The sequence below is a fragment of the Nyctereutes procyonoides genome, unplaced genomic scaffold, assembly GCF_905146905.1.
Source record: "Nyctereutes procyonoides isolate TBG_1078 unplaced genomic scaffold, NYPRO_anot_genome, whole genome shotgun sequence".
Taxonomy (NCBI): domain Eukaryota; kingdom Metazoa; phylum Chordata; class Mammalia; order Carnivora; family Canidae; genus Nyctereutes; species Nyctereutes procyonoides.
The window spans coordinates 53,447,228-53,735,585 of record NW_026575133.1 but is presented as its reverse complement, the minus strand read 5'-3'; the positions used below and the strand labels follow the sequence as shown (position 1 = coordinate 53,735,585).

Here is a 288,358-nt window from a genome sequence, read left to right as displayed (position 1 = left end):
TCCCTCTGAATGTCTGTGTTTGTCCATGTCTCCCTTTTCTGTAAGGATGCCATCATATTAGATTAGGGCCCCTCCTAATGACCTCATTTTAACTTGATTACCCAATAAGGACCCCATTTCCAAAGAAGACCATGTTCAGAGGTCCTTGGGGTTAGGACTTCAATATACTGGGAGAGGAGCACCATTATTAAATCTATAAGATTTCTCAGAGGTCTGGGTCCCAGTTCTGTGGATCCTGCAAGCTTCTATGATCCCTAGCCATAGGTTGGAAACTGTCTCCTGCGGTTATTATTTCTTGCTACCTACCTCTTTTGTTAGTCGGTCCTCCAATACCTGTTCAATCAGTTCCTTACATTAACTTCCCTCTGTTAAAATAACTGGTGCGGTTTCATTTTCCTGATCAGGCCCTGGCTGGCCTAGACCCCTGAATCTTCAATGTGGTCCCCAGATGAGAGGATCTGATATATTAAATGGGTATCTGGTAATTATTTCAAGAGAGAAGCAGGGATTCTAAGTAAGGATTTATAACTAACTAAACTTAGTAAGACTTCTAAAGTTTTTGCACTTTTTTCCTTATTTCAAATGTCTTGGTTATTTTGTTGTGTTCTTGTAAGGGATGCTTGAAAATGAAGTGGACCTATGGGTTTGTCTCTGGAGGCAGTGAGAAAAGAGGGGGCTGGCAGGAGGTGGGGTGGTCTTGGATGGGGATCAACCCGAGGAGCAGACAAGGGATGGCACTAAAAAGAAAGTACAAGTGGTTGAGCCCCTGGGTCTGGGGTAGGGTAGAAAGAAGAACATGGTAGCTGGCCCTGAGAACTGCCTCCGGTTATCCCGTGGGGTAAAAATGAAGCTTCAGTTCTCTTTAACCCACTCATCCTGCTTCTAGGAAGCTCTCCTAGGAAATAACCCAAAGGAAGTTGTGTCTAACCCCTGATTCTTTCCTGTCTGTCTGATCTGTGGGTACAAATATGAGTCCTTAACATTGACGTCTGTCATCCTTGGACTCCTGGCCACGTGCATAACTGGTCCATCTCAAGCCCCTGCTCTTAGAGTTCCCTGAAGTGTCCCACACACGCTAAGGACTAGATCCACTTCCGTCCTGCTCCAGCTGTTTGTGAAAGTTCTCAACCTGTAAGCCCGGGCAGGTGGCACTGTGCTCCTGCCCCAGCTGTTCCATCCAGACAAAAAGGCTGCATCTGGATCATTTTCCAGAGCATGGCAAGCTCTGCCAAGGTCCCCTGCCTCCCTGGCTGACAGTCACTGTGTCTTTCACACCTGAAACAGGAAGTGACGGTGCTCCTGGGTCTCATAAACCTTTCATCCAAAAGACACGTCCTGTTCCTGTCTATTCACCCCGTCTCTACAAAAGATCAGAACCATTGCCTCTGGCCAGACATCTTCCATTTCTCTTATCTTCCCTGTCAACACCCCCCCCCCCACCACCACCAAGGCCATCCCTCTGAAGCCAGAACGGGCCCACTCCCCACTGTGGATCATGTCATACAGAGAGTCGCCTGCAAAGTTGCTAGCACCTATCCCTCAATCCCCCCTTAGGGGGGATTTTGGACTCAGTATTGCACTAATGCGTTCATCGTCACATTAGGCATGATCATGCAAGCTGAGAACAATCTAAGAGAGCCCTGGTAGGGAAGTGATTTGGTAAACAAGGTGGTATAACCTCGTGTGAGGTAGATGGAGCCAATAACAATTATGAAGACTCCATAACAACATAAAAAAAAGTGCTTATGACTTCATTTTAAGCGATAAAAAGGGTACATTATACATGACCATGATTTCAGCTACCTAAAAATGGCATATGCCTATGCAATGAAAAGAAATTTGAGTAACTAAAAACCGGTCCAGCCTGGAGTGTTGATAGTATGGGTCCATTTTTTCTTCTACTTGGTGTTCCCTTAATTGATCTATAATGACATTTATTTAAGAAAAAATAATGGTTATTGGCAAAAGGTATGAAAATGCTTGCTCCTGCTTTGAGAGCCTCTTTGCACACACAGCAGGTGCATTGAGCCCTGGGAGGGGGCTTGGATTTTCCAGAGAAATGGGGCTGATCATATCTTCTCCCTGGGAACATTTCCAGTTCGAAATTCTAGAAGCGATCCAAAGACCTTTCCAGTCTATAGCGCCACTCATGCGATCCCAGGGCTTCAGGAGGGAAGACTAATAATGTCTGAATATAGAGTGTCCCCAACAATATTCTGATTGGTCCCCAACCACTCAGAATGTGGACATTCTGACAGCTGCCTCCTTCCAAACTGCCCCAATCAGCCTGCATCAGTGGGGTCTAGAAGAGAAAGCAATTGAGTTGATTGTTAAGGCATTAGAACTCTTTTTTATTGGCACTTACACCTATTTGTTGTGTGAATTTAGTGTTCCTTTTGCGTCAGCAAGGGAAACCACTGATCCACACTTGGGTCACCGTAGCCATGCCCCGTGAGAAAATGAATCAGGTGCTTCTTTTGGTTTGCCTTCACACCTGGCTTTTTCTGTTTGGATTCATGATTCCCTCTAGACTTTTCCCTCTAGCTCTAGGAATTGCTTTCTGTGATGAAGCTGGCAGATCTGCTTCTCTATTCTGACAATACCAAAACCATGGGGAGAGTGTCCAGGAGCCGCGCTGGCCTGACCTGGAGGACACCAAATCTCACCCACCTGGAGCCTAATTCCTGAACTCATGGCCTCTAATTCCAGGAAGTCCTATATATAGATTTACTTTGATTCCCCATCATTTCCAGTGTGCTTGGCTTGGCATTTTGGCTCACCTGCCTTGCCCTGCCTTTTTGGATTTCGATGTTCCTCCAAAGTCTGTATCCCTTACCTTTTATAATGACCCCTTGGCTGCAAAGACTACACTGGGGCCAAGAACAGGTCTGGGCCCTCCCCAGCTGGACTCTCCATCACCCTCCTGGCCTAGGGATCCTGATGGGACCTATGGGTAAGGATGAGCCTCTCTGTTCCTCCCTCAGTGAAACAGGAAACATAACACCGGCTCTTGCTCTTACAGTCTTACTGAAACTCTGTAGCTTTAAAGTGGTTCATGGGTGCAAAGTTATTTAAATGCTTTGCAAGCAAGTACAAAATCTTGCTACTTTTTAAAGGAACTGCTAAAGTACTTTGGACACTGCTTTCAAGTAGAACGATTTTTCCAGACACTCATTCAGAGGACTCAACAGCAGCACATGACTCTCGGCACGGGCATGGAAGGAGGGGACCTGGATTCAGGACCTGGTTCTGTCTCATTCCAGGCATGTGACTCAGGCCTCATCTTTCCTCATCCATAGAATGGAAATAACAATAACATCTGTCCAACAAGGTTGTTCTGAGGATCAAATGAGGTGCTGTGAAAGTGTTTTGGAAAAAAAAAAAAAGCTAGTTGCCTTAATTAATAGTGCTATGTACCCGATTATTTGATTAATTACAGTGGAGCCAGGGCGAAGGTTAAAAGGACATAGAAGACGTGGCCCTGCCCACAATGATCTCAGGCACCGAAAAGAAAATGACGGTGCTGGCTGTGCAGGTAAAGGGTTAAAGTTGAGGGATCCCATCAAAGCGTCCTCCCCGGAGGCCCTGAATCAGGTGCCCCCCCCGCCCCCCCAGCCATGGAGGCTTCCGGTCCTGCTTCTGTGCCTGAGATCCCAAGCTGGGGCTCAGAGAGGAGCCTCTGCGGGCAACGGCTGCTCCCCAAGCGCAGTCATCCTGGCGCTGGGACCCCCGGGCGGGAGCATCTGGGCGGAGCCCCGCCTCCCGCCTCGCCCCCTCCTCCCCCGGGGCACCGGGATGCGCGTCGCCTTGCGCAGCCGGGCTGGACCCCGCGCCCCTGCACCTGCCGGACCCCGCTGGCGTGGGTGTTGGGGGCGCGGGAGCAGAGGGCGCCCTCCCCCCCCCGAGATCCGCCGAGGGGGACCATCTGTCGGGGAGGACTCTCCGGGACGTGCCCCTGCCTCGGTCCCGTGACTCGGCTCCCTGAGCTCCTTGCGACTGCCTGCACTAGTGCTCTCACCTGTAATAAATGGGTGGTTAACAATGCCATGAGGGGGTCCCCGGGTGGCTCGGCGGTTTGGCACCTGCCTTCAGCCTAGGGCGTGACCCTGGAGACCCGGGATCGAGTCCCGCATCGGGCTCCCTGCGTGGAGCCTGCTTCTCCCTCTGCCTGTGTCTCTGCACCCCCTCCTCTATGTCTATCATGAATAAATAAATAAAATCTTAAAAAAAAAAAAGAAAGCCACGAAAAAGACAGTAAAGAACTTGCACACGGTTCAAAGAACAGCAGCGGTCTCCCGGGTCACAGCCCCAGCTGCAGCTGCAGCGTCCGCGGAGGCGGAGTCCGCCTGCCTGGCCTGGCGGCCGAGGCTCGGTAGCTCCACCGTCTGGGGGGGACGGCTATGGCCCCGCTGCCCCGGAGACCCCGAGCCTGCGAGCAGGGTGGGGAGCTGGAGCCCGCTTTCAGCTCCCAGTTCCCGCAGGCTTCTTCTCCCCAGCACCCCCGCCCGCCCCCCAGGCTCCGCGCGGATCCATCCAGGACCTGGGTTTCTGCCGGTTTCCTCGCCCAGCACCCTAGTCCCCACGGAGGCTGCAAGGCACCCCCTGGGCCCCATCTAAACCACCTATCGGCTGTCCTGCCTGCATCTCAGGGATTCCCAGGAGAGGAATTGGAACTTGGTGGGGGCATTTAGTGAGGTTGGCCGGTGATGCTAGACACCTGTAAATTGTGGGACAGTCTTGCTCAACAAAGAATGGTCTTGCATGACTTTCAAATGTCTTGTAGGGCATTCGTGTAAGCGAAAGGACATTTATTAGTAATTATCTGAGCTAGTTCTCACTCTATTTTATGGATAAACAAGACTTTTTAAAAGGTACTTTATTATTATTTTTTAAGATTTTATTTATTTATTCATGAGAGACTCAGAGAGAGGGGCAGAGACATAGGCAGAGGGAGAAGCAGGCTCCCTTTGAGGAGCCAGATGCAGGACTGGATCCCAGGACCCTGGGATTGCCACCTGAGCGGAAGGCAGACACCCAACCACAGAGTCACACAGGTTCCCCTATTTTATTATTGTGGTAGGAATACATCACATAAAATTCCCCCTTTTAACTATTTTTAAATGCTCAGTTCTGTCGCATTAAGTGCATTCACAGTATTGTACAACAGTCACCACTATTTCCAAAACTTTTTCATTACCCCAAACAGACACTGTACTCATTAAGCAATAGCTCCCCATCTCCCCTTCCCTGAGCCCTTTGTAACCTCAAATCTACTTTGTCACTGTGAATTTGCCTATTCTAGGTACCCCATATAAGTGGAATCATGTAGTTTCTGTCCTTTGCTTCATCAAAAACTTTACCAAGAGTCGCTCCTCATTTTGGAAAATTGCCATCACCAGTGACAAAGCCGGGAGTGGTGTTTGAATCATCAAAAATATTTACATGTGCCAGCCAGCTACATTCAACAAGCATCTGACACTTTAATGTTTCCTAATATAATTATGTCCCCACATTCACATATTGAAGTACATACTATTTTATTATATTTTACACTCCTTTTTATTCCCAAGTTAAGGCATTATTTTTCTTAAGCAATTATACATTGGTAGCTTAAATAACTCTTAATTTCATTTTAGGTTAGTAAAGGGCCCATTACAAAATATTTATTATAAAAGAAGGCTTTGGGCCCAGTGGGGCTGGGAATCAGGGATTTCTGTCTTGTAGTCACTGACGGATGACCAGGTGTGAGAGAACATATCTCTGGAAGTGAAATGCTATTGACCAACCCGAATACTGCCTATGCTTTCAACCTCACACAGCCAGCCCACCCCTCAGAAAGGAAATCCTCAGACTACTGAACTGGTCACCACTACTGACTGCTATGGTCTGGCCAGTGCAGCCTGCTAGGGAATTTTGCTCCTGTCATCAACGTTAGCCATTGCAATTACCCATTCCTAGATTTAAGGATGCGTGTGGGCATCCAAAACAAATTGTCATCAGACCATATCTAGGCAGGCACCCAAAAGTAAAGCTGGATTTTCAGCATTCAACAAAATGATTGATTCCAGTGTAAATCCTGGGTCTCTCATGAGTGGGACTTGGGTGCTATGCTGTATTCATATCCTTGTTTCAGACTGATCTCCATCTAGCTAACAGCATCCAGATATCAGATTTCTTCTAAATAAAAACGGCTAGAAAAAGTATAGATACTGTTTCCTAACCAACTGCCCCCTTAATATTCATACTTCCTTAGATTAGCCTCAAGGTCTTGGGAGTGTGTATTTACCACAAGACTTTAAATGGGCTAAAATGTGTTGCTAAAATTAATTCTAGAAATTATAATTATATAAATAATGACATATGTCTACCTGTAATGTGGGGCCTTGGAGTTTAGCTGCTGTTGTACTGTGAGAAGAATATAATGTGACCCTTGGATAATATTACATTTTCTCCCTATTCCTGTATTCCTTCACTCAAAGCTTTCTGGCTCTTTGCTAGGAGCTGATTCCACATAGATATATAAGATCCTTGGTCTCAAGGAGTTCAAAAGCTAACACAAGAGAGTGACAAACAAAACATGGCAAAGCAGTGTGATGGATATTTTCTCAGAAGAGGAAGGAATGGTCACACTGAGTCAAAAAAATTCTGGGTAGGCTACTCAGAGTAGAGAGTGGAGGGTGATTACACACACAGACCTATACACACCTGTCAATTTACTAAGTTCTTTAACACACACTCAGTTGAAACCCCTGTGAGAGCATGTGTCATGAAACATGAAAAAGACAGTTTGAGGCCGAGAAATGTCAAGGGCTGAGCACCTACTGTGGATACATATAAGCCAATTTGGTTGTTTGCAATTATTATTTTTAAAGATTTTATTTATTTATTCATGAGACACACACACACAAAGGCAGAGACACGGGCAGAGGGAGAAGCGGGCTTCCTGCAGGGAGTCCGATGCGAGACTCAATGCAGGACCCCTGGATCACGACCCGAGTCCAAGGCAGACACTCAACCACTAAGCCACCCAGGCATCCTGCTTGCTTGCAATTATGAGGTCTTTTTGGTAGAGATCAGGAGCTTCGGAGGTTGCAGCTACAAGCGTGCTCCCTTTAGTCTTGCTGTCACGTGGTATGCTCCAGCAAAACATGTGTCAGACTGAATTCTACAATACACATTGATGTTTACTAGCAAGGAGCACAGAAAGTCATGTAACGGGTGAATTTGACCAAGTTGCTGCTCTCTGTCCCTTCCTACGTTGCAATTGTACTTTAATGAAGTTTATGGGATGGAGTGCTGTTTGAGTCACATGTTTCAATCAGTGTTCCAGTTGGATGAGGAGTCACAACCCCCTGCTAATGGTCTATCCCAGATTCTGACAAAGTTTGAAGGCCAGGGTGCCATTCCAAAGGGCATAGTCTTCTGGGGCAGCCAAATTCTTACCTCCTGTTCATGCAAAGGTGAAGGTGCCTATTCAGTATATTTAACCAATCCATATGTCTTGAATACCACATACTTCATCAATTAAAATTAGAAATTTTTTTTTTGAGAGAGAGAGTACACACGTGAGTGAGCATGCACATGGCAGGGGGTGGTCAGAGAGAAAATCTTAAGCAAGTTCCAAACCCAGCATAGAGCCCAATGTGAGGCTGGATCTCATGACCTGAGCTGAAATCAAGAGTTGGATACTTAAGCTACTGAACCACCCAGGCACCGCCAAATTAATTTTTAACATCACTATGCTAGTTAATAAGCCCTCTATTGCAAAGGGAAATTAAAAAAAAATAGTTGGAGTAGCTGTTCAAGTGAATGTGCTACTGGGTCCTGTACATGGTAACTGCCAGCATGATTAAGGGTACTTGGAGTGTTAACTCACTGCCTCTAAACTGTAGAATAGGACCAACTAACACACACAGATTTATCACATTTCCTATGATAAAAATATTTTAAAGTAAGTAAAATAGCTCTCAAACCATCAAACAGCCTGGCGAAAATCCTGGAAGAGTATCTGACTGAGGGGCCACTAAGTTGTGATGTACCCAGAAGAAATGAGCTCTACCTCTAGTTAGCTGATAGAGAGAATGTATATGACGTAATAGGCAAACACTGGTGAATGTGGAGTACATATGGACACATTGATTTTTTACCTTTATATTTAAAAGATATTATAGATTCACAGCAAGTGGCAGAGATAGTATGGAAATGTATCTTCACTCTATTTCCTCCAGTATTTCATTTTTTTTTAAGTTAATGATTTTTATTATTTTTTTAAAGTTTTATTTATTTAAGTAATCTCTACACCCATGTGGGGCTCAAACTCATGACCCCGAGGTCGAGAGGCACGCGTGCTCCTCTGACTAAGCCAGTCAGGTGCCCGTAAAGTTAATTATTTTTTAAATTTTTCTTTGGGGTCAAGTACACATAAAATAAATGTTGGCTATTTTTAAGTGTATATAGTTCAGTAGCAGTACATTCCCACAGTTGTGCAACCTATCTCCAGAGCTCTTTTCTTTCTTTCTTTTTTTTTTTCCAGACCTCTTTTCATCTTGCAAAACTGAAACTCTGTCCACTAAAAACCAACTCTTTATTTCCCTTCCCCCAGCTTCTGGCAGCCACCATTCTACTTTCCAACTCTGTGAACTTGACCACTCTTGGTACCTCCTGTGAGTGAAATCATAGTATTTGTCTTTTTGTGACTCTAATGGTGTATTCTTATATGGGTATAGAACAATATGAAAACCAGGAGATTAACTTTGGTGCAATGTGTGCATATGATTGTGGTCCATTGTATCACATGTGGGGATTCCTGTAAGCAATACCAGAGACATATCTAGAACATTTCCACCCCCACCATAAAGGGATAACATGGGAGTCAGTATTTCTCTTGCTGCTCTTCTGAGTCATAACCTCTCCACCATCCCTAACCTTTGACAACCAGTAATCTTTACTAGCTCTATGATTTTACCATTTCGAGGTTATATACCGTAGCATACGCAGATTTTTCTCTCGCATTGTTGTAATTATAATAACCAAGTTAATGTTCTGGCTTGAGGAGCAAGTTCAGTTGTTTTTAAGGCTGATTTTGGTTCCTAGTAATACAGCCATGCCATTAGCAGAGCAGGAGCCTGCTGCCCATTACCCATTTGGCTGCAGCCATACACACAGTTCATCAAACTGGCTGTATCTTGCTCTTAGATGTGAACTTAAAAACACCAGAGAGGTTGGGGCACCTGGGTGGCTCAATTGGTTAGGTGTCCAACTCTTGATTTTGGCTCAGGTCATGATCTCAGGCCCTGCATCAGGCTCCACTCTGTGTGAGGAGGCCTGCTTAAGATTCTCTCTCTCTCTCTTTCTGGCTCTCTCCCTGCTCAAAAAAACAAAACAAAAACAAAACAAAACACCAGAGAGGTTAAGACAGAGTCCTATTACTCCTTAATACTTACCTGTCAATTTGGTCTTTAAAAAAAGTCTTGTCTGCTCTGATGTTCACAGGCATGAGGCTTTGAACAAGTTATCAGGGGCTGGAGACAAAGACTCTTTGACCAAACCTTAATCAGGCTCCCCTGAGCCCTTTTCTTGACCAGGCCTCAACCTTGGCCTATAGAAGCTCGACCAAACACTAACATAGTTTTTGACAGCTCAAGGCCACATCCCTAGGATGACCCCACCCTCCTTAAAATCTGAGAAAAATTAAAGCCTGAGAAAACTCAAGACTGCCAAAAAAAATTTTTTTTTACTGTTTGTTCCAGCCAATACCTAAAGATAAGGACCCACTCCCAGCCTCTGTGGGAGGTGTGAGTGCCAGTTAGCAAACCCAGATATTTCCCTTCCTGCTTTTAGTAACTTCTCATTTCCCCCACTCTATAAGCCCCTCCCTACCCTCATCCCTATCCCCTGATTCTCCCTTTAAAACACCCAGACACCTCTGTACAAATAAAAATTCACTTATGCTGCACTTGTCTCCCTACTGCAATGGTATATTGCTGATGAAAATCTGTCCCTGCCTCTTCAGTCTGGCTTTGTTCATCCTGCCAGTATAGAAAGATTCTTCAGCTTGTCTACATCTTTTCCAGCACCATCTCTTTAAACAAAAATCAGTGAGTGCAGCATGACATGTCAGGCAGATCTTGGCCACTTGTCAGTTATACGAAATGTTGCAAAAATGATTGGCAATATCTAAAACCTGGTTGAATCCTCTGGTATGACTTTATGAGAAACTGTCCAATCAGAAGAAAGACTGGTATGGGTTTTGAAAGACATAACCCCCCTACCTCCCAAATAATTCAGCCATAATTTCAGAGAGATAGAGGGCTACCGTGTGGCAAATGGGGTCAAGTCAACTCTATATTAGTCAGTCCTGGGAGATTTCTATAACTTGGGAAGGAATGAGAGTAGAATTTAGCCAAGGTTAGGGCTAAATAATTCTGGATGGAACAAGGGTGACCCTGACCCTTTCTGCTTTAGGTGATGGCAGTGGTTGTAAAACATGGCATCGGAATCATCTTGAGGGGTGATTAGAAACTCTTGGGTTCTTCAGATTCTGATTCTGTGGGGCTGGTTGGGCCTGATTGTTTGTCTGTAGTTAGGTCTGATGGCTATCTCCCTTCTTTCCAAGATGATCTATTTGGGGAAAAATGTTTTGGGCCTTGCAGGTGCTTTCTGGGCAGCTCTCAGCTAAACCGTGGGAGGCTTGGGCTTTACTTCTGATCACCATCCCTCACTGTTTGGCTGGCAGTGGAGGGTGGACGTGGGCAGGACGCTCTTGGCTGTCAAACCTCTCTATCCCCAGTGTTTTTACTCCAAAGAAATAGAAGTTTACTCTTAGAACACAAATAACTCTGCCTTGAATGTTAGACACCACTGTGTATTCTTTGGCCACTGATATGGGCTGAACTGTGTTCCTCCAAAAAAGATATGTTGGAATCCTAGCCCGTTTAGAATATGAAGTAATCAGTTAAAATAGGTCATTAGGGTGGATCCTAATCTAATATGACTGGTGTGGTTATAAGAAGAAGAAATTTGGACATAGGCATGCATACAAAGAGAACATCATGGGAGCATGTAGACAGCCATCTACGAGCCAAGGACAGGGGCCTGGAACATTTTCCCTCATGGTTCTTGGAAGGAACCAATCGGGCCGACACTTTGATCTTAGATTTGTAGCCTCCAGAACTGTGAGAAATATATTTCTTTTAAGGCACCCAGGGTGTGGGACTGTGTCATGGCAGCCCTCTCAGACGAATACATCCGCTTATCACTGGGATTGTCCCCCATCCAGCATGCCTTCCACCTCAGGCTCCCTCCTCCTCCTCTGGCATCTGGCTCTTCTCCTCCCCCTCCCTTCTTGTCCCTACTCTTCTCTTCTCTCCTGTCTCCCAGTTCCATCTTATTTCTCATGCATGGCAGTTAGCTACTTCTTTGCTCCCAGTCCTCTAATCTTGGCCTTTGGAGGCTGTTACCCTGCTTGCCCTTTATATTGCAACATGTTTTCCTAAGCAGAAAGGTCCCTCCTCCAAGAGGAACTCTGTAGCAGCCATCAAGATAATGGCTTTTTTTTTTTTCTTTCTTACCTGCTACAAGTCATGGCTCTTAAAGCTCTGGAGGTGATTCTAGTGAGCAGCCAGGGTGAGCACCACTGCTCTAAGGTGAATTGTGTCACTGTCGCTCACCAGGGAGAACCCTGGGCTTAGACAATATGAAGAACCTGCCATGTGAGTGAAAGTTCATGTGACCTACCTGCGTTCATCAACTGAAGTTTGTATTTCTGTAATCCTTTGGCAGAAAGCGTGCCAGCAGCAAAAATATAAAACTTTATTTGATACTGGCTTTGCTGACTATTATGGTTGGAACTGTGTCCCAGGCAAAATCATACATGGAAGCCCTGACCTCCGTTGTGAGTGTGTTTAGAGAGGGCCTTAAAGAGGTGATGAAGTCAAAATGAAATCACCAGGGTGGGCTCTGATCCAATCTGACTGGTGTCCTTATAAGAAGAGGAGATTAGGACACAGACATAGACTCACACAGAGGAAAGACCATGTGAGGACACAGAGAAAATGGCTCTCTGCAAGCCAAGGGGAGAGGCCTCAGGAGAAACCAACCCTGCTGGCATCGTAGACTTACAGCCTCTAGCACTGTGAGAAAATAAATATCTGTTGTTTAAACCACCCAGACTGTGGTATTTTGTGATGGTGGCCCAAGAAAACGAATACAACAGCTTAGTCCAAAGCTGAGGGATAATATATGATATAATGTACGATAAGGCATAAAATGTCATGTACTGTAAGGTATAATATCACGTACAGGTATGATTCTACTGAGGTATATATAACCTTTTTTTTTTAAGAATGAAAATGTTTAGAAAGAATTTTCATTTAGCAAAGGTAGCAGGAATAATATTTTGAAATATTAAACTGACATACTTTTCATACCCTTGTAAATCATGTAACCCCACAGCCTTCCACCATGAATGTGAAGCCATAAGCTGCAGGGAAGGTGAGGGTGGGTTAGTGCCCGGAATAAAAAGGCCATTGATGAGCTTTGGCTTTCAAAAGCTGACTTTGTGGATTTCATATTGAGTTATAGTTGTAAAAGCCAGGCTTTATGGAGAGGGAAAATGTTTATTTTCTGAATTTTAAAAGCTCTCTTTATATTATGGAAAGTTAAAGCTGGCATTTAGACATATAAACCTTAGGCAGTTTATTTCATAAGGGAGGTGCCGACCAGACAAGAAGAGGAAAATAATCAGACACTTGCGCCCTGGCTCCATCCCCTGAAGGAAGGCCATGTTAGAAACATCGAGGTAGTTTGGGTGAATCCCAGAGCAGTGGCTTCCCTTGCCTTTCCAGGGTTAGACTGGGGAAATGTCAAGTCCAACATGGTGCCTTGGTGAGTTAGAAAGCGCCGAATGAAGGACCTAGACAGAGAGAGGACAGGGATCATACCCCCCCGTCACCCTGCAAGTGTTTCTAGGTTCCCGTCTGGCATAAAAAAGTGAGTCCAGATGGTCTTCCATGCTCCTGGTGGAAAATGTAAAAAGTAGCTGAATTGAGAGCAGGAGACTTGCTATGAAACCTCCTATGGGGGAGGGCAAAAAAAAAAAAAAAAAAAAAAAAACCTCCTATGGCAGCAAGGGACCTGAGTAGAGGCTGTGGGTGGACAGCCAGGTCAGGACAGTGTCAAGATTCAGAGCGCTTGCAACACCATCGAGAGCCAGATAGAACCAAGATGGAGAAGTTGGGAAGAGAGATATGAGCAGAGCACTCAAGATTGGGTAGGATGAGAAACTTTGACTCTTGTATAAGGACCCACACTTTGATCTGAGATTCTCCTCTTGTGGCTAAGCTCATGAAAAGCTTTTTCCTATGACAACTGAAGGCAGGCGGTGGTGGGAGGGGGCCAGAAATTTTGAAAAGTGATTTTACCTGGAAGAGATCAAAGAAACTCAAATAAGACTGAGATATATTTAAATACTCCTTCACCAGCTTCCAGCCTTTGCTACTCCAAGGAAGGGTGGAGCGACAGTTTCGGAAAACAAAGATGTAGACTTTCCTGGCATCTCTAAATGCACCAGACAGAGTTTTCAACCCTATTGATTTCTTCTGATTTCTCTAAGGTTTTGATTCACCAGCTTTTGCTAGACATCTCTGGGCTCCTTTGTAGGTAGATAACATCAAGAACGAGGGTGCTTATTCCTTGGATTCTTTATTTACAATCATTTATGCTCTGTGCTATGCAGTTACTTTGAACACCAATAGTGCAATGTATCCTAATAATATCATGCGAGCAACATTTTTATTTTTTTCTTTGCTTATTTTAATGGGCTAACATAAGAGGTGGTGATTTTTTTCTAAGGACCGATAGTAAATATTTTAAGTTTTGTGGACCACTTGATCTTTGTTACAACTATTCAATTTTGCTGTTGTAGTGCAAAAGCAGCCATAGACAGTATGTAAATGCATGGGCATGGTTGAGTCCCAGTTAACAATACGGCTACCAAAATTTGAATTTTATGTAATTTACAAATGTCACAAAGTGTTCTTCTTTTGATCCCCCCCAACAATTTAAAAATGTAAAAACTATATTTAGCTTGCAGACTGTACAGAAACAGTTCATGGATTAGATTTGGCCTGCAGGTTGTAGTTTGCCATTCTCTGGGCTAATGAATGACAATAAATGTTTTATATATAAACAAAGCACTTTTCTATATCCCTATATTTTTCAAAAATAAAATGGCAGGATTTTTTTGGGGGAGGAGGTAAGGAAAGGGGTTGCAAAAATAATATATTTGGTCTAGGCTTAGCTATTTGATTGAAAAAATAAATCAGATATTGTCAGATTAGCGCAATTTCCTTTTTTTTTTTAAGCCAATTCCTGCCAATGGTTATGTGAGAAAATGCTATTTTGATGAGGAAATAATGAGATCATTTCGGTTATCACTGACACATGATGCCTGTGAGAATAACCTTTCCTAGCTGCCAGGCCTTGAAGGATTTGAAGAGAAGGAGGATGGGTTAGTTTCTTTAATGTTATTTTATTTAATTCCTTTTGCTGTTTGTAGCATGACAAACACATGCATGAGTGTGTGTGTGTGTGTGCATGTGCATGTGTGTGCGTGTATCAGAGAGGGAGAGAGAAGGTGGTGTGAGAGACTACAAGGGGCGTCTTTCCTTTTCCACAGGCACTAGTCCAATCTTTGCTTTGCTTCAGTTTTTCATTGTGCAATCTGCAGACCGCCATTATTTATTACTCATGCTTGGCCTGTAGACTCCTCCACCAGAAGAAAAATTGGCTGGCTGCTGTGGTCAGTCATTAGAGACAAAGGTTGACAGTAATGTAGCCCTCGAGTTCCAAGATATTGCAGAGATAAAAATTGGGCCACTTCCATTTGCAATGGTCTGGAAGGAAGAAGGGAGAAGGGAGAGCAGGTCAAGCAAGGGAGGGGAAATGCCATTGGCCAGGAGCACTTGACAGAGTTCCCAACTTCCCAATGAAATACAGCCACCCCTTGGTATCTAAATCTAACTCTTGATAATGTGCTGACTAACAAGTTTTTAGAGAGTTGGAGCCTTAATTTTTTTTAAGAGGGAAAAGTTATAGTGCTTCCCTCATCACCTAAAACCTCAACTATCTTTTTTTCTCAAAATTAAAAAAGACTTGCCAAGATACTCTTAAACACCTATACAAAACCCCGTTAAGACTTTTAGATAAAGGGGAGCCTGGGTGGCTCAGTGGTTGGGCATCTACCTTTGGCTCAGGGCATGATCCTGGGGTCCTGGGATCGAGTCCTGCATCGGGCTGCCCAGAGGGAGCCTGCTTCTCCCTCTGCCTATGTCTCTGCCTCTTTGTGTCTCTCATAAATAAATAAGTAAATAAAATAAATAAAATCTTAAAAAAAATTTCTAAATAAAGCGTTTTGAAGCCTCAATGAAGCCTCAGTTGCATAACAGTTAATGAACTCAATTAGTGGGTCTCTTTGTGGGACATATGTGACATTACTGAACCATATCAGTTCTAATTTTGTTTTCCCTCCAAACCTCGTAGGGGACATATACTGTAGGATAAGTCAATAATGAAATGATATGTCCAAAGCATTAAAATTTCTGTCCGCATTAGGCCCAGGTTGTTAGTGCCCTCAACCTGGGGAATCTAACATGGAAATCATGAAGGACTTCATCCCGAGAGTGAGGAGGGTGATGATGCACTGCATCCTGTAACCTGGACTCAGGACGACTTAATGTACCTTAATGAATCTGCTCACTGGGTTAGGTATGCAAGTCTCCTATAGCCAATTTTAGATTTGAAAAGGGAATTTGGGGTGAATATTTTTGCGAAAGGTACCATACCTTATGAATAGTGCACGTTCAGGCAAAGATAAAGATATCTTTATAAAGGTAAAGTCTATATCTATGTGGACACAGGAAAAGACTAAAACTTGGCTAATATCATAAACTAGTATCAACAGCCAGACTAATGCTTGACTTTGGAAGGGGCATCTACTAAGAACAGGTCACAGGAATCACACTGAAAGTAAATCAATGAACCACTCATGCTTAGTCTGCTGCCAACTTGAAATAAGTGTGCATGCCTCTTAGTCCTTATTCTAGACCAAAAACTCAAGGGGGGATGGGTGAAATAGGTGATAGGGATTAAGGAGGGCACTTGTGATAAGCACTGTGCATTTTTTAAAAAAGATTTTATTTATTTATTCAGTAGAGACACAGAGATAGAGAGATAGAGAGGCAGAGGGGCAGAGGGAGAAGCAGAGTCCATGCAGGGAGCCTTATGCAGGACTCGATCCCAGGACCCTGGGATCATGCCCTGAGCCACAGGCAGATGCTTTAACCGCTGAGCCACTCAGGGATCCCGAGCACTGTGTATTGTATGGAATTGTTGAATCACTATATTCTACACATGAAACTAATATAACACTATATTTTAACTATACTGGAATTAAAACAAACAAACAAACAAACAAAGACCCCTCAAGGCTTGAATCAAACCAAAGAATGGTGAAGCCATCGCTCTAAGATTGCTCTCTGAGCCAACTACAACATTATCACAATTCCATTCTCAACCCTTGCCTTGTATTACTGCAGGTCAGAACAGCTCTATACAATGAGTGCAGCTCTCAGAGATGGATAGGAAGTATGTGTGTGTATTGGGGGGGCAGGGGGCGGGGAAGAGTTGATGTTGTGGAGAACTCCCATTGCATCCTGGTTCATCCTGGAAAGAACAATCAAGTTCCCTCAAAGAAATCCTGCAGGCGAAGTCGGGAAGTCCTGGTGGCAGGTCTCTAGGATTCTATCTTTTCATATATTTCAATTGATAATTAAATCCAAGAAATAAGCAGTGGAAGTGGGAGAGGATTCCATTTGAGTCCTGCGAAGACAGTTGATGAAAATGAAAATTGGATTAGTAGCTATGTAACATCATCCTAATATCCAAGTGATGGTCTGAGAAGTCCTTGATAGGTGAAATAGTAGATTTTCTTACTGTGTAAGTTGAACTGAGTCAGAATTTTTGAATAATTGCCTTTGATGACTGCTGAAAATCGAGAAGGTAATTGGAGTATCATTAATACCATGTGAAGGAGCAGAGGATGGAGCTGGCATAGTGGATAAGCTAAAGCAATGATGTGGGAAACACATCTGAAAAGCTCTTGAGAAACTAAGAAAAAGACCACTGTGAGGGATGATTAAAATAATAGATATGGATAACAGAATTTGGAGATCCAACCCAAGGTTTATGTCAACACCTTAAAAAACAGAACAATTCAAACTAAAGTAATAATCAAAGATGAAATTGAAGAAAGCTTCTTGGAAGAAAAAAACATTAAGTGTTGAAATAAAAAAGAATTGTGTTTCAAATTGAGTCTTTGAAAACAGCATCTCACTTCAAGGAAAAAGTTTTGAATGATAATGAAAAGTATCTTGTATTTTTTTGGACTCGAAAACTGATGTCTTAAAAGGGTTTTGTCCTGTGGAAGGAGCCTCGGTGCCCATCAAAAGATGAATGGATAAAGAAGATGTGGTTTATGTATACAATGGAATATTCCTCAGCCATTAGAAACGACAAATACCCACCATTTGCTTCAACGTGGATGGAACTGGAGGGTATTATGCTGAGTGAAGTAAGTCAATCGGAGAAGGACAAACAGTGTATGTTCTCATTCATTTGGGGAATATGAATAATAGTGAAAGGGAATATAAGGGAAGGGAGAAGAAATGTGTGAGAAATATCAGAAAGGGAGACAGAACATAAAGACTTCTAACTCTGGGAAATGAACTAGGGGTGGTGGAGGGGGAGGAGGGCGGGGGGTGGGGGTGAATGGGTGACGGGCACTGAGGGGGGCACTTGACGGGATGAGCACTGGGTGTTATTCTGTATGTTGGTAAATTGAACACCAATAAAAATTAATTTATTAAAAAAAATAAAAGGGTTTTGTCTTTTGACCAGATAAAACTAGACTGGTCACAGACTTTTCTTTTGCAGAATGGAATGTCAGAAAAAAAGTATCAGCAACAATAGTATTCTGAGAATTTTGTATGTCGTAAAATTTTCTTCATGTGAGAAGGTAAGATAGAGATATTCTTTGTTATGTAGAGCTCACAAAATATACCAACCATGTATTCTTCTTGAGAAAAATTGCTTAGTACTGCCAACTTAAGCATCAATCAAAATTAAGAATTCAAGCATGCGTAAGTTATCCTATAAAACAAAACAAAACAAAAACACAAAACCTCCAGGTAAAGAACTTTCTTAGTTTAGGCTTGACCTCAGGAAACCATCTGGACTGCATGCTTCCAGGTGAGTATTCTAGGCTGGACATGAAGCTCAATGTGCCAGTTCTTCCCCAGACGTTCCTCCTCTGCTTCAAGTCCTCTCCAGGGCCAGGAAATGGGTTTCTTCCTTCCTATCCATGGGTAGAAACCCATGGTTAGCATGTTTTGCTATGACCACTGAAAGTAACAACCTAAACTGATACACTCTACCTAAAAATGGCTTTATTTTGCATGTTTGGATTTTGGGCTAAGATAATTGGGGGAAAAATTCACTTTCCCCCCATATCCTCTTGGCAAAGTTGCATAGACCAAGATAATAATTTTCTGCATCTAAAGAACTCATATTACAGAAGTTGTTAATTTGTATTTTAATTAATTGGATTTTTAAATTAAAATTTGTTTTTGATTTTTAAAGACTTCTAACTTAAGGTTTAATTTTTTAAGAGAAGTCTTAGCTTCACAAATTGAGAGGAAGATATAGAGATTTCTTATTGATTACTGTCCCTAGACACGCACAGCCTCCTGCATTATCAACATCCCCCATCAAAGCGGGACATTTGTTGCAATATTGAACCAACAGCAACATTTTATAGTCACCCAAAATCCATAGTTTACCTGAGGGTCCATGCTTGGTGTTGTAACATTTTATGGGTCTAGACAAGCATATAATGACATGTGTCCCCATTACAGTATCCTACTGAGTATTTTTACTTCCCTTTTTGCTTTGCCTATTCATCCCTTCCCTCCCTCATCCCCTGATCTTTTTACTGTCTCTAGTTTTGCCTTTTCCAGAATGTAATATGCTTGAGATCAGTTTGTAGCCTTTTCAGATGGGCTTCTTTTACTTAGAAATATGCATTTAAGTTTCCTTCATGTTTTTTCATGACTTGATAGCTCATTTCTTTTTAGTGTTGACTAATATTCCATTGCCAGATGTACCATGATTTATCTTTTCACCTACTGAGGGATATCTTGGTTGCTTCCAAGTTTAGTCAATTATGAATAAAGCTGTTATAAATATTCATGTAGAGGTTTTCGTGTGGGTAAGCTTTCAACTCTTTTGGGTAAATAGTAAGGAGCACAATTGCTGGATTGTATGGTACGAGAATGTTTAAAGAAACTGCCCAACTGTCTTCCGAAGTGACTGTACCATTTTGCATTCCCACCAATAATGAATGAGATTTCCTGTGGCTTCACATCCTCACCAGCACTTGGTGGTGTTGGTGTTCTGGATTTTGGCCATTGTACTAGATGTGTGATGGCATCTCGATGTTGTTTTAATTTTCATTTTCTCTGATGACATAGGATGTGGCGTATCTTTTTCTATATATGTTTGCCCTTTGTATATCTCCTATGGCGAGGTGTCTGTTAAGGCTTTTGACCCATTTAGTCAAATTGTCTGTCTTTTTACTGTTGAGTTTTCAGAGTTCTTTGTGTATTTTGGGCAGCAGTCCTTTATCAGATGTGTCTTCTGCAATATTTTCTCCCAGCCTGTGGCATGTATTTTCATTCTCTTGACATTATCTTTCACAGAGCAGAACATTTTAATTTTAGTGAAATCTAGCTCATCATTTTTTCCTTTCATGATCTTGCTTTTGGTATCATATCTAAAAAGTCATTGCCAAATGCAGGGTCATCGAGATTTTTCTCTTATGTCATCTTCTAGGAGCTTTATCCTTTTGTGTTTTCATTTCTGTCTGTGATCCATTTTGAGTAAACTTTTGTGAAGGGCGGAAGGTCTGTGTCTAGATTAATTTTCTTGCATATAGATGTTCAAGCATTCCAGCACCATTTGTTGAAAAGCCTATCTTTGCTCTATTGCCTTGTTTTTGGTCCTTTGTCAAAGATCAGTTAATCATATTTATGTGGGCTTTTCTGGGATCCTCTTCTGTTTTGCTGATATAATTTATTTTAACTTGTTTTACTTTTGACAAATTAATATGCCACCTGGTGGTCGTCATGTTCCTCCTTTTCTTAATATAGCTAACCTATTTGGTGACCATGCTATTCTTACATTGCTGACTGCTGGAGCTCAGGGGTATAAAACACTGATTTGTTTATCCCGTGTTGTCACTCACTTGCTCCTGTGGAGCTCATTCCTCCTAGGCCTCTAAATGCTCACTCTCCCTGGGTGTCCTCCCTCTATGCCCTCTGTTCTCTCATGCCATGGCCTTGTTGACTCTTCTACTGCCCTTCCAGCATCCAAGACCCCTCCTGGGTATGGGTGTGGAGGCAGCATCAGACCCTAAAGCCCAGCCTGTCATTGGAGAGACATCAAGCCCTTCCGATTCTTTAGGGTGACTCATCCCTGAGACAATGGACCTTTTCCTGGCACTACTCACCTCCTTTCCCTGAAAGCTTTAGACATATTGAGGCTGCCAGGGTCTTTGGCCAAAGACCCACTTCCAGAAAAGAAGAAGAAGAGGAAGAAAGAAGGGGTTCAGGGGTGAGGAAAACCAAGAGAAGCAAACCTTGAAAACACATCTGTAAATTGAGATGACTGTCACTTAAATAGTTTTGTTTTATTTTTCTTATTACTAAATTAGTATTCATTGTGGAAGATTTGGAAACTTGACAAGTGAAAAGAAGAAAGTAAGAACCACTTCATAATCCTACCAGCAGGAGATGGCCACTGTTTATATCTTAGTTTAGGAACTTAAATACATATTTTCCTACATGATTAAACCCCTCTTTCTATTATTGTCCATCTTAGGACTTGTGCATCTTCCTATATTAACCATTGAAAAACAAATTTATATGGTAACATTAAAATACATTTTAAGTGTGCAGATGGGAGAAATGAGTGAAAGAAATCAAAAGGTAAAAAGAAAAACAAATGGGAAACATATTGGTGGTCATATATACATATATTCAGGAAAGCTGAAGGAGTAACATTTGATTGGAATGGTCAGAAAAAAAAAGAGATTTTAGGGGAATAAACCAAAATGCTAACCGTGATTAGTTCTGGGTGACAAAACTCAAATGATTGCTATTTTCCCTTTTAAAAGATTTTAAAACTTTTTTTTTATTACAGCAAATATGTATTATTTCTTTGGTTAAAATAATGGTGTTTAGGGACGCCTGGGTGGCTCAGTGGTTGAGCACCTGCCTTCAACCCAGGGCGTGATCCTGGAGACCCGGGATAGAGTCCCACATCGGGCTCCCTGCGTGGAGCCTGCTTCTCCCTCTGCCTGTGCCTCTACCTCTCTCTGTGTGTGTCTCTCATGAATAAATAAATAAAATCTCAAAAAAATAATGGTGTTTAAGATTTAAGATGTATAATTTTATATACTGCAGAATCTTAATGGAATAAAACAATGTACCCAGCAAAAAGAAGGGAAAAACAAGAGCCTAATGGGAAGTTATTTCCTGGTGGTGAGATTAGGGATACTTTTTTTTTCTTTCTGCCCTTTTGTTTCCTTTCAATGTTTATAATGAAACAAAAATTAATGAAGAAATGTAATGAAGGAGCTTAGGTGTCCATAGAAGAAACCGTCTTTATGAAGATGGATGAGGAGTTCTAGCATAACCTGAGCTGACTTATCTAGATTCTGACTGAAGAAAGTCCATCAAGTAATCCATGGTGGAGGTGGGTGCGTGGCTGGTGGGGAAGATAAGCTTCCACCTCAAACTTGGCTCCTAATAGAAGCCACAGAGTTTCCTCCAAAGGTTTTGATTTGTGGTCTTGACCAATAGGAGAGGAGTAGACCTCTAAACGCAGCCACCACTTCCCAGTGGAAGCAGAGCCCCCAGAATTATGTGCCTGGCCAGTGCCTCTGACACTGCACCCCAACTTCTGAAAGTGATCTGCAAAGGGTGACTTCCAGCCCACTCTGCTGTCTCGTAGAATTTTCTTTTTAGGGGCAGAGGGGCAGACAGAGAGGGGGAACCTCAAGCAGGCTCCATGCCCAGCCATGTCTGGCTGCATTTGAAAGGAAATGTCCCTGCACTGCTCCTTCTCTGGGCAGGTGCTATGTTCCTGCCTTTGTCCCCACCAGGCAACGTGGACTGGAGTAACTTCCAGAGGTGACAGCGAGAGGTGGGTGGGAGGCAGGGTTGATTTGGGAGTAGACAAGAAACCCAAATGTCCACTGACACACAAAAGGATAAAGAATATGTATGTGGTACATACATACAGTGGGGTATTATTCAGCCTTATGAAGGAAGGAAGGCCTGTCACATACTACAACACGGATGAACCTAGAAGACATGCTAAGTGACATAAACCAGTGGCAGGACAAGTATTTCCTGCTTCCACTTACACAAAGTATCCAGAATAGTCCAGGTTAATAATAGAATGGTGGTTACTGAGGGACGGGGGAGGGGGGATAGGGAGTAGCTTAATGGGCTTAAAGCCACAGTTATACAAGAGGAGCAAGTTCCAGAAACCTGCTGTACAGCACAGTGCTGAGAGTTAACAATGAGGTATTGTGTACTTAAAATTTTGTTGAGGGTAAATTTGGTGTTAAGTGTTCTTACCACAAAGTGAAAGGAAACAAAACCCCACAGCAACAACAAGGGGACATGAGGAAGCTTTGGGAGGTGATGTGTATGCTTTTTTAACTTGATTGTGGTGATGGTGACATGAGTGTATACTTATGTTCCGACTCACCAAATTGTGTACACTAATCATATACAGGGTTTTTGTTTTTGTTTTGTTCTTGTTTATAGCTCGGTGAAGCTGGGGAAGGAAGCATGCTCACCTCAAGCGCTGGGGGAGGCATTAGGGAATGGCTTGGGGACCTCGAAGCTGGTGCCCAGCTGAGGGTGCGAGCTTCTCAGCTGGGGGCGATCTTACCATCTTGCTGCAGGTACTCTTCTGGGACCTCACACGGTAAGGAGGGAGAGGCAGGATGGTACAGCTCTCAGGAGGAAATCATCTAGATGAGCAGACAAGGCCCATAACTAAAAATAGGAGGTATCAATTTATCCTTGCTGCACAGCCCCCCCCACCCCACCCCCCACTCCCGGGCCGACTGCTTCCTGCTTCTGTTTGCCTCTGAGATGCTCACAAAGTCCTATCACCCAGAAAGAGGGAATGGCAGGTGTATTACAAACTCTGGGTTCCAAGAGAGGGAAACTGAGTCAGTCCCCAGGGCAGAGGTGGAGGTGTGGGTGACGATTTGTTCAGGGCTTCCAGCAGCAGGCTGGCTGTAGGATTGAGGAGTCGGAGCCTGAGACTGTCACCACCATGTTCTCTATTCATGCATTTGTGCCTCTGTTGATATCAAACGGTGGACGTTATTGGTGGAAGGAAAGCCCAAGTTAAACAGGAACCAGTGAGAAAGGAAGAGCTTCATTATTCACCAGTTCTGAGTTCACCATAATTATTGCCACCTGGTATTACAAAGGATTCTAGTATGCTTGCAGAGGGAGGCACAATAGCAATTCAGATTCCAGCCCTTATCTCTCACGGCCGTGGCTGCTCAGTGGGCACCGCAGCAGCTCCTCCAATTTGAAGTCCTGGTGTATGGGATCCCTGGGTGGCGCAGCGGTTTGGCGCCTGCCTTTGGCCCAGGGCGCGATCCTGGAGACCCGGGATCGAATCCCACGTCGGGCTCCCGGTGCATGGAGCCTGCTTCTCCCTCTGCCTGTGTCTCTGCCTCTCTCTCTCTCTCTCTCTCTCTGTGACTATCATAAATAAATAAAAAAATAAAAAATAAAAAAAATGAAGTCCTGGTGTATGTTCACCACGTCTCTGGTTTCCAGTGCTCATTACGATGGCAGCCCCAGCCGTGCGGGAACAGAGCTTTGCCTGCAGCGCTGCCCTGCCCCAGGAGGTGCCCAGCATGGGGCTGGCCTCCTGGGCAGAAGGCTGGCCTCACAGGCTGGGCCCAGCCCAGATCTGCAAACGCAGGGCCACAGTGGCCTGGAGGGGGGAGGTGGGGGGCCGGAGAAAGTTCTTGAGTCTGCCTTCACTGATCTAGAGAGTTAGAGGAGTTGAAGACCCACACATCTGGCCAAATGTCCCCTGGAGTTTTTGTGAAGTGACTTTCCCTAGTCGTGACCCATCATTTGGTGTATGCTCATTCAACAACTATTTATTGAGCGCCTACTATGTGTTCAGCATCAAGCTACTAATCAGAGATACAAAAAACTAAAAATCAGCCCATGGTCTCAATGAACTTGCCTCAGGTCCTAGTGGGACATTTGTGTTCTTCTTCAGGGATTCTTGACCTCCTTGCTCTCCTACCACCTCTTTCCGCCCGTATTTGAAACCAACTCTGGAAGTGCAGGAGGAGATGGTTTGTCCAGGATCAGTTAATATTTAGCAAGTTCTTATTATGTGCTAGAGATGATATTATTACAGTTATTTGCAGGTATTGTTTCAGTTCTCACAGAAGTAGGTAGATGCTATAATCACTATCCCCATTTCACAGATGAGGAAACTGAGGCACAGAGATTAAGAAATTAGTCAAATGACATACAGATAGAATCTGATAGAAATCCAGAACTCTCAACACTCTTGTCCTCTCTTATCCATGTTGTAAGGATGGAAGCTCCTAGGTCTGTGGGCTGTGGATTCAGTCAGTGGGGGTTGGGGATCAGACGTGTGAATAAAATACACCTATTGTAGTCCACATAGGGACAGATCTAATGAAGCAGGCCTAGCCAATGGTAATGGAGGGAAGTCTGTGCCCAGTTCTAGAGTTAGGTGACCTGTGATAGACTGGGAAGTGGGCCACTCGGTTTGGGAAATCCAGCCAGAGGCCTTGGGGACAGGTGGCCATCGGGTGGCAAAGGAGAAGTCTAAGAACTAGAAATATGTGAAAATACAGCTAGACAACTGGGTGGTCATGGACAGAGGAGTCTAGGACAGGTTTTCCTGGGAGCACGAGTGACCAAAGCAAGGTTCCTGACTACCTGGCAAATTATTGATGAAGGATCTTAGGTGTCCTTAGGATCCTAATAAATAGGCACCTTTTCTCTACTTGAGTTTGAATCCAATTAAAATATGGAAATCAGCCAACAGAGGGCAAAATATTACCTTTCTTATTGATGAAGCTGATATTGAAGAATGGCTTATGTCAGTAGGGGAGGGAACGTCCTAATACTGAATCTTGGAATCAGGCAGACTTACTCCTTAGTCACAGTAACACTGGGCCACCCTGGGCCTCTTCTATAGGGGATGGGACTATTTCATCACATAGAAGAAAGTAGAGAGGACTTGTTCTGTGGGCAGTGGGGTGCTGAGCTTTGTATGCTCAACATGTTTATTCCCCAATAAATACCCTCCTCTCCAAGTACATACAAGTGGGTCTTCTACACAGAAGGACCCAGCAGAAGGAGGATGGAGATGCTCCTTCTTCTTGCTTCTGTTAACAGGGGACACACATAGCAAGAGAGAGGCACCATTGGTAGAAGTGCAATGTAATGTGAAGGACAAATTACAGAAATAAGGCAGAGGTCCAGTTGCTTGAACTGGAACAAAGATCAGGAAGTCAGTGACAGTGTTGCAGGGTAAGTTTCTACATCTTGGGTCAGATTCCCAACCAGGAAAAGTCATCGATTGCAACAGCTTCCTAACTGGCTGCTCGCCGGCTACTATTGCCCCACTATGGTCCATTTGCCACATGGCAGCCAGAAAGGACTTTTGTAATACAGAGCATAGCACTCATCTACTCAGATCCTTTCAGTGTCCGTCCACTGCATGGCCTACCAGGCGCCATGCTGTCTGGCCCTTCTCAATGCTTCCAACTCCTCTGCTACTCTTCTCTACCTCTGTGTTAGCTTCAGCCATACTGGCTTTATTTGGGTCTCTTGAACACTTCAAAAGTTGCTCTTGCCTCAGAACTTTTGCATCTGTCATTCCCTTGGACGGAGTTCCAGTTATCTGTTGCTGCTACCAGATTACCTTGCAATTTAGTAGTTTACAACAACCACCATTTTATTATTTATCATGATTTTGTGGGTCAGAAATTTGGACTGAGCTCATCTGGGCAGTTCTGTTCCTCCTGGTGTTGATGTGAGTCATGTGCTGGTATTCAACTGGTGGCTGGTCTGGTCTGGCAGGTCTAAGATAACTTTACTCATATGTCAGTCTCTGGGCAGGGATGGTTGGAGGGCTCTGGAAGGTTCTGGAAGGCCAAGCCCTTCTCAGGAGTCTGAGTTCTCCCATGGTGGCTCAAGGGTCCCAGAATAAGGGTCCCAAGAGACAAGAAGTGGAAGCTGCCTATCTCTAATGGCCTGGAACTGGCTGAGCATCAGTCCTGCTATATTCTATTGGTCAAAGCAGACACGGAGCCCAGATAGTTCAGAGGATTCAGCTAGAGTCAAAGATCCCATCTATCAATGGCAAGAGAGGCAGAGAATGTGTGGCTCCCCATTGTTTGCCCCAGCGTGAAATGCTCTTCTCTCATATGTTCACTTGCCCAGCTTTTTAATGCCCAGACCCCAGCTCAAATGTTGCCCCTGACCATTGTATACAATTGCTGTGCCACACTGCCCATCCCACACTCTAATGCTATCATGTTGTCTACCCTTTATCTTCTTTGGCTGTCCTCATAGCTATCAGCATCATTTGAAATTAATGTGTTTATCTGTCTTTTACCCCTAAGTCATATGCAAACTGGAACCTTGTCCGCCATTTTCCCAAGGGCCTAGAACAGTGTCTGGCACATAGTAAGCACTTAAAAACATCTGTGAAATGAATGAAAGGTTAGAGAGCTGACCAATTTGGAGAGTATGAGCTCCTGCCTTTCAGCCCAATTCTATCACACTTCCTTAAATAAACATATGCAGGTGTCCTCCAGTCATTCTTCCTCAGCCTTGGCTGCCATTAGAATCATTACAAATTAAAAAAAAAATTTAAATCTGGGCAGCCTGGGTGGCTTAGTGGTTTAGCACCTGCCTTCAGCCCAGGGTGTGATCCCAGTGTCCTGGGATTGAGTCCCATGTCAGGCTCCCTGAATGGAGCCTGCTTTTCCCTCTCTCTCTCTCTCTGTGTCTCTCATGAATACATAAATAAAAGTAAAAAAATAAAATAAAAAATTTAAAATTAAACCAAATTTAAAAAATTCCAATGCTTACCCAGCATATGCAAGAATTTATTCAAAATGGATCAAAGTCCTAAATGTAAAGACACAATGATAAAACTCCAAGGAAAAAACATAGGGATAAATTGTTATGGCCTAAGATTTGGCAATGGATTTTTAGGTATGACATGAAAACCAAAGTGAAGGAAAGGAAAAAATAGGTAAATCAGACTTCATCAAAAGTAAAAAAAACTGTGTGTCAAAGGACACCATCAAGACCCTCTATAGAATGGGACAAAATATTTGCAAATCATACATCATACATCAGAATATATGCAGAACTCTTACAGCTCAACAACAAATGGACAAACCAGCCAATTAAAAAATGGTCATAGGATTTGAAAGGACAATTCTCCAAAAAAGATAGACAAATGGCCCACAAGAACATGAAAAGATGCTCACCAACATTAATTATAAGGGAAATGCAAATCAAAAGCACAAGGAAAATCAATTTATACCCACTAGAATGCTGTAATAAAAAAAGGAATTGGAAATACAAGTTTTGGTAAGGATGTGGAGGAATTAGAGCATTGTTAGAAGGATCATAACGTGATACAGCCCCTCCAACTTTTGGCAGATCCTCCAAAAGTCAAAGTTACCACATGATCCAGGATTTCCACTTCCAGGTATACAGCTGAAAGATTTGAAAGCAGATACTCAAGGAAGAATTTGTTCATGAATGTTCATAATGGCGTTATTTACAATAGCCCCAAAGTGGAAACAACTCAAATGTCTACCAACTGGTGACTGGACAAACAAGATGTGGTATATCCACACGCTGGAGTATTATTCAGCTATAAAAAGACTGAGATACCCACATATGCTACAACATGGGTAATCCACGACAAACAGTCATGGCACAAGCAGTGACACACTGTATAGGATTCCATTTCCATGGAATATCCAAAATAGGTGAATCCAGAGACTGAAAGCAGATTAGAGTTGCCAGGGTGTTTCTGAGCCTTAGGGATGAGTTACCTGTTACTTAACCTGCTCAGGTATTGAATTGTTTTGTATCTTCAAGTATGTTGATTGCAAAGAGCTATTACCTATGACTCACACAGGGTAGTTATTAGCTTTCCAAGCATTAAAGCACATTCGAATACACATAATTTCATTGTTCTTTAATGATTCAGAAGAACTGTGGCGTCTTAGGGTGTCTTCAATCAGCTCTTCAAGCCTGTTAAGACACCATGTGCATTAGAATCACTTAGTGTGCTTGTAAAAAACGCAAATATCTGGGCCCCAATCCAAACCAGTGAATCTGAGCTGTTGGAATTAGAGACTAGGAATTTAAAAATACACTGTGTTTAATAAGGTGGCTCTTATGTGCACTACCTAAGAATGACTACTTTAGTTCACTGCCGTGAGCATTACATTCACTGTACAGAAGCCATAGAAAGTAGATTGAGTCTAAACTGTTCTGACTCTCTGACATATATTGGATATAATTTCCTTCAGTAAAGAACTGTTATTAGTTCCTAACCTGTTATTTGCACATCTGTCTAAAAACAGGGAGTGTAAAGTTCAGTGATACAATATCCTAACAAGGTACTTAATTGTCTCTCTGAAAACATATTCATATATTCTTTCTGAAAAGGTGCCAAAATAGTTTCACACAAATGATTTTCTGTCTCCAAGCAAGTCCCTTTATTTCCTGTTTTCTGCAGGGTGATTTGTCCTCGTGGGATTTTCAAACATCTCTGGTATCCTTAATAGGTGTCATTCTGTCCTTTCGGTTTTGTTCCTGCATCTCCTTGATACACAGCTCATTTCCCGCTAGGTGGTGCTCTTTTGCCAATGCGCTGGGTTGAATTGACCTTGAGCGCCACGCATCAGAAAAAATAACTCACAGCTCTATCAGTGGCATTTGTTCATTATTCTGAGAATATTTTTTATTTTCAGAAAACACTACAAAATTGGGAACAATCAGGACTCCTGAGTTGTTTTAAAGAAAACCATTTATTTAAGTGAAATCTTGTGTTATGGTTTGGTTGAGATCCAGAACAAAGCATGCTGGAAGGAGGTGGGTAAAACCACAGAGGTGAGGGTGAGCTGGTATTGAGACTCTGCCTTCCACAGCTGTAGGTTATCATTTGGGTAGGAGCACTGGCCCAGTTATAGAGGTCATTCCATCAAATCTGGGCACGCAGTGTAAGTTGTAGGGTTCTAGATGCATGGCAAGCTTAGGCTTCATTCTAAGAATCAAAAGTTGGACATCCAATCCAGGGAGTGGTGCATGACAGCTAGAGATTCCAGGTGCCAGGCATCCATGGCTTCAGCTAGAGGATTATGCGTACACTCATGACAATACCCTCCAAAAGCCAGGGAAAGCAGGGGATATGCAGTGAGCTTTGACACTCAGAGGAATGATGAGAACTGACAAAGGTGCTGGGGACACAGCCAACCAGGCTAGGTTCAATGCAGGACATGGACCTTGGGGTTACGTAAATGAGGAGAAAGGCATGGGAACTGGGAATTTAGGCCAAAAACCCAGGCAAATGGACCAAGCAGACATCTGTTTCGGGACCTTGGTGGGCCACCACATCTACTGTCATACTTTGCTTGACCAGAATTCCTGATCAGACACCTGGGAAATGAATTGCACTCAATGGCTGAATATACAACTTGCAAGTAGTAGCATTACACGCTTTAGAAAGAGATTGAAAGAGATTAGAAAAGAAAGAGATTGCTTTAAAAAGGGAGGAACATCAACAAATCAAAGCCTCACGTATTTCAAAATGCCATATTGAATTGTGCCCAAACGGATGATGGCTTAAGAAGAGGGAGATTTTTAGAGTTAAAGAGAGATCCGTGCTTTCTTTTGATGTCTGTCCTTCATTTCTCTCTCTCTCTCCTGTTCTCCAGCTAAAATTACTGGGATCATTCTCCTGCTAGATTCCTCTTTTGGGTGCCTTGTGACTTCCTTCATTACTCACTCTTCCAGGACTCTGGGGATTCACAGAGGAAGTTTTCTTCTCATGGACATTTCCAGTTCCCCTTTATGCTGTGTCTCCTTCCAGAATTACATTTTTCTTCCTCTTGAGGCTCAGTCTTTTTTCTTTTTTTTTAAGATTTTATTAATTTATTTGAGAGAGAGAGAGAGCAAGTATGAGCGGGGGGAGGGGCAGAGGAAGAGGGAAAGAGAGAAGTAAACTTCCCAGTAAGTGAGAGGCCTGACAGGGGCCTCAATCTCAGCCCCCCAAAATCATGACCTGAGCCAAAGTTAGACACTTAACCAACTGAGCCACCCAGGTGCCCTTTGAGGCTTAGTTTTAAGCTTATCATATGCACATATACCCAAATGATGCATGGTGTCATTCTCTACCTCATTTCCCTGGACTTTATCTTTCCTAGCTCCTAGCTACTTGGAACTGGTTTCCATTCTTAAATCTGTGCCTAACTCAAGAAGGGTATCCACATTTCTACCCCCAGGATCCAACCCACTCTATGAGGAGCAAGCCCAGGGTGCCAGCCCAACTTCCACTACACAGGACTCCTTTCTCCCAGGGTTGGCTTAATCCACACATGGGATCCTGGCGTAGGTTATTTTCCATAGTTTTGCTACCTACTGCTTCAAGCTCCCTAAAGAAGCTTGGTTTTGATACAAAGCAAAAGTCTTGGCAATGGTCCTGGTTTCCTGCCTAGCTCTTAACCAGCTCCTTCCTCTGTGGTAGGAGAACTAGGAGTCCTAGTCACTAGCTGGTCATCTGATGCTTCTTGGATAATCTCCCAGAACAAGCACTCTGCTCTGCCTGCATCTCCATTATTCCCCCAAAACTTTTGTTGCCATGTCCCAATCTCCTAATATATATATTTTTTCTGGTTTTATTTTTTTCTTTTTCTTTTTTTTAAATCTAAAAATTTTTTTAGGGATCCCTGGGTGGCGCAGCGGTTTGGTGCCTGCCTTTGGCCCAGGCGCAATCCTGGAAACCCAGGATCGAATCCCACATCGGGCTCCCGGTGCATGGAGCCTGCTTCTCCCTCTGCCTGTGTCTCTGCCTCTCTCTCTCTCTCTCTGTGACTATCATAAATAAATAAAAATTTAAAAAAAATTTAAAAAAATTAAAAAAATAAAAAAATAAAAAAAATAATTTTTTTTTTAACCGGTAACTGCAATTCCTCTAATATTAATGCTTTACTTTGTCACTCCTGAACTTGCCCTGTTTTTCATTTTTTTTATTTTTCTGCCAGCATTTAGGCATTTTTTCCCTTGCCGTTTCTATTAAATTAAATTAACTAATTATTTTTAAGCTTGATCCCTGTAAATGTCCCAGCTGTCCAGTTTTGCCTTAAAAAAAAGTTTTATTAGAACATAGCTATGTCCATTCTTTTATATATTGTCAATGCTGCTTTTGCACAACAGAACTGAGTATTGTGACAGAGAAAACCTGTTTGTTTTTGCTATCTGGATCTCTACAAAAACGGTTTACTGACCTCTAATTTTGTCCATCCCTCTGCTTTTTAAATTTTAGTTTTGTATATTTATTTTTTGTTTTGTCAAAATAACATGCGTTTCTTACAGATGATTTTGAAAGAACCCAAAAGCACAGAAACCACCCACAATCATATCATCCTAAGAATGATATAGTTCCTTCTAGTGTTTTCTTTGTGGTGTTTCTTTACAGTTTTTCTTTTTCTTTTAAAAAAATTATTTATTTATTTAAGAGAAAGAGAGAGAGAGCATGAATGAGGAGGAGGGACAAAGGGAGAAGCAGACTCCTAGCTAAGCAGGGAGCCCAACTTGGGGCTTGATCTTAGGACCATGGGATCATGACTAGAGCCGAAGGCAGACGCTTAACTGACTGAGCCACCCAGGCATCCCTCTTTAAAGTCTTTTAAAGACTTTATTTTTTCTTTCATCTAAAAGTATTTGTATCTCTAAAAGATTAAACTAATCTTTAAAAAATATAAATACATTACCATCATCACATCCGTAAATAACAGTAATTCTATAGTATTACCATATATCCGGTTAGTATTCAAATTTTCAATTACCTAAAAAATGACATTTATTTATTTATTTTTTAATTTTTTATTTACTTATGATAGTCACAGAGAGAGAGAGAGGCAGAGACACAGGCAGAGGGAGCAGCAGGCTCCATGCACCAGGAGCCCGACGCGGGACCCGATCCCGGGTCTCCAGGATCGCGCCCTAGGCCAAATGCAGGCGCCAAACCGCTGCGCCACCCAGGGATCCCAAAATGACATATTTAATAATAATCTGGATCCACATTAAGTTTAGAAATAATACGAAGTTGATATGCCATTTTTAAAATATTGGAATAAAATTTACACATACACATAAAATTTACGGACACATATGCACATAATATTTACACATGATTAAAGCTGCTATAAAATATTTTATGCAAGTCTTTTTATGGACATATATTTTCTTTTTTTTAAAGATTTTATTTATATATACATTTATATATACATGAGAGACAGAGAGAGGGAGAGACATAGGCAGAGGGAGAAGCAGGCTCTCCATAGGGGAACACGATGCAGGACTCCATCCCAGGACCCCAGTATTCACGCCCTGAGCCAGAGGCAGGCGCTCAATCACTGAGCCACCCGGGTGTCCCAATGGACATATAGTTTCATTTTCCTTGGATAAACATCTACTAATGGGATAGTTCTGTCATAAGGAAAGTGTATGTTGAAGTTTATAAGAAAATCTCATACTGTTTTCAAAGTGGTTTTTCCATTTTTCACCTCCAGCAAAATTGTTCTGTGGCTGCCCCAGAGAGCATATAGCATCAATATTCTACCAAAAATAGGTCTGAATGTCAAGACTGAAGATGCCATACTCACCAAGAGGGTATGAAAGGATTAATGACTCACCTGATAGGACTTTCTGGGGCAAGCAGTGTAGACACAACCAGGTCCTGACTGTCTTGAGTGAAAGAGGAGAGCGAGTGGCATGTGGATTTGAGTTTTTTTGGTATGGTTAGAGAGCAGGCCAGAGTGGGGGCCTTATGTGGTTTGACTTCCAGCAGTGCCAAAAGGGGAACCTGTGGGTTTTCTTGTAGATTTGCCTGTATGTGGGACAAAAGGAAGAAAGTGGGGTTTGCAATCTCTCAGTAGTCAGACATCAAAAAATAGTATTATTAAGTGACCTATCTCATTATTATATGATCTATCTCTATGTTAATAGGTAAATGCATGTATCTTGCAGACAATTTGTACTTCGTTTGATTTCTAAAACCCAGTTCAACAACATCTGTTTTTTAATGGAAATATTTAATCCATTTACATTTAATGATATTATTTACATGGTATGGATTGAAATCTAAGATAATTGTTTTTTATTTGTTCGGTCTATTATTTATTTTTCCTCTGTCTCTCCTTTCCTGCTTGCTCTTGAGTAAATCAAATTTTGTTTAGTATTCCATTTTAATTTCTTTTTTTAAAAGATTTTATTTATTTATTCATGATAGACATAGAGAGAGAGAGAGAGGCAGAGACACAGGCAGAGGGAGAAGCAGGTTCCATGTTGGGAGCCTGATGCAAGACTCCATCCGGGGACTCCAGGATCATGCCTTGGGCCGAAGGCAGATGCTCAACCGCTGGGCCACCCAGGGATCCCCCCTCCATTTTAAATTTCTTTATTAGGTTTTTTACTAATGCTGTTTAGTATATTTAAATATTTTTAGTGGTTACTCTAGGGATTACAATATACATCATTCATTTATCTTAGGGTTATATATACTTAGGGTTATATATTGTATAATTTCACATAAAATATAAATATCTTACAACAGCATAATTCCATTTGCTGTGATTGTTCTAGTTACTACGTCTGCTGAACAAGTGATCCCAACATTCAGTGACATAAACAAACATTTATTATTCTTGTGGATTCTGTGGGTCAGGAATTTGGACAGAGCACAGTGCAGATGAATTGTTTCTATTCGTTCATATCCAGGAACTCAGCTAAAAGACTTGAACCCCGGGGCAGGAATTATCCAAAGGCTCATTTATTTCTATTTCTGGCACTTGATTCTGGTTGTCTTGATCTATCAGCTGGAACTACACATGGCCTCTCTATGGGGCTTTGTAGCAATATGAGGGCTGCATTATAGGAGGAGCATCTGAGAGAAAGACAGGTGGAAGCCTAACTACCCTTTATGACCTAGCTTTGGAAGTCACTCAGTGTATCTTTTGCCACATTCTCCTCATCAAGGCAGCTGTTGCAAAGCCCAGGCCATATTAAAGGAGAAGGGAATTAGACTCCACTCTTTTCTGGAAGGAGTGTCAAGGAGCAACTATGGAACCAGAAGGATTTCTTGGCCTTTTTTGAAAAAATACACCTGGGGACAGTCTGCCCTCTGGCCACATGTAAAACATCCCTCTCACATGTAAAATATGTTCATTTCTTCCCTATGCCTTCCCAAAGTCTCATCCTTTGATGGCATCAAGCTCAGTCTCAATGTCTATAGGATGTCATCATCTAAATCAAATCCATCAATGGATGAGGCACCTTGAGTGTACACTTCCCATCCAGCTAATTATATTTCCATTTGAAGTCCTGTAAACTAAAGAGAGAAGTTATCGGCTTCCCCCAACCAAACAAATGGTGATGGGACAGACATATGATAAGGAGTATAGACACTGACATTCAGAAGAGGAGAGGATGCAGGAGGTGCATAAGAGTAACTGGTCCATGGTATTGAAATCTAGTCAGATACATGTTTCCAGTCCCTTGATCAGGTCTTGATCCCTCTCTGGGAGTAGTTCTCCATGACTCTTGGTTCTACCCTCCCCTCAGCTCTTTGTTCTATCCTCTATGTCATCCTTTCCTTTTCATAAGAAATGTCCAGTGTTTGCAGTTGTAGTATTTTTAGCAGCTTCCTGTTGGTAGTAGTTTGGAGGTCCAAGGGCTTCTTTTTATTTCATATTGTCTCTGTCTCTTTTAATTCAAGCTGGTAGTGTTTTCATTACTGCAATTCTCTTTAAAACTTTGAGATATTTCTATGAATTCATATGAGATCACATTAGACAAAAGCCGTACCCAGAAATTTCTTTGAGATAAATTCTTCTCTCTTTTGGGATTTCTATAAGGCTGCAGAGGGTCAAAATCCTTAAAATTCTTAAAAACTTTATTTCACAGGAAAATTTTTGTGGCATGCAGTTAGTATCCTCAGAGAACTTTTAGTCTCGTGGAATAGTTCTTGGAGGCAACTGTTTAGACCTTTCTGAGGTCTTAATAGATGATCATGTAATTGCACACTAGATTTGATCTTTGTTCCGATACCTTTTCTAAATTTTGTATTTTGAACATGTTACGAATGAGAAACAGATTATTTTTTTAAGATTTTATTTATTTATTTATTTATTTATTTAGTTATTTATTTATTTATTTTAGAGAGAGCATGTGTGTGCAAGGAGGGAGAAGGACACAGGGAGACAGGGAGAGAATCTCAAGCAGATTCCCTGCTGGGCACGGAGCCCTCTGTGAGGCCTGATGTCATGACCCTGAGAGCATAACCTGAGCCGAAATCAAGAGTCAGATCCTAAACTGACTGACAGATGCCCCCAGATTCTTTTTTTTTAACCTAGAAGATTTTGGATCCTTCACATTTTCTATAAGTTTCACTTAAAAATGGAATAATTCATTTTGTAGTTCATCTTTCTCCTCCCTCATTTTACTCTAGGGAATTAAAGGATCCACAAAGCACCTCCAATACCCGACCTGGAATTCTCCTTACAAAGAGATCCAGGTTATTAGGTGTACTTTATATTTTGCACATTGCCCTAGGCAACACTGTTGAAAAATTTTCTACCAATATATAACAAAGTCCTTTTTCTTCAATTTCCAGTAATATTTCCAATAATATTTCTTCCATTTTTTTTTAAAACTTACTGACATATTTTCTCAAGAGTCATCAGATTTCTGCTAACAGTGTTTCTGAGCCCCTTCACACTTTTGTTAACACCCTCCACAAGGTCCTTCCAGCTTCTACCCACTGACTGATTCCAGAGCCACTCCCACGTGTTTTGGTTTAATTTGTTTGTTTACTTTGTATATTACAAAGTATGGCACTCTCTGTTCTAGTTAATTTGGTTGCATGAGCAAAAGCAATGCCTATTATACTCATGAATTCTGTGGGTCAGGAACTTGGACAGGACACAGTGGGGATGGCTGGTCTTTGCTTCTCAATGTTGGGAACTCAGCCAGAGGACTTGAAAGCTGGGGCCTGGAAACATCTAAAAGATCATTCATTCATATGCCTGGCAGTTGATGCTGGTTCTTGGCTGGGACATTAGCTGGAGCTATTAGCTGAAACATTTACATGTGGGCTCTCCAGGTGGCCTGGGCTTCTTTACAACATGGTTCCAAGGGTTTCAAGAGTGAGCATCCCAAGAGAGAAAAAACCAGGTGAAAGGCATATTGCCCTCTATGACTTAACTTTGGAAGTCTTGCAGCTTATCCATATCAACGATTGTATCTATAGGATTTTAATTTATAGAGGTGACTGAGTGATGATGTAAAGAGGTCAATGCCCTTGAAAATAGAATTTATTCCTTACAATTTCTGAAAGAAGGAAGCATGCCATGCCATTCAGGGCAACAGGGGGGAAGCACCAAGTTTGTCCAGGAGGCAGAAGCAGGAGCAAGAGGAAAGCATGGCTACGGGCTTTTATTGTGTTTTCTGTAGGAAAGACAAGGTAGGCAAGGGGCAGAGTTTGGGATTGGATGGTTTGCATAATATCAGTGGGCTCCAGGGTGATTTCCATTTGCCCCCGTACCTGGCCATGGGGTGATCCAGGGCAAGGTGAAAGAGTTAGGTTAAAAGTTTTTCAGGACATGGTCTCAGTAGCAGTTGGTCTACATACAAAGGACATGTTTCTGAATGACTTTTGTATGATCTTGGGACTTAGCTAGTTCTTGGGGAAGTGGTCTCTCCCCAGCCAACAAAGTATCCCAAGATATCAAAATATCATAAAATAAAAACTGTGATTAACACAATAGTTTTCCCCACATTCCAATTTTTAAAGAAGTCCCAGAGTCCTGCTCATGTTCAAGGAGAAGGTCATTAGAATCCAACTTTTGCAAGAAGCATCGACCATCTGGAAGAACATGTGACACTAACTGTTGTGGACATACCCTCCACCCGCCACATACAGTCTGCCCTGCCCGTCCTTTCTGTTACTGTATCAGATATCTTATTTCTGCACATATTACAAAACCTGTAATACTATGCTGTGAGTTTTGCTTTATTTAATTATTTTTTTAAAAAAGATTTTATTTATTTATTCATGAGACACACACAGAGAGGCAGAGACATAGGCAGAGGGAGAAGCAGGCTCCCTGTGGGGAGCCCGATGTGGGACTTGACCCAGGACCCTGGGATCACCTGTGCTGAAGGCAGATGCTCCACCACTGAGTCACCCAGATGCCCCTAAGTTTTGCTTTAAACAATGAGTTGCCTTTTAAAGAAATTAAGAGAAGGGAAGAAGATCACATATACAATTAGACACTTATTTACCATTTTCAGTGTTCTTCCTATAAATCCATGCTCTGGAATCAGTTCCCTCAAACATGAAGAACTTCATTTGGCATTTATTGTAGAGAGTGTCTACTTTAAAAAATTATATTAGCTTTTATTTCTCCAAAAATATTGAACCATGGACAGCTTTATAGTTGATGATTTTAGCAAGGCCACCCCCATTACTCTCTCTTTGTGTGACGTGCAGGTCCTTGGCTCCTTGTACATCCCTTAGGATTATTGTCGTTCAGAGGATCCCCCTCCATTCTTTTATCTCCACTACTCTGTAATTTATTTGTTGAAGGAACTGTATTATTTGTTTGGTTTCTTTTTTTAATTTTGGATTTTTCTCCTTTCACCTCCATTGTGTCATTTAAGGTGGCTTCTGAGTTCCTGTAAGTTGGTAGATGAATTTAGAGGCTTGATGAGATTGTTTTGATATTTTGGGTGAAACTACTTCTTAGTGGTGGTGTGCTATTCCATCAGGAGTCAGACAATAACTGGCACTCTCTCCTTCTGTGATACTACCAACTGTTGTGTTGAATATCTATAACCAGTATAGCCCACTAGGAGTGAATCCTTATTTTTTGTTTTAGTTTAGGAAGTTGAGATCATAATATCCACATGAATTTGGTATTCTGGTTTTTATCCCTAAGTATATACTATATAGAATAAGACTTTAACTAGATGTTTTGGAGTTTTTTTGTTGTTGTTGGTTTTTTTTTGTTTGTTTGTTTGTTTTGGAGTTTAAATTAGAGGATCAGGGGGATCCCTGGGTGGCGCAGCGGTTTGGCGCCTGCCTTTGGCCCAGGGCGCGATCCTGGGGACCCGGGATCGAGTCCCACGTCGGGCTCCCAGTGCATGGAGCCTGCTTCTCCCTCTGCCTGTGTCTCTGCCTCTCTCTCTCTCTGTGTGACTATCATAAATAAATAAAAAAATTAAAAAAAAATAAATTAGAGGATCATTCTCTCTGAACAAGACTACCTAAAAAATCATTTTGACTTTAGTAAAACAAGCTGCTGGGCAGCTTGACTTCTATCCTGAGTATTTTCCATGCCAGTTATGACCAATACTCTGGCCCTTTTTCCATGATTTGTCCATTCAAATCATGTCTGAACCCCAGAACTAATACAGAACATTTGATTGTGACTGGGACAGAGTAACGGATTTTACCCCAAACCTTCAGCTCAGCCTCCGCAAGTATGACAGGGTAACTATTCTGAGATGAGGAAACATCTGAAAATATTTTATTATTTTATGTATGGCAAAAAATAAGAGCTTATCAATTAGCCTAAGTATGATTTTTTCATCTTACTTGAAGCACTGATAGAAAAATGTTTTCTAATCTCATATATATGTAACCACATATCCTATAATATTTGATTGTGTATCAATCTGTCTATCCATCTGTCTACATATCTATCTACCAATAATCTGTCTTTTCACTAAACCATCTTTCTATCCCGGAACAGCCCCAGATCTTGTCTTGTCCAGTTTAAGAACGAGGGATTATAATTTAGATTGTTGATTGGCCCACCTCCATATCTTCCCTTCCAAGAGTTTGTCTTAAAGTCTCAGTCCTTAAACCCTAGAGAGCTTTTCCAACGGGGGTCCAACAGAATGGCTCCTGCCAAGAAGGGTAGTGAGAGGAAGAAGAAAGGCCATCCTTCCATCAATGAGGTGATGACCAGAGAACACACCATAAATATTCACAAGCACACTCAAAAAGATCCAGAAATCTGCCATGAAGGAGATGGGAACTCCGGATGTGTGCCTTGATGCCAGGCTCCACAAAACTGGGCCAAAGGAATAAGGAATGTTCCATACCAGATGCTTGTGCGGTTGTCCAGAAATCATGATGAGGATGAAGATTCTCCAAACAAGCTCTAGACATTGGTTTCTTACATAAAATCTACAACAGTTAGTATGGGTGAGAACTATCTGTTGATTGTCAATTAAAAGTACAAAACTGCAAACAACAACAACAACAAAACCCCAAAAACCCCAACCCTTAGAGAGATGGATCTGGCTTTCTTATCTTTCCCGCTTCACATAAGTGGCAATAAATACATTCCCCACTCCTCCCATCCCGGATTACAAGGGGAGTAGGTTTCTCGAAAACGAATACTCCTTTAGTAAAGGAGGAGAAACAATAAAGAGAGATAAGAGAACAAAAGACAAGATTCACACTCTTGTCAATGTCAATTTTGTTTGATTCTCCAGAGAAGGACAGAGGCTTAGGTTTTGGAAATAGGATTGGGGGAAGTTCAGGGCCACAGAGGTAATTTTTCTGGGGAATCTCCCTCATCTCAGGTTATTAAAAATCTTTCTTAAACATCATTTGAAATGACTATGTGATAACCTGTATAGAGTGGCTGAAGTTTACTTATGTTCCCATTAACTGAGCATCTATGTTGCTTGCAGATTCTTTCATATTTGTATTCACACGTCTAGTGCTGAGATGAACACTTTCCAGCGGGGAGTTGGGGCAATGCAGTTTTCAGGGTTCTAGTCTCAGGGTGCAGGAAGGAGCCCAGGAGGTGGCGGCCGTGCTGGCTGAGCGAAGCCTCCATGTCTGCAGTGCCTGGACGTGCACTTTGCCTGATAATCTAGCCTCTTTGTAGTACGCTCTGCTCTTTTGATTAGTATCACCCAACCTTTGTCATATTTGCTGTAAACTTATTTCCCAGTTTGCTACTTGCCTTTTAGCATTTCCGAAAAGTCAAATATTGAATTTTTAAAAATATTTACTTATTTTTGGAATGCCTGGGTGGCTAAGTAGTTGAGTGTCTGCCTTCAGTTCAGGACATGATGCCAGGGTCCTGGGATCAAGTCCCACATCTGCCTCCCTGCATGGAACCTGCTTCTCCCTCTGCCTATGTCTCTTCCTCTCTCTGTGTGTCTCTCATGAATATATAAATAAAATAAAAAAAAAGATTTATTTATTTTTAGAGAGAAAGAGTGTGTAAGTAGGGGGAGGGGCAGAGGGAGAGAGAATCTCAAGCAGACTCCACGCTGAGCGCGGAACCCCATGTAGGACTCCATCCCATGACCCTGAGATCATGACCTGAGCAGAAACCAAGCAAGAGTCAGACGCTTAACTGACTGAGCCACTCAGGGACCCCTTAACTTGTTTTATGTTTAGAAAGTCCCTACCCCACCAGGAAATCAGATATTCATTTATATACTCCCTCATTCCTTCCTTCTTTCTTCCTTGCCTTCTTCCTTCCTTTCTTCACTCCCCCTCCTCTTCTTTTCTCCTCCTCTTTCTTTCTTCTTTCTTTCTCACTTTGAAACATTTAACTCTTTAACCTCCTAGAATTGGTTTTGGGTTTTGATATGAGAGAAGGACTCACATGCATTTTTTATTTTGTTAACCAAACATCTCAGGGACTTTTATTGGATAATTGGAAATTCTTAAAAGGTGAAGAGTTTTTTCAAAGACAGCAGATTCTGATTTTCCAGTCCACAGCTCTTGGCTACTTAAAGATTTTTTATTTATTCATGAGAGACATATAGAGAGAGGCAGAGACACAGGCAGAGGGAGAAGCAGGCTACCCACTAGGAGCCAGATGCAGGACACGATCCTGGGACCCTGGATCATGCCCTGAGCCAAAGGCAGACACTCAACTGCTGAGCCACCCAGGAGTTGAGCCTTTGGCAACTTAATCCTCAGATTAGACAGTGTTCAGAGCTTAATTTTGATATTTCAAAGGTCTATCAGAAATCAGTTTATCCTTTAGGAAAAAAGATTTACACATGATAAAACTCAAAAAATTAAGTTTTTAATTTTTTTTTACTTTTTATTAGTTTTTTTTCCCAATTCAATTCAATATAATTGAGCCAACATTTATTGAGCACCTGATATGTACCAGATTTCTATGCCAGGCTCTGGGTTCTTCATGGCAGTAACATTGATTATCTCTGGGAAAGACAAGTAGAGAATAATCAATAATTGAAGTTTTATAAACAAATTATTTGAAAACTGAGGTCTACGGAGGAAAAGTTACAAGCTGAGAAAATGTTACGACATTTCTCGAAGTCATGGACTATGTCTATTTATTTTCGTATACTCAGCACCTAGCCCAGTGCCTGGGACCTGGCAAGCACTCCAGTGATTTATTAAAGAAAGTTGAATTGAAAAGAACTTTTGGCTGCTGAAAAGGCTATGAACCACAACACTACATATTCTCTTTCTCTAGTGATAGAGTTTTTAAGCCCCTTTGGGAGGTAGGGAATCCAAATGTCGTATATTTGAGCATATTTTTCTAGAGAGGGTTCATATTTTTTAACAAACTCTGAGAGATTCTATAACTGCCTCTCCCTCCCAATTAAGAAACATTGTCCTTACTAAAATATACTCCTGTGAATAAGATTTTGCAAAGAAAGCCTCACTTGATTCACTTAATCGTTCCTTAAGACCTAGATTTCAGGAAAGCAGAGGGTGTATTTTTAAACGGAAATATCATTTAATTCCTCCGAGAAGCTTGAAAAAGTGCTGTCTCCTTTCCCAAGTGCTTCAGAGGTTATCTGCACAGAAAGAACCCCAGATGGAGGGTAAGTGCTAATAAAATTCATCAAATTGGCCAACCAATTGGAAACATCACCTGTTCTGGTGTGTTTTGAGTGACTTAACAGTATGCCGTCTTAAACTGCCATTGTAGGCTGGGAATGTCCAAGAAACTTTCCTCTGAGGGCACACTCCTAGATGAGAACAGTCCGAGCAGTGACCCAGCCACTGCAGGAGGTGCCTGAGCCTCTGGAAAAGATCAACCCAGCTACATGGCAGGCCTGGTTTGGGAAAATTGAGCATATCACTACCCTAACAGGCCTGCAGCCCACCCTCTCTGTGTGTGATAGCTGCCATCCTGGGTGGGCTGTCTCAGGGTAGTCCTGCTTGCACAAGCTGCTCTGGGCATGGTCACCTCCCAGTAATGCTGCCGTCACTAATCTGTGTGCTTGTGCACACACAGACACGTGTGCATGGATGTACATGAGCACGTGCACATATGCACATACACACACACACACACACACACACACCTGTTTGGAGACTGTGGTACCAGGAACAATGGAGACTTATACAAAACAAGCACAAAAAGGTGATGAGCAGGGGGTGATGTAGGGAAGTGCTGATTCACTATCTTGTATACCCGAAACTGAAATAGCACTGTAGGCAAACTATAACAACAAAGAAACAAAGACGAATCCCAGGAACTAGAACTCATAAAGTTTTGAGGAAAGCAACCCCAGATGGTCTATGATATGCGGATGCTTCTTCCAAAGAAAAGAAATGCCCAGGTACGCTTGTCCCATTAAAATCAGGTTTTTTTTTTTTTTTTTTTTTTTTTACCAAAGGCCTTGCCTAGAGCAAATTTGAGAGACTGAGCAGGCCACCTTGCGTTCAGCGTGGGGCTGGGCTCTGCTCCGCAGCTCCAGACACGGTGCGGAAATGTCCACTAGATGGCACCCCAGTCCAGGCAAATAGTCCCCAGTCTTGGAGGGGAGACAGATTTTTTTTTTTTTTTGGTATGAATGCCAAAGTCCTGGAGGCAAATTAACACAAGACCTATTGATTCTTCACCTAGATACTTCAGCTTCTACAAGGAGAATTCCCTTCTCTCTGTCGCTCCATACTCATTTCTTTGAAACAAGCAGTAAAAAAGAAATACTGAGGTGCCCTTGTTTGTTTAACCATGTTCCTGAAAAGATGTGTGTGAACTCATTAAGTACATTACACACTTCAGGAAATGATTTTTAAATTACCGGCAATGATTCCTACCACGTTAGCTGTGTGATAGAAAGTGTCCTGGTTTGAAGTTGGAAAAGGCAGCTTGGGGACCTGGCTTTTCCTGAGGTGTGTCATTAGCCAGGTTGTGCCTGAGACCTCAGTTTCTTCACTGAGGGTAACAGACTAATTACAAAAAAAAAAAAAAAAAAAAAAAGACAACAAAGAATTCTCGTCTATTCACTGGTGATGCAGATTAAAATATTTTCTGGTGAAACCAGATGTGGAATTTATTTTAAAGTATTCCAGGGGAATCAAAGGACACTTGATGAGAGAAAGACCAATAAGGCTTTGAAAGTGAGTGCGGGTCTGTGTGCTACAATGCCTATTTTTGTGTCTGCTAAAAATGTTCCAGAATAAAAGGTTAGAACACAGTCTTCCACGACAAGGCTGGTGTAAAGATGGAATCAGATGTTCTAAGTGCTAAACGATTGCAAACTACTGTTTACCTTTCCTGGGCCTTGATCATCTATGAAATGAGGGATTTGGACCAGCTTAATGGTAAAATCCTTCCACCATCTAATTTTTGTGAATGTCTAATGCCAGCCTCTCTTGTAAGTGGTGCACATCCGGGAACAGGTATCTACTCGATCAGGCCTCAGCTCTCCTAGGACAGCCCTTCCTTGGCCACCCCATCCACATTCAAGCCCTGGGACCTCACACCCAATCTTAGATTTATTTTCTTCATGGTATTTATCACTACTGACATTATGGACTGAATGTGCCCCTCTGCCCCCTATTTACATATTGAAGCCCTAATCTCCAACATGATTGTATTTAGAGAGTGAGTTTCTAAGGAGGTAATTAAGGTTAAATGTGACTCTATAGGTGGGGCCCCAAGCCAACAGGACTGAAGAGGAAGAGACACAGAGATGTGTGCATGGAATAAAGGTCAAGTAAGGACACGGGGAGAAGGTGGCTGTCTTCAAGCCATGGAGACAGACCTCAGGAGAAACCAACACTGCGACTCCTTGATCTTGAACGTCCAGCCTCCAGAACAGTAAGAACCTACATTTTTGTTGCTTAATCCACTCTGCCTGTGGTATTTTGTTATGGAAGCTCTAGCTGACTAATCTAGTCAGAAATCATCTCTCTGGTTTATTTCTGTTTCTAATCTGGGTCTCCATCCAGAATGTAAATACTTGGGGGACACTGTGTGGCACCCAGCAGAGCACCAATAAACATATGCTCAATGCATATGTCGATGAGCTTCAGGTGCCTTAAAGGCACTCTTTCTATGCTTATTTATTTTGTAGCTCAAGGTCCCTTGGTCAATTAGATGTGTCCCCCTTGAACTGTGAATTTTACAAATGTAGAATATTTGTAAGCGTTCGTCCATTTGTATGGGCCATCTTCCATTGCCATGTACAAATTTAAAATTTTACAAATGAATTTTAAATCAGAAGGTATACATGGTGGTGGAAGGGCAGTGTCACTGAAAAAAATTTGGCTGGCCATCCTTCTTAACCAGCCACTCCTCGCCATGAACACCTCTGGCTGCTTAGAATGCTCAGCCCTGCTTTGGGAACCAGAACATTCTTCACCTGGTGGTGGGGTGTCAGGTTGTAGAACACACTGTAGCCATGACTGATCCCCTCATCCTGTTTGTTCTGACCTACTGCACAATTTCACCAAGGATTTAGATCATCAGAAGAATTACAAAACAGACTCAAATAGGACAGTCCCATTCACACTCAACTGCCCGGATGTTAGAGGGGGAGTTCCTCTGGATTCCAGAGGGTGTCCTCTAAAGACAAAGACCATTGATCACAAACAATTGCCATTGCCATAATGGAAACTAGCACTTACTGTTGCATGTTATTTATTTATATCTTCTTCTACATCTTGTTTTTATTTATTTTTTAAAGATTTATTTATTTTAGTGGGGGATGAGGGGCAGAGGGAGAGAGAGAATCCTCAAGCAGACTCTGGCAAATCCGACTCAGGGCTAGATCCCATGACCCATGAGATCATGACTTGAACTGAAACTAAGAGTTGGATATTTAACCAACTGAGCCACCCCGACACCCCTACATCTTGTTTTTAAAATAAATTTTTTTGGGATTAATTTTAAATTTATAGAAAAGTTGTGGGGTGCCTGGGTGGCTCAGTCAGTTAAGCGTCTGCCTTCAGCTCAGGTCATGATCTCAGGGTCCTGGGATTGAGCCCCACGTCAGGCTCTCTGCTCAGTGGGGAGTCTGTTTCTCCCTCTCTCTCTGCTATGCCTCCTGTTTGTGCTCTCTCTCTCTCTTTCATTCTCTCTCTCTGTTAAATAAATGAATAAAATCTTAAAAAAAGAAAAGAAAATTTGCTAAGATAGTAGAGAGACATGCTTCTCTCAGCTTCCCCTAAGATGACCATCTTCCATTGCCATGGTACATTTCTCAAACAAAACTCCAGACTTCATGTGGATTCTACTACAGTTTCCCCTTTCTGCTCCAGAATCCCATCCAGGGCACCACACTGCATTTGCTCGTCACACCTGCCTCGTGGGTAGGCTGTGACAGTGTCTCAGTCTTTCCATGTTTTCCATGACTGAGACATTCCTAAGAAGAGCTGGTCAGGTATTTTTTAGAACGTGCCCCAGTCTGAATTTGCCTGACATTTTCCTAATGATCAGATTGGGGTCATAAGCATATCACTGAGATGAAGTGCTGTTCTCATCTCAGCATATGTGGGGTGTATGATGGCCATGTGACATCAGCGGTCAGGTTAACCTGACCACTTGGTGAAGGTCATGTATGCCAGGTTTCTTCACTGTAAAGTTATTATTTTTCCCTTTCCCTATCTATTTCTTGGAAGCAAGTCACTAATTCCAGCCAACTCCAGCTCTATCTCCTAGAGTCAGAGGATAACTATATGTTAGTAGAACTCCTCTGTAAGCAATTTGTGTTCCTTCTCCCCATTTATTTATTTATTCACTTGTTTGTTTCTGTTAGTATAGACTCATGCAAAAAAATATGATTTTATACATTGGTATAGTTCTGGCCTCATGAAAACAGATGCTGATATGCTAGGTAGTTAAAAACTAAGTATTAATCAGGGTGCTTCTCCAGGTGGGAACAGATTAGCTCACTTGCTCCACGTGGGCTCGGACTTCAGCAGTTCTGTCCTCGTTCTGCTCGAAGCTCTGCTCCAGCCTCATGAGCGCCGGGTTCTCACCTTCCTTTCTCTGCTGGTCCTGGCCGGATGGCCTGTGTGGTGACTTTAGGGCTGCCCTGACCTCGTTTGGGGTGCCCAATTTGTTCTTCCTCTGGCTTCTCCTAAATAAACTTTTTTGGGCAACTCATTTTAGATGTATAGAAAAGTTGCAAAGAGAGTTGAGTTCCTGTATCCTTGCCCCGTTTCAGCCTCCCTCACTGTTATTGTTGTACACTGACACTGCACGCTTGTCAACATGAACATGAGGGATGTGGACAGTATTTCTCTATTGGCCTGAGTCATTGCGGGGATAAGCCTGACCACTTTCTGACCCTCCACCCCAGGAATCCCCAGCCCACTCTAGAGTCTGGTTCTGTTTGCCCAAAGGAGGGCTGGACATGAATATCCCTTGAAATTTTTATTTTTAGATTTTGTTTATTCATGAGAGACACACAGAGAGAGACAGAGAGATTGGTGGAGGGAGAAGCAGGCTCCCTGTGGGGACCCCAATGTGGGACTGGATCCCTGGACTCCAGGATCACAACCTGAGCAGAAGGCAGATGATGAACCACTGAGCCACTCAGGAGTCCCTGGTCCCTTGAAATCTCATGTTCAGATAGAAGCTGTTCCCAAGACACCCATCGCAAATGGTTAACTAATGTGCCCCAGATACCCTTTAGGTTTTAGGGAGCATCTCCTAGTATATTTCAATGAACCAATACATTCATTTAACTTATTGTTGCCCTTTTTGGTTTTGTAACCTGTCATCATACAGTTCTTAGCTTCCATCTTTCAGAAGACTAAAGGGATTTCCTTTCCCACATTCCGTTCTATGAACATTTATTAATTACCACACCTGCTCCACCCTTCACGTTCACTCCAGGCATTCTGGGGGCAAAAAAGGCATAGATCTGAATGTAAGAGAGTTAAAACTGAATGGCGGAAGAGGGAAGACTCATAAACATAACCATCAAAAAGGCAGAACCCAAGAGATATGTTGCAAAACCCATAAACGGAACATGCTCCTATTCTGTAAAGCCCTTTAGGGGCCTCCTGTTACCTTCAAGATGAAAACAGTATTCTTCGGGATGCCTGGGTGGCTCAGTGGTTGAGCATCTGCCTTCAGCTCAGGTCGTGATCTCGGAGACTCGTGATGGAGTCCTGCATCAGGCTCCTTGCATGGAGCCTGCTTCTCCCTCTGCCTGTGTCTCTGCCTCTCTCAGTGTGTTTCTCATGAATAAATAAATAAAATCCAAAAAAAAATGTTGTGGAATGAATACGTGAATGGGTAGAATGAGAGGTGAGTGGATAAGAAGCATAAGCAAAGTGTTTTTAAGGTTTCAGGAGAGGAGGGCGTGCATTTAATTGCTGAGGTCAGGAGGAGCTCCTGGAGGAGTTGACATCTGTCCCGTCTTGCAGGATGGGAATGCTGAGCTAGGTGCCAGGCCTGGCTGACAAGAATCAGCATAAGCAAGAGTGTGGAGCAGGAGAGAGGGACAAAGTTAGGGCCACCATGAGTAATCTGATTTGGTGAAAACCTAAGACAGATGTGAGAGAGAAGAGGGAAAGAAGAGCATATTATGACAAGAGACTCTACTTTATAGGACCAATGGATAGATAAACTCAACAACTACTTTTTTTAAAAGAATTTTTTTTTTATTTATTCATGAGAGACACACACAGAGAGAGACAGAAACATAGGCAGAGGGAGAAGCAGGCTCACTGCGGGGATCCTGATGTGGGACTCGATCTGAGGACCCCGGGATCAAGACCTGAGCCAAAGGCAGATGTTCAACCACTGAGCCACTCAGATGCCCCAACAACTATTTAATAACTAGTTTAAAATGGAGCGAAGCATCTCATCAAATAGTGCACTTCCCGTCACTGCAAATATATAAGCAAAGACCATATGATCATCTGTCCAAAAATACAGTGCCAAGCATTCCTACACTGGATCAGAGTTTGAAGTAGGCAATAATCCTAAAGTCTTCTTCCAGTTAGATTCCATGATTCTATGATTCTGGGGATAAGTAGAGCTGAAGATCATTGGTCAAAGCAGTGACATGATTGAACTCATGATTGAAGAGAAGTCTAGTAGGATCACTTCCAGAAGGAGCTGGTCTGCAGGGCTTGGGAGGGAGGTCAGACAAGAGATGTGGGTGGGGCTCCATCTTGTTAAGGAGAAATGGTTGGAACTGTGGCTGGAGGGAGATCACTTGGGAGGCAACACAGAAGGAGAAAGGAAGAAGGCAGTGAGGGGAGGTGGGAGGTGCTCCTGGGAAGGGAGGGAGGTGACATAGGCACAGGATGCCACAGAGTCATGGCAACAGCGGGAAAAGCTTCTCACAAAAGAGTTGTCATTCTGCAGGCTCAGGTTCACCATGAACAGGTGGGTGGCAAGTTGTGCCAAGAGGGTAATTTGAGAAAGCAGTTTTGGGAGAAGAGTGGGCAAGAGGCCAGATTGAGGGGAACATGGGACAAGTGAGGAAGGGGCGATGGCCGAGGTGATGTGGTTTCTGGAAGTTGAGTGGTGAGCAGCAGAGAAGAGAGCAGAAGCTTGTGGAAGGAGGGGTGCAGGGGAAAGGTTTGGGGTTTCTTTTCATTGAGAATAAACACAATTCTGTGTAGACACATGAAAGGAGTGGAATCCAGAGACAAGAAGCCAAAGTGGGAAAGCAAAGAGTTGATAGCTCACGGTTCCAGGGGACGTGGGGAGCGCTGGAGGAGAGGCTGGCTTTGGCGACAAGGACCAATGCCATCTTTTGCAGAGTCTGCAACGTAGAGGTGAAGGAGGGAGGGGAGGACTCAGAGACATTGGAAGGTCAAGGCAGGAAAACAAGTCTCTGTGATCTCAATGAAATGGGAGATGAAGTTATTTCTGAGAGCTGGAAGCAGTGTCGGGCCAGGTGTCTCTGGAGGAGCGCACAAGAGCTGGAAGAGTGTAATAGTCAGCGGGAAATGAATAAAAGAATTACCAGTGTCACTGAGAATGAACACAGGCAGCCGAGGTTTGTGGTTTTTCTTCACCGTGCTCAGCAGCAGAAGAGGAGGTGAAATAGGTTGCCTGGAGATGAAATGGGCTTCCCTGGATTGCGATTAAGCACAAAGGAAAAGGTAAGTGAATTCATGACATGTGATGGGATTAGAAGCTTCGAGAAGGAAGACAGCACGTCATCAAAGTCAGCGAGTCGGAAAGGCATGCGTCCCTGGCGTGCCATCCGCAGCACGTGTATCTCCATCCCAGTCCCACACACGACACAGGGACATTGGACACCAGGGGGCATGCCACTTGGGTTTATGGCCTAGCAGGGACAGTGTGGACCTCCAGGTGAGGTCCCATAGGATGAGAGAGGAAGGCGGCAGATGCCAGGGGGTGAGCCAAGAGGATGGCCCACCGACTGCAGGTGAGCCACTGTGTGTGGGGATCTCAGAACAATTTGGGAGGTGTCCAAGATGCTCTGGAATTCCTAGCAAGGTTGAATCCAGACAATAGAGGGTTTTAAGATTCTTACTGTGACTGTATTTATGGCCACGCTGGTGTGGCCTGAGGAATACAGAAAATCATAAATACCTTGTAGCTCGGTGTGTGTTAAATGTGATAATAGAGGGAGGGCCTTCCCATGGTGCCTGGTGGACACTCTGGAAAGATCCATCCCCTTCACCCTGACCCTCAGCATCGTGCTAGGTGTTGCAGAGAAACAGAAGAAAAGCCTATGTGAGCTCTGCTCACGGGGAGCTTGCATTCTAGTTGGGGAGAGAAAACACTGGCCATATGGCAGGGGAGGCTGGGTGGCCTTCCTCTGTTGACACTATGGCATCACAGTCACATGCCAAACCCGGTAAGGCTGGGGGTACCACAAGGACTCCAGGGAGAGAGCTGGGTGATCCTCATGGGCTCCAGCAGAGGTCCCGTGGGGGGCTGGCCTGGAATCAGGGAGGGGGGTTTAGAAAGGCACGTGATGGTGTGTGCTCCCAGTGGGAGAGGCAGATGGGTGCTGACCATGGGCCGAGAGACGCATCCGAGTGTTCCAGGCCGTCTCACCTCCCAGCGATCCTAGGAGATAAATCGTTAGGATTCTTCTGGCTGCAAGTCACAGAAACCTGACTCACATCAGCTGAGAAACAAGGCATTTTCCTGGCTTGTCCAACGGGGAATGTGGGAGTAGGGTGCACTGCCCCGGAGTTTCTCCGGGCTCTGGCTTGGTTTCTCGTTTCTCAGTGCGCCTTGTCCTACCCGCCCCCTGCCCCAGCTGCCTCTTCCCTTGTGACTGCAACACATGTCCTTCTCACCCCCTGGGAAGAGGGGGGCCGGCGGTCAGTGGCTTTCACCTAAGAACCAAGAAGCTTCTTTCTGAGAGGCCACAGCGACATCTTCCTTGAGTCTTGTTGGCATTCATCCTGGCTATCCCGAGACCAGCGGCTCACGGTGGGGATGGAGCCTGGTGTTAGCCTAAAGTAGTGGTCCTCAACCGGGCTATATCAGAATCTTCTGGATGGCTTCTTAGAACAGACTCCTGGGCTCCACCCACAGGGGCTCCAATGCCACCTCTGTGATGGCCTGAAATTTGGCATTTCTGACAAGTTCCTAGAACTTGCTGCTGGTCCTGCAACTATACTTGAGACCTGCTGGTTCAGATCCATGTGTGGGGTTCGCACGGATGTTGAGAGGTCCACCTAGATGCCTTCTATGGACCATCATCATCTCCACTTTACATATGAAGAAACTGAGGCTGAGAAATACGAAGTCTCCAAGTTCTCATAGGCTACCCCAGCAGTCTGATGTGAAAGCCTGTGTGCTCACCACTGAGCAGGAGGCCCTTCTTAAGCAGAAGACCTCAGCAGTAGGGCACGAGATGGGCCAAACAGGCTATAAATAAATATATTATGGAGGTTCTTAAAAGCCAAAGGAACTTAAACTTGAAACCTTAGGCAGTAGGGAACCATCATAAGTTCTTGAGAGAGAGTATTTCATAAAGATTGGTCTAGAGGTGAAACTTTCATTTGTTTTTTATGCAATTCAATGTATTGTCATATTGAAAGCCTTTTTTCTTCCTGAATTGCAATAGAAACGGGCTTTATTTTTTTCTTTATTTTATTTAAAGTCAGATAGAGATCTGACTATAAAGGGAAAAGCTTACTCTTGTGTATTAGAATTCTCAATTGTGAGCAACAGAATCTGGCTTTAGCTGCTTTCAAGTACAAAAGGAACTTACTAGAAAGCCTATCAGGCAGCTCACAGAGTCATAGGGAGGACTAGAGAACCAGATTTTGAGGCTAAGCAGCCAGGAACCATGCCCAAAACCATGCTGTGGAAACTGGAAACCTCTATGGCTAAACTGAGTACCAGGGACAGCTGTGAACTTGATGCTATTTCTGTGCCAGGAGCACAGACTTATGGAAGTGGCCTCCCCTGTCAGTCACACCCCCTCTCCTGTGCCAGGAAGAAGGTGCCATGCTGCCACCCCTGCCCTGGAGCTGCCTCACATACTGTAGACCCCACATTCGGAGCACGCGCATCCATGGTGGAATGGGAGTCCCACAGCTGGCCCAGCACAAAGGAGGCTGGCACAGGAGGGAATGGGGCATCCTCAGCTTTCACTGTGGAAATCAGACTCTGACTCCTTCTCAGATTCCCACAAAGGTGTCATGGGTTGAATTATGTCCTCCTCCAATTTTCTCTGTTGAAGCCCTGACCCCCAGCACCTCAGAATATGACCTTGTTTGGACATAGGGCCTTTAAAGAAGTGGTCAAGTTAAAGTGAGGGTGCTAGAGCAGGCTCTGATCCAATCTGACCGGTGTCCTGATGAGAAAAGAAACCGTGAGCCCACCAGGGAACAAGTATATGTGCACAGAGAAGAAAGACGACACAAGGACATGGCTAGAAGGTGGTCGTCTACAAGCCAAGGAGAGAGGCCTCAGGAGAAACCAACCCTGCTGACACCACGATCTCAGACTTCCAGCCTCCAGAACCGTGAGACAATACATGTCTGTTTTGTAAGCCTTCCAGGCCAAGACAGAAGGGAGCACTGAGCCAGGGAAGGGGGTAGAATGTTGAAGAGCCAAAATGGATGACAAATGTGCTTGTCCCCTCCCCACCGCAGCTTGCCAGGGGCTGTCTGGTGCCACTCTGGGTGAAGATTTGCTAAAAGGGAGATCTTCAGGAAGAAAGATCTAGAGGATGAGGAAGGGCAGGGTTTTCAGTGGGAAGACATGGAAGGCTCCCTACAGATGACCTTCCTACGTGCTCTGTCCATCCACGTGGAGAAGCCTGGGAGCCCTGGGTCTGTGTATTCTTGGGAACCTCCAGAACTGGCAGGGCCAAGTTGGATTTGGCAAATGCATGTGCCTCTGGCAGCCGAAATTCACAAGCTCAGTGGCGCGCACCAAGGTCTGGGCTCCTTCCCAGGACGCACCCGTTACCAGCACACACAGACCGCCTTGCCAGTTGTAAAGCTCCCTGGGAGAGCCAGGCATAAACACATGCCTTGGCTGAGGGGACCTGCTTTCGGAGCTGAGGTTTGTGGCCTTTGGTTTTTGTGTTTTCCCAGTTTGCACGTCTGTCATCTTCGCCTTGCCTTCCTCTTTCATTTCCTTTTTACAAGTGGGTACGAGCCTCTTGTTTATATCCAGCCACATGTTAAGTGCCAGGGGACTGAGGGAGGAACATGGAGCAGACAATGCTCCCCACCCCTCGTGGTGAGAGGCCAGTGATTCAACTGGGGAGACGTGTGCTTTTCAGCATCAGAGGAGAAAGCCAGGCAATGTCATCCACTTTCTTTCTGCTCTGCCGTTGACTCTAGCCGATGACCCCAAAAGGTCCTATAGCTACTGAGGTTCTTTATAAAGCAACAATCTAGCTGCATCTGGGCAACTGGAGTACCTCACAGGCTGGTAGACAAACAGGAAGATGGGAGCAGATGGAGGGAGGAGCAGCAGAGCGGTGCAGGGTGGAGGTGTCATGTGGCAATGGAGGTTTGCATCATGCCCCCATGCCCACCTCTGTTCTCCTCAAATCTGAGTTCCAGGACCTTCAGAGTAGCCTCTCCAGAGTCCTGCATAACATCCTTATGGGTTGGCCCAACAGAAAGTTGGGGGCTAATTGTCCTACCTCTGCCTGGCACATGCTACATGACCTTGAGTGAAACATCTGACCTCTCTGGGTCGTTTCCCTTTGTGTAGAATGGGGTTAATAGCATTGACCTATTCCAGGGAGTTAACGCAGGGGGCATCACTAATAAAACTTGTCATAAAAGTCTTTGTTCCCCTCAGGCTCAGGGATCCAGAAAAAGAGAGGGTCTGAGGGTTGTGGGCACAGCCCAGGGAAGGCAGGGGCTGCTTGCAAGTGGAGGCAGGCTCTGGGAGCAACGCAGCAGAGGAACGAGTCTTCCAGCTTTGGGAGCCTGCACCAGGGCCCTTGCAGAGGACCCATGTGAAGGGGCAAGGCTCCCCCGGCCTCTGATGTCCATGCTTTGCCATCACCCTACACAGGACAACTGTAGCAACTCACAGAAGCGACATCGGCTTCTTGCCCTTTCCGTCCATCAAGTTCAAGAGTCTTTCTGACAGCACTGAGATGGAAGTTGCATGCAAGTCATGCAAGGAAGCCCACACTTCGTCAATAGTTTGTTTTTGTCTAGTTAACAATGGTCAGAGAAAGAGCACTGCATTCTGGGGTGTTTAGACTTAGCTGACCACGGCTCCCCGTGCAGGGTGGCAGGTCAGCCTTCCCCAGAGCTATGTGTGTGTGTGTGTGTATATATGTGTGTGGATGTATCCATATATGTCTGTACATATGTGTGTGTATGTGTGCATGCATGTGTGGAGGTATCATGCCTCTTTGTATGTGTAGATGCATGTGCATGCATGCGTACACATGTACCCACATGGGCCCAGACATGAGCACACAAAAACGTGTCTGCGTGCATACATATGAGTGTGCTTGCAGGCATATGAGCTATCTGTATGTGTGCACGTGTACACACATGTATATGAAGGTATGAGGCATGTTTATGTATATATGTATGTATGTATATGTGCCTGCAGATGTGTGTATGTGCACACATGGGTGTACATCGATATGTGCATGTGTACAAGTGCGCATGCATAAACATGTGGACTTATATGGCACACATATATGTGCATTTCTGTACATGTGAATGTGCACATATATGTATGCATGTGCATTGCACATGAATGTGTATATTTGCACACATGTACATGGCGATTATTAGAGAGCATATACTTGTCCACATCCTTTATCTCGGGCCCTCACAGAGTCGTGTCCAAGTCAAACAAGCCACCACACTTGTGCCCGATGAATGTCACTAATGCTGGGGGCTGGTGGTGGGGGAATAGTGTGCGAGTTTCAGAGGGGCTGCCCCGGTGGGGTAGAGCCCTGCCATCACTTCCCTAGGAGGTTACTGAGCTGGACTTTCAAATTTCATAAGCCAAAAACTATCCATGTCAGTCAGTTTTTTATGCTTATAGTCTTAGAAATGCCATGAATGGGTCAGAACAAATTTTAGTTTGTATTTATTTATTTTTAATTTCATTATTATATATTTTTTAGATTTATAAAAAGATTTATTCATGAGAGACACAGAGAGAGGCAGAGGGAGAGGTAGGCTCCCTGCAGGGAGCCCGATGTGGGATCATGACCTGAGACAAAGGCAGGAGCTCAACCACTGAGCTACCCGGGTGCCCCTGTATTTTGTATTTATGACAATTAGAAAAATCTTTTTGAGTTTCTCTTACCCGGGTGGTTCTTTAAAATATATTGTTCAGAGTAGCTCTCTGAATCCTTTTTTGTACATTGTTTTTCTCACTACTTTTTCTAGTATTAATAATGGAGATCCAGTGGATGAAGCCCAGGACCGAAAGTAGGCAAACTTAGGAAGTCAATGTATGAGTCAGTCTACCTCGTCGTGTGTGAATTTAGTGACTCTCTAGAGTTCTTTGGCCCTTGGGATGTTACTTGGCCATTCTATGTCTTAATTTTCTCCTCTCTAAAATGGGGACATGAATAGTAACAGCCTGAGAGGATTGCTGTAAGGATTCAATGAGATACTCATATGCTTCCTAATATGTACAATTTGCTGTGAGATAATGAATCCCTCCCATGAAGCAGAGAGTCTCCCATCAGATCTGGCTTCCAGCCTTAGGTCATGATCTGTGTCCAGAGGGCTGGCAACATAATGGTGGGTGCCAGTGTGAAATGATAATGCAGAGTCTCTTGTGCCCAGTGTGCTGATGGGGCGGTGGCCTGGCAGGGGACACAAGTGCTCCTGATGTGCCTAGCTTCAGGTAAGAGTCAAAATCTTTGTCTTTACTCAAACCAGATGCCTCTTTTCCTCTGTGGATGATGTGCCCTTTTTCTGGGTCATCTGAGCTAGCTGCAGTGACCCCCTCTCACCATACACGTATGTATGTTCTACAAATTAGAATTTCATCATGATTTTGAAATATTTGCCATTAAGAAAGTTTGATTGGGTTTAAAATGCTGACATTATGACAAGAAATGACATTGTATTTGTCAATAAAAGGCCTTATTGTTTCTTTAAATATAATTTCAACTGTTGTATGTTTTTGAATGGTTGTAAAAATGGTTTAAAATTTTTGTGACCTATTTGTGTGAACAAAAATTTCTCTTCAGTGGCAGACATCAAGAATTCAAGAGATTCCCTTTAGAAAGATTTAGTCAGGAATTGTGTGTAGACATTTCTACCATAAAACTTGATAGTAGATATGGTCAGAGAAGGAAGCTTAAATTTCCCATGAAATATTTGGAACTTTTATATAAAATCAATGTCTAATAATAGCTACCCGTTTATTTTGCCTTTTATTTTCATCTTAATTATAAAATGTAAATTGAGTGTAATGGATTGTTTCAGATGGCACACCGGAGGGGTGTATTTTCTCTCAGTTTACCATCACATGCCTCCACCCTCCCACCTTTCCTACTACACCCCCCGCCCCACCCATGTGCTCTTTCTGCTGTATCATTTTCTCTGGGTGTCACAATGTGCAACTGTTGACAGGCACCAAGCAACACATGTCAAGAGCTTCCTTGCACATAGCAAGCAGTTCATAATATTAGTTATGTCATTAATGTGTTATTGTCATTATTATTATACAGATATCAAGGATAAAGCTTTGAGCTGGTTGTCAGAAATTGTGAGTTTGAGGCATGCTTCCATTAAAACTACCTAATGACTCTAAATGAGTCTGTTTGTCTTTTTTATGTCTGCTTAAAATGCAGAGAACATTACCTACTCATCCTGTCCAATGTGCGATGTTATGAGACCCAGAGAAACTCAACATCATAGTCGCTGAGAAATGGGAACTATTTTGTTGGTTCTGTTCTTTTTCCTCCTTTAACTCAGTGCTGTCCCACCACATGTGACTATTGAAATTCAAATTAATTAAAATGAAATATAGCTGAAAATCTGGTTTCTCTGTTCCACACTTCCAGTGCTCAAAGCCACGTGTGGCTGATGGCTACCATATTGGACAGCACAGCTTAACTACTTGTTACCTTTCATACAAAATGTTCACTCTCTCTCTTCTGCTTCCTGCCCCACTTATAGATGAGGTGGGGGAAGATTTAAGTTTTTTATAGTCTTTTTTAAAAGATTTTATTTATTCGAGAGAGGTTGAGAGGGAGAGAGAGAAAGACACAGTGAGCTAGCTCATGAGCAGGGGGGTTAGGAGAGAAGCAGACTCCCCCACTGAGCAGAGAGTCTGATGCAGGCTCCATTGCAGGACTCTGGGATCCTGACTTGAGCCAGAAATTGATGCTCAATCAGCTGAACCACTCAGGTGCCCCAAGTTTTTTTTTATAGAGTCTTAATCCATAACAGGTATAAATTATTAAAAATCCTGAGTTCTGCTACCTGTGGTATGGGAAGATGCTAGACGATATGGATTTTGATGGGTTTGCTTTGGCTTCCCTGTAGCTTCCTGCCCAGACACTAGGCATTTCAGATGGGGTCGGGTGTTACAAGCAATAAAGAAGGAAAAGAAACAGGTTCTTGGCTTCATAAGCATGATGTTCTTACCATCCTGACTGCCATCTTTTTTTTTTTTTTTTTAAGATTTTATTTTTAAGTAATCTCTACACCCAACACGGGGCTCAAACTCACGACCTCGAGATCAAGAATCGCATGCTCTTCTGATGGAACCAGGCTGGCGCCACCCTCCCACCCCCCATGGCCATCTTGATTTTTATCATTACCCAATGTAATCATCAAGTTTTTTACTTAAATCACTCCTGTGGACCTTCTGTGTCTCTCACGCTTTTAAAATAAATCCTGAGTGGAGACAGTCTGAAACTATTACCATAGCCATCCCCTTACCACACCCATAACTGGGCCTCTGTTACCCAAACCATAGTTGAAAATGATCTCACTGAAGGTTCTGAATGCAATGTGGCTAGCCGGTGAGCTTCAGGAATCTGGCTGGAGTCTATCAGGACACTCTGGTGAAGAAATCTAGGACGAGTCCTGTGTAGCGTTTGAATTACAGTTAAACTGTCCCCATGCCACTTCCCAACTTGATCTAGGACATAAAATCGGGGGCCAGGGTTTATTTGCACGGTTGCCATGAGGGGAATCTTCTCTCTGATCCGTTCTGGAACAAATTAGTGCTTCTGTTGGCGGTTGGGTATTATTCAGCCTGAATCAGCTGGGGCAGTTTGAGGAAACGCTGACTTTCTCCATTACCTTTGGAAAAGGCTCAAAATAGATTTGTACACTCTGTGAACTCCCCAGGACCACCACATTTCCTTTTTATTTACAGAGAGCAGTTGCAAGAACAAAACTGAGGCAGTGGCATTAACGATGTAACTAAAATCAAGATGTCAGCCCCACTTGTTACAGACAAAATTTTTATACGTAAGGCTTTTAAGGCTTATAAATGTTTGGAAATTAAAAACTTATGGGTATATCTTTTAAACACTGAACACCAAATATATCTTTGGTGAGTAATAGCTTTCTGCTACTTGAACAGGGCTTTCTTGTTCATTAAGACAAAGAGCTTATACTGGCTTTCAACTTCACAGACGCACTGCCCCCGAACATCACCCACTGAGTGAGTTCCTGCAGGGAAAGCAGAGGAATTTGGCACGTGCACAAACTCTACCCTGTGGGGTTGTCTGAGGACTTGGTTCTCCAAGGGACAGGTGTCTTGGTGAGAAGGAACTGGACACATGAGTATGAAGGTCTGGTTTTTCTTTCTTCCCTCCCTCCCTCCCTCCCTCCCTCCCTCCCTCCCTCCCTCCCTCCCTCCCTCCCTCCCTTCCTCCCTCCTTCCTTCCTTCCTTCCTTCCCTCTTTCTTTCCTTCCTTCCTTCCTTCCTTCCTTCCTTCCTTCCTTCCTTCCTTCCTTCCTTCATCTCTATTTTTGGCATAAATCCTTGCATCCCTGCGAGGGGTGTCCCATTTCTCACACAGCGCTCAGAAGGAGCACTTGAGTGTCCAAGAGTGATCCTTCGGGAACTCACCAGGCCAAGCCCACTTTTGCAAACACACTCTGGGCACAGTAAAGAGAACTTTGTTCTGTATTTTGGACCAGAAAAATGAAATTGAGGAAGTCATACAGTTTCCCTCTGGTCTCCAGTTTTGACAGACCCCTTGATGGTGGGCACCAAATCCGCTAAACACCTTCCTCTCTAAACTGGCTTTGTTTACTTGCTGCAAACTTGCTGCGTTAGTTTGCTGGGGCTGCTGAAACAAAGTGCCATAAAGTGAGTGGCTTAGACAATAGAAGTGTATTGTCTCACAGCCCTGGAGGCTGCAAGTCTGAGATCAAGGTGTTGGGGAGGGGGGTTCCTTCTGAGTGCTGTGTGAAAGAATCTGTTGCATGCCTCTGCCCCAGCTTCTGGGGGTTTGCTGGAGATCTTCGGCTTCCTCTGGCTTGTAGAAACATTACTCAAATCTGTGCCTTCATCTTCACATGGCATTCTCTTGGCATGTCTGCGTACACATTTCATTGCCCCTTCCTTTTTTTTAGAGGTGGGGACGGGCAGAGGGTGAGGGAGAGAGAGAATCTCAAGAAGACGCCACACTCAGCATGGAGCCCTACACGGGGCTTGATCTCATGAGCTTGAGATCATGACCTGAGCCTAAACCAAGCATTGGATGCTTAACTATCTCAGCCACCCAGGCTCCCCTCTTTCCCCTTTATATAAGGACATTGATCTTACTGCATTAGAGGCCACCTTGATGACCTCATCTTAATTAATCATATTTGTAAAAACCCTTTATTTCTAAATAAGACCATATTCTGACTTCAACATATGGGTGGACTCAATTCAAACTTACTTTCAAGCAAGTGTCGTATGCCAAGAAAGAGGGTGTAACGGGCTAAGAAAAAGGGAAAAGATGAGGAATACAGTCAAGGAGTATAAGACAGACATGTGTGACATCCAAAGGAAAGTTTTGGGGAAAAATTGGCAAACAGGCCTAGTGCCCTAGAGCAGGGCTCAAGTGTCTTATACGTTAGAGGATATGCTACTGACCCCCCTTGACAATTCCCAATAGAATGGAAGAGAGACAAAATTTGTATTTTTGGAAAATATTTTATTTATTTATTTGAGAGAGAGAGTGTGTGAGCATGCATGTGAGTTGGGGGAAGGGCATAGGGAGAGGGAGAAGCAGGCTCCCCACTGAGCAGGAACTGGATCCCAGGACCCTGAGATCATGACCTGAGCTGAAGGCAGATGCTTAACCCACTGAGCCACCCAGGCACCTCCAGAATTTATAATTTTCTCCATAAGAAAGCTTGTGATTCAGGCTCGAGTGGGCACTATAGTGTGCGGTCCTTCATCCCCGAGATGCTCAGTCCCCCAGCTGCTCAGAGGGGTGGCTGCTGATAGGTCTTAGTTGAATCCTTCTCTGTGAATCACTCGGCCAAAGGAGGCCACCTTACACAAAGTCGGGCATCTATATGGGTCCCCCCCATCACGTGACCAAGTGATATAAAAGTACAAAAGCTTCGTTCCTTGTTTTGATTCAGGCTGTCTCTGAAGGGTCATCCTAGCTTCAGTGCTTCTTGATGTGGATCAGCTTCTCCTTCTGCCTGGTTCTAATTCCCTTGCTCCTTCACAGGTTTGGATTTCGAGAATACTTCCCAATACGACTCTGGCTTACAAATCTAAGAGTCTCAGAGTCTCTTTCCTGGGAACTCAACCCTTAACAGTTGGTACTGGGAGTGGTCCTAGGAAGCAGCCCCTAAAAATGGGATAGCTTACCTGCTGACAGGCTTGTGTGCAGCACCACTCTGCACTGAGTATGGAGAGGCTCTGTCTCGCTGCTGTTGTGCACTTAAAACTTCCATGATAGTGGAAATGTAAGACAATGGTGGAAGAAGATGTTACTAGTGACTGAGATGATTTGGGCCTCTGAGATCCTGTGTCTCTGTCTACTCAGGCTGCTGTAACAAAATACCATACACTGGGTGGCTTCAACAACACACATTTCTCACAGCTCTAGAGGCTGGAAAGTCCAAGGCCAAGGTGCTGGCAGACTCAGTTCTTAGTGAGGGCCTCCTCAGTGGTTTGTAGGTTGAGAGAGCTCTCTGGTCTCCTCTGACAAGGCCACTAATCCCGTCATTGGGGCCCCACCCTCATGACCTCACCTAAATCTAATCACCTCCAAATACTTACAAATACCATCACTCTGGGGGTTAGGACTTCCACATATGAATTGGGGGGGGGCACAAATATTCTGTTTAATAACAACCGGGGTAGTAGTAATGATAAGCTCTGTGGAATTGGATCACTGTTGCTGAGAGCAGTTGACACCTCCGAGAAGCCAGGGAAGGAGTGAAGGAGATTCATCACCAGTTAGAGTCTCAGATGTCAAGAGCTCTGATTCGGAAGAATGGGGCCCTGAGAAATTATAGCACCCACCCCTCTCAGGACCTAGCCCCACCTCCAATCCTGGCCATTGGGCCAAGCTCCCACTGTAACAGGGCCAGGAAAGTGCTAAGCCTACTAACAGAGGACTATGCCCCCAACAACTGCAGAGCCTACATCATGTGTACTGCCCAAAGCCAAGAGAGTCTGCATGAGGATGAATCCTGAGGGCACTGGATCAAGGTGGATAGAACAAAATTTGGGGAAAAGAGAGTGTGTGGATATGGGAGCATGCCGCAGTATTTAGTTCCTTGTCTAGGAACTCTAGATCTTGGAGAAGAGACTTAGAGACTTAGAGACTCTAGGATCTTGGGAGACATTGCTAGCATACTTAGCATAGTTTGAAGAAGCTTGTATAATACAGTAGAAGAAGGAGTCAAAAGCTTCACTGATGAAGGCATGTCATGTAAGGCTGGAAAACCCATCAGCCAACCATGCCCCTGGGAGAATCTGGAGGACATTCTGTTCACCAAAACAATAAGAAATGGCCTGGTGAGACAGGGCATCAGTATCATGGAGAAATTTGGGGTGTCTGGTGGTCAGGGCAGGTGGCAGAAGATACTGTTAGGTGACTGGCTTCCATAGCAAGGAGGATGATAAGATCTCTAAATAACAGGCCAAGTAGGGGCACATGGCCTTGAGATGTAAGGTGGAGGCAATGATCATAATTAGCAAAATCAGAGTGGCAGCCAGAGGGCCTGACCTCTGGGAGAGGACAGAGATGGTTAAGAGAACATGGCATTGTTATATAAATGAGCCAAAGCTGACTGCCACATATTGCCTCTAAGTTGTTTACTTCTTCAGAGCAGACTGAGACCATTAGCACAAAAGCTCACTACAGTCCAACTCAAAAATTTAAATTTAAAGCATCCAATTGCCTTAAATATAGCACCAATAGATTCTTAGCCATGTAGAGCCTGCTTACTTGCCATACCCTGCAGAACATCTGTCCCCAACATCTGCTAGCCATAGACAAGACGAACCTGAGGGCTACAGAACACTGCAAGCCACTGCTGCCCTTTGGAGCTCTCCCAAACCAGATATTGTTCTCTGTGCTGCTGAGTGATATCTCCTAGACACCTACAACCCCTCTCATTCCCCCTCTTTCCTGGGAGTTTTCTCTCCTTCTTCCTCTCTGGATGGTGGCCCCTTGTGTTTGGCAAGTCTCCAGTGATCAGGGATTTCCCCCTTGCATACAATCCTATCCAAGCACTGCCCAAAAGAAGCTCATTGTGTGCCACTGCCCCCTTGTGGTTATATCTTTGTCCTTGACCAGCCTTGAAATCCCTCAACTCAAGGGACAAAACCGGTGAGCAGCCATCAAGGGCATTGCTCAATCTGTAGGATAAACAGAGACCAACTGAGGATAGGCATTCAGAAAAAAGCCATGAACCATCGTCCAGTTTCCAGAGCTGAGCAGTTTTCAGACTTGGGACCTACTGAATGAAGTAGAGAAAGGATCTTTGGAAGAACGGGCTCTGTAACACCACGGAAAGGCTATAATCATTGCCGAAGTCCTTCCCTAAAGGGATTTATGGCCATTTATTTGAATAATTGTTCCTTGGGGAAAGGTACCAATACAGACATTTGGAGGACTGTTCGATACAGCTTCGAAGTTAACATACCTGGTCATCCAAAGTGTCATCATGGCCCTCCTGTTAGAGAGGGGATACATGAGAGGCTGGTAATACATGCAGTTCTGTTCTGGGTCTGGCTCACAGTGGGCCCACCATGCCCATCGCACATCTTGTGTCATTTTTCTTGTCTCTGATTGAGCTATCAGAATGGACACATTTGGAAAAACTGCCACCTTGGTTCCTTGACGCACGGGTGAGAAGTGTTGTAGTGGGGAAGATCAAAGAGCATTTCTGAAATTTCATCCTTTTCCCTAACCGAGAGAGCAAATCGAGAACAATATCATGTCCTGATGGCAATAGGAGAGATTAATGTCATTCCTAAAGGCCTTAAGACATAAAGGGAAGGTGGTCCTCATTATATCTCCATTTAATCACATCATCCCAGCTCCTACAAAAACCAGACAGGTCTTTCAGGATGACCATAGACAGTCACAAACTAAAACAAGTGGTAGCTCCAATTCTAGCTGATGTGCTAGTACAGTATCTTGGTTAACTCTTTGCTAGAGCAATTTAAGATGGTCTCAGCCATGGTATGCTGTCATTTAGTGAATGCACTTTTTTTTTCCCCCATTGCCTATTAGAAAAGAGAATTAGAAGCAATTTACACTCATATGGGCCAGGCAAGTATGTATTATAATATTGCCCTAGGAATATATTTCTCATCCTTAGTCATAAAATGGGCTGAATGGACTTGACTAGGATAATCTCAACATCCCTCCAAATATCACATTGGTCCATTAAATTGACATCTGTTAATCAGACCAGATGAACAAGAGGTGGCAAGTATGTTGAAAATCTTATAAGACACACGTGCTTCAGAGAATAAATGATAAATCCAATGAAGATTCAGATGTCTGCCACAACAGTAAAATTTTTAAGGGTGCACTGCTCTGGAACATCATGGGACATCTACTTCAAAGTAAAGGACAAATTACTGCATCTTCCACCTCTTACCACTAAGGAGAAAGCACAATGCCCAGTGGGCCTCAGGTTCCGGAAATCACTTATTCCACACCTAGGCATACTACTTTCCCATTGGCTGCCAACTCTGGTGATACCCAGAGTGTGAAAGAGCTCAGGTTCAGGCTGAGGTTTGAGCAACGTGATACTCAGGCCTTATGATCCAACAGACCCTATGGAATTAAAGGTACTTGTGGTGTCAAAAGGCACCAGGTCAAGTTAATGGAATGCTCCAATTGCAGAATCACAATATGGACCCTTGGAATTCTGGAGCAAGCCAAGCCATCTAGCGGGGAACTATATGTTTGAAAAACAATTCCTGGAAGGCTTCTGGACTTGGCAGGGATGGAGCAACCAACCCTGAGACATCAAGTGATCATGCAGCCAGAACTTCCTGTGATGAGCTGGTTTCTGTCAGCCTCACCAAGTCCTCAGTCTGGAGGTCCCAGCAGGAATATGTTGTGAGATGGTCCATCTAGGATTAGGCCTGTGCAAGGTCAGAAACCACTAGAAAGCTGCATGTGTCAATAGGTCAAACCTTCAAACTTCCACTGAGCCCATCACTGTTTTTTTTTTTTTTTTAAGACTTAATTTATTTATTCATGAGAGACACAGAGAGAGAGGGAGAGACACAGGCAGAGAGAGAAGCAGGCTCCATGCAGGGAGCCCGATGCGGGACTTGATTCCAGGACACCAGGGATCACAACCTGAGGCAAAGGCTGAGTCACCCAGGCATCCTCCTATCTCTGTTGTTTGTAGCAGTGCCTCTCCCTCAGCTCATACCTCTGGTTGCATGGAGTAGGGTGGTTCCTTATGACTGACTGATGGAGGTAGAAAAAGGCCAAGTGTGGCTCACAGAGGGGTCAGCATGGTACATGGAGCAAGTCAAAAATGGATTGCAGCTAACTGACAGCCCCACATCTACGGTGCCCCTGAACAACTAGGGCAGGGAAAATCCTCTCAAAGGGAAGGAAGTACTTTGGGCAGTGTGCCTGACCATCCATTCTGTGTGGGAGAAAATAAGTTTCTAAAATAAGAATACATATGGACTGGTGGGTAGTAGTAAATCACTGGTTTGTCAAAACTGTAGAAGGAGGGATCCCTGGGTGGCGCAGTGGTTTGGCGCCTGCCTTTGGCCCAGGGCGCAATCCTGGAGACCCAGGATCAAATCCCACATCGGGCTCCCGGTGCATGGAGCCTGCTTCTCCCTCTGCCTGTGTCTCTGCCTCTCTCTCTCTCTCTCTGTGACTATCATAAATAAATAAAAATAAAAAAACAAAACAAAACTGTAGAAGGAGAAAGATTTGGAAAAAAAAAAAAGAGGACTGGGGAAAAGGCATGTGGTTGGACCCACTGGAGTAGGTATAAAGTGTGAAGATCTGTATGTCACATGTTAACATGAGAGAGCATCTGCCAGGGAAGAGGTGCTTAACAATCGAGCAGACGCAATGACTCAGCTAATCTCTGTACGACCACCAGAATGCGGACACAAGGAGTGCATTGATGGCATAGCCGAGGTACAGAGATGCACGGGCCAACAGCGTGGGTAACCACGAGCAACCACTGACCACTGTTGTTGCCAAATGTCCAGCCTGCCAGCCATAGACCAATGCTGGCCTTCCGGACAGCAGCATTCCTGGAGTAGACCAACCTGCCGCTTGGTGGAAAGTGGCCAGTTATTTATTTTGACTAGAGTGAATGCATAATTGGGGTGTGGATTTGCCTGTCTTGCCCGAAGTGCTGAAGCCAGCACAACTGTCATTGTGGGTACAGCATTGATCCCCAACATGGGATCCTGCAAAATGTCACATTAAACCAGGGGACCGAACAAGAGAGGTGTGTCAGTAGATACAGAAGCAGGGGATCCATTGGCCCTATTATATACCATCACTTAGAAACTGTAGGCCTAAGAGAATTATTGAGGTGCCAGCTTGGAGATGATTTTCCCTTAATCTCTCCTATCATGTGGCACTGCGCTCCCAATTCATAGAACACATGAGGCTGAGAAGCATAGTGTGGAAGTAGGAATAGCCCCGTTTTTTATTCCCAGTGACCCATTTAGGGAACTCAAGCTTCCTTTCCCTGAAACTCTAGGCGGGTCTAGAATTCTTGGTTTCCAGAAGGAAATCCTTTCAACATGGAACATAGCAAGGACTTTAAACTTTAAGCTATGGCTAATGCTTGGCTCTGTGGGGCTTTTTGTGCTAAGAAACCAGCAACTGAAGAATGAGGTCACCATCCTGGCTCGGGTAATTGACCTTAATCATGGGGAAAAGGGGGTGCTGCTGTTTTACAAGGGGAATAGGAAGGGATGTGTGTGGTTGCCAGGTGATCCAGTGAGGAAATATCTTAGTTCTCCCATATCCAATTCTGATGGCAAATGGAAAAATCCAGGAGCCATAGCCTGAGAGAGGAATGGTCACCAGGAACTTGAATTTCTCATGGATGATACTCTAAGTCACCCCGACCAGCTAAATGCTATTTGAGAGTGAGAGAAATCTAGAATAGGTTGCAGAGAAAGATGATGAGTATCCATTGTGACCTGGAGTCCAGCTGCAGCTCCAGGTACTATGTTTTATCCCACTGAATCCTTCAGGAACTTTCCCAGTTGGAGGTAAACATCGTCTGTGAAGGAGGTGACTGAGTAGCACAAGGGCAGGTAGGAATGGACCTTCTTCCTCCTTTTGACCCTAGGCATGCCCTAGAACTGGGGGTGTTGGCTGTGAGTGCCCATAGCTATGCCCCCTGTGAGAACTGACCTCCATGGAAGGAAGCTGCCTCACCCAAGGTCCTACCACATCTCATGACCAGCTGATGCTAGAGTACAAAGGCATAGGCTCCTCGCCTTGATTTGGGTCATCTCTGCGGGGCCATCTTGGTTTCAGACTTCCCACAGAAGTGGACTTCTTCTTCTGCCCAATCTTCCTTCTCTCTCACCCTCTCATTGACTGTTGACAAGGGCATTTCTCAATCAACTTCCTGCAGCCCAGTCTTCATTTCAGAGTTACTTTTCCAGGGATCCAGGCACATGATCTCTCTCATCCTTTCACCTCATTGTTTTTCCTCTTTTTTTTTTTTGTTGTTGTTTTTAAAGATTTTATTTATTTATTCATGACACACACACACACACACACACACACACAGAGAGAGAGAGAGAGAGAGAGAGAGAGAGAGAGAGAGAGAGAGGCAGAGACACAGACAGAGGGAGAAGTAGGCTCCATGCAGGAAGCCTGATGTGGGACTTGATCCTGGGACTCCAGGATCATGCCCTGGGCCGAAGGCAGGCGCTAAACCGCTGAGCCACCCAGGGATCCCAGTTGTTGTTGCTTTTTAAAGATTGTATTTATTTATTTACGAGAGACATAGAGACATAGAGAGAGAGAGAGAGAGACATAGGCAGAAGGAGAAGCAGGCTCCATGCAGGGAGCCCGATGTGGGACTCAATCCCGGAACTCTGGGATCACGTCCTGAGCCAAAGGCAGATGCTCAACTGCTCAACCCAGGCATCCAATTTTCTCCTCTTTCTTCCCCATTTTCCTTATGCATAGGGTGACCATATATCTTGCTTCTCTGGGGACAGTACTATTTTACTACTGCAGATCCGTTGATTCATCCAGCCAGTATCCCCTTTAATTCTTAAAAGGATCCTGACTTAGACTTTAAATTATATGATCACAATTCACTGAATTCATCTCTTCTTCCACACACACACATTCTTCACACGTATTACATTTTACTAGGTGCTGGGAACATAGGACTAAGAGATTCCAGTCCTCTGAGTCCGTGCTTCAAATTCCTATTGAAATTGCCAAAAGAATATTATAATAAAAGACCTATTATTGCTGGAAACCAGAGAAATTTGCCATTCTTATACTATAAACTTTAAGGAATTTCTCCAAGATATATTGCGGGTGAGTCTGGATTGAGGGAAGGGTCTGCCTAGACAGGTGTTTCCTTTGTATTCATTTTATGCATTTTCTTCAGCTGAAAAACTACGAGGTCCCAATGGAAGACATCCCACCAACTTGCCCTAACTCGAAGCAGCTGGGACTGCTGATGATCTGTGAGAATTTCATTCTATCTGTGCCACAGAACCATACACTGTGTGGGAGTGTCAGGATGAGGGTACTGCTCTAGCACTCCGAACAGACATCAGTTTGGGGATGTATCCTAAACATGGCCTGGGCATTGCAGAGGCTGGCCACAGTAAAGGTAGAGGAGCCCCCAATCAAGAAAGAGGTCATTGCTCCAGTTAACATCGTCCCCAGTTTAACATAATAAACATGAAAATAAAACTCTCATAAGGATGATGCTCTTTAGTTCAGCTGCCTCTTGCTATAGCTACTTTGTCATTCTCCATAGAATGAAAATCCTAAATCTAGAAAAGTAAAATGTATAGTAATTCTAAGTATTTCTCTTTCTTCATTGAATCCTGGAAGGGCTCAACAAAATCCATATAAGGCTCCATCTTAACTGCTATTATCTGAAAACATAAGAAAAATAGCTAAAATGTGTCATTATCCTAACTTATAGATGAAAGAGAAGCACAGAAATTTTGAGTACTTTCCCAGGGTACTCAAGTGGTCTTGCCCGGGAGGAAGTGCAATCCCTGGATAGCAAAATCTTTAGACATTTAAAGAGAGTATTTAGTTACTTTTAAAGGGAGTTTGTATTTAAAAGAGTGAGAGAGATCAGTTTGCTGACGCTGTATAGAGTCACTGAAAATTATCCGTTTTAGCAATGTAACTCTTAAATGAGAGTAAAGAATTCATGGGGAGCTAACCCTAATTGTCAACATTCTATGAGGGGATTCTTAGCAATTCTTGGAGATTATTACCAAACAGAACTGTAATGGAGGCAGTGACATTGCTGTAAAAAATGATAATATCTTACATATCATTTTCCAAAAATTACTCCAAGACGTATTTTGGTGAACTGAGAAGTGTGTCTAAATGAAGAACTGAAGACTATGGACGCTGTCCGGAAAACAACTTTTCTGGAAAAATGATCCCAAGCCCCTGTCAAAGCTTGCCATGAAGGAAGAATGCCCTGAGCTCATCATTTCAAAGATTTGGAAAATAAATTTTCAGAAAAGAGATGATACTACAAAAAGATGCCAGTTAATATCAGATTTTTCTCAAAATTCACAACTCAGAAGGTGCTTTTAGTCTCAGCAAAGTCTATCAAAATATTGTTTGAGAATGCTGAGCATTTCCCAGAAAGAATTGTAAGTTACATCACACACATAAGGAAGTTGTCCTAAACCAGATTTGGGACGATTTCCTTTCGTCCCAAATATGGAAAATATTACAATTTAGCCATCCCATTTTTGTGACTCATTCAATGGAGAAAACGAAATGTGGACCATTATCTTAGACCATATTACAAGTCAAACTCAAGAGAGATTAAGCACATGAATATGAAAGACAAAACTGTAGTAAAAGCATAGAGGTATTTCTTTGTGACCTTGAAGACAGCACAAAAATAAGTGGAATTGACGATATAAAAATGAAGCATTTCTAGTAAAAAAAAATAAATAAAATACTGACCAAGTTATGGATAAATGACAAATTAAGAGACAATAGTTGTAAGATATAAAACTCTCAATGGGTTAATATTTCAACATACAATGTACTCCTGCAAATCATCAAGATCAATAATAGTAGCAACAAAAAGCATTAGCTCAACAATCTCCAAGGCTGAAAATCCAATGGGAAAATGAGTGATGGCATGAAGAAGTGGTTAACTAGAGGGGCACCCCAGCGGCTAAAAAGTATCTGATGAGATGCTCAACCGCACCAGCAATCAAAGAAATTCACATTCAAACAACAGTGAGGTCTAACTTTACATATATCAGATTGGCCAAAATTAGAAAGTCAGACAATAACAAGTTTTTGGCACACTGTTGATGGGAATGTAAGCTGGAATAGTCTTGGGGAATTAAAACAAAACAGAGGGCAGCCCGGGTGCCTCAGTGGTTTAGTGCTGCCTTCAGCCCAGGGCATGATCCTGGAGACGGGGGATCGAATTCCACATTGGGCTCCCTGCATGGAGCCTGCTTCTCCCTCTGCTTGTGTCTGTGCCTCTCTCTCTCTCTCTCTCTCTCTCTCTGTGTGTGTCTCTCATGAATAAATAAATAAAATCTTAAAAAAATCACAAAATTCAAATATGCAAGAATGGAAATGAGAAGAATTATTTCAAATTTAGAAAATTAAAATGGCAGCAGAAAACAGGGTATATCTCTATAGCTCTACACTTTAAAATACCATCATATAAATAATTTTCTGTGAAAATAAAAATTACCCAAAATATACTCTCCAAGAGATAGAAAACTTGAATAAATCAAAAGCCATCAAATAAATTAGGTAACTTATGAAACAAATTAGATAAATTAGATTAGATGCTTTATGGGAAAGTACTGTTAATTTATTAAAAAATATAGATCATATGCTATTTAAACTAATCCTGAACATAACAAAGGATAGAGATATATATTTTTTAAGGTTTATTTATTCATAAGAGACACACAGACGCAGAGACAGAGAGGGCAGAGGGAGAAGCAAGCTCCCTGTAGCGAGCCAGTTGTGGAACTCAATTTCAGGACCCTGGGAGTTGTCAGGGTCAGAGGCAAAGGCAGAGGCTCAACCACCAAGCTACCCAGACATCCCTAGAGATTATTTCTTACAGTATTTGTGTTACCGTGATACTAAAATATGTGCTAGAGTTTGGCACAAAAAATATCAACTGTTTTAAACATCATAAGCAGAGAGAAATTTAATGAAGGAATTTTGGAGCTTGTAAAATTATTGGGATTATTGGAAAGGCAGACTCTAAGTAGTGATGTAGGAATGATTTACAGAGCATCAAAGAAATTAACCTCCAGGACAGGAAGGCATAGGGGATGGGAATGAATGCTGAATGTTGAGAGATTAAATATATCACAGACGTTCAGAGATAGATTTAACAAGAGAAAATTGTAGATAAATTTCCATCTTTCCCACTGGAATATAAATTCCACAATGGCACAGACTAGACATTGTTTGGCAATGTGTCTTGGGCAAAGTGACTGTTTGATAAATTTGTAGTGAATGAATAAATGATTGACCATGTTGCATTTATTATAGAAATGCAAGGACAGGCTAACATTAGTAAATGTGTTAATAACTGATCACAATAAGAGAAAGAAAAGTTCTATATTCATCCTAATAAGTGCTAAGAATGTGCTTGATACAATTCAACATATATTTGTGACCAGAACTCTTAGAAACCTAAGAAACATACTTATTTAATAACCTTTGACACAATAGTCAAATTAATAATGGCATATTATGAAAACATCTGTAATATTCAGACACAAGACAAAGTTTATCTCCAATACTTCTACTATTTGCCCTTGTATTAGAGGTCCTAGCCAATGCAATAAAACAAGTAAAATAAATCAGATGTATTATTAGAAAGAAACCAAATATCATTAAGTAGGTAATATAATTGTTTACCTGGGAAGTCTCAATGAATCAGTTACAAAACTACAACAGGGCTGCCCGGGTGGCTCAGCAGTTTAGTGCCGCCTTCAGCCCAGGGTGTGATCCTGGAGACTGGGATTTAGTCTCACATCGGGCTCCCTGCATGGAGCCTGTTTCTCCCTCTGCCTGTGTTTCTCTCTCTCTCTCTCTCTCCCCCTCTGTGACTATCATACATAAATAAAAATAAATAAATAAATAAATAAATAAATAAATAAATAAATAAAATCTTAAAAAAAAACTACAACAACTCATAAGAGGTAAGAGGATTGTCTGCAGAGTAAACAAACAACTTCCCTACTTTTCAACAATAATCAATTAGTAACTATAATTGAAAATTATACAAAGTACCTAGCAATAATTCAACCCAAAATTTGCTAGCCCTGTCTGAAGAATATTACAATGTTTTACTGTAGGACATAAAAGAAAATGAATGAAGTAACTGGAGAGCATGTGGTTTTTCTAGTTTCTAAATATGTCACAAATTTCCAATTCTAATTGTAAAATCTCAATATTTATTTTATGTATATACTGACATTTCACATTTTGGGGGAAATTATGGATTATTTAATAAATGCCATTAGTACAAATCACAATTTGGTGACAGAAGTTTGATTTTGGTTTCATAACATAAAACACAATAAATTTCAGGTGGCATATAGTTGAAATATAAACATCAAATGAATGAAAGAAGGACTGAATTAAATATTTTATTGCATCATAACTAATCTATTAAAATCAGTCTTTTTAAAATTTTGGTGTTTACTGATGAAAGTGGAACCAAAACCACAGAAACAAATTTGTTTGAGGGAAAAAATTTTAATGGTAAAAGAGATCATAAGAAAATATAGGTCAATATTTAAATTATTTTAGAATGGGAACAGATTACCTGAGAATAACATAAAAGGAGGTTATTATAAAGGAAAAGATGAATGTATTTAATCACATACAATTGAAGACGCTTTTTTTGTGTGTGTGTGGTGGGCTTGTTTGTCTAATCAAACTGCCATTCACAACCCCCATTTCTGAGGCCTGTCACACAGACTATGGAAAACTGGGTACTTACTTTCTCAGCTACCCATCTGACTATGGATAAAATACGTGACTTAGTTATAGCCAAGGAGACATAAGGACTGTTTCTGGAAAAGCATTTATTTTGCTATACAAAAGTACAGAATCTTCTTGCTTCCTGCCTTGAATGTGTGCTATGATGCCTAATGCTGCATCAACCGCCTTAACATCATAAGACAGTGACCAGGAGATTAAAAACTCAACATGCAGAGGATGATGGGGTGAAGAGCAAAAGAAACAGGGTAGTTTAGGCATTAGCAAGTGCTAAACCTAACCTGGGGCCATCTACCCCAGACTTCTTGTTAAGTCAGATAATTAAATGTCTTTATCACTTAAGTCAGTTACTCAGTCTGTTACCTGTAGATGAAAACATTCTAAATGAAATACAACTATAGCCACCACCAAAAAATTACCATGAATAAATTTTTTTAAAAGATTTTATTTATTTATTCATGAGAGGCACAGAGAGAGAGAGAGAGAGAGAGAGAGAGAGAGAGAGAGAGGCAGAGACACAGGCAGAGGGAGAAGCAGGCTCCATGCAGGGAACCCGATGTGGGTCTCCAGGATCATGCCCTGGGCCAAAGGCAGGCACTAAACCGCTGAGCCACCCAGGGATCCCCTGCCATGAATAAAATTAAAGGCAAACAAAGATTGGGGAAAATATTTGCAATACGTATGATACATTAAAATGCAATGCCTTTAATAATATAAGAACTTGCAACTCCCCAAAGATGTACAGTGGCTAAAAAATGAATAAATAATAATTTCCCCTCACTGGAAATTCATGAAATAAATGCAAATAAAAATACCAAAAGACATATCCTATTGGCAAAGTTTTATTTATTTTATTTAATTTTTTTTGCAAAGTTTTAGATAAAGAAAATAACTTTCAGGATTGAGGGAGGTTGGGGTGGGAGGAGAAGAGAGTGTAAATTTAATCTTTCAAGAGGACAATTTGTTAATCTGTATATAGGCTTCAAAACATGCATAGTCAAGTCTGCAGTTTTACATCAAGGGCTTTATCTCAAAGAAAGAATTACAGTTATGTGAAAAGCTATAGCCACAAAGATGTTCATCACAGTGTTGCTTATAATGGTGAAGGATTAGAAACAACTTAACTGCTTAACAGCCACAGACTGACTACACAATAAACTGTATGCCTCTTCTGGATAATGAAATACTATGCCAACATTATATGTTACTGTGGGAAAATATTTAATGGTATGGGGCTATATGCTGTGAGTCAAGATTACAAATCAGAACATAAAAATATGCATAGAAGACAGACTGGGAGGAAACCCACCTAAATATTATCAATAGTTTATGTCGATGCGGTTAGGGATGGTTATGAATTTATTCTGTTGTTGTTTTTGTTTGTTTTTATGTATTTTTTCCTGCAATAAGCATGCACTGCCTTTGCGTAAAAAGGTGCAATTAAAAAGGGGATTCTGGGAGGCTTTAGTCCTGCGGAAAACAGAATTTTGGAACCTCTCTCTTCCTTCTGTCCTCTTCCCTCATTTTCTGTCGGCTCTGGGCTCACTCCATCTGGGTTCTTAGGCCTCCCTGCTACCCTGCCCCCCAGTTTCCTTTAACGCGCGCCTTGGAAAGCGCCGCTCTGGAGCTCGGCTGGCGGGAGACCTTGACCGGTCTCTCCAGGCTATCCGCGTCTCCCGCGGAGGATGCGCGGCCGGGAGAGAGGCTCCTGGCACTCCCTGAACCGCCATTCAACCGGTGTTTGTCACGCTAGCCGAAGGACCTTGCCAGAACTCTGCGATTTTCTTCAATCCCCTGGCGATTTCCGCGATCCCTGCCCTCCTGCAGCGGTCCCCGCAGCTAACAGCGCTCTGGTCCCAGTGGCGACCTGTCAACCGCGGCGGGAAAAGGCAGCGCTGAGCCCGGGAAAGGAAAGCAAAATTCTAGCAAGTCGCATTCCCTCCCCAGAAAGACGCCCCACTTGGTGGCCTTCAGTGCCCTCTGCCACCTGCTGAGCACCGAATAGGCTCCACAGCACTTTCCCATATATAATTGCACGCTAAACCAAAATGACTGTGCGCCCACTGTGGGAACCAGCCCCGCGACAAGCTAAAGAGCTGAAAAGACAAGTCAGTCGGAATTCTGGCCTCAAGGAGCTCGCAGGCCAGGTGGGGAGAAAAACTAGCCCCACAGGTGACTCTTGGGACCTGGTGAGGTATAACAAGCAAACACTATCCTGCTCATTTTACGGATGCAGACGGTCAAGGCAAACAAGCGTTTATTGAGCACTTACTATGTGCCAGATACTCTCGCCTAAATCACCTTCTAATTCATGGGGCAAGTGAAGCTCTGAGGGAATAAATATCCCCAATTTATTAATAAGGAAACTGAGGTTCGGAAGAGTCAGATCAAATTCCCAAGACCTCACCTTTTGGTGTCCCAGTCTGCGGACACCAAAGCTGGAAAGTTTCTCCTTCGTCGCGCAGCCGACCCCGTAGGAGCAATCGGGGTGCCCCCACTCTGCCCTGAGTCAGAGCCGCAGAAAGTGCAGTAGCTAGGGCCTGGAGGTCTTGAGTCCAGCGCCCCCTATGTGGTGTGGCCAGCATTGCTAAAAACTGCTCCAAGAGCGGCGCGCCCCTGGGATTGCTCTCCAGCGGGTGCCCGCAGAGCTTGTGACCCCCTTCTGCTCTCCTTCGGAAAACCTGAAAGAGTGGGAGTCAGCCGCGCCTTGGAGGGTGGGCCGGAGCTGTTCGGCCCCGCGAGCCAGCTCTGTTTTCCCAGCTGGTTCTGAGGTTTCACCGAGGCGCCACGTCCCGCACCCCCTGGACCCACCTGCTGCGAAATGCGTGTCCAACTCCGGGAGGTGTGTGTGTGTGTGTGTGTGTGTGTGTGTGTGTGTGTGGTCCCCATTAGAGGGAGATGGAATTTCTAGGCCTTGGGTAGCATTTGAGAAGATTCCAGAATTAGAAGTCCAGTTGACACCTTCAAGGACAACTTGAAAGCATGCATTTTTACTCCAGTGCGCTTTTTCCTCGATTTTTCTCTCTTGCCACCGGAGGTGTGCGGTGCAGGCGGAGGTGACAGTGATGTGTGTGTGTGTGTGTGTGTGTGTGTGTGTGGAGGAAGAGATCGCCTAGCGTCAAATGGAAATTCTAGCTGGTGCCAGGTTTGTAGTTGTTACCGCACCCCTCCACCCCCCAACTCAGGAGGGGGAGTTGGGAAGACAAGTGTATTCTGGAGAAGAAAGTTGGATCCGGAAGCCTAGGGTGTGTTTCTGGGGGCCAGGAGGGAGAGGCGACCTGGGGAGGGTGAGTGGGAGCCTTTGGTCGCCCCTGCCCTACCCGAGGAGGGCGGTGCGGGATGGGGGCCGCGATCCCCCCCACCCCCGGGCGCACAGAGTGCAGAGGGAGCGCGGGGCCGGAGTGCGCGCGTGTACATGTGTGTACGTGAGTGTACGTGTGAAATGTGGCGGCGCCGGCCGCGGCGGAGTGTACGCTCGGCGAAAATATGAATAATCAACACATCGCTCACACCTTCGCCGCGAGCCGGGAAGGAGCTGGGAGGGAGCTGGGAGGTCCCGAGGGCTTTCCCCAGCCGGCTGGCGGGGGGCGGGGACCACCAGGGAAAGGGGGGGCGCATTTCAGAGAAGCTCTTCAGTTATCTTTCCCCTCAACTGAGCTGAGAAACCGAAAAAAAAAAGGGAGGAGGGGGGAAGTCACATTTAACTTTTTCGGATTAAAGGCCTCATATTGCACGCCAATTGTGCATTGGAAGTGGAAGACTGGTGTGGGTCTTTGTTTCTAGTTTCCTAATTTATTGGCCCGGAGGCCATCTCCCATCCTCCTTTTGTACATCTGTCAACTGGGGGCAAATAAATCCCACTGGAAGTATTGCTGTCGGGTTTAAAAGTAAGACAGCGTGTGGCAGTGCCTGGCACGCAGGAAGTACTGGGTGAACGTGCCACCTTTGTATCTTACTCTCGGCCTTATCTTGAGTAAGGATCTACTCGATTGGGTCCCTTAATGCCGGTCAATTTGCCATCGATGGCTGGGCCTTAAGAGCTGCTGTGTGGGAGATGCCAAAGTCTTCGTGCACAAGTACCTGGAAGGGGCTGCAACGCGCCGGTTTACCCCAGCGCAGCGTGGATCGCCGGCTTGGCGCTCCTGCCCTCCTCCACCCTCCCCCCAGGAAGCCAGGCCCCCAGGTTCCCTTGGAGGCTGCAGAAGGCGCTTCTCTCTCTACGGATCACCTGCATCCCAAAGCACACGCGTCCCCGGCAGCCACTCCCGCGCTGCGGCGGGCCCAGTTCCGCCGCTATCTCTCCAAACGTCCACGCGCGACTGCTGCCTCGAAAATTTGTTCCCTTGACCTTTCTGCTTCTCTGCCTGGGCTCGGGGCTCCCTCGCTCTCTGCGCCTGGAATAAGGAAATGGGAAGGAAGTGTGTTTCAGAAGGGGAAGACTGAGGGTAGGGGGAGCAAGCCAGAGAGGAGGGGAAAACAAGAGGAATGAGAGGAGGAAGAGCTTTCTGGAGTTGCCAAGTGTTAGGGCAGAGTCAACTCTGGCTCCTTCAGCCCATTTTGGGTAAACTCATTGCAGCGACCCTACCGGCCTGGGTGCAAGCAATATCATGTGTCTAGAAAACATACTTCCATGCCTCAGCGTTTCTGCAGCTGTTCCTGCTCCAATCTCCTTCACTATGTAAAAACAAATCAAGAAGTGAATCTAACTTCTTACCAAATTGTCCTAAAAGAGAATTGTTCGGGATGGATGGTGGAGTCCTCCTGAAATATTTGTGGTGCATTTGTGAACACAGTAGTATCCTCTCCCCCACCCCTCGGGGAATTCTTATTTATGGAGCATACAAGTCCAGTTTCTGTAAGAAAAATACCGATGTTGAAATTTGGAGTGGGAGTTAGTGGAGTTGGATATTTAAAAAAAAAATCAGTCCACGAAGAATTGTGACCTAAATATTGGGCAGGATTTTGAAATGGAGAGCAAATCCATTTACTTCTATTCCGACAAACAAAAAGCAAAGGTTCCCAATAAAACAAACAAACAAATTGGAAAAATCCCACTAAGAGACACTTACTTGTTCCATTTACAAAACCCAGACGGCCTGTCCCTATGGATCGAATTCTCTGGGTACTAGCCTGGCTCTGTCCTTCGGGCTGCGTAAACCCAGGCGCCTCAGTGAGTGTCTAGGGGGTGGGGGTGAAGGTCAGGTTGTAAGGGGAGGGGGCGTTTTCACACCTCTGATTTCACTCCTGGGTCCTGCCGGTCGAGAACGAGGCTTGGTGAACAATTTCCTAAGAAAAACGTCCGAACCTCTGACCCGGAGGAGAGATGCGATGCCCAGGAGACTGGACCCAACGAGATTGGGGAAACGGGCTTTAAAACCGATCCCAAGGAAATTGAACATAGCGCACGGAGGTGCGGATGTGAAACGTGAACGGAAAGGGGACCGGGGAGTTCCTTGGGAAGCGTGAACAAAGGAGGGGACAGGGTGAAAGACGAAACACCCCCACCCCCACTTCAATTTGGTGAACATAGAATGTCGGGGAGAATGTTAATAAGGGCCTTTTAGCTTTTCCTCGACCGAGGCACGGGACAGAACGGAGCTGGCGGCCCGGAGCGGGGGATGCGCGCGCGGGCTCTGCGCCCCCGCAGGGCCCGGCTTCCCGGGGCCTCAGCTGCGCGGGCCGGGCCCCCGCGCGGCTCGGGGCGGGATTTCCGTGGCGCGCTCTCAAAGGAGGTTTGTTGGGGGTGGCTGGCGGCTGCGGGGACGGGAATGACCCTCCAGCAGCAGCCGCTCACTTCGTCACCAACTCTCCTTCCGCGCGGGTGGCCAACTGTGCGTCCATCCTCCCCCAAAACCACACAAACCGAATTAAACCCAACTCATTTGGCAGAGACGCTCCCTGCTCCCCAAATGTCAAAGCGCCGCCTGGTTGGGCCCCCAAGGCTGCTTCTCCCCCCAACTCCCTGTCCCCTCGGCCCTCCTTTCCGTGCTGGCCCGGGAACTCCGTCCGCGCCCAGAGGGAACTTGGGCGCCAGCGGCTCGCAGCCGGTGGGCCCCCCGCAGGGCTGCTTGCCGGAGCACCCTGAGCAGCGCGAGCAGGGCACCCCTAGCGCAGCGGGCTAGGAGGGGTGCCGTGCAGCTCCCGCCCCCGCCCAGGTCAAAGTTCCCGGGTTCCTGCTCTCCCAAACTCCCTCCCTGCAGGGCACCGCGGCCCCAGTACTTGTCACTGGGAGGTGGGGTGGGGGCTCCCGTGCAGCGCGGCGGTCTGGTTTGGGGGAGGGCAGCAGGGAGCTCGGAGAAGGGACCAATTCATTGGCTTCCTGGAGGGCATAATTTGGGTGGCAGCTGTTGCGGGAGAGAAGAGCTAGCTAGCGTCCTTGACCCGGGCTCTGCCCTTTAACCCAGCTACCCCGCACCCGAGGGCAGGCTGTCCGGCCAGGCTCGGGTCCACGGCTGCCTCGCGGTCCCCCGGACCTGGCTCGGTACCTCCCTTGGACAGCGTGGAGGTGCCGCAGATCAGACGCCCCTTGAAAAAAATCGCTGGGTTCATCAACTCTCCGCCACCCAAGGCATTGGCTCCGCTGGGCACAGATCCCAGACGAGAATGGGGCTGGGTGGTTTAGGTTCAGAGACATTGATTAAGAGAGCGGGCCCGGGTAGAAGACTCGGAGGACTTAGTGTTTGCAGGGACCGAAAGGATCCACAAAGCCGCATATGATATAGAGAATTGCCAGATTGAAACAGGGTAGAAGTTTCAATCCTACAAATTTCTCTCCTACCCTCCTTCTTTCTATGGACAACTCCTATCTTGGTTTTTACAATAGTCCCGTGCCATATCCGGGCGCCCAGTCCTTCTTCATCGCTCCCTTGTGTCCAGCAGGACCGAGCCAGAGCCCTGGGGTCGCGGTGCCACAATCAGCACAACCCAGAGGCGGAGGTTTCACGTTCTCCGCCCCCTAAATCCACTGCCCCAATCCCCGGACCCTGATATGTGCATAAAGGATTCGCTCACCCCCCCCCCAACCCCCTCATTGGTTTTCAAGGGAATATCTGCAGTAGAGACCTGCGCATCCTGAGCGCGATCCGCTGGCGCGGTGTAGGGTCGCGCGGTTTGCCCCTGGGGTAGAGGAGAGGCGCAGACCCGTCCCTCTCTCAAGAGAGCGGCGTTTTCTGAAAGTGCGAGCTTCCAGTCCGCTCTGGCAAACGAGTTGCAAGGCGCTGTGTCCTCTAGCGGCAAACTCCCGCAGTTGGTGTCTGAGCGCTCACCTACACCTAAGGGATCTGATGGGGAGTCAATTCACAATCAAACTGGAGCCCTACAAGGGGGGGAAAGTCTCCCGAACGCAATGCAGGCTTTCGCCAAGGCCCTCTCAGTAATGAAGCCGGGAGGCTCGGGCGCAGTCGCTCGAACCGTGCGGAACAGCTGATTTGTCTCCTCCACGGCAGATGGTCTTTGAGCACAGATTTGCATTCATTGTCTTCAAATCTGTTTTCGCGCTGGTGTTCTAGATTTCAGCAGCAGATCTAGGCGCAGATCAGAATACAAAAGGAGAAGCCAGAAAATAACACCCAGCCAGGAGGATTTTTAATAGGCACCGCGAGCTGCCCGGGCGTAGTTAAAAAAAAAAAAAAAAAAAAAGGCCGTCTAGGGTTTCAGCTGTTTGGCGGAGCTGCCGGCGCCTCCCGGCCACCAGCCCGCGGCCCGGAGCGCGGCGACCGCGCGCCGGGGGCAAAGTTTCCGCGACTTCCCCGCTGCCTCCCTGCAGCTCCTCTGCAGCGCCCCGGGCTGCGGGGACGGGAGTGGGAGGGGAGGGGGCGGGGTGGGGGCTCCCGGGGCCACGATCTGTCAGCAGGCTCTCTGCACCGGGGGGGGGGGGGGGGGGCGACTCCCGCTCGTGTCTGCCCCGGGATCGTTTCCCCCCGCGACGCTCCATTTATTGGCCGAACCCTTGAGCCTGGCTCGCCCCCCTCCCCCGGCTGCCGGCCTTCATTCATGCATCCTCCTCCTCTCCCAACAACTTGTAAGCCGCACGCACAATCTGTGTCCCCGTGACACTCCAGGACACTTGGCGGGGGGGGGGTGGGTGGGGAGAGCCCTTCGGGGACCTGGGTTGCTCCGCGGATCGTTTGCACGAAACACAAGTGCAAGGGGTCACCCTCTCCGCGTCTACGCAAACAGGCGCACGCGGATCCGAGCCCCAAGACTGGGAATGACGGTGCCTCCCCGCAGGCTACAAAAGTCTGCAACGAGAGGCAAGATCTGCGCCAGCTTGCTGCTCCCGCGGGCAGACTGAGCGAGCACAGCGCAACCCGCAGCGCCGGAAGGCTCGGCCTCAGCGTGCAGGCTCGGGGGGCCCCGGCCCGCGCACGCACTCGGGGTGCGGGCAAGGACGCGGCGTCCACGGCGTCCACGGCTTCCTGTCCCCTTTCACCTCCCGGGCTCCCGGCAACGCCGAGCGTGGCGCGCGCCGCCGGAGGACGTCGGCCCGGCCTGCCCGGCGCCGGCCAATCCCGAGCGTCCATGCAAATGAGGCTCCTTATCGGGCGGCGGCTCCGCCTCCCGCGGCCGCGGCCGTAGTAACCCATTCATGGGGCCCGCGCGCGGCTGCAGCCCGGCTCCGCGGTGCTCGCAGCCACCGCCTCCTCTCGGCTCCGGGTCTTCCCCTTCCTTTTACAACTGATCCTGTTGGGGATTTTTTTTTTTCTTCTTCTTCTAAATTCGTGCGGTGGGGAGGAGCAGGGAGTGGGGGGGGGGGGCCAGGAGGAAGGGGAGAGATTAGGCAGCCATCAATCTCGTCCTGTTTCTCCCAGAACAGGTGATGCTTCTAAATTGTGATCACTTTCCGGAGGCAGCGCTGCCGCTGGAAGGATGCGAGCGACCTAGGACGGAGGCCCCGAGGCGGCGCATCTGAACTTGCGGAGGATAAAACGCAAACTTTAACTACATCAGTCCGCACCCCACGCGCGAAGCAAAGGACGGGCTATCTCCTTTTCCCACCCGCCCCCCCACCCCCCCGCCCGCCCAAGAGAGACTCAAACTTCGGCTCCTGATCCCTTTTCTTGGATTGCTTTGGAGGAGACGGTTCGGTGACAGCATTGGGAACAGTAGGGACAGTGTTGTAACTCTGTATTTTTAAAGCGACAGTAGACCAGACTTTTTAAATGTTTGGGATTCAAGATACTTTAGGAAGAGGACCAGCTCTGAAAGAGAAATCGCTGGGTGCCGAGATGGATTCGGTCAGGTCCTGGGTCCGGAATGTCGGCGTGGTGGACGCCAATGTCGCGGCTCAGAGGTAACCAACCATACGGCCTCGCAATGATCACTTATGTTGCTATTATCTTAAAGTCTTTCCCTCGGTCCCTTTCTTGCTCTCACCGCCTCTCTATCCGTTGCGCTCTCCCTCTTCCCCCCCTCCCATCTGTCGCCCTGGCCCCGCGCGCGCGCTGGGGCTCGACCTAGGGCAGGCAGGTCGCTGCGGTCCAGGGGACACTTACTTACCCCGCAGCCAACACTCGAGTTTCCGAATTGCCTGGGTCCGCCTGGGTGTCTCCCCCCACCCCCGCTCCTTCCGCACAGACCACTCTTTGGGAAGAGAATTAACAAAAGTGGCATCCCACGCCGGCAGCTCTGCGCTCAGTCCGCGGGTGCGGGCCGGGCCGGGAGCGGAGCGCGAGGACCGGAGCTGCAGCTGCGGCCGCGGGGGAGCCGGCTTCCCGGCCGCTCCTCGGTTGCTCCACGCCGCTCGCAGGCGCCTCTCCTCCCGCATCGTGCCGGGTGATTCCCGAAGGCCGGACGCCCCGCGGCCGGTTGGCGGCGGCGACGCGAGGAGTGGGAGAGGCCGGAGCCGCTGCTGGGGAGGCAGCGCGGCCCGGAGCTCCGGGGCGGGGGAGGGCGCTAGGCTGGGGGGTCCAGGCGCCCAGATAGGACCGTGGCCCAGGCGCACGGAGGAGGGGGCGAGGGCAGCCGGGAGACTGGAGAGCAAAGACGCAGGAGTAACGGTAGAACGAGTCGCAGAAGACGGAAAGGCCAGGAGAAGACGGGCCGCAAACGCAGGGATCCGCAGCCTTTAGGTCTTTTTTTTTTTTTTTCCCCGCTAGTTACTGAAGTTGACTTTGTTTCCCAGCGTCCGCGTGCTGAGATAGTAAGCGCCTTGTGCAGGGTGCCACCCCACAAAGACGTTCTGGTCTCCTGCCCTCATCGCCGCTACCGGGCTGGGATGCGTGGTCACCGCGTCCTCATCTTCAAGGGACAGCCTCCCTCCCCCGAACCCGAACCCAAAGAGCCCACGGACTTGTTCCCACGACTGCAGCCTTCCTATCCGCTCTCCTAGCCATCTCCCTCCAAGTCCTGACATCACGCAGAGAAATTACTCCTTTCCCAGACAGGCCGCGTCTCCAGGTGTCCCGGGTAGAGCGAACCAGGCGCCACCCGTGGAGGAGAGGAGACCCGGGCGGGCCACGGCTCCCTCGCGTCTGCCCGCGGCCCGGGGCGCGCCTCTCCCCACCCGGCAGACGGCACGAGGCAGGGGCGGCTCTCTGCCCGGGGTCTGCGGACTCGCAGGGCGCAGGCGGAGGGAAACCAGGCAGCTTCGCAGAGCCGGCTCCGAGGCGCGTTTCCTTGGCCAAGCACCTTCAAGACACCATCCCTACTTTCCTCCTTTACCCCGAGCAAATAATTGTTAAATTTGGAATAGGCAGCCCGAGTGGCTGTTTGCAGCCACAATTTTACACCGTTCAAAAGGGGGAAAAGGGCTCGCGCCCTGGGGTGCGAGGCCCAGAGATCGCAGCGCCGCGGGGCAGCACTGGCCATCTGCGCACTCGCCTGGGCCCCGAGACTTCTGTTAAATGTGATCTGGCGGCTAGTTTGTCCCCGGCCGCGACAGGTCTGCAGGGAGGTGTGTGCGTACACTCAAAACGCTCGAGGGCGCCTCCGGGGTCCTCCAACAAGGGTTTCGCGGTCAGCGGGTTTGGCTGGCGCCGCGGGGAGATGCAGCTTAGGCGGGGATCCCCCTGGCCCCTGGCGAGGACGCTCTCTGCCTCTTAATAACATTTTGGCTTCTCCAAGCGCAGCAATTCTGGGGGCGGGGTCCCCAGGATCACGTCTTCCGCAGTGGCCCCGGATCCTTGGTCCCGGGGATTTCACTCAGCCTCCGTCTGGGGCTCAACTTTTCGGAAGACCGAGGGAAGCGGGAGGTGAGGCCTCTGCCCTGTAGGACCGCGGCGTGGGCTCTGGGTCTCCCCCCGCCCCCAGGGGGTTCCCACCCACCAACTTTTGTAGAGATCCAGAGTAGCACTAGGACAGGTAACTCCAATGAAGATGAAGAAAAGGGTCACCTCTTCCAAAAGTAAGAAGGCATTTATTGCCCTAAGCCGGGAGCCTCGTTCCAAATCCTGACCCAGCCGGCGGCCCTACCTGAGGGTGAAGATCGCGGTGCCCCCACCGGCTTAGACTTGGGCTGCCTCCTTCAGGGACCGCTATGGGCTTTGGTCCGCAGCCCGGATCCTTTGGTCTCCACTAAAGGCCAGACCTTGAGCTGCAGGGCGCTGGGACGCCCCGGAGGCTGAAACAGCGGGTGGTGGCAGTGGACAGGGGCGGCGGCCTCCCCGGCCAACCTCCAGCCGGCCCCTGTGGCCACCGCAGCTCCTCTACAGAGTCCCCTCTCCTTAAGCCGAATTGCAAAAGGGTCCGAGAGGCCCAGAACTCTGGACCGGGACCAGGACCCTTGACCCTCCCCGGTGTTTGTGTGGGCACGTTGGTAACATGGTGTCTTTCTCTCCTTCCCTCTGTCCGGTGTCCCCCACGTCTCTTCCTGCGCAGCGGAGTCGCCCTGTCCCGGGCCCACTTTGAGAAGCAGCCTCCCTCCAACTTGAGGAAATCCAACTTCTTTCACTTCGTTCTGGCGCTCTATGACAGGCAGGGGCAGCCGGTGGAGATTGAGCGCACAGCCTTCGTTGATTTTGTGGAGAACGACAAAGTAAGCGGAGGTCCCCCTCTTTGCCCCCACGGCCTCATAACTAGCTCCTTGCAAAGCACTAAAGATTCCATCTGTCACCCGCGACACTTTTCCACTCACATCATCAGGAATGATAAATCGAGGCTTCTCGTCCCAGCCTCTGAATCAGTCGATTTCCGGGCACCGCCTCGGGGCCCCACTCCCCGTGCCCCGCGCTGCGGGGGAGCTGGCGGCTCTGCGCACCCAGCCTCTGGGTCGTTAGCGGAGCCTGGTCGTGGACCGACTGCAGAGCAGACGTCCTTCAGACCAGAGCATGCCCTTCTCCGGGTTGTATTCTATCATTTTGCACCTGCCAGCGCCGGCAGGCAGGCAGGGTGGAAACCCAGAGCCCAGTCCTGGAGCGCCTTCCCCATTGCCTTCACTCCCACTCTCGCTCCCCAGTGCAGTGCCCACTCCTGACCCAGGCTCCGGTGTGGGGACTGGATTTGATCTCAGATGAAATGGACATGTGACCAAAGGGAAGCCTCTTGCCCTGGCTGGGCCTCAGTCTCCTCAGCTGTAGGATGCGAGCTTTAGGGCAGGAGCTTCTTGAGGTCCCTCTTGCATCGGGACCTGGGTCTCTGAGCTTATGGCCCTAGAGGCTCCAATCTTGGTGGGATAGAGCCAAACCAACGCTGCCCTTCCAAATGACAGGTCCTTGCATCCTGCTTGGGGCTTCTTAAGGACGGATGGAGCCGGTTGAGTTGGGGTGGGGCCTATTTGGGGGTAGCCTTGGCGCAGTGTCCTATTGTCCCGGCTCTGGGGGTCACAGTTCTGAGGACAATCTTAAGGGGGCCGGGACAGGGGGGTTGGAGAGGGTCAAGTGGTCCCAGCCTTAGCAAGTTTCAGAGGTTGGTTGGCGGATGGTCCTGCCCTTTGACCTGGGGCTGGGCAGGGGGTTGTTCAGAGCAGCCGGGTAAGGCTGCTGGAGGCGGAAGGCGGTGTGGGGCACGCTCTCTGGTTTTTCCTTCATCGGGTGGGTGGGGGCTGCAGGGAGGCAAGGGATTCGAACGCTGCTGCCTGTCTTTTCAGGAACAAGGCAACGAGAAGACCAACAACGGCACCCACTATAAGTTACAGCTCCTGTACAGCAATGGTGAGAGCTTAGCGGGGCCGGTGCCCTGCGCGTTTCTCCTGCAAGGAGGGCATCTGACCTTGTCGCAGTCGCCTGAGGGCAGCCTCGGGGCTTGAGGAGCGCAGGGCTGCGGGAGGGAGGCCCGGTCAGGGTGAGGGGCGGGTGGGTGGTCTTTGCCCCCAGGACCGCACAGCCTGCGTGCCTACCCACAGCCGGGAGCGTGGAGCGGCTGCCTGGGCCTCCGCTCCCACAGCAGTGATGGGCTTGGGGTGCCCAGAGTGGCTCCGTGGCCCTCACCTCATGCCCCCTGCCCCCTGCCCCGCAGGCGTCCGCACGGAGCAGGACCTGTACGTCAGGCTCATCGACTCGGTCACCAAGCAGGTGAGCTGGTGGTCCACCGCCTCCTCTTCTCCTGGGCACCCCCATCCCACCCCGCTGCCGTCTGCCCCTGACCCCTGCCCACCCCACCTTGGTTTCCTGGGTCAGACTTCATGTGCCTCTTCACATCAACTAGCACCTTGTCCAACCTGGAGAACAATTTTTTCCTTCTCTCCCCTCCCTTGTCCTGTTTCTTTCTAAGGCTGGAATTGGGGGTAGGGCAGCAAAGGGGTGAAGAGAGGAAGCAATTGTCGGGAGATCCCGTCCCCCCAAACGTTCCCTTTTGCAGGAAATATGTCCTCGCTAGGGCAAACTTCTTTATTATTCTTTCGCTTGAGTTAATCAGGCCACAGCTCGGTTCTGTGCTAACTCCTAATGCAGTGGGGGCAGAGGGGGAAAAGCCGATTCTGTGCTTGTTCTGAAGTTCCCTTTCCTTTGTCTCTCCATTGCCCTCACATCTTCCCTGCCTGCCCTGCCTCCTCCCCTCTCCCCAACTCCTTTGCAGCCCATAGCTTACGAGGGACAAAATAAAAATCCGGAAATGTGCCGAGTTCTCCTGACGCATGAAGTGATGTGCAGGTAAGTGTCGCTTTTTCCTGCGGGCTTTGCTGGAAAGCGGGGCAGGTGGGCTGTGCTCGCTGCTCTCGCGTGCGTCCCTTGGCATTGACTTTCAGGAGTTGTGGCTTGCCGGGAGGGAGGCCTTACCCCGGCCCGATCCTCTAGAACTCCCTGTTAAAGGCCAGATTCTTACAGCATATCCGTTAAAACCCCAGAAGGAGATCCAGAACCACTTAGGATTTCACTCCCCTGGTATCTTAGAAGTTTCCTCCGTTATGAGGAAAGTCTCTGTTGTCTGTCCAGTGGCCCGTGGTAGTGTGAGGAGGGGCTGGGCAGCCCTCCCACCAAGTTTGGGGTCTCCACCCAAGGTCCAGACTGCTAGGTTCCCACCTGTCCCACCCGGTCCGGGTAGATTTCCTGGAGGGGACACTTGTGGAGTACGGAAGCACTGGAAAGACTTGCAGTCTGGGAGTGGACCTCCCCTCCACCCCCCCAAACCGCTGAGGCACCTGTCTGCGATGCGGGAGGGTTTCCTTCCTCCGGGGATGTTGCTTCTCCTAGAATTCCCAGTGTCAGGGGAGTTTCTGAGGCCAGGAGAAACTACCTGGTAGAAAGAACGGTCTGGTTGACCACCAGTGGGAGAGGCAGGGAGACGACCCCATGTGGGGGGGGGGCGTCCAGAGCCACAACTGGACTCTGAGCATCGAATTGTGAGAGGTGCACTCTCCTCAGATTCCTGCATCTTTCCCCATCTTCTTTCCGGACACCAATCATTCCATTTTGAGTCCTTTCTTCTGCTTAACTAGAAGAGAATGAAAACTTAGAGGAAATTTATCGATACACCTAGTCATTCACCCTTTCAACAAATGCTTGAGTATTGGGGACTCCCCCAGCAAACGAGAGATGATCTAAAAAGGAAACTCTGGAAAGAGGTGGTTGTTTTACTTAAATGTCTATTGCACACATGTTTTTCTTCCTCCCCAAATCTCTGAGTGGAGAGAAAACCTCAGCCCTTCCTTCCTCTGCTACTGCCCCAGTGAACGTGGACCAGCTCCAGACTTGCTAGTTTTGGGTAATTGCAGGCCATCTGATTTAGTTTGGACTGTTTTATGGGCAGCTCCCAGCAGCCCCAGCTCCCTCCCAACGCAGTCAGAAAGAAACCATAACAATCAGCCATGTTTGTTTTGGTTTTGACCAAGTATTAGAAAAACAAACTTTGCCAAATGCAAAGTTCAATTCAGCCAGTGGCCTCAGCGGAGGGGAATGGAGCTTCGCTGCCTGAGAATCTGGGAGAGGCCGTGGGTGATGGAGTCAGCAGACAGACGCTCCACTATCCCAGGGCCCCTGATAGATTCGTTCAGAAAGGAAATGGAATTCCAAGATGAACTAGCATGTAATACCTAGATTACATAGTTAGAACACTTTGATTTGGTTGGCTAATTCAAGGACCCTTTTTTTGGGTCCCTCTTTATACTTTTAAATGTCTTTGTTTGGAGAGATTATCTTCTTAAAAGAAAAGAAAACAAACCCCCAAACTGGCCCTTTGTCTGACGAATTATACCTATCACTTTAAATAACACTTGCACGCCCCATTCAGCTGTAGTTAAGGCTGACATTTTTATTTTTAAGCCCAATCAAATCCTCCTCATTTTATGCTGTTTAAGTAACAGCATCAATTTTTAAAGCCTCTAGTTTAGTCTGCATTAGTAACACAATATAAAAATTTAATGTACTGTAACTTCTCCGCATCTGAGACCCAGGAAGACGCTCTGCGATTTTCTTCCCAAAACTAGAATTTAAAACAAATATTAATTATGAGTAAATAAATGACCCATTGGATGGGTACTGTGTATGGAGGTGTGTGTGTGTGTGTGTGTGTGTGTGTGTGTTGGGAGATAGCTGGGATGATGGCAAATATTGGATGTATCCAGAAGGGAAGATCTCAATTTGTCAGTCAGAGCAGGTTGGTTCTCCAGTAAGGGAAGAAAGTTGCTTCTCCCACATTTTGAGGGCCAGTGAGAGCAGTCAGTGATTGAGGGATGAATCAGATGCGCTGTTCTCAGGGGTTATTGCTTACTCTTAAGTCCCTTTGCATGGTGTTCTTGAGTATACCTGGGCATATTTCCCTGAATGTTTTATGTTCTGTAATCCTTAGGAAAAAAAAAAACCCACATAAATTGGCTCTTAGCTTTCACAGGGAACAAAATAAATCTCTTTAGGAATAACTTTTTTCCTTCCCCACTTGTCTCTGCACTCCTCTTCCCTGCTTTAGTTCATTTTGCCAATTATTAGCAAGGAGAAATCTAGTTGTTATGTCGCTGCCAGCCACCCCTGTGCCCTCAATGCTCAGAGGGTTAAAAGATATTATAATTTGAACAGAAGTCGTCTCAAGGCCTACAGCTGGCTAATAACAGAGTTGTATTGAGCGCGAGCAAACCCCACAGCTGTGACTTTTCGCCACAAGGCGCAGGCTAGACAGGGCCCTAATCAGATGGGCCAGCCGGGCAGTGGGGCCAGTGTCTTTATCGGCCAGATGGTGTGAATTTAGACACTTTTGTTATGCAATCGCAGGGAGGAGTTGGGGAGAAGAAAACAAAACAAAAGCCACCATGCTGTGCGCTTATTTGAGTTTGAAATTAGAGACAGATTTTTGAAAGTTGAGGGTTGAATTTTAAAAACGATTTTGGAGGCGAAAGGGCACATTCGCTTGTCTTGAGCAGGAGTTTGACTGATTGGACACCCTGTGTCCAGGGCTGGGGCTTTTTTCTTCTTCAGCCACCCCCTACTCTCCCTTCTTTCTTCCTCTCCAAAAAATGCAGGTAAGATACAGGATCCGGAGGCAATTTTCCATATTCCGCCAGCCTTCATCCCCAACTTGGTTTATTTTTTTTCTCTTTCTCTCTCTTAAAGACTTAGTGAGGAGATGGGGAGGACTGGAGAGGCCTGTAGGCAAATTGAAGAGTGTTTCAGGGAAAAGCTTCTCTGAGTAAGCATTAGAGTAAGATAAACCAAACCCAGCTGAAGAGTGGAGAAGTAACCTGCATTTTCATTCATTAGGGAACAAGAGCCCTTCTGAGCCTCTCCGTGGGAGTTAGGAACACAATCAACCTGGTGCCAAGTTCAGTTTCCTCTTCTCTTTGTTTATTTCCCCCCCCCTTCCTTTCCTATTTTACAGTCTTGTTCGTTTAAAAAAAAATCACTTACCAGGAACTTCAGACCTAGAGACTTGCTTGTTAGAAGATGACCCTATAAAGCCTTTTCACTAAAGTAGCTGAAGCTGAAGTGGGTCGTCTAGGCTTTGTCTCTACAGCAAAGGGAAGTTTGTTATCTGAGTGACTTAGGACCCTAGTCCTTCACATCCACTATCCGCAGATTTAATCCCAGAGCGGTTGTTTGGAGACTGTGGGTTCATGAATATCTTCCACTTTCTACTTCCCTTCACTTGGGTTAATATTCCTGGCATGAGGATGGAATGTCATTGAGGAAACCAGATTAAAAAAAAAATAACTAGGACATCTTGATGAGAACTTATCTTAAAAAAAAAAAAAAAGAAAGCAAAAGAATTAGTTTTGCCTAACCCAGAGAAATTGTAAGAAGGGCTCAGATGGAGCAAATGCAGTCCACTTCTATTATTTTTACACCTTTACTATTTCAGCCCAACCACCAAGCAAGTGTTGTCTTTTCTGTGCTATTAACACTAGAGATTATACTTAAATATGTTACTGTTGGAAAACGGAAGACAGTCCTAAAGTTCCTCTGCATTTTTCTTTGAATATCATTTCCTTCCCCGATGAGATTCTCCAAATTGTATTACACTGGCACCAGGCTTACATTTTTATCTGTTTTTCTTTTCCTTCAGAGAAAATCCCCATGGAAGTCAGCTGAATTCAGCTGAGCAATTTTGCAAACTTACTGGGCCTCTTCAGAATCATTCCTTCTCAAACTAAACAGATTGGCACATCCTGACAGTATGTGCTCTCGTAATTAAATTGTACAGGCATCGCACACATATTTGGGTTAGGTTGACATGTTGATGATGTCAAAGGGGAGTCTAGCTAGAAGGTCTTTAGGTAACTAGACTGCCTGGGCTTTTGAAATTGTGTTGCTAAGGAAAAAAAAAAGGCTTGCCTGAGCTGCAAAGGTATTCTGCTGACCTAAGCAATGGAAATAGGAAAGGTAGGAGAGGGAAGTGGGTGGTGGTAGGGAGCTGGGAACAGAGGCAAGAGCTTTGGGAAGCGGGGAAAGCAGCTGGCCAGCATTTTTATTGGTGTTAATCTTGGGATGGATTGAAATTTTAAAAGTTAAGACCTAATATAATTTCAAAGGCAAAATATTATTTCAGAAAGTCCCTGGTGGCAAATCCGGTATTTAAGAAAGTTGAGATGGTTTTTCTTTTACTTCCTACTAATTTGATTAAATTTCTTACAAATGTCTTAGTGCTCATTTGGTGAAACTTGGTTAGCATCTCTCATGTATATCTCGCTCTTTGAGAATGGCGGAATGGTTCACCGGGTAATCCCACATCCCTATAGGGGTGAAGATGAACTTTAAATATATATTTTTTAAAATTTTTTATTTATTTTTGATAGTTACACACACACAGAGAGAGAGAGAGAGGCAGAGACATAGGCAGAGGGAGAAGCAGGCTCCATGCACCGGGAGCCCAATGTGGGATTCGATCCTGGGTCTCCAGGATCGCGCCCTGGGCCAAAGGCAGGCGCCAAACCGCTGTGCCACCCAGGGATCCCGAACTTTAAATATTTTAAAAATGCTTCTTTATTTGTTTGTTTTTAATTCTGTGGAGGACCAGAGAGGGCAAATGGACTGGAGAGAGCCAGAAAGCAAATCTGTGTCTGGGCTGGTGATAGGCCTTGGCTGCAGCCACATGGCCTCCCTCTTTTCCTTATTCTCTCATCACTTCCAAAGAGAGCTCGGGGATCTCATCACTTCACCGGCTTCCTAAACGTAGAAGGGACCCTGGGAGGGAATCTAGTACAATATTTTAATTTTATATATGAGATTGGCAAAGCCCAGAGGGGTTAAACAGATTTGACTAAATTCACACAGCTGCTTGGTGACAGGGTCGGGTTGGACGCCAGAGCCCAGATTCTCACTTCGGCAATCTTTCCATTGTATTGCTTCACTCTCAAACTCAAACAGATTGTGGGAAGGGCAGTGCTTACATATAGTTTGCTTATTGCTAATGTTTATGGTGCATATTCTCCTACAAGTATGGATGGTAATGTTTCTTTTTTTTTTTCTATGCCATGTCAAGGCTATATTCTTAAGCAACTACAGTTGATGGTAGACCATCCTGAATGAGCCAGGAGGTATTCAGAAGCCTGTGGTCCTGGTGGCAGCAGGCAGCAATGAGGGGAGGTGATTTTCCAGTGCTTCGCTATCACCCAGCTTTCTTTGCTTTTGTCACATCTGTGTCTAGGTCTTCTGTTCAGACACCTTGGGATTGGAGCATTTTTTTCTCTGTTCAGGTCTGACTGAGTCCTTCCTATCTGCTCTAATTGCTGTAGAGCTTCCTCTTTTCTCTCTCTCTCTCAGATAATTCCACAAGCATTTCTTGAGCATCTACCAGGTACCCAGTACTTTGCTAGGTGGAAGTCTTGGCAGGCAGAGTCTTCATGATGGGACTTACACAGGATGTCCCATTACTGTTCTAGACTTGGTAAAAATTATTGGAATTATCATTTTACATCCCTCTGCCTCATTTTCTTCCTGTTTTACAGTATATACCATGGTTCTGGTCTTCCTCCTTTATCTTTAGAAAATGATAGAAATAGATAAATAACTGTTTATAAAGTACAGTGAGTTCTCTGGAAAGATGTTTTTATGTAAATAAGGTTGATAAATCCAGGCAGCTACTTGGGGTTTATTTTTATACATTTTCCTTCCCTTTCTTTCTTCAAATATTTATTAAGAAACAAAGATCTAAAAGATGCAATCATAAAATCATTCAACATGGAACTGGAAGTGGCCTTATAGATTGAAAAATTCAACGTCCATGGTTCAGAATACAAATATGCCTCCTGGGAAAGTTGTGATTTGCTGAAAATTACCCAGTTATGAGCCATAGAATGAGAATTTGAGGGAGTATCTCTGGGCTTTGAGTTCAGTGTTGTTTTTATTTTTTTATTTATTTTTAAAGATTTTATTTATGAGAGAGAGAGAGAGAGAGAGAGAGAGAGAGAGAGAGAGAGAGAGGCAGAGATACAGGCAGAGGGAGAAGCAGGCTCCATGCATGGAATCTGACATGGGACTCGATCCCGGGTCTCCAGGATCACGTCCTGGGCTGAAGGCAGCGCTAAACCGCTGAACTACCCGGGCTGCCCTAGTGTTGTTTTTAAACATGGTCATAAATTCTGCGCTCAAGCAGCTAAATGCTAATAGGCTACCTAGGACATAATCATTTTTGTGAATGCTTCTACATTGGATGCTCATTGTATTTTCTTGATTTTACCAAATTTCTTATACTCTTTTGGTTCCTTCCCAATCTACAGTCGATGCTGCGAGAAGAAAAGTTGTGGGAACCGAAATGAGACTCCTTCAGACCCCGTCATCATAGACAGGTAGGGGGACAAAGTGATTGAAACAATCATTCCTGGTTTCTTTCCTTTATGAATCTCAGCGCTGACTACTGATCACTTGGGATTTGCCATAAGGTTGGTTTCATGCTATCTTCAAGGCAAAGCTAGTCCAACATGTGATTTCTTGTTCTGGTTGGCCTTTCTCGGAAGAAGTCAGAATCTTCCTTTTTGAACATGTGTCTCTAAATCTATGATGGGATTCTTTTCCAGGTGCACTGATGTCAACCTAATAAGGAGTATGTGGATGGTAAAAGATGCCAGCTCTCCTATCTGGCAGAGCTGGGTCTCAGTAAGTTTCTTGGAAGAGGCAGTGTACCCTAAGTTAAGCGGCAACCCCTTTATCATTCTCAGTGATTGCTGTTGGGTTTGAAGACTATCAATTTAGATTACAGTTTAGGGGATTACGACAAGCTCTCTTTTGCACTGAGGGAGATTCCATTCTACCACAGAGCATTGCATTCTGGTCTTGTGTTATATTCAGAGTGGGAAAGATTCTCTGGGACAAGATGCTAATTCATTGAAATGTGATTTAGGCATCCTCAGCTGTCTGTTTTTGTGATTGGAAACAGAACTTACAAACCAACGAAGAAATACCAAATTAACTTCCAGCAATCATGTAATTTTTAAGAAATCCCCTATTCCCACCCCTAATTTTTTCTCTTTCGTTAAAAAACGGAATAATTCCCTATTGCTTCTTTCTTTGGGTTTTCGTGTTTCTAGCCAGGTCCTGAAATGGATTGGAGAGACCATAGTCTCCAAAGTTGTTATTCCAATATTCCAATGAATTCTGTTGGGAGAATGGAACCTCTGGCATTCTTCCCAGAAAGCCAGCTTGGTTTCTTTGTGGAAAGTATAGCCTAGCCCTAGGAATGAGGAGGCTGGAATCCTGATCCTGTCCTCACTTCTGACCTTGGACGAAGTGCTCAGCCCCTCTGCTCTTCGGTGGTACCACTGGATGGTACTGCCTGCCACTCTCAGTTTCAGGAGGCTCCTAAAGTATCCATGGGCAGCTTTGCAATCTTCTCTGAGATGCTTGCAAGAGGATGATAACCAAATGTAAAATGTTTCTTGGATGTGTAGGGTACCTTTGCCATTGGAGGAGGTTCAGGTGAGACCTGTTTTAGGGAGCCGTTTGGAATTTCCTTTTTTGGTTTTTTGTTTTTCTTTTCTCTGGAAGCACATAGAAGCTTACAGTTAAAGAATTGGGAGAACTCTCTGGGGTCAGCCATCTTCCTCACCTGACAGACAAGAAGACTGACCTGGGGAATGGTGACGTGCCTTGCCCACGATTGCACAGCTGGGTGGAGTGGAGCTGGCACTGGGACAGTCGCCTGTCCTCAGCTCGTGCTCCTTGCTGCCACAGCCTCCCTCCTTCTCCCGGTCCTGTCTGTCCTGACTTATGTGAGTTGGATGTGTTGATTGCACGTGGCCCCATTTCCTAACTTCCCAGGATGCCTTTAGGATCCTCTGGGGGTGGAATCTGAAGCATTTGAGAACAGCCTAGATGCAGACCCAGTCCTTTCCCACGTGTACACTGACCTCCCCGATCATCTCTTCTCCACACACTTCCACTCCCCTTTCAAGACGGTCCTCCAACCTCAGGACTAGTACATCTTCTTTTGTCGTAAATACCCCATAAGCCAGCTTTAGAGATGGTTGCCAGCCTGTAAATGCTAAGCTGCACCTTGCTTCTCATCAGCCCACATCCTGATGACTCCACCCTGAGCAGTTCTGACTTTGAGAAACTGCATGTAGCCTGCACCCAGGGATAAAGCCTGACGTATTCACACTTTCACCCTATATGAAACACATGTTGCAGATACAAAAGAAGGTAGTCTTTTTGCATCTAGAGAGAGAGAGAAGATATTCAAATTAGATGCTTTCATTGTTTGTGGTAGAATGACTTGAATTCTTCTCAGAAGGTGGAAATTATGTCTTGGTTGCATATTATAGAGCTTTATGTGACTCTGGCATTTATTTTTTATTTTTTTTTACTATTCTGTGCACAATAAAACAGCCCAGTGATGTCTCTGCATTGCTTGAAATATGTGTTATTTTCGAAATGTTGCACATCTACACATGGAAACATACACACCAATGGGTATGATAAATTGGCCCTCATTAGGTTTTTAGAGAACCCATTTCATTAGAAACAGATGCATTTTTTCTGCTTGCTCACTTGTAAGGCTTTTGTTTGAAGATATTGCCTTATTGCCTCTGGATATCATTTGGGCTTACCTTAGCCTCCTTCTCTTCATTGGGAAGTAGAAAGAGATGAATGGTCAGGTTTCCATTTGTTGGAAGTGGGATGGGTGGTTTGTGTCAGTCAGGGGTTTGGTTGAGTTGTGTATCCAGTCCCTGTGTTCAACATCTGCCAACTTGGAGTTGTTGAGATCCCCCATGAGCACCAAACGGGTGCAAAGTAGTCTATTTTGGATTTCCTCTGAGTAAATATAGAACTCTCTTCTTTGCCCTTGTTCCTATAATGCCAACTAATTATCTCCTCCCCCTGCTCACTCAATCTAACCAGATGCAGTTAATTTACACTGTCTCTCTTTGAGTTTTCTCACACAACAGGCACGCTCCACTCTGGCTCCAGGGAAGCCTGTTTATTCCCTTGGAATTGTGCATGTTTGGGGGAGGGGTTGGGGAGCCACAAGGGTAGTTCCCAAACTTTTCACCACAAAGGATCCCTTCTATTGTTTCTATTGGCTAACCCAGCATTTTGTAAGATTTTGTCTGCTGAACTGGAATTAGCAAGTAATCACTCAGCTGTAATTCCATTCCTATTAATCAAAGACGTACAGTAGAATGGGAAGGGAAAACCTCATTCTAGAAATACCCTTGTTCTCATCAATGGCCAATCAGAGGTTTTGATTGGGATAAGACGACCCAAGTGTTGTCTTGTTGACTTGACTTTTTACTTGACTTGACACAAAACAATTTGACCTTTCACATAGCCCATGTGACCACATCCTGGGCAGATATTCAGTTTCCAATAGGCTGCTTGAAATATGAAAAATAGCTTTTACTACCTACTGGCCCCTTCATTGAGAATCATTGGATTTTATAGTAAGGCATCCCCCGGTAGAGATTTGATTCTTTTATTTCCTAAGACTTAGCCCCAGACCAGGATTATTTTCCTTACCAAATTATTCCCTACCTTGATTTCCCTAAAAGCATTTTTGTCTTAAGTTGTCTTTTCAGCATGCTTTTATGAATTCTTGTGCAGCCACACCCCTCTCCAAAAAGCCAGGCCAACACACAGCCCAGCAGGACTTGCTGCTGAATCACGGGCCTCCAGCAGAGCCTTCCTTCTGTGTACAAATGTGTGCATGTGTAGAGTGGCAGTACGGTTTATTAATTTTTAGTGTAAAAATCCAAAGTTGCTATTGGAAAGAAAAAGACCCCCAGCAGAACAGAACAAAACAAAACCAGCAATGAAACCACAATTCTTACTTTGGTCTTCGGCCTAAGTCTTGTCTATAAAGATCTGTGTGTGGTAAATAAAAAGAAAAAGCCTCAAGCTGATTTACATTTTGTAAATGTAACCACATTTTGTGGTTTCAGAGCTATTTCAACCTTGTTTTTTCTGTGCTGTATTCTTCTCAGACTCTCTTCTCCGTCTGGAAGCCTCCTCTGAATATCTGCTGAATCTCTGGGGCTCTCAGGATAATCTGGTAGTCCATGGAAAGAGTATTTTAGGGACAGTTTCACCAGTGTAGGAGAGTGAAAAAAATGTTCTTACTGTTCCAGTTCTTGCAGTCCATAAAAGGTCAAATGGGCAGCGAGGGCAAGAGTTCTTTCTGAGTCTTTGTAGGCTGTCCTTGCCCATGGGCAGAGTGGCATGATATTTTCTGTTAAAAGGGCAGATCAACCTATGTGTCACATGCTAAATATCCTAGTCTTCTGTTTGGGGACACTGGTCTCCATATGTCCGAGTTCTGCTTCCAGGAGGACCATTTTATGTTGATGCATTTTTGTTTATTTTCTTTTTTTGAGGACCCAGACAAAGAACAGAATGAACCAAATTTAAAATGTTTACTTAAAAAAGATCTAGTGTATAGGTACCCACAAGGGGTTTTCCTGATGTTATCTTTCTTTTTTTTTAAACTTTTAGTTGTGGAAAAATACACTCAACATCAAATCAACCATCTTAACCATTTTTAAGTATGCAGGCTCAGTGGTTTAGGTACATTCACATTGTTGTGCAGTGGGCACCACCACACATCTATAGAACTCTTTTATCTTGCAAAACTCTGTCCCCATAAACCCTAACTCTCCTCTCTCCAGCCCCCTCTCCACCCCCAGCCCGCTGGCATCCTCCATTCTACTTTTCTTTCTCTATAAGTTTACTCTAGGGAACTCACATAAGCAGAATCATACTGCATTTGTCTTTTTGTCACTGGCTTATTTCACTTAGCATAATGTCTTTGTTGTTCTTTTGTCTTGTGGCGTGTGTCAAAATTGCCTTCCTCTTTAAAGCTGAATAATATTCCATTTTGAAGATACCACACTTCTTTATCTGCTCATCTGTTGATGGTCGCTTGGGTTGTTTCAATCTTTGAGCTATTTGTGAACAATGCTGCTGTGAACATGAGTTTACAAATATCTCTTTGAGTCTGTTTTTCCTTCTTTTGATTATATATACCCAGAAGTGGAATTGCTGGACCATCAGATAATTTGAGGAACGACAATAACATTTCCATAGCAGGTACTTCATTTTACGTTCCCACCAATCATGCACTCAATTTCTCCATGCCCCTATGTTACTTGATATTTTCTCTCTCCATTTCTTTCTTTCATTTATTTACGTATTTGAGAGAGAGCAAGAGAGCGAGAGCAAGAGAGCATGTGTGTGGGAGCAGGGGGAAAAGCAGAGGGGGAAGAAGGGGAGAGGGAGAATCTTAAGCAGACTCCCCGTCAAGCACAGAGCCTGATGTGGGGCTCGATTCCACAACCTCAAGATCATGACCTGAGCTGAAACCAAGAGTCAGAGGCTCAACTGACTGAGCCATCTAGGTATAATAGTTGTAATACCAAGTTCTTCTCCTGTTGTCATCTTGGTAGGCATCTCCACCTGCTGCTTTCCCCTTTGGTTCATGCTTCCTGTTTGCTCTTTCTCTGCCATTTGGCACATCATTTTCCTGTCTCTTTCTACTTCATCAACTATCTCATTCCATTAGAGTACATGTTTGGATTCTCTTTCCTCTGGCCCATACTTGTTATGCTTCTCTCCAGTGTATCACTTAACTCCAGGAAAGTATTATTTGTGGGATGGGAACTTCCAGAGAATAACTGTGGGGAGTAAAGCCCTTTACCAACCAATGCATGCCAGAGGGTATTGCACTCCACCTGAACACTCCAGTTTTTGTTAATTTACCAAATGGACTCCATATCAATCTCTTCCTGATTTGTGGTGAAGATTCAGATTTTAGCCCCACTGTTCCTTTCAGCATAGGAGCAGAATTTGGAAAGTAGTTGGAGTTGACCTCTTGCTGAGATTTATGTCCGTGAAGTCTAGCAGATTCCAGCTGTCTTAGGTCGCTCAGACTGGTTTTCAATCTGTGACCACTCCCTCCCTTTGGATGGAAATGGATAAGCCAGATGTATCAGTAGAGATACCTCCTGAACAAGGATTTCTATCTTTGAGAAGGATGGATGAGGCCAATACTCAACATTTAATTGGTACTTATTGTGTGCTGGGCACTGTGCTAAGCAATTTGCACTAATTAAATAATCTTCTTAATTAATCTTCAATGGTTGAGAAAAGTTTCAATTTTATGAAGAAAAAAAATGAGCCTTAAGGAGTTGGAGAACTTAGCCAGGGTTACATAGCCAGCTTCAGTGATGAAATTGGAGTGTAGTTAGTGGTGGAAGTTCCAGAGAAGAAGACTTTGGTCTAAAGGAAGGAAAAGCTTTTTAGAATTTAGAGCTGTATAAGAGTGGAAAAGCCTGGTGAGTATGGTCTAGAAACACTCTTGATGGGATCATTAGAGAGGGGATTTGTTCTCTGGGAAGTGGGGGGCACTGTTAGCTCCCAAAGTGGCATTTTACTTTGAGATTGTACAAGTCACATTCATATGTGTGACAGGTTTGATGGAATATCAGTCCTTAATCCTCATGACTGAGGGGCAGCATTATGAAGCAGATATGGCCTTGGACTAAAAGTGTGGTCACTCCTGTTAGGTTATATGGATATTGTAATCTTTTTACCTGTTTGGTTTTGCCTTACATCTCCACACAGATTGTTATTCTTGGATGTCAGACATATGTCACTTATGTCTATAAAATTTTTTAGTTTTGTGATGGTGCTAATAATACTACCTTTCTCAAGATATGGCCTTGGACTAGGATCAGGATGCCTGCTTCTGGCCCTGGATCATTCAGTAACTAGCTGTCTAATGTAACAGAGGTTATGAGCTGCCTTTCTGGGCCTCAGTTTCCCCATTTGTAAAAGGAAGTGCATTGGATTAATGGATGACCTTTACATTACCTTCCAGCTCTGAATTCTCTGATTCTAGTTGAGGACCCAGGTTTGGGCATCAGGCATGCTAATTCATCAGCCTTGCTCATCAATAATTTACGGGAGCTATTAATATGTGCCTTCCATGCCCAGATTCCCCATCTCTAGTGTAGGGGAGCCCAGTGCTGTGAAGAGTCTACAAAAGCCTGGCCCCGGGCTATTTTTTTTTTTTTTTTTTAGTGAAAATTCCATTCTCTTAGAGAGGGTGCAGATTTTCTCACCAAGAAAACACGGATTATCTGCCCAAAGTGAATGCATCATTCTTTCATGTTCCTTGTCCTTTGTTGTGGAGTAAAACCTTTGCTAGTTTCTTGGCTATTTTATGGAGATATAGATAGGAGAAGGGACTCCTCTACTTGCTGGTGTAGGAAAAACATCCCTTTGGGTTGAAGCACTTCACTGGATGATAGCCTGGACCAAGTGGTAAATAAGACGTGAAATTTCCTTTGAGAAAATCTCTTTCCTCCTGCTGATTAAAGAGATGGTACAGAAGAGTTATGATGTTTACTTCTGTAATTGGGTTAATGTCTAAGAGTTGTACTTATTCTACTCGACAGACCAGTCTTCCTAGACTGGCTGAATTTTAAGATTTGATTAGTCATTTGTACATCAGTTCACTCCATCATTCATTCATTTGGGATATTTTTCAATTGTTCAGCTCTTAAGCAAATATTTGTGAACTCCAGGCTCTAAGAGACTGTCAGGAAATAAAGGTAGGTTTTGTTTTGTTTTTTAAAGATTATTTATTTATTTATTCATGAGAGACACACACAGAGAGAGAGAGAGAGAGAGAGAGAGAGAGAGAGGCAGAAACATAGGCAAAGAGAGAAGCAGGCTCCCTGCAGGGAGCCTAATGTGGGACTCGATCCCAGGACTCCAGGATCACACCCTGAGCCAAAGGCAGATGCTCAACCACTGAGCCACCCAGGGGTCCCAAGGATAGGTTTTAATTTTCTGGTCTCATCATTTCTTTCCCCATGAATCAAAATGGAATCAAAACGTCTGTTTCATCAAGCAGACCTTGAATATGTCCTCCCCTCTCCTTTTGCACATACCAGTGCTACTGAGAGTACCTACCCCAAGCTCTGCCAGTATAAATCCTATCCGTTTTTCAAGACCCATTTCAGATCTTGCCTCTTCAAAGATACCAATTCTTATAGCCCAAGTCTTTTTCACTTGACATTTGTCACCTGTGGTCACTCCTGTTAGGTTATATGGATATTGTAATCTTTTTATCTGTTTGGTTTTGCCTTACATCTCCACACAGATTGTTATTCTTGGATGTCAGACATCATATGTCACTTATGTCTATAAAATTTTTTAGTTTTGTGATGGTGCTAATAATACTACCTTTCTCAATGAGTTCTGGTTTTAAAAACATTAGTATGTGTAGGGTGACTACCACATTTCATGACAGAAGGGATGCTTTTAAAAAATCATAGCAATTATTACCTTGGATCCCCCACAGTGTCTATCCATTGGCTTTGATACTATGGTCACTCAGTAAATATTAGTTGGCAGATTAATCTGTGACTGCCAGGCCTTGAAGAGTTTGGATAAGTGAGTCCTTTGCCAATTCATATAGGACTTTTCTTGTAACTATTTATACTTTACTGCTGCTTAGCAGTCTTACCCCCAGTGGCAGACAGATCCAAAACAATGCCAAGAACAGGTATCTAGGGTTGTGAGGCAGAATGAATCACTCAGTAAATGTTTATCAAGGTTCTCTTATACTATGGATTTTGCAAGGTGCCCTTAGGAATAATAAAATTGAATGGACACGAGGCTTTCCCATCAAGAGCTTATAGTTCAGATGGAGAAACAAAGGATGTGCAGAAAAAACTAATTCAATGTAAAATGCAAAAAATGCCATAGGAGAGGTGGAGATTAAAGCTCTGATGAACCATAGTGGGGAGATGATTTTCATCTAGGTAGAGATATGGGGGATGACAACTGTGACTTAGAGATTCATGGTTGAGGTCAAAGGGCATTCTAAGAGGAAAGTGTGTATGAGAAGACATATGGAAAGGAAAGAATTTCCTACATCTCATAGTTTTAAAAATGCAGGGGATAGGCGTGAAGGGGACAGTAGGAGAAGAAGTTAGAAAGATTGTTTGAGTCCAGATTTTGTAACACTTAATTAATATGCCTGTACGAAAGCATTTTGATATGTTTTGTTGTTGGTGGAAAGACATCAGAAGATTTTGAGTAGTGCAATCTTGTGGCCAGGTCAATATTTTGGGGAGATAACTTTGAGGATGAATTGGAAAATGGGGAACTGAACTAGGCAAACCTATTAGGAAGGCATTACCAGTAGTTCACAAATGCTTTTCTTTTTGTGCCTTTTTGGGGAATTTATCAGTTTATCTGCCAGAGCTTAGGCATTACTTCCATCACCCTGTACCACTAGGAATTGGGAAGATGGGCACAGTCTTCAAATTTTGTGACTTCTGATAAAAATATCCCAGTTTCTGATTTAGCTTCTTTCATCTTCTGGATGTGCTCCCTCTACCACCAGCAGTGGTTGGGAGTTGGGTTTTCCCTGCCAGATACCAGTCACTGGAGGTAAAAAGCCCATTTTCTCACCTTTCCACATTTCACTTCCCCTCCCCCAATACACCCACCACTCCAAAGCTTTTGCTGATGTTGCCACTTGTCCCCATGAGTACGCGTCCTTTGTTCACTGGAAAGCTCAGATCCTTTGCACAGAACTGCTGTTGTACCATCTGGCAATCTGTGAATTTTTTAGTAGCCTGGATGTTTGTGAGAAAGCAGGAACTCAGAGGCCAGAATCCAAGCCATTTACAAGTAATTCTTGAGAAAAGAGGTGAAAAAACCCAAACCAGTTCATGTTTACTAGCATTCTTTCATTCAAAGTGCCTGCAGAGGTCACCTGGATCAATTCCTGGTGAAAATTGGAGGACCAAGTGTTTGTATGCAGTTATGCAGAACAAATAATGGTATGCTTCAACTCCCAGCTTTTCCTCATAAAATTGTGTGATGGGATTAAATAGTAGATTTTTCAGGAAGTGGATGAGTCCAGAGTAGAAGAACAGTACTCTGCAGTTGTTCTGTGCTGGAAATAAGAAATAGATGTTTGTTTCTAGGAAAGATATTTCTTTCCAGGGTTGTTTAGCTGGCTTTCAAGGGAACAGAGAGACTTGGAACTTGGGAAATATTGATAAGACTACACGTTCATCCAGAGAGAACCTTCTAGAACTCCCTTTTCTTTATTTCTCTTTCTATTTGAGTAGATTGGTCTGGTAAGTTCTTCTGGGTCTATCTTTGACCAGCCAAGAGGCTAATAGGCCAAATGGTTGGGCAATATGATGTATTCCAAAGAGATAGGAAGGAAGTTATTCACAGGTAATTTGCAGACTTAGGGTTCTACCCATTAGGACTTGATTAGATGATATGTTGATTGAAATCTTATAACAATTGTTCTCTGTTGCTCTGTTCTTCACATTGACCTAGAGTTGCAATTGGAGTGGGCATTTGCTAGAAAGGAAAGTGGTTGGGTGACAAGAGGCTCAAAGCATGTCAGACACATTAGACCCATGTCTATAAGGAGTCAGTCAGCATTTCATCAGTCTGCACTGGGTAATTAATTAAATGATTGTCCTCCAGGAAGGTTTTGTTCTAAACTCAAACTCTCCCAGCCCCCTCAAGACCACCACAGAGCCAGAACTGGTGAGAAATGCTGCAGCTGCTCACATATAACAGGAGCTTTTGAAAAGGAAATAGGGAGAAATCCCTAATCCCACAGATACCATGGCAGGAATGGAAGAATTTGCAGGGATGGGACCAGTTGGGTTCAGGCCAGCCCTTTGGGGTTAACACCTGCATTTTTAAGGCACATAGGATGCCAGGACTTTTTATAAAAGAGAACTCACAAAATGGTCATGTGTTCTGGGTCATTGTACCTTTGAATGCTGTTATTCACACATAGACCCTCCAATAAAGCCCTGAGGTGGGTCTCTGTAGAGACAAAGGAGGAGCTTTTGGTTTGTTTGTTTTGGGCCCAGATTTGCACACTTGGGCAGGACATTTTCCTGATCAGTTTAAAGCTATGCCCATGACTCATCTTAGCTCTCTACTGGGACTGTCACCCTACACTTGAGATGAAGAAACGCAGTTGAAGAGCAACCCCTTCAGTGGCTGTGTAGCAAGCAGGTCAAAGATTCAACTGGGATTAGAGGCAAGATCTCTTGCTCCCAGATCAAAGCCGTGATGGTCTACACAAGGAGAGGACCAGGGAAACAATAGCATTTGTGACAAATACGGTGCCACTGAATTGCAAAGCTTCTAACTGGACTGGAGCTTTGAAGGGTTCATCACCTTTCAAGCACCATGCCATGGGTCAGACTGATGACTCTTGACTTCACTATAATCCGTAATTTTGTATGTAGCCAGTTTGGTCCATGTGAAAGGCTTTTTCCTACCTACTTAGAAGAAATAAGTTTGTACACACAACACAGATTTATGACATGGGGCTTGTACTCTTGCAAAAAGTGGCTATTATTCCTGCCATGTGATAAAAAGTGTAGCAAAATCTGCCTTCAGATCTGAGTTTGATCACTCCTCTATGCCCTCCATGAATTTACCCATTCATTCATTTCCTGCCTCTCACTGAATCTGGACTTGCCAGATTTAGCAAATAAAAATATGGGATGCCCAGTTAAATTTAAATACCACATAAAGATGAATTTTTTTTCGGTGTAAGTACATCCTAGTTAAATTTGTATTTCAGATAAAAGACAGATACATTTTCAGTGTAAACTTTTCCCATGCCATATTTAGGATATACTTACACTGAAAAAAACCCATTCATTATTGTTGAAATTCAGAATTAACTGGACGTCCTGTATTTTATCTGGCAACCCTACCCAAATCCCAGTTTCTCATCTGAAGAATAGGGGAGTAAGGGCTGCCCCATAGGACTGGGATGGGGAGAGAGGATGCGAGGGAGAGCCCTGGGCCATGACTGGCCCTTGGGCTAATCAGCATATGCCTCGTTCCTTCCTTTTCGTGTTTTTTTTTTTTTTCTTCCTACCTTTAGATAGGGGTCATCATCATCATCTTCTTGTCTATGTGGAAGTTGATTCACACTCAGGAGATACATTTAGGAGGCTGATAGGTAAGCAGAAAGCACTACTGAGAGCCAGCAGCATTCTCTTCCTGCCCCCTGGCCCCCACCCCCAGGCTTTTGCCAGTTTCTCTACCCAGACCTCCTCCTCAGACTTCTGTCTCTTGTCTCTTTTTGTCACCTCTCGGTGCCTTGCTCTCATGCTCTGTCTAGACCCTGTTTTATGGACTTGTCGCCTCCCGTGCATTGCTTTTGCTTAGTGTCCACTGTCCATCTCCTGTTCACTTTCATTCTGACTTCCCCGAAAGCCTTTGTTCGGCGTTCCCTAAGTCTCCTTCAGCGCTTCAAACATGTGGGATTGTTTAGGCTCGAGTGATAAATTGCACGGAGTTAAAGGTAAAGGGGAAGCTCCTCTCTCCCCACTTGGTCTTGGCTGACGTTTGAACAAGAGCCAGACTCTACTTCGATTTAATGCTAACAGTCCACTTGATGCTTGCCCAAGTAAATGTAGAGTGGCTAATGCATTTTATCATCCAGATGTTGAGTCACAAGATGAAGGATAACCACCATTTAGACATATATCTGGGTAATTTAGTGAACTGGAAAAAAAAATTTGACTTTGAAAATTTGGTGTCATTTTTGAATCAACCCATGTTGAAAAGCGGATGGCAGGTTTTAAAATTCCGCTTTTGCTTCCCTCATTTCCCTTGCCCCCCCCTCCACGGTCCCCATTTCCCTCTTTTTTCCTTTGTTGACTTTTCTTTTTACTTCCTGCCTTTGATTTTAGGGTCTCCCTTGCTTCCCGCCACCCTCCTCACCTTGCCTTGCATTTTCAGTGAGGTGTCTAACCTTGATTCCGACACAGACTGTCAGAAACATTTCCGTGAGCAACTTGTACCCTAACGCCTTTCTCCTGAATCCCCTCTTTCTTCTTTTCATTCCCTGATGAAGAATGAAATGCTGGCTTCACTGTAGGTGTTCTGTTTATAACTCCGGCTTGGCGGTTTTCACTTCGAGTGGAGTCCATTGAGCTTGTAAATTGTATTGGATCAGTGAGCCCATAATGAGACCTCCAAACCCAAACAGTAGAAGTCTGCTGGGATTTTATTGTTCATAAAGCTTCTTCCCTGGGGAGGGATAGAGTCATTAGGTGTGCACTGTGTTTAATATTTGGTCATGACAGGAAGCAATAATTTTCTATTTTTATGGTGGCTTCTGAGTTTTTAAAGCAATTGTCTAATTCCCATCACTGAGACTGGAAGCAAATTAACCAGGCAGTGAGGTAAGCCTGGATGTGGTTTTGGTCGGGGCATATCTGGTTTAGCATCTTTTTCAATCCTGTGCCTGACCTCTGCAACTCTGGTGGCTGGCACCTGCCGACTCATGGATGTGACTTCTCATCTGGAGTCCCCTGAACTCTTCTTGCCAGGTAGAAATGTTCTTTTTCCAACGAGGAGGTAGAGCTGTGGGCTCTTCTTGCCTGTCCTTTCAGACCGTCCCCTCCTTAGGTGAGGGAAGTGTGTAAAGTTTTTCAAAATTGGCACCACCTGGAAAAACGGCTGCCTCCCCGCTTCTTAACCTCTGGTCGGGCAGCTGGATTTGAGCATGACACCATTCTAAAGGTTTGCAATCTAGTCTAGCATCAAGAAGCCCCCAGCCAAGGTGTTAGGTCTCCTCGCTTCACAAACAGGGGGGATGCTTTGGCTTAGAAACCTCTGAAACAGAGCCCAAACCTAAGTATCTGCAGACCAGGGCAGAGGGATCAATTTGGTGAGGTGGCATGATTTCTATCAGTTGGGCCAGCCTGACCTGGGATGCTGGAACAGTAAGTGGGAATTTCCAAGGGTAGCTTACTAGTAGATTACTCCATGGGTCACAGGGTCAATGGCCCAATGACTGCTGGTTGCTAGTCTACCTTGACAGCCGACCTGAAATTCTGTGGAAATAGAATTTTGTCATGTAATTCTGAGCACAAGGAAGGTTGAACAGAAGGCCAATTGTTTTGAGACCCATTCTATCTGTAGATCATCTTGGTCTCTTCCACATTCTTTTTTTCCCCTGGTAGGAAACTAAAAATGAGGCGTCGGTGACATGCTTCTTTGCGAAGTCACAGCCTACCATTTTTTTTTTTTTTGAGTTTTACAGAGCTTAGCAGGAACCAGCTGGGCAAAATTGTGTCCGAAAAAATCATCATGCTTGACCTGGCCTGCAAAGCTGTGGAACCAACTCTCAGCAGTTAATCAGATGTGATGACCTTGAGAAGAACTTCCCGAAAGCTCCCTGGCCTGGGAAGCCTAGACTTGTTGCACCTAAGTGGGTTCCAGGGAAGGTTAGGGAACCAAGGCCTAAGGGCAGAAACCAGAGCCAGGGAGAAAATGAAAAGATTGTTTTGCCCAACCCAAATCATGCATACCTGTCCTCTGACATATTATGCCTGCAGAGGGAGAGGATGGCTGATACCTTACCAAGGTGTCAGTGTTCACATCCCTCCCTACCCCATCCTTTTCTTTTTTTTTTTTTTTTGGTACCATGGATGCTACCAATGGTCCAGGGAAGCCTATGGATCTATAATCCCACTGTGGCTTGTTGTCTACATTCCAAATAGAAGATGTTAAATTTCAGTTACGAGTCAGTGGAAATAAAGATCTAATGTTTACATGGACCTCTTCAGTCTCCAAACACACCACAACTCCACCAACCACGCACTGTGCCCTTTCTTTTCTCTTATCCCATCATCACCCCTTTGTTCTCTCTCTTGCCTTTTTGCTCCTATTTTGCTCTTGTTCTTGCCTCCTTTTCTCTTTTTCATCTCCTCTCACTCTGTGCCTTTTTTTTTCCTGGCCCTCCTTCCCCTTGCCGTCTGCTTTCCCCTCCCTAAGTTATCATGGACTTGTGCAGGAGCCGACAGCCAGCGTGTTTGTCGGGAACTTGGTCTCAGCCGTTCTATTGCTCTCAATGGCCCATTTGTTTGCTCCTGTGAAGGAAAAAAAAAAAAAAAAAAAGAAACTTTTCCAACCTACGAGTTCCGTTGTCTCCCTAGGGATCCTTGTTTGAATCTTTGCTGTAAGATTTTTTTTTCCCTATGAAGTACCAAAGAAATAATTGCCTTATCGTTAACAAACAGAACCTGGCTCTTATCACCCCATACCCCAGAGCCTTGGTGCAAAAGTTGGGCCGTGCCAAGTGCATGCATTAACCTGATACGCGAAACCCCTTTTGAAAGCCGGTCCTTGGAGGACGCTCATTGAGGGCGTTTTTGTCGAGAGGTGGCACAGTGAAAGCACTTCTTACAGCACTGGGTGCCAAAAGAGATTGGCTGGCGTTTACACCCCTGTTACAACAAAAAAGAGTGTATTTTTCTGGGAGGAACATTTTCAGATTGTTCTAATTGTCACTGGCAACGAGCAGTACTTGGAACTTGAGTCTTGCGGTGGCCTCACTGGAGTTTTAAAGCATCCCTTGGCACAGGAGACTTTTTGGTTCCGTAGGTGAGCTGTGGCCTGAAAAAGCAAGCAGATCATAAAAAGCACCAGGCCTGACTGCCCACTGTTGCCCTGCGAAAGGATGTGACATAACTTGGAACCTGGACTGTGCTGTCAGTGGATTCTGAGTTTGTTTTTGGAGCCGTAGAGGTCTCCCGTGAGAGCTCATTTACATCTCGGAATGGTCTCTTGGCCTCCACCTGTTCGTGCTCTATTTTATAAAAAGCAGAGATCTTCCTCTGGAACCTGCCTAGATTGTGGTGTCTTCTCCTCACTTAAGTCGATGGTATCATTTTCAGAAAAGCTGACTGTGAGGTTGGCCTCTTTCTATTCCAATCTACTATTGGAGCGACATCACTTCTGCTGTCTTTTGGATCTTTAGACAAGGCGGATGCACGAGGGATCTGGGGAAATGCTTGCTTTGGGGTCAACTTGAATTGACATCCTTTTTAAAAAGTTTTCCCTATTGTGTCTTCTTTGTTAAAATAAAATAAATAAATAAGAAAACCCCACAGCAAAACACAAAAAAGATATATGATGTTGTAGCGACATCAGATACTGACAGCGCATCTCAAAAGATCCTTGGGGAAGCTTTTGTTTGGGGTGGGAGAAATCTTTCTCTTAAGCATTTCCCAGCATTCCTTCAAGACATCTGGTTCTCTCATTTTCTCTCTGACTTCTGTGTGTTTTTTTTTTTTTAATAACTCCACTACTGTCATTATTTTTATTATTTTTAACCATTTAACTAAATGTGCTGAATGGTGATCCCACATGGCATCTTGTCTAAAACTCGTTTGACCTTCGGAAGTGATGACCTTAACCAATTTTTACTGGCAAGTGTCTTGACTTTATTACTCAGGAGACAGTTTATTTTTTTTTCCTTAAAGAGAAAGCGAACAAGAGAGAGTGGGCTTTTCTTAAGATCAAAGAAAAGGAAAGAGCAAGGAGGTTATACCCACCCATCTCTATACCGGAGCAAAAATTTTCTCTTTCCCATCCTGTTTTATTATCACTCTCAGTGTCCTTATAAAAGCATAAATAAACAAAATGAAATCTCACCCATGCCTCCTGTAGACACATTCCCCTCTTCAAGCATTTGGGAACTCCTCTGTTTGCACTTTGAGATTGGGTTGCTGAGTTGAGGCATTGTCTAATGTAACCATCATATTATTTTCTTTTGCCAGTATAAGTGGAGGCCAAATCAATTAAATAGAAAGAAAAAAAAATAAAAGGAAGCAAACTGGGTTGATCAGCTTTGTGGTCTAACTTTAGTAGACCTAGGTCTGAGTTAGAAGGATTAACCTTGCTGCTTTGTGACCCTGCTATCCCTAGGCTGTATCACCAAAACCAAATATATGGTATGCAGTTGGCAGACTCTGGGTAGAGAGGCCCCCAAGTGGAGTGAGCACAGTAAATGAATTGGTGTTCTACCCCCGGGGGAGGGGCAGAGTGAGAAATATCAGTACACTAGGGTGGGACTGTGCTGCCTCACCCTCCCTGCACTGAAGAGCTGGTTTAGGTCTCTGGCATCATAAATCTCAAGGCCCTGTAAACTATGCGGAGAAAAGAACATTTTGACTGCAGCCTCCTTCCTGGAAATGGAATAATTTCCTTCTGGGTTATTTGTGGTTGTATGTTGGGGAGGATATTAGGACCTTGACATAGAGCATTTCTTTTGGTGTGAGGGCCTAGTAGGGCCAAAGCAAAAGACTTCTTTATGATGTGAAAGCATGGAGGGTGTCATGGTGTTGGAAAGGGGTCCTATCAAGTTGGAGCTTGGGAGCTGTAACTACTGTCTCCCAGCACTCACCTACAGCTGCTGCTGTCAGGGTGTCCTCCTTCCATGGGCTCAGCATACAGGTGCTATTGGTCTAGGCATTGCCAAACGTCAGGAAATTAACGATGATTGGCTGAGAGCTTGACCTAAGCAGCAGGAGTTTACGAAGAAACATTCTCCATTGGTACACCAGGCTCAGGAGAAAATTGCAGTTTACAGTTTGGGTCACTAGAGCAAAACAGTAAATGCTTTTTGCAATAAGAATGACCAGTTTGTAGCAGGTGGATCCTCTGATGTATTCATTGTCATGTCATCCTGCTCTAATGCCATAGCTCTCATAAGCTTTCTTACCTTATTGATGGCAAGCAGGGCTATTGATTCAGTTAATTAATCAAGTACTTGGTCACCGCCCAAGTGTGTTGTGAGTACCCAGTAGCACTTAGCACTATGGTAGTGCTGTGGGCATGTGTGTGTGTGTGGGGGGAGTGGGGGGGTGGGGGGAGGGTTGCAGAAGGACTTCTGATTTAAGGTGGAAGGGAAAAGGTGAGCGTGTATACACTGAGTCTATCGAGGCTTACTTCTGTATCTGAGAACTCTTAAAACATATTGAAATTCTCTGGGGCTCAAACCAAGCAGTCAGTTCTAGAAGTCATGTTGATATTGTTGCTAGGTTGTTTTTTCTTCTGTGGTCACTCTTATTTTCTTGGTCCACCCATCACAAAACAGAGGTCACAGCACCATGACCTTTTCCTGGTGGAATGGACTGCTGAAGAAGTCACATGGCCAAGTTTGTATCAGGAGTCCACATTTGTTTCCTCCACTCTTTTAATCAGAATGCTCATTTAATTCTATTCCAGCACCTGTTCAGCAATTAACACCCTACGATTTGCATCTTACCCTGACATTTGCTATCTTTCCAATTAGTTTTTATATCAGTATAATTAGGTAGGGTTATTACAGTGCATCAAGCAGGGTCATGGTTATTCCCAAGCCTTTAAGCGCTTTCCCAGATTTGTTTAGGGAAGCCACTAAGGGCAAATGGTTGATTAGGATCACTGTTTTTCTTCTTCATTCAGATCAGGAGAAAACTGTTTCCCCATGTGGCTCATGAAAGATCAGGGAAATATGTCAACCTCTAAGAATTAGTACTATGTAGTTCATGACTTTTGGGTGAATTTACAGAGGATTATAAATAAGGTACATAAGGTGGATGTACTGTGGGTGTTTTCAGTGCAAGGGCCAAGGCAAGATCCTCACTTCACTTGCTTTGGGTTATCAGTGGCAGGGACAAAGGGAAACATTAAGGGAAATTGAAACCTTCAAAGTCAACTTGCGTGTGTGTATGTGTGTGTATGTGTGTGTGTGTATGTGTGTGGGGTGAAGGAGGGGGGAGAAGGGGGAGTGTTTTCATCCCAATGGCATAAGGGGATAAAGAAAAGGTGATTTGAAAATTCAGATGATATCTGTACTTAAGGTTGGTTTTGTGATACTCGCCCACATCGGGAATGTCTGATGAGACAAAACCCAAAATTCCCTACTTACTGAAAAAAAAGTAAATTCAGAAGGCAGATGCTTTGCTGGGTCCATTAGCGTATCTATCTATTATATCCTGGAGACTTGGAGCATTGCCTAGATACTATCTATAGGTGATCCATGATATGGGCTGGAGGGAATCAGTGCCTGTCGTTAAATGAAATGTCTAGAACTAATCTTTGATAAGTTAAGGAACTAATCTTTGATAAGTTAAGATTTAAAGTCCGTGCTATCCAATAATATAATATCATATGTTAATCTATGATAACGTATATATGGCATTTCTTTGTATATGCCTAGGTCAGGTTCATAGCTTCCTCATAAATGTACATATGCAGGTCACACACAGATATTTAGGTCAAATTCCGTTACACCCAACGGCAAAGTCCTGGAACTTGGACATAATTGTTGGAAACAAATGAGGACTTTGAAATCTCTAGGCAGAGCTTAGATTTTGGTGGGCCCAGAATTGTTTGTAATGGTATCTGACTTCCCTGCTGAATTGGAAGGATGACATAGCAATATCCGGATGCTGCATCTGATACAGTTGTTGCAGAAACAATACCATGATTGATGGGGGATGTAATAATGCCAGATTCCTCTGGGAGAGAATTTTACACTGTCTGATTTCATATCGACAAGGTTTTCTTTTACCTGTGATACAAAATTGCATGGAGTCATTTTGTTGTGGCTTGCCTTGATTTTTTAATAGTGAGTAGAAATGTGATTTTGGGACGTGTGTATCAGAAAACCAGGGAATCTGAATTGTTATCACTGGAGCACATCTATTTACAACGTGGCAGGGATGGGGCGGGGTGCCTGAAATTAAAAATCCCAAGTACTGAGTTGGGATCTCTGCATGTTTTCACCTCAGGAAGGAAGCAGAGCAAGTGGAGGTTGGGGGAGAAACAGAGTTGGGGAAAGAGTCATGTGTCATCTTAGATGTTGCTTCTACACCATTTTGATATTTCCTCTTTGAAATGTTGACACAGAGTAGACCCTCAGCAAATATTACTTAAAAGAATGATAGAACCTACTGTTAAGACAGCAGGAACCAAATGGTGCAAGTTCAGTGGGAAAAGAAGCAGCAAAGGGTGCGGGAAAGTGCAGTCTGGTCTCTGGAATAATTCAGCTGGTTTACTATTGGCTGTGATCGGCACGATAAAATCTAAGGAAGAAATCCTTGTCCTTAGTTAATTCATATCTAATTTCTAATTGGGACTCTACGTTTCAGTGTAAAGTTTTTGCTCAGATGTCCTTTGGGTGTTAGATGCCTCCTCCTGGGTCCTGCAGTTCCTAACCTTCCCTACTTGATTTTTCTCATCATGCCTTCCACCAATTAGTGTGTTATCTATTTCACTCATTTGCTGGTTGTATATATTGCCCTCTCTGACTCTGAGTACCTGGTTGGGGGCGGGGGTGGGCAGAGAGTTTTTTGTCTTTCCGTTCTTTGGTCTATCCCCAACATCTAGAATGATGTCTAACACATAGTAGGTATCAATGAATGTTTATTTAATGAGTGAATAAAAGACAGACTTTGTTTAATGTCTCAGTGGTCAGAGGTATCAGGGATGCCTCTAGTATACACACTGTACACTGAGCAAAGAGACAGGGATGTTTCCCTTTACCTGGGCGCCTCTCTAGTAGCACCTGTTTGAAATCTAGCAAACAGCACAAATGGGGAAAATGTCTCAAAGGAGGAACCTATTACGTAAGTCTAGAATAAAAACTGTAGCTATGTCCATTAGCGGAAGAGTTAAGAACCCTATCTGCCCATCTTGGCTCATACTTCATCCTTGTCTTAATAGATTTCATCTGGAATGCAAACACACTGACTTGTAGAATGAACGGGCCTGTTTCATATACTAAATCCTGACTCCAGGAAGAGAGCGCAAGAGCATGAGTGAGAGGGACAAGCTTAGTGTGCATCAGGACTCACTTAGATGATTTTCAGCTTGGGGTTAAGGCAAATTTCTCTATTTCAAGCTAGTTATATTTGATTGCATTTTTCTTGTAAACTGCTATTCTCATGTAAATGAAAATACACTTTTCCTAATGTTCCCTATACTAGTAAATATGATGTTAACTTTACATTTATATATATGTATAATATATATAAATACAGCATGTATATATGTGTTATATATAAAATACTTGTATGTATATATGTGTGTATATGTGTGTGTGTGTGTGTGTGTGTGTGTGTGCAAAATTACTTATAAGAAGTGTAAAGAAAGTCCCTCCAACACATCTTACCTGTGACTTCCTTTCCTCCTTCCCCCACACCCACACCCTACACACACACCTCCTTTTGACTTTAGGACAGAAATACAGTCTCATTTCTTTAACCAAAATCAATGACACAAGAGCTCTAGGAAAATGATATGCTTGTGAAGAAGTGGGAGAAGTAGAAAAATAAACAGGGCGTAATTTTTTTCTTTTCTGTCTTGGAATGGGAGCAGACGGATTTGGCTTCCTAAGGTGATGAGGTTTCTTTCTCCACTTTGGCTTTCTGAAGCTCCGGTTCTTTCAAGGCTCCCTTTGTAAAGTTAGCACAGCGAGGTGGAGAAAGGTTTACCGCTCTGGAGGAGGAGCTCCAGGAGGGTCACTTGCCCAGGCATCAGTTTCTTATTCATAGTATGCCCTCTTGTTGGCTGTGCAAGTGCCCCTGAAATTGGATAACACATTGGTTTTAAAAAAAAAATCCAAATAAATATTATTTTCCCCTAAGAATGCTGGTGGGATGGCAGATTGCACCTGGGAGGTGCCACAGCGCAGTCGCGACAAACGTGGACCTGATTCTGAGCAGATGCCTTTTGGGGTCTTGGGCAGGGTCCTTTCAATCGATGATGGTGCCAACGCATCTCACTCCTGCGACACTTGGGAAAAGACCTTCCAGGACACAGATCGTTGTTTGATCTGAGGCATCCTGCCTGTGGCATCGCGCACAGTTACAGCACTGGACAGAGGGAGCATCTGGTCATTATTATGCATCGATTGGCAAACTTTAAGAGTTGAGGTGGGGAGAGAGAGGGAAGTGAGCTGGAGGGATACATTTATTGGGAATACAATAGGTGAGGACGGCCCTCAGAGCCATTGAAAATGGAATTAAAAAACGAGAGAACCGGTGCCTTATTCCCAGCACAGAAAATATGAAAGAAAAAATGTTTCTTCTGCTCCTCCTCTTTCTCCTGGCTTTCTTTTTCTCTCGTCCTTTTGCCAGAACAAATTGGTAGTCTCGTAAACACACCAACTAAGCATAAGAAACCATAGCCTATGTGAGGAAGAGCGAGATTAGCAAAAGTAATCAATATAAACAATATTACCAACTGTATGCAATTTCCTTGGGAACAACCCCCAGTGACCGGGATGCAATTTCAATCGCTTCGATAAATGTAGTTTGCCTTTATCCCTAAATAGCTCAGCTGATCAGCTGTTGAGTACTTGTTTAGAATCTGCAGCAGTGGGGAGAGAGTTATTAACTTTGGCTGTTAAATCTGAAGGTGAAGGCTGCCTTAGAGACCTATCCGTGTGTGAGTGTGTGTATATTTTTCACATATACACACACACATATATGCACACACGGTGCATGCACAAATATACGGATGCACAAATACACGGATGCACACCTTCTCGCAGGTGGATATGTATAGAACCGAGCTGATGCTCTGGTCTCACATGGGGAGGTGGGTACCACGTTACAGACTTGCTTAGCGGGGGCAGGTGAACGTCTCCACCCCAGCGCCCGCTTTAGTCCCCCGTGGTCCCCGCAAGGCGTGTTGAGGAAGGACAGCAAGAGCCACCATCACCCCCCTCCCCACCCCGGGGTCTGATGCGCCCGGCAGGCCTCAGGGAATACTCTCGGCAGCTCGGCTTGCCCTTAAATCGAGGCAAGGCATCCCGAGATGTCATAAATAAATAAATAACATTTGCCGTTGTTTATAAATCAATTAATTTGTAAGTTGAAAGGTCGTGCAAAATATTTAGCGATTTCCGAGGCAGCTCGCGAGCTGCAGCGGGCGCCCGTGCAGCAGCTGTCAGGATGGTGCTCCCGCTCGGCGCTCAGCTGCTCGGCACCCGGAATCCTCTGCCGGGGACGGGTGACCGCTTGATTAGTCGCTACTGGGTTTTGTTCAAGGGAGAGCTCTGCATGGTTGCATTTTAACACCTTCTCCACTAAGCAGGAGGCCAGCCCAGGGTGCTAAATTCCTGTCTGTGGCTGTCTGTGAAATAAATCTGTGTGCTGTGCCGTTCCAAGCTGTCAGCAGTGGTTCGCCCTGATGGGCCCCTGAAAGGAGTTTCCTTTCGGTCTGTGGAACAGTGAGCAGCCACTAGGGAGCTGTCTTTAGCTCAGATTTCAGAGTTCGCTCATTAGACCAATAACAGCAGACACTCTCTTAAACATATTCACAAAGTTATATTATGAGAAGGCGGAAAAAAAAATTGCGGCGGCCAGACAATGCTAATATTCGGTTTCCCCTTGCCTCGTGCGCACACCAGCAGAGCTGGGGGACCCGGGGCGGTGGTGGGGGTGCTCCATCAGCTGCGGCCCCTGTGCATGCAGGTTGCACACTAGCCACCCCCCTCGGCCCCCCTCCCGGCTTTCCTTTTGGATGTGTGGCCTATCTCCGTGACAAGTTTATTTATAAAAGCGAAGTTTCTTCCCTTCCTGGCCAGGCTGCGTCTCTCACTCGTTTTTCTCTGTTCCTTCTTAAACGGGAGCCTCAGCCCCCGGGTTGTGGGGTGGAGGGCGGCCAGCGAGATGAGGGGTCTGTGTTCTGGCTCCTCTTGTTCGGCCTTGCCATGCATGTTTTTCCTCTTGGCCCGAGGAGGTCGGCAGGCTCTACAGATGTTTGTGCGAGATTCGTGAAAGGAGGCCAGGGACGAAATTTCTGGGTGGGGTGTTTCCCTGCACCAACAGCGCTGGCCCCTTCCCCTCCACTTGACTTGTTCATCTCTTTTAGCGTAAACGTCCCAGAATCTCTGATCCCGGGGCTCCAGCAGATACCACGGGGATGCCAGTTTGTGGAGAATCCTGGAAACCTTTAATTTGGGGGCAGTGGTTCTCAGAGGCGCAGCTGCACCACAGCAGACCTCATCAAGCACCTAGTTGCCAGGCTTTTGCCCTGTTTGCATTCAGTTGAGGATCTCTACCCAGGAGAGGAATATTTCCGTGTTAAATGCTTTAAAATAATTTTAAACATTAATTTTTTTTTGGATGCTGGATGCTAAGTACATGCTTGCTTTCCGATTCTTGCAGTTATTTATCATTATGATGTGTGATCTGATTTGTGTCTGGTAATGCTAGTTTTACGGTTACACATAGATCTGCCTTAAGAATTCCCTGGTGCGCACTTGTATAGAAAGAACACTCTGAATACGTTCATACTTGGCTTTGGCACAAAGGTGATTCTCCTCTTTCTGAAAAAAATTTAAAAACTTGGGTAAAGTATGCTCAGCCATTGTCAAGTAACTCAAAGAAAGGCAAAGAACAAAATAACTTTTTCCTTCTTTTATGACAAATTCAAACTCCCACTCCATGTGCTGGGTCCCCCCCCCCCTTTTTTTCCCTTTCACTCATGGATGACTTAAAAATGGCTCAACTTGAAATTTTCCATGTGTCCAGGAAAGCTCCTGGGACTTCTGAGGATATGTAGGCAGGAAACACTTCAGAATATATAAGCAATCAAAAATTTGTTTTCAGTTTGTGAGCATGCTGTATAAAATATCACAAACTCTCTGGCTTAGCTAGCTTTGCCTACAGTTTTATACACACATGGTGTGTTGTTTTTAGTTTAGTTTTAGTTTTTTATTTGTGAGTGGTGGATAAATAAGGCTACGAGTTGTTTGTTTATTCAGGGGAAGGATAGTTAACTGTGTGTTTCTATACAGAGTCCGTTGTTTTTTTTTTTTTTTTTTTGTAATGTTTAGTTACTAAGGGAACGAATGCCTGGGATGTGAAAAGTGAGGGTGATAAAATGCTGCTAATTTAATGTTGGTATTAGAATCTCAGGCAAAAGGGGGGGGGATAAAATGGAAAGTCATAATTCTTGTCCTAAGTGTCCTTACTGCGCTTTTCAAAAGTGACTTTCCCCCTGTTAATTACATTTATCTTAGTGAGTATTTTGGTGGCTGAGGAGGGTTGATGTGTCGCCTGGCTTGGGTAGCAACCCCATCTGTCTCTGTGGCCCCGACAGACTGACGTTTTGCTCTTGAACGGTAGCTTAGACATCAATTTAGTGGCCATGGATCATGACCTCACCAGGTCCTTGTCAGCTGAGGCTTCTCACAGTTATAAAGGCAGAACGTGTTTTGCAGTTTTATGGGTCAAACCCAGCATTGGAAGGGTGTGAAGGGAACTGCAGTAAAAAGGAGAAAAAAGTGTCAATGCAGGCGACCCCGGAATTGTGATTTTCGAATACTTCCCCAGGACTGGGCGTTAGAAAGCTTCCCTGTCTCTTGCCATGGGCTGTAAATACTGCTTTGTAAAAACAGGCCCACGCCCATGTATCGCTTAAGTCCATCTTGTACGCAATTTGTGAAAACTTATATTGACCTCGAAGATATCCCAGGCACTGCTGGTCATGATGATTGCATTGGAATTGGGGACACAGTCTCCCAAGTGGATTCAAATATTAGCCTCTGTGAACAGCTCAAATGTAGGACATTTAAAACTATTTCACTTGGAAACTATGCAGTGATATCTTCTTTTTTTCAGGGAGAAATGCTGAGATATCTGGCAAAATTATTTTTTAAGGGAAACCTGTGTGCCATACTTTTCCAGTTAGACCAGGCTGGGCTGAAGGGTGATGGTTGGGAGCTGCTTTCTCTGTAGTGTGTGCATGGTGCGTGTGTGTGGTGTGCAAAAATTTGTGAACAGCCGAGAAGGTGATGGTCCTTCGGTGGGTAGGGGTGGCGGGGGGGTCAAGGTCTGAGTCTGATCCAGGAATCCAGGACAACCCCAATCTTGCAGCCCAGCCTCTACTCCTTGGTTTGGAGGCCCAGGGTGATCCTGGGATCTCTACGGAAGGATATGGAAGTTTTCATGTCTTTTATACTACTCTATCCTCTCAGTCTGAGCTCCCACTGGTGCTTTTGTTTTGTTTTGTTTAAAGATTTTATTTATTTATTCATGAGACACACACACACACACACAGACAGAGAGAGAGAGAGGGGGGGGCAGAGACATAGGCTGAGGGAGAAGAAGGCTCCCTGCGGGGAGCCTGATGTGGGACTCGATCCCAGGACCTCAGGGATCACAACCTGAACCAAAGGCAGATGCTCCACCACTGAACCATCCTAGTGCCCCACCACTCTTGCTTTTGTATGAGGCTGTTTTAGTATCCATTTCTTTACATATTTTTTTTCTTTTTTTTTTTTTTTAACAAATTGAGCCTAGACTAGATGATTTTCAAAGCACCGCTCAAGTAGGAAAGAACAAACAGTAAATGACAATATGGGCAGGAAAACATGATGAAGCAAATTGCATCTCTGGTTTCCCAAAGGGGACTGATACTAAAATGATTCATATTTTGTGAGCAGAGAATGTCAGAGGCCACGGAGAGTGCTCAGGGGCTTGGTCAGGGCTGTGGGGTGAGTCAATGTGGAAGGCAGGATGCAAAGCCTTGGCCTCCTGACAGCTCACCCAAAGGTCCGCCTCTCTCACTGTTAGCCCAGTCATTTAAAACATGATGTGAAGTGATCACAGGAGCAACCTTTGCTGAAGAAGGTTGGCCCAGAGGGCCAAGGATCGACTGCAATTCTCATTGGGTTACACTTCATTTCTCATTGAGAATATTTCTTGGGGTACCTGGGTGGCTCAGTAGGTTGAGCATCTGCCTTTGGCTCAGGTCGTGATCCTGGGGTCCTGGGATCGAGTCCCACATCATCCCCCTCTCCCCTGCTCATGCACATGCACTCTTCCTCTCTCTCTTAAATAAATAAATAAAATCTTTAAAAAAAATGAGAGAGAATATTTCTTAAGGCTTCCGTTGATTAACTCAATGTCTGCTACTATGGCTTCCTGGAAAGGTCGCTTCTTCAGTAACAGACTTATTTGTCCTTTCTGGGGAGGAAGACTGCACTGTTATCTTGGGCCATGCCAAGGTGACCACGTAAAGATGGCCTGAGGAGCGCTTCCTTGATGGAGATTTCACTGGCCTGTGGACTGAGGACTATGTGCTGAGCGGGTGCTGCTGTGTTCGTATTGCTGAGTCCCACGACCTCTGAGGGGAAAAGAAATTACTCTGGTTCTGAAGGGACACAACTCATCAGTGAAAATACTATTTCCAGTCTCTAGAAACAGACGGACGAGACCTTGGCAGTAGGCCATGTCTCACTAAAGCCAACATCAGCCTTGCTAGTGGGCTTCTAAGCGTTGCTTTGAAAGCATCCCTGCTGGGCACTGGCAAGGAGGTGGTGTCAAGAAAAGGTAATTAACTGGCCAGTGGAGTTTTCTTACCAGGAAGCACATAGAAGGTTGTTTATTTAAGAATCGACTCCTAGGGGATAAAGTAACAGAAACAACCCTCCCTCCATGAAGATGTTCATTACCTTGTTTATTATCTAGAAGAGTAAAGACCTGAACAACCGAGAGCGTGTCACAGAGAGGAGGGAGAAGGAGTAAGCACATGATAGCATGGCAATTTGACGCACTAGGGGACAGCCACTGAAGACAATTGTGGGGCCTGGCTGGCCATATGGGAAAATGTTTAGTGAAAAAAAGAATGTATGCTGTAGATTCACGGATTGCTGCTCTGTAGAGCGTGCCCCCAAGAAGCAGAGAAAGTAAAATAGTCTGTGGTTAAGGTGATGCAGTTATGGCTTTGGATCTGTTTTTTATTTTCTTTTATTCTCCTTCCCTAATGTAATTACAACCAATGTTCCCAGGAAGGATCATGCCGACCAGCTTTTTTGATGACTTGACTCAGAGTATGTTTTAACTTTCTGTTCCCACTCTGGGTTCATCTGCATTCCAAGATATTTAGCCATTTGTAAAAATGAGTCTTTATCCTGCAGGAAGGAAATTTTTTTTTTTTCTCTTCTTGTGCTGAGGAAGAGAACTGGGATGCCAATGGAGACGGGCCACATGGAGGCCCTGGCCATTTTAAAATGGGAATTAAATTGTGGTTACTTTTGGAAAGACTCATGCTTTTTGACGTCATCACTTATGGAATGGGCCAGTTTCTAGTATCATTTTAAACTCTTACCATTAAAATAACACACGGACTACTCTATCTCATAATAGAGTTGTTGCTGTGCACATCAATAGAAAAACATCTCCTAGAAAAAAATAGCCCAGCTGTTCTCCAACATCCTAAGTAACTCCTTAGCAATGTTTCATAGGTTTTTTTTATGACCTGGTATAAAAAGAAAAGGAAATCCTGCACTTTAATTTTTTTTTTTTTTGTTTACTATTAAATTTGTGTTTCTGGACAGGTGGTTCTTCCTCTATGTACCTCAATTATCTTTTTCATGTTTCTTATCTATCTCAAAGGAATATTTGCAGTCCTATGGGACTGTTGTGTATGATCCCATTGTTCTGGATGGATGAAGAAATTAAAGATAATTCTGTTACCTATATTGCCGGGTGAGGTGGGGCTCAGTTTGAGCCATGGCACCCATCTCTCATCCCTGATGATAAAGCTACCATTTGGAATGTTGAAGGGCTTAGGTGTCTTTTAGGGGACTGTTGTACTTTAAGAAATTATGTTCTTAATTTTGATGAAGTAGTTTTTAATAGGTAACCTTATCTAAGGGACCACTTTGACTTGGGTCCTGTCTCAATAGTCTTTTGCACTTGGAGTGCAATTTGGAAGTTGGGTGTCAGTAAAAATCATGAAAATTTCTACCTTGTTAATTTATCTGGCAATAATTTTACCAAATGTATGCTGGTTTAGAGACCTAGGTTAAAATTGTGTTCCAGAAAAAGCCAGTGTGTGAAGGGTTTATAAATATTGAAACCAATAGCAACAACAAATTACGTGTTGATTTTATTTTAAGTGGTTTTAATCCCTTTTTTCCCCCCAACATTGTCACTATTATCCTAGGGCCTTTGGACATGGAGAAAATACTAATTCAACAATTAAATGACACCTAGAAGGAAAAATCTTTTGCACAGTGGAAGGAAAATGCCTCTTCTAATGAGATGGAAAACAAAGATGAGGGAGTTCCAGAGACAAAGAGCTTTGGTACAAACTGCCCCTGGTCCCCTGAGAGTCCAAACTCTTGCTGGCAAGAGAGAGCACTTTGGTTAATCCCTAGCTGTTCTCTTGGTGCCTCGCCAGAGAGGTGATGTTTCAGGAGAAAACGTGAGTTCAGATGAAAGAAATTGAGAATTAGGGAGTGGGGAGAGTCAATAACATTTGCCCTCTCAGGGCATGTCTACAAGCAGATCTGACCATCTCAGGACATGTCTACAAGCAGATTCTGCTCCTGTGGGTCAATTCTGAGCAGAGGCAGGGGGAATCACTCACTGCCCCACCTGTACTGATGGGCCAGTGTTCTGAGACCTGCTTCATTTTCACACCTACAGTGAGAGTTGCCCCAATTTCCTAGAATTGTTTCTTACAGTGCTGCAGATTTCAACCTGAGCTTGCCTGTGACCGGGGAGATGTGTCCACACCCACTCCCTGCCACACCACTTGTGCTCACCATAGAAACACCTCCATCCTCTTGAGGCTGTAGGCTCTGTCCTCCTGAGGCTGGATCTGATTCCAGAAGTTCAAGTGCAGGACATTGATCTACCTGCTGCTTTAACTGCATATAAGTAATTGTAAATGACATCCATTGCCCTCCTTTGGAGAAAGGATTGGGAGTAGTGGGAAAAGATGGAGCTATCAGAGAAATTCTGAAAATTCTCACTCACAGAAAATAATCTAGCAGCAGTGATTGAATAGGGGTGTGGAAGAAGAGGCAGTAGGACAGTCAGCACCTTTCTCAAAGGGCCTGGAAGTTTCCAGCCACTTTTTTTGCAGGTTTTCTCACAGGCTCAGTGCTCTCGGATGAGTTATACCACTTGTGTATCCATGTATCCATCACATACACAGGACACTCAAACCCTCCCAGCACCATTTTTATTCAAAGTTCCAAGGCACTCCCACTCTGGCTTCAGAAGGAGCAACTCAAAATAGTTTCTTGGAATGCAAGCTAGGATTATATTCCCTTCCCCAAACAATCAGGGATTTTCTTTGTTCTCTGGGCTCCCTGTCTACAAAATGAGGCCAGGAATGGGGAGGACACCCTCCCCAGATGAAAGCATCTGCAACTGTCCTGCAGCATGACCTCTTCTTAGCCACCTGCTCTCCTGACCAAGGCTGGCTATCCATTGGCTTCAGGATTGCATCTGTAACCACAAGCAGCCACACTGACTTTTAGGAGATGCTCCATACCCAAGGGGAGAGGCACAGCCGGGAAGAATCGGGCCCATTATTACCCTCATTATTTATTTCTCACCCAGCACTCCAAAGTCTGCAAGGGAAAGGAGTATAATTCCCTCTGCATTTCAATCCTGCAATATTTACTCCAAGTCAGAGCCTCTGCCTGTTAATGCTCTCTCTGAGGAGCACCACTTGCTTTGAGGCAAGTGCCATGGGGAAATAGAACACAGAAGGGAGAAGGAGGCAGAAGAGTACTCAGACCGGGCCCTCGCCGAGGCACTTGGGCTGTCATAATTTACACACCTTGCCTAATGCACAGCACATGTCTCGGCTACAAAAGGCATTGGGTAGACTGGCGCTGTCTGCCTCGCAGTGGGCCTGCTGTGAGCATGTCAGCAATACTCTTAACGATGACAAAGTAGTTCATCAATAATTTTTTCCCAACACCCTTATTTGAGAACCAAACGACAAATAAAATCCATCTCCTATGGAGCCCATCCCTTGGCACTGTCTCCCCCACTTCATCCCACCCCGGCAGGCTTCTGAGTGTCCTCTCAGACCAGGAGGTCATCGGCCACAAAGTGGGCTCCTGGCATTGGCTGGGACCTTGAACCCAGCTCCCAGGCAAGAGGTTTTCTTTTCTTCAAACACTTCACCCACCTGGTTGGTGCTCAAGTCAGGGAGTATCAGGATTCTTCTGGCTCTCATGCCTCCTAAAGGAAAGCTCTCTGATTTTTCATAGTCATCATGCTGAGTTCAGTTTATTTCAGGTCACTTTTGTCCTCCATCCTTCCTATTTCTGGTGCCCCCATGTGAACAGCGTCATTAGGATCCAGAGGCTGCTTGGGGAGCAGGCGGGGGAGGGCAAACAGGTAGAGCTGTTTTAAAAATATATTTAAATGAGCTTACTTTCTTTTCTACGCCTACTATGTTTAATGGAGAAAGCTGTTCTGAAAGTACAGACATTTTAAGAAAGAAAAAAAAAAAAGCCTACAAGCTAAGACTAACCACACTAACGACGTTTGGTTAATATCCTTCCAGATATCTAGTTAATCTAGTCAGATCTCTTCCTATCAACCTCTTTCCTTCTCTCTCTTCCATCCTTCCTCTTTTCCTAGAGGTACTGCTGGTCCTTGAACAAAACGGGGGTTAGGGTTAAGGGTGCTGACCATCCCCTACCAGCCCCAAATCCATGTATGACATCGGACTTCCCTGAAACTTAGCTCCTAACGAATGGCCCACTGTTGACTGGAAATCTTACAGATAACGTAAACAGCTGACTCACACATATTTTGTTTGTTACGTGTATTATATACTGTAGTCTTAAAATAAGCTGGAGAAGAGGAAAGGTTAAGAAAATACATGTAGAGTACTGTATCTTATTGGAAAAAAAATCTCTGTATGAGCGGACTTGCATGGCCCAAACCCATGTTGTTCGAGGGTCAACTGTATAGGTAAGGTTTCTGAAATGTGGGAGCCAGTTTTAGAAAATGCTGACTCATGTTTACCTTTCCTTCGCCTTCCAGCTTAGCAGGATTTGGCCTTTCCAAGGGCCAAGCAAACCATTGCCAGGCACAGTGCCTGGCACTTCGCATGCACTCAGTACTTAGTGAGTTATGCTTTACTGAGGTTTTTTGAGGTACCTCACATGCCATATTGTTGCTTTGCACACTGGAAATCATATGCTAAAGAAAGTGTTAAATCTGAAATTTATGTTAGCAGTCAGAGCCCCTCCCTGAGGTAGGTCTGACTTTGACTCTAACCTCCCAACTCTTATTTGAATTCACTGCTCACTTTCCACAGCATGACCATTGGTGGCCTCTCCATAATACAAGGATTTTTCTTTATTTATTGGATTAGCTCCTCGGCTGGCATTTTTACGGTTGTGTTGCGCCTGTTGATTGTTGTTGGCTAAAGAACAAACGCCTGGCTAATGTCCACAGGGAAGAACAATTTGCACATTTATTTTATCCTTTTGTTGATATTTCAGTTCCAAAAGCTCAAGGTTAGTTTGCTTAACTAATGCATTATCCCTTGATACCAGGTGTTTCCATATGACAGTGTTGTCTGGGCTTGGCTCCCTGGTGTGACATTCAAGACTGTTAGAATGTACACATCCTTATGAAATACTAACAATTCCATTTATTAGGGGTTACAGAACGAAGGTACAGCCGGTTGATTAAAGGAACAAATGAATAGGGCATTCATTTATGTGTCAACAGAGGCTACTTACTGAATTTGACGGTCTGATTTTTCTCATGCAGTGTGGCCTCGGCACTGGCGAGCACTGCTGTTGGTGCCTGTTTCCAGGCTATAAGCGCTGAGACAACAGGGACCAGGTCTCCTGTCCATCTTCCACAAGTCTTGGCACCGGATGCAAACTATGTTTGTGCTTCGTAAATGCTACCCGATGATGTCGATGATGGTGGTATTTGCTAGTATCTGCATTGCTTTTGTCAGTCGGGCAACCCAAAAAATGTGATGTCTGGTGGAAGCCACATGCACCACCCCTTGTTTCTTTCAACATAAAGCCAAACAGTAGGCTGGGCCTGCTTCATATCCCCAGTGGTAGCATGGTTTGGGAGGAAGGACTCCAAATGCCAGCTTCTCACCGGACTGTAATGGAGGAGGTTCTGGTCCAGTATGTTTCTCCAAAAACATACTGGACAGTAACATTGTGGTTTCTACAATTTTCCCAGCCTGGTTTCACATTTCTGGCTGCTGGGGAATTTTTGACCATGGTGCACAGACCTGTCGTTTTTAAGTTACCGGTGCTGGCAGTTCTCCAGTCAAAGTGATCCTGGAGAGTGCCCATTTCCAAGACCTTGATTAGATGTCTTGGTCCAAAAGGAGCAGCAGGGCTGGAGCCATGCAGCTGGGACTGGAGAAGTTTGGTGGGAGGTAGGAAGTGAGGAAAAAGGAGAGAGAGAGCAGAGACTTGCTGAAGAATGGGATAGTGGATGGAACAGAGAGAGAGGAACTGGGTCGGGAGATGGAAGGGAACAAATGGGAAGAGGGAATAGAGAGGAAGACGCTCATGGAAGAGGAGATGTGAGCACGTGGGGAAGGCCTGGGAAATGAGAGGCATAGGGAAAAAAGAAGAGACGAGATCTAGAGTGAGAATCTGAAAGAAAGCAGAAGATATGTAGGGAAATGAAAGAGGAAATTCAAAACCCAGATGGAGAGAGACCCAGACTGCAGAGGGAAGGAAAAGCAAGAGCTGGAAAATGAATATAGAGAAAAAAAAAAAAGTGCTCTTTAAAAAAAATTTGCAACATTTAATTAATTAATTTTATTTTTTGTAATTTTTTTTTGGAAGTGCTCTTTGAGGGTGATAAATAGAGCATTAGTCAGGTGAGACTCTCTACGAGACACATGACATTCGTTAGGTGACTCGAGGAAGAGAGAGCGGAGAAATCCGAAGATGTTTTTAATCTGACGAGTTTTTAAAAAATATTATTTATTTATATTTTCATTGGCACCAAAACTCTTGGAAGGCAGACCAAATCATCAGGGAAAGGTGTTTGGGGGAGAAGAAGAGAGACAAAAATGATTGTTGCAATAGAGTGTTTCGCGTTTCCCATTTCAGAGACAATTTAATAGCAATTTGGCTTTGATGCTCTTATTTATTTTGCTTCCTCTTCTCAGTGGCGGATTGGACCCCATCTCTGTTTTCCTTGCCTGTTAGCATCGTTTGTTTACGACTGAGAGGGAACCTGATCTTTTACTTGAGAAGCACCAACCTCAGCTTCACTGGGGAGACTGAGCTTCTTTCTTTCTCCTCCAGCTCTTCTCCAAGCAATTGGCTGGATGTCAGTCTTTCACTTTCTGGAAAAGTGTTTTCTTCCCCTCCTGGTTACTCAGTGGCGCTGATAAGTGGGACCCGCTATTTGTTTATTCAAAGAGAGAGGGTGGTGACGAGTGCGTTTCCTGTATTGTGAAATCGGAACTCATCTGTACTCTTGGAACGAGATATCAATCTTTTGTGTAATGCCAGGTACCGCTCCTAATTGCCCTCTTGTAATGTGTTATCCCTGAGATGATAATTTGAGTTATTTCTTTGTTAACCTTTACACAGCCAATAACAAATTAAACATCATTATCTGAGTTTAAAATAGGCTGTAAATCTCCAAGCCCTGGTAATACTCAGACACTTACAACCAGGGAGTCATAAAATGACATTAAATGACACTCTGAAACACAACCCAGAAAGTACGACAAATAAATGGGAAGAAAGCAGAACATTACCAAGAGGAGTTTGTGTGGGATGAGCCCTCTCCACTACGATGCAGAGATTATTCAAATTATGGCAATTTGGCACTAACACAACCACTTAAAGTGCACTTTCTTGGCCTCACTTCGTGTTGCCCATGACTCCTGCAAGGCCTAACATTCCTTCTTCGTGTACTGTTTGAAATATGGCAAGGAAGTTCAAGTTTGGCTCGCGCTGTAGAGTCAGCCCCACTCACACTCCCCTTTGCCCCAAGGTCCCATGCCCTGGTGAGCCTCACAAGCAGGGTTATGTCTCACCTTATTTTGCATAGTTGGTGTCCAGTGACCTTCCAAGTGGAAGTTTCTAGGTGCTGTCCAGTCTTTCCAGGGATGTGATGGAGGGTGAAGAGCAGGGGAGGGGGTTGGGGAAGAAGGTATAAACGTGTGTGGAAGGAACTGTGTTTGGGACCAGCAAGGCTGTTTTTTCTCTCAGGTTTGTGTGAAAACTAGCTATGTGCCAGGTGAGGGCCACAGAGAGAAACTGCCTTCTTCCGGATGGTATTCAGACTGTAGTTGGGGGTAGAGCAGGACTAGAATTCAGGCTTCTGGGGTCTCAGTTTGAATGCTCTTTCTGCTCTACCCCATGTCACGTGGAGATGATTGGAATTGGTCTGTCAGATTAAAAAAAATTGCGATTGCATAAACAATGGTGATAATCTGAGGATATGTAGCTCTGGGACCTACTGATCTTGGTGTAATGAAACCATCGCGTGAAATAGAATGTATTTTAGCATGGGATGGGCAGGAGGGGTGGGTTACACAACACAACACAACCTGTAAGGTTGGCTGCCACCGTGCAACCTTCAGGATTTCATGCTGACCCCTCTCGTGCACCTCTCATTTGTCTCTGACCATTTGGAATACAAAGTCTTGTCTCCCAGATACCTTATTATTTTTTAAAATTCTTTTGAAGATTTTATTTTATTATTTTTTAAAGATTTTGTTTATATATTCATGAGACACACACACACACACACACACACACACACACACAGAGAGAGAGAGGCAGAGACACAGGCAGAGGGAGAAGCAGGCTCCATGCAGGCAGCCTGATGTGGGACTCGATCCCGGGTCTCCAGGATCAGGCCCTGGACTAAAGGCGGCACTAAACTGCTGAGCCACCAGGGCTGCCCTCCTAGATACCTTTTTTACGTCTTTTACTTAACATAATATCCTCTAGCTCCACCCATGTTGTCAGAAATGGCAAGATTTCATTCTTCTTTATGGCCTAGTAATATTCCATCATATGTGTACACCAGCTACACACAAGCTAAACAAAACAAAACAAGACAAACAAAACAGAAACAGATTTATAGAGAACAAACTGGTGCTTGCCAGAGGGGGATGGGTTGAGGAGTGGGTGAAATAGGTGAAGGGGAATAAGAGGTACAAACTTCCAGTTATAAAATAAATAAGTCACGGGGAATGTAATGTACGGCATAGGGAATCCAATCAGTAATGTTGTAATAACGTTGTATGGTGACAGATGGTAGCTACACTTACAGCGGACATTGTGTAATGTATAGATTTGCCAAATTACTATGTCGTGCACCTGAAACTCATAGAATGTTGTATGTCAACTATATAAATATATAATAATACAACTATATAATAATAATACAACTATATAATAATAATAGAAAAATTTTAAAAAGGATCCTTTCGAAAATGTTTTCAGCTTTATAACAATTTTTGGTCAGTTTACATTTTCTACTTGAAGAAGTTTTATTCTAAAATTCAGTATTATCCTAAAAGTGGCAAATGTAAGTCAAATTTTCATACTTCTTAGCACATAGTTATATATAGTACCCCCTACAGTTTTACAGATCTCTACTTGAACTGTGGTAAATTCCCTGAGTCCCTCATTCTTGAGGAGGTTAGACACATTTGCGTTCTCATTTTCTTTCACTTTTGTACCCTCTCTTCTTATTATTATCCTTGATGACTTTTCTAATTTGTATTGAAATTATTTAAGGGTGCCTGGGTGGCTCAGTCAGTTAAGTGTCTGCCTTAGGCTCAGGTCATGATGCCAGGGACCTGGGGTGGAGCCCTACCTCGAGGTCTGCATTGGGCTCCCTGCTCCCTGGGGAGTCTGTTTTTTCCTCTCCTCCTATCTCTCCCCCTGCTCAAGTGCACACACTCTCTCAAATAAATACAATCTAAACAAAAGGAAATTATTTAAAATTATTTGTTGATTCTACTTCCTTACGGTCTGCTTCATTTCTGCTAATTCCATCTTCTTTCTTTCTGCAGGTTTGTTTCACTTTCAAGTTTCCTTGAATGAAATTTGAGTTTATTTTTTAATGTTTTTTTTTTCCTGTCTTTTCTTTTTTTAATCAAAGAAAACATTTGGGGCCATGCATTTTCCTCTGTGTAAAGTTTTGGCCTTGAGTTTCCATGAGGTTGGTTTTTGTCTTTGTTTTTTTTTATTCATGAGAGACACAAAGAAAGAAGCAGAGACATAGAGGGGAGAAGCAGGCTCTTCTCAGGGAACCTGACGTGGGACTCGATCCCCAAATTGGGATCATGCCCTGAGCTGAAGGCAGATGATCAACTGCTGAGCCAGCCAGGCATCCCGGGTTTCGATGAGTTTTGATATGTTTTTTTTTCTTTCTTTCTTTTTAAAGATTTATTTATTTATTTGAGGGGAGGAGGGGCAGAAGGAGAGACTCTTCAAGCACTCCCTGCTGAGTGCGGAGCCAGATGCAGGGCTTGATCTCATGATCCTGAGATCATGACCCGAGCCAAAATCAAGAGTCACATGAGCTCAGATAACCAGCTGAGGCACCCAGACACCCTTATGTTTTTCTTTCTAATTATCATTTACTTATAAGTACTCAAATTGTAGTTTTGATTTCTAAGTGATTGGATTATTTTTTGTTAAAATTAAGGAGATTACCTTGAAACATAACATTTTGGTTAGAAAATATGGTTTGGACCATTTCTATTCTGGGGCATTCTAAAAAACCAGGACTTTATTAATGTTGTTCACATCTTCTCCAACCTTGTTTTTTTAGTCTATTTTATCTGCGAAAGAGCTAGAGGGCTATGTTAATCTCTGGCTATAATTATAATTCTACAAATTTATCCTTCAAATTCTAATACTTTTAAGATCCATGTATTTTGGTATAGCGTATTTGCATTATGATTACTATGCATTGTTATCAATATAAATGTTAGCTCTCTTTGTTATTATAAACTTTTCTTTTTTATCTAGTTTATTGTTTTTTGCCTTTAAGTTTACCTTGTCTACCATTAGTTTCATGACCTCTGCTTTATTTTTGTTTATCTTTACCTCATAATCACTTGCACATCCTTTTATTTCTGATCTCTGACTTGAGTGTTCTTTTTATTTAGAAGAGTTTTATTGAGGTAGAGTTGACATTAATAAATCCTCCATTTCTTCTTTTTTTTAATCCCCATTTTCAGTGTATAATTTTTGATATTGAGTTATAGGATATCTGAGTGTTCTTTTAAATAACATACAGTTGGATGTATTTTTTATTCCATGTGAATATCTCATTCAATTCCCTCTTAGTAGGAGGGTTTAACTTATTTATATTTATTTTATAGGTGATCTTTTTGTTCAAACATGTGTCATTCCACTTCATTACCTTGTCGTTTCCTTTGTTCTCTTTCTGTATATTGATCTTGTTTTCTTTGCTGTTAGTCTCAAATATCTTTGAATGTATATATCTTCTTTTAATTTTCCTACTGGTTAAAATTTTTTCAAAAAATATTTCCTATGCTGTATGTCAGTTATTGTCAGCCAGGAATGAAATTCATCTCTCTCTCTCTATTTGACACAAACAATTGAGCACAATTTACCTTTTATATCTTCACGTTGTCACTCTTTCTCCTTATGCCATTTCTTAGTCTTTCAAAATGATAAATTTGGATCAAGTCCCACGTTGGGCTCCCTGCATGGAGCCTATTTCTCTCTCTGCCTCTCTCTCTCTCTGTCTCTCTGTGTCTCTCATGAATAAATAAATAAAATCTTAAAAAAATAAATTTGGCTTTTATAACCAGATTAATGTGATTGTATCAAACTTTTTCATCATATATCCTCCTTTTGAATATTTTTTTGGCATTTATATTTAAGTTTGTAATGATATTTGTCTTACTTGTTAGGTTGCCTCTATTTTAATTGATTGCAGCATCCCCACTACTTCCTTCATATTATAATACCCACACTTTTGAGCTTCTAATTCTGTTTTGTTTTCCAGGAGTTGGATTACATCTTTGATAATCTTGTCAGGAAGGGTGCCTTGGTGCTATATTTTCTGACACTTGTGTATCTAAAAGTCTTTTCCTGAGGTCTTCACTTAGAAAATATTGGCTATATGGGGATCCTTGGGTGGCTCAGTGGTTTGGCGCCTGCCTTTGGCCCAGGGCACGATCCTAGAGTCCCGGGATCGAGTCCCAGGTCGGGCTCCTGTCATGGAGCCTGCATCTCTCTCTGCCTGTGTCTCTGCCTCTCTCTCTCTATCATGAATAAATAAATCTCAAAAAAAAAAAAAGATAATATTGGCTATAAAACTCTTGGGTCATCCCCTTTTTCACTTAAAACTACTTAGACATAGCCCATTGTATTCCAGTATTTAATGCTGAAATGTGAAAGTCTCGTAATACTTTGATTTTCATTGATTATTCCTGGAACATAATGAGCTTTTAAAAATCTGCCTACATTTCTTCAAGTTAGAAAAAGATTTCTCTATCATGTTTCTTATATTCCTTCTGTTGCATTATTTTGCCCTTTCCCTGTGTTTTCTACAGAACATTTCAAGCTTGCAGTCCACATACTGGTTTTTGTTTTCTCCCTGGCTACTATGTGGAAAGGGGACTGGGAGGTGAGGCAGCCAGGAGAGCAGTTAAGGCCTACAGACCAGGGTGGTGCCAGTACAGATAGAAAGAAACAAATGAATTTTGTAAAATGAGATACATTTACAAGTAATTTTCCATGTTGCTGTGAGCTCTCCTTCTTATCCTTCTTCTTTTTCTTCTTCTTCTGTCTTTCTGGATCTTAATATTAAGAAGGTAGCAGGATAGGGAGTGGTTAGCTGGAGCCATTTTGAACCAGAAATTGGCTCATAGATATCTGTGGCAGGTTTTTTTTTTTTTAAAGATTTTATTTATTCATGAGAGACAGAGGGAGAGGCAGAGACATAGGCAGAGGGAGAAGAAGCAGGCTGATGCAGGAGGAGTGCGATGTGGGACTCGATCCCAGGACCCCAGGATCATGATCTGTGCCGAAGGCAGACGCTCAGCCACTGAGCCTCCCAGGCTTCCACTGTGGCAAGTTTATAGGGAAGAGGAGTCCTAATAGTTTGGCATTTGCAAAGTGCTTTCAAACTTCTACGGTACAGCCTTAATTAAGCTTCTTACCCAGAGTGGTTGACAGCACAGATAGAGACAATAAAACTAAGATGCTGGGTGGTTCAGTGATTCAATGAAGTCACTAGTTAGTGACAGAATCATGACCTTATCTTCTGGTTTTTAGTGCAGCGGACTTTCTACTTAGGGTATTCGGAGACTTGGGGATCTGTAGAAACTCTGGAACAGACCCTGGGGGTGGGGTGAGGGGCAGAGACAAGTGGCAGATCAACTCTGCATACAAGGCCTGGCCCCATGACCTCTCTGTTGACCAGAGCATTGCCCCCTTTGCCTGTTATAATCTTATAATTTATAAATATAAACTTTTTATTCAAAGGGATTCTATTGCTACATAATAATTTTTGAAAATCATTTCAGGATACCATGTTGTCTCTAGTCTTTGGGCTTGATGAGTCCAGTGGCTTTAATACAAAACACACCTGAATGCTCTCCACCATCTTAATCCAGTGGCCAAGTGCTCCACCCAATACAAGTGACTGGGCGGCCATGACATGGGTCGTGCAAGTCCTAGTCCGGCTGCACTGAGCTGAGTGGTCTGGAAAAGACCCGAGCTGCACGTCTCATCAGCCTGTACGCTGCCCTTCGCTTGCTACTTTCTTATTACACATATTGCCCCCCTCTTTCCTCTTATTTTTTATTTCCTTTCTTTATATTTCCTTCCTGATCTCTGTATTTTCTGGTCTCCTCCAACTTCATTTCCTTTTATTCCTTTCCTAGACTTCTCTTCAATGTCTTACTTCCCTGTTCTCTTTTCTTATCCTTTCCTTCATATTCTATTTTTTCTCCCAGTCCTCCCACTCTTTTCTGACATTTTTGTTATGAAGATGTTCAAAGATACAGTATTGGAGCAATTTTACAGGGATACCGGTATCCTTACCGCTCAGGTACCATTATTAACATTTTATAAAATGTGCTTTCTTACATATCTGTTTATCTCTCTATCCATCCAGAAATCTTCAATTTTTTTTTATCTCAAAGTATGTTTTAGGCATCAGTCATCAGTACACTCCTTGTAAGTACTTTAGCATGCCTATCATTAACTAGAATTCAATATTTGTTTGTAGTTGCCACTATTAAGATACAATTTACAGACAATAAACCACATAAATCTTAAATGTGCCTTTGGTTGAGTTGTGACAGAGGAATACACCTGGGTAACCCAAACCCCTGTCAAGATAGAGAACTTTCCAATCACCTCAGAGAGTTCCTTCATGCCTCCTCTCAGCCAATCCCTGTCCCAACGTGCCCTCGAGAGACCACCATTGTTCTGATGATTTACCACTCCGGATTCTTTTCTTTTCTTTCCTTTTTTTTTTTTTTTTTAGATTTTATTTATTTATTCCTGAGGGACACACACAGAGAGAGGCAGAGGCATATGGAGAGGAAGAAGCATGCTCCCCATGGGGAGCCTGCTGCAGGATTTGATCCCAGGACCCTGGGATCACGACCTGAGCCAAAGGCAGATGCTCAACCACTGAGCCACCCATGTGCCCCCACTCTGGATTTCTTTTGCCTGTTCTAGAACTTCATAAAATGGAACCACACAGAATTTACTCCTTTCTGAAAGGCTTCTTATACTCAGTAAAATGTTTTTAAGATTTGTCTGACTACCAATAGGTGTTCCTTTTTGACTGCCAAGTAGTAATCCATAGGTAGTCTCCTATGAATGGCCTATATTTACCATTAGAAATGAAGTTGATTCTCTCCCTCTGACCCACCCCCACTCACACTTCCTCTTTCTCTCTCTCTGTAAAATCAGTAAGTCAATCTTAAAAAAAAAAAAAAGAGAGAGCTGCTGTGAACCCTCCCTTTTGTTTTTGCTATCTTCTATTTTCTACCCCCGTGTCTCCCCCTGTTTTGGTCCCAGAACACACTCAGGATGTATGAGTAAAATGGTGAGAATAATTCCTATCTCACAGGGTTGTGGTATGAAGAAAGCAAGGCAATGTATGAAAGGCTTCCAGGTCAGTCCCTGCTACACAGCAGACACTCAGTAAATGATAGTCGTGATTATACAGAGAAGACACAAAGGCTTCTAGTTGGAAGACCTTTTATGGCTGGATTTCTGCATTATTTTCTAGCTCAGTGGCTTTTGCCAGGTTAAGTCATATCTAGCTGCCTTCATGTATTCCTCTAAAATCTTTCTTTTTCCTCACGAGTTACCTAAGGATAAAAATATAAACCTTCCCAGTGTTATTGGAAGGGAATGATGAAGAAAAGTGATGGCAAAAGAGTTTGCAGAAGAAATAGCATCTCCTTTTTTTTTTCTTCACACTGCTCGGGTTTTGCAAGAAATTGCTTCGAGATTCTTGGATGAGAAAATCTTATTCAAAAGCCAAGAGCTACAGTTTGAGGGATATCCTTTTCCCAGACCCATTAGCTGCCATTCAGCTAGGACTTAGCAGTTTCCACTGGAGCATAAAGAAGTTTATTTTACCATTTTAATTTGGTGCTGCTTTATTTACCCTGTTTGTGCTAACCCAAATTTGGCACCCACTCTGTACTCCAAGTGCTAATTTAAGTGACATATTTCCGTTCTGCCTGGGAAGAATACACAGAAGAGCTGAAAGACGTGTGTTTATAATTATAAGGTACCGAGTTGGCTCAAACAACATCTCATAGCATATGGGAACTATGTGGGCTAGTTAGCAAAAGTTTATGCTGAAGCCTGATGCTGTTTGGCTGAGTTTTGTAAACTCAGAGTTGTTAAGCTGTGTCTAATAAAACATGGGTTGAGTCAATTTAATATTTCCAGGCTATTCTGTTGTTGTGGTAAGGACTGCCCCTTTCCCTTTCTTCACCTAGAAATGAAGAGGATTTGAATTCAATTTTGGGATGTTAAATTTCGTTGGGATAAGAAGAACAGGCTTCCCCCCCCCAGTACAATCTTTAGGAACCTGGATATAAATGCTTGGCTCCAAGATGACTGGCTCTAGCTTTTTATTTTTCAATACAGATTGACATCAAGGAGGGTTCTCAGATTATTCCAACACTGTGCTTTTTAAGTTTTCTATTTAAAACAATATTATATATGATCTTATAAAGTTTCTACTTATAGACTTTATTATTATTTAATACAACAATTCACATAGAATTTTAAGCTCTCAGAGGAAAGATGAGCTAGTGTAGAAATCAGTCTATCGATTATGTGTAGAGTGTATGTGTGTGTGTGTGTGTGTGTGTGTGTGTACACCCAAAGCAGTATATTATATGTATGCATGTGCATGAGGACATAACTAGATAGTATGGCTGGTTGCGTAAAACTGTGGTTTCGGTAGGATGTTATTGTACACCTACTATGTGTAGACCACTGTAACTTTTGTTCTTGATCTTGGGCTTCCTTTCCTATCTGCCACTTTTGGGGCTGGAAAGAAGCACCACCAGGAGCTGAATTCCCATGCTGATCCTAATGCTGCTTTAGGCTCTAGAAATTGACCCTTAGGCCAAGTGAACTGGCAGAGAGGAAAACCATTAACCCCCAATGGAAGGCTTCCTGGCAAGTCTGCTCCTGCTGCTGTTTATCACATTTTTTTATTGGTAAGGATAGGAACAGGGCAACCCACTGGCCTTTTTATCCAGAAAGCCAAGTCAGTTGAGCTTGTGGAAAGGGAGCCTCTTGTGCCCTTCTTCCTATTATTACATGGAATACATGGCGTCTTTGTGTTGTAGGCATGTTAAAAAGAGCCTGGCATAAAAATTTAAACTCCTCGTAATTGTAGGCAAATTCTCTGCAAACATCTGGATTGTCATCTATCTGAATCATTTTTATTCCCAAGGGCCTCAGGTATTTGAGGCTGAATGGTACCATGCCTGTACTCTCCAGCCACCCCCCTCTTTTAGGTGGATATTTGTTTAAAGAATCAGAGTTTCACACGGCAACTAAAGTGTTTCGCAAATTGTTCATTTTTACATCTTCTAGGGTGGATCAGGTGAGGTCTTGCTCACAAGTTTGCTACAACATAGATCTTTATGGCTCAGAATGGACTACAAGCCAAAACCTTGCCTTTCATGTCACATGGGAGATGGTGAAGCCTCCTCTAACATGGCATTGGTCCATGTGATCCATGAGTGTTGCATCCGTCCATGTGCCCAGCAGAGGGGAGCCCCCCTTCCCGCTGTGCTACCGCTCACACCTAGTGAGCTATGTTCAGTTGTTCCTTTTCTGTCTGTAAAGCACCTTCGCATACGCTATTGCCTTTCTGCCTACAATAGCCCCTCCACTGGGAAGCTGCCATTGTCCCTATTTTACAGAAAACTGAGGCTCAAAGAGGCTGAGAGATTTGTGGAAAGTCCTAGGTTCTTATCAGCAAGTGATGGAATCCGGGCTGTGCCTCATGGTTGTGTCAGATGCAATTAATGTAATATAATTGGATGGTAGGGTGCTGGTCATCTAGTTTTCCTGTATTAGTCTTGCTTTGCATAGCCAGCATAGTTTCTATGAAAGAGCTGTGGATTTGGAGTTTGAAGAACTGAGTTGAAATTATCATTCTTCTACCTGTTAGTGATGCGATTTGGAACAAATCCGTGTTGATTTGTGATAGATGTGTTGGAAAGCTATGGGGGATGGTGTTGAGAAAGCATTTTGTAAAACATAAACTATCATGCAAAATGTAAAAGTTTATTCTAATTTTCCCTCCAACTAGACTGTCCATTTCTTGCTGGACTATGTCATATTACTTTCCTATTTCTATAACTTTGTATAATGCCAGCTACATAAAAGTTACTCAATAAATATAAGCTGAATGACTTACTGATTGATTTGAAGAGATCATGCCTTTCCATTCCTTTTTTTCTTTTCCCTGGTGCCTAATATGTATCCATTCAAATGGTGACATCCCAGAGATCATTTCTGGCAGATGGAAAAATGTTTCTTAATATATATACATATCAATGTTCCTCTGTGTGTACACGGACTTATAAAATTTATTTAAATGTGGGCATGAATGACCTTGTAGAATATTTCTGCAGGTGAGTGGGGCATTCACTATTAGTTGGGGGGGGGGTCACTGATGCCTGATACATGGGGACTAATGGTACCTTTGCAAGATCAAAGCTGGTCTGCTTGTCTGTGGCTGTTGCAGCTCCGTGGGCAGCTCTTTGATGTGTCCAGGGCCCTCAGAGCTGTGGTAAGGGCCCCAGGGTGGCAATATATGCCCCAACTCTTATTTTCCAACCTATCCCCACTCTCCAACCTTCTATCCAATGGCTGGCCAAATGGATCTATAGACAAGAGGTGCCAGGCTGAGATAGTAGATCTCTTGTGAAATCCTTGGAAGGTACCTGTGTCATGAAGGAATTCAGTGAATTATCAGATTCCCTGTAAAATGAAAAAAAATAAAACCTACCAAATCAGTAAATGACCTCAAGAGGTTTTGTTTTGTTTTGTTAAGTATTATTACAGTGTATTACTGTAACATACACTGGAGTGGTTAATGATGTGTTAGAACCCCGGCTACTATCTGGAGCCCAGGTGAATGCTTGGAACCCCCTAGGAGGAGGAGCTTCTAGAGATCATGATAGAAGCTTTCCAAAGGGGCATTAAAAAGATGTGGGGTGCTTGCAAAGTTTGGTTTAGAGTACTGTGACAGAAAAGCACTGAGCTTAGAGGTTGGGAGACCTATGTTTTGGTTTGGCTTTGTTACTCTGAATATAATTAATCTACGTGTGCGTCAGTTTGCTCAGCTGAAGAACTGGGCCAGTGATTCTCAGATATGATAGCTGAGTGGTTCAGGTGAGGTACCATGCTCAGAAATTCTTAGGACACTCTGAAGTATAGAGCAAACGAAAGATGGTATGACGGTTTTTGAAGGCTTGATGACCTGCAGAGTCAGCTGTCCATACAGTGATTAATGGAAGGACACTTGGGGCCCTTGAGTGGCTTAGTGGTTGAGTATCTTCCTTAAGCTCAAGTCATAATCCCGGGGTCCTGGGGAGCCTACTTCTCCCTCTCCCTATGTCTCTGCCTCTGTCTCTGTGTCTCTCATGAATACATAAATAAAATCTTAAAAAAAAAAGAGGACTCTTGAGACTACCTGGGATCAACTCCCAGTTCTTCTGTTACCAGCTGTGTGATGGCAGGCAAGCTTCTGAACCACTCTGTGCCTCAGTTTCCTCATCTGCAAAATGGGGGAAATAATGATGTTTGAACACACACTGAAGGCCTCAATCAATGTTTTATTTACTATAAAATACTTATACATGATGTGTGTGTACATATATTATGCATATCATATATAATTTAGATTATTATCTAATGAACATGAACCTTTAATAAATCGTATTCCCACCTTCTTCTCTCTTTAGCGTTATCCTTCTCTTCTTTAATGGAAAAGATGAAAATTATCACGGATTTTTAAAAAAATTCCATGCTAAAGTTAAAAGTGGTAGATTTTGGGTCCCACATAGTGGGTGCAAGGGAAGTTCCACAGAACTGGTGGGGGTGAGGGGAGGGTAATCAGGTGAAGGCCAGGGCTCCCCGTTTTGGCTTTGGCAGAGCCTTTTTCTGTGTCAGGCTTCTCTGTATGATTGACTGATTTTTAAAGATTTTATTTATACATGAGAGACACACAGAGAGAGGCAGAGACACAGGCAGTGGGGAAGCAGGCTCCCTGCGGGGAGCCCGATGCAGCCCTCAATCCCATGACCCCAGGATCATGACCTGAGCTGAAAGGCAGACGCTCAACTACTGAGCCACCCAGGCGCCCCCGATTTATTATTTTTTTTTACACGAGTCCAGCTACTTTAGAAAGTTTGAGACCTGCTGGCTCAGAGTCAACACAGATTCAGCTCCCATCTCAGGACCTTTTCCTTCCACATCTAGTACAGATTACGGAGAGACATGCTGGTGATACTGACGAAACACAAAGTAATGTGCCATCCAAAAACTAGTTTTTAAAACATTGTTTTTGTGGACGTGCCACACTAAGAAAGTGGAATACCAACCCAGTTTAAAAGAATTTCAAAATAAAGGTTAAAATGAAAAGTAACTCTCAGATAATCAGAAAACAGCCTCCTTCATTGAGATTTTCAAATAGTTGAGCATCAGTAAAGGTGTATATACTGAGGAACTGCTAAGTTTGGTGCCATGGGGGACATGAAAAAAAAGAAGGCATGTCCCTGTTGATGAGGAGGTTATAATCCAGTAGGATAATAATTTGGGGGGTACTTATCAGCAGTTCACCAAGTGATATGGTTTCATATTCAATAGTGCTCCTAGAAGGACAGTAGTCCAGAGGAGAAAGAAGTCAGAGTAGACTGCAGTGTTGGTAAAAGAAGGCCTCACAAAGGAGCTGGGCTTTGAAATAGAGGCAGAATTAAATAGGTGGAGGGCATTGCATGCAGGAGCTGCAGCATGAGCAAAGAGAAACGAGGTGGACCCACTTAGTACATATATAAAGGTCCAAGAGGGTGCTTGATAGGCTCAGAGACAACTGCTGTGCTGAACCATCAGCTTCACGAGGGCAAGAACCATGGATTTTTGTACTCCACCATATATGCTCACCACATAATAGTTCCTCAACAAATACGTGTTATATAAATAAATGTGTATCCTAGGTCTATGCATTATCACCATTAAGCTCATAAAATGTTTCCAACACCTCACCTCGTTTTTCAATAGCAAGATTCTCAGCACTTCCTGTCCTAGACCAAGAAGAGCGTTTCGGTGAACGTCTAGGGCCTGAGATGACCTTTAGTGTATGCCGTTACAGAGGAGGAAACTGAAAGACAGAGAGGTTAAGTGACTTGCCCAAGGTCACACAGCCAGTTAGGGGCCGCACTATAATGTTCAGAAGCCTGGCTTCTCACGTAAGTGCCTGACTTTCTCATTAGGGCCAAGTTGACTCAGGAAACCTCTCGAGTCCCCCCCAGATCATTTCTCCATCCTTGCTCTCGGGAGGCCTACCACCTGGGTTTACTGATGGAGTATGCTGAAATTTTATGTGTATATCATGTGCGAAGAAATCTACTGTGGTACCATATATTTTAAATGTAGCCACTGGGTATTTCAGAGAAGACAGGAGCTAAGTTCCCAGCCAGTTTTAAAGGGTCTGTCTTATATGGCATTGGCAGAGAGAGGGGGGCTGGCCACAGGGAGCCCTGGAGAATGTCGAGATCTCGTTGGAGGCATGAATTATACGGGTAATTCCCACCTTGGTGACATTCCTCCCCAGCCCATGCTCTGTTCAGTTCTGTTTTTATCACTATTCAAATATAAAACAATTCTCCCCCTTAAGAGGGGAGTTTTACTATCCCTGAGATCTGGAGACAGAAGATACCTTTCCCTTTGCTTATTGTAGAAATGTGTTTTTTTTTTCTTCTTCTTTTTTTTTTTTTGGCAGAAAATGCATTTTTTGAAAAGTTTCTCAGTTTCAGGGAGTAGGCGGATAAAAATCTTTGAGAACACCCAGGACGGATAGCTGCAGCTCTGAGCTTTGCACATCTCATTCTGTAAAAATATAACAGCCTTTACTCGAAGGAAGAACCCTGGGCTGTTCCCAAAATTTAGACGTCAAGGAACGTTGGGCAAATTTCATCGCCTGGAAATGGGGGTTTCGGAGGTGCAAGCAGGATACATGGACCTCACTGAGTTTTCCCAGGCTCTGTGCCTTGTTTGCTTGTAAATGTTGGTAAACCTAGGTTTGGGGGTACGTTTACATCCACTTCTAATGATATGGCTAATGCAACTGTGTGTGAATCTGACACTCGAATGGATTCAGCCAAGGTTGTTCTTGTGAGAGCCATTTTTTTGCACCACTCCATGAAATACTTGAATTCTTTCTTTTTTCCCTTTTTAATGATTTTATTTATTCATGAGAGACACACACAGAGAGGCAGAGACACAGGCAGAGGGAGAAGCAGGCTCCATGTAGGGAGCCTGATACAAGACTCGATCTCAAGACCCCGGGATCACGACCTGAGCCAACAGCAGATGCTTAACCACTGGGCAACCCAGGTGCCCCAAAATTCTCAAGTTCTTATAGTCTTCATAAATCTGGAGATCCAGCTCCCCCTAGACTTCACATTCCAGAAGAAACTTGAGTTTGCACCCGAGTACGTACATCAGCCTACAACGTTGTACACCTCTTGGTTTACTTTTCACTCTCCTTGAGCGAAGGAGGAGAGGAGAGAGCCCAGCATATGGCAGCGTGATAAATATTGAGGGAATACATCTGCCATTAAAAGAATGCTTACATTTTGTTATTTCTTTTGAAGCAATCATTGAACGGTTATCTTGGGGTATCTTTTGAACAACACCCCACTGACATAGAAGGCCGTAGTTCACAAAGTAAAGTTTTTGATTTTTAAATTGACATTGATACCATGGAGGGAAATCCTTTGTTATGTCTCCAGCACTGGGGGGCTCGGCTGATCCATATGCACCAGTGGGCACACCCTGAGAGCTTTCATAATTCATAAGCTGAGAGGCCCCTGACGAGCAGGGGCTACATGCAGCCAGAGCCGAGCAGAGTGCCTGGGAAGCTGGGGCCAGGGCTAGAGACTGGAGCTCAGAGTCCTGGCTCTTCCTTGCACCCCAGCTTGTTGGGTCATGTTGGGAACCCAAAGCCCAATTCTCAAGTTGGGTGCCATGTGGCCAAGGGGGAAGATAGGAGTGTGAAAGATGTCTTCCCACTGGAGGCAGCACTGAGCTCAGATCAGAAGACTTATTTCAAGTTTTCTTTTCACTTATAAAATGAAATAGCAAAACAATAAAAGTCTGGAAATAGCAGGATAAAACTCACTACAACTCTCAGCACTTTAGCATAATTATTTTTACTTTTGTGTGTTCCCTACAGTCTTTTTGTACAGGTGTATTTTTATGCATGATAGAGGACACATGATATAGTGTTCTGTTATTTTGACTTCCACATTGAATGATGAACATTTGGCAAGCTCTTATATATTCTTTATCCTTTTTTTTAAAAAAAAGATTTTATTTATTCATGAGAGACACTGAGAGGGAGAGAAGCAGAGACACATAGGCAGAGGGAGAAGCAGGCTCCACACAGGGAGCCCGATGTGGGACTTGATCCCAGGACTCCAGGATCACACCCTGGGCCAAAGGCAGGCATTAAAATGCTGAGCCACCCAGCAATCCCCTATCCTTTTTTTTTTTTTTTAAAGATTATATTTATTTATTCAAAAGAGACACACAGGGAGGCAGAGACACAGGAAGAGGGGGAAGCAGGCTCCCTGCAGGGAGCCTGATCCCGGTCTCGATCCCAGCACCTCAGGATCATGACCTGAGCCGAAGGTAGATACTCAGCCACTGAGCCACCCAGGTGTCCCCCATCCTTTTTTAATGAGTAAATACTATTCCATTGAGCAGATGAATGTGACATAGTTTGAATAACCATTTCATTATTATTTCTGATATATAGAAGTTCTAATTTTTTTATTTTTAAAAATGTCATAATGAATCTATTCATTCAAGAAGGTGAAGTGTGAGTCCTTTTTCAGCCACATATTAACTGGGTGATTTGTTCAGAGCACTTGAAATACTCTGAGTCTCATTTTTTTCACCATGGAATTGAGATGATCATATCTATCTTACCTATAAATATCAACCTTATAAATAGAAATATATACATACAGCATAATCATATGTCAATATAACATATTGATATATGATTACACATTTATGTACACTGTTATGTATTATAATAACATGTTATAATATAAACACAAAAAGGTTGGCCCATATATCTATACCCTGGTGTGTTTCTGTTCAATTTAATGACTGGTTCCATATTCTGAAAGCCAAAATAATTTAAACCAACCGTAACTAAAAAAGAAAAAAAAAAAAAAAAGGAATAGAATACCCTTTCCCTCTTGTAAAGGTGAAAGGGAGCGAAGGTGCTGGTGAAATCTGACAGCACTAGTGTGTTGCCACTCTTAAAAGGTTAGGGGCTACTGCCCAGCCTCTTAATGGTCTTGGAGGGCCGTGTAAACACAGATCAATGAAATCCGCACACAGCCCCCAGCCTTCTTTTAGATAGTAGGCTCAGGCTCCTTCCCCGTGGAGCCCAGCATTATAACTCTTCCCCTGGGACTGATCTGAAGTTCAACTTTTCCTTCCCATGCCCACTGTTTGGGGAGGGTCAGACACACTGAGGAAGGAGCAAGAATGAGGAGGTGGGTGAAGGATGGGGAAGCAGGGCCACCGGCTAGCTGGGTGGGAAGCTCTCACTTTGGAGTGGAGCTGAGAGGGCTTAGGCTCTGTCCCACTGAGCCTGGGCTCTGGGAATGGGCGGAAAAAGAGAGCAGTTCAGTGTGGGTGTTCTGGGCTTAAAGTTTCTTGCCACTTAACCATTTAGCAAATGTCTGAAGGACTAGCTCACAGAATTGGCAGTAGAGTTCAGAAAGCTCGAGTGGGAGGAACTTCAACTGTTTCTGAAGCCTAAGTGGGAACTTCAGCCCAGGTGTCTGACAGCAGGAGCTAAAAATGCCCATCCAAATCCAAACTCTAAGTGGGTCAACTTTATATATAATATGAGGGGCTGAAGCTACTGAGACCTCCCTCTGGGACAAGTGCAGCCTCCTGGTTGTTTTGTTTTGTTCTGTTTTGTTTTGTTTTTTAAGCTTAGTCCATGAGCTCTGTAAGACTACCTGGAAGTGTTCTGGTCCATAAAAGATTTTATTCTGTTTTATTAACCAGTTGTGAGACTCCTAATTTGCATTTAAGCTCTGAGAGTACTTTGAAAGTTTCTATGTAGACCCTTCAGTTTAAGGAAAGGAGTCCTGGGGATCTATTCTGTATGCTGCTAATTGAATGAATAAGTGCATGCATTCTTAAACTGACAAAATGCAGATACATGCTAGCTGAACACATTTGTTTATGCTTTCATCCCCACTTGCTTTGCCCTCTAATTTTCATTTTGGAACCCAGACTCTTCCCTTTTGCTTTGCAGTGATCGATCGACATGGGTGACAGAGCGTTGATTCAGCGTCTGTGACACAGTGTGCAGTGCCGGGAGGCCAGGGTGGGGGCAAGGAGCTCCTGCTGGTCAGGAGTTAGAAGTGGGGAGATGGCACAAAAATGTGCATGCAAAGGGGGTGGTACCAAACAGCAAAGCGTTGGGGCCACCGGTGTGGCTGAGAGCAGGCGGTGGCAGCTGGAAGCGAGAGTCATCAGTGGGGGTGAGGAAGAGGGCTTTGGGGGTACAGTAGGGAGAGGGGAGGACTATGCATGGGCAAATTCTGGTGGCGGAGTGGACAAACCATGATCTTGGAGTTTCAGGTAGATGATGAAGTGTTCCTGGGGCCGGGAACCAAACATCGGAGGGAATTAAAGTTCTCTGTGCATGTACTTTCTACCACTCACCTGGTCAGCTTCCCAAGGACAGATCACAGTTAGCAGGGGGTCCGGGGCCATCCTGCAGTGCTGTGGCTGCAGTTTCCTTGTGGCCCCAACTGCACCCCTCCCCCCATCTCTTTCCTCCAAGGCATTTGGCATCTTTTTTTTTTTTTTTTTTTTGTGGTGGCCTCCTAGTGTCATTAAGCAAGTCAAAGGTCATCAGTCTAGAAATTGACACACTTGACCCATTTCCTTTCTGTGCTGGACCTTGAGTCTGGACCCAGCTCCCCCAGGGACCATGTGGAGGGCTTGAAGCCGAGCCTTCAGTCCTTTCTTCCCATGAGGTGTATAATTCGATATTTATTGCCTCTCTCCCCAACGAGGTCTATGGTGCCACTGGGATCCATTCAGTAAAGAATGCTGATCCCCTTTATGAATTTTTGATGGTGGAGGAGGAGCGTTTGAGGCCACTGGGGGACCTTGTGAAATGGAAATGTTTTTTCTTTTTGATCTTTCTTTCTTTCTTTCTTTCTTTCTTTTCTTTCTTTCTTTCTTTCTTCTATTTAAAGACACACATGCCATTGTGGCAATGCCTAGACTTCTCTGAATGTAACTGCAGAGCATCTTTGCAAGAAAGCACAATCACCGCTCTTGAAAGCAGCAGCCCCAAACACCCCCTTACACGTCTATCTGACTGTGTTTATAAGAACACTGGAAACTTTATTCGGGAAAAGAGATCTGCAGGCCAAAAAAGCAAAAATTAAAAATAAAACAAAGCAACAAACAAGATTCACTCTGGAGTGAGAGAGGATAAATGATGCCCCCCCCACACCCCCGGCTGTTCCTTTTTTGGTGGTCTGAGGGGGTAGGACTCCAGGGACCAGGAGAGTCAGGATCTGTATTTCATTGCTGAGAATTTGACAGCTACAGTGCAAAGCAATACAGTCCTGCTTTTTATTAGCCTGTGTGAGTCCAGCACAGAACGAAGTTTTTTTTCTTTTCTTTTCATTTTTCAGAGGTAGAAGTTTTTGCCAAACTATGAGATGATTTAACCACAATTTCCTTCCTGAATTTTTTTCCAGAGGGGGGAGGGGATGATTGGGTGGGTGTTATTGTTTAATAAGATTTAAACAGGGTCTCTATTTTGTGGCCGGAACAGCCTTTCATGCCCTTTATCTGTACTGGGATTTCAGCTGGGTTTTTATTTTGGTGACATATGGCCCATCGTATAATAAAAAGAGACGAACCATTCAGATTTAATTTGAGCAGCTAAGGACGTCAGAAGGGCTGCGAGGGGAGCCTGTACCTGAGCTTTCATTTGTTTAAAAAAAAAATTGTGCAGAGAAGTTGAGAAGGTGACTTTTGGAATTAGTTTGGTTTGGAGGCATTAAGTCCCAGATCAAGAGAGAAGGTCAATTTGAAAGTTTGGGATATATGCCAGCTTTGCTCGCTCTTTTATTGGAGAATTGCCTGTGGGGCCTTTGAAAGTATCTGCCCTTCAGGGGTTCTGCTTTCCACCTGCTTCCCCCTGAACAGGGAAATGGGCTTTTAAAAATATTACGCAGCACGCCACAGCCGTCTCCTGATCCAAATGCTGTGTGGCATGACACAATGTGACTCGAGGGCCGGGGGCAGGGCTTGGGTCTGCAGCTGGCACACGGAGCCTGTCCGGTGTGGGGACTGCTACTTAGCCTAGCACGCCTGTCCCTCTGAGGACCCGGCCCACCTGGCCTCCAAACACCCCTGGCAGCTTTCCCAAATCATTTACTCTCCTTTCACCCCCAAACACGGTCGTGGAGGAAATGCTTCTTTGCATCAGTAGGGCATACAGCAGGTTGCTGCTGATGCTTTTGTGGGATGTGAGTGTGACGATGCCCGTGAGCAGAGATCTGTACAACCCAACGGGGAACTCCCCATCGCTCTCCATGTGGGTCCTGCGTGTGGGTGTGTGCTCAACCACACCAAGACGGGTACCCACGCTTCTAGAACCCTTCATGTTGCAAGTGGATCAAAGGTCCCATGAGGTTTGAGCAGCCTTTTGCCCGCCCGAAGCCACTGCACGTTGTAGGGAGAAATCCCCGCATGCCACACCCCAGATTTGCCATGCGTGTCTAACATGCATCTTCGACGGCGTCTTTTAAAAGCTTTCATTACTAACTGAATTGTGTCCACTGTGCACCGAATCACCCTTTTGTGTTGCTTCTCATTAAGGGTAATGACAGAGTTTGAAATCACTCTGTGCGCCGGAGGCGGGTGCCTTGGTTAGTTTTCCTTGGGCCGAGCATTGCCATAGCGGGGAATTCAAGTTGGCAGGTGCCCTTGTCTCAACCTGCAGCGGGAGGGCCAAGCGTACCTTCCCTCTTCGGCCCCTTTGGGCCGCAGGAGCGCTGCTGCCCTCTTTTCTTTAGCCACAGAACCACTCAGCCTAGACTGTTGCCGCGATGCCCCCATCCCTGTGATGGAATGACCAGGAGGACCATCCGGGCCACTCTCCACAACAGCTGCCAATAGCCTTCTTGATTTATTCACCGCAACTTGGAGATCTGCTAACAGCCACCTTGATGGGAAGCGGCACTGTAATTGCTTGGGGAGAAAGGCAGGCGTTTAGCAGTCATAAAAGAAAATCTGCCCACCACCAAACCAAATGCCGCTGCTCTCCTTCCATGTGGCCAGCTCATTCTGCACCCCCCCAACCCCCACTTTGAGCTCCCCCTACCCCAGGCAGGTCTGGGGATTCCCTGACTTTTTTAATCCTCTCCACTCTGAATCTGGGGTTTGAGTGATTCTTTCCTGTTCCTCTTGGGGGAGACTGAGCACATGGTGAGGGGGTTACAGTATTCAGTGCATGTTTTCTGGGGCTTCCAGTGTGACGGGAGTCCAGTGACAGGAGCTTCTGATGGCTCTGGGGCTGCCCAGCAGCCTGTGACCACAGTCGATCAGCTGGGGGTTCATGGTGCTCTCTCTCTCTCTCTACCTCTTCAAAGTGACAACGGAGTAGGGCAAAAGGCAAAACAAAACAGTAAAGCCCAGAACAAACGGAAATCCTGGCTAGAAGGCAAAATAAAATCATAATGATCTTTAATTTTGAGTCACAGAAGTAGCATCCTCCCCGCATGGGTGTCACAGAAGAGCATCCTCCCCGCATTATGGGTGTCACAGAAATAGCATCCTCCCTGCATTATCTTTAGTCTCTGTGCACAGCCGTCAGCTCACCTTCTCTTTCTCCAGCCAGGTGCCTCTGACACGTGTCATGGAAGAAGCCGTCAGCCAATAGCATTTGTACTTTGGCACTTTGGGTAAAGAAATGAAAACGGCCTCAGAACCAAGCACCCTGTTCATGCCAGAGGTCAGGGAGGTCCCTCGCGGCCTTTGCACGGGGAAGAAAAGGCACGACTACCTGGTTGACTGGGGGCTTTCTCCGTGCTCCCGAACTCCTTTACCGTTTCTTTCTCCTCCTCTTGCAACTTCTGCTTTCCTTCTGCTGTTGCGGGCAGCACAGCTGGGGGCAGGAGCGAGAATTGAGGGTTTGCGGATCCTGCACATCAGTCATCACTCAGAGTGCGGCCACCGTGAGCCCTTCTGCATGCAGGGGCCGTGCTAGACAACGTAGAAAGTCACAGGCCCTACCCCTCTTCCGTGGGGGGAGAAAGTTTGTGTTTGGCTGAGGAATTAGCCAAGCTGAGATGTCTACGGGCCTGTCCAGGATCAGTGAGATAGCCCAGTAGGATGAGATTGGCTGAGATGATACAGTAACCCGAAAGGTAGAGCTGAGCCCCCCACGTACCCCAAGTGCCTCTCCCTGGATCTGAGCTGCCTGTTGGTCAGCGATCGTGCCAGGGAGTGAGGGCAGGCTCCGGGTCTGGAAATGCCTCTCTGCTGTATTCCCTAATCAGATCTCAGTCAGATAACGGCTCAGACCTGGGAACATGAGATTTTAATGTGAAATGAATAAGTACCCTGAGACTGGAGCTTGTCACTGCAGCGCATCTGGAATCACTTACAGCTGGGTAAATTCACTGGGAGCTGCAACACTGAGGTTGAAAAGGAGGCGCACAGCGCGTTCCTTTTAATGTCTAAACAATCTGATGTTGACAAGCCTTTCACATTAACCCCAAAGTGGCAAAGTTTAAACCCTTTATTATCCGATTCGGTTTGGCAAATCATTTAGAGGCTTAAGAGTCCATATTTACAGGGAAAAGGCCAACCTTTTTTTTTTTTTTTTCCTTCTTAGAGCAAGCACCACTAATGTATGCACATGGCTGTTTACTTAGAAGGTTCGAAAGACCTTCAGCAGGCAGGCTCAAGCTAGAGAAAGTGAGTCGATTTTTTTCTTTTCAGGGAGCCCCTAATCTCTTTTTAGAACACAAAAGGCATGACCATTCCAAACCTTGGAAACTATATCAGATTAACAAATAAGTAGAGGAGTAATACAGGAACTCGTTCCCAAAGATTATTAGTCTTCAGTTGAAATATATTGTGTCTTGGCAGCTAACTCTAACTCTGTGTCATTTTCCTAAGGTTTTGCCCAGAACATTATGAGTGATTCCAAAGATGGCGAGTGGTCCTTTGAGTTCTATAGAAGACTACAAAATATTATAGAAGTTAGAAAGCTTTACAGTCGAGCATGGCTTAATAATCATCTATTGGACCTGTTGCCAAATTGGCAAAATTTTAGGGATCTCCATTATAACATGTGGAAGAACATGGAAAAAAGCTGCAAGTGGTTTTTGAGAACGAGATTCAGTAATAATTTAATAATTTTAACCACATCCTTTAAAAGCAATGAAGACATTTTAATTCATCTTCATAAAAAAGCATGATGCAACAGAACTGAGTTTTTAATTTTCATCTGAGGAGAGTTTTAATGTAATTGAATTTATTATTATTTTATTTTAAAGAAGACCAAAACCTCAGAACATGGCAATTCTGACTCGTTCTGGAAAGGAATCTATTTGGAAATTTCTGGCATTGGTTTGAATCCTATCGAAGAAGCTCATAAAGATTAACACCGCAGCATAATTTTGACCACAGCTGTTCATCCTTTAGATGTCATTTTTAACTTTCCTTTGGCAGCTGTGCAAATTTAGATATGAAATCACCAGTCACCAGCTCTGCTTAAACAGAATTTTTAGATTCTGTGATGATTTTCTGCCTATTAATCCTCCTCAGTAATTCTGCACACAATGCCAATTTTTACAACTTAGGGTAAGGTTGAGTTACTATAGAAATGGAAAGAAGAAAAAACTTTTTTTAAAGCGTGTTGCTTGGCAATATAAAGCCTTTACTTATCTAGCATAATATAGCAGCTTTGGGTTAGGCAAGAAAAAGATGAAAGAATCTTAGAATCTTGTACATAGAAATACATGTAGCACCCCAAAATAAATAAATCTTATTTTTATAAAAACATACATGCAGTCTTAAAACATACAGTTTTAAGAAATGAAAAAGCAGGTTAAGTATTTCAAATGTTTTCCTTAATAGCGCCAACGTTTATGATCATAGTAATGACCCACAAAGCATATTACTTAACTTACGAGGGCTTGGATGCTTAACTTAACCCCATCCTATTATTTAACCAGTAAAAATCTGCATCTAAATTTTGTCATCAAGAAAGGTGGGACAGGTGTCTGGAAGCTTTGAGACCAGGATGTAGTTTCTTCTTTTCTTTTCTTTTCTTTTCTTTTCTTTTCTTTTCTTTTCTTTTCTTTTCTTTTCTTTTCTTTTCTCTTTTTCTTTTCTTTCTTTTCTTTTCTTTTTTCTTTTCTTTTTCTTTTCTTTTCTTTTCTTTTCTTTCTCTTTCCTTTCTTTCCTTTCCTTTCTTTCCTTTCCTTTTCCTTTCTTTCCTTTCCTTTCCTTTCCTTTCCTTTCCTTTCCTTTCCTTTCCTTTCCTTTCCTTTCCTTTCCTTTCCTTTCCTTTCCTTTCCTTTCCTTTCCTTTCCTTTCCTTTCCTTTCCTTTCCTTTCCTTTCTTCTTTTCTTTTCTTTCTTCTTTTTCTTAACTTGGGCACCTGGTGTTTACAGAATAGGATTTAGAGCTAGTCTGGAACGGCTACAACTTCATTGTGTCTCTGATTTATCTTTTGGCTTTGTATTCCTGGTAAACAACAACAACAAAAAGGTGATGCTTATTTGAGAAATTGGCGTCAGCTAGTAACAAGAGGGGCGGAGCAGCCAGTAGTGATTGTTCTGGATGAACTATCAGGGATCTTTTGGGAATACTGGTGCCTTGACCCTGATGGCCCTCAAAGTGCTGAGTGTAGAAAATGGGAATTCTCCCCGGATGTCAGAATGTACAAGATGTCAGAAAAAATGCAGTTCTTAGAAGACTGTATTTTTTTGGCTAGGGTGGGCGTGGAGAGAGGAGGGGGGTGTGTAGAAGGAGAGCAGGGCTCATCCTAGCCTTCAGTTCAAGTGTGTTTGTGTATTGTTAGAAGAAAAAAATTTAAAAATATTAATTCAAACATCTATTGTGAAATCCTTAGTTGAATGGTAAAAGTCTCAGTGGCTTGTTTAGTTTGCAAAAACGTTGAAAGTTCAAACTCACATCACTTAGTTTTTGGCTTTAGCCACTAGCTAATATCCAAACCACAGGTTTACTCAAACAAGTGTGAGGATGGAGGTTTCACTTTGATAACTAGGGTAACTATTAGTGGTCTCAGTTTATAGTGAGCACAAGGGGATGCACTAGACTTTGATTAAATCTATTTTCTGGTGATGCTCAGGCCTATAGAATGAATTCTCTGGTTGCTCGAGTCATGACTGGGGTGCTAGGAAGTCAGTGGGAGGTTCTGGCAAGAGCACTGAGTGAAGAGTCCAGGGACTTGGGTACCGCCCTCTGGCTTCCTACCTGCCTAGTCCAGCTGGGACCTGCGTGGGTGTGCCTGGGTGAGACGGGTGCCCTGTTTTTGTTGCTTTGCAAATCAACCTTTTAAAATCCAGAGACTGGCTACAGCTAGTGGACTCAGAGATCATCTATAAAATCCGAGTTTGACAATACTATCTCACCTGTCTCCTCCCTCTCTGAAGTTCTCATCTTTAGCAAGAGGTTAAAATCTCTCAGTTTCCATTTGGAACTCTAAATAGAGCTGTGGCACCGACCTCAAATTCTCTGAAAAGGAGTGGAGAGCCCTGTACATTTCCTAATGGAAGTGACACACGTGGACTGGCTTCAAGGGGATAAAACAATCTAACGGAGCAGATGGATTTGAGAATTTTGCCGTTTTCAAATTTTGCTTGAAGGGAAACATAGCTTCCTTTTTTAAAAAAATATTTTATTTATTTATTTATGAGAGACACACAGAGAGAGGCAGAGACACAGGCAGAGGGAGAAGCAGGCTCCCTGTGGGGAACCTGATGCGGGACTCCATCCCAGGACCCCGGGATCACGATCTGAGCTGAAGCAGATGCTCAACCACTGAGCCATCCAGGCGTCCCCATAGCCTCCATTTTTTAAAAAGTTAAACTTGTTGTATCAATGATTTTACATTCCTTTGGAAAGACCACCTTTTCCTAAGTAAATTTTCAAAGGGGAGGCCAAAATATTGCTTAGCAGAAACAGTGGCTGATGTGCACTCAAGTCAGTGGCAGGAAACAAAAAGTTCTGCCTATAAATATGTTCTAGATTAGAACAACATCAAAAGCACTGAAATTGCATAAATAATGTTCTGTTTGGGGGACTGAAGTGGAAAGAAAGGTACTTAACCAAAAAGAATGAAATCAGCATTTAAAAATCCCTCAATACGTATTTTAATGTTTGCCTTTTTTTTTTTAAGTCTGCCCAAGTTCATATTTACCTGTGAGACCCAATTGGCACCGAAGGATGGCCTGAGTCTCACAGGTAAATAACAAATGCTTTTGCAGACTGCCTAATTGTGTTCCAAACCCTGGAAACTGCAGGCCTCGTGGGTAAACGGTGTGCTTTGGCAACTCCAGGAGAAAAGGAGCACAAGGATGTACGTCTTCGAGTTAGAGCACAGAGCGGAGCCCAGTGCAGGGCAGGAAATCAGACCATCCCACCTTTGGAACTGGGGAGGGGGTAGCGGATTCTGAAATCTAAGGCAAGCTCAGACATGATTTATGACAAAGGTGATTTAAAAGACAACGCCGGGATTGCATTCTACTGGATATTGTGTTTACTTTTATGGAGAATATTCTCTCTCGGTCACTGTTTAAAATTGGCACATGTGGTGGAGCCTTTGACTTTGCACATCCCTGGCACCCTCCAAGCCCCCACCCTGCCATGGATCCCTGTGGTGTGGTTCCCCGGTGGGGAAGGGGGCTGTGCAGCATAGAAGGCTGGCTCTGGGTGCCCGGCTCTGCCTCCTTGTCATGTGACCTTGAGCCTTGGGCAGTTCACTTCCCCTCTGTGGCCTGCTTTTTGTCCAACTGTATAGATATAAGGGGAGGGGTGGTTGCCCATAGTTTCTTAACTCTTTTCTAGACATTCTCTGAATAATCTGTGAATTCTGTGTCAGGGTTAAAAGTGTCATGCACCCATTAGGATGATCCTGTGCTGCTCACCTGGATTCCAGAGTTTTGTTCCACTCCTGACAGTGGTGGGCATTTGACCCTCTCAAAATCACCCCAGATCACCCCCAGAGGAATGCACTGTTGTTGTCTGGGGGAAGTGAAGAGAGCTCTTCAGACCTCAGACAGAGGGAGAGCCACTGTACCTCCGCCTGCCCTGGTCTTAGGTAGACGCAGGTGGTATTTTGTGGCTCCTCAGGCCCCAGGGACGAGAGGACTCCAAGATCCATGATTTTCCAGTCGTGCAGCCAAGGCCTCTCCTTCGCCTTCCGAGGGAGCAGCCGCTGCGTCCTCGCTGCTCAGCATCCCTGCCCCTCGTCAGCTGCAGCCAGCTCGCCACCCTCTTGCAGAGCACTAACCTTTTGATTTAACTTTATTTGCCGCAGCAGGACTATCACCAAAAAGGGAACAATATGCCCTGGCCATCTGGCCCCCGCTGCCTGAGGCGCCCAGGCCGCTGCACGAGGGGGTCCTCGGAGGGGCCGCTTTGCCTTCCCACCAGCCTCACGAGACGGGTGCCCTGTTTTTGTTGTTTTGCAAATCAACCTTTTAAAATCCAGAGACCGGCTACAGCTAGTGGACTCAGAAAACCATAAATAATACAGCAGGCTTTGCTGGAGGGAAAAAAAAAAAAAAAAAAAAACAACCCAAAACCAAGCCGAAAAGGTGTATTTATCATTATCCTTAGCCGGTAACAAGTCTAAGATAAAGTTGTGTGGGTTTTTTTTCCCCCCATGACCCTTAAGCAAGTGTGACAGGCATTAACCTATCAATATTAGTGAGTGATTTAAAATACCAACCAACATTTGCCTGCAATAATTTCTGTTGTAAACGACTCCTTCTGGGCCCTCCTACCAATAATTCAGTGCTCATAAATCAGAACCCAGAGCGTGTTGCTTCTCTCTCTCTCTTGCCCTGGGCGATTCTTGAAGTCTTTTTTTTTTCTAGGGGAGTCTGGAATCCATTCCCATTGTATTTCTCTCTTCCTCCTGCTGCCATCTTCATACAGGATGTTCAAAAAGAACACACGTCTGCAAAATGAGACAGAACTCCATGCCCCACATCACCACCTTGTTTGGGTGACAGGAGGTACGGGGAGCTTCTTTTTCATCACTCTTTCTGGACACTTTGTCAAGGAGTTAGGCTGGCTTCTGGCGGAGGGAATCCATCTGGATCCTTCCACGTGAGCCAGCAGCTTCGGAAGCTCCACGCCACGGCGGAGAGTTTAGTTTAGGTAAGGATGGTGAGAGGTGAAGATGTTGAATCTGTGGGGAGGTGGGGGAAGCAACAGTGGTGGTCAGTGAGCCAGGAGTGAGTGGCACCGGCCCACGGAGGCAATTGGTGAAAGTTCTGGATGAGTCGGAACGCAGGTACCAACCCAGCCCGAACCAGCAGGCCTCAGCCTCCGGCCTCATTCTTTGGCCCGCATCGTTCTGACCCACATTCTGGCCCACAGAGGCAGCTTGAGTCCACACATGCGACCAAATAAAATACCCACTTCAAGAAAGGTAATTTCTTTAGAGTTAAAAGATTTATTAGGGGAGTCTGAAGAGTGGGGAGGGGGTGTTGGGGAGGAGCTGAGACCCATCTGGTTTGTTGTGGGTCTTTTTTTATTAGAAGAGAGAAAAAAAATCGCTCTGTGGGTTCATATGTCTAAGGAGAGCTCAATTAAAGTTATTTGCTGGAGCTTAAAATATGCCCGCACCTGCTTCAGCGCTGGGCTCCGAGACCAGCACACTCTCCCAGAAGGCAGAGCAGATGAGGGCTCCTGTTGGGGCGAACAGAGGAGCAGGGCACAGTGTTTCACCTCCACTTTGGTCCCACCCAAGGAGGGGGGGAAAGTCAGCAGTGAGCCTGGAGGCAGTTTCCTGGTTTACCTGGAAACCAGAGCCTTTGGCCTGGCCTGTCAGTGGCTCCCAACGGCTCTTCTCTTCTGAGAGTGGACCAGAAAGAATGGAACCAGGAGGGGGAACAACGTAGATCCGCTGACATTATCCAAGTCACTCACCTCTATGTGCCACTTCCTTCTTGATAATGTTAGGATAATAAAATCGGTTAGGAAGGTCTATGGTGAGAATAATAAATAATAATGGCTAATATTCGTCAAACATTTGTTATGTGTTAGGAACTGCACTAAGCCTGTTTTACACATCATACCACTGCATGTCAACCACAAGCCTAAAAAATGGCTAATGTGGTCATCCATGTTTCATAGGTGAGGCAACCTGTACAAGGAAAGAGGAACCACCTTGCCCATGGTTACTCAGCAACCCAGATTCTTCTGACACCCAAGCCTGAGCTGTTAGCCACCCTGTCTCAAATGAGACTCATGGGGGAGAAAGAACTTCCAAATAATACAGTTACCATGTCCTGGGAGATGCTCTGGTTAAGCAAACATGATCTCATTTAGGATTTCTTCTGCCTTTTTGCAGTTTCAGTTTAGAAAGTGTCTTCCCAGGATGGGTGCTCCACACATATGGGTGTTGTGTTTTGTGCCAGCCCTGAAAGTGCCCTAGGCCCGGTGGCACTCAGAGGGGTCCATAGGCCTAGCGCTGCACCCTCGGAAGACAGGAGTCTCCACTCTCGTCCACGTTCTGAAATAGGTGATTGATTTCAGAGCCTCCCTTTCTAGCTCTTGCTGCTGGATGAATTCTTTTATCCCTTATCCCTCAGCTGCCCACTGAATTGGAGCCAGTCCTGGATGTCAGGGAAGCAATTCACCTATGGGGCAGAGGATTTGCCAACTTTCAGTGATGGATTTTGTTGTTTGTCAGACTCGAACTTAAATGTTCTTAGGTCCTTATTCGCCAGGGTTTGACTTTGGGATATCTTCAGAGAAGGGGTCTGATGCAGGAGGTCGAGAGACCAGTGACCATAATCTGCATTTGAAGAGGACTTTTTTTTTTTTAAGATTTTATTTATTTATTTGAGAGAGAGAGAGAGAGAGAGAGAGAGGCAGAGACACAGGCAGGGGGAGAAGCAGGCTCCATGCAGGGAACCCGATGCAGGACTCGATCCCAGGACCCCAGGATCACTCCCTGAGCTAAAGGCAGATGCTCAAACACTGAACCACCCAGGTGTCCCATAGAGAACTTTTTGATTATGTGATTCACTGAGATTTGTAAGTAGCTCTCCAGTGCTGCATCTTTCACAAAATAGCCCACTAGTGAACAGAATAAGTACTACCTACAGCCCAGAGATTTTTTTTTTTAAAGCTTTGGCTCTGATTCTTTCAGGTAAGCTGCACATGTATATATGTACTGTAGGTGTTCACTACTGTGAGTTCACGGTGTGTGTGCCAGGCACTGTGGTCAGTCAGTGTCTCATCTGGCTACGTCATTTAGATTTTTTTTAAGATTTTATTTATTTATTCATGAGAGAAACACACACACACACACACACACACACACACACAGAGGCAGAGACACAGGCAGAGGGAGAAGCAGGCTCCTCGCAGGGAGCCCCATGTGGGACTCGATCCCAGGACTCTGGGATCACTCCCGGAGCCAAAGGCAGATGCTCCACTGCTGAGCCACGCAGGTGCCCCTTATTTAGTTTGTTTAAAAAATATTGTATGTATTTGAGAGAGAGAACATGAGTATGAGCTAGGGGGTGGGGGGGGGGGAGGGAGGAGGGGCAGAGGGAGAAGGAGAAGCAGGCTCCCCGCTGAGCACGGAGCCCATCACAGGGCTGGATTCCAGGACCCTGAGGTCATGACTTGAGCCAAAGGCTAATGCTTAACTGACTGAGCCACCCAGGTACCCCCTGGTTACTTCATTTAATTTTTACAATAACACTTCTCTCTTCAGGTTCTGTGATCACCCTCATTATACATCTGGATGTATTAAGACTTAGAAATACTAAGAAATTTGCCTGAGTTAGTAAATGAGGGAGCAGGTTTTGAACCCAGGCAGTCTGACTCCAGAGTTGTGATAGAACTCCTTGTTGCCTCCCATGGAAAGTGGATAAGGATCCCACCCAGTGTCAGCTCCCATCCAGCAACATGCTGTGTGCACCACTAATTAGAGGTTTGCTTTCCTGGACATATAGACTCATCTTCATTTTTCCGCAGCATCACTGACGATGAATTTATTGATTAGCCTCCCCTTCATCAACTGTAGCTATATCCACTGCAGCTTATCCATTATTACTTCTTCCATCCATTGTTGATATTGACTCAAGAAATTATATATATTCAGGGATAGTGTCTGGGCAGGCCATCTGCGGACAGGCCAACCTTGTGCCTGGAAGGGCACTGAAGCTTGTCGTAGCTTCACTGCCTTGGTGTTGAGAACTCCTCCTTGTCTTCTGGTATGGTGGGGCGCGCTGCCTGCATTTGCAGAGGAAGTGGGTGGCCTTGCTTTATTAATTCTCTCATCACCCAAATGGCAAGAAGGTGGAAACACCCCAGGAGGGAGCAGGATAGGTTGTCTTCTCTTAAGAACTCAGGGAGGAGATGGGCCCCTCTCTCATCAGGATGTTGAAGAAGACTCAGGTTTGTGAGACAGTTCAGATGCCTCCACCTCATACTTTATATAATGGAATACAGTCTCCTCTCCCCTCCACCGCCCCAGAGTTTACAGCCAACTTCTCAGATGGCCGTGATATTCTTGCCTTTTCTTTTTGCTTCAATTGATTTTTGTTGTTGTTGTTGTTTTGTAAATGCGTGGGTGAGGGCAGAGTCCAGGAAGTGATTTCCTTTCCTAGGATCAGGCTTGGGCTTGGGTGGGAAGTGTGTGGAGGGAAAGCAGTGCCTTACACCATATTACCACACTTTCCTTTCTCTCCCTGCTTGGGACTGGACACAGGTTGAATGACTTATATCAAATATATCTATTCTTTAAGAAACAATATATTTTTAAAATTTGAGTAGAGCTGATGTGCAATGTTACATTAGTTTCAGGGGTACAACATAGCGATTCACCGAGTCTATATGTTATGCTGTGCTCACCACAAGCATAGCCACCACCTGTCACCACACAATGCTATGACAGCACCATTGCCTGTATTCCCTATGCTGTACCTTTTCTTCCCATGGCTTACTCTTCCCATAACTGGAAGCCTGTACCTCTCACTCCCCTTCACCATTTTGTTCACCCCTCATTCCCCTTCCCTCTGGCACCATCGATTTGTTCTCTGTATTTATAGGTCTGACTCTGCTTTTTGTACTCATTTGTTTTGTTTTTAGGCTCCACATATGAGTGAAATCATATGGTATTTGTCTTTCTCAGTGTGACTTACTTCACTTAGCATAATGCCCTGTAGGTCTATCCATGTTGTCACAAATGGCAAGATCTCACCCTTTTTTTTAATTGCTGAGTAATATTCTAGTGTGTGTGTGTGTGTGTGTGTGTGTGTGTATACGATATCTTCTATCCATTTCATCTATTGATGGACGCTTAAATTGCTTCCATATCTTGACTATTGTAAATAATGTTATAATAAACATAGGAGTGTATACATCTTTTTGAGTTAGTGTTTTCATTTACTTTAGGTAAATAACCAGTCATGGAATTATTGGACTGTATGGTATTTCTATTTTTAACTTTTTGAGGAACCTCCATACTGTCTTCCACAGTGGATGCACCAATTTACATTACCACCAACTGTTCACAAGGGTTCCTTTTTCTCTAGATCCTTGCCAACACTTGTTATTTCCTGTCTTTTTGATTTTAGCCATTCTGACAGGTGAAAGGTGATATCTCATTGTGGTTTTGATTTGCATTTCCCTGATGATGAGTGATGTTGAACATCTTTTCATGTGTCTGTTGGCCATCTGTATGTCTTCTTTGGAGAAATGTCTGTTCAGGTCCCCTGTCCATTTTAAAATAAGATTGTTTGGATTTTTTTGGTGTTGAGTTGCAAATACACCTGTTCTTTTATTGCCAGGCTACTAATCAGAATCTCCAGAACTTACGTACTCTCTCCCTGATGGGAAAGATGTTGCTATCCCTAAGGCTTCAGGCCTTGAGCAAAAGCCCTCTTGCCCTTTGAAGAGGGGCCATGCTGATCCAGAATGAAGGGGAATATGTACCCATGTCTGGTTCCCCATCCTTATTTCCCTTGGGCTTCTCGCACCTTGCACTATTTCAACCTACTCCCCAAATAATTATGTAGGGAGGTGACACTCCTCTACATTTATCCTCGAATGAGTTATGGCATGGCCATAGAGTACACTGGCCAACCACAGTCAGTATAACTGAGGGCAGGAAACACTTTGCTTAATGCCGTATCAGAGAACGTCACGGCTGTGCTGCTCTTGGTCAGGTACAGAACTTGGGATTTCTCTCTAGTTCACTTGATTTGATGTTTGCCATTCCAGTAAATATCCTCCCATCCTCCACTCAAGGGGACTGAGGAAACCAGCATAAGGGGTGGCTTTAGGGTCCTGTGATGAGTTTATGGATGGGATAGGGAAGGAGGTGGGTCCCCTTGACCAGGGGCTCTAATTCCTCTGGTGACCCTTATAACAGTTGTCTGTCCTTGTGTTTTGAGTCGGAATGGTAAGAATGGAAGTACTGACAGTCCATTGGAGTTGGTACCATCTTGTGTCTGTCGTCTCCTGCTAAAAGTTGACAAATAGGATTTCTCTCAGGGTGCACGCTCAGGTTCGTGGCATTCACTTTTCACTTCATGTATTATTTTTGGCAACTAAGGAAAATACATAGAACTCTCAGTCTCCAAAGGCGTTGTTAGCATTTCCATGCAACTGGAGCTACTCTCAGCATTGGCCTCGTTGGAGAGCTGGATGAAATAAAAAACACACAGAATCTGCATATAAGCAAAGCAATATATGACAAGATCTGTCAGGGAGTGCTTTTAATGTTGCTTAACAAAATCTGTTACACTAAATCTTTATAGACTGAATAAGTACTCTGAGTTCCAACAAAGTAAACCAAAGTAAACATCGCTCTTATGGGAAATAAAATTCCATGTGGTTAGGGGCAGGGCTGTGATTAATTCAGTGGCAATGAAAAGAGCATGAAAATATAGTAAGGTTATTGACTCCGTCTGAGAAACAATTTAGTATCTGCCATATATATATATATATATATATATATATATATATATATATATACGATTTAAAACCAAATGATTGGTGATGGGAGAGGAACTGGTGTTTCTCATCTTTAATTATGAATTAATGTACTGATGCTCTAGGTATCATTGCTCCATCAATTATTAATACTAACCTCGCTACAGAAATCAGTAAGGAAAACAGAGTGATATAAGGCAGTGCTGCAGAGATGAGGACCAGGTTTCTGTGAAATTCTGTGTGTGTCTGTGTGCATGCGTGTGCGTGCGTGTGCGTGTGTGTGTTTACCTTTACAACCATTATCTCCTGAACTGGAGACTTCTCAGAGCTCTCTTGGACTGTAGCCTTGCCCGAAGTACATGCTTTCATAATGTGCATTTTTACGTTAAATGATTTTTAATATTCTACATATGGTTTCATGGTTTTAAGTCTCCTCTCTGGGAATGAACAGGGCTGTGGTATTATGATGAATAGTGGATTGTGTCCAGGACACCCACTTACTTCCCTACATATCAAACATGTGGCGCTCCCATTAAACATGGGACTGTCTCTAGAGATTACAGTTGTCCTATCTAATCCAGTCCTGTTTTGTTCCCTTGACCCGGATTGAGAAGGATACATTGTTCTCATACATTCTTCTTTTAATTAAATGCAGTAGATATGTCACGTCCATGAAATATTCCAGGTCTGTTTTCACATCTGCGGACATTTTCTCCTCCTCTCCTTCCATTTGGCTTCTTGGAAGGAAAACCAACCTTAAATGTATGCTTGGATTAATTGATTGGTGGCATGCAATTTGCCAGGACACTTTAGATATGATCTTAATATTTTGTTCCTAATTGTAACAGAATGTGCTGTCGCTGCTCTTTGCAGACATTCACCAAAACCCTTGTCGCCTGTGTCCAACAATTGGTTCGAATGGGCACTATATTCTCATTCAAACTGGCTCATCCAAGTTCCCTTCTACCTTCACCAGTGCTGGAGTTTACAAGCAAATTTTTAGGTGTGGATATATGCCTCTGTGTGTTTTAAGTTTTAATTGCTGGGGGTGATTTGCTAATTGATCCTATTGATACAAAGTACTCGTCAGGAACCTTCTATGTACATTGCGCTTCACCATCAGCAAAGGAAACCTGATATCTCGTAAAATTATCCATTCAATTATAATTTTAAAATACGGGAGTAAACTCCTAGCAATTCACAAGAGGCTAAACTAGAGCCCCATTAGAAGGGTACTACAAGTAAACATTATTAATTATAAAAAATTGCCTAAATTAGATTTTTTTCACACCTGCTTCTTGCTTAATTAGCTAGCAATCCACATATTCCATTCAGTTGAACTCTTACTATTTATTCAAGCATACTTGACATTAACATACTGTTTGATGTTTGATATCCTCAGTTTTAATTTAACCACATGACAACAAATGGTGTTTATGAAATACCAGTGAGCTGGAAAAATATCCTGTGTTGGAGTCGCACATGGGACTGAATAGAGAATTTTTCTTTAGGAAATGCTTGAAGGCAATAAGGAAACAAGAGTCTAGTTTTCTTTAATTTTCCTGTGTTTTCTTTCTTATTCTCCATCATGCCTCTAAGGGAGCTTTGGAAGGTCCTACAAGGTGGCACCAAGGCTATGAGGCAAGATGTCCTTGGTAATGTTAATCATGGAAAAAGTAGTCTGTCTACATAACACCTGGGGAAGAATCTTACAGAACTTCCCTCACATTAGATGGTCGCATTCTGGCCATTCTTTAGGGTTTAAAGAAGGGAGCAGGGACATGAAGATCTTTTGGGTAAATGGGGGCTATCTGGTGTTACAGATGACAAAAGTAAGGGCACAGAGGCCAAAACCAAAGACTGGGAGCCTTGAACTTCATCAGCGAGTCATTTTCTCTAAGTTGTGGCTAAACCAAGGTGATGCAGTGGTTCCTTCCAGGGGAGAAGTGGATAAAATAAACATTTTCAAACATAAACATAAATAAACATTTTCCCCCAGTGTCGTTCTTACACCTGAGAGTCCAAAGTCATGACCTTAAGAGGGATAAAACAACAGGAATGGGCTAGAAAAGTTCAAAATAGACCTGCCAACAAAGACCTTGGACGTGTTATTCTCAGTCTCCCATGTCTCATTGGATTTATTCCTTTAACTTTTCCCCTGTTCCTCCAGAAGAGCCACGTGAGTGTGTCCTGGTTGCGATTCCTGTCAGCCACTTTGTAATATGAGTGCCTTGCAATCTAGTGATGAAACTCAACTCAGAACATTCCCTGGGCCAAGAGACAAAAAGAGAAAATTGTCTCCATAATGTATTGATTCTGACTAATGACATCACTTGTTGTAGGGGATTCGGATTGATAGCCCCTGGCTTGTCTCCAGTAAGATACCATTTTACATCTGACTCTGATCAAACTGTGTGTAAATCATTTTTAACTTGAGTCCTGTAGATTTTGTGTTCACACCACGGAACTATGGCTTGGGTTTGACATCATTATTCTTTGTTGGGCTGTCTTTGTTTAAGAGCCACTTAAAATTTTTGGCTGCTGGTGAATAGAGAAGCTTGTTAGCTGAGGAAAACATGTTGATGTCACACACTTGTTGGATTTTTCTTTTATTTTCTTTCTTTCTTTTCTTTTTTTTTGTGGTAGGGGGTGGGGAGTCAGGCTATATGGATCCAAGAAAATGTGTGGTGTTACCCGTGATAGATGGATGGCTTTAGGTTCAGAGGCTAGATTCAGTTATGTCTGGATAACAGTTAGAAGCCGATCCGAAGGGGTTGCCATCCCTTGGGACCCAGAGAATTTACATTGAGCCCAATACTTCTTACTTCTGGAGGGGCCTGTTATCCTGGGATTAACTTGTTATCCAAAATAGCCCTCTTGGAACTGGGGTTCAGGGTAAACCAGGTGCATCAGTGAGCTAACACCACCAACACCCCATGCTCATATTGCTTACGATCCTCAAGAAAGTGGGTCCTGGATGGCATCTGGAATCAAAATTTGGACCGCCTTCTTGTGTCTTTGTTTTACCCACCATGTATAGACACATTAATGCATAATGTATACTTGAATGGAGCATAAAACAAATAGGATTTGTTTTTTTTTTTTTTTTACAAATAGGATTTGTATTTGGCATTCAGAGTACACATCCCTCCGCACCTTCGTTATCTCTGTTTAAATCTGACTACTCCAAGGAATTTGTATTCCTTATGCCCAGGTCAATTGGGCAATCAAGGGATAGAAGAACGTTTTAGGATTATGGAAAATATACTTTGGCTTATAATTTTAAAAAATATTTTCTTTATTTATGCATGAGAGACAGAGAGTGAGAGGCAGAGACATAGGCAGAGGGAGAAGCAGGCTCCCCTCAGGGTGCCTGATGTGGGGCTTGATCCCACGACCCTGGGATCACAACCTGAACCAAAGGCAGATGCTCAAGCACTGAGCCACCCAGGTGCCCTGGCTTATAAATTTTCTAAGGACAGTTTGGAGAGGTTGTACTCTACAGAAAGATAATTTAAAAATGAGCTTTTAACTTCATAGGAATAATGGCAAATGCATTTTCCATCTGAGGGTGCTCACACAAAACCATTTGGTTCACCTCCCACCCATTTTCAACTGTATGCTGCCCTGGAGTTTGGACTCTTTCCCAAAAGACTCATTATTACTCTTTTCTGTTCAACAAGTTTAGAGCAGTTTAGGAAAATCAGTATAATGAGGAGTCGTCTCCATGTTGTTGATTACTTGAAATGTCCCTTAATTAATAAATTATAAAATTCATTTTATAGGGATACCTGGGTGGTTCAGTCAGTTAAGCATCCAACTCTTGTTTTTAGCTCAGACCATGGTCAGGCTCCACGCTCAGTGCAGAGTCTGCTTGAGATTCTCTCTCTCCCTCTCTCTCTGCCTCCCTCCACAATAATAAATAAATAAATTGTAAAGAATTCATTTTATTTACTCTAGGGAAATTGAATTTTTATCTTTAAGTTTAAATTTTAAACTTTCTCTTATGGAAGATCTCAAATACAAGTAAAAGTAAAGAGAATAATATAGTGAAAAATTCATGTTATATGTCACCCAAGCTTGCTTCATACATACTCCAACTTTCTTTTTTAAATTTTAATGATAAATTTCTGCATTTTTTATATGTACAATGCAACATAGTATAAATATATCTGCCTCTTTCCCACCATGTGCCATGCATATCATGAAAGGAGTCTTTTGGTTGTGTTTTTACATTGATTGATATAGGCAATTATGAGCATGTGCATAACATTTTAAAAACGTATGTGGGTATATACATATATATTTATATTTATGTATTTGTGTATATGCCAACCTGTAGCATCATCTTCACTCATAATTTTAAGAGTCTAAAACTGGGGAATTGAAAGAGGTGGGAAAGTACCTTTAGTGAGTTTAATTACACATTATACTCTAGCTTTCTGAAGAACCTACCAGTGAGTGTTCAATGGTAGAAAGAATTCTGACCAGCCCAACATATCCAGCTCTCAGGATACTTTTGTTTTTGTTTTTAAAGATTTTATTTATTTATTGGGCTGTGTGTGTGTGTGTGTGTGTATGTGTGTGGCAGTGTGCATGCAGAGGGAGAGGGAGAAGGAGAATCAGGCTCCTTGCTGAGCAGGGAACCTGACACAGGACTCAATCCCAGGACCCTGGGATCATGACCTGAGCCAAAGGCAGATACTTAACTGACTGAGCCACCCAGGCATTCTCTCGGGAGACTTTCTAACGATGCTTTAGGTAAGGAAAGAACAGTGTTAAAGAATAAAGACTCTTGACCATGCAAAATATTTTTAGGGGACCAATTCCTTTTTTTACTGATTGATCTGTTGTGACAGAGATCTATAGGTAACCCCCAGCAAAGCAGAAAATTTGCAGTAAATTGTACCTTTCCTGTGGGGTTCATCATAACTGTTGGTGTGACAAAATGTCCCCACAATTTTAATTCCTCATTTGTTTATTACACGGGCGAGAGCTGATGAATATTTATTCTGGCCATCCACTTGTTTATTTGTACATGAAGTTTGTTGTCAGAGGCAGTGGTTTCACTTTGCTGCCCATTGTTGGGACAGCCGGCAGTACTGCTTATTTTACAAGCTAGCTTTAGGGACCTTGTGTTAAGCTCTGTGAAGAGAGGCACAGGTGGCCCTGGGGCATGGAACTGGTTCTTCTGGTGGGAATCCCACTTCTTTAAAAATAGACTGCCCATCTGATGATAGACTTTCCTTCACTCAGGATCACAAATGAGGCCATGATATTGAATACTCCTACAAGGCTGAGCAAGGGCTGAATCTTCCTGTCATGGTGTGGAGACCAGGACTGCAGGAACAAACTAAGGGAGGATGGTCATGGTCTCTGAGTCGCCGGTAAAGCTCTCCCTGAAACTCCCACCTTAGATGCTTGCAGACCGTTGCTTCAGGGCAATAGATGAGTTCAAGGGTAGCTTTGCCAGAAACCAGGAAAGACAAGTGGGCTGGGATTTGGATCATTTGTGTTTATTCTTAGTTGCAACCGTCAACTGTTGGTTTCGTATCTGCAGAATGGAGCATTATAACCTAATTATTATTCCTATTCTTGAGAAGGAACACACACACACACACACACACACACACATGCATCCACGCATGCATACTTTTTAAAAATCTGAGAAATGCTTTCAAGTCTTTAGCATTGTACAGGTGTGAATTATACCACTTGAGAGTCTATTGGCCTGAGTTGGGTCAAGTGGATAACCCACTCTACTCTCCTGGAAAAATGACTTTACTCTTAAATATGAATAAAGCGAATCAATCAATCAAAAGTAAAGTTTTAAATGCACATCTGTCCCATAAAACAGCACCTTCCTTTTGCTCTCCTAAGAAGAATAATATTCTTGCCATGCAAGCTGCAGAAAGAGAGATTATATCTGAGAACATTACAGATTTTGTGGAATGGAGGTTGTCTCTTGATATAGAATATTCTAACTGCTGCTTCAGAGAAGGAATGCAGTAGGAGAATCTTAGTATCAGGAGGCCCAAGGTGGGAGATGGCCAGATTTCAGGGAGGCCCGTCTACAATGTAGCGTCTGTAGTAGAGACAGTTGGGAGAAGAGATGGTCAAGGGTGGTTGATGTCCCTTAAGCATTTGTGATAGCTGACAGTTTTCTTTTCTTGCTCCTTGGTGACATTTGCTACTGAGGCATCCCCATTCTTCTCATCCTTCCATTTTGGATGCCATGTTTTAGATTGGGCTACAGAGATGCAGTTGCAGGTAATAAAACCCAGAGGGAAAGGAAAGGGGGCAGAACCTGGGGGCAGAGATGTTTGCAGTGATGGCAAAATGGCTCTGGTGTGATGGACAGAGCTGGCCCCTGAGCTATAGATTTCAGAAGAACAAAATAAAAAACTAAACCGCAAACAGACAAGGATCAGTCTGGCTGTGGGAAGAGAAATGTTGATTACCTTCTCATACCTCAATTCATTTGCTTCTAAGAGCTTCCTTCCTCTATCCCTGGAAGCCAGAAAACCAACGTGAGGTTGCCCCTGGCTCTGCAGAACAATCTTAACAAGACATCCTTGAGCCCAAGAAGTACTGAGCGGTGATCCCGCCACATCTCTATCAAGTTGGGCCTCAGCTTATCCTTACCCTTGGCCTCCCCCTTGTCTTTTTCCTGAGCCTAGCTTGATGAGGCTCCCAAGGACTCAGTCCTTCCAGCAGGTTAGCACAGGCTGGGGCTGATCATGCCACTATCGGCAGTGTAAACAAACCTTCCAGACTCAATTTTCTTTCATTTTTTGCCTCTCGAAAAAGAGATGGAAAGAGGCTACTTCAGAGTCTCCCGAAGTAATAATAAAACCAGACCTACTGGGTCACCATATGTGGGAAAAGTTCTCTTGGGCCTTAGGATACACACTCGGGGAGTGAAACAAAGAAAGGAAAAGAAGCGGTCCTATTGGCAACTGTCGTTAGGTAGTATAAACAATGGCCAGTCACTGGCATGGAGCACAGGCTCAGATTCCAATAGCACTCGATGGGGAGCCTTCCTTAAAAAATTAGAAGAAGCTGGGCTGGAGCTGGTCCATGCTGGGAATGGCAGAAGAAGCAAAAACAAGAGTAAATGAATGGAAATTAAGCAGCAGGAAATGGGGATTTGGCACAAAGTTGGAATTTGAAACTGCAGAGAGGTGTCAGTGATAAGGTTGTATAGAGTTTCTGGCCAAAAAAAGAGAGAGAAGGAATGCAGATGTGTTCATTGAATAAAGTGCAGATGGAGAAGGGGGTAGGAAGAAAAAAAAAAGGCTGGGGAAATCATAATGAGTGGAGGTACATTTATTCAGCAAAGCTTTAAAAATTATTCTCCCCGCATGTCTGGATGAAATTACAGGTTGGTTCAGATTGTTCCAATCTACGGGGGAGATTAAGGCAGCGTTTATTTACTTTTACCTTTTCCTGCTCTGGGCCGACTGGGCCGTGGCTGTCAGAGGCTCTCGGTGGTGCTCGGCGGGCCGAATCCAGGTGTGACTGGCCGTCTGGGTCTGCTCTGCCCGGGAGCTGCATCCCCTCCAGTTGGAAGTGACTGGGCCATCTCTGGAGAGCTGGCATCAGTGTGTGGGTTCATTGTCTGTGGAGAGCTCATGGGAAGACATGCGGCAAGGAGCCCTGACCCTCTCGACCAGTCGTGCTCTCTGACGGCGGTGGAGGGAAGCCTGGCCAGTTTGGTCCTGTCCCCTTCACCAACCTCCCCTCCCACTCCCCCCCAACCCCCAAGTGGCAGTGATGGCTTGAGCCCCATTTCTGCTGACTTATAGGACAATGCTGGAGTTTAAACACTGTCTTATTTGGCTTAACTAACAGGAAGGCTGAAGTTGGCCTCCGTGGTTGTACCCTGTCCCCTTCTACTCCCTGTCAGCCTTGGACAATAATGCAAGAGACCCAGCCAAGTACCAGCCAAGTGCTCCAGAGGCAGTGGGCATGGGAGGCAGTGGGGACAGTGAATGGGTGGCCCATGGGGGCTGGTGGTGGTGGAAAAGTCTCAGGCTTTGAAATAGGATGGGGACACTGGCCAAAGTCACTTTGCCATCCTTGGATGTTGGTTTGTCCTTCTCTAGAAAGGACGGGTTAACAATAGCTACCCAGTGAGTGTTAGAGATCCTCATTTGTTTAATGAGATGCCTTTGAAGAAATAAGTGTGCAAGTGTCTTGCAGAGCATCGTGTGCCAGGAGCCATCGTCTTCATCATCTGGAGGGCAGAAAAGCTTGCTCCTGGAGGCGAAATGGCAGTTTTAGCAAAGAGGTGAGACGTATCGAGGCAGGAGGGCAGTCTGGACACAAAAATCCTACTGTTATCTTTCTTTCAAAGAGTGAAAGTGAGTGCTTTTTGATGTGTTTTAAGAGCAGGGGAAGACAGAGCAATAAGCGTGGCCCTCGGCAAAATCTCCAATTTATCAATATGGATATTGGCACATGTACGGAGGTGGGTAATACATCAATCTGGACTTCCTGTTGGCCTCCACTTGGTGAGCAGCAGTGCTTCCTTGGGGATGAGCCCAAATGGCACGTGTTCTTTGTCAGTGCCTTTGACACAACTGTCTGGATCATATACAGTTCTGATTGTGTGTCGTCTTGGGAAGGGATACTGCTGAAAGGTGAGCATTTAAATGTAACTGAGGTGAGAGTTGGAGGGCCGGCGACCATGAAAGGCTCCCTGTCACAGCAGTGCCACCTGTCACCATGCAGAGCTCCACCTTTCCACTCTGATGTTCCTGACTCAGAAATCATGGGTCTAGGTTCCCCCATCCTTCTGCAGACCTACCCGCACATCCAGTGTCACGCTTTCTGGGGGAAGGAAAGGTATATCGGTACCGTAATTTTGTATCTGTTCTCACCAAACCCAGAAGGTAGCACTTAAATGTACCAGAATAAAAGCTTTTAAAGGGAATAGTTTAGGTGAAAGTGCCCTTGAACATGGCTTGTGGTTGCAAGCATTTAGGGTAGAAGCAGCGGAGTCTCCCGAGTGCTGTCCTTTCTCCTCCCTTCATTTCCTTTATTTCCTGTCCTTTTAACAACATCAGTAGACTACCTAAAAATATAGGACATGTGTTAAAATAACAATGTTTTGAAATCTTTTTATAAAAATCCATTTGCATTCTTCTACATTCCTGGACACATACATGTACATATTTTACGGGTTGGCAAATATTTATTAAATTTCATTATACGTTGAACTTTTTAAGCCCCCCAAACACTCGGAGTCTCACAAACTGTTTCTGGAATTTCATCCCCTTCTCCATTCCCAAGCCCTCTGCTAATTTAGGTCCTTATCTCTCACCATGGCAAATATAATGGCCTGCAGCTGGTTTCCTGTCTCCAGGCCCTTCTTCAGCCTCAGAAGTGAACTTTCTGGAGCACAAATCTGGGGGTGTGTGCCCTCTGTGTCTGGACTTGGCCCCAGCTCCTATGCCACATGAGGGAAGCCCCACCGCCCTCACCTCCACCCTCCTACCCCCACCTCTGGGGTCTGGTCTCAGCCAGGCTAATATGGAGCTGTGGCTCTCTCTGCTGGCAGTGGCTGTCCAATCTCTCCACTTTGCTGCAGCCTGGAGCTCTTCTCAGGGATGTGCACCGGCTGTCTTCACAAGCCTTCTCAGATCCTCCTGGTGCACGGCAGCTCTCGGGGGCACCTTGTTTACAGCTGTCTCACAGGCTGGCATGCTGTGTCGGCATCCTCAGAACAGAGACCCCAGCTCCCAGAGCCAGCACAGCCGTCACCGTGCTTCACAAATCAGGCGCAGCTCCTACCTTCACAGAGCCAACAATCCACTGGGGGAAGACCAACGTGGTATATGAAACGTGCAATGGGTGTTAGTATCACCCAGACCTGTAGGGTGCTTCAGCAGCAAATATCCAGGGGACCCAAACCAGATGGAAAGCAGGAAAGACTTCCTGCAGGGTGAACAGGAAGGAGTTCCGTAGGGAAGGGGCGGCACAGGGCTGGAGGTGGGTGGGGGTGAGAAGGGAGAGTTGAGTAGGGCCTTGAATGATGGGTACAATCTACATGAGCGGAGAGGAAGACACAGTGAAGAGAATAAGATATATTTTTTCCCAGTTGACTCCCTCCCTTGAGGGAGGCTGTCAAAATGTATGGATTTTTTTTTCTTTGGCACTTCAAAGTGGGAGGCATTTGTTGGTTGTCCCCGCCTCTTGGGGATCTTTCTCCCTGGACTTGCGTTATCTCTACACCTGATGGAGAGAGCCAGGGTAAAACAGAAACACGTGACTCCCTTGGCCTGTGTGTTCAGGTGGGGCCACCAAGCAGTAGGATGCTTCTGGAGTTCTAGAACCACATGGCTGCATTTAAAAGCAGGCATCCACTGCCAGCAGCCTTCCTGGATGCTAGGGGTGCCAAGGTGGAAGCTTCGGGAAAGCAGTTTGGGTTCCCATGTAGCCTGGTTTCACTCTTCCTCCGCCTGAACTATTTTGAGACACTCCTGCCATCTTTCTCTCTCCCACACATACCCTTACTATGACTAGAATATAGCTAGTTCGAGCTAACATATGTTCTTATAATTATGTTGCTAGCATGATAGATTATTTATTCTACTCATTTTTTTCTTTTTCTTTTTTTTTTTTTTTGAGTCCCAGCTCTGTGTATGAAGAAGACTAGGGAGGTTGTTTAAATAAAGAGATACTAACACACCTTGACAGCAGCTTATATAAAAAAAAAAAATGGAAAAGCCCCAGCCTTTAAGAGGTCTCAAATCTGCATCCCATCTGTTTAATATGCAACCTAACGGTGCTACTGTGAGGCTCACTTTCCCACTGGGAAGCAGCTGAGGGAGAATCAGAGGTTCTGTTTGCTAAGCTGTTAGTCCGTGACTGTGGAGAGCAGGAGCCCTTGTGTGTGGAGCACCAGCCCTGCTGGCATGGTTCCCGGCCTGGGAACCAGCTTTCACCTAGAGGAACGCTCAGTGTGTTGGCCAGTGGGCTCTGCAACTGGAGAGGGCCCTTATCTTCTTTGGGGCCAGACTGCCCCTATTTCTGATGGAGAATCTGCAGTCCAAAGCACAGTTGTCTTGCTGATGGTGGCACAGACTCCATGAAAGACCATCCCCACAGCACATGCTCTGGCTTTGAATCCACTTTTTCCCTACATGGCATGAGGCTGGAAAGCCAATGGCATTGGATTCTGCTAGCCAGTCTGGAAGGCAAGCAGAAGCTGGGACTCAGCCACCCTATGACTTGTCTTCTCTTCTAGGGAAGAGAAAATTCGGTCTCTTCTCTCCTAACTAAATTTCGTAATTTGATTAAGCCCGATAAATGCCTATTTTATTACTTTAAGGAAAACCATGTGTTCATTTATTCCTTCGATCATTCCTTCAACCAACAGTTGAAGTGTCCCTTATATATTATGTATATGTATTGAGGATATGATAATCCATCCAACAGAGTTTCTGCCCTCTAGAGCTTTCCAATATGGTGGTGGACAGCTAAGTAGACAAGTCATTGCCATCATTTATTACAGGAAAGAAATACCACAATGTGTGTGCCATGAAGTGAATTACTCAAGGTTCCATGGAAGCCCAGAGCAGGGGGCTTTATCCTGTGTTAGGGCTGGGAGGTCTCAGGTTCTTGAGCTACAACTAGACTAGGTAGTCTCTGAAATTTGTTTCTTTATTGTCCTATCCTAACTTCCTGAATCAGGTGTGAGGCTGTCCAAGGGAGGCTGCAAGAGCAGCACAGGAAAGATCCTAGCTTTCTAAGGACTTAAAGACTATTGGGGAAAGAACTTCATACTTTAGAACACGTAGAAAAAAATCCAAAGTATTTTGTAGGCCAGTGCTGTGTTATAGGATATGTATGATAAGTATTTTTTAAAATGCAAAAAGGGGAAAGAGTAGAATGAGTTAGAGTAGGCAGAAAGAGCTGTGTGGGAGAGATGGATATTCATTTGGGTTTTAAATAAAGTGTAAGAATTGCTTAGATGAAGGGCAGGTTAGGGAGGATCCTCTAGGCAGGGAGTTGGGGAAAGATTAACAAAGCCTGCAGAAGGAGTGAACACGGCAGATTGGGGAAGAGCCAAAAGGCTGCAATGATTTGTAATAGTTCTTAACCTAATGATTGCCCAGCTGGATTGTAAATTCCACATACACAGGGTGAGCACATGTCTCAGGTAGCCCTGGACTGGCCTGCTTTATGTGACTATTTTCCTGGTGTAATTATTACCAGAGCCCCCTTTGAACACTCTTCATAGTGTTCATATTAAGAATGATTAAACAAGTATCATTTCTGATGAGTCCTGAATGTTAATCTTGACCTTGCCTTTTTGTCTTAGGGTGAGTATACGCTTGAAGCCATTGCTTCTTCTTTCCGCACCCTTGCTTACCCATGAAATGCTTGGTGCCTTCATTTCTTCCTAGGAACCTATGGAACCCAAAGAAATCTCCAACCTCATTCTGCTCTTGGTAGAACATAACAATTCACCCTTAGAGGCTGAAGAGAAGTAAAGACTCACTCATCTCTGTTCTAGCAAAGTGTGTGTGTTCTCTCTCCTCCCAAGTGAATTTCCAGGTTTTCAAAGATCTGTCTTTGTCTAAAAGAGTTGGATGACTTGGAAAGGGTTTAGAAATTCTTTGGACAGAGGCATCATAGAAATACCAGGTGGCCATTGGGAAGTGAGGGGGTGGATTCTATCCAGTGGTGGCGCCATTTATCATGTTCACTTGGATGGGCCAAGTAGGATTCTGGAGCAGGGAATAAAGGACTGTCCGACGTGGGACTTGCTCTTGCTCTCACAGCTGGTAATTCCAGCCTGGATGGGCCTGGGTTCCAGCTCACGTAATCACTTCTCAGCTCTCCCAGTGAGGAGGGAAGATTCTAGTTGCTGGCATAGTCAATCCGACACCTTTTTATGAGTGCTGAATTTGCAAAAATAATAAATGAAAATGAGATTTGTGTCATTTCAGCATGTGTTCTATATAATGACATAAGATGGTGATATCACATTACGGGCTAATTTAATTGCCTGGGAAAATTAATTTCTAAAAATGCCAAATATTTTCCAAATCAGATAGATTAGTGAAGCAGCATCTATTTTTGGTTTTCATTTGGGGAGAAAGATGTACGGCATGCTCAGAAACTTTTATTTTCTTTGAAAATCTCTAAAAACTGCTTTGTCCTGGCCTGGGATATGAACTCAGTGTGGGGGTAGGTAGAGGGGGGGAAAAAAACCACCCTTTTATTTTCATTTTATTTCTGAGTTGCACTTATTTTTATTCTAGTTTCTTCTTGTCACTTTGTGTTAAAATTGTGGAGAATTGGCCTCATTTGTTAACTGGCCTGTGAATTATGCATTTCTGGTACAATTTAGAGTACCAAGGCATTAAGAGATTGCCTGAAGGTTGCCCAAATCCAGGTTTGTGGTTCTAGGCCTGAGGCAGGTGATGAACAATTATGGTGACATCTTTGACCCCTGGGTCAACGGCTTAACAGTCTTTAACCCATTCCTCTTGGAAGGAGACCTACTCTTTTTGTTATTAATTTGGCTCTAGCAAACCTTACTCTTGCACATTGGTACTCAGATACAGCAATGCATAAAGTGTCATTGATGGCTACTTTTGTTTCTCTTTGAACCATGGAGATATTTGGGGCAGTGGCTAAAGGTGCCTTGGCTACCTGCCTGGGCAGCCAGGAACCTTTGGGAACACAGGAGCATTTAGATTCTGAGGACCCATGTGTTGCAGAAGCCTCCTCTAGGTAGAGACTCTGCGTATGTTTCCGAGCCTTGATTGTAATTGAAAAATGAGGCCAATTTTATTGTGCATTTCTATTATTCTTTTTAATAAAAGTGTGTGAATCTGATATGGGTGGGCATCAGTGATGGCAGCCTTCTTGTTTTAGCAAACTATGGAATTTGAGAGGCCATTGTATGAGTTTAAAGGAAGAGGTCTTTGCAAAAGTAATAGGACCTAGCAGTCCATTATTTATCAGTCAGTGATAAAAGGGGAAACAGCCAGCTCAGCGGGGCGGCTCATTTCAGATGCTCTGATAAAGGAGGCTGCCCTTTATCAAAGTTGGTCGTCAGACAGTGTTCATTAATACATTTCCAAACTGATGCGCTATGCCCTGTTGTCTCCTGTAGAATCTCAGATCTACTTGGCCTCTTGCTTATTGGTACAGTTTTTATTTCAAAAGGTGATGAGGTTAATATTTCTAGAAATAATGATTTAGCCCTTAACTGATTTTAAAACATCTCTCCAAAAATGTCATCCTGTGTGGTACTGATGAATGCCCCTAGGCCAGCTCTGGGCAAAACTGTGAAGTAGGCCAAGTTTATTTTCGACTTCCCTGACTGCCTCCAAATGTGGTCATTTCCTTCCTTTTCCCCTTTTCCCCCACTCTCAAGACCTTTCCTCCACTTACAACATTATTCTTCTAATGCACTCGATTTTTTTCTTTCATGCCAATGAAAGAATGATCCAGAAACCTTTCTAGTACTAAGGTACTAGTAACTTTTTATGTTATCCTTCTTAAGATACTTGTACTTTATTTTATTTTATTGATTTTTAAAGATTTTATTAATTGATGCATGACAGACAGAGAGAGAGAGGCAGAGACACAGGCAGAGGTAGAAGCAGGCTCCCCATGGGGAGCTTGCTGCAGGACTTGATCCCAGGACCCCAGGACCAAGACCTGAGCCAAAGGCAGATGCTCAACCACTGAGCCACCCAGGTGCCCCAGTACTTGCATTTTAAAAGGATGCAATGAGGGGGATCCCTGGGTGCCTCAGCGGTTTGGCGCCTGCCTTCCGCCCAGGGCGCGGTCCTGGAGTCCCGGGATCGAGTCCTGCGTCGGGCTCCCGGCATGGAGCCTGCTTCTCCCTCTTCCTGTGTCTCTGCCTCTCTCTCTATGTCTATCATGAATAAATAAATAAATCTTAAAAATAAATAAATAAAGATTTAAAAAAAAGGGATGCAATGAGGGCCCCCTTTAAGCCCATGGGCGGGATCTCTAATGGCCAGCTTTCAGGATTGGTAGGCATGTTCTATCAGGAAGTGGCTTGTTGCAACCTTCTTATTTAGCCAATTAGGGATTCCATGAGGCTAAATTAGGGATTACATGAGGACCCTTGTTAAAGAAAACGAATATAAAAAAACAAAAACAAAAACAAAAAACAGACTTTTAGTAATTGTTAGCAGCAGAGGGGGCAGCGTGATGTAGTAGTGATAAGCCAAGCCGCAACCACATTGCCTGACTTGAATCACAACACCGCTTCTTTCTCGCTGTGAGGCGTGAGCAAGTTATGTGACCTCTCTGGACCTCAGTTTTCTCATCTGTGAAAGAGGAACGACAATGGTCATGTGCCTCACTGGGTGGTTGTGAGGATGAGACCAGTTAATATGCTGATAGCATTGGGAAGGTGTCGGGCATGTGGTGAGCCCTCGATAAATGGTAGCGATGATGATGATGATGATGATGATCGAACACATTTGAAAAGTAGAAGGGTATGTTTGTTATTTATTGAGCTATGATTTTTGGTATGTGTTTGGATTCCTAGATCACTAGTGGTAACCCCCAGCGCCCCAGCAGTCTGTGGTCGTAATTGGAGTTTGGATGAAAGGCACACCCTGGCTGGTCTCCTTTAGTGGAGAACAGGAAGCATGGAGGTAGTCAGCACCAAGGCAGGATTAGACTTTGGGTCTCCCAGATTTCCAAAACCCAGGAGTTCTCTGAGATATGTTCAACTTTCAGTTAAGGCTCTGTTTATTTCCCTTGTGTTCAGGGCTCAAGGAGGTAACTACTATTTCCTCTGCTTTATGAGTCATGGTTCTGCTCTGTCATTTTGGGAAGGGCCTCAGGCCCCTCAGCAGTGTTATCACTGTACAATTATCTCAAGTGAAGGCGTACAGCGAAGAGCATTTCCTTTTTAATGTAGTTATAAATGTCACATCAGTTTGAGATTTAGGAATGGATCAGGAGCTCTGTTTCCTAGTCAAACAGGGTATAATTAGAGTGGGACTCTGGGCCCATCCCTCACAAGACATTGTAACTGGGGAAAGTGAAGCAAGGAGCTGGTTTGCTTCCTCTGGATCAGAGAGGTCTCTGGAAAAGGAATGCCTTCTTGCCAATCATCCTCTAAGCTGCTCTGTGTGGATACTTGATCAAAGTCAGAAAATCGGTTTGTTTCCCCAGAGTAACGATGCCTGCTCTCCCGAGAAATAACACGTTAGAGTTTTCATTCAACCACAGAACCTGTGAGCTGGAGTGATTGTATGTGGCAGGAGAGACACTGCACATTGTCATTTTTGGTTTCTTCAAGACAGACCAAGGAGAAATCAAATCACTTAGAAAAGCAGTTCCTTTAGGATTAACTTCTATTCAGATCCTACCACCAAAGCACAGGAGGCTTGTGGAATGGCTCCATGAATGAATGAACAAAGGAATGAATGAATACATTGGCCAACTAAAGTCTTCCAAAGAACTTTCCAGCATCATTCATGCCCTTAAGGAGCATTTATTATGTGTCTTCCACATAACAGATTTTCTGTTCTATGGAGAGAGTTAAGTCACTGCTTTCTAGAGGGTCACTGCTTTCTAGAGGGTCCCACTTCAGCTAGAGAGACGGATGAGGAAACCTAAAATGACCAAAGAGCATGTGTTTATCAGAGGTCTGTACCAAATTTATAGGAAGGGCCCATACCTACCTCTGCCTGGGAATAAAGAATCAGAGATCATTTCCCAGAGTGTGTGAATGAAGAATGAAGAATGAAGAGGTGCTACCAAGGCAGGGAAGGAAGGAACCGCATCCAGGTGGAAGGAACAACAGAGTGTAGAAAAGAGAAGGTGGGGGGATGTGTCACATTGCAAAATTTCTAACAGGGCTCATACTAACAGGTGCAAGTTATTAAGGGACTCTTAGGTGAAGCTAAGGGTTATGGACTCTGGTCTGAGCACAGTGGCAGTTTGGCAATGGTTGGGCAAGAATCAAAAATTTCTAAGAGGGAGTGCAGCCTGATTGAATTTGCCTTTGACAGGAGCTAGAGTATGGAGTGAAGGTTACATAGGAGGGGAGAACCTGAGGCACGACAACCAGCTAGGGGACCATTGGCATAATTCAGGCAAGAAGCGAGGGCAGCTTGAATGAAGGCATAGCAGTAGGTGTAGAGAGTGCTCCTACTCGAAGTACCTTAAGCTCGAAGGCTCTTTTGAGGTAGAATCAGCATGATTTGATTGGATGTGATGGTGAGGTGGAGGGAGAAGTCTAGGCTGCCGTCTGGGTTTCTACCTTGGTTGGTGGATTGAATATGGAGGGTAGCATCATTCCTGAGGACAGTCTAGGAGTAGTTGCTGGTCTTGGTAATGGAGATGGGGTGGGTGGAGGGCAGAGAAGGGAGGAAACTCTGTCATCAGTGTCGTGTCCAGAAGCGTCCATCTTTCCTGTTCATCATGGTTGCCCCTCACCACTGTCCCAGATAACTGTTGGGAAAATTAGGAAGTCTGGTACTTTTGCATTTTCTTTTCAGTCACTTCTGTCTCAGGAAGTATAAAAAAATACATATGGTTTCAGATACCACGTTAGGCCTTAGAGAACCAGTCATGGATAAGAATCCATGCTGGCAGGGTGTTTATACTCTGGTCTCTTTCCTCGGCACTGTTCTTGGCCTGCCCCATCCTGTGCTTATGCTCACAGGGCTCCACTCCCAAAGGGAATTTGTTCTTAGTTCTTGCCTCATTCCAGATACAGTGTTGGCTGATAAAGGCTTATGAGATTTGGCCTTTCTAAGTAGGTGCACTTTAATATATGTGCTGCCGAAGCGAGCACGTAGGTGCACTTTAATAGGTAATTATGAAAGTTGAAGAATTCTTTATCAGAAAGGATTCATTCTTTTGTTTTTTTAAGATTTTATTTATTCATGAGAGACGCACAGAGAGAGGCGGAGACACAGGCAGGGGGAAAAGCAGGCTCCCTGTGGGGAGCCTGATATGGGACTTGATCCCAGGACCCTGGGATCACGACCTGAGCTGAAGGCAGATGCTTAACCACTGAGCCCCCCAGGTGCCCCCAGAAAGAATTCATTCTAATGGTGGCATTTCCCCATTGTGGCAGAGAGTAAGAAAGATACTTTTTGGCCTATGAGGACTTCCTATTGTTTCAGTAAGGAGATCACTAAGATGGCAGCCTGCTCTCCTTCGCCTTGGATTGTCCTCCCAGTTCCAGCCCTTTGCTTATTCAGGGACCAGCCACTCTTGATTAATAATAGTAAAAGCCTCTCTCATCTTTGGAATGAAAGAGAGGCCATTTTAGGAAGTTTAGGAGTCCTGAATCCTTCTACAGCACCAGAAATATAAATTCCCTTTCCCCCAATCAATTTAGTTATCTTCCAGCAGCATTAAACATTTAACAGAGCTGGAATCAGGAGCACTTTCCCTCTACCCTTTCTCTGTCTTTTCCCTGTAATCCCCAGTATAGACCCATTGTTTGCAGGCCCTCAAGGCACATTGCATTAGCAAAAACAAACCTCATGGGTTTTGGCTGTACCCTGGAAGCCAAACACAGATTAAGCTGAAAGACACATAAAGTAGGAGAAAGAAATAGTTGATTCTATACAAATGATGCCTCTCATATCCTGATTTCACTGTATTAGGTGAACCTAGAATGATTTGCTCTTGCCTCTGTAACCAGGTGATACAAGAAGCTTCATTCAGGCCAAGATCTTGAATGAAATGAGAATAAAATGCAGGAAAAATGGAGAAGAGGGTGGCATCTTTCCCTGGGTTTCTTTAGCCCAGCTGCCCCTGAAGTCAACAGCCCAAGGAATTATGTTAGAAATGTTCTGGTCTGGATGAGCACGTGATGTAGAACAAGGGAGATACTGCCTAAAAGAAATTAATGTGGAATAAGACAGAGGTCTTGACTTCAACTTTGAGGCCACAGCAGAAAAATATTGACAAACTGGGCCTATGATAAAGAGAGAATTAGAATTATGCAGGCCATGAAAGGACCCATAGTTCGGGTCACAGGGCCTGGAAAAGCTTAGAGCAAGGAGGCCGTTGTGGGAGGAGACCAGGCAACATAGCAATCTTCAGATGCTTGTAGGATTATTGCACGAAATGAGGACAGGTCTCTAACCCTTGGGCCTTAAAATCGAATCCATTGTTTTGTTTTACATTTGAGATACCTGTTGCCCAAAGAGTTAAGCAACTTTCTTAAGAGCAGCCTCAAATACTGCATCCTATCCTATCAAACAGGGGTCATGGGTCAGAACACCACTGAGGCCCCGACTCTTTGGCTGCATATACTACAGCACTTAAGAACTGAACCAACATATCTACTTTTGAAGGCCAAGCATGTACAAAGTCATATGCTGGATGCTAAGGGCGATTCTAACAGCGTATTTTGACCTCTGCCTACAAAAACTTCTAGTCTTATCAGGGGAGTGAAGACTGACACCCAGGAGTAATGGACTGTCTACAGCAGGCAATGCATGGAGGTCTAAAGAGAAACAAGATGGAGATGTTCTTGGGAGTGTAGAGATGAGAAAGATTACTTCAGCTGAATGGTTACACAGGTGTGTTTATACACGTTAGGTCATAAGTTTCTAGCTCTCTGTCATTTGTGTCTTTTCCTCTCATTAGCCTGTGGCTCCTTGGAGGGCTGGAACCCTGCCTTCTTTTCTTTTATCCCTGTAGAGTATCCAATATGAGCCAAGCAAATTATGAAAATGCTGAGCTTCACTTAAATTAAAAATTTTAAGATGATTTTTTTTTTTATGAAGACGTCCTCTTTTTTGAGTTCATCTGTTCACACAGTCGTTTCTCAAAGGAGCACAAGGGCCCTTTTTGGGTGTGGCCTGAGGGCCATGGGTCTGGAGCACACTGGGGCCCTGTTGTCCCCTAGGTCTTTTTCTTCTTCTTGAAAGCTGATAAGGACATTGATCCCTTAAGATATCAGGGCAGTCATGGGGATTCTCCGGTATCTTATTCTGCTCTGTTTCCAACAAGGATGGGAAGGAGGAGAAGAATGTTCCAGATCAAAATAGACCTGTCTCATAGTGTTTTGGGAAGAGCTGCACTTTTCTGGGGCTGTCCAGCTTCCCAGATAAATCCAGAGGTTTCTGTTGTAAGAGGTGGACTATTGTTCCCTAACTCATGAACTAGGTCTCCAAACTAAAGTCATCATGGTCTGCTATTTGAAAGGCCAACTCTGTGCGAGATTCTTTGTTACCAAGACTGTAGAGAGAAAAAGGCAGTGAATGGGGAGCCAGGAATCCTCGGTTTTAAATGAGCTGTTTCCACCAGATGACCTCTGAAATTCTACTCTAGTTTAACAGTTTTGTTCCATAGAAGACACAAATGTTTGGCCATCAGTCCAGTTCAGCCCCTCCACAGCTAGGAAGATGAGGTGCTTGGGTGTCAAGAGACAAGAGTCCTATGAAGTTCCTCGTGGATGTGAACTCTAGTTTTCAGGCAAGCTTCATGGAGAAAAATTCTGTGCTCAAGGAAGTTACCCCTTCACTGAGGTACAACACATGCAACTTGCCTTACCCCATCTACAAAACATCCTCCAGCCCATCCCACACAGAAGTCTGCATAGCGACCTGTGACCAGTAGAAGAAGAGCCTACACAATATTCGCTAAGTTCTGTGGCACCAAGGGGAAGCAGTCCCTGCCCTGGCAAGCGAGGGGTAGGTGGGGACAAGTGTGCTCCTCTTACCATAGTTGTCTGGCTCTCTGAGCCCCAACTTCTCACTTAATTATCAAAGAAAGGAGAGATGTGTAGAATCTCCAATTGAGGCTGAGGTCAAGTTAGAGAAGGCTTTCTATTGCAGTTTCTATTTGCAGAATGATTTTGCCATATATGTATCTCTGAAACGGCCTGGGGAGGGGGCTAGGGGTTAGCCTCTGCCCTGGCTGACCTTAGACGGCCCTTAATCTCCATGGAGCCTCTCTAAAAGGGGCGTAAGCCCCACAGGGATGTTGTGTCAGGCTACTAATGACTGTAAAAGGCTTTGAAACCCACCCCCCCAAGTACTGGAGGAATGCCTCTCCCAGCAAGGCGAAAAGGAAAACAGTGTGTTTCCTGGACACTATAGCCTGAAGACTTGCTCTTCCCAGGGCAGAGGAATTTGCAGCTTCTCTCCATCCTAAACAGGACGTGGGTGAACCAATTTTCCGAATATTTAAGGACCCAGGAACTTCCAGGTAACAAAGAGCTCAGCCCTGGAAAGGGGAGGAGAATTCAGAATAAGGGTCTGGGGGAGCATCGGAATACAAGAAGGAAGGCAAAGAGAAGAGAGAGTTTTAAAATCCTCTTGCTACACTAGAGCTGCCTCCAAGCGCAAGGGTGCTGGAAAGGGAGGAGCTGTGGTTACTGAGTGTCTTGGTAAGCATATGAATCCAACAAACATTTATGGAGTTTATTATGTTCTGTATCTTATATATTTTTATATATGACATATGTTCAATAATATATATATATTTTTTTTCTCATGTCAAGTGATAGGACACAATAGATCCTTCAGAAGAATCCTTCAATATTTTTCGAGATTTCAAGCCTGTGCATATTAATAGGCACGAAATGCAAGCCATTCACAGTGCCACACTGCATAGGGTGCATACACCGGAGTGAGTGCCCAGAGTTATTGTCAAGTGGTGAATCCATAAACCCAGACTATTCCAGGACCTGGCAGTCAGTGCATGGGCCCATGTACAAGGCTTTTTAGTTATCTGTTTTTTAAAAGGAAAATACTTTTTGTTATCAGTTTTCAACACTGCAAATAATGAATGTCTCCAAAAAAAAATCCTACAAATGAATCAAATATAAATACACAATATCTTAAAGAGGTTAGAGGAATTGAGTGCTTAACAACATAATAGGGTTTATGCCCAGTCCTTCTGTTTCCACTTCTCTGGAAACACCTTATCTTGTGGGTTTCATTCACTCTATGGACTGAGGACTGACAAGGAACGAACATTATACTGAGGCATCTGAATTGTATATTCTTCAAAAAAGAGGGATACCTGGGTGGCTCAGTGGTTGAGCGTCTGCCTTCGGCTCAGGGCGTGATCCCAGGGTCCTGGGATCAATTCCTGCACTGGGCTCCCTGCAGGGAGCCTGCTTTTCCCCCTGCCTATGTCTCTGCCTCTCTCTCTGTGTCTCTCATGAATGAATAAATAAAATATTTTTTAAAAAAGGACAAGGAAAGAACCAGTGGGCAGTGTGGATGTCAGTGTGGCCCCTCTGACAATAGCCTGTGGTCTGGGACTCTTGTTGGATCCTTCTGGTCAACCTAGGTGTCTTTACTGTGGCATAAGGCACCGACTAGGAGGTCAGATAATGGAGGAGTTATTGTTTCTATTGCCTCTTCTTTTCCTGGACTCCTTTGCTTCTTCTGTAGTTGTGTTTGTCCCATTCCCCCCGCCCCCAATCTCAGATGGCAGAGGTGAACAGAAGGAAAGGGGTGCAGTAATGACTTGGGGGGATGCCAATCGACATCCAGCTCAGCAGCACTGGAAGCACGGAGATGCAGTCCCAGGGACTGGAGAGGAGTGGCCTGTATCCCTGCCATTACTGTCACTCTTCATACCCACGAGGTTTGCTGTCACACCCTATCAACTAACCCATGAAATAATGCTTGAAAAAATATTTTAGAGATAGAGTGCTGTATAAATATAAAGTATCATTATAATTGTCATTAAATCTTGCCAGAGTAAAATATTTCCTTTAGGATGAAGTTGTTTGGCACATGGGAAAAATTATCCCTGCTGTCAGCCTTACAAATAGCTAGCAAACATTTACTAGTCTACCATGTGTGGTAGAAGGGGGGAGGCCATGGAGGTTGGGGGTCTCTCTCTATATACGTATTCCACATGCCTTCCCTCAAGAGGCACATGGAAAATACAATGAATGAAATCATTCTTGCACTCACCTGGTTTAAATCATTACTTGCCTGGTCAAGGGGGCGGGCGCCTATTTTAAGGTCTTTGAGGAACCATGCAGAAATCAAGGTTTTTATTTCAGGTGGCCCTCTGAATGATGACTTCCCCAAGCCTCAGTTTCCTTTTATAAAATGAAAGAATGGAGAGAAATGACCACAGAGGTTCCTTTCCGCGTCTGGTAATGAGTGGCTCTCTGTGGCTAATAATTCTGAATGCATATGTCTGGGATGTGGCCGGGAACACCGAGATGGAGAGAGAAATGTTCAGAGATCCTTGAAAGAAAGGTGTCAGGGGACCAGGGTGCAGCTCAGGATAGAAGCTTCTCAGAGTTCTAGCCTCTGCTCTTCCACTTGCTAGCTGCCCGGACCTAGGCAAGCCATGTAACCTTCCTGTTCTTGGTTTCTATGACAGTAAAATGTGCTGCTAGTAAGTCTCACCTTAGAAGGTTGATGTGGAATGCAAAAGAGGTATATGAAAAGCTGTTTTGTAGGATGCTCTTCAGACATAGGTCACCGGGAACTCTGGCTGTGCCACCAGCTTCAGGGGGATGTAGGCACTGTGCAGAGCCCCACCTCCAAAGTCTCTTTCAGTTTATTTTTAAACATTTTTAATTTTTAGTAGATTTTTTCTATTTATTCATGAGAGATACAGAGACATAGGCAGAGGGAGAAGCAGGCTTTCCATGGGGAGCCTGACACGGGACTCGATCCCAGGACCCTGGGATCATGACCTGAGCCAAAGGCAGACACTCAACCACTGAGCCACCCAGGCATCCCTCTCTTTTGGTTTAAATAGCCTATACTTTCGTGACGATATTTCCAGGTTATTTTTGTGAAACACCCTATTGTCTAGCTATGTATCTTAGAATCATCAAACACAGATATTTCTAATTAGAAGGGGCTTCAGTGCCATCGAGTCCAGCCTGCTAAGTCGTGCCGTCATGATGGAATCCTGGACAACGGGTTAGTTATCACGGTGGGGGAACCAGGCCTAACAAGGGGGCCGATTTTGATTTTGAAGAGTGTTACACTTCAGCAATTTTTTTTTTCCTATTGAGCCCAGATCTACACTTTGGTAAATCTCACCCTGTGCTCCTACTTCTGTCTTCTGGAACCCCAAACAACCTAAAGTTATTTGCATTCGCGCTGTCTCAAACTCCTCTCTTGTCTAGGTTAATAATCTTCTCTCTGCTTCACAGATAAGGAGAAAGAACAGAGTTAAGTGGCTCATCCCTGATTACATAGTGGGACATATTAGGGTTTGGGGAGAGCTGACTGCCAGAGGTTTTACCACTGCTGTCTACCCCTCCTGAGACACATAGAAACGGTCTTTGAACTTATATGGGGGAAGCCTCTGCTTCATTTTGCCAAGAAACCACAATCCTTTGCTTTGTTTTGAATTCCTTTGTTTAGCTAAATGTTTTCATCACATTAATTGTAAAAGATTTTCCTGGTTGACCAAGACGGACTGATTAACGTATGTGTGTGTTTGGACACACACACACACACACACACACACACACACACACTGGAAACCCACGTGTAACCAAAGTGAGGTACGAAACTCCGGGGAAAGCCATCCCACGTTCATGTTTTTATGTTAGACTTGCAATACTACTAGGAAAAAAAGGAATGCGTGGACATAGGAGAAATATCTCTGAGTTTTAAAGTAATGCTCTCAACCTGAATGAACCCAGTGGTGTAAAATGAAGGAACTAGAAGGAAAAGATCATAGGACAGAAAAGTTAAGAGTATTTGAGCTTTGTTCTGTGAGATTATAGACTCTTACCCTTGGTCACTCAGTTTTACAGTTTTAGAGGGAAGTCAGCACAACAAGAACAACAATAACAACAACAGCATGGTGTTATGTTTTGTGTGTGGAACAGAAGGAGAAAAGGTGAGATTAGAAGGGAGGGGACTGTCCCACTTGCTGACCACCACCACCACCCCATGGAGGGCTTGCCTAGGTCCCTGAGAAGCTGGGTGGTGAGCCGAGGAGAGCAGCCTTCTGTGACTTCTGGATATGAGTAGTCAGCTTTCCCTTAGAGGATTCTAAGCATCCTAAAGGGAGACGTGGGGGGTCACTTAGGACTCATCGCCTCCTCGCAATACCAACCATGTTGTACAAGTAGGGAAACGAGGCTCACACAATTGCCATGACTTGCATAGCACCGCCTAGTCGGTAAGCAAGGCAGAGCCAAGCCTAGAGCTCTGGTCTCTGAGTCTGAGCCCTGCGCTCTCCCGACGGCATCACTGAACAGAGTGGATGACTTAATTCTCACCGTCCAGAAGATGGACACCCTGAAAACAATCACCCCTTCCACCCTCTGAAAGCATGAAGAGTTCTGTCTTCCATTCAGCCAGAGAAAATCTTATTGTCAGCTCCTTCGGTTATCGTGGCGCGAAGTCACAATCGCTTTGGAAGCATTTAGATTTAGCATCTTATAAGGTTAAGATATTTGTCTTCTGTATTTACTGGAAACGATGGAAGAATTTCAACAGCTGTACAACTAGAGCCAAGAAGAAAGACGGACAGACAGAGAGAGAGAACAAACCAGGCTTTTTTTTTTTTCAAAGTAAGGGAGGAAAAATAACATTAACACAAAGGAACACTCTTACTAAGAGTAGGTGGAGAAAGGCATCTGAAAAATAATACCTCAAGATGCATTGAAACATTTTAGGGAATTAGGGAATTCTGATCTCCTGAAAAAAAAGAAAATTAATATTAAAGACAAGCTGTGAGTTTCCATCTGGCCTTGCCGCTTTCGACTAACGCTTCCATGACGGAATTCATCTGTCCATCAACTGTCAAAAATTCTCCTGTCAGTAAATCCCACGATACCCCAGCAAGCCCACCCCGCTCAAAATATTCCATGCCACAAACTATTCCGAATTCTGAATTCTTTTTTTCAGATCTCTGTACTATAAGACATGAAAGTTGTTGCTTTCTCCCTCCCCACCCTTTTTTTTTCTCTTCGCTCACCCCAAATCTCTCCCACCTATACCCTATAGGATGGGGGGGGGGCGAGGGAACTTGGGTGGAAAATTTGGGGAGCCCTCCATCATTTGGAGATTCTCACCAAGATCCTTCTGAGCTTTTCCACTAGAGTCTGACAACAGACAGCCCACATCTGTTTTAAAACCCTGAGTGGTTGTGAAGTGTGAACTCCCCACTGTTTAATGTAACTACATGACTATTTAATGTACACAGTGGTAGAGCCGCTCACAATGCCAAACTGTTGTGACATGCCTGAAGGACATATATAAACAGAATATACTGTGGTTTATTGTGACAAAGAACATCTATGCCACAAACAGGGAGATGTGTTTGTTCGCCAGTACCGTCAATTGAGAAAGGAAAAAAACGTCTGGGAGATCCTTTCCCCTACCCCCTCACCCTTGTCAACAGTGAAATTGATACGGGGCTAATGAATCGATAAATCCAGAATGGGCATTACATGCCCTATTTTAATAATTTCAAATCCAGAATTTCAAAACCACTTATCTTTTAAATTAATCTGAATATATAACAGAGGGAAGGAGGTGTGGGGGGAGGACAGACAGGAAGGAGTGGAAACAGGGATTGCTGAAGATTTGGGCCTCTTCCTAGAGCCTTTGTTAACTTTTACGGGTGTTAGGGGAAATTGGGGAATATTTTGGTGCTACTTTTGGTAGATTTGGGGGCCATAATTTTCTGCACATTGTTGTAACACTAGCTGCTGCTAGTGTTAATAAACTAAATAAGAGGGAAGACATTATGGCTTTGCAAATATATTTCATTTTTAATATGTTTCTCCCAAAGGTGAATTCTTGTACCTTCTGACATCTCATTAATCAATTGATCAGAATCTGTTCTTTTACATCTCGTTGCTACAATTCTAATTAACCTTTGCTGGTTAAATACTCACCAAAAATCAACTCCAATTGTTTTCCTCTAATCCAAGCGTTTCGATAAAAGCTTTTTGTTTTTATCAGTCTTTAATTAGGAATTAAGTGGAAAAGATCTATACTGGGTGGTATCTACTGCTCTTTAGGGGATTTTTGAAAACCTACAATAAAATCTTTAGGCATGAGCATCGTACAAAGATTATGCTCTTAGTAGGCCTTCACAGTGTAGATTCAGCCACTCTTGTGTATACGTTTAGGAAAAAGTCTCTTTTTTTAAAGTCAGAGTTCCTGTTTCTCGGAAAATAACTATTTCCATGGAAAACAAAGCAAAACAAAACAAACATCCCAAAAGGACAACAAAAAAAGTCCCTTTGTAAACAATACCAAGAAAGAGAAGGGAGATTTATTTTGAAAATCAATTTTAAGCTGCTATTGTTGTTGGTATTTTAACTTAGGCTATTTTGGTACAGACCGAGATTCAACTGCGTCCATCATTTCTAGATGGAAAACACCAACGCTAAGGCCCCGTAATTAGGATAACTTACTCTTGCCCCTGACTCTGGCGTTTTGGGGTTCCCATGATTTGTATATTACTGTGTCCTGTGGTTCGCATAATTTTCCCTAATAACTTGGCGGCCACCGAGGGAATAAATCTGACTACGGAGAGGGCCTTTAAAACAAACTCGGGAATGCTTTCCCGTTTGCCTGAGGACCACAGCCTAAGTCCAGGCTGCAGATGAACCATGGGGGGGGGCACCCAGGACTCCCCTTAAAATGCATATGTTAAAGGACAGTGGAGGGAACACAGCTCAAGAGAGGAGCCGGGGACAGAGGAATCCAGCCACGCAGCAGCGGAGGCAAAACCCACTTCTGCAGAGCAGGCAAATGCGGAGTTTTGGTGGAAGGTCTGTTAGAAGCCGATGGTCCCTGAAAAGTACGGTCAAGTAGTTGTGTTTTGTTTTGACACGATTTCATGTCGTGTTCTTGTCCGCTCATCTGCCGCCTTTCAGCACACTGAACATTAGCATTACCGAGTAACACCTCACATTAGCTCCTAATGTGCAGAAGTTTCTGGTTACACGGCTGCAGATGCTGGCTTGCCTTACCACCCTCGCTCAGCCCAGCCAGGGCGGACTTTAGCGGGGCTTTTATTTTAATTTCCTTTCTCCCGCTGGTTGCAACTTTGGGAGCCCGAATGCAACCCTCACCACGCAAACGGGGTTAGTGCCTCTTTAAGGAATATTTAAATTGCATTTCCTGCTGTCAGTTAAGTCTCATCAATCATGTTTTTAATTAAAAAGAAGGACATCTACATCCCACTTTCCACTCAAAGTGCATAATGAAATTGTAGATTGGGGCAGCGCTGGAGAGTTGCAGCCTTGCTCCCCGCGTTCTGCGGCGGGCGGCGCGGGGAGGTCAGAAACACTGGTGCATATGCAAGCGGCAAACAAATAACACTCCTGATAGGGCCGGGTGACATGTGTCAACCCTTGTCATCGAGAAACAAGAAAGGCAATGTGCCCAGACAAAGGGTTGGGTGGAATCTCTACACACTAGCAGAACCTGACCCACGCGTGAGGGCTTTGTGTAGCAGATGCCTCTCTCATTGTTCCGTGCCTCCCTCCCCAGTACCCCTGACAACAGCCACTGCCGCTGGCATTCCACCCTGACATCTGTTCAGCTTTATTGATGCGGCCCTGGAGGAATTCCCAGTGTAAACAGGGAATTCTCCAAGGGAACCCCATGTTGTAAAGGGATGAGCTGCATAATGCAAAGATTTAACCACTATTTAAAGGTGTGACACTTGATTGAAAGTGACTTGATTTTTACCCCCCTTTCCAATGCTGCCTCCCTCTCCAACCCTTAACTGTATTTGGCAACACACTGGCTGTGGCAACACCCCCCCCCCATCGCTTTGTTTTCCCGATGCATAACTGTTAGAAAGAATGAAGGATTGGTGGTGGTGTTTGGGGTAGTGGAGGGGGGGGAAGGAGTGGGGAGGGCTCGGATACCACCGTCCAAAACAGCCACTTAAAAAAAAAATCCGGGTTACAGTCAATTGAGTCTAGTTGTCGCGCTGGGATCGTGCCCGCTGCCCACCCACACTCCTGGCGAGAAACAGCTTGAAAGTGGATTGGTCCTGTGGCTGACACTAATGGCGTGGGCTTTGTGCTCCTCGCTAGGAGCAACTGTGGCAGTTTGCACAGTCCCTGGGCAGAGCCCGGTCGGACCAGTTCTGGCACTGCTAGAACTTACGGGATTTGCCTTTGGAATTTTATGTCTTTGGCAATGGTGCCGGTGATGTTAATACGAATTTTTTAAAAAACCAGACCTGTTAAGAAATGCAGTGTATCTCCCTTTGCCCCGGCCAAAGTGCATGTGCCGTAAGGCCAGCTCGGAAAGGCTGCAGCCTCACTCAACTTCTTGGCTGATATTCAAGTACAGGGAGTGTCGTGAGAGCTCAAGGCACTAATATTTTGTGGCTGAGGGTGAAATATGCAGAGATCCGTCAACGGGGCCCTATGCAGCAGGGCCGCATCTAGTTAGGAGTGAACTTTTCTCGTTAGGATGCAAGGACACAGTGTTATTTTGTGAGGCCGTGGGCCGGATTGGGATTTGTGCAGGTCCGGCCCCCAGTCCTCTCTAATCGACTGGTGGATAGATAAAATTTGAAAATTGCCATGACTCCTTCTTGCACTGATTCGAAATAAGTCGTGTTCTGGGTTATTATAATAAAGGCAAAAGTAAATAGCAGAATTACCAGGGTATGAAGTCCAAAGTCGTAATGGGAAATTTGGTTGTATGAACGCCTAAAGTGTTGCTGAGCTACCTGCATTTTCAGAGAACAGAGATCTATCAAAAAAGGTTGGTGCTTGTGTGTGTGTATGTGTGTGTGTGTGTGTGTGTGAATTAACCATAATCAGCAGGCCAGGTCTTCACACAGAGCTCTAAGATTTGCTTTCAGCTGACCCTTCCTTCAACGAAGGTAGTCTCGTGTTTGTAAGGCAACAGAACTTTAAGTCAAAGAAGCCTACCTGGCATTCAGGAGTGCTGTTGTTCCCACTGTCCCAGATTGAGTTTTTACTTAAAACGACAACGGGAAGCCTCCAGGTTTGTTTTCTCCTAATAATCATTTCTGTATTTTCTTCTGAAACAGTGTATGACCAGTTTAGAATATGGACAGGCAAAAGAGAATAAAATGACCCATGAGCTCATCCCTCAGGAATAACCACCAGTCCCCTTGGCTAGTCCTCTTCCGCTCTTCTTTCTCTGTAGTTCAAAAAGAGTGATTATCCTGTGTTGACTCTTCTGTAGTCTGCTGTGTGTGTGTGTGTGTGTGTGTGTGTGTGTGTGTTTAAGCTTACTAGACTATCTTTCAGTATCATTAAATATTCTACAACATATTTTAGATAATGATGCAGTATTCTTCTGTATATCATAGTCAATTATTCATTTCAGGACAAATGTGGTTTCCACTAGGATATTTATTACGAGCGACGTTGCAAGGAATACCTCTTGGAGGTAAAGCATTAAGCATATCCAAGACTCCTTCTTAGGGACAAACTCTTAAAATAGAATTGCTGGGTCAAAGGCCATATGTATTTTTAAGACTCTTGACCCATATTGCCATACAACCAGGACGATTGTACTAGTTTATACACCCACCACCAGTGGGATCAGAGTCCCCCAAAGTGGAAGTCTTCTGGGCATATCCATGTGCCTGCGTAACATGGAACTCTGTGTGGTGAAGTTGCAGTCTTGCTCAGTCCATAGATTCATGGCAGCAATTCTAATTAATATGTACATTCCCAAATCCCTTCCCATCTGTATTTCTCTGCCTGCGATGCTTGAAAAATAATAAGTATAAACAGCTAAGTGCTGATAGAAGCCTCATAGTCTGGCAACATCCAATTTCCTTTCCTGTCCACTTTAAGGTGAAAAATAAGTTAACTTTGATATTTCTTGCCAGTGACAGATTTAAAGTATGCTGGAAGCAGAATTCAGGACCAGTTCTGAAATAACATTTCCTTTAACACGTGGGGCGTGTCCGCCACGGCCTGCTGGGAGGTGGCAAACACAAGACCACTCGCAGCGTCTCAGGTGAATGCCACTTCCGTTAGGACATCCCTGCTGATGGGCTGCCCTTTGAAGCACACTTTGCCAGCACGGAGTCTGAAGTCTGAATCCACCTTTTGGGATTCAAAATAATTTTGCAACAGTAGATACAGACCTTTTTTTTTTTTAATGTGTTATTGGTCTGGGAACAGCAACAGATTAAAAAAAATATTACCAGGTCAAATAACAGCTGTTATTATTAAGTTCAGCTTTTATTATCAATTTGCCAGTAGAATCCGGCAGTAAAAAAAAAAAAAGTCTGCATCTGAGCTTTTTACTAATCAGTACTCTCATTTTGCTAATATTCTAACGACTGTCAATTTACTTCAGTGCTGCCATTTGCAGAATTTTCCAATTAGCAGCAAACCTGTTCCACCTTCTCCTGTAATTACGGGGACTCAGTTCAGATCAGCTGCGGCCAGACAGCATATGATGTAGTTGCCAAAATCTGTGCAATGTTGTTTTTAACCTTTGCATGTGCTGGCACAGTTTTAACATCTCTGTTTGTAGGCAGGAGGCTCCCACAGTTAGTGGCATGTGTCAAAATATCAAAATTATTTTTAATAAACACACAACCAGGATGAAAACACAGATATGGGCATATTTGGTTTTCGGATCAATTTAACGTCTGTTCCAGATTCAGGAGTGTTCTCCCCACCTCCCCCACTGAAACCCCACTCTAACCTCCTCTTTAAAAAAAAAGTCAGGAGTCTTTTGAAAGGAACAGTTGGGAGTCACTGAATTGTACCAATCTTCCTGTTTCATTTGCTAGTTGAAAACGACAGTTATTAAATAATCCTGAATTTCAGAATGGAGGGGACCTCGGAAATCCTGTAGAATAGCTCTCTCATTTTTAGAAATGAGGAAACTGAGGCCCTGAATGCGGAAGGGGTTTGCCCATGCTCACACAGCTGGTCCTGTGCAGGGGTGTGGGTGGGACTAGAACCCAGGTCTTCCGCCTGCATTCCAGGGTTCCTTGCACTACAGCGCTCCCTTCCCCTCTTCTCTTGATGGCTCTGGGTACGGCAGGCAGGAGACACAACAGGAAAGCCTCCCCCCGATCCCTTGTTTCATAGAATGCCTTGCTAGCAACATCAAAACCAATCAAACTCTCTGAAAGCTGCCTAAACAGCTGACATTGCAGTAATAACAATAGTGCGGCAATAACTATTATTGCTACATGAAAAAAATATATTTAATAATAAGCTCATTGATTTTTAACAACATCTCTGTGTTGCCTAATTGATGGGAAGTTGTATGTTTGTGTAGCCGATGGGGGTTATGAATTAAATATGGCCGTCTTTCCTTGAGGGATGCATGTCAATGCAAGAAAGACGGAAGATCTACATTTCCCCCAAGCAAAATAGTCCCCTTGTAACAGAAGCAGGGAAGACTGAAATGCGAACAAAAATAAAAACCATCCATCACTGTTTATTAAGTGCTGCTACTTGAAGGTAAAAGGGATATTGAACTGTTTTTAAATTGGAAGGAATGTAGCTGGACAAAATATTGATGGTAATATTAGCTGGGTGACAAATTTTATTCTTTTGTCCACATTCATCAAAGGAGCAATTTGGAGTGAATTATTCTCTCTATGCCCATAAACTGATTTTTCTTCCCTTTTTATTTTTTAAGCACACATGTTTATTAAGGAATATGGTGTAGGAGGGATGATCCCTTCTGGTTCAAGTTGTCCAAACCTTGCTGTATGAGTCAAAAGTTCCACGATCGCTCTAGACCAGGCCGTGCATTGATCTGCAAGGTGCTTATATAAAATTTAATATGGGCTTAAAAATTGAGGCAGACTGAGTCTGTTCCCACAATTTAAAAGAAAAGGGGTGGGTCAGATTTGATTTCATTTTTAGCTGTGGTTTTCAAGTGGAAGTTCTGAAGCATTTATTTATTTTTCCAAATTTATAGTGTGCCCCTTCAGTCCAGCCTTCACTGGCTGCTGTTCAATGAAAACATCCAAGTTTCTATGGCAAAATGGGCTGAAGCAGGGAAATGAAAATTGAAAATGTCGGCTGACAATGAAGAGAATTTCAATAAAAATTTAGTTTGAAGTTTCATTCGCTTCAACTGTATTTAACTTCAAGTCATTTTTGTTTTCATGAGGTCATATAAGCTCTGAGGTGTTTCTCGAAAATCTCACAGGCAGTCCAGGGTACTCTGCAATAGATGGCTGGCTGGATTTAAGGTGCAATTCAATCCCTAACATTTTTAGAAATGCCCTACTGTGTGTCCAGAGCTGGTGGGGCTAGGTGGGGGTGGGGGCTGATACCCCTGGCTTTTTCATTTCGATGTTCAGAATCTGGGTGCTTCCAACCTCAAATGTGCATTTAGCCAAAATGCCATTCTCATTTCTTCTGACAAATTTCATCATCCCAACCGAAGTGAAATTCACTAAACAACAGAAGTTTTGTTTGTGAGTGAATTTATAAACTTAAGGATCTCTTGGACTAGGCTGCTGCAAAGCCACGTGGATTGCCCTGGATGTTATTTGACTTACATGGCTATCCCACTTCTCAACTAAATGAGAAAACTTTTGAGGAAGCTGGCTAGAGTTGATCAATCAATCAATAAGATTTTAATGAGTCCCTGCTAGGAGCCAAGCGAGAGTAACATGTATGCAGCCCTTGGTGGTTGGCGGCACACTTCCACATACATTGTCTTATTTGCTTCCTAGAGACAGAAGTTATTAGTGAGATTCAGAGTGGTTCAGTGACTTCCCTAAAGTCACACAGCTTTGAAGTCACGGCCTCTAGTCCAGGTCTTCCAGAACTGTTTCTTCGACACTACTTGACACAGTGCGAGTCAGCATAGGATTAAGTACCGGGTGAGCAGTCCAGGCCAGAAGTACACATGATCTCGGAGGAGCCTTGGAGTACAGTCTGAATAAAACCAACAGCCCGTGCGTGCCTGTCTCAGCATGGTGTCACATCGGAACCTTTCAGGAGCTAAAAGTAATTGGAAGTAATTCATTTTCTTCTAGGCAACTTTCAAGGAACAGTAAAGTAATTAAAGGGAACTCCATTCATAAGATTTTGCCTCATTATTCTATTCTCCTTCCCTCTCCCATCCTCAGCTACCATGAAAACTGTATCTCTGTTGTTCACGCTCCATTCTTCTAAGTCCTCCCCCGCCTCCCCTTACTCCCCTTTCTCTGTCTCTCTCTGTTTTTGTCTGGTCTCTGTTGTGTAAACCTTAGTCCTTTCTAACATAGCCCCAACATTACTCCTCCCCCGACTAGTTATCCGGATCTGGAGAAGGCGCAGCTTGGGCTGGGGTGTGTGTGTGTGGGGTGAGCTGTGAAGGATGCTCAAGACCAGTGTTATATTCTTCATGAGTGTGTGTAGATGTGCCAAGGAGGGGAGCGACACTGGAGACCAACGGATGGAGAGTTATAAAGGAGACGATGTATGTGTGTGTGCCCCCGAAGATGGGTACAACTTATACGAGGTGTCTTTTTTATTTTCTTTAATATTTTATTTATGTATTTATGAGACACACAGAGAGAGGCAGAGACATAGGCAGAGGGAGAAGCAGGCTCCCTGCGGGGAATCCGATGCAGGACTTGATCCCGGACCCTGGGATCACGCCCTGAGCCAAAGGCAGATGCTCAACTGCTGAGCCACTCAGGTGTCCAACTTACAAAGTTTCAAAGGCAGGACAGATAAAGGTACCCAAGAGGGAGGGATGAAGGGACAAAGTGAATAAATACTAAAATGGACAAGTTTCCTACCTTAAAAACATAATAATCACACAATAAAGAGCCGTATTGAGGGTCTGCTCTCAATAAACAGTGTCTGAAGTGCTTTAAGTAATCTGATAAACCCTGATAAAATGCCAAGGCAAGAAAAAAAGAAATTGCAACGATTAGTTCTCCCCCTCATGGGGAGAAGCTGGACTTCTGGAGCTGGACTTAGTGCACTGGGGAAACAAGTCTGTTCTGGAGTCAGGATGTCTGGGCTCATGTCCCTTCTCCACCATCCAGTAGCTATGGGACCCTGTGCAGGTGCCTTTACCTCTTCATACCTCAATTTCCCTGTCTGTGTAAACTGAGGCTGTTGTAGCTACCTGTCTCGCAGGACTGTTGTGAGTGTTCAAATGAAATACAAGCAGATCACAATCAACCAACATTCAATCAGCACTAGGTAGGTGCATTATTTCCTTCCTTCCTTCCTTCCTTCCTTCCTTCCTTCCTTCCTTCCTTCCTCTCAGATTTATTTATTTATATTGAAAGAGAGAGAGAGAGAGTGAGAGAGAGAGAGAGAGAGAGTCTCCAGCAGACTCCCTACGGAGCACAGATCCCAACACTGAGCTCGATCTCACCATGCTGAGATCATGACCTGAGCCGAAATCAAGAGTTGGATGCTTAATTGAATGGGCCACCTCCATACCCCTCTTTTTTGAGGGGTGGGTGGGATGTGAATTTGGGATGTGAGCTTCCAGCATCTGGCCCCTCCTCACATAATGCTGCTAGGGAAGAACTCTGCCACGGACCCCCTTGGGCCCAGCTCCCCTCACCCCCACCCCACCTGGCCATTCCCTCACCACGTGTATTATTTTCAACTGAGCTCTCTCTGTACAGTTCTTTTTGAACTAGAAATAATGATACTAACACCTCTCGTGTGTCGAGTGTCGATATGGAGTGCTAATAAGCGCTCTGTAGAGTAGGGGACTCCTCATGCAGCGGGTTCATCTTAGAAAGTAGGGAACATTTCCTGGTGTGGTTATGGTTCCACCAAGACTCGTATGCTTCCTGGTGGAGAAAAGGCTTGCTCTCTACTTCATTTCCAGCCTCCATCTCCAAGGTGAAGTGTGTCGAATAAAAGCAAATGAAAAGTCTTGGGGTTCTCTCTCTCTCTTCATGGCTAGCACTAAGACTTCAGCCTGTGATGACCAGGTATCTAAGTTCTTCTCTTCCTATAGCCTGTGGAGATCCAATGCGTGCATCCTGGATGCCAAGCAGCCCCAAGAAAGTAGGGTAAAGATTTCTGGAATCCATGCTAACTGAGCATTTGTTTTCCTAAAGAAAAACATTCACCCCTACCAGATTCTCACCCATTTCTTCTCCCTGTTAGCTAGGGCAAACCCATTTCTGACTGTTTCTAACAGTTTGGCTACAGTTGTGTGGAGAGAAGGGGACAAGCCTTCTTCCTTTATACAGTGGGCACGATTCCTTCTAGTTCCATTTTTATTGCATGGAATAAATGCATTCGGTTTCTTTTCCTAAGACAATGCAGGCCAGGTTTTATTTTTGACAAGATTTTCTTATCAGAGTTATGTAACTCCTCTGGAAAAATAGAGGATTTCTCTGAGAAGGAAGGAAAGCCCACGGTATGCGACACACTTTCACTGTAGCAGGCCATGGTAACAACAATACCATCTAAACTCACTCGGTTTAGGATTTAAGTTCCAATTGAGTACTTTGCAGCCTGTATGTAAAAATCACTGTTGTGGGGCCAACAGCAGCATGAATCACAGCAATATTCCCTGTTCTTCCTTCCCACCCACTCTTCTACCACTCAGAAAGGAAGGTCGCCAGGAGGTTTGATACGCACCAAGGATAGGACAGCTCACCCAAGAGTTAGCCACCCAGGCAGAAAAGTGCCTACTCTTTGCTACTGTGAGGTTCTTTGCATCTTTAAATTTCTAGAATGATGGAAATTCTTCCTAGGGAGGAACTGATAGGAGATTGTATATGGATTTGAATTGGCTTAACAGTTGTGGGGTGGGGGTTAAGGAGTTCAAATCCCATAGGACAGCCTTGCAGCCTGGAAGTTCAAGTGGGCTCAGTGCTGTAATCTTGCAGCAGAATCTCTTCTTTGGGAAATGTCAGTTTTTGCTTTTGGCCTTCAACTAACCAGCTGAGACCCACCCACATCGGGAAGGTAATCTCCTTTACTTAAATCCGACTAATTGCAGATGTTAACCCATGTTACAAATAGCTCCACACCAACACCTACATTAATGTTTGGTTAAATAACTGGGCACTAGAGCCTAGCTGAGCTGACACTCAAAACTCACTGTCACAGTCTTGAAACTCTCTTCCTTTTCCTACATCCTGGGACTTCCAAATCTTCCTGCTGGCTTCAAAGGATCATAGGGTCTTCCTTCTTCATTTTAGGGGATTTCTGATCTGGTGGAGAGCCTGTTTTCATATCCTCTGGGTAGTTTAGTGAAACTCGATGGCTCCAAAGGCTATGAATAGAACTTTCTAGGGTACTTCTCTAGTTTTATATGCAACAATAAATGATTACATGGGTTGATGGTGATCAAATCTCTTACAAAATAGCCTGGAAAGATAGAAGGGACTCGTGCCTCTGAGTTGGTGGAACACGTCAGGGGAGTCCATGAGTATTAAGGAGAGTGGGACCAATGCACACTTTCTGACTAAATGAAAACCCTTAATATGGTGCACTCCGAATAAGCAAAGGGGATGCCTAGAGAGAAAGCTATGTCTCCTTTGTCAAAGTCATAATATAAAGACTGATGTTCCACTCACAGAGGCACAAGTCCTGTCCACCTCTCCAGGTTATTTCCCAAGAGTCTTGATCATCATCCAGTCCAAGCTCTAGTGTATTGTTCTTAGCAAGACTTGAGAAGAACACTAGAAAGACAGGAGAGGTGGGGCTGGGTGGAGAGACTTCATAGGCCAGACATGAGGCCTCCTAAATGCTTCCCTTTGTAATAGCATCTACAGTGGGTGAGCCGGCCTGCTTTTGACTCAGTCCCAAGAACTCACAGAAATCCCTGACTTCTCACCAGGCTGCCATGTGGAGAGGATAAAGAGGTCCTCCTCACACTTTGCACTGTTGGCCTCAGTTCCTGTGGACATGCAGCTGGTGGTCCTGCCTCACAGTCGAAGGACCCTCTTTGCCCCTCTGAACTGACTGCCTGTCTACAGGAGTCAAGACTCCTTAGGGCACATGTTAGGTGGGGCGGTTGAGGAGTACTTTGCAGTTGTGTGAATCGGGGAAAGTAAGAGAAACATGACAGTGAGCAACACACACACACACACACACACACACACATGCACATATATGCTTAGTGAAGGGGAGTAAAGCCTACACGGAATTGGCTGGTACTTGCACATACCAGCTGTGCTCTAGGACCATTTATAATCAGAGTCTGTGATTTTCAAAACCAAAGTATAGGGAGAGTCATATTTGACTTTAAAATGCATTCCCTGTATGGGCTGTGAGGGTTTTGAGAAAAAAAAAAATCTTCCTTTCTATCATGGAAATGAAAAGCTGAGTACTTTCTCTCTCTCCCCAGATCAGCTATGAAGGGATTTGGGGCCCCACAGCCCACCATGACTCAGAGGCAGCTGCTCCGACCCGAGGCTCACAGACCTCCAAAGGAGACTGTCCAGAGGCTTGGCCGCCCAGTGATTAGACCCTGAAGAGCTATTCTGTGTTTCTGGCAGTTCACACACACACACACACACACACACACACACACACACACACACACACACACAGGCTCGCTCACTCTTCAAAGGGCAGCTGGTGAAGCGTATTCACAAGGATTGGCTGAGGTGACGTAATGGTAGGTTAGGGGTGAGGGGTGGACCCCAGGATTAGCAAATTGGGGCCGACAACTGATAACGTCCACAGTCCCCTTTTGCCAGGTCTCTGGTGCCCTGCCAACACTTCTCTGCATGTCCAAATGCCCGTGGCGGAACCCAGGCCCTGACAACCCCCCAGCTCCCACCCACGCCAGTCACTCTGATGACCTTCCTGGGCTCGTTTCGTAGGCCTCCGGGTTTCGGAAAAGCCCATTCTTTTCTAGTTAAGAGAGCCGGCGAGGAAGCCTGAAATTCACAGGGTTGTTTAGGGATGAAATTCGCGACGATTTTCAAAATTGAGAAGTTGCTAAGAAAGAAGATATGTTAGAATTTCAAACCAAAAAAAAAAAAAAAAAAAAGAGGGAAATATTCTCAGGGTCTAAGGTGAAAATACTACCGAGCCTTCGGTTACGAGGCCCATTCGGTCTTGTAATCACCACAATAGGAAAGGGACCAACATGGTGGGGTTGCTGGTTTCTGAAACTCCCATTAAGATGGTCCCCCCAAGGCCAAAGCAGGTGTTTCTAAAGCGCCCCAGAAACAGGTCTGGGAAAAGCCTCAGCCCTGCACCGAAGAGCAAGCTCCTCGTTTTCTGTGCGTCTGGTGTGTTTCCGAGCGCCAGTGGGTGCAGTGGTGGCTAATAGGGACGCTTATAAATGTCACCTTGCTGTTCTGATATTCTGCATGTATGCTAAAGGCATAGAATAGCTGGATTTACAATGTCTTGTGCCAAACTATATATTGCGAGAGTCAAAATTCAGGCCTAGACGTCTGATTACCAAACCACAGAACTTTGGGATTAGTCATGCTAATGAAGGCCATTTGGCCCTCTTTTCTCTGCGAACAAAGCTATCTGTGTTGGTTCATTTAATCTAGCATCTATCTGGCAATTATTGATATTAAATTGATTTAGTGTTCCGAAAGATGTTTCAGACACCAAACACAGAACTCCCAGTTTATTTTACAGCTGAATACAGAACATGAATTGCTTCTCCCTGTAATCAGCTCTTGGTTTAACCCCTGAAGTGTAAGCACTGATCTCTTCTTAGCTTGGTGACTTAATTACTATCCGTGGAGCCCTCCTTCTGTGTCATCTATTCTCTGGAAATAAACGGACCCCTTTGGGTGGAGGGTTACCTGCGTGGGATCGTTTTTCACGGAGCAGAAAGACAATTTGCTAAATGTGTCATGGTTATTTACCGGAGGCTGACGCCATGGTGGGGACGTTAACAATCTCTGCTATTTCACAAGAAAGTTCTAAAATGTGTTTTAAGTTGTTTCCCAAAGCACCTAAGTAATTCTCCCAGCATCTCCCGGAGGTAATACCCAATTTTACAGGGAAGATATGTGAGGGAACGTGTATGAGGGTCGGAAGTAGGCAGCGAAACAGAGAGGTGAAAATATTGTCAGTATTATAGGCAGTAATTGAACACGCTAGCCTTAAAGTTGTATCCTCTGGGTCACACTGCCTCCTACACTACATTATCGGTATTAACATAAGCATGGGAGATTAATTTTATAGATCGCATGAAAAGTAGGTGACATTTATCTTCACTTTTCAATGAGTCATCTCATTAGGAGAAGGGTAAACATTTCAACCCAGGTGAAGATAGTTGAGTTAAAGCCAGACTGAGCCCACTTATTTTGGAGAACTGGTTTAGCGCTTTTTAAAATTGTAATATAAAAGTCAATCTGCCTTGCTTTGTTCACCAAAAAAAGAAAAAAAAAAAAAGATTTTGTTACTACAACTGTGGCCGGCCTCAAGATAGAATATATTCCTAACAAAATCATCAGCCTCAAGATGGGGACAAACCATCTGAAAGACTGTGAACTACACTGGGCCTCTCAGGTGGACTACATCTTAAACTTGAACTAATGTGCCGCCCCCAACTCAAGACCCTGGCAAATAAAGCAGGGAGATGGAAACACATTTTGATCAGTTTAGAACCTGGGTTATCTGAAGAAAACTTAAAGCAGCCATGTTCCTGGGAGTGATGAAGTCTCCTTTTTCTTAGAAAATAAAGGACTCTAGAAGTGGATTGGACGCCTAGCTATTGCTCAGTGTGGCTTAACTGTAATTACATTGGCAAGCCAAGGGATGGTAACCAACACGAGCGTGCTTTTTCCTGTTCTGTCATACTTCAAGGCAGGATCCTAGCAGGAGGAATGGTAGAGTTGTAGCTTCAACTCAGGACTAATGTGCAGCCAATAAATTCTGACTCATGCATGAGCCAAGATGACTTCCTTGTGATGGTGTTGGGCCAGAGGCATTCCTGGGCCATATCTGGGGGTGGCCATCCTGCTGATAGCTTTGCCAGGCAGAGGCTGGCATTGGATCACCGGTGTCCGAGTCAGCAGAAAATGCTGGGCTAGACAGAGCTGCCTTTCTCCCAGCGTGGCTCTGCAATCTTCTGTGCTTCTTCCCCAGGGAGCTGTGACCATCATTTTCCCATGCTCCTGGACCCAGTCCTACTGCTCGCTTGAGTCCTGGCAGCTCCCTGAGAAAGCAGAACAGGCTCTGTGGCCTCTGAGCGAAGGGCTGAGATGTTTTACTTCCAGGTCAGCTGCTGACTCCCCAAGGGAAGTAATTTTTTTCTTTAATGGCTGCGTTCCATTATCTACTGCATGGGGAGAAACCACAAACTCAACTCTTAAATTTTGGGCCAGAGAAGGCTCATATGAATAAAACAAACTCTTTGGATTTTTCAGATTATTGAATATTGAGCTTGTTGATTATCCAAGCCTTTCTTCCCCTCATAATGCTGAAATTTTAGCCACTTATTGAATTCTCTGCCGTATTCCAAAAGGAACTTGGGATGGTCCATTTGGCTTCTCAGCACTTATTTCAAAGGCATTTTGGAGAGTGAGAAAGCCAATGGCATTGAAAGCCTCAACTGAGTTTTGGGGAAGAGATGCAACTTTTGTATACCTTTTGTGCTACTCTACTTTGTGTGTGTGTGTTGTGTATTTTGATGCAGCAATGATCTGTTCTGGTGAAGGAAATGCGTGGTTGAACTATTAAAATTTAGGATCTTTGTAGATACCAAGTTTAGGATCTTACAATCTTACAATCATGAGCTTTTTCTCAAAAAAAAGTTTTCTTTATTTGAGTCATCATGATTATATGGTCTCAAGTGAATGTACTGTATAGACACATATTCTACTGCAAGAACAGATCTTATTTAATGAAGGGCAGGAGGAAGTATCTAAAATCAACTCTCCTCTTTACAAATGGCCTGGACTTGTAAAACACTGCATATTATAAAACTGGGTTAAAAAAAGAAAAATGTCATTAGTTTAGAAGTTATTTGAAAAGGTAGACTTTTGTTGAGGCTAGGTCTAAGACTTTTGAAACCTTAAAATGAACTTAGGGTCTTGTTTCAAGCAAACTGGGGCTGACATATAGGATGTTACATGAATCTTCCCCATTCACATTTAGACTTTCTTTGACCTAGGGGAAGAAGTCCTAGTAACTCAAATTTGGGGGAGGATTTTATGCTTAGCCTTCAGTTTTGAAATAAAGTAGCTCTGCATCACCTTGTTCTAGTAATCCAGCATGTTGACCAACAATATGATATGGTGTGGAAGAGAGAGATTTGGAATGTAGGATGTCCCAGGAGAAGTGCCGGGGACTACTTCTGTTCCCACCGAAGAGTGCCTGAATCTGGTTCCATTATGAGACTTTTCATTGGAGCCTCTGCTTTTTAAAGAGGAAATGAAAGGAGGTTCTAGGGGCGCCTGGGTGGCTCAGTCAGTTAAGCGTTCAACTCTTGATTTTGGCTCAGGTCATGATTCTTATGGGGCTCTGTGCTGGGCGTGGAGCCTGCTTAAGATTCTCTCTCTTTCTCTCTCCCTCTGCCCCTCCCCCCTCTAAAAAAAGGGAGGAGATTCTAGTTATCTACTCATGGGTGAAGTGAGAACCAATAGTTAGTGGCCTTTGTGAGAAAATCAGATTTAGTACAAAATGCAGTGGTATTTTAGAGAATGAAGAAAAGTAGAGCAGATAAAAATCTCTTAATGACATTTTTAAAAAGATTTTATTTATTTATTCATGAGAGACGCAAAGAGAGAGGCAGAGACACAGGCAGAGGAAGAAGCAGACTCCATGCAGGGAGCCCGATGTGGGACTTGATCCCGGGTCTCCAGGATCACACCCTGGGCTGAAGGCAGCGCTAAACCACCAAGCCACCCCGGGCTGCACCTCTTAATGGCATTTAAAAGAAAGATTCCAGTTTTGGCACTAAGATTTCAAAATTTCCAGAAAGGTAGTGATACCCATAAAGTAAATAGAGGCTGTAGAATCAGCAAAGTTTGAATGAAAAAAAAAAAAAACCCTAAAAACCAAAAAAAAAAAAAAAAAAAAAAAAACCAATTAGACAGAATGCCTGATTCCTGGAACCTCGTGTAGATATAGGGGTTGGGCTGAGATTAGGCTAATGTCATTGTATTCCGCTCTACTGACAACACTCTGGAATATTATTAGCTTTATCTGGATGCCTTTTGTATCAAATTCTTGACCTGATTTTTGTCCCAGTTTCTTTTTTATATCATTTAGGTTTAGTGCTTCCTTTAAGAAAAAAAAAAGTTTAAAAAATTCTAATGAAAGCCGGCTGACTCTACTATGAGTAATATAAGAAAATCTGTTTTGCTAAGGGAGTGACACAATATTGAAATACCTGGTTTTATATTTTTATGTGGGTTTGGCAAATGCAGTCTGAAAGTGGCTAATATGATACCCGACCTGGTGTTAATAGCCAATGATAATTCCATATGTACCACCTGCTACCTGTCAGGTTACACTTTCTTTCTTTTTCCCTTTTTTGGCATGAAGGTTACATTAACCGGTGAATGTGAGCCTTCGTGGCTAGTGGAGGCAAGCCGTCATAGTACTCAGATGAAGTAGATCTTTGATGTCATTATAATCTTGGCTTCTTTTCTTCCATCACCCATTCTTCCCAACTCATCCTCTGCCCCCCACCCGGACAACTTTTATGTAGCCTTGTAGCCTTTAAAAAGCACAATATACCATCCTGAATTTGGGAGCTGGGCAGAGAGAGGGAAGGAGACAGAATGAATCACAGGAATAAACCGGACATGATGTTCATGGGGGAAAATCTTCCTGCTAAAAAATAAAATTAGAGAAATTTCCTGGAATGTATGTGAGGGGAAAAACCCATTAGCCAAAAGTGATGTGGATTTGCTAACTAATTGCTTTACACCTTAGTGTTTAAATGCCACAAAGTTGTTTCTCTTTCTCCCTAATAACTTGTCAGGAATGTCTCAAAACCTAACTCCACATGGGTCGCAACTGCTTCCTCTCGGCTCTCTCCCATGGGTACATATTTTGAAATTGGCTGGTAAAGCTGAAGAAAATATCCCAAAACCCCCAAACCGAAAGCAAATCACTTGCCTCTCCATATGTGGGTCTTGACTGGGTGACCTTCTGGCTCTTTCTGTCTCTAAGCTGCAGATATAGGATGTGGCATGCTAGGTCCAACACAATACATTAAAATGATTTTTTTTTGAAAGGTGAAGACAGTATTAAGGATTTCCATGGCCATTTGCATATTTTTGAAAGAAAATAATTTTAGCCTCTTAGTACTAGTATTATTCCAGCTGTCGTTATTAAGTTCTTTCTGCATAACTATGGAAGACGCAGAAAGCTCCCTTTCTTTTAGGCTTATAAAAATCCTCCTAAACTGGTTAATCTCTTCAGGTGGAAACCCAAGGCAAATGCTACGGTTTGGCTCAGAAAAACTGTCCAAATGTCTTATGTTTCCAAACCTTCCAAGTAATAACATTGCTTAGCGCAGAAAAATTGTTGCACTTTTTCCAGGTGCTTGCAAAATATTTTTGTCAGTCTGGTTAGTCACTGTAATAACCCCATGACATAGCTGGAGTCTAAGGTAGATGCCCCTTGGGGCAGAGGTAGAAGCTACCCCTTGGTTTGACCCTTTGGCATCTGCTCCTGGCTGTGGCCACAGGCCTCTGAGCATATATACTCCTAAACTTTCATCTCAACTCCTAAGCTAGCTTATGTCCTTGCTTTGTCAAAAAAAAAAAAAAAAAGTTGGCTGACTAGTAACGAGGAAGTATATGGTAACGAACTTGGAAAATTGCTTCCCGCAGTTCTTCAGAAGAAGTTGCTGTTGTGTGTAGAGTCACTGTAAAAACCTAAACTCCAGGGATAGACAGCCAGGCACATTTCAAGCAGCTCTGTTCTTTTGGCTTACCAACCTTTTGGCTGCTATTAGTGATTTAGCTGTGTGTGAGGGCCAAGGAGCTCTCTCTTTCTCCAAAGTTATATTTCTCCTCTCTTTGAAAGTTTGATCACTTCCCCCTGCCAGAACACGCATTTCCCACTTTGTTGTTTTAGGTTCATTCTCAATTCGCGTGACTCTGTATTAAGCTTGCCTTGATCTTCTGGATTCCTACTGTCCCTCAAATTTTCCAGTAAGGTGTCTACCCATACCTTGACCCTTCTGGTTCTGGTTTATTTTAGGAGTCGAAATGGAGCTTCATGCTTGGTTGTACGACTATACAGTTTCCCATTTTCAAGAGCGCAGATGCATACGTTTCTTTGAGACTGTACTCTTCAGCATTAAAGAGGGGACCCTTCATTGTAATCATTACCGAATGGATACAGTACTAATGGAACTTAATTGTTTCCACTAGATGGATCTCGGGTGTTTTTGGCAGCCAAAATGAAAATGATTCCAAATACCATCAAAGGGGCTTATAAGCACCCAGCATGCACAGAGTGTTTTGATATACAGTGGAGTGTTAATATCATTATCTCTCCTAATACAACATACGGTTACTTTAATCCTCTCCCGCCTCTGTGATCTTGGAAGATCCGACGGATAGAAGGCGAAGAATAAAACATTATATACAAGGAGACAAAGGGAGAATTAGTCCCCATCCTCTGAATGCGATTTTTTTTTGATAGTTTGAATGTTGGCTTCAAATATGTACCTTTATCAATACTGACTTCTGTATCTTCCACGCTAGTTTGAGTTTGTATGCGACATCAAACATACCTTTTCACACATGTTCTTTCCAGATTTTTTTTAACACTTACTTAGCAGTTTATAGAAGGAAGTGAATGATCTCCTCAAGCTGCTTACAAATTAAAAAAAAATCTGTGCTTATTAATTATGCAGGATTAGTCTAATTATAATTCAGCAAATTAATTAGCGACAGAAGGTGTTCTGAAACATTGGAGTACATTTGCATGTTAAATGGAGAGGCTAGTCTGTAATATATGTAAATTTATGCATGGCTTCATAGTTTAATTTAAAAATTTGCAGCTGCATATGGTATGGGAGCAGGTGAAAAGTCAGTTTTAGTTTAATGATGCTAACAAACATTGGATGGTGTCCTGTCTTAGCAAGAGAATGCACTCATATCTGCTAATCTACGACTCTGTCATAAGAATATAACATTACATAGACGCTCAAACTCAAGGTCATTAGTGAGTGGACCCAAAGGTGCAATAAGTAGAAAGCTAAAAACTGCAGAGAGAAAGCAATGATGGGAGAGACTCAAACTCTGAACTTTGTTCACCACTTTATCTGATAGTGCGTATTTGTGTCAGTCCACCTTGGTTTCGGGGAAAATCGCATTCCGGCCTGTGTAAAAAAAGGAGATCCTTTTTGTCTGACTGTTATCTACTCTGGCAGGTATAAAAGAGTTGTCCAACCTTGATTCCCTTTCCAAATATTCACATTTGCACTTCATTTCAATTTCCTGGAGCCGTGGGAAAGTTATTACCAAGTTATGAATTAATGGTAGGGTAGAGAGTTTTACACATTGGCCTCAACCATCTGGCAAAACAGTAAAACCAGCGGACCAGGCAGCAGCAAAGGGCTCTTGGTGTAATTGGTGTTCACTGCTCAGCCTAGCATAGATGAGCTTCACAGGGAGGGCAGAGCGCAGGGAGGGGGAGGGGGGCTGCACAGGGGGGAAGGGGCGCTAAGGAAATAGGACGGTGAGGACCCATTAAGCTGATGGCTGGCTAATAACTTCATTTCTCTCCTTCACCCGAGTAGTCGTGGCATTAGAAAGGGAAATAGATTTGTATTCCAATTCTGAAGTCTCATGGAAAGATGCTCCCTGAAGTCGGTCGGTAACACGCTCTGTTTCCCTCTGTCTTTTCTCCTTTTCTTGATCAGAAGGGAGAAGAAGGGATAGGGCCAAAGAGAGGACTTGGGTTAAAAGCAAAACAAAACAAACAAAAACACAGAAGGAAAAGATGGGACTGCGCACATTGCAAAGAGCCCTCCAAAGACGGTTTACCAGAACAATTGGAATTACAAACATGCTCTTCGTGTAGTGTTTCATTCCAATTCAAGCCCAAAGAGTTCAATTATTATTTTCATTAATGGTGTCAGATTCTCATCGGAGTGCAAAAACAAGGACTTTTCCTTGGAGATTTTTTCCCTACCAGCCTCATGTTGCCAAGTAATGGAATTCAGGAGAGTGAAGATGTCTGACTACAGAAAAAAAAAAAATCCCAACATATAACCCCAGGTCCTCAGAAACTATAGTGGGTTATTGGTCACAAGTAAGTGGAGAATCAAAGTGGGTCCCTGTTTTTATGTACCTCGGTGACAATTGCAAGTCAATTGTTTGCCACTTGAGCTATGGGAGACGTTCACTTCCAAAGAAATCATGAAATGAAGTCTATCGATACAGAGTCAGAATTACACAGCGGGGGAAGTCGCTCCCTCCTGATGCCTAAATGAATATAGCAGATCCACTCCCGAGGCAGCATGTTTGGGATCGAAGGCTCTGTTGCCACACTGAAATGCCACTTCCAGGAGCTTGTAATTGGAGTGAACACGGAATAGAATATGATTTGATGGGGCCTGCTGCCAGTTAGGAACCAAATGATTTTGCCTGGCCACAGTTTACTGAAGACAGTGATGAGGATCCTGACTCACTGTCTTCTCCTGTACCTCTTTTCCTGCAATCTGCTATAATAGATTTAATGGCATTTTCTTCCTTTTAAAATATCTCTCCTTAAAAATCAAAAAAAGAACTTTAATATTGGACAGATAAGCAATGCAGAGAGAATCATATTTGAATTTATGGCAACTCCCTCTGGTATAGTTTTGTTTGGAAAATGGGCCATTTTAAAAGGTGGTGGGGAAGAAGGGGCAGTTCAGGGGAGGGGAGCAGAAGCAGGCCTAGCAAAAGGTGAGGGAGCTAACTTACTATGTCCCAGCTCTTCAACCAAACACTTTGCATGGGTAACTATTCCTCACTACTGGCCTAGAGAATCACGTTATAGGAGGGAGAAACTGAATGTCCCTAATTTTTACAATAAATACTAAGCAAGCAAATAATAATAATAATGATGATGATGATAATGCAGAAGCCTTGGCATAATGTGGAAATGACTTGGAAGGGACGCCCCAATGAGCTGCCACATAAAAGACTGAAATTTTCTGCTGCCAAAGAAATTAACTTGCTGGTCTATTTAAAAATATCCAATGTAGGAGAGTCTCCTCTGTCCCTTGGGTAAGGCTTTCAAAATTTAGCTTGGTGACTTGACTCTCAAAAAATGTTTTCCAAGACTTAATTCAACTTCTTAGGTTGCACATTTGACTTCCAGCCCTTTTTTCTCTGTAGTCATGATGGACAAATGGTTTGGAATCTTCCTCATCCACTCAGGGCAATTTCGTACATTCTTTTTGTAGTGGCTCTTTGGGCCCTGTCATCTTTGGACCAGGTGGGTTCTTTAGACATCCCGTTTTCCAAAATCTTGATAGACTTGCTTATCTTTCTCTGCACACTCCAAAAGAGCTACCGGATTTCCAGAGAATGCAGGTCCTGATAGGAATGAGAGACATTTTTGTTTGCTTGCTTGTTTGGTTTTGTGACATGAAGAATGATTTCACTCTCATTTCCAGAGAGTAAAACGAAGAATGCAACATAATCCCCCATGTAGATCAATGAGGTTGTAGTTCCCAAAACAAAGAGCTGCTTGGCAGTGTGTCCTACCTTTTCCTTCAAAAGAAGCATGGCCGGGTTCCCACCAGAGCAATGTTCTTCCAAAAGTCAGACAAAGCAGAGTTCCCCTCCTAGCTCTTGCACTTATTAGCTGCTTGACCTTGGACAAGTGAGCTGACCTGTCTGAGTCTTGTTTAGCTCCTCTGTAGAATGGAGATGTTGATCCTCCTACTCTCAGAGGTGGATGGATTAAATGAAATCACACATGGCACATAATATGAAGTTAATGAAGGTGGATTCTTTGTTATTATAATCATCATCATAATTAATCTTTTAGCTATGGGAAGTTAGAGACATTGAGTATAGTTGTAAGTAAGAAAATTTAGTGCTTCAAAATTTTCTGTAAACTTACATTTTTTGGATCTGAGATGGCCTTTCATTGAAATAGTCTAAGTGAATAAGCTTTAGTGGTCATAAACCTCTTCCACAGGAATGTCTGTGGAGATGAAAGATTCTGTGCCTACTCTGTTCATGTATTTATATTTACATTTTAAGGGGTTGTTTAAATAAATGAATTACATAGAAAATCAGCTTATAAAAATGAATATTTGATTGAAACCTAAAGAAGCCAGTCAGTCAAGATTTTTAATTTATCTCCCCTTTCCATGGATCTTCTTGAACTTTTGTGCTGGCCTTCATCTTACCAAGCAGACTGCAAGTACGGAACATTCTCAGATGCCCCATTGTCAAAGTTCTTAAGGTGTAGCAAGAGCCAATGGGGAGTTTGACCTTCCAGAGTTTCTTAGTTTTTGTGGACTTTGGTGAGAGTCTTCACAAAGCCCTTGAAGCTTCAGGACCCTTACTTGGGCTGACACCTGAAACAATCAATAGGGCATGTTATCTTCCAGTGAAGCATAGGGCCCTCTGCTGCCCTTCACCTTACTTTGGCCGCCTGGATTTGGACTCTGTTGGAGGCTTTTGGGAGAGGAAAATATACTCTTTCTGTTGTAGGAAGGTTCAAAGAGGATCTCGCAGTTAAGACCTAGATTAAACCTGGAACACCATCATTTTGTTTTTTATTGGTCTCAAGTGGAAACCCAGCACTTAGAGGTTTCTCTACCTTCTAAAACAGAGTGAGCTGCCATGTTAGCTGCCCTGAATGAGAAAATGGCCCCAGGAGTGTGTCCATCCAGCATGACCCCTCACTCTACCTCGTCCCCCAAAGGACATAAGCTCAACAAGGCTGTGGGAGAGGAGAGACAACTGCTCATTTATTTCAAATATGATTTTATGATCCAGTCTATCCCTACATTTGATAGTTCTTAGAAATGGTATGAGTGTTCTAAGGGAAAGGAAGCACACACCAACAGTGTAAGCCAATTGTATTTCAATTTATTGGACTCCAGAAAAGGATGGTTAGTAGTTAATCCAGATAAAATGTGTCTTCCTCCAAAATCAATGGACTTAGGCCTTTAGACACCTACACAGTTTGTGAGGCTATTTGGCTTGGACTTCAGTGAGCCAGCCTGCTTATATGGCCATTGTGGCAGAGAGAGAGAACCAGATATAGTACCCTCTGCCCTTGGCTTTCGGAGAGTATGGGGGTGTTCTCATCTTCATGATGTGTAACATGTGACCATGGCATTGCAGAAATTATTCCCAGCATAGGCAGAATTAGATTTTTTAAGGGAATAAGTTTCAAAGTGAAAGGTATTTTACATATTATTTTGCATAGAGTAAGGTTCTGCCTAATGGTAGCTGTTACTAGTGCTAAGTTCACATTCTTTTGATACACATCCTTGTCTAATCTTTTTATTGAAAGAAGCTTTCGTGCTTTCCTCAACACTTTTTGTATTGCAATTTTTTAGAAGAAGACACTAGATCTTGGATCACAAATGGGAGTTGAATTGCATGACCTCCATCACAAATCTGGACAAAAGTTATGCTAGGTTTTATACTAGTCAGATCATTGGTTATAATTCTGGGATCTGGCATGAATACTAAGTAATTGCCCTTCCTTTGATTTAGAGACAACCACCCCACACCTGCCCCACTGCCTTCACCTCTGGACCTTGACTTTGCACCCTATTTGTGCCAACTAGTTTGAATCTCGGTTTCTGTTTGGAATGGCCTCAGAACAAGTCTAGACCCACCTAGGAACTCTCATTCTATTCTTGAACAGTGTTCCCAGAGATTGAGAGAGAAAGAGATTTCTGGGTTGTTGAAAAGTGCCCTGAGAACTTAAACCCATATTCAGGGGTCTCCAGATTCCTCTCAGAATTGGAAAAAGCATATTTTGAATAGTTTGGTTGTGTGCTCCATGAGGGTAAAGATTTGGTCCATCTTCTTTGCCATCCAGAACCTTTGTGGAGCAAACTATATACACTATGATTGATCAAATGGGTAAATAAATCAATTCAGCAGGGATTTTCATTAATAGGCATTTACTCCCATGCAACTGCCTTTTACCTAGTGTTTTCCTCTTGGGATGCTATGGTCCACTCACTCTTCAAGAAACCAGAATCCTTCATGTTGTTCTTTTTCTCCTTCCCATCCTCTATCTCTCTCCTCTCCTCTCCTCTCCTCTCCTCTCCTCTCCTCTCCTCTCCTCTCCTCTCCTCCTCTCCTCTCCCTCTTCTCTTTCTTTCTTTCTTTCTTTCTTTCTTTCTTTCTTTCTTTTGGACCATTTTTTTGAATTTTTAAAAAACAGCTATATTGAGGTATAATTTACATATGATAGAGTTCACTTATTTAAAGTGTACAGTTCAATAGCTTTTAATATATTCACAGAGTTGTGCAACCATCGCCACAATCTAATTGGTTGAGGAAGCATAGACTGCCAGATGGAACTTGCTGTGAGAAGGACCCAGGTTCAGATCCTTGTTTCTGCCACTTACAAGCTGTGTGATCTTGGTCAACTTTTTAAAATTTTTGGTGACTTTGTTTTCCTAGCTGTGAGATGATTCATCAGAATTCATTAGTAAAGCTGTTGTAAGAAAAAAAAAATGACACACTGTATGGGAAGCACCTAGCTCAGGGCATGGCACAGAGTAGACACTTGGCAAACTTTCTTTCCCTCCCCTCTGTGACCCCTGAACCTTTCAGCTACTGGACCAGCATAGGATGGTGAGAGGGGATAGAGATGGCTCTGATCAGTGATGTTCCTGAGCCACATTCTGCCTCAGAAGCATGTAGAAGGGAGCCTAAGATAATGGTCACTCAACAGTTTGCCTGCCAAGCCCTGGGGAACTGCCTGTTCAGACCAAGGCATCACTCAAGATGCCGCACGGTCCACCAACCAGCTGTCTCTGCTTATTCCCCGCCCCCCCTCAGAGCAGGGGGTTTGACCTATCTCTCAGAAAACCCTATGTACACCCCACTTGGACTACAGTAAATCATGGTCTTTTTTGTCTTCAGTGGTTTTTTTCCATCAGTGTAGCCATTTCTGGAGGCCTCTCAATTCTACATACTTTTCTTTGCCATCATAGATATTAATATTGGAAGAACCCTAGAGATAAGCTAGTTAAAACCAGTTGAATGGACTGAGACCCAGAGAAGTGAGCTAACTTGCTTACATAGTTGGAACAGGTCAAGACTAGAATACTGTCAGCATGTAATAAATATCTGTGGGGTGAAGAAATGCCATTTGGTACATTACGTCACCTCAGCTGACCTAGGAGCCAGGTTGCAATGTGCTGGGTTGAGTTCACATTTGGATCCCACCTCTCTCTTCCCCTGTATCTTGAGAACAAGGATAATCCTTGTTAGTTGTTGGTGTTCCCTCCTAAGGAATGAGATGAGAAACCTTGCAAAGTGTACTGCGCTAAGCCGTTCTAGTATTTATGTAGTCAACATTGTTCGGGGAAAGTGGAAATAACTTCCATCCTGATGAGAATCTGCACGTTTAGTCTGAATCTTGTAATTCATTTGGGTTTCCCGTTTCTGAGTGCAGAGCATTGACATTTTCCAGACAGCTCTGGCTTCGGAGGGATCCAGACCCAAGGGATTTGTTCCCTGCAAGTCACCCTGTGGTTAATGGATGGTATAGTTAGTCAAGGGTTCTGTATCAAGCCCCTGAGCATGGTGGGTGGAGGGGGTGGTAGGGAGGTGGAAGACAGCAGTAAAAGGAAGAGAAAAAATTGGAGATATCAGTAAACCCCCGAATTCCTTTCAATTAATGTTTAGGCTCACATATAAAATATGATTTCTGGAGCTAGCCATTTAGAAGCAGCCATACCTTCTTTTAGGAAGTCCTATACAATCTAAGAGAATTTTTTTCTCTCTCTCTCCTCATGTATCCCTCTCACCTCCACCTCTCTCTTCCCCTTTGTGAATGGAAAAATATTATCTTCAGTGTTCAGGGGGCCGGTTACAAATTACAAACTCAGTCCCCAGGCCGACAAAGGAGTCAAAACTTCCCACCCGAGGAACTGATAAGGGTCCTAATTGAAACTGAATCGACCCTTTCAGCAGGCCCCTTGTTTCCCTAAATCAATTTGATTCCACGTAAACATTTATTTCTTCTGCACTTTTGCACCTACCACACCAAGCATATAATAATGCCTTCACGAGCATTAATGTTTTCACCAGATACGTTTTAGAGGAAGGGTCAGGTAGGTAAGGGAAAGTATAGCACACAGAGGGTGTGCACTATAAGGAGACCGGTCAAAGCAAAACTTTCCCCAAATCAAGGACTGAGTAGCAAAGAGCACTTGATTTGGTGATAGGAGGGGAAAAAGGTATAAATCACTCTCGGGGGCGTTGGAGGACAAATGCAGTGTGGGAGTGGGGGCTGCTGTTTGGAAGGAGACTCGAGTGAGAAAAAAAGCAAGTTTTAAGCATATCATGAGAGCATCTCCGTGCATTGTGAGTGGCTGTAGCTGTGTCTTCTGGGAAGGTACAAGTGCAAGAACGTTTCCCCTTACAAAAATAAAATGTTTGCATTCTGATCAACCTCTGATTCCTACGGGCAGACATTTCCCTGCACTTTGGGAAGCAAAGGCAGGTTGTGAATTTGAACACTGCAGAAAGCAGTGTGGAGCAAAAGGAAAAAAAAAAAAAAGCTGTGTGGTGGAGTATTTGCACTGCCCTGTCCTCCGGATAAAGACCCTGATACTTTCATGGCACAGGTTGTGCCTAACCTCCCACCCCAGCAAAGATTAAAAGAGGGAAGTTAAAAGCAGATGTTACAACATAAAGAAAACAAATTCAGCTGTTATTTCCAAATTCACACCCCATCTTATTCATAAATAGGGGTCGGGAGCACTTGGCCAAATATTTTCAGCAAATCTAGAGTAAAAGAGCCTCAAATACAGAAACCATCTTGAAGAACGCAGTTCCTATTCTCCCCTCCTTTATCATTTACTGTTTATCTTTCCATCAGGTTTTTTTTCCCCCTTTAAGTGCTAAATACAATTAGCTGGAGCGCTAATTCTTTTGTGTGATTCTTAAAAAAAATAAAAGTAAACAGAAGGTCACCATGAGAGCATCTCACCAGCCGTTGCTTTAAAATAGAATTTTTGGAAGCATTGTTGATTTCTACTTATTTTTGTTGGTAAATCCTGGGGAAAAAATGTATATCTTTTCCTTTAAAGTTCTAATTCAAGGCATGGATGTGAGAGTTCTGGAGGGACTTTGGGACTGCGGTAAAATTTCGTTGTCATAGTAACAGAAAGGGAAATAGGCCTAGCTCACCTGGGACTTTAACACTGCAAAAGCTGGATTTTTTTTTTTTTAAGGAAAAGGACTCTGCAAGTGAGATAAATGAAAAACTTACTGTGTTTTGAAACAAAATCCCAAACATTAAATAGGTAAATGGCTGAAAAGGCCACCTCTGCCATTTCTCTGAGTTGATGTAGTTTTCTGATTAAAGATGCCCAATTTTAAAATTGCACAGATAGTTTTGCACAGAGACTCTTGGCTTAAAAATATGCCTTATGATGAATGATAAGCTCAGATCATTATTTGGTGCTTCTGTACTTCTCTGGATAATCTACGGAAGGTCTGAGAGTACATTCACACTTGTTATGAGTCATAAAAACCCCAACGTAAACCTGCACAGACTGATCTGCCTCTGGATGGCAACGTACTGTTTTCTGATTTTATGTACATTGGCTAAAAATATCAGGGGCCCTTTTGTGTGCGAGGGTATACGTGTGAGGTGTGTGAGCATGAAGGTGTGTGTGGCCAGCGGAAAGCCACGTGCGTGAGAAACCCTGCGATTCTGGGTGAAGTCATGCCATTTTTTTACCCAGGAGCGAGACATTTTTGCACGGCAGGAGTCACTGCTGCTTGGGAAGCCTTAGTTTTGGGAGACAGAGTGCCCTTGCAACTCGGGGGGCCGCTCTACAAACCAGAGCCCCGCTTGTGAACCGCTTCACAATCCTCAATGGTGGTGGAGCAGGCGTGTGATTGCAAACATCCAAATTTGCAAATTGCACAGGGTCAGGGGTGTTCTTTCCCAGGCAGGGCCGGCTGAAATTCCCCAGACTTGAAACACAATCACTTTCAAATCAAATCTAATAGAATGCAGATCTATTTTCTCCTAAAAAATGTTTACTCCAAAATGTAACACATTGCTTTCTCTTTGCAGATTCTTTCTAAAATTCTTCCTCAAGTGCAATCAGAATTGTTTGAAAACAGCAGGGAACCCGAGGGACATGAGACGGTTTCAGGTAAGGGGCCTGCAGTTCTTCCCTGTGAAATAAGTCATCGTGGTTTCTCTCTCTCTAGCACTTTCTTTTTCTTCTTTTCTTTTTTCTTTTCTTTTCTTTTCTTTTTTCCTTTTCTTTTCTTTTCTTTTCTTTCTTTTCTTTTCCTTTCCTTTTCCTTTTCCTTTCCTTTCCTTTCCTTTCTTTCCTTTCCTCTTTCTTTCTTTCTTTCTTTCTTTCTTTCTTTCTTTCTTTCTTTCTTTCTTTCTCTCCCTTCCTTCCTTCCTTCCTTCCTTCCTTCCTTCCTTCCTTCCTTCCTTCCTTCCTTCCTTCCTTCCTTCCTTCCCTCTTTCTTTCCCTGAGAACACATTATTCACCGATGCTGCTAACAATAAAGATAACTCTAAATGATAACCCTCATCCCATAGCATTGAGAGTTTCTGCATTTTGTAGTGTTTAGGCTTCTCGCCTCTGTTGCTGTGGCCCCAGGGGAGGGCACCAACCCATGCTGGAGATTTGATTTTAAGCCCTCGGGCTGCCCTTCGCACACACAGCTGCCCACAGCAGGAACCGTGTTCTTGATATCCAGCCACCTTGGGATTTTTCAAAGCAGCTTCTCTGTGCTTTCTGCAAGCAACAGCCTCTTCCCTTCCTTCGCCACCGATTAACTATTCAGTGGTCTCTCCTGGAGTCTTTGGGAAAGCAGCAGCCCAAGCAGCCGTGGTCACTTTAAGATCGCAGCATGACAACAAGACCCACGGGACAGTGACCCAGCTGCCTGGCAGTTAAATCTGCCACCGGTTTCATCACCCTTGCCACTGATGTACTGAGGATACGAGCTAATAAAAACACAGAGAGAGGCAAAGTGTGTCAGGTTGGAGATGAGAGGAAGTGCCGGCCCCCTTGGCCCCTTCCTTAATCTTTGAGGGACCCATAGTTAATCCGCCAAAAGGCTTTCCTGCCATTCCCAGACCCCGTCGAAATACATAGCACCCGCTTCCCTGTAGAAAAATGGGAAACATGTTCAACAATAGCATTCAAGCTTGAGACTTACAAAAAAAAAAAAAAAAAAGTCTGGCAGCAACCGGGATGGATGGGGATTATTAGACTCCTGTTTTAGGTGAGGATGGTGAGGTTCTGGGGGTTCCGTACCTCACCTCTCATCGCAGGTAGGGTCCATCTGATCAAACCCCTTCCTCCAGACCACGAGTTTGCACCGTGGACAGCTGCTGAGTGGATGGCCTTGCTGTCGACTTTTTGAAATTCTTAATAATTTGTGGGCAAGGGGTCGCCCACATTCATTTTGCACTGGCCTGCACGGTATCGTGGCTGCTCCCGCCTGCCACTCGGAGAGCCTCGGGACTTAGGGACAGAGTCCTTCAGGAGTTAACACAGGAGGTGGGTGCACACTTTGCAAAAAAAAAAAAAAAAAAAAGTCTTGTCATTTCTTTTTTTTTCCCCCCCACCATGTCGGGTCATCAAATGGTCTTGCTGGCACAGGGACATTTTTTGTTAGTTATCTAACATGATCACCAGCCTCCCTTAAAAAAGTCAAACCCCTCTTCTGTGGCACACAGATTTCCCCCTGCTGTATAGTATGAAGACAAACAGAAATAGAATGAGCTTTCTTGGGGACTGTACAAGGTGGAAGTTTCTGGTGTTCTGTGTTCCAAATGCAAATGGAAATAACATGAATGCAAAAAAAGGTTCAAGATTCAAAAGAATTCCAAAGTACCTTGATGACCCAAGCTCGGCTTTCACATCCCGAAGAAACAGAGATAGGAAGAGAGGTTGGTAGTGTGTGGACTCCTATCCCTTATTCTCCACCATTACTTCCAAAGAGTTTTAAACTTGAGAATACTCATATACATTTGAAGAGGCTTTTAAAAGAATGTCTTGTCATTTTATTTTGGAAACGTACTCACTAAGCAAGGGCATGATCATGTTTCCTATGCTGCTTCTGTTATTTACTAAGTGAGGGTTTCAATGTGCCTGAGCTTTTAACAGGATTAGAATAAATGTTGCTAACAGAGTGGAATAAATCTTAAAATGATGGGAGATTCTCACCCAACGTGTAAATATTTGACTTCTGCAAAGAAAGAGACTTTTTAAAAAAATTTGTAGATTCTAATTGTCTTATTTTGGGGTTAGAGCTGAAGTTAATTGGCAAATTTTTTTTGATATTTTTTATTGAGGTAAAATGCATATAACATATCTTAACCATTTTAAATTGTGCGGTTCAGTGACCTTTAGTATATTCACAATGTTGTGCAACCATCACCACTCTACAATTCCAGAACATGCTCACCATCCCCAAACGAAACCCCATACCTCCCAATTCCCTTTTCTCCCCACCAACTGACAACCACAAATCCACTTTCTGTCTCTGGATTTTTGTATTTGGGACATTTCATCTGATTGGACTCATACAACAATGTGGCCTTTTGTATCTGGTTTCTGTCACTTAGCATCATGTTTTCAAGGTTGAGCCACATTGAAGTCTGTGTCACTACTTCATTCCTTTTTAGGGTGGAGTAATATTCCACTGTAAAAATGTACCACATTTTATTTATCTATATGTCAGTTGAGGGACACTTGGGTTGTTTCTACTTTTAAGCTTTTATAAATAATGCTTCTATGAACATTTGTGTACAAGTTTTTTGGTGTGTGAACATATGTTTTCAATTCTCTTGAGTATATATCTAAGAGTAGAATTTCTGAGTCATATGTTAACTCTATCTTTAGCTTTTTGAGGAACTGCCAAACTGTTTTCTACAGTGGCTGCATCATTTTATATTCCCATCAGTAATGTACAAAGGTTCCAATTCTTCATCTTTGCCAACACTTGTTGTTTTCTGGGCTTTTTAAATTTGTTTTTGTTTTAAATTCTAGCCATCCTGTGAGTGGTATCTCACTGTGGTTTTGATTTGTCTTTCTCTAATGACTAATGGTGGAGAACATTTTTTTCACGTTCTTATTGACCACTTATTTATATGTCTTCTTTGGAGAACTGTCTATTATAATCCTTTATTCATTTTTAGATTGGGTTATTTGTCTTTTTATTGTTTAATTGTAAGAGTTTTTTTTTTATATATTTGGGATACAGGCCCTTATCAGATAAGTGATTTGCAAACAGTTTTTTCCTATTCTATTAATGTCTTGACTCTCATGATAGCATCCTTTGATGTAAAAATAATTGATGATTTTTATACTGTGCTTAGATTCCATTAATAGTATAAACTTCAATGAATACTCTTTACCTGGAGAAGCCTACTATGGAGAAAGTCTTGCCTATGTGCATTGATGGTCAAGTGAGAGACTTGGAGCAAGTTCAAAATATGAAACCAAACTAGATATTGTAGTGATGGGAGGAGTGATCTGAAGGAATGGTAACTTAGGAATTTCTGAAATACATATCTTATTCAAAATGACAAAGGTAATACTTTTATGACAAAGGTAATACTATACAGATAGTTGCTTCATTCCTCCATTTTGTTATATATGATAAATCAAACATTTAATCTGAAGCATTTTTTTGGTGTAGATATGCTCTGAATAGAATAGAAATATGAAATTTTTCTTACCAAGTCATGAATCCAACTAAATTCCCTCTTCTCTCCTACCTCTCTTCTTTGCCCTGTCCCCAAAACAGTCATGGAACTTGGATTCTTTTTCTCAAAATGACCAAATGAGAACATGATCATTATATTAATTTTTCTTCTAGGCTGAAACAAACCTCTTAATTCAGCTCAAGTCCTAAGTATCTCGGACATATATAAATACATATGTCTATTTATCAAAACACAATAGGTTTTAATCCTTTTTTGGCTCAGATCCTTTGGAGAATTTGATGAAAGCTATAGATTCTGTTGCCACAAAAAGCTACTGTTAAACCAAGTTTTGCTTAGAATGTCAGGTGTTCCCAAACCTCTTGAAACACCTCTTAGGATTCCATGGTCCCTCGACATAAAGAAATGAAAGTCATCTACCAAATGGGCATCCCCTATGTAATATAACCCTTACAAAGGGCATCAGTCCACTTGGGAGTTCCCTGATAATCTTCCCACTTTCTTATAAATACCATCTCTTCCCAGGTGATGCCTGGATCCATAGCCTCAGGCCTCACCCTTCTCTGGAACTGCAGAAATTCCTCTCTACCTTCTTCCTGGGTATCTTTCCTTGGGTTATTAATGAGCACCTGTTCACAGCAGAACTCAATACTTACTCTCTGGATCCGTGCTCTCATTTATTGGTGAAGTGTCACTTCCTCCTCTTAAGTATCTGCTAAATCTAACTGCAATAAGGTCTCTGATTCTTCTCCTTCCTTGTTCAGTCAAAGTTATCTTTTAAAACATGTTGCTCCTCTGCTTGAAATATAACTACCTACTATCTGTAGATGAAAGCTCAGATTTTGAAAGGTGTGGCTGGTTAGTATCTTTGTCCCAGCAGTACTCCTGCCATGCACATTTTCTAGGATTTCCATATACCCACCACTCACTAGGCACACTTCACTGATTTCTAGTACATGGAATATTACTTGAACTTTCCACACATTTGCTTCTTTGCCTGAGAACCCTTCGCCCCTCCCCAATTTGTGACTTTGTGACTTACTCATGTTTCAATGCCTGAATGTCACCTTCTTTGTGAGGCATTTTCTGACTCTTCCTGACAGACTTGTTGGCTCCTTCTTCTGTGCCATAATACCATTCTCTACATGCTTTTGTTATACCACCAATCATATTGTCTTGCCATTATTGTTCATATAAGAGACTGTGCTGCTTGAGGGTAACGATAGGTTTTTTTAATGTTTGTGTTTCTCCCTGATGCCTAGCATAACCCTGGCCATTGTGCAGAGCTCAATAAATTGTTATTAAATACCTTTTTTTTAAAAAAAAAAAAGAGAAGGGGGAAAAGTGAAGGAATAAAGGGAAAAAAGAAAAGATTTCTGTGGTCCCCAAAGTTTCTAAATCCATGGGCCATACAGATACAGAAAATCATTTCTGCCCTTCTTGAGACAGAACAATTGGGTGAAACACCCAGAATAACAGCTCAGTGAAAAAAAAGAAAGAAATTCATGTCTCGTTTAAGTTGACAGGCCTATTAAGACACAATGGACCCCATTTATTTCTCTACACTATGGGTAGAGAGAAGGCAGTTGGAAATCTGGAAGAAAAGCAAGCCAAGACAAGGAGAAGTCAAACATGTTGTCATTTCCCACATTCATAGTCTAAAACACCAAAGTTGGTAACAATTAGGGTAGATGTTGCCCAATCATCCTCAGAGATAGGTTGACTGGGTCTGCTCTGAGTCACAGTGAAAACATAGATGCCCGCATTCATTTCTTCATTCACCCAACCTATATTGTTGGGGAAATTCTGTGTGCCAGGAACTATCCTAGGTGCTAGAGATACATCAACAAATAAAGAGGATATAATTCATTGCCCTCGAGGGACTTACCTTCCAGTGGGGAGATAATGAGAATATGATAAATGAGTGATTCACATAGCTTTAATTCTGCTTCTCTGTGGTCTACAAGGAACCTGCCTAGAAGTACAGGGCCCAGAATGAAGCCAGTTGTCTTTATGCTGACTGCCAAAACTCAGTGGTGTTGGTCATGGGTGGCTTGGTGAAATCTAAGTGAGACCTACCATTATAATAATAGTAAATGTGGATGCTCTTCCAAATAGCTTTCAAAGTTTTCCACGGTATCAGCTATAACAGGACACTCATGTCTGCAGACCACTAACTTATTTGACATTGGGAACGTTAAAGACCCGGGTGCCAATTATTTCCTCTTGCCTCAAGAGGACTCTGTTTTATATAAGCATGATCACTGTAGAGGGCTGGGGTATCTTCCATCGTGTGAGTAGCACCAACTTGCCCATTGTCATTCTGGAGTTAGTTAGTGCCTTGACACATCTCTAATCCTAGAATAATTTTAAATAAACTCCTCATTTACAAACTTACAGCTTTCACGTAGTTAGGATAAAGATCCCTACTGCCATTTGCTGAACTTTTCTGAGTGACTCTTGTGTTCTCAGGTTTGCCCCTAAATTTTTCCATTTTTAGATTAGGTCCACCAAAGTAATCACACTTATTCTAGGGAGAGGACAGAGAAATATATCCAGACAGGTCTTGCCATCTGCTGCCTTGAGACATAAAAGGTCAAGATATATAGATGGGCACACGCATACATTTGTAATGAAAGAAAAGTTATCTTGGGAGCCAGATTGGGAAGGATATCAGCACTGAGTTGATTTCTGTTTGTTTCTAGGATCTTCACACAATCCCAGGATGGGCCTGCCAGAAGGGGATTTTGAGGGGTACTTGGAGGGGATGAGGGAAAGGGTTGTGCCCTAGCAGGTCTGTTGGACCTCTGAGGAAGAGAAAAGCAATACACGGTGGTGGGGAGAAGGGAGTAGAAGACGTAAAGATCTCTATCAGGATGAAGAAAGAAAGTGAGGCTGTGTGAACACCAACTGGCATCACTGGGGTAGCTGGATAATGTGAGAGGCCGAGGGCCCGGATGCAGCCACTGCACAGGAACAATGGGGAAATTAACGTGGATGACAAAGACACCCAGTCCACACAGCTGGGCGTTAGCCTCTAGTCTCTTTGAATGATGCCGGAGCAAAGGGCAGGGCTACTCATGTCTTGGAACAGGGCCAAGATCCATCCAACAAACCCTTATGATTTCTTAAACCCTCAGTTCTTATATAAAACTTTTTAATGGCACCACCATCTATTTTCCTTAAATAAAAAATGTTGAATGTTTCTCTCACACCCATTGAAGAGGGAAACGAGAGTTTAAATTAACTCCAAATGGTAAAAATTTAATACAGCTCCAGCTGCCTGCAGGTTTCTTCAGTTCAAATCTTTCAATTCAAGAGCTACTCCAGCTGCTCTGTGATCTCATGTGCCATTTGAAGATTGTTGTGCTACCGAGCAGCAGTTTTTAAGCTCATAATGAAAATCACTTGACTTATGGCCTCTCTAATCAACAGGTGAGTCCATTATCTGGTGGTAAAACAAACCAGATAGTCTGAGAAATAATAATTATCTATTCGGAGTCAGAAAAAACTCCCAACTTTCTGAGGGTTTGAGGATATTTCCGGCAGTCCAGAAAGTTTGGGGAAGGCTTTCTGTGGGTTACATCAAGCTTTTCTGTGTTTCACAGGATACCCTTCTGCTACCCCACTCCGTGTCTTTTGGTATCTCAAATGCAGATAAGAATCAGGATGATAAAAACTTTAACCAATCGACGTAGGGAATGTGTTTTGAGTTATTCAAGGAAGAAAAGAGGGGGACGTAATAGCAAGAAGCTGCCTGTATAACTTTTGGGAAAGGGCATGTCAGATTTCAGTTAGGTGGAAACAAAGCTTACATGCTTCAACATTTAGGAGACTCAGATTTGGGCTCTGAAATCTACCTCTGAACACATTCCAGAACAGTCAGATGCAGAACTCCCTGGAAAGCAAAGCTTTCATAGTTTAGCAGTAAGAATATATAGATTTTGTAGCTGCTTATGGGGACTATGTGCTCCTGGTTTTTGGTGGACGACAGGTGATTCATGAGGTCCCTGAGGGGGCAGAGTTTGGTGGAAGAGAATGGCCCAGCCAAGTCAAGAACTGCATCAAATACGTTAAGGCTCCCCTGTGGCTCTCAAAATGTTTGCTAGTAAAATACTGCCCTTGGCTATAACCATCCCACTTGGCATATGTTTTAGATGGGAAAAGCAATGGGTTCAGTGGAATAAAAGGGAGGGTAGATGTAGCAAGTGTCTATGACCTTAGAGATGGGGGAAATTTAGTTGTAAAGCAGGCTCCCTGATGACATGAAAGACTGGTTTAAAAAAATTGCCACTTGATTTTTGTACAGTCAACTGTTTTTTTTTTAAAGGCTCTTAATAGATGGCCATCCTAAGCCAAATTTGCAAAATATGCCAGTGGAAACAGTCTTCAGCATGCTACTGCACTTATGCCAATTAGATTTTTTTTAAGTGCCAGAATAATGATTTCAGTAAGCTCAAGTTGTATAACAAAACTTTTTCAATTCTTTGAGGCCTATCTCAAATCTCATTTCCTTGATGAAAATGTTGGTCACTGCCTTCAGTTCAGATTAATTTTTCTCACCTTTGGGTTCTTGGAGTATACAATGGCCACACAATTTAGACCTTAATTATACATTACTATATGGCCATCTTTTCTGATTATGTGCAGTGTTTGTTATGCTTCATCAACCACCTGGAAGCCCTCAAAGTAGTGGCAATGTTTTTTTCTGTAAGTCTCCATTGCATGTAGCAGTAGGGTATTGCTGGGATGTCACTGGCAGTATCAACAAATACCTCTAACTGATTGAAATATAGGGCTGTCTTCTTACTTAAAAAAGTGTCTTCTCAGGAGTTATGTCATTAATACCATGATTCCCCCCATCCCTTGGTGTGAGCAGCCCCACAATGCCCCACATCTGTCTCAACAGCAATCAACTTGATGTTCTCTCATTTGGCACTTGATCCTTAACTGAACAGAAAATTTAGCCTTAGGGAATATGAAACAACAGTGATTGCTAAGAATTCTGGGAATTCCTTACCAAAAAAAAAGATGACAAAATCCATACTTGCGGGGTAGGTGTTTAAAGGTAATTTTGGAGACCCTGGAGTCCAGTAACGAAGAAGAATCTAGGCTTTAAATCTGGTTTGAAAATACGACGTGTGCCAAGAATAAAGTGGTGGGGAGAAACAATTCGCAGTAGCCAGTTGTTTGTTGGTAGCCTGGGTTGACTTAATGGAGGCTTAGACAAAATTGTTTCATCAGAGTCCCCTTGTTGAATGTGAAAATTAGCCAGTGTATAAAAACACCAACAGAGTATTTTTTTCTCATTGATATGGACTCCAGACTTGGTTGCCCACCACAACCAGAAGTCTGTCTTGCTTTTCTCTTTTCCCTTTAATGGTCTCTATGTCTCTTTCCTCCTACCACAGGTGGAAAATAAAATCCCACATAATAGTTACACTTTGGGAAAGCTGAAATAACATATATAGCAACTGAACAGTTATAAGGGAAAAGCACATCATGAATTTAATTCCATTTCCAGATGTAAAATGTCATAAAGAATTTTTTTCCATACTTGGCAAAATAACAGGAATTTTCTGGACCGTTTTATTTAGCTTGGTGGATGCGTGTTTGTGAGTAGGTATTGGAGAGTCTTCCACCTTGAGTGTATTCTAAATGCTGCCTATCAGGGCTTTACTGAGATTAAACTACCAAAGGCTCCACGTTCGACTAGAAGGTGCATGACCCCCATTGAAATGGAGGGGAAATGTGTCTGACAAATGATAGAATTTGGTGTGTTTTCAAAGCAAGAACTCTGATCCATATGGGGAGGTTTCTAACCAGTGTAATTATTCTCTAGTGACTACAGACACTAGGATTCTCATCTGTTTCAAAGAGCAGATCGTGTGGTCATTCCACACATTTTTCATTTTGACTTCTCTTTTTCCTTTACCCTTCTATGGGAGATGTTGGGTCTTTATGGGGACACCTGTGTGTGAGCTGAGAAAGACTGGCTAGGGGTAGACTCCAAGCTGGTCATTCCTCTGACTTAAGTAACTCAACCAAATCATACAGTTATAGCTTTGTGAAGGAGAGATTAAAAAAAAAAAAACAAAACAAAAAGGAAAGAAACCTGAAAGTATGATGTTCCCAAACAGTCAAAGACATTTCAGAGTGAGACATAAAAATACCCCAGGGGTTGTAAGAGTTCCCATACTGCATGATATCGTTCTGATACCAAAGGAGCAGTTCCTTTATTGGAAAGCTGGTTGTACAGATTAACGGATGTGCCCACCTAAAGAGTAACTCCCACCATGGCCTCATATAGGCAGGAAAGAGCTCTTTACAACTCATCTCCTGCTTTGTATAAATTATTAGAGTGAGGGACATGGGAATACTTTTAGATAATGAGAAGAAAAAAATAATTTGAAAAGGCCAATCAGTTTTCTTGAGCACTTTTAGCAGATTGCTAACAGAGTTGTAGATTTTGTTCTTACAACTGTCTTGTATTTTTCAAGGGGAGATACAGACTTTTTATTCATGTAACTAAAATTGCCATTTAATTGGATGATTCAGAACGGAAACTACACTACCACTCTCCAGTTGGTCTGTGTGTATTGATCTGGCCTCACCAAAAATTCAAGATTTCGCAAAGCAAAATAAAGGATTGCCAAAAGTGAAAAACTATTTCTGCTTTAAAAAATGCAAGCAATTTCAATGGGTCCCTACTTCTCCTTCTTGGAATCTTGTCTTTAAAGTGCCAGGTCATAAATAATGCTTGCATGAATATAATTGGTTATTGCTTTTGTGTTGAACTGAAATGTCTCAGTCGAGGAGAGCTATCATCTACAGTAGCTTGGGTTTCAGATCTGCAGGCTTTCCTTGTGAAGCTTTGAGCTAAAATACAGATATGCCAACTATGAGAAAAAAATGAAAGCTGTCACAGTGTCAGCAGCAAAAACTGGAGGTCCATCCCACACAAATTATGGACATCTGTATTCTTAATTGGCATTCTTTTGGGCCGTGCCAGCAGAATGGCAGTGCCAAGAAAGCCTGACAGCTTTAGAAAAGACAAGGTATCAGGTTAAGGCGATAAGAGACACTGATGAGACATAGAAGTTCCTTTGTAGGCAAGATTCTCCATATGTTTGTTATAATGCTCGTGACTTTTAGTTTTGGCTACTTCCAAACGGTACCCTTTGTCAAGACTAAATTTGCTACTTGGAAAACAGATCCGTTTATGAGCTTAGGAGAACAAGTGGTATTGATGGTTATATGATCAGAAGATCGTTGGCAAAGATGCATACAAATAGTTAACAAGGTAATGGTAAGAAATGTTGACCTTGATTTGTTTAGCTAAGATGTAAAGATTTTTGAAGGTCAAAGGTGTCCTTGTGTAGTGTTTTGGAGTCTAACTGTGTCTGACCCTCTAACATTAAGCTGCTGTGGCCTGCAGTTTTGAAGAGTGAAGCAAACCAGGGGGAAAGAGAGAAGGGGGGAGAACAGGAAATGGAGTGAGGTGTTTCAGGAAGTTGTCAGGGGTTGACTGATTGATTCCAGATGGAAAAGGTCAGCCTTCGTGACCCAGGAAATACTCACTAGGGGAAAGAAGTTGGCTTGTGGAAGGGGAAGGCCTGGGAGTGAGACGATGCTGGAATGCACATTCCACTTCCTTTAGTCCCCAAACATTCAGAAACTTTAACTTGTCTGAATAGAATAATATCAGTGTTGTCATCGTTCATCAGAAAACAGTGAAGGAAGTTAAATTCGAAGCTTTGAATGTACCAAACGTATCTTCACCTCCATAACGAAGTTCATTTTCCTCCAGAAGGAGAGTGAATGTATGTAAAAGTCAATATTTGTGTGCGTGTGTGCGCACACGTATAAGAACAACTGGCAAACATGTCGGGTTTCACAAGGGGGGGTGGAAGATTAAATCCTCTACATTTTCCCAAAGCAGTTTAATCGGCAGGCTCTTCTAGATGCCCCACAGTGTAAGATAGTTGGAATATTAAAAATGAGAACTTGCCTTGTATCTATATATATATATATATATACACACACACACACGCACACACGCACATACATTTGGACATAATTTAAAATCTTGTAATAAATTTTGCAGACACTGAAATAATTCAGGTTAATTCCCTTGCTGTCATGAGAGGCCAGAGCTAGCCAGCAAGAGATTAAAATTTATTTCCATTGTTAATAGAAAATAATGAAGTGCATCTGAACCATCAGGGTATGTCATTCGGGAAACGTTCACTTTGGAACCAAATCTCACTCCACCCAAATGGACAATGATGAAATCAGCTGGCTCGAGAAAGCCCCATATTTTGTGGCAGGAATGCATGAGGAGCACTAAAGTACAGTATGACAAGGAGTTTGTGGGATGAAGTCAAGCGGCCTCCGAGAGAACACTCTCTATACCCACAGAATCCTCAGACAGACTGGGGCTCCCCTCACTGGGCCTCGCACAGCTCATCAGCAACTGAAGCCTGAAGCCTCCACTTGCTTTGGGTTTTCGCAGAGATGGCAGCTATGTCAATCCGTTCACACACACGATTTGTAAAAGTGGTCTGATTGCTCTTTTTTCTCCACCTTCTCCTGTTATTTTCAGCGGGGGGAAAGTATATGCAGAAGTATATGTTCATCTTAACTCCATGCCAGGAGCCTTGGCTTCTCCCTCTCTTTGACTATGATGCCATCTTGTGCTTGCTCTGATAAGAACTTGCATCTCCATGCACTCGTGGCGAGTGATGGATGTCTACACCTTTCGGTGGCCACCATACAATAGGAACTTTCTGGAAGGACTTTCCCCAGACTCCTAAACATGTTGACATGGGCACAATTGAAAACAGATCTGGAGCTAGATAGGCTGCATCCCTGACTTGTGGGCTGTTGACCATAATTTTCTGAATGACAACTGAGGTTCCTTTAAGTTCCTTTTGATGTCGCAGAAAGGCAGGGACACCGAACCCATAGTATTTTCATGAACCGAAGCGTGGAAGAGACTCATAGCCGACTAAGAGCACATTTTGTCGTCTTTGAATCTCCAGGGCCTGATGTAATACCCAACACGTAGCAAGAGCTCAGTGAATGCTTTTGGGATGAATGACTGAAGCCCACTTGTTCCATGGAAAATTCTTGTCTGCATCTGTCATGCCCCTGGGACTAGGTTAGGTGAAATCTTTTGGGGACTCATGCTTTTAGGGGTTCTCTTGAACCCCTATTATATTAAAATACATATTAAAAATTTTTTAAAGATACCATCTAAGACACCTCTGAAGGTAAAAATACATTCAGAAGGGTTTCCTTGGGTGAGGGTTAGGTAGTGGGTCAGATTGATTAAGAAGGGACACAAGATAACTTTCTGGGGAGATAGAAATGTTCCATGCCCTGACATGGCATGTCTTCCCTGCATGCATCTGACAACATTGTGCAGCTAAGATTTGTGCATTTCAATGTATGTAAACTTCACCTAAAAAAAAAAAAGGAAGGATTTATTATACTGTTCTGTTTACTTTGTTTGCTTGAAATTACTCATAGTAGAAAATCGCAAGTGCCATTTAATGAATGAATATACGAATGAATAATCCTTCACATTAGAGATAAGGCAGGGCCAAGGTCTCCCCCACCCTCCCACCCTTCATTTAATAAGGAAGGAAGGGCTGACAGAAAAATTATACATATAATATCAGCAAGTTTAATTTGGGAATAGAGGCGAAGAGTCATTTTTAGATCTAGGATGGCCCATCCTCCTGGGTGAAGTAGATACTGGGCGCACTCAAGTCCACCCACCTCAGCTACTCTTTTCCAACTGCTCTGAGCTTAACTGACTTCCGCCTCTTTGAACATCTTCTGTACCCCTGACCTACAGCGCACATACATAGAATTTAATTAGATTTCCTTTTGCATGCTATTTGTTTGATGTGTTAGCCATGTTTCTCCCCCCTCCCACCCCCGAAAGTGAGCTCTTTGGGGGTGCCTTGTAATTTTTGGTACCCAGCCCATGTGTCTGCCTTTCTAGAGCCTCCCTTAGAGCTGCACAATGAGAGGGGCTCACTGAGTATTGTCACCTGTCCTACTGACAGGCCAAACAAGGCCGAGGTGAGGCAGTTAGGGTGGAACTCATCCCAATTTGGCACGTGCCAGGCCCTGCACCTAACTCTTTCCGTGCAGCATCTCATTTCATCCTTACATTATTTACTGAGCCCCAAGAGAGGCATTGTCGTTTATGTGTTACAGATGAGAGAAATGGAGATTAGAAAAGGTGAGGTAATTTGTCCCAGGTTACAAGGTCACAAAACAGCAGGTGTGTTAACTTTAGTTCTGACTCCTAATCTGTGTTCCACTATTCCACACTCATCTCTTCCCTTTCCTCTGCTTAGATACTAAATGCCCTACATTTTCAACACTGAATTCCAGCAACTCCATCTCCTCACCAAAAGCCGGGGCATCTCTGTCACTGCTCTCTAGTGAGCAGGGTGACCACAACTCCTCAGGCAGCATCCGTGGGCCCAGCATTACTTTCGCACACGGTAGAAGTGTGAGAACCCATTCTCGAGCTGGGAGAGATGACCTCCCAGCTGGTGGTGAGATCTTCACTTCCTGAGTGCACACAGTCGGCTCCTCAGGGTGACCAAGGTCCTGTGGTAGAGAGTGAGGGTTTTAGAAACCAGTTGGCAGATGGCCAGGTTCCCCATGTCATCACCCGGGCATGGTTTGAATACAAATATGTACCAGCTCCTGAGTGAAGGCCTCTTTTTTTCCAGGAAGCTCTGCCATAATCACAGGGGGAGGATGACCGGCTGAGATGCCAAGGGCATGGCCCTGGCCCCAGACTCTGTTCCATCTCTCATCAAGCCATAGGGGAGTCTGGCAAAACAGTACACTGCGACTTTTGCTACTTTATGAACAACTAACTCCACCCCTCCCCCAACCCCACTTTTACTTCAAATATTCAGGTTGTGTTGTCAACAACGGTGAATGTGGATGGACACGTGCTGGCTGTTTCTGACAACATGTTTGTTCATAACAACTCTAAGCATGGACGGCGAGCAAGAAGGCTGGACCCGTCAGAAGGTAGGGCCGGGAGCAGTCTGGGAGGGCTGATAAGTCAAGGTCTCTGTCATTGTCCTGGTTTGAATTTTAAATTGATGTCTGAGGGGCCCCTGGGTGGCTCCGAGGTTGAGCATCTGACTTCGGCTCAGGTCGTGATCCTGGGGTGCTGAGATTGAGTCCCGCATCAGGTTCCCCACAGGGAGCCTGCTTCTCCCTCTGCCTGTGTCTCTGCCTCTCTCTGGGTCTCTCATGAATAAATAAAATCTTTAAAAAAACAAAAAACAAAACAAATGTTGTCTGAGTGGAAGTGAAGAAAGCACACAAGATCATGTGGGTTTTAAGGGAAGTTGTAAGTGCTGACTCCTGCCTGTTCTGTTGAAGGCCGCACGCCTCCCAGCCGACATTCAGGCCCCCCATGCCTCACCGTCTCTGCCATCCAGTTCTGTGTTTTTCTTTTTGCTAGACGGGCATTTCAGGCAAACGTAGGCCTATGACATCTTAGTTAAACAGGAACATTATGGTGCCAGACATGTATGAATAAGTGTCAGATGTGCCCTTAAACAGATTGTGGGCAAAACAAAACAATGTGTGGAATGAAATTGACACTAATTGATTTTTGTTTGCTTGGACAAGAAGAAACCATGATCTGCTCCGGGTAGTTTTCTATGTGCATTAAAGTCGTCAGAAATACTGGTAACTGTTCAACTTCAAGTTGTCCAAAAAATTAAAGCATATCAAGGAAGATAACTGACAAATACCTCGGTAAATTCCATCTTTCACACTCCCCGACTCATTGGGGTACTAAGGCTTTATAATGTAGGGTGAAAGGCTGACCGAGGCTACTATTTTAGCGTGATGTTTTGCTGTATACTGCTGACCAGCCCCCACCCCAACATGGCCCTCAAAATGTGTCTTGTATCAATTTAAATAGGAATTAATGAACTGAAAGAAAATGATTGAATCAGTAAAGAATTTGGAGTGGTGTTAATTCTCCCACAGTGGGCACTGAAAGGAGAGAAGAAAATCCCAGGGTTCAGAACTAGGAACCCATCCAGTTTCTTTTGACTGATTGGATGTGATTGACTGGCTGTTCAAAGGGGGCTCATGTTTTTGGAGTCCTGCCAAAGTTCTCCTCCACCTTTGACCCTGTCAACTTTGGAAATGGAGTGATGGATTGACTTTAGTTATGGCCTGAAAACCATACTGGGTTCCTGTTGGGATGTAAAGTCCAGAGGCCTTGAACATATGGAAGAAGGGAGGAGGGGAAATACATCCTACAAAGTTAGGAAAGTGATTAGAAATTGTCTCTTGATAGAACTGAAAAAAAACCCCTCCACTGTGATAGATTTTACTTTCTCCTTCTCTCTCTAGCACATTAGCAGGCCTTGTAAATCTTAACATCTTGGGGCAGAGGAGGTGGGGAGAGAAAAGGGATTTACACATTTCCAGTGTGATCAACTTATAAAAATATGGGGAAAAACAACAGGGTTTTAAAAACACCCTTTGCACAATTAGCTAAGTGTTCCACGTTTTCATACATAGTGGTCAACCCATTAGGCTTTAATGACCTGGTGAAAACCAGCAACCAATTAGGGAATGATGGCAAGTCAGCAAAGCTCAACTTGAACTTGGAATAACCAACAGCTTTCAAGAGCAGCCAATCCCCAAAACTCCAGATTTCAACCATCAAAGGACAGTCCTGACTTTTTCTTTTCTATCTTCTTAGCTACCCCCTGCATCAAAGCCATTAGCCCAAGCGAAGGCTGGACCACAGGAGGAGCCATGGTCATCATCATTGGAGACAACTTCTTTGATGGCCTCCAAGTGGTGTTTGGGACCATGCTTGTATGGAGTGAGGTAGGCACAGACAACTTGCTTCCCCGATTTTCTTTGGCCCAAAGATGGTTTTGATTTGGGGAAATGTAATTCCTGGAACATCAGCAGCATGAATGCACCTTACTAAGTCCCTACTATGAGCAAGGCACCAAGAATTAAGAGACATGTAAACCACACTTATTGTAGGCATGGATCCCTTAAAAAGATAAATATTTATTGCAACATTGTTTATCATTGTGAAAAATTATACTAGCCTAAATAGTAAATAATAGGAATGGTTCAATTCCACCATTAAAAATTAGGTCTTAAAAAAGTTCTAATGACACAGGAGAAGGGATAGTATTTACGCTATAATGCTAACCAAAAAAAAAAAATCAGGACGAGTGTCTATGGATATAAAATCTGATTATATAATACCCATCCATAGATAAGTCCTGGAAGCACACCAAAGATTAACAGTGGCTGTCTCCAGGTTATGCAATGCTAATATTTTTCTTCATATTTTTCTATAATTTCCTAAGTTTCTAAAGTGGATATGTTCCACTTTCATAATGAGAAAACCAACAAGATATTACCAAAAGACAAGTGACACTGCTAGGTTGGATATGGAAATTGCCAAGTCATGACATGAGAGAGTAGCAATGTAGAAAGCAGGGAGGAAGGGAATCCAGAGATGGGCCCCTGAGGTGGGAAAGTCTTAAGCTGGGCTGGTGGGAAAGCAAGGATCCAGACAGGTTAAGTGGCAAGGAAATTCCAGGGTAGAAACATGCGAGATACAGGGAAGGGCATTTGGAGCGTCTGGGGCAATGGGAGTATAGCCAGTTTGTTCTGGGAGGTCATTGTGGGAGATACTCCTGTCCTCTGTATCCTCGGGGATCACTTGTATAACAAGTATTTTATTTCCCTGCCTGTTCATTCCTCAGCTAATCACTCCTCATGCCATCAGAGTGCAGACTCCTCCCCGGCATATCCCCGGAGTAGTGGAGGTGACATTATCTTATAAATCCAAACAGTTCTGCAAAGGCGCTCCAGGGAGGTTCATTTATACAGGTGGGTGAGAAAATGATCCAAGGGAGATGGGCTTCTGGTTCACCTTTGCTCTAGTTCCCAGTGTCTCCACTTTATAATGATTTTACCTTTTCTAGGTCCTTTTACTGGTGTGGGAAGAGTGGACTGGGTGATAGGCATTGAATGGGGAAGTGTAGACTTGCTTTTAAATTTTATTTTATGGGCAGCCCCGGTGGTGCAGTGGTTTAGTGCCGCCTGCAGCCCGGGGTTTGATCCTGGGGACCCTGGATCAAGTCCCATGTCGGGCTCCCTGCATGGAGCCGGCTTCTCCCTCTGCCTGTGCCCCTGCCTCTCTCTGTCTCTATGGATAAATAAATAAAATCTTTAAGAAAAAAAATAAATTTTATTTTATATTTAGAAACTTAAATTTCTAAACCATTTGGGAAATGATCATGGGAGCTCATTTAATGAGCACATCTTCATAAATTTGACTCGGCTAGAACCATGCTAGAACAGATTTTTATCTAAGCGATCAGATAAAAAATTAGACCGAGTTGCTGCCTCTGACTAAATTTTCTTGAAAAGAATTTGTCAAAGTTGCCCAATTGTGCTGCAGAGTGATTCAAATTATTTTAAAATTTTATAAAAGTAGGAATTATCTATTATTTCAATATTTGTTGAAATTTGCTGAATATTTGTTTAAAATTTGTTGAATATCTACTTTTTCTCGGTGGAAGGTACAATGATTTATGAGACATCATTCTTTCTTGGAAATGTAGAAATTTTTTTGGATGAGGTGTTGGTATATTGCACAGAACAGCTGGGGAATTAGAATATTCAAAATGTTTGTTTTTTCTAATGACTGGAATATAAGTTCTAAGAAGACAAGAGTTTGGTGTGGACCAGAATAGGGGGAAGAGGTTTCAAGGAGGCGATAGAAATCAAAGACTGTTTTTAAGGGTGGGGAAGATTTGAATAGACAGAGAAGAAAGGAAGAATGTTCCAACTATGAGAATCTCATGTGCCAGGGCCCAGTGGGTAAGATGAGCAGGTGTCTGGAGGAGAGAGGGCTAGTTTACAGCTGTAGCAATGCACTCAGGTAGAACCTAGACCAGAACTTAGCCCACATGAGCTAGGAAGGGGAGGGAAGGAAAACATAAAACAGCTTAAAAGCCCTGTATGGTACCTAGAATGGCCAAATTCAGAGATGGAACATAAAATGGTGGTAATCAGGTGTTGGGGGAGGGAGAATTGGAGTGGATGTTTAATGGGTATAGTGCTTTAGTTTTATGAGAGAGAAGTTCTGGGGACCGGTGGCACAGTGTGAATGTACTGAACTGTACGCTTAGAAATGGCTTCAGATGGTAAATTTTGTTTGTGTATTTTACCACAACTTTTAAAAATGAAAAAAAAAAAAGAAAGAAAGAAGGAACCAAAGCCTTGTATGGGAATTTAGACTTGATTTGTAAGGCAATATTAAGTATTCCCACGCAAAGAAGAGTAAGTCAAAGGGGTTATCGTAAGAAACACAAATGTTATTGATATAAAGACTGAGTTAGTCGGGGGAATGACTGAAGCAGGAGGTTCAACTAGGCCATTGTATTTTGAGGGAGAAAACAAGGGGTATAGAGAAAGAAATATATAAACCTAGAAAATATATCAGGTGCATTGTAAAATTCTAATAACATTTTTTAGTGTCTTTTCACATTTGGATCCAACCTCCTCTTCTTATTTATGTGTAAATGTCTGGTTAGATACCAATGAGGAGTAGATAGAGAAGGGTAATTTTTAGGTATACTTATTTAAAATTTCACCTTTGAATTTTTTCTCTTGAGATAAGTGCATCTTTGCTCGGTTAGCATGTGTATGTGTGTGTTTCTATGGAAGATGCTGTTGCAGCAACAATAAAATATTTACTGCTCTAGTTTCCAAATGGACATAGTTTATTCATTCATTTAAATAAGTACTTATTGCATTCCTAGTACTATGGGCTGGCATAGCTCTAGGTTTTGAGGTATAGAAATGGGCAAGATAAAATCCCTCATCTTACTAAAACTTACTTTCTAGAGAGGAAGACAGACAACACAGAATAGAGATGATATAATTTCAACAGTAATAGGTAAAGAACAGAAAATGAGGGAGGGCTTTGGGTAGGGTGGTCAGGAAGGTGAGGAAGGAACATTGTGTGGAGACCCGTATCACAGGTGTGGAAATCTGTCCCCCTGCCTCCATATCTTCCTGACCTTCTCTCCTCTCCATTTACATTGCCTTCCTTCTGTGCCTGGAATTCTTTGAGGCTGTGTGTGTTTCTGTGTGGGTCACCGGTGTTCTCTTGAACAGTATTTGGCTGTCAATGAATTGGGGGTGAGTGTCCCAGGCAGAGAACAGATTACAGAGAGGTGGGAATAAGCCTGGCATCATCAGGGAACAGCATGAATACCTCTAGCTGGAGTGGCACTGGTGGGAAGGAGAATGATGGGAGATGAGGTAGGAAAGGCAGGTAGGGCAAGCGTTTGGAGGGGAAGACACTGAGGATGTGGAACAAGGGAGCAGCCAGGATCCAGACAGGATTTCAAGCCATAGGGCTGGATGAGATGGCCCCAGAAGAGAGCAGAGCTACAGGATGGAAGAAGTTTCAAGATGGTGCCTTGGGAACACCAACATGTAGGGCTCAGAGTGACAGGAAGAGCCTACGAAGGTGATTGAGAAGGAGTCAAGAGGAAAGGGCAAGAGGAAAGCAGGAGTGTGGGCTGTTCCCCAAGTTGGGTGAGGAATGGGTCTCACTTTGGGATGCTTTCCACATCTAGGGACCTGGCATCTGTTTTCTCTAGTCTACCTGCTGTATATGGATGACCATCTGGCCTGTGAGGGGACAAGTAGGACAAACAACAATCATGTTGCAACCAATCCTCAGCTCTCTTCTGAAATAATGAAAGATATCGATACTCAGTGAGGCTATGGATGTGTAGAGCCTGGTGCTGTATGCATATGCACACACGTGTGTACAGATGTGAAAACTCTCTGAAGCAGAGGTCCTCACCTTTGGCTGTACTTTAAATCACGGACACCTGGGCCCCAGACTAAGGAGCTCTGAATCTCTGAGGGCAGGGCCCAGGTATCAGTGTACTTTATATATTCATTGAACAAACATCAGCTCTACATTATGCTCAAGGCACAAAATCAGTAATTTCAGTATGCCTCTAGCAGCCTACAGTTCTAGAAGGGGATCTTGATAATTGGGTTAAGTCCCATGAGGTATCAATGCAAGGAGCACTGAGCAGAGAGTGGCTGACTTTAGGGAATCAGTGAAGGCTTTCCAGAGGAGGTGACAATAGACTTACATTTCTTATTTTTTTAGAAAGATTTATTTATTTATTCATGAGACACACACACACACACACAGAGGCAGAGGTATAGGCAGAGGGAGAAGCAGGCTCCTCACAGGGAGCCCGATGTGGGACTCAATCCTAGATCCTGGGGTCACGCCCTGACCCAAAGGCAGACGCTCAACCACTGAACCAGCCACTCAGGCATCCCTAGAGTGACATTTCTAAAGCAAAGTAAGAATTTTCCAGACAGAATAGATGAGGCCATGATCCATAGTGTTTGGAAACAAAGTGTCTGCTAAAAGGAGAGCCCACATAACCATGAAAAAATAGATATTAGGTTACTTGTAAATTTAAAGAATTATAGAGATGATGAGATGTTGAAGACCACCTGGTCATACTACTCCTTTTGCAGATGTGAGAACCGAGACCCAGGCAGAAGTGACTTGTTCACAAATTGCCCACTGAATTCAAGGTGGAGTCAGAACAAGGACTCAAGTCTTTGGCCATACTGCCTAGTGTCTTTTATTTAGCAATTATTATCAGCAAATAGCTCTGTTTTCCTGATGTGCTAAAATTTTATTGACTCGTTCATGAAGCAAATATTGATTGAGCATGCTCACTGTATTCAGCACTGTGCTGTATGCTGGGGATACTGTAGGTAAGTCCGACCGGCAGGATCCTTCCTTCATTTTGGTATAGTGGTGCGAAGATGAACTATGTACGCTCTAGGTTTGGGCTTCCTAGATGCCTCTAGTTCTTAAATCTTGTGTAAGTGATTTAACTTCTTACTCTCCCCATCTATAAAATGGGCTACCTATCTCATAAAGCTGTGGTGAGACTAAATAATGCTGTGCATGCAAACAGCGGTGTGCTGGTGAAGGTTTAGCAATTGGCTCTCCAGGGAAAAGTGGTGGGAAAGGAGCGGTAGGGTTGGTAGTGTTTGCTGATTTCCATGGTGCAAATACTCTATGGTTGATTTCAAGCTACCAGTATGACACCAACTGGCTCACAAAATTTCTGAAAATTTAACAACTTGCTGTCACAAACTAATAGAAGCCCTAGAACACCCTCTTTGTGTAAGCACTTGGGATAGAAAATGACTGTATCTTATTATTCAAAAGTATTTATTATTAATAATTTTTTTATGATTACTTATCAGGATTGCTACCATGGAAACTTTTACTATCAGGGTTATTACCGTGGAAACTTGAAAAAGTAATTACAAATGTGCTGAGTACTAAAAAGCAGTTGTATAGGATGCTGGGAAGATACACTTGGGAAATTGAACCCTCTTAAAATGAGATAATGGGGAAGGCTAAGAACAGTCCAAACACAAGAAACAGAATATACAAAGACCTTGGGGTAAGAAAGAACATGGGACATATATGATGGCTACTATGAACAGGGTAGAAAGAATGAGTTAAAGAGAGGTTGGCCTCAAGCTGGAAGAGAGAGTTGGGACCTGCTTGATTGGCTCTACCCCAGGTGCCATGGGGAGCCATTGAAATATTTTAAAGCTGAGGAGTGCCATGATCAGATTTGCCTTTTAAAAGATTGTTCTGGCTGACTTGTAGAGAATGACTTGGAAGCCAGGGTGGATTCAAGGAGGTCGGTTGGAGGCCAGTATGGTGGCCCCAGCCAGAAATGATGGCAACTTGGACCAGAGTACTGGTAGTGGGGAAAGGCAGAAGGGGATGGAATCTAGGAGGTAGCATTGGCAGGACTTGATGATTGATTGGATGGGGTGAAAGTTGGGGAAAGGAGGGGAGGAGATGCCTCTCAGGTTTCAGGTTTGAAAAATTGGGTGGGTATAGTGTAGAAAGTGATTTTTAAAAAGGTATAAAGTGCTAAGGGAGTTCAGAGGAAGGACAAAATACTTCCAGCTGGTGGAGAGGTGGGAAGATTTAATATCGTAAAGATGTCAATTAATGAATAAATTTAACACAATGCCAATCAAAGTACCAACAAAATGTTTGGGGAAACTTTACAAGAGTTCACCTGGAAAAATAAAGGTGCTAAAATAGGACCCCTCAATTTTTCTCATTTTTCTCAATTTGAAAAATGAGAGGGCCATGCCCTACCAGACTTAAAACCTATTTTAAGTTTCAGTAATTAGAAGAATATGGGGCTTTGGAGGAACATATAGAAATGTTATTCAACGGAGGAGAACATTAAAAAATAAACAGGTTTTGTACACATGAATAGTATAAATACCTAAACATGTATATAGGTGAGGAGCCATCTCAGTCAATGTGGAAAAGATGGAATGTTTAGCAAGTGGTATTGGATGAGCTAGTTAAGCATCAAAAAAAAAGTTAGCTAATTTCTTATTATAAACTAAAACATTTGAATTAGATATTTTTATTAAAAATCTACACATTTCAAAATATTATTATTGTAATCTGGAACCTTGCTAACCTTGACCCCAAGGCAACCATCAAGCATAAATCTATGATTACATAACAAGAATTTTTTTTTTCTTAAGATTTTATTTATTTAATCATGAGAGGCACAGAAAGAATGGCAGAGACATAGGCAGAGGGAAAAACAAGCCCTGTGGGGAGCCCGATGTGGGACTCAATCTCAGGACCTCGGGATCACACCCTGAGCCAAAGACAGACATTTAAACGCTGAGTGACTCAGGCATCCCAAAAAGAAAAATTTTGCATGTCAAAGTGAGGGTCATTAAATCAAAAGGAAATGGACAAACTGAGAACATAGTCATTACATGTGACATATTCTCTTACGTATAAAAAGATTTATCCATTTGTTCAGCAAAAGTTTATGTTATGCCTGTATTTGTCAGCAACTGTGTTATGCATTATAGATAAAAGAGATGAATGTTAGATATCTCACAAATTAAAGAGGAAAAGAAAGATATGTAAATTAAAAGCTAGCAAGGATATTGGGAGTTAATTCAGGAAGGAATACAATTTAGCAGTAAACATTCTTAAAAATCCCAATCATATTAATAATCAAATACATGCAAATTAAGGGAACTACGGGAACTACCCCACCCCCCCATCAAGTTGGCAAAGATTTCTTTTTTAACAAATGAAAATACCCAAGTTGGCAAAATTGACAGAAAGTGGAGACTTCCTAACATACTACTGTAGGAGGGTAGATGGCTCTGGGAGAGTATCTTGATGGTACTAGCTTTAAAAATGTATATACCCTTTGACCCAACAATTCTACTTTTTGGAATGTATACTTAGGAAATAACTGAGTTTGCCCGAGGGCTGTTCATTAGAGCAGTGTTTATGGTAGTGAAAAATTGAAAACATCCTTAGTGTCCATTAGGGGACTCATTAAATAAACAATGAACCATCCTTACACTGAAATACTTTTTAGACATTAAAAGTAGTGCTGTGAATGGATATTTAGTTCCATGAAAGAAATCTGTGATATAGGTTTAAAAAGAGCTTAAAAACTATATGCACAGTATAGTCCAGTCTGATTTATATACATATGAAAAAAGAACAGTTGTGTAAAAAACCCTAGTAAGATACAGAAACCTGCAGATGAAAGTGTTAACAATGGTGGTTTCTAGGTGTTGGTATTGTTATTATTATTAATTTCAATTTTTGCTTACTTATATTTATTATTTTCTGGAAAAAATTACGGAATTTTTAATTAGTAATGAAATAAAATATGGTGTAAAAAATTAATGTTCCACATATTGAAATACTGAAATAGCAAACATTGGTAAACTTGATTCTTTAGGTACAAAAAGAGTGTTTCCAGCCAGGGAAGCAGTGAGGCTTCTTCCAGAAGACTGCTTTGGAGAAAGAAGGACCATGGGAGGCAGTTAAGGGTGAGGAGGGTGGGGACAAGTTGTTTCTTCTTCCACAAACAGAGAAGAGAATAAATATATAAACATTGTTCAGGATGGCTCGGGAGGCTGGTCACTCTCTCTAAAAACCTCCACCTGAGGTTACTAAGCCAAATGTCACTCAGGTTGGTAGAGACAAGTGGCTAATGTTACTCATGAAGGGGCCCAGGCGCTACAGGAAAATGCATCGGTGATCTCTTGACTTGCCCACTCAATGAGCAGCCACCATTAGAAATCTTAGTCCAATAGCTGGAAAGGCAGTGGCTTCCCTAGGTGTCTGGAGGTGGGGCTGCTCTGCCTCAGAACAGAGGCCTACCTACGGTGAGCCTGGATAATCCTGGCCTTCTCCTTGGGGGGAGGGGGTGGGAGTGACGGGCAGAGAGCTCATGGACTTCTAGCCAGTCTCCTCCCGAGCTGCATATTCTGGCCTCAGAACGTGCTCGGCTACAGAATAGTGTGTTGGAAAGCACTATAGGCCTAGACAAAGTACTCAGCTCCAGTGGTCAGGTGGAAAATGTCATTTTGATTCCCAAGAAAAGAAAACCTTGAGAAGTCTAGAGAGCTTTCGTGGGGACCACCGGCAGTAGGGTGACATCCAAGAGGAGGATGCACTAGATTCAGCCAGAAGACGTGCTTTCAGATGCTGGCTGTGGCATCAATGACTTGTTTGACCTTTTGATAAGTCACCTAACCTCCCTGAACCTCATTTTCTTCATCTGTAAAGCTCTGGTACTAATTATACTATTACCCATAGGTGTTTCCCTAATTTGGCTGAGTATGAGAATCATGCTTGGCTCCATTCCAGACATACCGAATCATATTCTTTTGAGAGGGTCTTAGAATCTGTATTTTAAACAAAGAAATGAGTTTGAGGAACCTGAGTCCTGCTCATCAGGCTGTTGTGGAGACTTTCTGGCTGGTAAAGCTCTCTGCATGTGGGGCAGTTCTTATGAGACTGAGTCATAGCACTGTGAACACAATAATATTTACTCTTAGGTGGAACTTTCTAGGGGACTCAAAAAACAGGAGGTGGGAAAGGAGACTCTGAGGTCCAACCATTGGTGGTTCCTGTATCCAAGGATACACCTCCATAATAAACCCAAACCTATTAGATGTAACTTACCTGGTATAATTAGCCAAAATGCAGTAATCAGCTCCCCATGGTTGTTGCTGCCAAGTACAGCATAAACAACATCAGGGCTCTGAAAAACAACACATTTTCTTCACACATGTGACTTTGCAGGTCTATTTTCCTCCAACCATGGTTTGCTAAAGTACAGCTTGCTGCTGCAGAACTGAGAAATCCACGTGAGAATATAGCTCCTCGAGAAAGGTCCGATTGCCTCTATCTGCTTAGAGACCTAGGGGTGGTATGCCAGCCAGGCTCAAAGAGGAGAAGGGCCTCTACTTTCCTCACAGATCTTTCCACAGAGAACTGGAAGGGCAGAAAAATAATCCTGGTAGGGGCACCCAGTGGGATCATGGTTATTGGTTGCACAGGTCTTTCTGGGCTGTTTTGAGGATGCGGAAAGAGAAAATCTGAAGGCATGCACTTGGGGGTGGAATGGCCATTGTTTATAATGATTAAATCTGGACCAGCCACAGAAACCAGTGTGAAGTCATGATGCATGTGGTTGATGGCAGGTCACTGGCATATGGGGGTAGATGAGCACAGCTTTTCGGTGTTATTACTATGGCTCTTTGCAGAATCTGGTCTAAACATTTGATTGTTGGTTAGGAAGTCTCCTGTAAGTTCTAGCATCAGATAGAACTAGTAAGAAAAAAAAATGATAATACTAGTTGAGGAGGTAGGCCAGGCTCTGTCTCATGAGTTCATGTCATCACTGCCTTTTCTCACTGTGATGGTTCTTTTAGTATCTCGACTTTATAGATAAGAATCCTTCTGCCTGAGGTCACCAAGTTAGGTGAAGTCCTAGCTGTCTAATTCGAAAGGTGCATTCTGAACCGTGATATGTGTGCTACTTACCATCCTGTGGTAGCTTCACAGAAGATATTACACCAAGGCCATCTGTTTGGCTTCATCCAATAGTTTTACCTGAAAATGCCAATGACCTTGGCTCTCTGGCTGTTACTGTGAGGAATTGCACAGGAGACAAGCCTGGGCAGTGAGCATGGAGGCAGCTCAGAGATTGCCTTGCCCGGACCCTGGTGCTCCAGATTGCAAAGTGGGATGTTCCTGTACCACGTGATGTGATAGGATGAGAACCTATGAATACTTCGAATTCCAGTGAAGTCATAGAAACTATCCTGTCCATGAATAACTGGAGTTGTGGAAGGCAAAGGAGTACCAAGACCCACTTTGTTATTAAGAGAGAACTTAGCCAGGGGGTGGAAGGCAATGACTGAGTATAGAAGCCTAGATCTGAGCCCCAACTTTCCTGCAAATCACTTAACTGTTCTGCACCTCAGTTTTCTAACTGAACAAACAGGAACAAATCTCCCTGGGAAAATGAAATGGCATAGGTATGCAAGCGCATTATATATAGAAATATAAAAATATAAGTCCGATTCACTGCTGTCAGCTTTTGGCAGACAGACATACACCTTCTGGGATGAGTTCTAGGTGGTTTTGCTCCCATCACTGTTGGATCAAGGGTGGGCTTTTTCATGTTTTCCTTTTGGTAAGAGTGAATTCTTCTTGAAAGAACTACTACACCATGCCCTTAATATCTGGGTCTGGATTAGATATCCAGATTTTGTAGACAGAGAAGGCCAAGGTAGCCTGAGAACATGGCTCTGCAGGTAGAGTGAAGGGAAGGTGGGTTTTCAATGGAGGACAAAAGGAGCAAAAGACACTGACTTGGCCCAGGTGAGCCCAGGCACACATGGAGGAGCTGCTTGTTGAGGTGTGTGGTTGAACTTAGAAGCTGGCAAATGAGAATTAATGGAGACGCTGAGAAACCAAAGAATTCATGTCAACTAACCCCTTCCCCCAGAGGACTTCTTAAGTTTGTACTTTAGCATGACCAAATGCATTTGATCACCTACCCCTGGTCATTATATGGGAGAAAATGTTAATAAGAAAATGGCCAAGAACAGGCAGTAGTTGGGAGAAGAAATGGGAGGCCTAGATTTTTCTACAAACTTCCAGTCTCTTCCCTGAGGCTTGGTGTGGGGTGTGGGGTCCTCTTTTCATAAAGCTGCATTGCACAGATGTGCAAGCAGGATTGCAAATGTTAATAGCCTATCCAACTTCACATTTCTTTTTTTTTTCTTATAGCATTACCCTGAAAAAAAAATCCCATTTAAGAAATGAATCTGATTTTGAGTTAAAAATACCCAATTCAGACATCAAATACTGGCCCGAGTACAATTGTTCCCTGTTCACACTGGAAACAGGTTGAATCAATAGCCCTCCTGGTAGCCTGTAGTTTTACTGAGGTCGCCTCTACCCTCACCTCTTGTGAAATTTGGATCCATCATTCAGCTGAGTCTGAAGAATGATGTCTCCGTTGGAAGCCCCAGAATAGGGGGCTGTTGTTTCACTGGAGACATCCCCCAGCCCCTTAATGGCCTGGTGCTCTCAGCTATAATATTCTAAATACACATTACAGAGAGCATGAGCATATTCATAACTGCTCCATTGTGGCATTTAGATTTACCCTTGAAATTTATCTTTAATTTTTACAGTTGTCTCCTTAACCATGTATATTATTCCCTTCTTCAAACAATCTGTCTTCCCGCTGCAGTTTTTCTTGAAACCAAAGCATAATTAAATATTAAATTAATATTTCATTTTAAATTAAATAGAAAAGGCTTCAGTCTAATCTTTCACTTGTGCACCGCTGGTTCTCACCTCGTATTCTTGTTCCTGTAACCACAAAGGCAGGTACCACCTCTTAATAATGTGTTCCTATATTATCTTTGTCCCTTTTTTTTAATTGGTGACATGGAACTTTTGCTACGTTGAAACAGATGGATATAGAGGAAGATTTCAATGTAGCAAAGGCTAACAATGACATCACATCATTCAACATCCTGTGGGTTCAACCCCACCCATCTCTGCTTCTCCAAGAAGTTCACTGCACCAAATAGATGAATCCTATAGAATCATATAAGCAAGAGCTCACAAGGGATCTTAGAGACCATTTAGCTCAACCTTTTATCTTTGCAGAATGATAAACCAAAGTCCACCTGGCCTTGAAGGTGGGAATGGTTATTGGGACCTAAAACAGATCCCATGCCAGACCAACTTGACTATCAAATGCTGTGAAAAAATTTTTTAACTTGGGAGCATTAAGATGTTAGTTAAATGTAGGCTCTACATGTTGGACATGAGCAGTAGGGCAGAAGGTAGATGCTTGAACAACAAAAATGGGAGGAAGTGCTGGGAGAGACATAGGAACTAAAATCAAAGCACAAAGAAGGTAGACCTCACAGGACTTAATATGTAAGCTCAAGGCTCTTTGAAGACATGGACACTGAAGGGAAGGCAGAATGGAGAAGTCTTAGAGGTCACACAAAAGCAAGAGCTCGTCTCTGTATATCTGAATTCCTCCCCATGCTAGGTTGCTCTATACCTTCCTGACCTGCCAAGAGAGTAACCTACCTTTGACCAGAGCCACAGGGAAGGTATTCCTGATGTATGTTTTCCCCTTTGCTTGCACATCAGAGGTTATCTTCTGATCTGGTGTTTGTCTGGCAGTCACATTACATAGATTTTGGGTTTCTTAAGTAGGATCCTTTACCATTGTTTTCTTTATTATTGGCGAAGGATAATATTTCAAGTCAGGATTGGAAAGATTCTCTAGTTCTGTGGGCTAGACCCCTCAGAGGACCGCAAACTCTATACGTATCTGATAAAAGTGAAGATCCTTTGCTGCAGATGCATGCACATATGTGAAGACATATAGCTAGGCCCAGACTTTAAGAATTTTCTTGGCCTCTTAATGGCCATCCATACACTTCATGATGATCCTAGGCTCTAATTGGAGACTTACTTACCACTGAGGAAAGCTGAAACCCAGGCCAACATCCCAGAGCAACAGCCAAACTGATCACTTGAATCTTCCCTCGCCTCATTAGCTTATTTGTCTCTTCTCAAATTTCCACAAAGGATTTGGATCAACCTTTGATACTGCCATTGTGATGTGTACTGCCATTGGTTGGCATAAATGACCTCCAACCTGCAGTGTCAGGGTTTTTCAGGGTTGACCAGCATTCTAACAAAGAGTCCCCTTTCCCTGTTAGCCAGTGTCCCCTATATTTTTGGGAAACAAAGTAGAAGCATAAGCTAGGGTAAGCATTATCTGGTCTCTGTGCCTTCTCTTAAGGGAAGAAAAAAATCATATAGAATTTATACATCTCGCCAACCCTTTGGGAAAATTAATATTGAACACCAGCCAGTTTCTTTTTTTTAATGAGTGGTTCCCAGTAGATATTTTTAGTTAAATACTATTTACTTATAAAATAAAACCTTTACACATTGCTTAAAGTTTATATCTATTTGCTGGGTCCAAGATATGTAAGTAACCTCATATATTATACCCATAATCAAAATGAGAAATGACACATAAGATCCAGGCTCTCAGGAGAAATATTATGAAATCTCAAGGTATTGATGAAAGTTTTTCCAAGGCTGATCCAAATGGGATTTAGATTCTGTGGCAGTTGAAATGTGTATTATTAAACTCCTTAAGCAAACCCGAATGACTCCCAGTGGAGGATTAAGACATTCTATGTATAGCAAAGACGAAATTCTCATGTCTGAGTTTTCTCTATTGAATTCCCCCTTGATTAGCTTCTGTAATATTTAACTTCATGCCATGCCATAATTATTTAATAAAAGGTAAATATAAATTATATTTCAGTGGGGATATGACCTTTTACCTTAATGTTATGTTACTAAAGAAAGACATAGATAAATAGAGCCTATAGATCGAAGCATATTTTTAATTTACTCTATTTTTGCCTAGCTAGCACTTCTCTGTGTCCCTGTCAGCCGAGAGGTTGGCAGCACTTCACAGCACCCCCGCACTCCATGTGGTAGGAGAGGTTGTAAATTCACACTGATGATGGCGGTTAATGATCTGGTTGGCCCTTCGAGGCAGTCTTGGTGCTGGTGTTGGGCACCTCATTAGCTAATTGAGGTTTGCTTGGCTCACGCCAGGCCTGAAATGTCAGAGAACACCCAGGGAGGTGGGGCGGGGAGGAAGCTGGAATTCAATATGAGGCTAACGTGTAGAACGCAAAAACAACTGGTCAGTTGGGAAGCCAGTGTGGAACCAAAGTAAAAGTTGTCCAATCTGATTTCCACGTGTCTAAGGCTGAAAACTGGAGGAATTGACCGACTTTGCTTCTTATGGTTTGGTGTTGACTCAACAGTTTCCACTTTATGATTTGTACTTCAAAATTGCACTTGATTAAATGAAATTGTGTGTGCACACACATGTGATTTTTTTCCTGTCTGTATAGACAATGATTTAAAAAAATTTTTTTTATTATTGTCTTCTCATCAGACATATACAACCCATTCCACAGTTTGTGCTATGAAGTCTGGCAGGGCCTGCCAAAAAACACTCAACATCAGAAATCGATGAGTATGCCTCACCTACTTACTCAGTTTAAAAGATGAATAGTTAACCCAATATGGTCAAGAGAGTCTTCTATTTCTGATTTGGGTGGGGAGTGAGAGGGGCTGGGCAGGCAAGATAAACTTGACATTACCCTTGTGTGCTGGTGGTTTCCTATCTAATGGCAAGAACAGTGGGTACAAATATGTAAGCAATTCTGTGCAAGAGAAATCACCATCTACATCCCACTCTGTGTACTGATTAAAGCCTGGCTTTAGAGAATTTGTCTGCAAGTGGCAGGAACGAGATTAGTGGTGGTCATGGGGGGATCCCTGGAGCTCTAGAGAGGGGGAGTGAAAGCTCTCCTGGGAGAGTAGCTCTGCAAATGGGAAGAGGGGATGAGGATAGTGGTGGGGACAACAGGGACCTTAAAGGGCTAGATTTTCTACCTCAGGGAGTAATCCCTGACTTTATAGCAAATGTATTGTGAGCACACCCATATCTGCAATTTCCATTGTCTCCATATAAGAAGATCAGTACCCTAGGTAACAAAATGGTACGTATCTGAAAAAAGGCAAGAAAATGATTGATTTAGAGCATTTTGTCACTAGGTCTGTTTGCCCTGCAGCAGTGGGCAGCTGTTTGTGTTTGCTGATTGATACCAAATGGAGCCTTCTCTCACACTCTGTGATTGAGAAGTCAGGCAACCTGGCAGGGCTTCACTTCCCAGCTCTGCTGCCCTTTGCTCGGAGCTTGAGAGGAAGCATGGGGAGGGGTGGAAGCAGAAGATGGCACGGCCACTTCTCAGCACTCTCTCTGCTCCTCACCAGCTCCCGCCCAGTAATTGAGTGCAGAGGGGTAGCCTTTGACCCACGCAGCTGTTGGCATATCTGGACAGGGCTTGGAACAACATCTCTAATTCAGCAGCAAAGGTTGAGAGAACAGGCCTAGGAGTCGGAGAAACCAGGGTACAAATCCACCTTTACTGCCAGGAACTGCATTGAAAATAGAGGTAAAACCCAAACAGTGGGATTATAATGAGGATTAAATGAGATACCGTGTGTAAAGCTAGCATTGTGACTGTGATATAGCAAGCCTTTGGTAAATTCTAACAGTGGCAGTAACGACTTTCATTATTGAATATTGTAGCCACTAAAAATACTGTTATTAAAGAGAAAGTCTTCAAAAATTGCTGATGTTATAATGCTAAGTGGGGGAAAAAAGTTTACAGAATAATTCCAATTATACACACATCTATTCCTACATATGTTTCTGGGTAAAATGGTAATTTGAGTCCAAGTGTTTAATCTGCCACCAGCCCCAGAATATATCAGAGGATATATTCAAGAAAATAAAAAAATAATGGAAATCTAGTATTCACATCTGAAGCAAGCCTGGTGTCATGAATATGCCAGAAATTTTGTGCTGGTGTTCATGTGTGTGCAGAGTTGTGTTGGAGGATGTGTGAAACCTGGAGACGTCATTCCCCTCTAGGCCTCCTCTGGCCCCACTCACCACCTCAAAGGGTAAGAACAAGCATCACAGGCAGAAACTTGACCTTGATTGGAGAAGAATATACTTATCTGTGCTGTATCTTCAGAAGTTGTCATTTACATGTTAGGAAGACAGAAAGATATTCTCTTATTTCAACGGCTTGGACAGAATTCAACTCTTATTGTTACTGATATAACCTGACTGCTGGAGAACTGAACCAGTGAAGAACCTAAGAATAGAAAAGTTTGGGGCTCCTGGGTGGCTCAGTCAGTTACGCATCTACCTTTAGCTGGGGTCATAGTCTCAGGGTCCTGGGATCAAGCCGCACGTAAGGCTCTCTGCTCAGTGGGGAGTCTCCTTCTCCCTTTCCCTCTGCCACTACCCCTGCCACTCATTCTCTCTCTCTCTCTCTCTCTCTCTCTCTCTCTCTCTCTCATGCTCTCTCAAATCAATCAATCAATCAAGTCTCAAAAAAAAAGAATAGAAAAATTATGCTATCACAGGACTACTGGTCAGCAGAGAAAGCAGTTAAGTTAGAGTATTTCAATTATTGTTAATGTAAATGTGAAAATTGATCTAAAAGATACAGATCGGGGATCCCTGGGTGGCTCAGCGGTTTAGTGACTGCCTTCAGGCCAGGGTGTGATCCTGGAGTCCTGGGATTGAGTCCCACATCGGGCTCCCTGCGTGGAGCCTGCTTCTCCCTCTGCCTGTGTCTCTGCTTCTCTCTCTCTCTTTCTCTCTCTCTCTCTGTCTCTCTCATAAATAAATAAATAAAATCTTTAAAAAAATAAATAAAAGATACAGATCATAAAAAGTCTAAAGATAGTAATATTAGCTGAAGATGACAAATGAACAACCAAAATGTAAATGTGGAAAGTGTGAGGTATGGAAATTAAAGGTGGGCAAAATTCCTTATATGTGGAGGGGCTTACCAGACTCAAATAATTAAAAGGTAATATTTTTAGAGAAATCTAAAAGTACTGCTTTAAATTAAAATAGGATGTGTATCTTTCTCATTGCTAGAGAAAAATATATTCATTAAAAGACTATCAGAAATAAAAGTAGAATGCTGAAGGATAAATTTAGAGTAGCTATTATATATATAATATGTTAAATAATATGGTCAAAAAGATTTAATGCATTTAAAGCATTACCTATGGGACACAGAAAAAAACTTGTATGTACTAATTCACAGAAAACTTAAATTCCAAAGACAGATATTCTGCAGGATACCTTTTTGAATACAATGCAAATAACTAGAATAAATAGTTAATTAATACTCAGGCATCTCAAAATTTTAGGATATTCTCTTTGGAACAAAAGGAAGACAAAATTAGAAATATGATTATTCAAAAAGTTGCAACAAAGCAGGGCTTGGAGGGGGAGAACCATAAATAGGAGATTAGAAATCTCCTAGGTAGAATCTGTGCTAAAACATTTAAAATTTTGATAAAATGCATGAGTTTTCTAGAAAAATACAAATAATATCGAGAAATAAAGAAAAAATCTAAGGTTTCTGATTGGCAATCTGATGGATGATGACTATTTACTCAAAGTCATGTAAGCTTGGGGTATCTTGGGTGGGAGGAGTCTATGGACCCATCCCCATGGAAATTTCCAGCCAGTATTTGGATAGACAATGTGGAATCTTGGGCAAGCTCTCTGGATTGGAGATAGAGATTTATGATAGTTAGCACATAGCTTGACATGGAAATCAGAGGGGCACTGATGAAGTAGACAAGCGAGAATGGATTGCCAAACAGAAGACTGGCTTGGCAACAGGTGTGAAGAGCAGCAGTGTTTACAAGATGGAGGAAGACCAGTCCTCAAAGTGGGCTGAGGTGGCTTGGCTAGGGAGGTAGGAGGGAAACACAGCAGTGCACATTCAGAAAAGGTGATAGGTGGAAGAATTTCCAGCAGGAGAGTATTTCCAATGTCACAACTTGTGTTTATGATAAGAATGGAAAAATTCTGGGGCACCTGAGTGAATCCATCAGTTAAGCAACTGACTCTTGGTTTTGGCTCAGGACATGATCTCAGGGTCAGGCTCTGTGCTCAGTGGGGAGTCTGCTTGGGATTCTCTCTCTCCCTCTCCCTCTGCCCTTCTGTACCCCCCCCCCAAATAGATAAATCTTTAAAAAAAAACAAAAAAGAATGGAAACTTTCCTCTTGCTTTGGCTAAAATGTTGTTGGTGACTTTGACAAGAGATATTTCACAGGGTTCTTTCAAACTTTTAGTCAAGAGAAAATATCCATGTTGTATAAATCTTATAGAGCACAGGATAGAATATAGAAGTGTCTCAATTTATTTTTCAAAGCTGGTATAAAATAAAAATCAACCAGAAGCTGGCCAATACCATGCACACAATCCAAATTATTAATATGGACACATAAACCCCCAGCAACAGTAATAGTAACATATTTGTTGAGTGCTCAGTACATGCTAGGCACTATTCTCAGTAACTTAATTGATTTTAATCCTCACACCAGGAATGTTAAGAAAATATTAACAAATTCAGAAATATACTAAGCAAGTTATATACCACATCCATGACTAGAATTTTAATTGGGAAATATTGGGAAATCTACTATAAAATATAATATAAATTGGTCAAATGATAAAATTCATTGACTGTAATTTCCTAAAACTCTAACAAGTCCTGGTAAAAAATCCTTATTGAAGCATGAAAACTAATTTGATGGTGAAATATTATTGTCATTCCTATTCAGAGAAAAACAGGAAAGAATATCCACCATCATCCACATTCTTAGACAGTTTGGGACATTTTAGCCAACACAAGAATGGGATTAAAGAACTAAATGGAATTAATATATAGGCAAAATGATCATTATACATAGATGCTGTGAAAGTGTGATCCTAAGAATAAACAGAAATAATTCATGACATCTGTCAGGGTTAGGTTACAAAATGACATAGCTACCATTGGTTAAGAATTTTTATGTGCCAAGAACTGTGCTGGGGGCATTATATAAATGGTTTCATTTAATTTTGACAGCAAACCCATAAGATGGACTTTAAACATAAACTTACAGAAATTAATAGTAGATGGAATTCAAACCCATGATCTATTTGACTCTTAAACTGATTCTCGTAATGTCTATGCCATATACCGCCACCCTCAGATGCTGCCTGCACAGACATATAAAAACCAAAAGTGTTTCTAGGCACTAGTAAAACTCTTAGAAAATGTGATGAGAGAATCATATTTACAAGAAAATGATAAAAAGTGAAATGCATGGCAAAAAACAAAAATGAAAAATAAAAAACTTATTACCAAGATGATGAGCAGTACACATTTTACTTGTAGACCTAAAGGAGAAAAATTCATATATGTTTGTATATGTATATGCAAAGACATACACACGAAATACTTATGTGCGTATGTGTGCATGCGTATTTATCATGGAATTGGGATGGTCTTTCTACATATGATACCTAAGGACAAATTAGAATATGATACTGTAACATGGTAACAGAGTGTTAAAAAGATTAATATGTAAAGTGTTTTTACAAGTAGAAAAAGTAAATAACTAATCCCCAATAGGAAAAAGTGCAGAAAGTATTAAGCAATTCATAAAAGAAAAAATTAAAATGATCAGTAAGTATAAGAAAAAGCCCTTCAATCTCACGGATGAATAATCAAATAGAAGTGACCACGTGCATTGCTGGAGGGAGTATGAGTTTGTACATTCTTCTGAGAAGTGTTCGACAGGTTGTGTGTTAGTCTTTAAATATAAATCATAGTTTTTGGTCCAGTAATTCTAATTCTTGGAATTTTCTAATTGAAATCATTAAAGCTATACACAGTGGATAATTATTGCTCTGATTCTTACAATAGTGAGAAATTAAGGATCACATTAAATGCCAAACATTAGGAAGCCATTTAAATAAATTATAGACCATGTCATGGAAAAATATGCAGGAATTTTAAATAATGTTATAAAAGAATAATTAATAACCTGGGGAAAAGTTTGATATATTGTTAAATGATAAAAAGTAGGTTATGTAACAGTGTGAATAGGATGTCTGAATAATTTTAAGTATGTGTGTGTGTTTAAATCTGGAAGGATATAAGCAAAAACGTTAACCCAGTTCATCTCTAAAATGGTGATGGTATGATGATTGTATTTTTACTTCCACATTTAAATTTGTTTATAATTCTTTTAAACAAAAGGTGTTGCTTTGATACTTAGAATAACAGCAACGAAAATTCATAAAACATATGTGCAAAAAGGAAGATTAAAAAGGAAGTACACCCTCCTGTGTTTCCCACTGCCTAATGGGAGTGCAGGTGGTTATTATTTTATTCTTTGCATCTTTTTTCTTTACTTTGATCATGCATTAATTTTGAAACTACAAAATTTAAATAACAGACTTTTAAAAAGTCAAGGAAGAGAGGAAGGAGAAAGGAGAAAGGAATCGACTCCAAAAACTCTAGCAGAGTAGAAATGCCGAGTGATGTCATTCATTCACTTCCTCCCTCACTCATTTAACAATTTGCTGATGCTAAGTGCTAAGCACCTACTATGTGCCAGGTGCTGCCTTCCACAATGAGAACACAGTGGCAAAACAAAGCAAGTACGAATCTTCATTCTGTGGCACTTTCAGTTTACTGTGGAGCCTGACATCAAATGAATGTACATGTAGCAAACTGTAATTGCAATTCAGAAAGTGTATTATGCGTAAGAACGGGGCTTTATGAGAATAAACTCACAGAAGGTTTGTAAATATACAAATGTAAATATTTGAGAGAATAAAAAAAAGTGATAATTAGGAGAATTAATATATGGTGAAGGTATATTTGGGAAAGAGAATGGGGAAGAAGCATGTAAGGGTAGTTTATTGTTTTCATAAAAAACTGGGATATGATTGATTGTTTAATATTTTTGATTATTTGAGAGAGAGCAGAGAATTCTAAGTTGTGTGCACTTAAGGCAGCAATAATAAAACAAGTGTAATCATCCTGACATTTTGAAATACCATTCTAATGCAAAGACATTAAACTACTATGAATCCCAAACTCAAAAATGTGAATTAACCAATGTCACATGTATCTATAACTAATTGTATGCATTATGTATCAATTCTCAGATAATATCAGAACCACTCTATTGCTGGTGGAAGACTTAATTAGAAGCTTTGTTTATGGCCATGAAACATACTCAAAAAGGGAACTTTTATTTTTCAGCATTAAATGAACCCACCATAGACTATGGCTTCCAGAGACTGCAGAAGGTCATCCCGAGGCATCCCGGGGATCCAGAGAGATTAGCTAAGGTAAAAAACACTTTGGAAATTGACAGGTGAAAACCTTATTATGGGATTTTTAGCAAACTTGGATGGAGCCAGCAAATTAAGTCCCTTTAAAATTACATTAGGCCCTGAAATTTGGCTAAGTTTTAGATACAAAATACATATAAAATATCTACTAACTGAGATATGCTGTGATTAATATCTGAGAGAATATGAAATCTGAAAATTTGGTCCTATAAAATAGATACATTACAAGTATCCAGCTTATAAAGCATTGCCAACTTTATGAAAATAACTAATTGCATACTGGCTTAAAAGTGTAAGTTCCCACTCCTTTGTATTTGAATATAATTTTATTCACCCATAATGGCAGGGACACATTAATCCACAGTCAGGTATTTATCGAGGGACTAGTCTGTTTATAATAGGTATTTAGTGAAGTGAAAAATGCCTCCATATAAAATTTCTATGAAATGTATCGCTTATAAGTGAACTTGCTTATGACGATTATATCATGAATCTAGCCTATTATTCTAGCTTTCTTTATTGAAAAATATATTAATTTTTTAGGTATTCAATTAATGAGATGTTATTAAATTTTAACATCTACATTTGCATTTTGAGTACACACATTACAATATGCCATGTTCTCTTTTCTGTACGGTGAGTAAAATTCAAGTACCACATTTGCTTCTACATCACACCTTTATTTTCCTCTTGGAAAAATCCCCAGCCCTACCATTAACTTAGATGATATCTGGAAAGTAGGTTAATAGCAATTTAAAAGGCTGTTAAAAACAGGAGGTGGAAAAGACAAAATGAGACGAAAGGGATTACTGATTACTAATTCTCTCTGGTTAAAGTGAACAGGGGAAATATTATTGAAAGAATTCATCTTTATTAGAATAAAATTTTGCAGAAGGCACTGCCAAGATAATTTCAGTATTATGAACAACTCTTTGGCAAGCAGCTAAACTTAGGTCAGTCAATCATTTTAAGAATTTTTGGTTAATTAGAGTACCAGATTTTTTAATGGAATGGCCTGAAAGTTTTTAATGGCACTTCCATGGCATTATTAATTTTAACCAACTCCACCTTCAATCTGGCCGTTTTTTGTTTTGGTGGCACAATCATGTATGGAGCCATTTTATCTCGATGAATTCCATGTAGATACATATTTATAGAGGGATTTTTATGTTTGGTTATACTCTGCCTGTCAAACCAAATATAGGACCTCTTAGCCAGTTATTTATATTTTAGGGAGGATGTCTGGACTTTTTATTTTTATACATCATTTTCCTTTGAGTTTGCCATTTGGGAGTTTTACCTTTGCTTATACCTTACCCTTTCTGCTCTTTTTTTTTTAGGAAATGCTATTGAAAAGAGCTGCAGATCTAGTGGAGGCCCTCTATGGCACCCCACACAATAACCAGGTTAGAGGCTCACATCTTACATTCTGTTGAGTCTGACTCTTCGTGCTGGATAAAAATGCTCACCTCAACCTGCCGTTTTGTAGGACATCATTCTGAAGCGAGCTGCAGACATTGCCGAAGCCCTGTACAGCGTCCCCAGGAATCCCAGCCAGATCCCAGCTCTCTCCAGCTCTCCGGCTCACAGTGGCATGATGGGCATCAATTCGTACGGCACCCAGCTTGGGGTCAGCATCTCAGAGTCAACACAGGGAAATAATCAAGGTACTACCTTTCTCAGAGTCAAAATTCAAAACATCTTATTCATTTAAAAAGTTGGTTCTGCTTGAGCAGAGGGCAGGTAAAGTTTGTTTCTTATACCATCAAAAAAGCATGTCCCCACATAAGCAGTGCAATCGTATATTGGATTATCTCAATATGATGGGTGGTGTTTTGTGAGATTTGGGGCTTTTTTTGGGGGTCCCAGGTAAAATCTCTTTAATTGCAAATATTTAAGGTTAAGATGAACTGTTATTTACTTAGAAGGGTTTTGACTTCCTGAAACTAGACTTACAGGTATAATTTGACTACAATGTGCCCTTCTGCTATTGTGATTATCAGCTTGAATAGTGGAAGCAAGCTGAGTCATTGCCATTGCCATTTGTAATGCATGACCCTTTTTTCCTAGTGCCCAGGAAAAGTGGTTCTGCTATCTAGTGACTTGTTTGTGTATGGTCTCATATACAAATGCAGAGCAACACACTTTCTAGTTAACTGTGCCTTTTACATGGAAGCATACTGCATAAGGATTTTTGTCACTGAGGTTGATTTTATTAAGGTGCTAAGTTGATCACAAATCATCTTTTTAAAAGGAATACTTTTCCTAATGTTGCCCCTAACCTTGGGATAGTTTTATTTCCAATTCCATTCATTCATTGGAAGAGAATTCCTCATTCTCATGCTCAGGGTAAGTTTTTCTTACAGAAGAGTGGGTATGGACATATGATTGCCTTTATTTTTCTTCCAAATTGAGGTCATTTCCTAAGTAGCTTCAGAGACTGTTATCCAAAGTGGGTTATTTCAGGATAGGTTAGGTGATGTCTCCATGCTGGGGTTTCAGAAGCCTGGGGAAGACTCATGGTCCCTTCCCCATCCCTCCCACAGACCAGATCTCCCTTTACTCAATTGCTTATGCTTCCAAATCTTTGGTCAAAGAATAGCACATTTAGATGAACTTAACAATTTTTAAATAAAGATATTCCCCACCCCTACTCAGGGCATGGTAACAACCTTGAACTAACATTTCCAAAGGTATGATCTGTGGAGTACGAGTGGCTCTTGAGATGTTTTTAGGGTGCCTTTAGCTCACCATTCCCAGAAAAGACACAGTGGTGTGCTAAATTTGGGAAACACTAGGTTGGCAAAGTTAAACTGTTTTTTTTTTTTTTATTCTCTAAGCCCATATGTTTGCCAATCTTCAAGGAATGGCTACAGTATACAACATCCGCCAAGCTTTACTTGACCATAGAATATTTTCCTCAGTGATACCCATAGGGCTCTCATGTGTTAGGAAGATTAGTCATCACTCCTTGGGGGTGAGCTGGAGATGTTGACCACAAATGGGAACAAAGAGGAAGGAGGGACTGTCAGGGACATGGCCTTTTGTAGGATGGGGAAGGGAGGTGGGGTATAAAGGCTGAAGAGAGGAAAATGCACTTTCTACCTCTGCATAGGGGTGGTTTGGGGATATTCTATAGTCTGGGAACCATGTGGGCCATGCTGCCATATTTGTTCTGTGTTGGATGTGTGTGCCAGTTCACCTATCTGGGCTTCTTCCTTGTTGTCCAGGGTACATCCGCAACACAAGCAGCATCTCTCCGCGGGGCTACTCTTCCAGCTCCACCCCCCAGCAGTCTAACTACAGCACCTCCAGTAACAGCATGAATGGCTACAGCAATGTCCCCATGGCTAACCTGGGCGTCCCAGGGTCACCAGGATTTCTAAACGGCTCCCCTACTGGCTCCCCTTATGGAAGTAAGTGCCCTTTCCATCTATGTGGCTGTCCTTGTGTCTCTGTCCCTAGGTTTTACTCTTCAGCCTTTTGAGGGAGAGTGACCTCCCTACACCTTACTGACTTGTAGAGGAGTAGCCCAATTTCCAAAGGAAATGTCCTTCCTGCCTTTTGTTCTTTTCTCTTAGCTAGACTTTGATGTACTTGGTTGCTCAAAGCCTTCTGAAGGAAAGAAAAGGAGTGAAACTATTTGCTTTTTACAAAGAAAGGGAGATGAGGCTTGGGTGGATGTGGAGTGAGGAACAAAGATTCCATTTCAGTTAGCATCGTGCACACTCTTCATTAGGTAATTTCAGATGTAATGTTTCCTTTAATCCTCTTAAGAATTTTGTCCTTATTGTGGGTGAGGAGGTTTAGGTGCACAGCAGTTAATTTATTTAAGATCACACTGCTAGGATAGAGCAGGGCCATCATTTGAATGCAGAATTTGTGGCTTGGTTATTTTGTGTGTCACATCATGCTCTCGTGTCACTTTTTTACATGGCCCTCCCCTCCTTGTATACTAAGAGATGGAATTTAGCTGCTCATGAGCCAGACCTCTTAATCCTAATCTGGGCTAGCTAGATCTCCTAGAGGGTTATGAAAACTCACTGTGGTTGCTTTGAGGGCTAAGAAGCCCGAGAGAGTATGTGTCTTCAAACCTACCTAGGGAATGAATACTTCAGGCCAGGGGAGAAGCCACAAAGTCACCATGGTGAGTCTGTGTGAATGAGTGGAATGTTCTTGAAATGCTGGCTATTGTTGCAAGACTCTAGAGCAGACCCTCTGTTCACCCAGAGTGGTTCCCCCATGCCAAAACCAAGGGCAAGTCAAGGCCAGCACATAGCCATTTCCACCGCATCTCAGGAAGTGACATGCCAAGGATCTGGAGGCTGCCTTTCTCAGCCTTGTTGATTCTCTGGGGACACACACCCATGAGTTATTTCTGGGTTATCTGTTCACATCATTACCCTCAAGAGTCTAATGAACGTGATAAGGACATAGTAGCCAAATAGCAGAGGTAGTAGAGGTTGGTTCTTCTACTACACCTAAAATCTTGTTGCTGCAAAGACATGAATTCTGTGTTGGGTCATGTCGGATAGCCCAGATCAATTAGATTAGAGTGGTCTAAAGAGTTTTGATCAGGAATGGATGCTGTATTTTGTCAAATGCTTTCTCTGCATCTAATGAGAGGATAGAGTGGTCTAGATGAACAAATTGTTGCTTTCTTGATTTATTTCTTTACTTATTTTTACCTTATCTTGTTCCAAAAATGTTTTGGGGGATATTAATAGTGTGATGAGTGTTATGAAAGTATAAAATAACAACTGTAAGACATTGAAATAAAAGAAAAAATATGGATAGGAAAATTAGATGAATCCAACGACTAGTCTGGATGCCATTTAGCATATTCAAGGCAGCCATTCACTTGGTTTAGAGGCTTACAAGATGGGAAAGCAAAGAGAGAAGCACAATTTGTTATAAGATTTTATATCCACACACTTTTTTTTAATAGTTCAGGAGAAATACGATTTTTGTGTTGCTGCAACCTTGGAGAGATTTCTCCCATGAATCATTGTGGAGAAGGTGCCATGTGTATAGAAGGGATCACATGTTCAACAAGTGACACAGGACAAGAGAGCCACTGTGTAAAGGATGGCACATAATGTGACAATAATAACCATAATTCACAATTGCTTTCCACCTTACAGCCTAAAAAGCATGTTCCCATACAGAGTCCATTCGGATCCTTACAACAACTTTATGCCACGTCTATAATCATAATTATTGATGTCATTTTTCCTTACAAAATATGAAGGGTTAGTATGATTTATTCAAGGATTCATAGCCAATAAATAATAAAAATAGGACTAGAAATATGTCATCAGATTCAGAATACCATGTTCTAAAATTATTCAATAATGTAAGAAATATTTCATGTATTTATAATATATGATTAGGCTGAACACGAAGGAATTACTGTTTTAGTTTCCCAAAAATGGTAATTTCACATGTTCAACAGACATTTATGAATAAAAATCTGTGTATGAAGCCGAACCATATGAATTGTCATCTTTGTAGATCAAAAACCGTCAATATAATAATATAGTGTATAGTGTGGTGATGAGAGAAAGAGAGAGAGAGAGCAAAAGAAAGACAGGGAGGGGAAGGTGAGTAGGGTTGAGAGAGAGAGAGACGAGAGAGAGAGAGAGGAGGGGATGAACAGATAAATGAATATGCCTACTGGGTAATTGCTTGATATTTCTTATTAGATAATTCATTTGGTGGGGAGGGACCCTTCTTACTCCAGCAAGTGATGTTTTTCTTCTACTATCCTTTCTTGATCATGCAGTCCCGCTGCCACAGAGAAATGATAGCACCCACAGCTTCAAATCACCCATTAAAACCAGACAGCAGGGGCTCCCAGGTGGCGCAGTTGGTTCAGCGGTTGCCTTTGGCTTAAGTCATGATCCCAGGGTCCTGGGATTAGGCTCCCTGCTCAGTGGGGAGCCTGCTTCTCCCTCTCCTCCCTGCTTGTGCTCTCCCTGTCACTATCTCTCTCTCTCAAATAAATAAATAAAATAAAATAAATAAAACCAGACAGCATATGCAGAATAGAAAGAGGCACACTACCCAATGGGAGGGGTGAGCACAGCAGAATACTTGCCCCTGCTCCTGCTGGGTCTGTGTGATCTCTGGCACCTTTATTTTCTGCAGGAGGGTCTGAAGCAGTCACAAACTGGGAATGGATTCCAAACAGTGCCTTCATTACAATAAAATTCCCTACTACAAAAATTCTGAATACCCCATGGAGTTCATTACAATAGCATCTGACCTGTATTTCTAGCCAGCTAAGTCTTAACTTCCCTGGGAAATAAAAAAGACAGCCCAGGGGAAACCATTTTGTCAGCCCTGTTGCTTGTGTCTCAAAACACCAGTGTATGATTTCTCATTTTCTTTTTTAAACTAGTCTGATGGCGGCCCGGCCATGCCATGGAGCAATCACTTGCCAGAGTCATTCAGAAGAAATAAAGCCAAGCCTCTCGGTCAAGTTGATTTGCATTATGGCCAATGCAGAGTATCAGAAACCTGCATCTTTACTGCTTTTGCTCTTACACTACTTCAAAAAATGGCCAAACAGATGTTTTTTCGATTTCACATACAAACTTCACTTCCTGGCGGTAGCAGTGTGTGCCAAAGTTCCAGCTCAGTGCAAGTTTTTATGGCTGAATTCTAAACCCCTGACAATAGGGGGTTATAACGAAATGCTGACAGACCCCTTAGCGCCAACAAATGCAATGGCTCGATGCAAAGGAGGATATGGTGCCCTGGGAGCTCCAGCTGGGACTGTGTGAGCCAGTCAATCCTTATAAGAAGAAAGGTGGTTTTTCCTTAACCCCCCATGTTCGTAGAGATTTGGGGGCCAGACGTACTTGCCTTTACTTTGGCCTCTATCCAAAGAGAGAGAGGGAGGAAGAGAGAGAGAGAGAGGGAGAGAGATGTCCAGAGAAATCCTCAATTGCAAGTGTATGTGATCGGTGTTCCTAAAATGGTGCACTCTGGTGTCCCCAAAGCAGAATCACCCCCCAAGCAATTCCAAAGTTTGGGACGGAATCTATGCCGAAATCCAACCTGTGTTCAGGGATTCCTACTTCATTTACATCGTCTTAGACTATGCCCTGGGGCTCCATATTTTCATGTTTTCAAAAATAAATATCAAGACATTTTCTATTGTAGAGTATTAAACGATTATTATAGAAAATTTAGAACATATGGAAATAGTCTCAAAAAAGAAAGTGCGCTCCCGCCATAAAAAACAACCTTGTTAGCATCTTGACATATTTCTATTGTCTTTTTCTCCAGGAAAGAAAAAAAAAATCCCATTACAATAGTAACATTCTCATTATACACAATTTAAAAAGCATGTGTACGTAGACAAGAAAAGAAAAATGACGCGCTTTATTTCTGTGCAGGCATGACCATTGTTAACTTTTAAAGTACGGCCTTCCAGCCATTGACAGATGCATTTTGGAAATTGCAGTGTCTGCTCTGATGCACAACTAATGGGATTCTGCCCCGAGATCAACGAAAGAGGGAGTAGAAGAAAAGTGGCAGAAATATCCAAGGCACAGATATGAAGCTAGGCTCCCCAGAATCTGTCAGTGATGCACACCTGGGTCCTAAGAATGGAGAACAGATATGAGGAGCGATGTTTGCTTTGTGAAGTTCGCCACAGTCAATAAACTTCTCCCAGGAATCTGGAGATTTATTAGTCTCTTTGCTTTTTTCTTTTCTTTTCTTTTCTTTTCTTTTCTTTCTTTTCTTTCTTTTTCTTTCTTTTTTTTTTTTTTTTTTTTTTTTTTTTTGTAGCAGAAAGGTCAACAGGCAATCTTGTTTGCAGCTAGTAAAGCCTTAAATCGAAGAAGAGGGCAGCTCTGGGTGGTTTAGCACCACCTTGGGCCCAGGGCGTGATCCTGGAGACCCGGGATCAAGTCCCACGTCGGGCTCCCTGCATGGAGCCTGCTTCTCCCTCTGCCTGTGTCTCTGCCCCTCCCTGTGTGTCTCTCATGAATAAATAAAATCTTATAAATAAATAAATAAATAAATAAATAAAAATAAATAAATAAATAATAAATAAATAAATTGAAGAAGAACATTAACACCCCCGGAAGGCTAGTATGCCTATTGCTAATGGTTCCATTCTTCTTTTACCCCGCAAAGATGGAGATTTTTCCATTTGTTTATTTTAACAGCGTTTACTGGTTTCTGCTACATTAAAACTAATGCATGGTCATTGCAGACAACTTTGAAAATATGGACAAGTGAAAGGAATATATTGAAGAACATTCTTAAACCATTGGCCAGAGATAACATTGTTAAAAGTTTGGATGTATATTGCATCCTTCTAAACTTTTGCTTTGTATGCTTTCCTAAAAAAATAAAATTGGGCTTGATTTATATGTTATGACATCATTTGCATTATTCATCATCCGAGGAGGCACATCTTTCTGAGTCGTCAAGTGTTCTTCTCCAACATTAGCTTTAATATTTGCATAGCATTCTATTTTATAGCCTGAATATACTTTACCCTGCTGCTTGCTCGGTCATTTCTGTTATTTTCTAATTTTCCACAATTATAAAAATGTCCTTGAATCTTTTTTTTTTTTTTTTGCAAATTTATGATTGTCTCCTTGGGATTAATTTCTCAAAATTAAATTACTGGGTTAAAAAAATGCACATTTTAAAATACTTTGATTTTAAGCACACATTGCCAAAGTCCCTCCAGAGAGATGAATGTTCCCCTTAGAAAAGGATGAGTATCTATTTCCCTGCCCTGTTCATTTCTTCTTAATCTTTGTCAATTTGGTAAAGTGGAAAGTATCCTCTCATTAGTGTTTTAATTTGCATTTGATTACTAAGCAGTTTGAGCGTTTTTAGTTCTGTAAAAGTCTTTTGGTCATTTTTGTTCCTGTCTCCTTTTCTGAATTTGCTTTTCCTATCCTTGGCCCACTTTTCTCATTGGGATGTTTTTCTTTTCTCTAATTAATTTATAAAAGCCTATTCGCTATTGAGGATATGAACATATCTAAATAATTATCAGGAAGGTTTTCCCTAACTGTCATTCGCCTTTTCTCTGTGTGTTACAGAAGTTTTTTTTTTTTTTTTTTGCTTTTTTTTTTTGTCAGTGTGGCCGATCGATCTTGTGATGTTCTGCTTAGGCTTTGAGGTTGAAAGGATTATGTAAATTATATAACCTTCCTAATTTTTCTACTAGCGCCTTTATAATTTTGTTTTAGCAAATAACTCATTAATCCACTTACATTTACTTTAGTGTTTAACATGAGGAAGCGCTTTAAGTTTCCGTCTCCAGGGGACTTGTGTATTGTTCCCATGCATTTGCGTCCCATTAATTTGAAATGTCGCCTTTATTAAGTTTCAATTCTCATATATATCCAGGTCTCTTTCTGGCCTCTATTTTCTCCAAGGATTTGTCTGCTTAGTTCTATGCTAGTATAACACTGACTTCATTGATGTAGATTTTTCATTAAGTTTTAATATCTATTAAGATAAATGCCTTAGTACTTTTGAAGTATTAACAAAACTTTCTGACTCCTGCAGTGTTGTGGCTTTTTAAATAGATAAGCATAGAAATTGTGTTGACATACACAATTTAAAATTCATTTTGGGACTTTGATTACAGTTGCATTAAATTTTAAATTAACTTGGATGTTAGTTTAGCATTTTATAAAAATTTTGTAAAAACTATTTTAAATGGGCATGTTATAGCTCTGTGCTTATTCAACTCTGCAACAATTGTTTTATGTTACCTAGTAAAGTTTGATGTGACTTCCACTGAGAGGCAGCCACATTTGACCAAATGAATCCTTTTTAGGTTGAGATCTATTATTTAGAAAAGGAACATTTGTAAAAGTGAGTCCTCTGCTGAATACAAACAGAATCAAGTGTGTATAGTAGGCCTAATTCATCTTATAAAAACCCTTCTCTATCATGGTGTAGAAGGGGAGGTGGTGCTATTGCAGACAAGGTGCCTGCATGGCTCACATAGTTTGGCAGAGATTGGACCATGATCGGAATCAGGGCCTCCTGAGTCTCAGCTTTTCTCTGGCCTCTAATTCTGTGCCTTACATAAAGGCGAAAGGTCCTCAACCCCATTTTGACGATGCAAAAGCCAATGCTAGAAGAGAAGATTTTGCTTGACAGTATGAATGTAATCTACTCCCAATATTTGACCCTGTATTCTATTCTATAATTATAGTGACTTAGCCCAATTTTTTCTTCATTTTCATCTTCGAGTATTATTTTAGATTCTTCCAAGACTTCCTCTTCTTTTCTATTTTTTTTAAAATTCATGTTTCTTGAGGAAAGACAGAGATGTACCTAGATGCTTCCTTCTGCATAGGTCTTTAAATCAGGACTACCTAAGGATGAGCAGTTTTTAGATAAAGCTCTGCTTTTGAAGTCTTTGGTTTATAGTTTGGCTGTAAAAGACATCATATTGGAGATATGTTGTATGATTGCTTTGTATATGCAATTGTGTGACCATAACTCAAAGTGTATCTTTATAGTGAGATGGGAGAAATGGGGATGGAGTCTTACACAGGTCATCAGGACAGTTGACCTTCAATTCACCTTGTACTTGGTCTTTGAATCATAAGTCACACTCATGTCCTCACATTCAAAATTTACTTTGTGGAGTAGCTGGGTCACTGAAGATGTGAAGCAGAAGTTGGCAGTCCCTGCCTTGACCATTAGGTTCCAGTAATTCTTTTACAAGTCATGTGACAGTTCAGAATTCTGAAGACTGTGCTAAAACGAGTTCCTGGAACTTGACCTTATTCTACAAGATGCTGTATCTGACAATTTTACCCTTGTGAACTCTAGTTTACCCCTTTACTTGAGCTTGTTGAACACAGAAGATAAAATTATCTTCTTATATGATGTAACTTGGTAGAGTATCTGACATTAAGAGGTGTAGGGCATTTCATTGGGGTAATTGCCTTTATTTTTCTTGGAAATTACAACACTTAGCTTTTGGCTTCCTTTAAGTAATTTTATTGTTAATATTGGTGTTTTTTCTGCAACATTACATCAGAGGGGCCTGACTTGCAGCTTCATTTCCCAGGAGCTCTGAAAGGAGAGGGAGAGAGAGAGGGAGGTAATCTCCTAGATGTTAATAAACGTTTACATTTAATGAGGAAGTGGCCCATAGAGATGGCACTCTCAGAAATGTTAACCCATAGATCAAACCTCTGGAGCCCTGAGAATTACAGGGAAGTATAGAGCTCCCAGGCAGGACTTCTTTTTAGGGTGAAAAAGAGCTTTCCATTCTTGAATAGATTTGATGATTTTTCCGATGTTAGTCGAAATGTTCTCTTGTTAAGCTTCTACTCATGAACAAAGACATATCATAGTATCACCTCCTGCTGCTGCCTTCCTGACCCCCCCTGGCAAAAGAGCACTCTGCCTGCTGAGTCTCCTTAGCACTGTGTACCTTCCTCCAGTAGGGTTGTTACCCTATTCATTGTTTCATTTGTATGTTCCTCCCACTGGGCTGGGCAGGGGTGTTGTCACATTCAACTTTTTTCAATCCGTAGAATCTGGGACAATGCCTGGAGTGAATGACTGGATAATTTCTCAATGAATGTGTATAGGTTGTATGTCCTGAAGAAAGAACTTAACTCCTAGGTTTGTCCTTTCCTAAGAGGATTGTGCCTTTTGCTTTCCAGTCATGTCATCAAGTCCCACTGTTGGATCTTCTAGCACGTCCTCCATCCTCCCATTTTCCTCTTCAGTTTTTCCTGCTGTCAAACAGAAGAGTGCCTTTGCCCCTGTCATCAGGCCACAAGGCTCGCCTTCACCCGCCTGCTCCAGTGGCAATGGAAATGGATTCAGAGGTAAGCAAAGGTACCACTTTGGTACCACCATGATAAATGGGCCACAGGGCCAGGAAAAGTAAAAGCAAACAGCGCAGCATCATTCCTTATCTCTAACCATTTACCTGCAAAGAGATGCTTTGGTGTTTCATGGGATACAGATGACTTATATAACTGGGCTAATACTCTACCCACGAACAAGCTGGGGGAAAACAGAGAAGTTGGACAGCTCTTCAAGTTCACAGAATTAACTATGGTAGAGCCATATATATACCCTGTAGGAGTGTCTGGACTTCCCAGACCTTTTCTTTCCACAAGGCCATGCCACTGTTTCCCAGAAGGTGCCTGGTCACATCAGACACCACAAGGTGATTGCTGCTTACCTAATGGGCTTGCTTGCCCATCTGTAGTGCATACCTATTCCCATGGCATAAATGGACAGGATCCATCAGGAGCAACCAGCACATTGTGAGAATTCTGGTTACATGCCAGTCAGATTGATAGCAGGTGTCTGAACAGGAGGTGGAGCAGGGAAGAAAGAAAAAAAGATATACCCTGTCTAAGAAAAAAATTAATATCACCCATCAAGCCCATTTTTGAGCAATGTCTGAAAAGTATAGCATGACATAACATAATGTGATGAGTACATGAGAATCTAATCATCTCACTGAATGGGAGGCAGCTGATGGCAAAAGAACAAATTGGAACCTGCTGAACACTATGGATCCTGATGACCCACATTATTTTTAGGCTCTTCTCTGAGTCTTGACATGAAAACATTCATGACAAGCAAGTGTTGGATAAAACCAAGAAGGGCAGAGATTTGGTTAACCCCTCATGGATCAAAGCCTCTGAGGTCAGCAGAGCCTTGGAAGAACTGTGCCATCCCTGTGATGGCATCTGCCTAATAGCTTTATATTGTGCATAGATTCCTGATCCTCTGAGGATCCTCTGTGAGGGTTCATCAGCCAGTTGTGGCCCAGCAGAGCTCTGGGAGGCACAGCAGGTTCCTGTCCTACTCTACCGTAAGAGACAGTGGTGTCTCTTCAAAGTCAAGTGACTTGACAGAGAAAGTGTGAAATGGGAACTGAAAACCCAGCACTTGGAAGAGTCCCTGAAAATTCTTTTACTTCCATCTAGACAAAGCAGCTGGATAACATGCCACCCAATGTGTGAGTAGTTGGAAACATCTGTGTATCTGAGGGGGAGAAGTATATATAGGGATATATATTTCATTTTCATCTAGATGTCCGGTCCATAGAAAAACAGGATCATCCTATAACTCAGTGTCACCACCTGCCCCATCTCTCCTTAAGGACCAGTGTGGTTTCCATCGCATCCTTGGGGGATACACTCAGAACTTCTTCATTTCCAGACTGGGAAATGTATACAATTATCGAATATCTGCTGCATCTTTGCCTTCTACACACCCACTTCAGGGATGATGTCTCCCCTTTCTAAGTTCTGTGGTTTTAGTCATATCACTTAACCATGTGGGGGCCCCACAGTTCTCGTTGGGGAGATGCAGAGTGGAGGCCCCATGAAAGAGGGAGTGCAGGTGCAAGAGGAAGTCGGGAGGGATACAGCCCCTTCCTCATTCCAGACAACCCATGCCAACATTTTCAGCTTCACTTTGAGGAGAAAAAAATATAGCTTGATTTCCACTTCCACCCCTCCTCCATCTTCTCTCTCTTACATGCACTCAGTTGGGGCAGTTGAGGTTGTCTCAAATCTTCTGGTCTGTACTGTCCAGAGAGATTCATGTGTGGGCCCTGCCTGGCTTTGGCCCTTGAGCATGCCAGGATGCATTTTTCCACTGGCTCCCATGGCCTGGAATCCCCACCCTGCTTGTTGCTGCATTCCCAAGTCTCGTTGTGGTATCACCCACTGAGGGTTGGGTTGGCCCCAAGAGATGGAAGAGTCAGTGTGGTCATAGTGAGGTTTCTCTGTGGGGGAAGCAGTAGCCAAAATAGCCATAAGACCCTCTCTAGGGTCCTCAGCCATGTGAACTCCTGGTCAGTGCAGGTCAGAATAATTAGACTGAGGAAGTGGCTGAGCCACATGTTCCATGTCTGGGAGTGACGATGTCATCAATTACACGTAGGCTCTGGGATAGAATCTCATTTCTGTAGGATCACTGAGAAGTCCTGAGCCGCTTTTGGATCCTACAATTCCCTCTGGATTTCTCTGGTGATTTGAACCTTAAGAAGAAGAAGGAAGGCAGGGGGAGGAGGAGGAGGGAAAGAGCAGTGCCTAAATTAGGAGTGCAGGCTCCCATTTGTCCTCCTTTTGTATCAGGTGGCTAGAAGCTCCAGGTCCAATGCTACAAGGCATCCCACTGATGCATAGAAGGAGAAAACAAGCTGACATCAAATACTCTGGCCATAGTCACTGAGTGAAGGAATCCTGGGATTGCAGAGGTGATCAGCAGGAAGCTCCATGTCTGTAGAGACGGACAGTGTAAAAGTGTGGTCTGAGGCGCTTGGGTGATCACAGGCTGTTGGAGAGGTTCTGCTCTTGACTTGCATGGTGAGATGGTCTCAATTATCTGAAGGAGTGACATGCATCCAATCGACTCTGAGCCTTGCTGCTTTTGAGCACCACATGCAAGACACTGAACCAAGTGCTTTACATGAATTACCTTGCCCAAGCCTCACATGTGAGGGAAAGGTGAAGGTCATACCATTATCACCCTTTAAAAAAAAAAAAAGATTTTATTTATTTATTCATGAGAGACACACAGAGAGCGGCAGAGACATAGGCAGAGGGAGAAGCAGGCTCCCTGTGGGGAGCCCGATATGGGACTCGATCCCAGGACCTGGGATCACAACCTGAGCCAAAGGCAGATGCTCAAACACTGAGCCCCCCAGGTGTCCCCCATTATCACTATTTTTTAGTTAAGTGGTTTCCCCAAAGCAACACAGTAAGCTGACCTCAGACATTTTGACTCCAGACCCTATGCTGTGACAACCCAGTGTGTCTCCAGGGACAAGAATAGTGCAATTCCTCTCCTCACCCTTCCCCCATACCTGCTTTCCACCTGGACCGAAGGTGGATTATAGTTTTCCCATGAAATGCCAAAGGTAGAAAGAAATTGGATAAAGTGCAGTTAAGCATGCTCCCCTCCTCTTACAAACATGCTTACTTCTTCTCTAATTAATTTCTGTTTTCTGTCTGTTGGCTGTGGTTTCGACAAGGAAAATGTCAGGGTCACCGTGGAGCAGAGATCCAGCCCACCTAGTGCCCGATGTGACATCTGCCGTTCTTCCAGCACGCGCTGGATCTTCTTCTTTGAGTGGCTCTGCCTTTTTTAATAAGCTCTGTAGGGTAACTCTCTGAGGACGCAGAAAAAAGAAGGGGCTGATGAGTTTTAAGTGTAATAGACAAGTTAAAGTTGAAAACGTGAGCCAGAATCCTACTGCCAGAGAGCTCTGTGCAGTGTCCCACCTTCTACCTCATTTATCAGGCATTTGCAGTGATGAGTATAGATTGTCGAGATAATATTATGCACTATGTGCCTGATTCATTTTCCAGCTCCCTCCAGGAAAAGAAATAAAATAAAATAAAATAAAAACCCTCCTACACTCTGGGATAATTACCAGGGTTGCTATGTCTCCAAATCATCAGGGAGTGTCCAGAATTGAACTGCCTTTATTGAAAAGTTACATCGATTCAATATATAGTAATACAGGCAAAAATAATTAAGGCTTTGCTAGCTGTGTAAGACCTTAATCCAGATCTCACAAACATTCAATAAAGGCTGTATGGGCAGGGAAATAGACGGCTGACAATTTTGCCTAAGAAGAGTAGCTGGATAGAGAAAGAAGGGGCAGAGGGAGGAGAGACAGGAGGAAGAAGACTGGGGGAGGAGAGAGAGGTGGTGTTGGGGAGAAGCAGGAAGAATTTTGGTCATTTGCTTATCAGCTTAGGAAGCACCACTCAGCAAAATGCTTCTATGATCGTTGATAAGCTTTAGATGAGACAGAGACAATAAAACTCAAAGGATCAAATACAAGATGTGGTTTGAAGTTTTGAGGCAAGGAGACTACTCTGCTGATACCCAAGAATGTGAAAATTCTATGGGTTCATCACCTGAAAGCCAAGGTCAGAGGAGTGCAGTTGGCTGTGTGATTTTTCCACATTGTGCTAATGCTGCTTTGTCTCCCATATCAAGGGGAAGCCTTGGACCCAATGCCCCCCACAGGTATCATCTGTGTCCTCTTCGCTAGGTGGAGGAGACGTTGGGTACTACTCGGGGATGGAGGGGATGAAGAGTAGAGACTGGGTGATTTCCAAATTAGGAACCAAATTAAGTCTTCTATTCCAGTGGATCAGCACTCATTAGTGAACAAGCATCACATATCAGCATGAACACCAAAGGAAGATGAGCTAGTTAGGGGGAAAAATAGTTCATCACTTTCAGCTAGAATGGAGAGAAACTTGGGATGGTGAGAAAGCCTTATTTGGTATAAATTGATGCCTGGAAAGTTACTCCATAGGCTCGGCACCTGGAGTTTCCTTTCCTGTTTCAACTTAGTGATTTGAAACCATATAATCTAGAGATTATCATAGTCTAATGATGAAAAAGAAATATATCACAAATACCTTAAAATCTAGCTTATGTGTTGATGTCCATCATGCCAAGTACACAAGCCATTAATATAAAACAAGATAAAACATACGTCTTGGCCTCCCAACAAAACTTCAACAAGCCTAGTTTATGTTCCAGTGATTCGGTGATTCAGTGATTCAGTGTCTCTGACAGGCTGTGTGCTAGAGAAATGGGTTTCTACAACCACTGAGTGCATCATCTCCCTGGATTGTACCCTGTCGATCCCAGTGCCTGACCTCTCTCTGGGTTGTAGGCTTCAGCGTAAACATCTCTGAGTCTCATTCCTGTGCCACTCTTTCCTTGCAGCCATGACCGGACTTGTCGTGCCCCCAATGTAAAGAAGAAGAAGAACTGCTTCCTTATAGCACAAAACTACTTAACTCTGATGGACCAATCCTGAAGAAAGCACTATGAGCTCTTTGGGGAGAGTTGTGCCCCAGAATGAACATGACGGACAGATTTGGGTATGCACGGAGCTGCATCGGACCTGATCTCACGTTTCTCGCATAGCTCTCATGGTGGCTACACAAACTGACCCTCTTGGGGACAAGGACAAAATATGTCATTGACGTAGTCAGTGCTAAGAGCAGAAATGCAATTCTTTGTTATGAACATTATGAGAACCACCTTCCTATGTTTGTAAAATATTTAAGAAAAAAATTGGCAAACAATTCATGCTTAATATTTTGGATACTATTTGTTTTTCTTTGTAGGAAAAAAAAAGTTGAAAGTTTCTATTTTCTATGAAGCCTTTCAGATACCAATTTAGTTTATGCAGAAAAAAAATTGAACAAAACAGGGTACCAGCATGGAAGACTTTCTTAAACGAAACCTGAATTGAATGATGAAATGTTGTTGTATGTGTGTTTGCTTATAGTTTAATCTCTTTAAAAAACAAAAACAAAAAAAACAAAAAAAGGGAAAAATTTTAAAATGTTTTACAATTATTTAAATAAATAAACGTGTAACTTATTGTAAGTAGAGGTAGAAATTAAGACCTTTTTTGGAAGAGAGAGGAATTTCTCTTCCTGATGTAAAATGAAAATGATGCAAACAAGTAGTAACAAGTTTAAAAGGTGTGTGATTATTACTGCAGTTACTTACTAGACTTTTATCCCCCATCCTGCATCCCCCTCTTTTTCCATCATTTTATTGACCCATGGGCAAGAACGTGTACCTTATATAGATTCCTACAGAACAGTCTGATGCAGAAACAAAGATTCAGTCCATGCGCATACACAAATACTCAAACTCATCAGTTCATTCCCAGCTCCGTCCACTTTCTAAATAGTCTACGTGTCCCTTTTGGTATTCACTTTGTGAATTTTTAACAAATTTATGTTAGCTTTCAACCTTCTCCTCTGAACGGTGCAGAGAATTCCCATGTTTTAGTGCATCCCAGGCTTTGTGTCCCGAGGAAAGACATGTCTCATCTAAAAGAAGAGCCAAAGCCATGTGACTTTCCCACCCAAGAGGCCCCTTTGGAATTCCCCCCCAACAGAGCCACATGTCCCCTCTTCTTTGGTTGCCTAGTCAAGCCCAGAGGTGTAAGCCCCAGAGAACTTCGGAGACAGGATTTAAAGAAGATGATCCTGTTTCTTAGACTCTTAAGTGTGAATTTTAGAATGTCCACGTCCTTTCTTCTCTCTGCAGATTTCCTTTCATGGCATTCAACTCTCTTGAAAAAGTATGTATCTTACTCGACACAGTTTCCAGGCAAGAATGGCATGGTGTGTGGAAGAGGAATGTTAAAAGCCCTTAATCCCTCTCCTGATATTCAAAAAGATGGAAATGGAGATTCTTAGCAGGGTTAGAGATTAGGGGTGTCTGTGTTCGAGCAGCACAGTGACCCAGGGCTGCAATGGGCTCTGGGAGTTTTGGGGACTAGCTCTTAGGCAGAGAAACATTGCAGGAGCTGCTAACAGTGGCTGAGTCTTGAAAGTCTGTGTGATGCTGGAGATGTATCCAGATTTATTTGTATTTCCAATAAGGATGTCATTTTTTTGTATTTGGATGTCCAGTAAAGGTTCTCCTTGTTGATTCATTGGCACCATAGCACAGTCCATATGTAGATTTCGGTTTGAGGTTCTAACATTAGAAATTGTTGCAGCTCTCATGGAAAAACATCTTTGGTGCATCTGAGCCAATTTTAGATGACTTCACAAATCCGGCCCCCCTTCTGTTTGTCCCATTGATACCTGCCTACAGCTAGTCATCCAGTTCCCAATGGTCTTATTTGCTTTCAACTATTCTGGAATTACTCGATATGCCCCAAATATTATTCCTATGCACATGAGAATCCAAGGTTTTGGAAACTGGGCATGCTTATAATTACTGCTGACAGTCCTTCATGGTCAGGGTTTATAGAACCAAAACACAGGAAACACATGAGAAAAAGGTCCCCCACGAAAAATCTGATCGAAGGGGAGGAGTGTGTGGAATACAAACATTACCCTCCAAAAGTGAAGGCGGAACAAAACTGAGCATGTTTAGACCTGGATTCGAGCCAATCCAACATAAGGAAATGTTTTTTTTTTAAGTAGCATTGCTTTTAGAATCTGTGAATTTTGCTCTTGCATGAAGATGAGTGCAGTACTGTCTTCAAACTGATTGTAGAATTTGTTGGTAGCTTTCCACCGAAAAATGTGTGTAACTAAATACCAGACATCCTTGACCATTCAGCTAGAACCTTGGCAGCAACCGATCTATTTAATTGTACAAATGTGTGTAAGGATTATTTTTAGTGTACTAATAAATTAAGAACAAAGCTACTCTGTCCTCTTCAGTCTTGCTGGTGAATCATTCTGGTCCCAGGTTATTTTTCGTGCCACTTGGAATACGAGTATTTCTATAGGTAACTACAGATTCTATCCTATCTTTGTAAGAGGAGCTGTGTAAGATTTTCCATTTAAAGGGACAATTTACTTCATTATTTATCTCATTTTTTGTTATAGCATCATATTTTTTCCCAGTTTTTCTTTGCACATTTCAATATGCATGGTTTAAAAACCATTATCTTCTCTACCTTTTGTACAGTAGGGTCTCATTTTCAAACTGTATAGTTTCATTTTATCGTTTTGCTTTGTCAGTTATATACAGTATAAAGTTGCTATGCACAGAGCTTTTTGTAAAGACAGCTTTTTTGTTTACTGTTTTTAATGGTCTTACTTATTAAAGAATATCTTGTTTGTAAAATGAATATGTCTACTTCAGTTTTAAACTTTAAATTATCCTAACGAAAAATAAAATTTTTGTACTGTAAAAATGATTGGAACTTTGCCTTTTTTTTTTCCTGGAGTGAAAAAAATTAGTTTGGGATTTGCTCTTAAGTTTGGGGATTCTCTCATAACTGTTAGTCCCTGAGCTCTGATTGAGGAAATCTTACTACAGCTTTTGCTTACATGGAAAGTGTTCTGAGGTACTCACTTGGAGGAGAGAATATGTATGACTTTGGGTCATTTTTCCATATATATTTATCTATATATCCATCTGGTCAAATTCCTTCATAAAGAGATCCTACTTCCTAGGTCGGTCTTTGGTCTTATAGAATTCTTAAGGTAGGTGAGTAGTCTACTTAGGTTTGAAATTGTATGTTGAATAAATGTTATAATTGATCCATCAGACAGTAAAGAATTGGAGGATGGACACAAAGACTTGAGGCCAATCTTAGATTACAGGAAGAGAGCAAAATGCCAACCCTTGGAAGGAAATAATCCATAGCAGGGAATAGCTTATACAGGAAGATAGAAGGGCTGCAGGAGCTCGGAAAAGATGGCAATCACAGAGGGTTGGAGTGGTCAGAGAAGTTTCCAAGAGGGAGGCAGGGCTGGTAGGCCTTCCAAGAATGGTAGGAATTTTGTGGCAGAGGGTGGTGGTGAGCACTGCAAATGGGAAGACCATCATGAACCAAGACCTGGAAAGGGAAATTCACAAAGCACATTTAGATTAACGTGATTCTAAATGTCATTTTCAAGGAGACCATTGACAAACATATGCATGGTGGAATTATTTCTCTCTACCAGGGTATAGTTATCCTCAAACCACATAGATTACATCCCTTGCATGAGTAGATGAGATGCTCTTTCTAAGCAGTAATCTGAGAAAGCTCCCACTGCAGTGTTACTTTTCTCTGTGAAAACTAGCTCTGCCTGGACCATGCTCATCCTTGGTCCTCTCATAGGGAGGAGCTTGCTCTTTGCGGTCTTTGTCTTCTCATCCTTCAGCACTGGGTTCAATTATCCTCTACTTGGGGAGGGCTTGGCTGACCTCTGACCATTGCAAATTTCCCACTTATTCTCTTTAATCAAACTCTGCTTGTGTCTTCATGACAATTTGTATTCATTTGTTGTGTACTTTAGAGTGAAGGCTTACAAGCACTGGGGCCTTATTGCTCTCGATATTTCCTGTGGAGCACCAAGTTTAGTGCCAGAGGTACCGAACAGATAGATACCTGTTAGATTAGTGAATGAGTACACTGAATTCTGAGCCCCAGAGACAGCCTCTGCCTTGTCGTGTGGGAGAGGTAGCCGATCTGTCACAAATGAGAGGAAATAACTTCACTTGGGGAGTCCATTCCTTAGGGACTATCTTGTCAGTCAACTAATCAAAAAAAGTGATGAAGTGTGTCTATAATGTAAAGTGGCTGGTTGCTTAATAAACAGAGAGATCTCAAAATGAGAGGAAATGAGGAAGAAGCTTCTGGCTGGTAGCCTGTGGGGGCAGTTGTTTTGCCCCTTGGCCCTGGAACTTAGCTCATGTGGCTTTTTGTGATGCTCAGATGCAATTTCAGAACCAGAACCAGGGCCTTTTAAGGAAATGTGCATTCCATTCCTGTTCCAGATATGACACTTGACTTATCTATCACCCATTTGAATCACAAAGAGCTTATAGTGCCTTCACCAAACTGCAACTTCACAGTGGCTGTAGGGCAGTGAATGTGAGAGAGTGAATGTGAGACTTCATGAAGCAGGATCTTGCTCACCATGCTAAAGAGTTTAGACTGCATCCCCAGGACAATGCAGCAGGTAGCGGGAAATTGTTCCAGGAACCTGCGTCAAGGAGTGACACAATACAGTTTATGCTATAGAAAAACCAGTGGCTACAGTATGAATTATGGATTGGATACTGGTGGCTAGGAGGCCAAACAGACGAGGGACAAAAGACGGCTGATATGCACCAGTGTGCTGTCCTGGTGCCTACGACAGGGTGCCCATTTTGAATGGTCAGCTCCTGTGCCTTGTGAGGAGGTGTTTTTAAATGACTCCTGCAATTAGGACAATGTTGCAAGAATCCTGATAAGAGGGACTCCTACCTGACCTAAGGATCGCCAGTAGAGATGGAAAGTAGAGGAAATATTTGAAACAAAGCCTTGCAGTTTGACAGGCCTTTACTGACTGATTAGATGTGGGAATGAGGGAGAAGATGGGACTAGTATAAGTCCCAGTCTGCTAGTTAGACAATTGGATTCTGCACTAACGTTAACTGAGGTGGGGAATAAAGAGGAACATATTGTGGGGAATGGAGAGATATAATGATTTCAAATTGGGGCACAAGTGCTCGGGTTCTTTTTTTTTTTCTTTCTTGGTTAACTGAAGATTGTTTTCCCACAGTTTATTTAAGGACTCCAGAGAAGTATACTCTTTGGTTCATGCATATTTTTTTAAATGATTGCTCTATTTTGATTTGAATGGCTGTTTGGTTGGGTATAAAATTTCTGGGGTTATACTTTCTTTCTCTGAGACCTTCATACAAGAGGTTTTCTGTTGGTTTTCTTTTGCTTTTTTTGTTTTTTTTTAAAGCAAGCTCCGAGGTTTGAATGTTGCCATGATGTGTTCGAAGTCATGCATCTTCTCATTTCTCTCTTTTATTTCCCCCCCTTTTAAAGATTTTATTTCTTTATTTGAAAAAGAGAGAGAGAATGAGCAGGGGAGTGGCAGAGGGAGAGGCAGACTCCTCACCGAGCAGGGAACCAGACATGGGATTCAGTCCCAGGACTCTGGAATCAGGACCTGAGCTGAAGGCTGAAGTCCAACTGACTGAGCCACCCAGGTGCCCTTATTCCCTTTATATAAGCAAGGGAATCATATAATTTGTTGTGTAAGTCACTCACTTCTGAGTGTGAAAGGGAGCGTGGTAAATAATGATGCCTGGAAAGCATGCAAACTGGCAGCAGGTCACCCTTGGTATCTTTATCTGCTTGCATGAAAGTGTCTTTCTTTGTATATGAAGTCCAGGGATTTCTCTTAGTGTTGATAAGTTCTGTGTATTTTTCCCCTTGGGATGCAGCATTTCCTCTCAATGTATAGCTTCAAGCCTTCTTTCATTTTTGGAAATTTTTCTTTCATTGTAACATAAAATACATTCTCTGTTTCTTCATTGTGGTCCTTCTTGCTAAAGACTCCAGTTATTCATATGCTGGATCTCCAAGTGTCCATCATTCATGTCTGTCATGGTCTCTTTAGCCACCCTTGACTCTTAGCACACCTGTAGATTGTTATTCACATGCTTGTTCTCTACTGTACTCCCTCAAACATGGCCTTAAGCTTTCAGATGCTTCTAATTTTGGCTTCACTTTTTTCATAAGCTGTACCAGCTTATATCCCATTGCTTTATACCGTGTTGACTATTTTCATTGAGCTATTGCATCTCTGCTTTGAGCTATTATTTTATAAAGAAACTATTGTTTATTATTATTATTAATTATTATTATTATGGCAATGAACTTGATCAGAATTATCATCAGTTCATGAAAGCTTTTTTTCTGGTGAGTATTCACCACTTATCATTTGTTCTCTTTTTTTCTTTTTTTCCCCTTCTTATGGTATATGCATATAAATCATTTTTTTGATGCTTTCTTGATAACACTCATCTTTGAAGTGAGTTTTTTTCTGGATTTGCCAGAAGTTTGAGAGGGAAGCATCCAGGACATTGTACCAGGCTAGCAGAAATTCTTGTATCAGAGGTGTGTGTGTGTGTGTGTGTGTGTGTGTGTGTGTGTACAAGACCAAAGGGAGAGAGAGACACTTGTTTTAGCTTTTGCTTCCTCTTCGGCAAAATGAAACAGAATTTATGTCATCATCCATAGTACACACTAATCTTCCTCATCAACTGATTACTTCTTACATACATGGCTTGTTTGGGTACTTCCGGTCTTGTCTGGTATACTTTATGTCTCTGCAAAATGGGGTTCAGAGAGATGTCTACTGTCAGAATATGTTAATTCTAGTTGTTTCAATAACAGACCATTGGTTTCAACCTTAGGATAGTCTCACCTCATCTGGCCAGCTTTATCTTCAGCTTTATTAGCTGAAGCATCTTTTCTCAGTCTTTACACGTTCCTGTTTGACTCCCACTGCCACTTGCCATGCCTTCCCCATAAACTATGATTTGGGGTAACCAATTTTCCTAGATTCATCCAAGATGAAATTCATGCCTCTCTTTCTCATTTCCCTGTTTTCCTAGTAAGTGATTTCGAATAGGAATTGATGGAAAGGTCTTATGATAGCATGCTAGTCTGATGTCTTCATATTCTCTAAAGTATGGTGATTCAAGAAAAAGGGATTGTGGCATGGTACTATGAACCCCGTCATTCTACCCGTGACCTTGTAGGTTACTCTTGTAAACCAGCTCCTGTGGCCCAGACCAATGGTTACCTTCTTCACTCTCTGCACTGGATTATGTCAAATACAAATAATAAAATACAAGTAATTCTCAAAACTACTACTGGAATTTGTTACAATGAATAATATACAAAAAAGGGGCTCAGGCTTGACTGTTGGAAATAAGTTGAAGTGGCACATAAACTATTGGACCATCAGTGCTTTTGGCTATCCCCTGAAAACTGATCCCACTTTTAATGGTAAAACTCTATTTTCCTTGAGTTATTTGCACAGAAGACAGTATGATAAAATGGAAATGGCTAAAATTCAGAGATCTGGATTCAAATCTACCATCCAATCAAGAACAACTATATGTATATATGTATACGCACATATTCACATGTCTATCATAATGTAAATCATGTGTATGAAGATGAAGACTCAATACAGTGATTTATTCAAGATTGCATAATGAAAAATGTACATAACTGAGGATATATATACTTACACATATATATGCATATATACGCATATATATCATTGTTATTATGAATAAATAAAAACACCTATGTACATTAAAGAACAAAAGCTCCAGGAGTGTTGAATTTTTGTTTTTGGTGTTCACTGCTCTCTTCCCATCACCTAGAATAATACTTGGCACAGTGCAGGCACTTAACAAAAAAATTAACAATTGAATGAATATGTAAAATATTTGCATTCCATAGAGGCTCCTTCAATTCAACAACAGCAACTCCAGCAAGATTTGCAGTCCAGCCTTCCCATTAGCCTGTGTGAGGACTCAGTGGGCACTGAAACCCAGTAGACTCTGGTTTATCCTCTTTGAAAGAGCAGAACTACAGCACCTGCTCCTGCCTTGGGGTCAGTTCACATCGTCCTCTTAGGGTCCTAGCTGCCTCTCAGGTGCTCAGAAGGGAAGGAATCAGAGCGCGAGGCTCAGTCCAGTCTGTTTTGTGGATGAAGAGTGAATAACACTAGGACCATTATTTAGCCATGATACTCTTTGAACCAATGATAAAAATCAAGGTGGGCAAATCAGCGCCCTGCCAGGAAGGAGTTCTGTAGCACTCTGCATACCCAGGAGTGGCACACTCAGAGAAGCCACAGTCCCAGCTCTTTGTAAGTGATAATAGGAGTGAAAGATGTGTCCTTAACACCAGTCTGTGTTTGCTTCCATTCAAAGCTAAAAAAAGTTTGTTTGTTTTTTTTTAAATCATAGACGAGAACATCTGGTGTGTCATGAGCATAACTTTTGAGGACAAAGCAAACATTGTTTTCATTTCCAGATTTTTGCAAGTTCCAAGAGTTCGAACCCATGAAAAATTGCTTGTAAGACAGAAATTAGATTGATTTCTAATATCAAATCCAAATATTTGCCATTTTTGAACTAAAAGCAGAATAGTTGTGTAGAACTCTAAATGCCTCAAAGATCGTGACTAAATAATTTTGAAATATTATGGTCATTGAATATTAATAACATTTGCTGTTAACAATTACAACGATAATGACTAATACAGCAAAAATGCCAAACTTCCAGTCTGTGTAGGAGGGAGTCACAGAAAGAGTGTGAGCACTGGAAATTAGCAGATCTGAGTTCAAATCCCACCTCCAGCCTCCACTTATAACTATATAACTATCGGAAAAGTATCTTTAGGAGCTGTAATTTCCCCATCTGTAAAGCCGGTGACAAAAAGACCTTTATGCCAAGATTCTTTCCCTGCCAAGACTGTTGAGAGGTTTAAATAAAATAAAGAATGTGAAAGTGGCAAAGTAAGTGTTCGGCTCTATACATTTTTGTTTCTTTCTCCTAAGCCTTAGCTAAAAATGAACATGTGTTTATCTGGAAAACCACCCATCACTCTTTCCTTACAACTCCTCTTTGCCAGCACTGAAAGGAAGCTTATTAATTAGTCAGTGTTTGTGGAACTCTTGGAAGATGAAAGTGCTGGGTGTGGAACAACACCATTTACATCACAATACATGAGTTGGCTGCTCCTTCAAGTGGATCTGCTTACAATGTAAGGGAGCCCTAATAGATGTGCTCCAGTCTTTAGAAAATCAATGTGGGAGTCTTTGGAAAAGCCTGTGTCTGCATGCTGTGCTACAGCCCATTCTGTGCAGTAGGCAGGCAATTCTGAAGATGCAATATTATAGATAATCCTCTAATAGCCAGGGCAATGAGAAACCAACAAAAGGGGGTCAGAAGTTGATCTGAATCTACAAATCACCCTAAGTTCCCCTTAGTGACAACTTTTACCAACAAGAAGGATAGCTGACCCATTTTGGTTTCACATTTTTTACTCACCCTTGTAGAAAAAGATCATCAATTCTAAGTGGATAACCACAGTATTCCTCAAACCATGGTTCCTAAATCCCTGGAGGAGGAACATGCCTTCGTATGGAAGGATATGGGGGCTTGTGGGAGTCTGCCTCTGATCTTTAATATTTCCTTCTCCTCTGCTCTGGTCACATGGAAAGATTGCATTGTTGCCTCATGTTGTTTCAGCAAAACAACATCATCCACCAGTGTAAATTAATGTTGTGAATGTTTAATTGATTGATTTTTTATTTTGATTTTTTACTTTACAAATTATTTTTATTTAAAACAAGCATATATGAAAGCATAAGTATTCAATCTTAAACTTTAGTACTGTGCAGGGGCGCCTGGGTGGCTCAGTCAGTTAAGCATCTGCCTTCGGCTCAGGTCATGATCCTGGGTTTCCTGGGATGAAGCCCTGCAGCTGAGCTCCCTGCTCAGTGGGGAGACTGTTTCTTCCTCTCCCTCTGCCACACCCCCTGCTTGTTCTCACGCTTTCTTTCTGTGTCAAATAAATAAATAAAACCTTTTTTAAAAAGTTTAGTTCTGTACAAATTTTATAATTTTAATATAAATAATTTAAGAAATACTCTGGCCTCTTAAAGGTTTTTTTTCTACACACATTACTCAAATCTGAAAAGCCCTGGACTATGGCAATGAGAAAGGGGAGGAAAAGGTTTGGTAATCCACACATTGGGTCATCATTCCTTGAATAATCAAGACTTGGCTGAATGTTAATTCCTGTGTTCTGTAATGCAGCATCAATAAAAGAAATCTCCATGTATTATTCTAGTATTTCATTTTTGCCTCTGAATTATGTTCATATCCACAAGTCTCAGCCAAGGACCTATTGAATAATTGTCCCCACATGTAACATTTTCCTGGTCATGTTTTCCTTGCTTGGTTCTATGAAATATAGAAATGTGTTTCTAATTATTAGCAGAACCACCTGGTAACTGCACTGTATCATCTCAATAATATGACTCATTTGTACAGTTTGGTAGAGCTCAGAGTCATCTTTGACACCATCCAAGAAAAATTAGTTACCAAAATGATCTCAACTAGCACAGGCTCACCTATAACCAAAGTGATGATATTTTGTAAGCCAAGAATTAGAACTTGGGATTTGACAGGTAGCGATATATCTGAAACTGGATTTGTCCTGGGAAGTCCAGGGTATACAGAATTCTGTGGTATAAGGCACAAAAACCCCTACTAAGTGATGCACTGATGCTTTCACTTTCTTGTTTCTGAGAACTTAAGGCAACTGGTTCTTGTCTTCACCATCCTTACTTATGTGTGGGCTGAAGCCCAAGAATCTATCACTTCCCTGAGTTCACTGAGTGGGCAAGAGGTGAGAAGAGAAATCAAACCAGCTCTTCTGGGAAACTTACCCTGGCTTTGCAAGGAAACCAAAAAGAACCGTCTTTCTGTATAATAAGCCTTCTAAAAATTAGCTTTTTCTTCAGGCTTAGCAGGGTTGGCATATTGATGGTAGAGAAGGTGGTGTGCCCAGAAGCTTGGGGAAATGCTCATGCATCAGGCTAAACCTTTCTTCTATGTTGAATCATATTGTACTGGCCAAAGGCCTGTAAGTTTGTAAGCATATGCTAATATGCATAGCATATAGTTTGCATCCCTGTTAGTATTCTCTTCCCTTAATTGTTTGACTATGCTTTTGTTAAGTAGGAACGTCAGAGAGTGGAAGAGAGAAAATGAAGAGAGAACACAGTATATATTTGATTTCTTTTATTGAGGTATAGTTGACATACAACCTTTTATTAATTTCAGGTGTACAATATAATGATTAGATATTTGTATATTTTACAAAATAAGCACCATAGTAAGCATAGTTAACATCTGTCACCACACATAGTTACAAAACTTTTTCTTGTGATGAAGACTTTTAAGATCTACTCTCTTAGCAACTTTCAAATATACAATACAATATGAATTTTATTTTAAAACAAGAACAGAAGAATTCTCTAGTGTAGCAGGTGATGCTGGCATGGAACAGAGTACTATGCTGAAGAAAAGCTCAGTTAAGTAAATTCTCAGAGGCCTTAGGCACAAGTAGAAGTGATACCTAGGTTCTGTTCTGTAGGACACATTTTGAAATGGGGAGTGAAAAGGGGGCTGTTCCTTTGTGGGAGCACAGAAGACATGATTGATGGCATCCGTTCCTTGGAAATGACAGCAGAACGTGGAGTCTCACCTTGACATTCATCAGAGTGGCAGAGGAGAAGGAGCCTGTGGCAAAGGCAGCAGGTGCAGGATGTGGGGAAGGAGCAAAGGAGATGCAAAGCCTTAGGCAAAATGCTCCAGGTCCCTCATATAAGCACTGGGCTCTTTCTGCCTAACAGAGCACTATGTTGGCAAGAGAGAGACAAGAGGGAATACATCTGGGAAGGGTGCTTTTCCCAACATGCTCTAACCTAGTTTCCTAAAAGCCAAGGACTTCAACCGTTGTAACAAAGAAATCTACATAAATATGCCAGTGCCCTTTTGCGGTGTCCTTTCTCAAGCTGGGGATTCTCACGTCGCAGCCAAGCTTCTTGCATTCAGGACCTTCACAGTGCTTATCTTCATCTTGACAAGTTTTAATCACGTACACGTGATTCAGTAGCAGGCTCTTTAAAGCACATACAACATGGGACATCCAAAGTGGGCAGTTGGGCTGCAATGGGAGGACTTAACGATCAGAGGCGCTCTTTTCAAATCTCAGTTTGTCTGTTGATTGAACGTGTCAGTTTTTGGCCTTTCTGGGACTCTACTGTATTCTGCAAAATGGACTGACTCCTCTTTGCTTTGTGAGGTTTAGGTAAGAATCAAATGGGATGACTCCTGTGAAGGTACCTAGCACAGAGCAGGATTCAATACCTACCAGGAGACTTCAGTGCTCTTGAACATGAATCAAGAAATTGGCCTTTGGGGTGCCTGGGTGGCACAGTCAGTTAAGCATCCAACTCTTGATTTCGGCTTAGGTCATTATCTCAGGGTGGTTAGATCAAGCCCTACAATGGGCTCCTCTCTGAGCATGGAGCCTGCTTGAGATCCTGTCTCTCTCTCTGCCCCTAATCCCCGCTCACACTCTCTTTCTCTTTCTAAACCCCCCCCCAAAAAAAAAAAGAAACTAGCCCATGTTAGACTTTTTTCAGTTCTGGTATATTGATAAGTAATAGATCATTCAGTAAGCAATTACAGAAAAGCCTTGCTAAAAAATGGTTAGATTAGAAAATCTAAAGAATTAGACTAGAGGTAGTAGTCTTGTTCCCTTTTCCTTTCATAATCTTGATGGCAAAAAAAAAAAAAGATGGATAAATCCAAGAGAAAAAGTGTTTAGGACCTTGGGGCAATAGCACTGTTTTAAAATTAGGTTGTAGGTGATAGTGACACAATTGTAGTAAATAAAGAAACTAAAATGGTTGTTTTTTTGTGTCAGTTTGGCTGGGCTACAGTACCTATTTATCTCATTAAGCTCTTATCTAGGTGTTGTGAAGGTATTTTATGGATGTAGTTAATATCTACCATCAGTTGACTTTAAGTAAAAGAGATTTCGTTTTGATAATATTGTGGATGAGCCTTGTGAAATCAGTTGAAAGGCCTTAATAAGAGCAAACAGTGAAGTTTCTAGGAAAAGAAATTCTGCCTCAAGATTATAACATCAACTCTTGCTTCTTTCTAGCCTGCTGGGTTGCCCTAGAAGTTCAGACCTGCCAACCCCCACAATTATATGAGCCAATTCCTTAAAATCTATCTCTCTCTCTCTCTCTCTCTCTATATATATATATATATATAGATAGATAGATAGATAGATAGATAGATAGATATAGATATAGATATAGATAGATAGATAGATAGATAGATAGATATAGATATATAGATGATATATATGATTGTTTGGAGAACCCTGATGAATGTTATATTTAAAACAAGTAAGTTGTATTATATGTGAATCATACCTCAATAAATTGCTTATTTTTAAGTTAGGTACTATATGATTCCATTTTTACAAAATTCTAAAAGCAGTAAACCAATCTATAGTGACAGGAAGGAGATCTGTGATTGCCGGGAGTTGAGGGGAAAATTACAAAGGGGCATGGGGAAGCATTTGAGGGTGTTAGATATCCACTAGCTTCACTGCGGTGATGCTTACATGGGTGTTCATATATGCCAAAACTTATCCAAGAGTACACTTTATATAGGTACCATTTATTGTATGTCAATTATACCTTCATAAATGGTTTAAAAGAGAGAAAGAAAGATAAAGAGACAAAAAGAGACACAGAAAGGTAACTCCAAGGGAAAAAGTGTCTAAGCCTTATGGCAGATGGGGCCTATTTTGTTTCCCCTTTATCCTGCTCCCCACTTTGCTGTCCTGAGGCTGTACAAAGAACACAGGGGATGAAAGGAGCACTTCTCTCCCACTCTCAAGGATGCTGGAGGTATGACAATCCCCTTCTAATTCAGGTGAAGATGTCAGCAAAGGTCTGCTCTCTGCACACACAGTGAGCTTATCTGTGATTGGAAATTAGTAGAAAAAAATGTCAAAGTGCTGTCTGCTACAGTCAGAAAGATTGTTGATAAAGATGAAGGCTTTTGTCCACCAGGGAATCAATTTCTATCTTGGAACCCACGTTTTGTCCAGAAAGAGTGGGAGACAGCACCTGTTCCCTCACTACAATGCAGACATCGCCAGGCAGAGAATGCAGAGCTTCCAGAATCAACTGAGATATAAGACTATGGGGTTAAGGAAACAGAAAGAGTTGTTTCCCTCTCACTGAGAGGAGGAAGCAACAAGCATTTTGTGGAGCACAAGGAGATTGGCCACACTTCTGCTCAGACAGAGCCTTTGAGTAAATCCGTTGGCAGAGGCCAAGGGAAGCACCCAGGTATGTCCCAGGATAGATACGGGGGAGGAACTGTGGTACACTGTGACTCAGGAAAAGAAATCTGGTTGTGCTCAACACAGAGATCCCCTTATCTGCACTTGCTAACCATTTTGGTGATGAGGAAGTAAAGCTTAATGGGACTTAATACCAGAAGCCCCTGTAAGTTGTTTATAGCCCATGACTCTGGTCCTCTCAACTGTGTGGCTTTAGCTATTTCCAGCTACACCTTTCTTGTCCACGTGTTGTCTGGAGTTTAAAACTGCTCATGAGGCTTTTGTAGATACCACGGAAACATTTCAGGCAAGATTCTGGGACCTGGAGGAAGCCAACAGGGAGGCTGAGCAAGCCCCACAGGCAGCCTGGGCCTCTCTGGGGGAGCTTCGGTCCATCGCAGGTACCTGGGGGCTTGAGCTGTGTTCCTGGGATTCACAAACCCGCAGATTACTGGAGTCTTTAGTGTTCCTGGGGGTGGTTTAGCTCCAGGCCGCGGAGGAGAGTGTTGACTGTGTAAAGGAAACAGCAGTGGAAGCAGGGATGGAGAACCCGGGGCCAGCGGCATAGAGGGCTGCAGAAACACAACATTTACCACCAGAAGACCAAGATCTATGTTCAAGTTATCTTGTTTATAAGGTTCTCCTGAGCGCATTTGATCCTCTGTATTGTGGACCTGAGGAACAAGCTCACATGATTGTTGAAGGGATTAACTGAGATAATATGTTAGTACACGTGAAAGTGCTTTATAAGCTGGGAGGTGAGTGCAGAAGTACTGGGGAATCCCTAGATGAGTCGATGCCCCCCCATGGCCTCCGGGGGGCTTCATTCCCCGAGGGAGGGGCTGGTTTATGGACACACAGCTCCGAGACATCCTGTGAACAGGAGATGCATGAACCATAGAGCCCTGTCTCAGGAAAGGTATCACAGAGCAGATGCTGGGGGTGCTGCTGTGGCTTTGGAGAACCATGAGCCTGTTTTATTTTAATCTATGAGAAGGCGGGAGTCATTTTTAGCATTTTCAATTTTTCACTATAAGGAAAAACATCAGTACTGGGAGGCCTCACTCCTAGTCTCTAATGCTCCTGGCAAGCCTGTGGTGGACTGTGTGTTTGTTTGTTTGTTTGTTTGTTTATTTTAAAGCTTTTATTTATTTATTCGTGACAGACAGAGAGAGGCAGAGACACAGGCAGAGGGGGAAGCAGGGTCCCTGCAGGGAGCCCGATGTGGGACTCCATCCCAGGACCCTGGGATCATGCCCGGAGTTGAAGGCAGATGCTTAACCACTGAGCCACCCAGGTGTCCCCTACCCACAGTTTGGAGGTGGCATAACTGAAACTGAGAAAGGTTAGGGGCCTGGCCCCACATTGAGCAGCCGAGCAGTGGCAGAGCCAGAATCCAACCCTGCTTCAAATTCCCCTGATTTCCCATTTGAATTTTAAAATAATATAAGCAAGACGTTATAGTTTTTTGAATTTAGAAATCTTTTAAAATAAGATTATTGTTTTCCTGTATGAGGTTCAAGCTGGACCTCCGACAAGAAGAAGGAATCGGGAGAACTTGGAAAGGCTTAGGAAGAATGAAGCCAAAATGAACAAAAGCTCAGGGGAGAGACAAGAAAACCCTTCCTGACAGGGAAAAATTAAAGAATTTGTTCACTAGATGGTAAGTTCCAACGAGGCCAGGAATGGTGTCCTATAACTTTGCTTAGTGGCCGGCCTCCTCCTCTCCCACAGAGTCTCCCAGCTGGGAACACAGTGTATCCTGGTAGATCTCCGGAGCATTCTGGTCTGCAGAAGGAAAGGCCAAGGGGGAGGAATTACAACCTCCATGCAGGAAGGAATCAGAGGGGAGTGGTGACGAAGGAGGGTTGATGCTTCATAGTGTCAGAACAAGAAGGAAAGTTCTAGAAGGTGTCTGAAAAAGAATTTTGTCTTTTTCCTCTGAAGTGGTCATGAGATGCTCAAAGACACCACCATGGAGGCCAAACTTCTTTCTTTGCAGACCTTGAAAAGAAGGTGCAAGGGCCAGAGTTTTGAATGAGCAGATTACAGACCCATCATCCTGGAGGGAACTTCTCTGTGTAACACATGGTCTGAAAAGCCTTCCTCTGAGTGCCCCTCACTCTGCCCGAATCAAAAGGCTAATTCTAACATGACTTTGGTGGCTGAAATGACTTGTTCACCCATGGCAAGTCTGACCAACACCCAGAGGACTCCAGCGACGTGGTGAGGCCACCAGGAAGAGCAGGAAGAGATTTTTCAATATCATTCGAGGCTTTGTGGGAGAGTGAATGTCGAGCCCATAATAGATGCTTTCTGATCCTCCTCACACTGCATCTGGCTCTCCTAAGTATTGGTCTTATTACGTTTTTAAAAATAGCTCTGAAGTAATTTGTGTGCTGAACTGGCTACAGGATAAAAAAAAACCCACCTGAATAAATTCTACTTGTTCCTATCAGCCAGAGACCAGGAACCGTAGCCAGTTTCCTCGGAGCTAATTTTCAGCATTAGGGTTTATCAGAACCTAAATTCCGTTCTAATAAACGATGAAACAGCAGCCACTCTTTCAGCCACTTATTTGGGCGACCTGGGAATTGGCAGACGAGTTAAAAATTTCCATTGGTGACAACACACAGCTGTTGAGGTGCAAAGATCTGAGCCTCTAATCAGACCAGGTTATATAAGTAGCACTGTCTCATTATCTCTGCTTGGGGCATAGGGTGCACGGGGCAGCTGGGGCCGGCCGCCCTGTCGACAGAATAGCTAATGGGAAGTTGACACACAAAGATCTCCAGTTGGGAGAGAAGAAGTGGGTAAGCTATGCCCCTTTCCAACCTGGAAGAAAAGTGTGGAGTGGGGCCCAGCCACTTCCCAGCTCTTTTTGCACGAGGCAGTGTCAATAGCAAATGTGTTTATTCTGTATTTATGAGAAATGGCATCTGGGGCCTCCTGTTGGCACACACCGCAGCATTCTCTCACGGACTTCCTTTCCTCTCCTCTTCTGAGGAAAGCTGTAAAGTCAAGAGAGCCAGAAATGCTCACAGTGGGACACTGTCCTGAGTGCCCAGCACAGAGTAGGGAGTCAGTAAGTGGTGGCCACTCACTCTGCTGATGCATGACAGCCAGCCGTGTCCTTTGAAGTTCTGATTTTTCAATGTGGGTGATACTCATCTTAGAACTAAGAAAGGTTGGCCATGGTCATTGGCCAAACTACATCAGCAGCAGCAATTTATAAAATAAGTTCCCATCCGTTAGCTGCTGAGCTTTTCAGTACAACTTTGTATG

The 288,358-nt window shown here is 43.2% G+C and overlaps 1 protein-coding gene across 2 annotated transcripts; it reads left to right on the top strand.

Moving 5' to 3' along the window:
• The first annotated feature begins 81,622 nt into the window (after positions 1-81,622).
• On the top strand, positions 81,623-273,411 carry EBF2 (EBF transcription factor 2). Of its 2 annotated transcripts, XM_055300712.1 has the most exons (16): positions 81,623-82,128; positions 84,654-84,810; positions 85,861-85,924; positions 86,229-86,284; positions 86,787-86,860; positions 93,352-93,420; positions 215,803-215,884; positions 230,382-230,499; positions 232,205-232,335; positions 233,238-233,364; positions 253,724-253,812; positions 255,156-255,221; positions 255,305-255,482; positions 257,046-257,231; positions 265,497-265,664; positions 270,562-273,411. In XM_055300712.1, exons 1-16 carry the CDS (start codon positions 81,998-82,000, stop codon positions 270,591-270,593), a joined length of 1,728 nt encoding a protein of 575 aa, XP_055156687.1. In that variant the 5' UTR covers positions 81,623-81,997; the 3' UTR covers positions 270,594-273,411. The 2 variants fall into 2 exon arrangements, with proteins under 2 accessions (XP_055156687.1, XP_055156688.1); XM_055300713.1 differs by lacking the exon at positions 93,352-93,420.
• The last annotated feature ends 14,947 nt before the right edge of the window (positions 273,412-288,358 follow it).

Coding starts and splice junctions, on each gene's coding strand:
- EBF2 (XM_055300712.1), top strand. CDS start 81,998: ATGTTTGGGATTCAAGATACTTTAGGAAGAGGACCAGCTCTGAAAGAG. Junction 255,222..255,304: donor GCACCCCACACAATAACCAG/GTTAGAGGCTCA, acceptor GCCGTTTTGTAG/GACATCATTCTGAAGCGAGC. Junction 265,665..270,561: donor CAATGGAAATGGATTCAGAG/GTAAGCAAAGGT, acceptor CTTTCCTTGCAG/CCATGACCGGACTTGTCGTG.